At 39.1% G+C, this 278,969-nt stretch overlaps 31 protein-coding genes and 1 pseudogene across 46 annotated transcripts in view; 12 read left to right on the forward strand and 20 right to left on the reverse strand.

Moving 5' to 3' along the window:
* The first annotated feature begins 3,208 nt into the window (after window positions 1-3,208).
* Window positions 3,209-36,638, forward strand: LOC110166694 (seizure 6-like protein). The gene is made up of 17 exons (XM_055153570.1): window positions 3,209-3,447; window positions 27,356-27,772; window positions 27,937-28,073; window positions 28,530-28,725; window positions 28,939-29,124; window positions 29,192-29,363; window positions 29,445-29,611; window positions 29,898-30,092; window positions 30,179-30,317; window positions 30,776-30,972; window positions 33,096-33,290; window positions 33,406-33,597; window positions 34,407-34,601; window positions 35,369-35,404; window positions 35,599-35,713; window positions 35,878-35,983; window positions 36,102-36,638. Exons 1-17 carry the CDS (start codon window positions 3,351-3,353, stop codon window positions 36,132-36,134), a joined length of 2,775 nt encoding a protein of 924 aa, XP_055009545.1. The 5' UTR covers window positions 3,209-3,350; the 3' UTR covers window positions 36,135-36,638.
* A 7,923-nt stretch (window positions 36,639-44,561) lies between these two features.
* Window positions 44,562-55,929, reverse strand: slc4a5b (solute carrier family 4 member 5b). The gene is given in 25 exon segments (XM_055153536.1): window positions 44,562-44,678; window positions 44,895-44,997; window positions 45,601-45,765; window positions 45,892-46,065; window positions 46,606-46,674; window positions 46,810-46,882; window positions 46,969-47,147; window positions 47,226-47,387; window positions 47,822-47,935; window positions 48,257-48,570; window positions 48,764-48,854; window positions 48,946-49,126; window positions 49,196-49,329; window positions 49,411-49,585; window positions 49,672-49,797; window positions 49,863-50,017; window positions 50,090-50,177; window positions 50,253-50,410; window positions 51,160-51,215; window positions 51,530-51,634; window positions 51,750-51,905; window positions 51,984-52,144; window positions 52,249-52,378; window positions 54,926-55,141; window positions 55,906-55,929. Coding segments are annotated over 24 exon segments (3,198 nt in total). The 5' UTR covers window positions 55,053-55,141; window positions 55,906-55,929; the 3' UTR covers window positions 44,562-44,676.
* Window positions 55,930-58,985: 3,056 nt separating this feature from the next.
* On the forward strand, window positions 58,986-61,592 carry LOC110166696 (substance-P receptor-like). Its single transcript, XM_020931985.2, has 5 exons — window positions 58,986-59,063; window positions 59,613-59,788; window positions 59,888-60,082; window positions 61,117-61,267; window positions 61,392-61,592. The coding sequence occupies exons 1-5, from the start codon at window positions 59,001-59,003 to the stop codon at window positions 61,590-61,592; spliced, it is 786 nt and encodes a 261-aa protein (XP_020787644.2). The 5' UTR covers window positions 58,986-59,000.
* Window positions 61,593-62,784: 1,192 nt separating this feature from the next.
* Window positions 62,785-69,103, reverse strand: scarb1 (scavenger receptor class B, member 1). Its single transcript, XM_055153566.1, is given in 14 exon segments — window positions 62,785-63,461; window positions 63,649-63,712; window positions 64,952-65,021; window positions 65,023-65,096; window positions 65,166-65,217; window positions 65,335-65,408; window positions 66,246-66,364; window positions 66,445-66,611; window positions 66,676-66,791; window positions 66,867-66,962; window positions 67,041-67,244; window positions 67,319-67,460; window positions 67,860-68,020; window positions 68,962-69,103. Coding segments are annotated over 14 exon segments (1,467 nt in total). The 5' UTR covers window positions 69,082-69,103; the 3' UTR covers window positions 62,785-63,453.
* A 4,125-nt stretch (window positions 69,104-73,228) lies between these two features.
* LOC110166672 (G protein-coupled receptor kinase 5-like) lies at window positions 73,229-77,699 on the forward strand (annotated as a pseudogene).
* A 278-nt stretch (window positions 77,700-77,977) lies between these two features.
* On the reverse strand, window positions 77,978-83,062 carry ash2l (ash2 like, histone lysine methyltransferase complex subunit). The gene is made up of 17 exons (XM_020931956.2): window positions 82,970-83,062; window positions 82,652-82,718; window positions 82,399-82,544; window positions 82,207-82,295; window positions 82,031-82,125; window positions 81,686-81,781; window positions 81,150-81,245; window positions 80,999-81,074; window positions 80,629-80,646; window positions 79,923-80,019; window positions 79,593-79,810; window positions 79,348-79,515; window positions 79,020-79,213; window positions 78,854-78,946; window positions 78,685-78,783; window positions 78,488-78,547; window positions 77,978-78,407 (listed from the first exon to the last, which is right to left on the reverse strand). Exons 1-17 carry the CDS (start codon window positions 83,029-83,031, stop codon window positions 78,300-78,302), a joined length of 1,782 nt encoding a protein of 593 aa, XP_020787615.1. The 5' UTR covers window positions 83,032-83,062; the 3' UTR covers window positions 77,978-78,299.
* A 1,669-nt stretch (window positions 83,063-84,731) lies between these two features.
* pnx (posterior neuron-specific homeobox) lies at window positions 84,732-89,355 on the forward strand. Of its 2 annotated transcripts, XM_055153286.1 has the most exons (4): window positions 84,732-84,957; window positions 85,798-85,853; window positions 88,305-88,515; window positions 88,655-89,355. In XM_055153286.1, exons 3-4 carry the CDS (start codon window positions 88,398-88,400, stop codon window positions 89,125-89,127), a joined length of 591 nt encoding a protein of 196 aa, XP_055009261.1. In that variant the 5' UTR covers window positions 84,732-84,957; window positions 85,798-85,853; window positions 88,305-88,397; the 3' UTR covers window positions 89,128-89,355. The 2 variants fall into 2 exon arrangements, with proteins under 2 accessions (XP_055009261.1, XP_055009262.1); XM_055153287.1 differs by having other exon boundaries at window positions 84,732-85,853.
* Window positions 89,356-90,998: 1,643 nt separating this feature from the next.
* aebp1a (AE binding protein 1a) lies at window positions 90,999-97,635 on the forward strand. Its single transcript, XM_020931969.2, has 20 exons — window positions 90,999-91,419; window positions 92,515-92,742; window positions 92,826-92,885; window positions 93,162-93,215; window positions 93,286-93,345; window positions 93,418-93,477; window positions 93,762-93,839; window positions 94,094-94,203; window positions 94,272-94,411; window positions 94,523-94,607; window positions 94,679-94,823; window positions 94,905-94,984; window positions 95,066-95,189; window positions 95,274-95,470; window positions 95,553-95,726; window positions 95,803-95,928; window positions 96,002-96,248; window positions 96,385-96,524; window positions 96,676-96,775; window positions 96,848-97,635. The coding sequence occupies exons 1-20, from the start codon at window positions 91,203-91,205 to the stop codon at window positions 97,384-97,386; spliced, it is 2,964 nt and encodes a 987-aa protein (XP_020787628.2). The 5' UTR covers window positions 90,999-91,202; the 3' UTR covers window positions 97,387-97,635.
* A 54-nt stretch (window positions 97,636-97,689) lies between these two features.
* Window positions 97,690-100,959, reverse strand: ddx56 (DEAD (Asp-Glu-Ala-Asp) box helicase 56). Its single transcript, XM_020931979.2, has 14 exons — window positions 100,833-100,959; window positions 100,472-100,633; window positions 100,236-100,390; window positions 99,996-100,166; window positions 99,799-99,889; window positions 99,468-99,709; window positions 99,253-99,393; window positions 99,028-99,141; window positions 98,838-98,932; window positions 98,691-98,764; window positions 98,500-98,589; window positions 98,313-98,418; window positions 98,113-98,210; window positions 97,690-97,874 (listed from the first exon to the last, which is right to left on the reverse strand). The coding sequence occupies exons 1-14, from the start codon at window positions 100,887-100,889 to the stop codon at window positions 97,803-97,805; spliced, it is 1,668 nt and encodes a 555-aa protein (XP_020787638.2). The 5' UTR covers window positions 100,890-100,959; the 3' UTR covers window positions 97,690-97,802.
* Window positions 100,628-103,113, forward strand: LOC110166698 (dual specificity protein phosphatase 26). The gene is made up of 4 exons (XM_020931987.2): window positions 100,628-101,669; window positions 101,853-102,062; window positions 102,142-102,353; window positions 102,523-103,113. Exons 2-4 carry the CDS (start codon window positions 101,884-101,886, stop codon window positions 102,732-102,734), a joined length of 603 nt encoding a protein of 200 aa, XP_020787646.1. The 5' UTR covers window positions 100,628-101,669; window positions 101,853-101,883; the 3' UTR covers window positions 102,735-103,113.
* Window positions 103,114-104,489: 1,376 nt separating this feature from the next.
* Window positions 104,490-106,120, reverse strand: ppiab (peptidylprolyl isomerase Ab (cyclophilin A)). Its single transcript, XM_020931962.2, has 5 exons — window positions 105,961-106,120; window positions 105,591-105,621; window positions 105,107-105,195; window positions 104,869-105,041; window positions 104,490-104,785 (listed from the first exon to the last, which is right to left on the reverse strand). The coding sequence occupies exons 1-5, from the start codon at window positions 106,027-106,029 to the stop codon at window positions 104,650-104,652; spliced, it is 498 nt and encodes a 165-aa protein (XP_020787621.1). The 5' UTR covers window positions 106,030-106,120; the 3' UTR covers window positions 104,490-104,649.
* A 364-nt stretch (window positions 106,121-106,484) lies between these two features.
* zmiz2 (zinc finger, MIZ-type containing 2) lies at window positions 106,485-119,940 on the reverse strand. 2 transcript variants are annotated; one of them, XM_055153589.1, is made up of 20 exons: window positions 119,815-119,940; window positions 114,149-114,249; window positions 113,752-113,869; window positions 113,448-113,647; window positions 113,186-113,354; window positions 112,627-112,845; window positions 112,295-112,504; window positions 112,131-112,214; window positions 111,857-112,034; window positions 111,644-111,785; window positions 111,455-111,533; window positions 111,234-111,365; window positions 111,036-111,141; window positions 109,671-109,828; window positions 109,534-109,601; window positions 109,366-109,434; window positions 109,054-109,295; window positions 108,528-108,649; window positions 107,706-107,903; window positions 106,485-107,615 (listed from the first exon to the last, which is right to left on the reverse strand). In XM_055153589.1, exons 2-20 carry the CDS (start codon window positions 114,196-114,198, stop codon window positions 107,508-107,510), a joined length of 2,652 nt encoding a protein of 883 aa, XP_055009564.1. In that variant the 5' UTR covers window positions 114,199-114,249; window positions 119,815-119,940; the 3' UTR covers window positions 106,485-107,507. The 2 variants fall into 2 exon arrangements, with proteins under 2 accessions (XP_055009564.1, XP_020787636.1); XM_020931977.2 differs by lacking the exon at window positions 119,815-119,940 and adding an exon at window positions 115,956-117,511.
* On the reverse strand, window positions 119,108-129,224 carry ogdhb (oxoglutarate dehydrogenase b). 3 transcript variants are annotated; one of them, XM_020931972.2, is made up of 22 exons: window positions 128,875-129,224; window positions 128,364-128,552; window positions 128,174-128,267; window positions 126,408-126,523; window positions 123,845-123,999; window positions 123,591-123,737; window positions 123,421-123,511; window positions 123,146-123,325; window positions 122,933-123,061; window positions 122,665-122,844; window positions 122,359-122,511; window positions 122,183-122,285; window positions 121,977-122,105; window positions 121,752-121,902; window positions 121,546-121,673; window positions 121,114-121,292; window positions 120,959-121,030; window positions 120,732-120,857; window positions 120,578-120,650; window positions 120,314-120,477; window positions 120,068-120,222; window positions 119,108-119,974 (listed from the first exon to the last, which is right to left on the reverse strand). In XM_020931972.2, exons 1-22 carry the CDS (start codon window positions 129,097-129,099, stop codon window positions 119,875-119,877), a joined length of 3,039 nt encoding a protein of 1,012 aa, XP_020787631.2. In that variant the 5' UTR covers window positions 129,100-129,224; the 3' UTR covers window positions 119,108-119,874. The 3 variants fall into 3 exon arrangements, 2 of the variants coding, with proteins under 2 accessions (XP_020787631.2, XP_055009563.1); XM_055153588.1 differs by having other exon boundaries at window positions 120,929-121,030; XR_008632172.1 differs by lacking the exons at window positions 119,108-119,974; window positions 120,068-120,222 and having other exon boundaries at window positions 120,401-120,477; window positions 120,578-120,857; window positions 120,929-121,030.
* A 647-nt stretch (window positions 129,225-129,871) lies between these two features.
* LOC110166699 (calcium/calmodulin-dependent protein kinase type II subunit beta) lies at window positions 129,872-150,031 on the reverse strand. Of its 6 annotated transcripts, none has more exons than XM_020931988.2 (21): window positions 149,782-150,031; window positions 148,257-148,351; window positions 147,352-147,411; window positions 146,920-146,974; window positions 145,956-146,021; window positions 143,887-143,959; window positions 143,033-143,135; window positions 142,749-142,832; window positions 142,563-142,657; window positions 142,345-142,467; window positions 141,839-141,922; window positions 141,719-141,761; window positions 141,424-141,495; window positions 140,465-140,499; window positions 135,757-135,825; window positions 134,905-134,949; window positions 134,359-134,407; window positions 132,907-132,982; window positions 132,342-132,436; window positions 132,029-132,265; window positions 129,872-131,691 (listed from the first exon to the last, which is right to left on the reverse strand). In XM_020931988.2, the coding sequence occupies exons 1-20, from the start codon at window positions 149,841-149,843 to the stop codon at window positions 132,030-132,032; spliced, it is 1,620 nt and encodes a 539-aa protein (XP_020787647.1). In that variant the 5' UTR covers window positions 149,844-150,031; the 3' UTR covers window positions 129,872-131,691; window position 132,029. The 6 variants fall into 6 exon arrangements, with proteins under 6 accessions (XP_020787647.1, XP_055009566.1, XP_055009567.1 ...); XM_055153591.1 differs by having other exon boundaries at window positions 132,907-133,018; XM_055153592.1 differs by having other exon boundaries at window positions 140,465-140,502.
* Window positions 150,032-150,166: 135 nt separating this feature from the next.
* Window positions 150,167-153,742, reverse strand: nudcd3 (NudC domain containing 3). Its single transcript, XM_020931975.2, has 6 exons — window positions 153,165-153,742; window positions 152,658-152,959; window positions 151,505-151,634; window positions 151,285-151,428; window positions 151,006-151,197; window positions 150,167-150,925 (listed from the first exon to the last, which is right to left on the reverse strand). The coding sequence occupies exons 1-6, from the start codon at window positions 153,360-153,362 to the stop codon at window positions 150,815-150,817; spliced, it is 1,077 nt and encodes a 358-aa protein (XP_020787634.1). The 5' UTR covers window positions 153,363-153,742; the 3' UTR covers window positions 150,167-150,814.
* Window positions 153,743-153,772: 30 nt separating this feature from the next.
* Window positions 153,773-154,960, forward strand: mrps24 (mitochondrial ribosomal protein S24). Its single transcript, XM_020931976.2, has 4 exons — window positions 153,773-153,969; window positions 154,223-154,285; window positions 154,364-154,475; window positions 154,587-154,960. The coding sequence occupies exons 1-4, from the start codon at window positions 153,937-153,939 to the stop codon at window positions 154,868-154,870; spliced, it is 492 nt and encodes a 163-aa protein (XP_020787635.1). The 5' UTR covers window positions 153,773-153,936; the 3' UTR covers window positions 154,871-154,960.
* gnsb (glucosamine (N-acetyl)-6-sulfatase (Sanfilippo disease IIID), b) lies at window positions 154,951-158,631 on the reverse strand. The gene is made up of 13 exons (XM_020931965.2): window positions 158,379-158,631; window positions 158,016-158,075; window positions 157,740-157,943; window positions 157,564-157,629; window positions 157,353-157,451; window positions 156,816-156,983; window positions 156,644-156,726; window positions 156,461-156,579; window positions 156,278-156,381; window positions 156,104-156,205; window positions 155,924-156,034; window positions 155,705-155,815; window positions 154,951-155,637 (listed from the first exon to the last, which is right to left on the reverse strand). The coding sequence occupies exons 1-13, from the start codon at window positions 158,529-158,531 to the stop codon at window positions 155,473-155,475; spliced, it is 1,545 nt and encodes a 514-aa protein (XP_020787624.1). The 5' UTR covers window positions 158,532-158,631; the 3' UTR covers window positions 154,951-155,472.
* A 771-nt stretch (window positions 158,632-159,402) lies between these two features.
* On the forward strand, window positions 159,403-162,073 carry polm (polymerase (DNA directed), mu). The gene is made up of 11 exons (XM_020931978.2): window positions 159,403-159,804; window positions 159,882-160,053; window positions 160,155-160,271; window positions 160,356-160,526; window positions 160,584-160,655; window positions 160,734-160,854; window positions 160,928-161,060; window positions 161,169-161,271; window positions 161,348-161,680; window positions 161,749-161,832; window positions 161,907-162,073. Exons 1-11 carry the CDS (start codon window positions 159,632-159,634, stop codon window positions 161,991-161,993), a joined length of 1,566 nt encoding a protein of 521 aa, XP_020787637.2. The 5' UTR covers window positions 159,403-159,631; the 3' UTR covers window positions 161,994-162,073.
* Window positions 162,074-164,728: 2,655 nt separating this feature from the next.
* ved (ventrally expressed dharma/bozozok antagonist) lies at window positions 164,729-167,081 on the forward strand. Of its 3 annotated transcripts, none has more exons than XM_055153920.1 (5): window positions 164,729-165,057; window positions 165,848-166,021; window positions 166,096-166,141; window positions 166,225-166,355; window positions 166,675-167,081. In XM_055153920.1, the coding sequence occupies exons 1-5, from the start codon at window positions 165,052-165,054 to the stop codon at window positions 166,999-167,001; spliced, it is 684 nt and encodes a 227-aa protein (XP_055009895.1). In that variant the 5' UTR covers window positions 164,729-165,051; the 3' UTR covers window positions 167,002-167,081. The 3 variants fall into 3 exon arrangements, with proteins under 3 accessions (XP_055009895.1, XP_055009896.1, XP_055009897.1); XM_055153921.1 differs by having other exon boundaries at window positions 164,731-165,057; window positions 165,819-166,021; XM_055153922.1 differs by having other exon boundaries at window positions 164,747-165,057; window positions 165,918-166,021; window positions 166,096-166,355.
* Window positions 167,082-169,830: 2,749 nt separating this feature from the next.
* On the forward strand, window positions 169,831-171,879 carry purbb (purine-rich element binding protein Bb). Its single transcript, XM_020931970.2, has one exon. It carries the CDS (start codon window positions 169,868-169,870, stop codon window positions 170,771-170,773), a length of 906 nt encoding a protein of 301 aa, XP_020787629.1. The 5' UTR covers window positions 169,831-169,867; the 3' UTR covers window positions 170,774-171,879.
* Window positions 171,880-173,912: 2,033 nt separating this feature from the next.
* On the reverse strand, window positions 173,913-176,118 carry il1b (interleukin 1, beta). 2 transcript variants are annotated; one of them, XM_055153679.1, is made up of 6 exons: window positions 176,004-176,118; window positions 175,547-175,601; window positions 175,228-175,402; window positions 174,989-175,159; window positions 174,715-174,816; window positions 173,913-174,604 (listed from the first exon to the last, which is right to left on the reverse strand). In XM_055153679.1, the coding sequence occupies exons 1-6, from the start codon at window positions 176,084-176,086 to the stop codon at window positions 174,504-174,506; spliced, it is 687 nt and encodes a 228-aa protein (XP_055009654.1). In that variant the 5' UTR covers window positions 176,087-176,118; the 3' UTR covers window positions 173,913-174,503. The 2 variants fall into 2 exon arrangements, with proteins under 2 accessions (XP_055009654.1, XP_020787653.2); XM_020931994.2 differs by having other exon boundaries at window positions 174,689-174,816; window positions 176,004-176,106.
* A 4,027-nt stretch (window positions 176,119-180,145) lies between these two features.
* Window positions 180,146-185,772, reverse strand: LOC110166669 (metal transporter CNNM3). Its single transcript, XM_020931955.2, has 11 exons — window positions 185,046-185,772; window positions 184,626-184,960; window positions 184,389-184,565; window positions 184,079-184,236; window positions 183,829-183,972; window positions 183,596-183,754; window positions 183,203-183,372; window positions 183,014-183,110; window positions 182,785-182,915; window positions 182,542-182,668; window positions 180,146-181,469 (listed from the first exon to the last, which is right to left on the reverse strand). The coding sequence occupies exons 1-11, from the start codon at window positions 185,739-185,741 to the stop codon at window positions 181,420-181,422; spliced, it is 2,244 nt and encodes a 747-aa protein (XP_020787614.1). The 5' UTR covers window positions 185,742-185,772; the 3' UTR covers window positions 180,146-181,419.
* Window positions 185,773-188,386: 2,614 nt separating this feature from the next.
* LOC110166702 (metal transporter CNNM4) lies at window positions 188,387-197,463 on the reverse strand. Its single transcript, XM_055153277.1, is given in 9 exon segments — window positions 188,387-190,145; window positions 190,333-190,431; window positions 190,433-190,509; window positions 191,201-191,290; window positions 192,393-192,489; window positions 193,516-193,685; window positions 194,221-194,355; window positions 194,439-194,582; window positions 195,583-197,463. Coding segments are annotated over 9 exon segments (2,793 nt in total). The 5' UTR covers window positions 197,075-197,463; the 3' UTR covers window positions 188,387-189,656.
* Window positions 197,464-197,951: 488 nt separating this feature from the next.
* Window positions 197,952-202,894, reverse strand: sec14l7 (SEC14-like lipid binding 7). Of its 2 annotated transcripts, none has more exons than XM_020931996.2 (12): window positions 202,686-202,894; window positions 202,531-202,606; window positions 201,570-201,613; window positions 201,438-201,500; window positions 200,985-201,173; window positions 200,693-200,788; window positions 200,568-200,628; window positions 200,406-200,489; window positions 200,227-200,333; window positions 200,016-200,155; window positions 199,492-199,661; window positions 197,952-199,417 (listed from the first exon to the last, which is right to left on the reverse strand). In XM_020931996.2, exons 1-12 carry the CDS (start codon window positions 202,737-202,739, stop codon window positions 199,287-199,289), a joined length of 1,215 nt encoding a protein of 404 aa, XP_020787655.1. In that variant the 5' UTR covers window positions 202,740-202,894; the 3' UTR covers window positions 197,952-199,286. The 2 variants fall into 2 exon arrangements, with proteins under 2 accessions (XP_020787655.1, XP_020787654.1); XM_020931995.2 differs by having other exon boundaries at window positions 201,438-201,503.
* A 57-nt stretch (window positions 202,895-202,951) lies between these two features.
* On the reverse strand, window positions 202,952-214,211 carry zfyve16 (zinc finger, FYVE domain containing 16). Its single transcript, XM_055153276.1, has 18 exons — window positions 214,006-214,211; window positions 213,280-213,384; window positions 211,253-213,183; window positions 210,851-210,947; window positions 209,292-209,468; window positions 209,084-209,208; window positions 208,796-209,012; window positions 208,613-208,735; window positions 208,347-208,502; window positions 207,493-207,717; window positions 206,674-206,756; window positions 206,223-206,327; window positions 205,981-206,131; window positions 205,823-205,903; window positions 205,593-205,755; window positions 204,854-204,959; window positions 204,606-204,782; window positions 202,952-204,531 (listed from the first exon to the last, which is right to left on the reverse strand). The coding sequence occupies exons 2-18, from the start codon at window positions 213,347-213,349 to the stop codon at window positions 204,373-204,375; spliced, it is 4,146 nt and encodes a 1,381-aa protein (XP_055009251.1). The 5' UTR covers window positions 213,350-213,384; window positions 214,006-214,211; the 3' UTR covers window positions 202,952-204,372.
* An 806-nt stretch (window positions 214,212-215,017) lies between these two features.
* ube2l3a (ubiquitin-conjugating enzyme E2L 3a) lies at window positions 215,018-218,202 on the forward strand. Its single transcript, XM_020931973.2, has 4 exons — window positions 215,018-215,268; window positions 216,398-216,493; window positions 216,566-216,752; window positions 217,629-218,202. Exons 1-4 carry the CDS (start codon window positions 215,242-215,244, stop codon window positions 217,781-217,783), a joined length of 465 nt encoding a protein of 154 aa, XP_020787632.1. The 5' UTR covers window positions 215,018-215,241; the 3' UTR covers window positions 217,784-218,202.
* Window positions 218,203-218,342: 140 nt separating this feature from the next.
* ckmt2a (creatine kinase, mitochondrial 2a (sarcomeric)) lies at window positions 218,343-222,553 on the reverse strand. Its single transcript, XM_020938189.2, has 10 exons — window positions 222,504-222,553; window positions 221,367-221,539; window positions 220,721-220,919; window positions 220,543-220,638; window positions 220,253-220,474; window positions 219,727-219,812; window positions 219,418-219,541; window positions 218,950-219,084; window positions 218,730-218,855; window positions 218,343-218,648 (listed from the first exon to the last, which is right to left on the reverse strand). The coding sequence occupies exons 2-10, from the start codon at window positions 221,513-221,515 to the stop codon at window positions 218,532-218,534; spliced, it is 1,254 nt and encodes a 417-aa protein (XP_020793848.1). The 5' UTR covers window positions 221,516-221,539; window positions 222,504-222,553; the 3' UTR covers window positions 218,343-218,531.
* Window positions 222,554-222,746: 193 nt separating this feature from the next.
* Window positions 222,747-239,424, reverse strand: rasgrf2a (Ras protein-specific guanine nucleotide-releasing factor 2a). Its single transcript, XM_055154018.1, is given in 30 exon segments — window positions 222,747-223,487; window positions 223,564-223,632; window positions 223,711-223,828; window positions 223,919-223,998; window positions 224,093-224,290; window positions 224,450-224,534; window positions 224,696-224,799; window positions 225,037-225,066; window positions 225,160-225,220; window positions 225,310-225,422; window positions 230,287-230,393; window positions 230,531-230,617; window positions 230,705-230,830; window positions 231,097-231,605; window positions 231,677-231,769; window positions 231,892-231,929; window positions 231,931-232,141; window positions 232,215-232,297; window positions 232,397-232,533; window positions 232,606-232,672; window positions 232,763-232,926; window positions 233,000-233,118; window positions 233,186-233,295; window positions 233,439-233,632; window positions 233,842-233,921; window positions 233,996-234,249; window positions 234,317-234,406; window positions 234,619-234,766; window positions 235,203-235,309; window positions 238,682-239,424. Coding segments are annotated over 30 exon segments (3,957 nt in total). The 5' UTR covers window positions 238,961-239,424; the 3' UTR covers window positions 222,747-223,391.
* Window positions 239,425-244,098: 4,674 nt separating this feature from the next.
* On the forward strand, window positions 244,099-245,697 carry ankrd34ba (ankyrin repeat domain 34Ba). Its single transcript, XM_055154065.1, has one exon. The coding sequence runs from the start codon at window positions 244,099-244,101 to the stop codon at window positions 245,695-245,697; it is 1,599 nt and encodes a 532-aa protein (XP_055010040.1).
* Window positions 245,698-246,667: 970 nt separating this feature from the next.
* marveld2a (MARVEL domain containing 2a) lies at window positions 246,668-257,292 on the reverse strand. The gene is made up of 19 exons (XM_055154145.1): window positions 257,178-257,292; window positions 256,305-256,504; window positions 256,118-256,230; window positions 255,062-256,021; window positions 254,730-254,950; window positions 254,356-254,391; window positions 254,114-254,280; window positions 253,686-253,857; window positions 253,210-253,260; window positions 253,005-253,119; window positions 251,145-251,206; window positions 250,819-250,892; window positions 250,091-250,748; window positions 249,833-250,000; window positions 249,067-249,197; window positions 247,834-248,013; window positions 247,582-247,753; window positions 247,396-247,437; window positions 246,668-247,309 (listed from the first exon to the last, which is right to left on the reverse strand). Exons 4-19 carry the CDS (start codon window positions 256,002-256,004, stop codon window positions 247,211-247,213), a joined length of 3,291 nt encoding a protein of 1,096 aa, XP_055010120.1. The 5' UTR covers window positions 256,005-256,021; window positions 256,118-256,230; window positions 256,305-256,504; window positions 257,178-257,292; the 3' UTR covers window positions 246,668-247,210.
* Window positions 257,293-257,586: 294 nt separating this feature from the next.
* Window positions 257,587-275,418, reverse strand: pi4kaa (phosphatidylinositol 4-kinase, catalytic, alpha a). Of its 3 annotated transcripts, none has more exons than XM_020938167.2 (54): window positions 275,221-275,418; window positions 273,904-274,020; window positions 273,732-273,825; window positions 273,565-273,653; window positions 273,337-273,409; window positions 272,995-273,257; window positions 272,856-272,922; window positions 272,630-272,778; window positions 272,474-272,539; window positions 272,306-272,402; window positions 272,039-272,230; window positions 271,869-271,969; window positions 271,632-271,761; window positions 271,438-271,567; window positions 271,274-271,369; window positions 271,009-271,192; window positions 270,829-270,929; window positions 270,466-270,634; window positions 270,196-270,246; window positions 269,971-270,079; window positions 269,748-269,884; window positions 269,545-269,678; window positions 269,390-269,472; window positions 269,249-269,319; window positions 269,054-269,178; window positions 268,900-268,981; window positions 266,487-266,570; window positions 266,305-266,394; window positions 266,107-266,226; window positions 265,829-265,921; window positions 265,595-265,751; window positions 265,379-265,506; window positions 265,125-265,283; window positions 264,899-265,050; window positions 264,716-264,823; window positions 264,513-264,640; window positions 263,564-263,719; window positions 263,391-263,470; window positions 263,054-263,253; window positions 262,894-262,981; window positions 262,646-262,813; window positions 262,513-262,566; window positions 262,066-262,186; window positions 260,754-260,883; window positions 260,609-260,679; window positions 260,451-260,523; window positions 260,188-260,368; window positions 259,990-260,094; window positions 259,778-259,903; window positions 259,580-259,700; window positions 259,335-259,494; window positions 259,167-259,256; window positions 258,992-259,075; window positions 257,587-258,906 (listed from the first exon to the last, which is right to left on the reverse strand). In XM_020938167.2, the coding sequence occupies exons 1-54, from the start codon at window positions 275,317-275,319 to the stop codon at window positions 258,855-258,857; spliced, it is 6,288 nt and encodes a 2,095-aa protein (XP_020793826.1). In that variant the 5' UTR covers window positions 275,320-275,418; the 3' UTR covers window positions 257,587-258,854. The 3 variants fall into 3 exon arrangements, with proteins under 3 accessions (XP_020793826.1, XP_055009378.1, XP_055009377.1); XM_055153403.1 differs by having other exon boundaries at window positions 259,990-260,046; window positions 264,420-264,640; XM_055153402.1 differs by having other exon boundaries at window positions 264,420-264,640.
* A 386-nt stretch (window positions 275,419-275,804) lies between these two features.
* The window catches only part of slc25a1b (slc25a1 solute carrier family 25 member 1b), an 8,708-nt gene continuing 5,543 nt past the window's right edge, over window positions 275,805-278,969 (reverse strand). The window contains exon 9 of the mRNA XM_020938170.2: window positions 275,805-277,012. Coding sequence (XP_020793829.2) covers window positions 276,898-277,012 — 115 coding nt within the window. The 3' untranslated portion in view covers window positions 275,805-276,897. The remainder of the gene's footprint in view (window positions 277,013-278,969) is intronic.

The following is a 278,969-nucleotide window of genomic DNA, read 5'->3' on the forward strand; positions in this document are numbered from 1 at the left end:
TATTATGCCCTAGTACCAATCCTTGAGGGTTTTAATGAAAGACTGAAAGAAAAAGCTGTATCCCAAAGTTATAAGTGAATTATTGTCTTGTTTGAACCCATGCCTTTTGAGTTTTAGTCTCTGTGAACAGCTGTGCATTAGCTACTGTATGTCACATCAGGAGACTTTCTCAGTGATTACATCTCGGCAACGCGGCACAGAGCAGGAATTATAGCAAAGGGGCCTGATTATGCTGCTTGTAATTGCAGTATGATTTAGAGTGAAAAGGCTGGCAAACAGGGTTGTGCCACAAGACTGATATCGGCAACTGGACAAGCTCCTGCTGCTAAATGACTCCCATTAATATCCTGTTTATACTGAAATAGTTAAAAAGGGAAAATAAAATTTAAGTAAATGCATCGTTGTGGCTGGCTTTAATGGACTTGTTAGAGGCAGCTCAATATTAGAGATGCCTCTTTGTATAACATGGACAACAACATATGCCTTACTCACATTTGGACAATAGAGGAAAGAAGAAAGATGTATTGTGCTTTGTTGAAAAGCTACTATAATATAAAGAAGTACCTGTTTTTTGTTGTACATGCAATATTGTGTAAAGGAAACATACTGTTATTCAGAAAAAGGTGTTTACCTTTTGTTGTTACCAATTTGTATACAGTATATACAACAACTCCTGCTGCACACCATGGTTGTCTTTTCCTTAAATCAGTTTATTTTTGGTAAATCTTTTACTAAACTAAAGCATGGAAAGACATTTTTGCAGCTCTTCTTAGTTTATTGTGACCTCCATTGCACACAGATGCAGGAATAGAGTGAGGCTGGCTCAGGGCACAGGCTTATCCCCATCACATGTATCTGTGAAGACAACACACAACTGCAGCATGAGAACTACACAGCAGAATGCAGATAAAAGAGGCTGGGTTGGGGTAAGATGGGAGCATGGGGGATTAGGACAAGATGGGATGAGCAGCAGTGCCAGTGAAGCCTGTATACTGTAGGAATAATCATATCTGTCTCTTTCTGTGACTGTTGTCTGCTCAGATTCTTTGGTTATCATAGATAAGCGAGACAGCACACTCCTAACTCCAAACACGGCATGGGCTGTTTAAGGGGAAAATCAAGGAGTTGATTCATGTGAGCTCTGATCACCCATAGAGACACTGATAACAAAGACAGTTACTGTTACAGAGACTGCCTCGTCATCACAGTACACATTTGTGTTTTGTTTGAATGTGCTGTACAACATTTCCACAATAATACAGATTTCAGATTCCAAGTAGAATTTACTGCTCCCTCAGATCCAGGATAAATAAAGGATGAGAACACTGAGCATCTGTTGTAAAATGTTTCAGAATTCTTGGATATCAGGGATTTTCAGTGGAAAAACCAAACTAAATTATTTCTAATTATTATGAAGGGCAGACCCCTTCAAAAACAAGACAATAGTCATTTGAATAACCCAGATTGCCATGTGTATATTACCTTCAACACCTGGATTAGCTAAGAATGACATATTCTGTTTATCCCACATGATTTATAATAGACAGGCAGTTCAGGATTAAATTTGGGTTTATCAGAGAGTGACGCAGAAATACTGATGACTGATATGTATTGATATCAAATCAAAGTTGATTTGAAACATTTGATTTCTACTTTTACTTAAATGCCTGGCGGCAATGTTTGTTGTGTCTGTATTCTACCTCACAACAAATTGTAGGTAGAAAGAGTGATGTCTATAAACCTTTGGCTCCATGTAGATTCTGGAGCTTTGTCCAGAGCGATCAGCATTTGTCTGCCCATAATGCCAGTTGTGATCCAATGGTTTCAGATTGAGGTGACTGAAACAGTGAAATACAGCTACTTACAAAGATTAACAGTTTGAGATGAAATGGCTCATAAGTCAGGCCTCTTCTTACACTCCATTAATTTGCTCTAAGGGGCACTCAGTGATGTTGTTGGCATCAAAGTCATGCTGCCTCTCTTTGACTTAGGCTACATAGCCAAGACTTCGGTTTCATGATTGCATACTTGCATAAAAGATAATCCTTTACAAATCGACAGAGATGCCATTCCACAACAAAGATTGTTGCTGCCAACATAAAAGGGAGGGTATGTATCCAGTGCCCTTATTGTCTAAAAAAGGTACTCCAATAACAACTCCAGTAGCACATTTACCAGAGGATACTTGAAATTAATTCAGATTTAAAAGAAAAATTGAATTGAATAGTATAGTATTAGAATCTAAATATTCTTTGATAATTTTGAAAAACAGGAAATAGAAAAACACAGTTACACATTATAGGGGGTACTCAAGAATGTGAGACAGCAAGACAAAAAATGTCTTTGGGGGTACACAAGACAAAAATGAGAACCACTGTGTTAACCTACAGATAATGGACACATACAAGGTTTTCTCAGTATCTCATGGACAAGTCATTTCTCATGTGAAAGTTCCAGAATTCACTCACTGAGATGCAGTAGCTGCACTTGCACTGATTTATGCTGATAGTGAGTATTAAGATCAGAAAGAGCTCATCCTTTATAAGACTCATGCTTTCTGATTGGATAATCTTAATGAGAATCAAAAACCCAAAGATAACATAAAACTTCGGCATCTATTGAATTTGAGCATATTTACCTCTCTGGGGATACAGATGTATAACATTTGAAATAGTTCTATAAATTCTACATAGCCTACCATTAAAGAAACGACACTACTCTGAGCCAAGTGTGTCCATGACACAAGTGACCTACATACCGCGCCCCTGTAAGTTGACCAGTTGTACCATTGATGTGCGTTCTGTCACTTATTAATCATTTTATTCGCATAAGCGGTGATAGCATAGTACGTTTACATTAAGATCAGATCTTCCTGTCTAATAGGCCTAATTTAGTTTTGATAATAGCCTATTTTGATATCGAGGTATACAGGTCTATAGATTGCTGGAAGATAATATTGCTGGAGGCTGACTTTTGCACTTTATCATGAGCAGGTAGTGTTTTGAATTCACAATCTACAATGTGGCTCCCTCAGTTGTCCAGGTCCTTTAAAGTTGCAGTTATATTTAGATCACGTGACCATGTTGACAGGACGTGGGCTACAAGCGGGAAGAGATGCGAAAGAATCAGAATAGAGATAGACGAAGGGAGGGGGTGGAGAGAAGAGTCCGTGGGACTCGGGCGCAGAGGCAGACACGGTGCAGGCACACGGAGGAGAGGAGCTCTGTACACTCTGGAGCATGCCACGCTGACACTCTCTTCTTCTGTCGGACAAAGAGGACATTCTCCTGCCCACCCGGGCTCCTCATCTGTGCTCACCCGGGAAGCTGCCTCGACCGGCCACTGTAGCCATGCGATCGGGCGCCTGGTCGTTCAGATACGTACTTCGGAAGATCTTGTCCCCGGCGCTGTGGTTGGTGCTCCTGGGAAGCTGCGTCTCAGCAGGAGGTGTGTTTTCTTATATTTTTAACATGTTTTATAACCTTGTTGTTATCTTACGTACTCCGTGTGCGGATTGGCTCCGCGTGTTCTCAGAGGAAGAGTCGCATAAGTCTGGGCAGCCCTTTGAAGTCCCGAAATAACGCTGTTGCGTGCTTACCAGCGCTCATTCTGACACCAGCAGCAGTAGCCTGCATAGTCACACAGACACGTACTGCGAGAGCCCACGCTGACTTGCCCACTCGTGTGCGTGGGAGCTTTGACAAGTAGGATTGCACTGCAAGAGAGAGCTCACCTGTCAGCGCGCTGTAGAGTGAGCGAGAGAGGCAGGGGATTCCTCCAGTCTAAGCATCCTTAACGCACTGACACAGCCCAGTGCAATGGCAGACATTAGAAATGTTTTTAATACAAAAAACAAAACAAAACAAAAAAACACTGCAGCTAATGATTATTTAGAATTTGTATTAACTTCTTATACTGTAAAAATATTTAAATGGGCATTCATGATGACAGTTTTTTGCAGATCTGTTTTGTTATGGTGAACAACTCATTCTCCAGCCTACTGACCTTTAAGAGAGGGACAAATGATTTTATGGTACAAGTAATGTCCCCAATGCCCGTCTTTACCCTACATGATGATTATAGCCTACTTGCATGACCGGAACTGTCATCTAGCCCGTGCTGTTTTAACAGTGATTGATTTAACATATTGGCAGCAACCAGTTTATATTAGTAAAACCTAAAGGACCTAAACAGGGTGTGAAAAGATAGTCTGCTGCGAGCCCATGGAGTGCTGAAATCAAACCATTATTTCTGACCAAACCCACAGACATATAAACAATCCTGATCTATATTGTAAGTCATTAAATACCAATCAAGTCTACTCTGCATGCAATTTTGCATACAAATGGCTACCATCTATTTTAGTAGTCGGTTAATCTTATCTTTTTTTTTAACCAGATTAAGGCAGTCTTTTGAAATCTGTGTTTGGAGCTAAAGAATGTGACTGAGTGTGCTTACATTTTAGTCAACATTGTTGTTTTTGTAATATGTCCATGCCATTTGTTTGAGTTTGTGATGATAACTGTGATCAGTTATTAAATAATTTATTGTTAATTCATCACAATTAATCTGATACTTGTCACAGCCCAGATTTCCCCATAGAGTCTTCTCTTAGTGTAGCGTCTCTGTCCTAATGATTGCTCCTATGAGATCCACCTCAGGGATGTGAGTCTCAGGCCTGGCTCACAGTGTTGTCTTGTGTATCTATGATTATCTGCATTTGTCTAAGGTAGGAATACACTGATACCAATACAAATATCGGCACAGATACTGAAAAATTAGCTGCATCGGTTATCGGTTCCATGATAATGATTAAGCCAATACCCTGGTTTGGCCTTTAATTAGATGTAATATGACTAGTTATAGGCTAATTTTGGCCTGTAACAGCTCATGATGTTTGAACTTTTATTCATATGATACTGTTATTTATTTGAAGGATAAGTAACTGTTGCATAAAACAATTGGATCTCTTGTGTAATAAGTTACCTGTGTTTTAAAGTATCAGCAGATACTTAAAGTCAAAGTATGGATTTCGGAATGGAAGAAGCTGGATAAGTGCATCCCTAGTTTAAGGCACAGATAGTGGTCTGGTATCTGCCCAGTCACCATGAGGTTTAATTTTTCATAGTCTACTGGTGATAATCTTCCAGAAAGATGGTGAGGTTAAGACTGAACAGCTCCAACTGGGAAGTATAGCCCTCTCCAGTTTGCATCACTCTGCATGGAGCCTCTGTATTGATCCATGCTGACATTATGTTGTTGTCCAAATATCACTGAAGCACGTCCTCTTAATTTATGGGTTATAGATTTTTTTAAAGGATACATCATGCTTCAGTCTTGACTCGTACTTGTTTTTACTTATGTTAGTGAGAAAAAAAAAAAGAATCTTCTTCTTGAAAACCTTGTATTCAATGTGATATTTTGGGCTGTAGCATGATATTCAAAGAAGGTGTTGAGAGAAGACAATAAAAAATGACAATTTTTTTTGTGCTACATCTGTCAGTATGATGTGATACAGAAGAGGACATATAAAAAAAAATAATATTGTGAAATAGGATGACAGGTTGAGCTGTTATCAGGAGCAGCAGCAGAGACAGAGGCAGACACAAAGTTGGAGGTGACCTTATTCTAATCAGTGACACTGGGCCAGCCTCAGTCTCAGCAGCAGCTCAAAGCACACCAGGGCTTAAAGCAGGTTAACCTTTCATTTTCCTCGAGAGCTGCTCAGAATATAAGCAGCTGATTAGCACTATAACCAGGTGAGGAGGAGTATTTCTTATGAGGTACCTGTTAAGGGCATTTGGCTTTAAAAAATGTCTCAAAGTCATTTGATTAATTTTACACAGACTTTGCATGATTAATAGTTTACAAATATCAAAGATTTTAATAAGCCAATTATCCCCAGTATAACAACAGGTAAACAGTGCACTGGGAACTCTTAAAATGAGAATATTTATTCATTCTGTCCATATGCTGAACTTTACATAACCATAGTCATAGCCACTTATTGTACATAACAGAATAATACACTGACATCAGTTGCTATTTGCTCTTTATTCTTGCTTGTATGTTCCATTGTATATAACCATAGTCAAAGCCACTTTGTAGACTTATAGCTTTTCACAATTGTGCAAGATTTTATGTCTGTTGTTAAGCCTCTCAGTACTTCATTTTGATTTTGATGTCATGCTTCCTATTCTCCTGTGTTCTTGAAATTTGCATTGCAGCATTGTAATTTTCACATTTGGGACAAGTAAAGGTTTATCATATTTTATGTACAACTGTTAAAATACAGTTTAAAAACACCAGCAACAGCTTTGACATAGAATATGTTCTGAACATGTTCTGGTGCTAGGTTGTGAAAAGTTGTGTTCACTTAACATTAGCCAGTGGGGTGACATTTTAGACATTAGAAATGACACCTTGTGTAATATATCTGAAATGTATAAACCCCTATTTTATCTTATGGTCATGGCAACTACTAAAACAATACTTGACAATACCTTTAAACTAAATAATGATAATAATGACAGAAAAAATACTAATAAAAGAATTCAGTTATTATCAAAACATTCTATAATGTTATGATGTCACATGAAAGCAACCTAAGATGTAACACTGATCATATATATTGCTTATAGCAACAGATTGTCCTTAATGAAAAAAGTATATGGTTGCCTAATTGGTACCAGTATTCATGTAGATATAGTGTATTTTCATAGGTGGTGCATAAATTCATTGCACTTCACCTCAAAACTAGGTAGTGTTTGATGCTCTTAACTTATGACCATTAGATCTAGAATCTTGAATCTCATCATCCATCTTATCCACAGACATGAAAGAGTTCTGGGTATTTGAGGTTTGGTCCTTTCTTCATGGGACTACACAGTACGTATTTATTGGTAATTAGGTCTAAAATCTTGTGCAGTGCAGATGATGTGCAAGCTGCCATTAGTCCCAGTTCTCATTAGGACCAAAGTCTTCCACAGACACATGCATATGGTCCAAGATTCTGCAGTGAACTGTTCTAGCGGAGGCACTACAAAACCATAAATTATTTGGTTTTGTGTGACAGTATTTATCTTGTGATCACCTGGCACTAACCTCTCTGTGTTTTGGTGACATCAAAGGAGCATTTCCAATACAGAGGGCTACTGTGAGTATCTCTTTTGTGGTAGGGGCAGTCTAGGTCTGGGGTTTGTGTGGTTTGCGTTTGGCTGTACATTGCTGCTGCTTTTCTTAGAATCTGGGATTATCCTCACTAGGACCATGGCAGGATTGCACGGATGCTGCTGCGCCTGACACTTCTGTACAATAGAAGCAATTAATTGAAGCTTAACTTTGTCAACGTCTGTTTTAAGCCACGCTCTGCAGTGGAACTAAACCGTCTGGAATTTGCTTTCATCTTTGACCACTTCAGCTTAAATTTAAGAAAAAAACTTAGTCATGGCTTTCAAGAACAGGGTTTAAAGGGCATACAAAAAAAAAAAAAAAAGCACTTTTAATTCTGACCAAAATATCAAATAATACAATTGTTATTTATAGAAATATGCAAACTCTTTAGCCAAACTTAAGAAGGTGACTAAGAAGATGGTCTGTGTCTGTCTAGCAAGTCTTATAAGAGGTTAGTAATTCAGTAGACATTTACCTCAAAGATTATGCTAAGCCTGTTCTGTTCCTTACTTTTTGCCTTTGATTTTGATTCCTGACTGAAGTGGGTCTGTTGACGAAGCTGAGTTCATATGTGATAATCCCGCTCCATGTTAAAGCTCTGCACTGTCATTCTACCTAAAATGGTGTCTGTTCCTCATGCATGAATTGAGGTCAAAATAAAGTTTGAAATCACACAGAGCTATAAAGGATGACAGGGTAATCGGCCACATCATATTACTCACGGTATATCATTGTGTGTCACAAATGTTTTAAATGCCACTGTTAAGAGGTTTTGTCTAATGTCATTGTATCATCATTTATCTCAGTATGACACATTTATCTTTTATATCATGATAAAAATTTTGACCATAATGCCCTGTGCTACGATGGATGATATGATTTTGTTCCTCATGGCTCCGGACTGTAGACTTGGTCCTGCCTCACCACCACAGCTTCAAGTGGCTGCTTCTGTCACTCAGAGTTTACCGTTTTTTTCCCCTCCATTTCCCTTTGAGCCTTTGGAAAAACAGTGAAGCAGTGTGAATAAATTTATTACCAACAACAGCAATGTTCACCATTGTACACATACAATGTGCGGACTGAAATGTGTATATATGCTGTCACTTTTGTGACATCTTGCTGTGCAGTGTTCTTAATAATGTTTATTCTTTAATTCCAGCTTATTCCACTAATTTACACCCATTGGAGAGCATTGTATGCATACAAGTTTTACACAGTTTGGACTTTTTACTTGCAGAATATGTTATAGTATTTAATGCTAGATATGTCTCCTACTTTGATTTAATCTTAGTTTGTAGTGTTTTTATTAAGCACGATAATGCAGTGTGTTCTCTGTGCTTGAATAATCATAATTAAAGTTATGATCACAATAATCTTAGTTTTTGTATATTTTTTAATGTATTTTTATATACTTTTTTTTTTATTTCTTAATAATTGAGCCCTATATTGTAAAAATGTTATCCATGAAGAACAGCGTGAAGAAAGAATTTGAATCCCACTTAAAAGAGTTTAAAAGATTGTTAATTTTGACCATTCAAATTATAATTTTGATTGTACTTAATGTTATAGCTCTAGTCTCTGATGATTTCCTGGAAGATATGATGCCTTTTCTCGTCAAAGCATCATCTGTTGATCAAGATCAGATTTGTTTTTAAATCTGATGAATTCTTGTTGGCCATCTTGTCGATTCAATCACTTATTTACAAGAGCTGGATGAGACCAGATTTGCTGGTCAGTTACAGAAATTGGAGCAGGTCATGATTAATATAGGGTAAGGTGTGATTGATGTCAGTTGTCAATGAAAAAAAAATAAAAAAATTTAGTATTATACTACCAGGGGACAGAGTCCATAACAGAACACTGAGAAAAATATGTCTCCAATGGCAACAGCTCATATATTTTTCCATAGTGTAACTGAGATTGGCCTGAACTTGCACTTAATCACACATTATCAACAGAAAGAGACAGAAACCTTTATGAATAATTACTGTTATGGGCATATTTCTGAACTTCACACTCAATCCTCCACCATGTTTCTCTTCTTTTTACTGGAGTGATTTCAAGATTGCCTCATCATTTATTGCTGAAGGTTCTGTTGACGTTTGGGTCTTGACTGTCCCAAGATTCAGGCTAAAAGCATTACTTCTTTCTTCTGCTCAACTGTAGCTCTCCTTGGAGTGAAAATATCTCTGCAGCGTTTCTTTTATTCATAGATTAAAAGCACAGAGGCTCATACAGTATACCTGAATGTCTCAGGAATCTACACCATGGAAAAAATAGATTATTTTACCAGCACATTTTGTATTGTTTTTCAAGCATCTTTTTGTGGCAAAATACAACATATTTATTTGTCTGGCAAAATCCAGGATCATATCTCTTTGTATTATTTTTTATTTAGTGGGTTAATAGTCTGGTCACCACACCCTCCTTCACGTGTTTAGCCAGAACCAAACTGTTCCTGCAATCGGATGACGCATGGGAAACGAACAAGCTCATTGATCCCCCATCATTAGTTTAGTTTAGTGCTTCACATATTGATTCTGCAAAACTGACCATGTTTTTCAATCCCCTGTGATATTTCTTCCTTTCCTTTTTCCTTGTAAGCAGCTATATTTGTTACCTCACCCATCTGTATCCCAGACAAGCAAAATATTCTAATGATACAACTGTGCATTTGCCAGACTCATTTTCCCCTCAGAGCATCAATGAAATTATAAAATGTGACCCAATAATATTCAGTAAAGTGTAATTTCAGTGCATCTATTCCAATATGGATCTATATTTTTGTTCAGTTTAAACTTAAACTATTGTGTGACTTTGTTGTAAGTATGTCATCTTCTTTTTAACCAAAATCAGGTGCTTTTTTCTTGGCATATTTAAAGAATGACACCTAATCGTGCATGTGCACAGTGTAAGGCAGGGGGCTTTTCACTCTGGTGAGTTACCTTTACAAAATGAAATGCCCGCGAGCTACTAGTTTTAGCAGCCACAAGAAATTGAGTAAAAATAAGAGCCACAGTAAGCCATAGGTAGATGGCTATAACACATAAATCATTATCCATAGTGGGGCACCAAGTTAGGCATCAAAATGATACATGCATAATGACACCAGGCATTTAATTAATTAAATTAAACTTATTCAGCACAATACATGTAATTCAGAAATCCCTTGCCGAGCTACTTAGAAGGGGGTGGAGAGCTACCAGTAGCTCCCAAGCTATAGAGACCCCTGGTGTGAAGTTTAATGGTAAACTTTACATCACATCTCAGTTTGATTTGTGTTTTCCTTTGGTCTGTTTCCGTTGGTATCCGCATAGCCACTCTCTGTCCGCCCCACTGCTCACTGGACCCATGTGAGCAGAGTTTCAATGAGTTTTTGTTCCAAGCGCACACACACATTTACAATTGTATTTCTGACACACACTACTAAAAACTCATTAACTGCTTTATACTGTTCTCCCTAATCCTAACCTTTTCCAGCACTACCTTAGACATTTTCTCATTTTACTTAAACTCAGCTGCCAAGTTTGAGACTGTGGAAAAAAGATCTTTGGAGACATTTAATTCATCTTTACTGGATTATCCTTATACTGAAAAAGGTGTTGTTTATATATCACAATTAAATCTAAGAACCAAATTTATCAAGAAGATTGCATCCGAAAGTGGAGTCCATACTCATACAAATGAGTAGTATACCTGTCTGTAAGAAATACTGAGATTCCAAATCAATTTTGTTGTAGTATCTTCTAGTATCTTAAATTAGGGATATGTATTTATTTTAATAGCAAAATATATTGTAAACAAACCTAGCTCTGTTTTATTCTTTTCAGCTAAGGACAAAATAAGGTTTATTTATACTTCGCCTGAGTGCTATAGTTCCAGTATAGAGTGCAGTCAAAATAGATTTTAAATGGAACTGCTGCATAAATAGTTTTTTAACACAACCTCTTAATCCATTGTGTTCACCCTTGACCTTGTGTGCTTTTCCTTGCCATTGGAAATGACATTGATGAGTGTGTGTGTTGTGGGCTTGGACGGCTTTCAGATGCTGCATTTCTCTGCTGATAGTTGTGTCACAGCCTGGTGCTGTGTGCGCTGTGACCTTGATAATTATAAAGTGCAGAGTCCATCAGATGCACTCATTTGAGAATCCAAATTCTGCATGACAACATTCCATTAATTATTATTTCTTGTTTTCGTCTCTTGCAGTGGTCAACCAAAGCATATGCTCACTGACAGATAACGTGATGATTATATTTAGGGATGCATATCGGTTCAGTTGATATCCTGGTTGAACCTATGGTTTTATTTATTCAAAGCTGTTCTGTAGTTACTTAAGAGATAAATAACAGTTACATAACAGTGCATACAGTCTCTACAGTGGTATTGGTTAATATTGCATATTGACAGATACTTTATATATTATCAGATATTGATATTGGAGCTGAAGGAGCTGAATTGGTGCATCCATAATTCTATTTTTGTTATGCTATAATCGGGGCAGATATTAGTGAATGGAATAAATGCTCTCACAATGGATATTGTTATAAGGAGTTCTTTAGACAAGTGCTTGATTGTGATGGCTAGACAAATTGTCTAGAGCATTTGTGATCACATTTAAATAACATTTATTTATGTAACACATTGTCAGCCTCATAGCTGAAAAAGTCCTTCTTAATATTTCATTGTTCTCTTAAATATTAAAACATAAATTGCAAATGCGATTATATGTTTGGTTCAGGTAATTAACAAATTATTTTAAACATTATGACATTGCTGATGAATGCCTGCACCTGATCAGTTGTCTGTATTTGGGTAAAATGGTGAAAGGCTGTCTGCATTTAGATGTAGTCTGAGTGGAGTGTGCCCTTCTCAGAGCGATGGTACTGTAAATGTCTCACAGGGGGACACAGGTGGGGTGTTCTGACCTGACTTTTCAAGCTGTGGTCTAGTGTTGGTCAGACTCTGCATTTAATTTGATCAGAGAGAACAACTCAGGTGGAGCAAAACTGTGTTGCTATGGAGATGCATCAATTTTGCCATAACATTCCTTTTTTCTGTTCTTGAGTCTTGACTCAACTATAGCATGAACAATATACACAATGCTTTATGTTTTGTATATATTTAACTTAAATGAACACAAATATAAAGATACAAGTTCCTCTAACTCAGTCTCTGTACAGACAAAATCTTCTGTGATGACCAGCGTTACATTGTGACAGTGGTGTGTATGTGTGTGTATGTGTGTGTATGTGTGTGTATGTGTGGGTATAGCTATCACGGTGGGTCTCCATGGAGAACGGACAAGCTAGACAGAGAATGTCTGAGATACAGTTACTGTCAGTCTGAGGTCTGATAAAGCATTTCCAAAAAGCCACCTAAATCTAGCATATGAATGAATCCAAGCAACACAGAAGATAAGCTTTTAGTCAAATGTTTTGGGCTTTGGAATATCCATACAAACAAACCACAAAGAGCCACTTTTGAGGGCCTTTTATCAGCGTCACTGGGCTCTATTGTGACATTACAACTTCAGACTTGACTGTCTTGTTGGCAGTTAGTGCTGGCAGTCACTATAGCCCATTGAATCGCGCTACAATCCCCCTCTGACTGCACTCAGTGTTGCAATGGCTGCAATGGTTCCCCATGATGCATGCACATTTGCTCCTCTGTTGCTATTTAAATGCACATATAGTTACCCACAATTATCAAATACTGACACTCAACAGTCTCCCATAGATGTACTCTCCTCAAGAAGGTTACACAGTATTATAGATTTGCAGTAATCATGTCAAGAAGGAAGTGCGTTAGAACAAATAAAGAGTTTAGCTGTTCAGTATTCACGGCTTCAGTCATCCATCTAACAACAAGCACATTAACACTGATGAAAATGAGAGTAGGGTGCTTTTCCCATCCACCATTGCTACAGGCCATTTGCTGCATATAAACAGGGTACATCAGCAACTAATGGTGCACTAAACACAACTACTAGTGAGAATAAGAAGGGATTTTAGAAGATTAGAATAAACACTTTTTTACAAAGCTTTAGAAAGAGAGCTCTTGTAACTATAAAATCATTATTAATGAATTATTGCATTTATATAGTCTCTTTCAAGACACCCAAAGCACTTTACAGTTCATTATTCATTCACTCCACACTCAGTGGTGGCCAGCTACTACTGTAGCCACAGCTGTCCTGGGGCATACTGACAGAAGCAAGGCTGCCAATCTGTGCCATCGCCCCCTCAGACCACCACTAACACTCACACACACTGCACTTTCTTACTATGCAATGTAGGAGAAGTATCTTGCCTAAAGACACACACAGTTTTTGCAACTTGCGCCCCACTGTGGCACTTGGAATTCCCAGTGGTCTCCTATCCAAATATTACCCAGGCATGGCCTTGCTTAGCTTCTGAGGTCTGACGAGATAAGGCTTTGACAAGGTGGTGTGGCCACAATAGAAAGTATAATATAAAACATATAAAACATAAACAACATAATTTTAGTCAGTCATCTGTGTAAACAAACTATACTAGGACAATATTAAAAAAACTAACCATACCATTTTAAATCTTATTGACAGATAGACATTTTAGCTTTGGTGGTATTTTTAATAGATGTTGTATTGAAGAATAAGGATAACCAAGATCATGCACCACATTTAGAATGACTGTGATGTTGGTAAAAGGGACTAAATACTGATATCAGAATCAATTGCACTACAACACTAGTCACCTTCAAATCACACCTTGAAAAGTTAATGTAGGAAGTTTGTGAGCACTTTTAACTTAGGCCTCTTACACTCTTTGTACCTTGTAAATGTTTTTGATAAACACTTTGCTATTATCTGGAAAATTTACAGATGAGTGTTGAGAGGTCTTTAATGAGCACTGCGCCCATCAAATAAATCAAATAATCATCCAGTTATCTCCTACTTTAGAGTTGGCAGGGTTGTAAGTGACAATGCTAATAAACATATTGGCAGTAACTACATTAAATATGCTGCCATTTTAGAAATGCTCACCTTTGGTTGAATTATTCTCTCCTCTGTCTCTCCTATTAAACTGCTGAAGTATCTAGTTTCCTGGGCCCATGGTTGCTTTTGTGCTCAGACACAGTGCAGACATTATATCTTCACTATAACTACAACTCAGTGCTGTTGGGAATGCATACATCTGCAATGGCAGATTGTTTGTCACTGGGGAGCTCTTGTATAGGTCCATATACATTTGTAAGACAGATCTAAAATAGCTATGTTTTCAAATTCAAAATATAGTAAAAGTGTAGTAGAAGTGTTATTACCTGGTGGCTTGCTCTTTGGAGAATGTGTGTCTTATTCTTATTTGATCAGCATTAACCAGTGAATTAACCAGACATTTTAATTACTAAAACCATGCCAAGCCATGTTTTTGTTTTCTTGTCATTTTATTTTTCTTGTCATCTTATGATAGCTTTTGAAGGAGATAAATGGTAGATGGGATATTTCCACTATTTTGTCATTACATCACGTCATCACGTGCTACTATCAACAGACAGGTGATATTGTTCAATTATTTTCTCTGCATCAATGATAGATTTAATTACATGCTTTGACTTTCAAAGTGTCAAAGCTGAGGTGTGCTTATAAAAAACAGGGTACACATCAAGTTTATCAAGGTTATTTCACAGACATTGCAAACGGATAATCAGTCTCTTCAAGTCGACAGACTCTATTGTACCTTCTGTGTACCATGACATACTATGAAAGTGTAACCTTTTTTTTTCCATTTTCTTCTTAAAAACAGTAGCACTTATTAGGATTTTGGTGTTTGACTGTTTTTTGGTGGTTTTTTTTTTTTTTTTTTTTTGCTCTCTGAGTTGTATAATATGACCTTCTGTTTCAACATTGCACCAGACACTGTTATTCCTTATCTTACCTTCTTATTATCTACTTCTGTTCTTATGCTCATATGCTGTAACTGTGCTATTACAACAAAACTATGACCATTTAGTCAGACTTATTGAATTTAATAATAATAAGACTAGGTCTTCGTCATGATCCTGTTCCAACATGTATTCAAATTGTATTATTGTTTGAACCCATAGCAACATGGCTAACACTGATATATGTAAGAATAAATTGACTGATTATTGGCTTATTGAATTTATCTCATGGAGTTTGTATTTGTTCCCACTCAATGATACAATACCCTATGACAGTAAATAAGTATACTCTCTCTCTCTCTCTCTCTCTCTCTCTCTCTCTCTCTCTCCATATATATATATATATATATATATATATATATATATATATATATATATATATATATATATATATATATATATATATATATATATATATATATATATATATATATATATATATATATATATATATATATATAGTATATATGTAGTATATATATATATATATATATATATATATACTATAAGTATAGTATAATAAGCAAACATTTAGTAAAAAAAAAATAGGAAATTGGATTTACCTGTCTTGTTCTCTTAAATAACTTCCTAGGCACCGTGTGTATTGCCTGTCCAATCAGATTCATCAGCAGCACTTTCTTAAAATGAAGTAATTGATAGAAGTGCAACAACAAATCAAGGCACATGAAATGCAAATGTATAAACACTAGAGACCAATTAGAAGCAAAACATTGTCATCTGCAGTTTTTATGCTGTGTTGTTTTTTTTTCCTGTGAAATGTATTGTCTTCATCACAACTCGGCAAGCATGCACCTTGAGACTTGTGTTTCTAATTCAAGGTAGATGTAATTTCCTCAGAGGAGTCTGTCTCTCTCCTTGTGGCTGCACTCCCTGGTTTCCTGCATAGCCACTGAGGGAAATAACATGTGTATTTATATGATTAGTTCTTTTTCAGTCTGTTGAGACTGATATAGACTAATTGTAGGAGTCAAAATGTACCTTTTCTCTAAGACAGTAGATGTTGCTTTGGGCTTTATGTGAAATACACTCTGTGAAAGCATGGATCATACATTTACACATAAAAGGGGCAGAAAGAGAAGCCCTTAGCAGTCAATTACAGAAATTCTGGACATGTTGTAAATGTTCTGTAAACTGGAAAACTGTGGACTAATGGTCATTGGGCGCAAGAAGGTAGGGGCCAGTGTAGGTTGTTTAAGTAAAATGTAGTTAACATAGATTAATGCTGATTCTAGATGATTGCGGGTGTCTTTGTTATAATAGGGTTTTTTGTCAGTTTGGCGACTGCTGAATTGAGACTGCTGTTCTTTTGGCATGGATTAAGCCTACATTAGTCCTTGTGTTCAGAAAATAAACAACTGGAAGAAATCCACGCTACACTGGTGTCCAAAGTGAGGTAAGCAAAACCTCCTGGGAAAGTTTCACTTAAGCTAGAGAAAGACATTGACTTCACTCCACACAATGAAATGGTCTCTGCTTGTGCCAGGTATGAAATGTCTTATTGGGAAGTGTTTTCTGCTGTGTTTTGAACTCTTGGTCCAGGCTGCAAAATAGTCTGTGGAAATGAGAGCTCTACAATTAGTCATGTGTCTCACTGTGGAGTCTTCGTTTAGTCTGCTGAAGCCTAAAGACAGATGTAACAACAGAGCTTTAGTCTGGGCTTTGAAGAGAAGGTTGGGGTCCTGCTCCATGTCCAGAGTACTTTGCTCAGGAGTATGTAGCCACCACCGTCACCCTGGTGAACAACTTTTGCCAATGATATTGGACTAGTTCATCACACCTATGTTCACATGCTACCTGCTATACAGTCTGAACCAGCCTGGAATCATTTCTACAGGCCTTTTGACTGCGTATATAGACATGTCTGGCTCACCCTAGATCACTACAACAAGCACTGAATCTGGCTATAGTAAGGGAGCTGCTGTGCACCCCAACGGCTGCTTTGAGGGACCAAGTGCATGTAAATACGACAAGTGACCCAGAGGCTAAATCCTCATAGACCTCCAAGCTGAGTCATCTTATTCAGCTGGTACGTGCTGTCACAAAAAAAAAAAAAAAAAACCCCAGCCACAACGTCAACTGAGGAACAGAATCTTGGTGGGCCACCATAGACCGTATGAAGGCCACACATGCGATATGGATTGCTGGTACTGACCCATAACACTCAGAAGTTTGATTCGTTCTGCACTACTAGAGACCAGCTCCTCGACTACCATGCTGTGGCCAGACATACTTGGAGATATAGCAGCTTTTAATCCTACTTCTGTTCAAAAGCAAACTGTGACTGGTGAGTGGGCCCGCATGGTCGGTGAAACTACAGTAATTTAAAGGGTGGGAAATTATTATTTGCAATCTGGTGAGGGTCACAGATTTGGACAACTGTATACTGGGCATGGATACATTGGGGGCCCTGGATTGCATAACTGACATCAAATGATGCCTTAATCTTTCCAGACAATGACACCATTCAAATGCACAAACCCTGACCTTGCTTCTCAAACGACTGAACTGTTGTGCAAAGAAGGAGTTTCAAGAAAACACAGAGCTACTGTGGGCAGTTAACTGCAATTGTCAGTTTGGATAATCCAGCCTATCATAGCCTAGTGGACATTATTATAGCTGATTGCGCCAGTCAACAAAAACTTGGGCCTCATTTATAAAGCTCATTTACACACAAATCCTTGTGTAGGTGCTCTTTACGCCAACCGCAGGATTTATGAAAACTTGACCTGAGCACTGAGCTTTGCTTATCTCTACGGCAGCTCAGGATCTGCTGTAAGCTCTATGCAAAGTCTGGAGACACGAGGAAAAAGCGACACTCGTGGAGAGGAGCAGAAGTGAAGAGAGTCTGAGGAAAGTGTGTGATCAGGAATTCATCAGAAAATTCACGTATATAAAATAATTACATTCAGTTTTGTGCATTTAAGCAGAGTTTAGCCAAAGCTTGGAGAAGGGCTGTTTATTCATTATGCTCTACAATATTATACATTTGAAACTCTCCCGGTGCAAGCACAGGGTCTCCCACAGTCCAGGTCGTGACAGTAGAATTCTATAGCTGTGTGTGGCTATGACCCAACACAGAGAAGATGAAATAATGACCTGAGAGCACAGGAGCCAGGCTTTGGTTTAAAGAAGCACTGGGATGTAGCTCCAACACCAAGCACCAGAGTGGCCTAAGTCTGCACACGACACAAAACCTGCTGGTCTGAACTTGACTCGAACTCAAAATATTCCCTACATTTTTGTGCAACAAGGAGCTCTTGCAAATGAAAGCTTGCTCTCTGACAGTATGAAGAACACAATAATATGCCTGTGGCGTCCCGACCCAGTCCTGCACACTCACAGAGGTAAGCAGAATTTGGATATTCCATGTATACTTTATTGGCAGAATAACAGCAACTGATCTGTATCTGATGTGTTACATGCCAAATCTGTGTTCTACCTGCTGAAGCACTCCCCTGACCGCTGTTCCATGTATCCCTCCCTTGCTCCTTTCACTCTCCTGGAGAGGGCATCTGAATCTCTCGCACGCACTAATAGCCCCCTTCTTTGACCATTCAGACCCGGCATGCATTTATCTACTAGTATATGTGCATGAAGAGCCAGTCCCCACACACACACCATAGGCCTTCTTAAAAATATAGTGATAAAACTCTTGAAAGAGAAAGAAAATGTTGTTTTACTGCAAAGGTGTGCTGCCTAAATATTATGAAATATTATTAAATTAACAGATGAGTCATTGTTGTCACTTTTACTTTTGTATTTATTTGTAAAACCTTGGTTAAGCCTTTGACGTGACTGTGTGGTGCTGCGTGGGGCGTCCCCCTCCCTTCACTGGCTCATGTTAAGGGAAATCTCATTCAGGAGTCACTTGGCATGTTCATTTTATGCTGAGGTGGAGGTGTGGAGAGGGTGTGACATGATGTGGGTTTATGTGCACATATTCTAGCTGCAGGTGGGATCTAAATTTGGAATTTGTGTGGCACAAACATCTTGTGGCCAGTACGCGCTAGCTTAGGACAACTCCTATACAGTTTTTTATAAATGAGGCCCCTGGTCAGTAAGATCAGCCCAGTGCTCACATAGATCACAAACCGTGAGTAGCCTAATTGGACTGACATCGCTGACCTCTCCTGAGCTACTAAGGGACTTTGGTGAATGTGTGAGGCCTTGCACCTGTGTGAAAGAGTGTTACAAAGAGGGTCGAAAGACCCAAGAATGGGGGAGGTGAGATGGCAGATTGTTGTTCCACAGTCACTACTGGAGACTGTTGGCTGTTATGAAGCTGCGGGCACAGGTCATCTTGGGGTGACAAGCACTCTACTGGGGCAGAAAGGATTCTACTGGGGCCAACAGTCGAGGGATGTGGAGGACTACTGCCACCTCTGTGAGAGTGGCACATTTCACAAGGGACCCATAGACAGGTCTCATGTCCTCCTCCAGCAGTTTCTGGCTGGCTGCCCCATGAAAAGGGGATGTTTTTAGTGGCCTCAAGTGTACAGTTTTCTAGCTCATTAAGCAGAAACTAGTGGATGCTTTACTGGCATGTTCAATAGGTTTGGGGTGCTAGTAGCATATACACAGACCAAGGGCAAAACTTTGAGCCGCGCATTTTTGCAGGTATGTGTGAAAATCTAGGCTCAGATAAAAGTTAAACATTTACATATACAAGATTTGGATGAGAATTATTAGAATAACTTGGTCTCAAAATCCAACAGTTTAATTACTCATGCGTAATCTTTATTATTGATCTGTGTGCGTAATCTGCGGTACGTGTTGTTAGCATTAGCACGTGTCTCGGTTGCTGGGCGACGGAAGCGGCTCCGTAGGTTAGACCTGTCTCATTTTGGCAATGCTTTTGGGGTCTGTGGAGGCCAGTTCGAGGGCTGCAGGCTTCGCTGCGTCGGGGGACCCTGACAATGACGGGGTCGTGACGTCATCGTTTTCCAAAAGCTGCGGTTTGCTCGTCTACCCAAGAACAACTGACACTTTACGAATCTCTAGCCTATGCTTCCACCTAGTGGTCAACACGAAATACACTTATCTACTACATTCCTCCCCTCTTAAACTATTACTCCCATCTTAAACACTTAAACAAAAATTTATGAATTATTCTGTAGCTTTCCAAAACTAGCCTCCTTCACATTTAACAGTGTCACCTTCTCAACAAATATAATAACCATGACACAGCCTTATAATCAAGCATTTTTATTTTTTTTCATTTCTTAATCAACATTCATAGTCTTTCAGGTAACTAGGTTTTGAGACAGTCCATTGAGAATGTTGTGCCGGTGCAACTGTTTGTTGGGGTGGTGCTTCCTTCACTGCATCTGGGGTCGGAATGCATGTCACGGGTGGTTTTGGGTTGTCTTGCACAGTTCCTTCCGGGGCACAGCTATTTCTCACTGGCGCAGGATCAGCTGAGGACAAATGCACCATGGGTGGTTCTATGATTTTAGGTTCTGCTAGGTCAGTGTCTTCAGGTCTTGCCAGTATCTGGTCAACATGCCTTTGGACAACTGTTCCATCTCCCAACATGACCTTGTAAGACACCGGTCCTGTAACATTGGTATAAAACCCCAAACCCATTTAGGCCCATAACTGAAGTTCCGTGTAGACAATGCATCTCCCACTTGAAAACCTCTTCCTGATCTGAGCTTGTTGTGATGTTTCTTTTGCATGCATTGCTTCCGTTCCACCTTGGTTCTGAGGTCCGGATGCCCTAGATCCAGTGTCGATCTCAACCTCCTGTCCTGCAACATTTCCACCAGTGACAGCCCTGTGGTGGACTGAGGGGTAATGCTGTACCTAAACAGCACTCTTGAAACTTTGGTATTGATGCTACCTTCGCCTGCCTTTTTCATCATAGACTTAAATATCTGGACTGCATGCTCGGCACAACCGTTTGAAGAAGGATGGTAAGGAGGTGAAGTGATGTGTTCAGTCCCATTCTTCATCATGAATTCTTGGAACTCGGCACTCACAAAACATTTACCATTATCTGACACAATCATCTCAGGTAATCGCTGACTGCTGAAACTCCTCCACAGACATTCAATCGTATTGGCAGAAGTTGCTGAGGTTACCTGGTAGGCATCCATCCATTTGGAATTGGCATCTATCAGTATCAAAAACATGTGACCCATAAAAGGTCCAGCATAGGCTATGTGTAGCCTCTGCCATGGTTTACTTGGCCACTTCCAAGGGTGGAGTGGTGCTGGAGCTGTTAAGTGGCGATGTTCTTGGCATGTGCTACATCTTTTCACTACAGATTCAATGTCTGCATCTAACTTTGGCCACCAAAAGTAGTTTCATGCTAATGCTTTCATTCTGGTAATGCCTGGGTGACCATGATACAGTTGACCCAGTAATGCTTCGCGACCTGGCTGAGGTACTACCACGCGTGACTCCCAAAATATACACCCATCATGCACAATTAAATCATTTTTTCTCACTGCATAAGGCTGGAAAGCTGAGTCTGAGTGTTGTGGTGGCCAGCCATGTTGAATGAACTGACAGACCCTGGACAGCACTGGGTCTTTGCATGTCCACTGGCTAATTTCACTGGCTGACACAAGCATTACCTTCTCCACCATCAGTACGCGGTCCTCCTGCTCTCTCTTGATGGCTGGCTGAGGCAGGGGGAGCCGGCTCAGAGTGTCCACATTGCTGTGGTGTTTACCTGGCTTATAGACAATCTCATACTCATGCTCGCAAGGTCACCGCCCAACGTTGAATGCGAGGGGATGCCATTTGAGGCACTGATTTCATCTCACTGAAGAGGGACAGTAAAGGCGTGTGGTCTGTACAAATGACAAACCTCCTTCCATAGAAATATTTATGGAAGCGCTGAATGCCAAACATCACCACCAGTCCTTCTTTGTCCAGCTGCGAGTAGTTTGCTTGTGCTGCCATGAGTGTCCGTGACATGAAGTTGATAGGCCGCTCTTGCCCGTCTGGCATGCGATGTGACAACACTGCCCCTACTTCATAAGGCGATGCATCGCAGGACAGGATTAAGTCTTTATGGCTGTCATAATGCACTAACACCTCTGACGACTGCATGAGCCTCTTAGACTCCTCAAAAGCCCTCTCTTGCTCCTCCTGCCATTTCCACGGAGTTTCTTACCTTAACAGTCTGTACAAGGGAGCTAACCATGTTGATAGATTTGGCAAGAATCTATTGTAATAGTTGAGCGGCTCTCAGTTCTGTGACATTAGTTGGTGCTGGTGCCTGTTGTATGACCCTGACCTGGTAAAGGGTGGAGCCCCGAGACATCCACTTTGTGTCCCAAGAACTCAGCCTCTCGCTCCATCAAGGCACACTTGTTGCGCTTCAGATGAAGACCTGCCTCTCGTAGCCGCCTTAGGACTTCGTTCAAGGTCTCCAGGTGCTTGTGGTCACTCCGACTGGTCAGCAAAATGTCATCTAAATAAACTGCCACATTAGGGATTCCCGCCACCAGACCCTCCATTATCCGTTGAAAAATGGCAGGACTGGAGGAAACACCAAATGGTAGGCGATTCACTTGAAAAAGCCCTTTGTGTGTATTGATTGTGACATAAGGCTTTGATGCCTCATTGAGGGTGACTTGTTGATAAGCGTGACCAAGGTCCAGTTTAGTAAACTTCTCAACCCCTGTCAACTTCTCAAATAAGTCCTCCAACTTTGGTAATGGATACCACTCTAGCTTGGAGACTTGGTTTGCTGTGAGCTTGTAGTCCCAACAAACACACACAGAACTATCACTCTTTAACAACGGCACTATTGGTGCAGCCCACTCTGAGAACCTCGCTGGCTCGATTACGTCCTCCTTTGTGAGTCTTTCCAGCTCTAACTCTACTTTCTTCCTCATGGCAAAGGCCACGGGCCTGGGCTTGTAGAACTTTGGAGCCACGTCTGCTTTTATGTATATTTTTGCGGGCGGGCCTCTCCAGGTTCCCCGTTCTTCTTTGAATACCTCTTCATTCTGCTTTAGCACATTCTGTAACGTTAGCTGAGGCTGTTCCATCTTACTGACAAATACACAGTTCATTTCCAACTCTCTTAGCCATGCTCGGCCTAGCAGATTTGGCCCCCTCCCTGCTACCGGTACTACTGGCAACTGCTTGACTTTGTCTTTGTAGGTTACTGTTACCATTGCCATTCCTAGTGTAGAGACTTTTTCACCTGTGTATGTTTTCAGAGTCAATGAGCAGTTTTGTAGCTCCAGTGCGTTTCCCGCTGCCCATAACTTGCTCTATTCATCTTCTGTCAAAATCGTCACAGTACAGCTTGTATCCACTTCAAACTATACCATGTTCCCATTCAGATCTAGTTGTGTGGTAATGGGGTCTACCTTTGTCATTTTTGAGTCTTTTAGGTTGTGCATTGAAAACACTTCTTCGTCACTGGACTGGGGATCCGTGAACTAGCTCATATGATGTGCGTGCTGCCTTTTTTCTTTCCGGCTAGCCTTTTCATCCTTTACATAGTTCTTCCCTCCCCCTTAGCCTGTTGCTGGTCCCTACAAGGAGAGAACCTGCACATGTTCTTCACGTGCCCCTTTTTTCCACACCCATGGCATATTTCTTTTAGAAACCAGCAGTCCCATACCAAGTGTTCCCCCCACACCTATAACAGGCCAATGGAACACTCTTGCTTTGATCTTTAGGTCGTACATTCACCTTATGCACTGACAGCGGCGTGGCAGCCTTGCTTACAGTATTGTCCAGCGCCTTTGTTTGCAAGTCACATATATCCTTGTTCGCTGTCTCGAGGGCTTGCTCGACTTTCAGGGCTTTATCAAATGTCAGCTCCAGCTCCGCCAACAGTCTCCCACCATGGAAGTAGCCATCCCGCTAGCTCTTCCTCGCTGTCCGACATTAGCCGAGAATTTGTTTCATAGAACTCTCAAGCTGTTACCCGCACCAACAGCGTCTTCCGAGGTCACCAGTTTCTTCGTCGCCACATGTAATATCCTTGTTAATGAAGGATGAGCGGACAACATGTTGTAGATGACTTCTTGTTACTGAACGTTACTCAACCACAGTACCCAGGAACAACTGACACTTTCCGAACCTGCTTCCACCTAGTGGCCAACACGAGATATAACACTTATCTATTACACTGCAGAAGGGTGCACGATGGTGTTTTAAAAGGCTACAACAAAACTTCGCTTCCATGTCTTGATGTAACACCTGGCAGCACGTGTTATCTTGTGACTCGCCCAGTGGATAATTTACCACTGTTATTTAAAGCTTGATTGTGCTGTGTTCTTATGTAATAGTTTTCCTAATCGTGGTTTTGACAGAAGCCGTAGTTGAAACCAACCCAATAGGAGTTTGAGCCATGTTTGGGATAATTTGGAGTAAAGCGACACAGGGAGACTCTCGTCACATCAGCGTCAGAAGCCGAATGCTTTTATGTTCACTTTGCCATATGAACTTATTGCCACATGATAAACGTAGTAAGACCCACACAGTTTGAGCGGTCAGATCCTCTTCCTTAATTTTTCCAGACAATCACACCATTCAAATGCCCAAACGCCGACCACTGCAGGCTACGTTTACACATAGCTGGATATTTTGAGAAACGAATATTTCCCTCCCTCTGTTTTCCAAAATAACATCGTGCACACAGCATTGTTTTCAAAAAAGTTTTAGTTTACATCAACCCGCATAAATCCTCCATTGAGCGCTGTCATAACTACACCGAGCCTCTGGGCGCAGCTGGATTAGATTAAAATCTGTAGCATTTATTTCATTACAGTTGTAAGTATTAGTCACAAATACCTTGAAAACGTGCATTAGTGAGGGGGCTCGCCTCTCCATAAATATGTTAAAGAAGTGGCAAAATCACTGACCTCCGAGCCTTTGTTCATCTCTGCTCATGGATGTGATCCATCAGCTGTGTGTGCAAATGCAAACACATGAAAAGTGTTTGCACCAGAAAAAACAGATGAGCTGAAGTGGGGAGTGGTGTCTGGTGCCTCCACTTCAGAAGCGCTTTCCCCGGGAAAAACAACACGTGCACGGACGGACCACTCAGAACAACATATAATGAACCAAATGGGATTCACGCTTCTGTCCGGCTCCTTTGCACCACCTTGGAACCAGCTGCGGAGATGACTGCACTGAAGCACTCCGACCCAATCCTTTGTGCGCTGGTCTTGCTCGCCCCCGTCTGGAACCAGGACATGGAGGATGGAGCCTCAACCCCATCTGACCAACACTGGACCCCCAGCCCTGTCTTGAGGGGCTGCGCGCTACGGTGAGTGTTCCCGTGTGTTTAGAGCTGTTGTCTGAACTCAGAGCTTCTGCTCTGGGCTGATGTGCGGTGAGTTGCGTACAAAATTCTAGGCTACATGCTGCTGTTTTATGAGTTCATGGTGATAACTTGAGATGAGGACGGCCCGCGGTATTAACGGGAAACATAGATTCCTTTCGCAGTTGGAGGAACATTGGGAACATCGGTCTGACCCTGTCCAGGTCCATATGAGATGGCATCTGGACTATATCTATATATATATTCCTTGCCCCTAGTGTTAGAACACACTGGTGCATAAATGTGTGTGTAAATGGGTGAGTGGTAAAGCTCTTTGATTGCCTTGAAGGTGCAAAACCACTATATTAAAATGTGACCAAATAGCACCCAGTGGAAGAAGGGCAGGTGCCCAAAACTGGACAGTGACTGGGTTGGACCTTGTACAATCTTGGAGAGAGTAGGAGAGTCTCTGATATTTTCCCACCTAATGCTATAAACACCTGTAGTTTCCTCAGTTGTAGTGTTGCCCCTTGTCTTGACACTGCATGTTGTCCTGCTCGGGTCCAATCACCTTCTCTGTCCTCTGAAAAATGGTGGCCAAAGAGGGGCTGCAGTAGTAATTCAATGGTGACACATTTTGTTGTTCTTGTACCTCTTTATGCGTTCATGTTGATGTTGTGGCCATTTCAGCTTGCCTGATCTTGTCAGATCTCAGAAGCTAAGCAAGGCCAGGACTTGCTAGTACTTGGATGGGAGACCTCTGGGAAAATCAGGTGCCACAATGAGGCACCAGTCACAACAACTGTCATTGTGTCCTTCGGCAAGGCACTTCACCCACATTGCCTAGTATGAAAGTGGTGTGTACGTGAGTGATGGTGGTGGTCAGAGGAGGTGTCAGTGGTGCAGTTTGGCAGCCGTACTTCTGTCATTTAAAGCTGTGGCTACAATAGTAGCCTACCACCACCTGGTATAGAATGAATGAATGAATTAATGATCTGTAAAAGTGTCTTTGTGACATATGTCTGTGAAAAGTGCTATATAAATGAAATAAAAACTTATTTTCTTGAGGTAACTGCTTTTGTATGACATTTGGTTGGTATGCCGACAAGTTGATGTGATGGTTCAATTTCTCAGTCACTACTCATTTTGGGGACTGACTCTGCTTAATTGAGACTGCTGTTGTTTTGCCGTGGATTACAGTCTACAGTAGCCCATGTGTTCAGAAAACAACTAGAAGAAATTCTGCATGTTTCCTGCATGTATCACACAATGAACCAGGAATATGCTTTGTAGGAATTATTTTAGACGTGACCGATTTAGTTGACAAGTGAATTAGGCAAACAGTAGTTCTTTCTATTGAGTTTTTAAAAAAAAATTTTTTATTACATTTCTAGCCAAATGAATGGCAATATGATGACTTAAGGCTTCTACATAGAGAATATGAAGGAAATATAAGTGTGTTTTTAATTTTGAACAATAAATAAATGTCTTCTACCATGTGTTTTTTGAGTTTGTGGTCCACAATTGCAATTATTTGAATAATCAACCAGTCATGATATATAGCTGCAGACAGTCCTACCTTTTTGGCTGCAGTTGATGTCAGGTGTGCATGCTCCAAAAATAAAGTGTGTGTATAGGCATGCGGCTGGCTGATGCGAATTTAGAATTTGTTCATGTGTGTAAATGCTGCTCTGTGCTGTTTTTTAAGCTGCTTGAGATGGCGTTTTAGCATGCAAGGCAGAGCGTTTTGCAGTCGATATGTTTCTCTTTTTTTAGTGCCCCTTCTCCCCCTTCCTCCTGTCATGCTTAACGGTGTTGTCGCCACTACAGCATTTCACTGCTAATGTGCAGCCGAGGTGAGCATTTGGCTGTACGAGATAATCTCACCTCTGATAAGAGCAGGGCAGTGACAGACCCACCCCGTCCTGCTGACTCTTGGACATGTTTAAACACTTTCCCAATGATTCATGGTGTGTCTTTGCTCTTTTTCAGATAAAGCTGTCCCCACAGTGCTCTCCTCCACCCTGTCCTCTGTACTCACACAAGGAACAATAAACCAAGACTCTAGCTCCACCTTACTGACTGGTGGCCTACTGGCCAAAAAAAGACAGCATGCCTCCCAGAAAGGGGATTCTGTCCCTGCTACCCTGCCCTACAGTCTGCTGCCTCTTTTGGGCAGAGGGCTCAGCCTGGGCCCCCTGTCAGGAGCACGCTTACCAGAGCAGCAGAACAGAGGACTGCTGCACACTGAGAAAGCCCCAACATCAGCTACAACACCGGGCCAAAATTACTCTCCAACTGAGGCTCCCCCCAAACTCTTTCTTCCTCCTCCACTGCACACAGATAGCTCTGAACTTGGGCCCTCTCCAACCGGCAGTGTGGAAACAGACACAGGGACCACTCAAACAGGTACAACCCTTGCATCTTTCTGCCTTACTGCAGTGTGGAGGCTAATCTCTTTAATGTCTCACTAATTATGCACTACAGGGGTTTCCTTAATTTCTACTTAGATTAAGTTTGCCACACAAAGCTATCCTGCTCTCCTCACTTTTCACTTGCTCTCTCTTCTGCAGTGCCCAGCTGCATAGTCAGTCTGACCAGCCCGGAGGGATATATTGACTCATCTGATGACCCTCCTTTACCGAATGGCCCCTTCCTCCATTGCACCTACATCATCACTGTGTACACAGGATATGGAGTGGAACTGCAGGTACACTGCACCAAGCACCAAACTTGACTCTCTGGTCCTATACTGCTATTGTTGTTCCATTCATACTAGAAGCTGCTGGTGGTGAGATGCAACTCTGCCTCCTAGTGGCCACTGGCAGACTTGCTCACTGTATTTGCTGCTAAAGTCACTGCATGCATTTAATTTTAATCCAATAATTTAATGCCAATGCTATTTACTTTGTTAAATGAAACACATCTAAGCTATATATTGATTAACTGATTCCTTGATACCTTAGTTTTTTTGTTTGTTTGTTGTTTGTTTTTTTTTTTTTTTTATCAATTCCATTTCTTTTACTCAATACACTGCACAGACTCCCAGTCCCAAGGAGTATTAAAACAGAAAACAGAAAGCAAATTACAGTTGTGTTATTTAAAAGTTGTTGAAGTAGTTCAGCTGCTGGATAAAGATATCTTTGTAATGTCTTTTGTGTTACAGGTGAAAAGTGTGAACCTGTCAGATAGTGAGCAGCTCTCTATCAGAGGATCAGATGAAACAGGCACCCTGTTGGTCCTGGCCAACCACACTCTGCTGGTGGAGGGTCAGGTGATCCGCAGCCCCACGAACACCATGTCAGTGTACTACCGCTCTGGGCCTGAAGGAAGCATTGGCACCTTCCAGCTGCATTACCAAAGTGAGGTCACAAAGCATACTTTAATTATAGTTAGTTTAGCGACAAAAAATAAATAAATGACTTGACCCTCTTTCATGCAATGAAAATAATTAATTCATGCATTCATTTAAATATTGATTCAATGAATATATTAGAGATATTTATGTTGGTAGATAATATTCAATTAAAATTTACAAAAGAGACCCTGATGTTTGTTTTTTATCTGTTTTGAAGTCTTCAGACTGAGCTGTTCCCTCCCTAAAAGGCCTCATTTTGGGGAGGTGACTGTGCTCGACCTGCTCCCTGGAGGCACTGCCCGCTTCCACTGCCACATGGGCTACCACCTGCAGGGAGACACGCTGCTCACCTGCCTCAATGCTTCTCTGCCTGTTTGGAGCGGGAGGGAGCCCACCTGCCGAGGTACTGTCTGGATACATTACCTCTATGTGGGTGTGAATGGACAAATAGTTTGTGCTCTGTGTTTTAGCTCTCTGTGGAGGCACAGTGAAAAATGCCACAGTAGGCAGGGTCCTCTCACCCTCACCTCAGCACGGGCCCAATGCAACACATGATCGCTCCTGCTCCTGGTCTCTGGAGGCCCCCAAACACCAAAGGCTTCACCTGCACCTGGAGAGACTGGCTTTGGGACCCACTGACAGGTGCCAGTACCTCACATCAAAACATACTTATTGACTGATTATGTAAAAAAATATGAATGCATATCTGTCTATGTCTGACAGGTTGGTGCTGTGGAGTGGTCTGGATGCTGGCTCTGTAGTGCTCTTCGACTCAGGACGTGGAGGGCAAATACCCTTTGAAGGAGTCATCAGTGAGGGGCCTGCTGTACGAATCCAGTTCATTACAGACCAGCCCAACCACCACACAGGATTCAACATCCGCTATGAGGGTACAAGTTACTATCAATCTCACTCTGTTTCACCCTTATAAGTATCATACTTTTTATATTTTGTATTTTATTGTGAAACCATAAATTGTCTATTTGTATACCTTGTGTTTTGTCATTGGTTGATAGCAAGAAATAAGTTTACCTTGAGAGAATATGGCCTTTGCTACCTTATTCAATTGTTTGTATTTTATTGATAAGATAATGGTTTCCATTGCATCTCTGATAGTAGGTGAAAAAGTTGAGATTATTTTGTGTCTGTTAAATCTGGGGTTTTGTTTTCTTCCAGCTTTTGAGCGTGGTCACTGCTATGAACCCTACCTCCAGAATGGAAACTTCACCACGTCCGATCCTCTGTATGGGGTAGGCACTGTTGTCCAGTTCACTTGTGATCCAGGACATTCGCTTGAACAAGGACCTCCTGTCATTGAGTGCATCAGTGCCAGAGACCCATACTGGAATGACACAGAGCCATTGTGTAAAGGTATCAGTGATACTTTTGTTTGAATCTTATGCGTGTTGTAGGTGTTTTATGATACCTTGTATTTTTATAATATCATGGCTTACCAGCACAGTGTGGTGGTGACCTGACTGGACCAGGTGGGGTGATCCTATCTCCTAACTGGCCCGAATGGTATGGGGAGGGAGAGGACTGCAGTTGGAGGATACATGTCAGTGAGGACAAACGAGTTCTGCTGGATGTACAACTGTGAGTACAACAGGCATCAATGCACAGTCAACAGTGTACTTAACAAACAGGCTAATATGTTTGTCTTAAATTGGCTGGCTCCATTATGAGCTGGTATGGACCATATTTTTTCTTAATTCTTAATTCCTCTATTATTAATATATTTATTGATCATTAACTTTAATAGCATAGTATAATAATAATTTATTGAATAGACCTGTAAAGCAATGACCTAATTATAGGATTGAGGTATTTGTTAAATAAGAGTATGGTAATATCTCAATACTAAATGTCCTTGTCTGTTACATACATTTGTATTTAGACAGTCAGGTTGAAGGCACTAAATGTGGCTGTTAAATGCTGTCTTCAGCCTTTGCGTTCATCTGTTCCCACACAGTTGGCTGTCAACACTACTGCACTGAGTCATCACTGGGCCTTAGCTGGTAGCCAAGCTACATCATTTGTACTTCTATTTTCAGTATGAACATCAGCGACAGTGACATGCTTACCATCACAGATGGAGATGAGGTTATGACACATGTTCTGGCTCGATATGTTGGAGGAAGCAGCCCGTTCAAGCTTTTCTCCACCACACCTGACCTGACCATCACCTTCCACTCCGATCCTGCAGGACTTGTGTTTGGCAAGGGTGAAGGTTTCATCATTAATTATATGGGTACGATGCAAGCTATCATTCAATCTTATGAAATCATAGTATTTGTATTCCAAATTAAAACATTCATTAATTTTATTTACATATTGCTCAGATTTGTCTGGGTCTTAACATGCCATTAAGATACTTCACATATTTCAATTCCCAATGTATGGAAAGGCTTCTTTGTGTCTCACAGTCTCAGGCTGCTAATGCGGTTTTGTGTTTTTCTCATCTTTATTTTTCATTGCTTTCTTTCCCCTCTGCCCTTATTCAATCACATTCTATTTGTTTGACTATCTTCACTTCACTTCAAATCCACACTCACTCTGCACATAGAGCTCCCCAGATCCAGCACCTGACACCAATTTGGACTTGCACTGAGAAGCACAATGTCCAATTTACTTGTCACCCTCCTGACACACGCAGCAAACACCACGGTCTCCCACTAAATCAAGTCGACACAGTATGAATAGTAGGTGTCTCTCTTTGATTATACCTGTGTGTCTATATGTGCAACTGGGACAGCACTATGTGTATCTGTGCTCAGAATATATTACACAGCAGCACACACCACGTCCAAAGAGAGCCCAGTCAATAGACAATGAATAATTGATGCAAGAACTTTGACTTACAAATCCCAGTAGGCCTATTATATTGAGCAGAATTATACAAGATACTCTTTCTTGCCTGGCCATTAATCAAGTTTATGCACGCCCTTGTTATCCTACTGGGAGTCTGGGACACGGCAAACTTATATATTATATTTTTCTGACTTACAACAGCTAGCTTGTTGTTTGATAAACAGATCCACAGTACATTTCAGTACTTTCATACTAGAAGATTAAAATGTGTGAACTTTTTAGACTGGTCAAATAAAAGGAAAATGTGTGCTTGTAATAAATGAGTGATAGAGACAGTTAGAAAATCTATGTTGAAATGACAAATAATGTGAGTGTGAGTGTGTGTGAGAGCCACTGTCCAGGATGAAACATCCAAACCCCATAAGTACATCAAGAACAAAGCCCCAAAAGATGGCTTGCTCAGTGACAGTGAAGTACAGAGGAAGAGGTGCTGGAGGCACCAACATGAGAGGACAAGCCCCTACAACGGGGCGTACCACCCTAACATAACTGAAGGGGCTGACATCAAGAAATCCTACCCATGGCTTGAGAGGGCTTGTCTGAAAAACACAAAGGGGCACTCATCCTGGCTGCACAGGAGCAAGCCTTGAGGACCAGAGTAATAGAGGCCCAGATCTACTACACCAGACAAGACCTAAGGTTTGGGTTGTACAAAGAGGCTCCTGAGATGCTGGCAGGGAAAGCATACATGGGGAGATATAACCACGTGGTGGGCATAGTGTACAGAAGCATTTGTGCAGAGTACGGGCTGGAGACCCCAAGGTCAAGGTGGGAAACACCTCCAGAGGTTGTGGAAAATGACCCAGCCAAGATCCTGTGAGACTTCCACATACAGACTAACAGAATTGTGATGGCAAACAAACCAGACATAGTGGAGGTGGATACACAACAGAGCAACATTAAGCCAGAGTTGTAGTAGGAAAAGGAACATGAGAAACTAGAGAAATATCAGGGGTTCAAAGAAGAGGTGGAGAAGGCCTGGAAGGTTAAAACATCAGTGGTTCCCTTGGTCATCAGAGCACTCAGTAACCCTCAAAATGGAGGAGTGGCTACAGTAGATCACAGGATAAACAACAGGCCATCTCAATCCAGAAAAGTGCAGAACTAGGAAGAGCAAAGACAATGTGCAGAACCCTCAAGCTTCCAGACCTCTGGTAAAAAGAATCCTCTTGGGGGGAAAAATTAGGCCACCTGAGGAGTTTTTTTTTTTTTTTTTCTTCAGATATATACACATCAAATGCATCTATGTGCACTGCTTGTGATCATCTTTTAAATTTCCTTCTCAGTGTGTTTAGAATTTTAAACTGTCTAACACAGGTTGAATCTACCAGTCTTTGTCACATTGAGGTTATGTTACAGTAATTGCATTAATCATTCACACTCAAGTACTTTTGTTTTCTGCATTTATTGTAGATTATGTTACATGCGTCACTTGCGTCACTTCTGTCAGCGATAATATAAAAAACAATCTTCTGACCAACAAATTCTGTATTTCGTTCACAGAGGTGTCTCGAAATGACTCATGTCCAGACTTGCCAGAGATACAAAATGGCTGGAAGACCACATCTCACATTGCCCTGGTGCGTGGGGCACGCATCACTTATCAATGTGACCCAGGGTACGACCTGGTGGGACGAGACACTCTCACTTGCCAGCTTGACTTAGCCTGGAGTTCACAGCCACCTTTCTGTGAAAAAAGTCAGTTCTGCTAATTATACTGCAGCCTGCTACGATTAAAATACATTGTTCTATATGTACATAAGCAAGAATTCAATTTTTCCTACAAATGTGTCTTCTTTTGGTTTCCATTCAGTTATGTATTGCTCAGACCCAGGCCATGTAGAACATTCAACTCGGGCATTGTCAGACCCAAAACTCCTTGTGGGAACAACTATCCAGTATACCTGCAATCCTGGATTCATCCTACAGGGTGGCGCCACTATCACATGCTATGGCCGTGAACCTGGAACTCCAGTGTGGACATCCAAATTGCCACACTGTGTTTGTGAGTATCAGTGTTTAGCTTTAGTGTTAAATATTGCATTGCTTATTGGTAGTGTATTCTTCTAATCTTCAGATTCAGATTCAAATTTATTGTCATTGCACTTGTACTCGTACCATGTGGTTTTAGCAATTAGCAGTTAATCAGTGTGCAATTAAGCAAGTACTAGGGCTACAGTAGCTCAGTTGGTAGTTTGTCCACTGATCCGAATGTTGGTGGTTTGAATCCCGCTCTCGACACTGATCCACTAACCCACAGGTTGGCAGGATGATTTCAGCTCCCAAAGATGAATGCTGTTGTTGTGTCTTTGGGCAAAGATGAATGCTGTTGTTGTGTCTTTGGGCACGACACTTAACCTGCCTCGCCCCCAGTGTCTTTGTATACTGGTGTGTGAATGGGTGAGTGGTTCTTTGTTGTAAAAGCTCTTTGAGTGCCTTGAAGGTGGAACAGCATTATATAAAAATGACACCATTTACTTGATATAAATGTACATACTGTATAATGTCTAACAGATGTTAGTTATAACATGAGCATTTTGTCCATTAAATTACATTAAATAAAGTGCATGTTTAAGTGCATTTTTGTTGGAGCAGTTCACAGTATCTCTATTCTCAAGATGCCTCTCAAAGTTCCTTCTGCGTGGATGCCTTTGTGTTTTTGCATGCTTGTGTGAGGGTTTTTAATGCCTGTTTGATATGTAAATGGAAACTAATGCCCCATATAACGTAGCTATGAGCTATTTAGAGAAAGTATAGAAGATTATCCCTGAGTCATGTATCTTAGCCTTTCACGTATTTTCTCTGTTTTTTCAGCTGAGGAGTTGGTGTCTTGTGAGAACCCAGGTCTCCCTGACAATGGTTACCAGATCCTGTCCAAAAGGCTTTACCTCCCTGGAGAGTCTCTCACTTTTGTCTGCTACCAAGGCTATGAGCTTATCGGAGAAGTGGCAATTAAATGCATTCTGGGAAATCCATCGTTCTGGAGTGGACCACTTCCTCTCTGCAGGGGTGAGAGATTTTCACATTTGGTGCAACTTTGTCATTGCTATATGGAATGCTTCTTGTCTTGCTAAAAGATAATCCCCCTTCAGTCACTATGGGGCATTTGTTAAAACATATTTGACATCATCAGCTATTTCAACATCGACACAGACAAACAGGAAACACCTTGGTCTACTTATAGAATGGACTCTGTTACTATAGGTTTTCCACATAACATAGCCTGCTGGAACTAGGAATGTCACACATTTTAGTTTAATTCACACTTTCTGAATTAAAAAGTAAAGTCAAGTTGGCATAAACATCCAGATTTAAAAAAAATGTTTGGGGGTAGATTGAATTGAAATTCACATAATTATTATTCTTAATATCTTTATACCATTTATATATTGATTATACTTTGACATGAATAATAACTATTAATTAACAGAATATTCTTGGCATTCCTATTTTGAACCATGTAAGTTATTTGTGGGCAGACACGTTAACATAATACATATACTGTAGAGACTACTGACTACTAGGCCCTAATTCAGAGTCATTACTTTAACCACACCTGCAGACTTAGAAAGTTATTAGTTGTTCTGTAGAGTGCAATTGTGAAAGCTGATGAGCCACTCTGAATTGCCTCATTCCCATCTTTCCCAAGTTTATGCATGCACTGTTTCCAATAAAATTTTCTGGTGCACATTTGTTGCAATGAAAAGCCCACAGATTGTGTCAGTGAAGTCAGTATTCATAATGTCTGCACTGACTGACAGAATGATGTCTTGCAGCCAACCATGAGTGCTTTGGCAACCATGCTTTGGAAGGTGAGTGTGTGTATGTTGGTGTTTGTGCGTGGGCTCTGCAATGCATCAATAAAATCTTCCTGTCATATTCATTTCAAATGTCTCTTTGCTCCATCTGATGTTGGATTTACTACACATAGAGCATCCATCTAAGCTTGCTGCTCATTTCTGCCACAGTAAACCATGTATTCATTTAGGTGTGTGCTATCTTTTAGTTGCAGAAGCAACCGCGCACTCTACTCTCGAAGGAGGGAAAATAGCCCTGTCCATTTTTATCCTAGTGCTCATACTGTCTGTGCTGCTGGGAGGAGCTTATGTCTATGTCACAAGGTATTCCTTACTAACCTCTATTTTTGTTGTTGTTTATAACATTTTTATAAACATAAAGTCATATTGTCCAAAGAAGAATGTAACAATTTATTCTTTTCAAAAAAGCAATAATAATATTTGCATTTATTAAATAATTATAATTTATTTTCTCATCTGTCCTTCAGGTGTCGCTATCACTCCAATTTAAGATTGCCTCTCATCTATCCTCATCCATACCGACAAATCACTGTGGAAACAGAATTTGATAACCCACTCTATGAGACAGGAGGAGTATGTATTTATTATTTAGTTATTCAATTATTATTCAGTCTTGCATATATTTTTGTTAAATATATTCAAGCATATTCCTCTGGTGTAGTGTATTAATATTTTTCTGTTTGTTTCTTAGCAGGACAATCGTGAATATGAAGTATCAATATGAAGTGACCACCATCTTTATGGTTCATCCTATTCTCTGCTGGATGGGGGGAAGCAGTGTAAATAAAATATATGATGTCCACCCCCCACCCCCATTCCCTTCTGTGAGACTCCATGATTATGTTTTGTCCAGTTTTTATGTTACTCTGAACAGAGTGATGGAAGAAATTAGGAGAGGACAATTGGAGGCATAATTATGGACAAGACTGGTTGAAATGAATGAGAATCCTACATCATGCCAGTGTATTCATTTATAAATAATGGTGACGTATTTTGTTACTCCCATGGACATAATACTGTCACCCCTTTTCTCAACTTGTCATTCAAAACAAGCACGTTACAAACTGACTAGGTCCAGTGCTGTAATGTTGTTGTAAACTGCACTTCCAGTTCAAGAGAGAGTTGCCATACCCTACTACCTGGCTTCAAACTACCCATGAAACAGTACATCAAGTACCACTGCAGATTTGGATGTTGCAATTCAGTTACTTTCTTTCAAATAAAAGTTTCCCAGATGATGTATTTATTTTTGATGTACTATAGGCCTATGTGATGTTTTATGCCGAATACATTTGCATTGTAACTATACAAGGGCAATTTTGTTTCCTTAATAAACTGTAAGATTTCTTTTTAAATAATGCTCTGCTCTCTCTTTAGTATACATCTGAGATGCTATAGTTTTGTAAATCAAAGTAACAAATATTTGGTTATACTAAAATTCTATCTTTTTGTTTATTTTTCAAGAATTCATAGTGCATAGTGTACGCCCTGCCAGTGGAAGGTAATGCAAACTAACTTATTTTAAACAATCACTTTAACTGTGATCACTTTAGCTCTTGTTATTGAATCAGTTTAACTGATTAAATCAGCTTAACTGATTTAATAACTTAAGAATCGTGTAAGATAATTAAAAACAGGCCATTTGAAACTGTATACAACAACAAATAGCACAGATTAGCATTTCAGTTTTCTATATAATGAGAAATACGGTACATATTTGCTATGGTTGTAATCTGGTTACTGATTAGTACCTTTGGCTGTATTTATAATGTTTTTATAGATGTTAATATTGTTATTTTCCGTGTGATGCCATGGATCTGTAATAAAACCTTATTTTATTATAGTTCTATGTGTGACCCATACACTACTTCCGCTTCTGCTGTGCCGGTCCTACTTTTTACGCTGCAGCGGAAGGATATCAAGGCTCAGAGAACACCGCTTTGTTGTCACGGCGACCCATTTTAAAAGATCCATGCGACGACCATAGACTGTTTATATAAACGACAACATGAAGACGAACCGCAGTCTCTGAGGCGAACAGCGGGAGTCAGACTTTCACAGTGCTGCCCGTGGAGCAAAAAGTGAAAAAGTAAGTACACGGGAAGGTTTTATAACTGCTAATTTGGAAGAGCGTAGTCTGTTTGTTTGTGTGTGTTTTAATTTAATAATATTATAAATAGTTTAATGGCATGCTAATATAGTCCAGCGTCGCAGTCATGTTAGACACAAGTTTGATTTGAGTTTTTTTTTTTTTTAGTATTATACATATATACATATATACACTAAACACGTAACGGAGACATTCAGATTTATTAAAACAACAAAATAAACAAAATAAAACAAAAAGACAGAAAGAATGTAAACATAACTTAACATATGACAGTAAATCAATTGAAGGATGAGAATATCTAACTATGGATTAAGTCTCTGTGAATGTTCATTATTGAAGTGGCCTTTCTGCAGGATCGATTGAAAGTTATGATTTATTTCTATTAATAGTAATGGAAAATAAGGTTTTGTTCTTGAGAATTTTGCTCTGTGTATGTGTTATTTGCCGAGAAGAATAAATAGATGAATACATTTTTCAATCTTTGTATTTTGATGTGTAAAATGGGTAATGATGTTTTCTTCATTCAAGATTGGAATGTGTAAATTCTGGGAAAGAAAATTTTCTATTTGTTTCCAGTAGGTGGAGCTAATGGGGCATGAGAAGAATAAATGAAGAACGTTTTCAGGGTGTGACAAGCAGTGCAAACTGGGTCGATTTGGAGAAATCTGAATTTAAAAAAAATGTTTGTGGGGTTAAATGTGTGTTAGATTTTAAATTGGAGTTCTCATATTTTATTGATGATTGGGTATTGAAAAGAGTGTCTAGGTTTTATGCCATTAAATATCTTGAAATTGTGTGTTCCAGTAAAATTTTCCTCTAGGTTGAGTTTTATTGTTGCTGAGCAAATTGATCCTAATGTGTTTGTTATTGCAATTTTGATTAAGAAATGCTATTCCTTTTATATATAAATTGTAGCGGTTAAAAAGATGGAGCTCTCTGTTGACCCTTCCTCAATTGTAATAAGCCCTTTGGCACACATTCAATAACTGATTTAAATTCTCTGAAAGGGATTGGAAATTGATACTTTTGCAAAAACGTCTCATAATTTAAGATATGACCTGAATCAAAAAGACCTGAAATGTAAATGATATTTTTGTCCATCCAGGTCTGAGAAAAGATTGATTTTTTATATTTTAAAATGTATTCATTGTTCCATATAATACTTGTGTGAGGGGAGAAGTCGGCATCGTTCTTGGCGAATCTGCAAATGTACGTCAGATACAATTGATAAAACATCTTGGCGTGCATATGCCTGATGTTGCCTGAGGGAGGCGCAAATCACAAATCACATCTTGACATGATCAGAGCTCATCCTGAGATCATGTCAAGATGTAATTTGTTTACACTGGTGTTTGCATTTTTGCGCCACCCTCAGGCCACATTAGGTATATTGCATGCCAAGATGTTCTATAGAAGCGAAGTTTGCCTTGTAACCACCATCATTCAACCTTCTGCAGACTTTAGTTCAGTGTCGGGACGGGCCCGGAGGAGCGCCTGCGTAGACGTTAGGTGACCACGGGAGAAAGGACCGGCACAGAGCTCCACGCCCCACTTGGCTAAACACAGCTATCAAACGATCGCGCTTTTCGGACACATGGGCTCCGGGTTCTTGCTCTCAAGTCCAAGATTAGTCCTGGTGTAGTCCTGGTTTAGTCCCGTTTACTCATAAACTCATAAAAGAGCAGCATGTAGCCTATACCTTTATACACAACTCACCGCACATCAGTCCAGAGCAGAAGCACTGAGTTCAGGCAACAGCAGTAAAGACACGGATACCCTCACCGTAGCGTGCGGCCCCTCAGGATGGGGCTGGGGTCTGGTCTTTGGTCTTGTGCTGTCCTTGTGAGTGTGTTGGTCAGATAGGTTTGGAGGCTCCGTTCTCCATGTGCTGGCTCCAAACGGGGATGAACAAGACCAGTGCGCAGTGGACTGGGTCCGAGCGGTTCCGTGCCGTCCTTTGAGCACTGGATCAATGTGGGGTAAGCGAGAATGCGCAGTGACCAATAGATTCCGGGCGGGCTGCTCCTGTTCTCCGTGTGGCGGATTTCCAAGGTGGTGCAAAGTATCTGGACAGAAGTGCGAATGCACTTTGATTTGTTATATTTTGTTCTGAGCGGTCTGTCCTCCGTGCACTCCCGTTTCTTCCCGGGGAAAGCACTTCTCAGGCCAAGGCACCTAACATCACTCCAGCTCCAGCTCATCTGAGCCTGACCTTAACCAGAGCTGCTCCCACTGGTTCAGAAGTCTGGGTTTGGATCTAGTCTGACTGTAGCCGACTGTAGACTGTACACTAGGCTAAAAGCAGGGCATTTTTTTAGTTAAATCAACTGAATAGTCTATTGCCTGTTGCCATAAAATTATCCGATTAATTAATAGCCTAAAATAACAAATGCTGGTTGCTACGTGAACATCGGACCTGCACGCTTTGAGAGGTCTCAAGCATAGGTATGCACTCCGTATTTTGACTCACTGTGTGACACGTTCGCACCTTTGGTTGGTCCATTCTCTGTATTAACCATTGTTGGCAAAATATCCAATTTGGAAATGAGTGTGGACTGGTGATGTCACGAATTGCGTACCCCCACTTAAAAAATCCCCACCACACCACTGCTTTGTGGTATCACTGTTTAGCTTGTCACGTGGGCTTTATAAAGAAAATTTTAGATATCAAATTGATGGTTGAACCGCCGAGATGACGTTTAAAATGTTCTGCTCAACCATTTGGTAGATCACATTTTGAGTCACTATATCTTATTGGGAAATGTGTTGAACTGAACTCAACCTGATTGGATCATCTCAACCACTTGGCTGAAGTATGCTATGCATGAAATAACCTTTAGAGGGCACTCTATTTTTTGACAGTAGGACTTTTCACTCATCGTGACTCTAGCAAGTTAAAAACAGAAAAATCACTTCTGACATATGCACAACTTCTGGCTGCATTTTTAAAGGTAAATCAGTTTTTTCAACATATTACATCATCTAACACGTTACTTAACAGAATTATGTCACTTGCTGCAACAGAAAAACATTTTATAAGGGTCAAATAATTTTTTGAAAACATGCTTGACCAAACGGTTGAGATGTCACTCTATGGTAAAACTTGGCATGGAGTGACATCTCAACCATATGGTAACAGTTTGGTGAATTTATGCTAATTTCATTCAATTTTACTATTTTTGATGGAATAAAAACACTTCTGTTCACACATTGTTGCCAATATGTTACAATTACAGTGTTATTATACTGAAATTATTTAATATGTGTAATAGCGGGATCCTGATTATCTGCCCAAACAAGTAGAGGTGATCGGCGACCTTTCCACTGAATTTATGGATGAAGAGGAGATGCCCTCTACAAGCACATCTGCTAAGAAGAAGAAAAAAAGGGAAAAGCACCTTTTAAAAAAGTAATGGAAGAGCTGGATGAGGCTCTTGTGTCACCCCCATGCACAAAGAAGAAAAAAATGGCTGAAAAGAAAGAAAACTAATCCAGGAGAATCTGGAAGCATGTAGATATTGATGAATTCCAGGTTCCTGATTCAAGTTTCTGGGGTACAAGACCCCAGCCAAATAACAACACTGGTACTTCCCCCTGTTTTGGATACGCCCTTGACCTGTGCATTTCCAATTCTTGGTTTGTCTACAAGGGAGACTGTGACTTACTGAAGGAAAAAACAATGCCTCTCAAAATGTTTCGCCTGACTGTGGCCCACAGTTTGAAACAAGTCAACAAACCAGCACCTAGAGTTGGTCAGCTATCATCTGCTTGTCCACCATAAATGTCCTGTGAGAAGAAACGCCTCCCCCCAAGACCCCCACGGCCAGAACCAGACATACGCTATGACAACTATGGACATTGGCCACTTCACCCTGACAACCAAGGACGATGCAGCCTCTGCCCAAAGGGTGTGTCAAGATGGAAATGTGAGAAGTACAATGTTTTCCTGTGCTTGATCGGAGTGAGGGAATGCTTTGTAGCGTATCCATCCATCCATCCATTTTCGTCCGCTTATCCGGGGCCGGGTCGCGGGGGGAGCAGCCTAAGCAGGGACTCCCAGACTTCCTTCACCCCAGACACGTCCTCCAGCTCCTCCGGGGGGACCCCGAGGCGTTCCCAGGCCAGCCGAGAGACATAGTCCCTCCAGCGTGTCCTGGGTCTTCCCCGGGGCCTCCTCCCGGCGGGACATGCCCGGAACACCTCCCGAGGGAGGCGCCCAGGAGGCATTCCGGAACAGATGCCCGAGCCACCTCAACTGGCTCCTCTCGATGTGGAGGAGCAGCGGCTCTACTCCGAGCTCCTCCCGTGTGACTGAGCTCCTCACCCTATCTCTAAGGGAGCGCCCAGCCACCCTGCGGAGGAAACTCATTTCGAGCGCTTGTATCCGCGATCTCGTCCTTTCGGTCACTACCCAGAGCTCATGACCATAGGTGAGAGTAGGAACGAAGACTGACCGGTAAATCGAGAGCTTCGCCTTTCGACTCAGCTCCCTCTTCACCACGCTTTGTAGCGTATCATCAAAAATAATGTGCTGAGGGTTACCACTGGTTACCATTATTTTGTTTGAGAGATTTGTATCCTTTTTGAATTTGTTCAATGCAAGAAAATAAGTTCTTTGAAGATTTTACACAGCACAACTGAGAAGTTGGATAGGTCCTCAGGTGTTCTTTTTTCTTATTTTAAGACAGGGGAAATACATAAATGCCCCATATGTTTTAAAAAAGTACTATTGTCACATAAGTATTGGAATTTTATGCAGAAAATGGGAGTGAAATTAATTAGTTGGAATGAAATTTAATTGACATGAATTGTTTTCTGGTATTTTTATGTTTTCAACTTTCTTTTTTGTATTTCTAGTTATTAAATAATAAGTTTATTGATAATATACATTTATAGATATGTATTAGATACTTTTACCATCAAGCACCACCTCGACCATTTGGTAGAGGCATATATTTTTAAAACTGGGGGGTCTATACATATTTTTTTTATTTATTTTTGTTATTAGTGACCCAATAACTTAAAAAGTACAAAAAAATAATTTTTAAATAGTTTTTTTCTTGGAGTGAACATTAAAGGGTTAAAGTCATAGGTGCTTGAGTACTGACTTTTGAATGGGCTGTCTGCCAGAGCCTTATATCTCTGTACACTGCCCTGCTGTCTGCTATCATCGTCTGCCCTCTAGTGGCTGATAACAATATTGTTTCAACCTTAGACAGTATTATATTATCTCGAAATAATGAGAAAGTATCTCGAAATAGTGAGATAATACCTCAAAAAAAACAAAAAAAAAAATTTTTTTAAGGATTTGTGTAATGAGATGTAATATCTTAAAATAATGAGATAATATCTTGAAATAGTGAGATAATATCTCAAAATAGTGAGATAATATCTCAAAATCTCGAGATAATATCTTGAAATAATGAGATTATCTCAAAATAACGAGATAAAATCTCAAAAACAAAAAAAAACAAAAAAACTAATTTTTAAAATTACACATGTTGTTCACAAGCTTTTTATTTCAATTTGTTTTACACTGGCGGTTCAGGGCTTCTGTATGACATGATCCCACGGCGAACCAGAACACCACTCCTGTGCGAGATGGTGTTACCGGCCTCTGTGTATAATTACTAAAATGCATTGTCCCTTTTCTTTTGACAGAGTAAAATGCAGTCTTTGTCAAGACCCTGACCGAAAAAACATCACGTTGCAGGTGGAATCTAGTGACACCATTGAAAATGTTAAGGCAAAGATCCAGGGCAAAGAAGATATTCCTCCTGACCAGCAGAGACTGATTTTTGCTGGTAAGCAGCTTGAAGACGGTCATACCCTCTCAGACTACAACATGCAGAAGGAATCCACCCTCCATTTGGTGCTATGTTTGAGAGGAAGAAATTGGGAAACGTGTGTTTTGGAGGGACAGGAATTGTTCAAATCTCTGATTTTTGTTTTAGATGTGTTTGTGTTTTAATATGTTAAATACCTTTCAATAAAATTCATGCAATCTAATGCTGCTTCTTTATTTGCTGTGCATTAGACCTGGTAAGACAATTGATTCCATAATTTCTGAACAAGCAAACTGGCCTACACATTGTTTCCAATGAGTAATACTAGCTAAAGAGTACAAGACAATATAATGGCAAGAGAACACTTATTCATAACACATTTTGGTTGTTTCTTCACAATTGAATGTCTTGATTCTAGTATAAGTTTGAATATTACAAATTTTACTGCTCTGCCAAAAGGATAAAGTTGATTATATATTGACACTACAGAATGGTCTCTGCACACGAGTCTTCAAAGTGGGCTCTCAGTTTGCTGTAGTAGTCTCTGGGTGGGTCTGGGCTCTTTTCGTAGCTGGGGAGATAAAGGTGATGTTTCCTGATGTTAAAGTCAGACTGACAGTTGTCGGTCCTCTGGACCCAGGGCACTGGGGACAAGGGTTGAGCGGGAGGGGACTCTGAACTGTAGCTCCTCTGGGAGTGCACAGGCGAGGGGGGGCAGATCTTCAGATGCACGGTGATGCTGAGAAATAGCCAGGTTTACACAAATCATTTTAGAGTCTAGACCCGGAAAAAAATCATCAGTTAGGCAATGCCCTTCTCTGACTTAAGAGGGCGCCGTTGACCATAGCAAAAAGTTGTTCTCAGTTAAGCGACTTAGTTACTGTGTGCAGACAAGATAACAGTTATCCAACTAAGATAACTGTAAAGAAACAACCAAAATACCATATACATTTATAAAGATACACTAAATCACAAAAAGAAATGGAAATTAAGGATGATGACATAAAGTCTAATTCAAGTTAACTTAATGCAAAAAATGTCCAATCCAAATATTCAGAAATAACAAATGGCTACTAAAATACTTAAATTATAAAACGTTATCATAGAAAAGTTAGTTATCATAGAAAATTATAATTCTCAATAGGCCTATCGAGACCAAGCTAGTGTGTCCTATCTAAAAGAGAAACTGTTACATTGAGACCAAATGCTTCTGTTTTAAACATTTTGCATGAATTAAATTTCAATCTCCTGTCCAACTAATCTTGTGTCCAGGTTACATCACATCATTGTAGGGCACGTGTAGCTTCAGCACACAGTACCTGCGGTCCAGCTCGTCATCATCGGAGGTAACTGTCGAGTATGGATTTGTTTCCTGTCAATCAAGCATACACAATACAAATACAAATGGGACAAAAAGGGGGAAATCAGTTTCAGAGTGTATTAATTACTCTCTCTTAATTTAGGCCACAGGCATAACAGAGAAAAGAAACCAAATTAAATGGCTGAATATTGTTTTATAGTTTCAGAGAATCCAACATTTATCCATACAGCTGGGATACTAACATGGGGGGGGGCACATTGTACTTACAGTGAGAGGGTTGGTTTGGGGTAACAGATGTGAGGTCTGGTTCGGTTGGAGGATCTATTATTGCCATGGGAATCTTCTGGGAGTATGGGGATGGGCTGTGGGCCTGGCCACAAATAAAGGATGGATTGATAGCATGCAGACATATTTAACATTTCTTTACACTGACACACTTGAGCAGTTAGAGGATTAAAATTTAAAGACATGCACTATTCTGGCCATTATCATAATCAAAGTGTAGGGCCACACAGTATTATAGTGTATAACTGCAATCAGATGTTAATCGAAATCAATGTGGTTAGGTCTACAGCCAATCCTTGGTAAGTAAAAGCAAAGTTCAGATGACCATGGTTTGTATTAAATTACACTAAATAAAAGTGTGTATTGAAAGTATATTGAACGCATTTTAATTTGTTTTAATACAACAAAATAAAAAATAACTGAAAATCATGATCATTCAATATAAGCAAAAAGTTGGGATATATGTTTTTACCCTAACCGCTAACTACATTTTGGCCCACAGCTTTTGACTATAACATGTGGACAGTAGAATGACATTTAAAGTGAATAGACAGTGTTATACAGTGCCTTTTCAGCAACACTGTGGGACAGATGAGAAACATACAGTATTAGTCAACATAGACAGACTCAGGGTTAGACATATGATACAAATATGTACTCTTGTAACATAAACCACTGCATGAATCACCTCCTCATCGCTATCAGGCTGCCCTGTCCTCTTCTCTTTCTTTTTCTTTTTGTCATCCTCTTTCTTCTTTTTCTCTTTGTCCGGCAGAATGTCGTCGAGCCAGGCCAGGTCATGTTGTGAAAAAATAAAGTCCAGCAACTTTCGTACCACCATCAAACCCAGGATCTGAGAACAAGGTAACAGCAAATTACCACATTAAGATTCAATTTGAGGTTTTGGTCTTCACTGTTTACTACACAAACCAACTAAAACAAAAATATAACTGCAAATATAAGGTTAGAAAGTACCAACCATTACTGGAAAGACAATGGCCAGAAAGGTGGACTTGAGGATCCAGAGGACGGCCAGGCAGACAATCTGGATCAGTGTGAACAGATGCACTCGCCTGAGAGGAACATGGCGCAAGAAGGAGAAGTCCGGTTGATGCTTAATTGGCATCAGATACAACTTGATTCGCTCCCAGAACTGCAACAGAAAATGCAGAATAAGATGGTAAGCAAACTACCCTATTTAATTCTTTTAATTTTTTTATTCTTTAAATTTTTTATATGAGTTACAAAGGACGAAGTAAAAAAAAAATATATATATATATATATATATATATATATATATATAGATATATATAGATATATACATATATATATATAGATAGATAGATATAGATATAAAGTAAGTGCTCTTTTAACAATTTTAGCATGATTTTAGATAAATCTTTAACACAAAACTGAATTTACTTAAACTGCAAAAAGCTGAATTTAGCTGTTTTAAACCACAATCTGCATATTATCTCTGGCCAGTCAGAGCAAGCAATGCAATGCTGTCAAGCGTGTTTGTAGAGAGAGAGAAGCAGATACAGATGAGAGAAAGCTGTGCATTGTGACTTGTTGTTTGATTGAAACTTGCATACTAATAATTCTAGATAAGATTGAGCTATATGAGAGTATTAACAAATCTCTAGTAAAGGCAGCAAGAATACACTTTATAGACTGTAAAGTAAAATGTTACCTGGATGCCACTTAATGAGGCCACTCCCATGTACAGAAAAACACCATAGAGGACAGGCATTGGGATGTACTGGAATAAAATGGGCTTCACTTAAATCAAAGTAGTGACATAGTTTTAACAAGAAAATAAACTGTAATTCTGAGTCCATGTGTGGAGTTAAACTAGTTGACTAATCATCTGTCAGCAGTATTTGTATTTACAAACCTGCAACACTGGAGCGAGGAAGACAGATACACCCGTGAGGACAAACACCAGAATACCTGTGAGCCTCTGCTCCCTGAATAGAAAAAGTAATCATTAAAGACATTACAGCAGCAGAGTTAAGAGATACACCTTCAAATATCCACTCCTGTGTGGTCTTACCTGACACCTAGGAACTGAGGCTGTTCTCCCGGGGCACTGCTCTCACTCTCCATTTTCAGAGAGTCGATGTGAGCGATGGAGATCACAGTAGCAGCAACGTACCAAGGCAAACCCATAAAGGAGCATGCAGCCATAAGAACCCCAACCCAGAACAGGTCCAGGTGATAGCCACATCCTTTCTGTAAACCAGGTTAAGACACACATATTAGTTCATGCATACAGTTACTCTTTATAGAGAACATTTTCTAAGGGCTGACCTTGAGTTTATTTTCCTTGCGATTGACGATGACAGCACTAATCTGCTGGTCCATAAAGATGAGTATAGTCACTAGGAGAGCAGGGATGGCACTGACCAGGTACCACCACCAGGGGTTTTTACCAAATGGCATTACTATCCAGCCACGGTCCGTACGCGTTGGCTGTGAAGTGGAGAACCAGACAAAGAAACTTTAACAGGAAGCCTTAAGTTACTATAAGGCTTTAAGTTATAGACACAGAGATAATTGTAGACACAGAGATAACTGCTTTGCATAATTTGTCGAATACCTTGACTTCTGTTGGTACGATCAGTTTAGGTGTGTCTAAGCCCATCAACATATCCAGACCCACAAAGGTCATGATTGACATAAAGATGGCAAAATCACTAATAAGCTTCCTCAGCTACCAAAGGTCCCAGTACACAGCAGGTGGGTTACAACAGTGCAGAAAAATGAAAAAGTGAAAAGAAAGAGAAGAGAAAAACTTGTGAGAAGTACTATGTTCAATCAATACCGATATGAGATCAGTAAATGTTGATTCTTTGATTACAGTCGATAAAAAAGAAACAATAGGGAACACGGTAGGGAAGAGGGACCTTTATCTGGGTGGGTACGTGGAGTTTGGGCGTGTCCAACGCTAACAGACAATCCAAACCACAGAAGACCAGGATAGAAATGATGATGGCAAAGTCACTGATCAGAGAGCGCAGCTGGAAAACACATTTGGGTACAGGATACAACAAACTTGCATGCATGAGCTAAGATCATGGTATGTAGTATTTACCTAATACAACTAAAAAAAGCTTTCCTTATGACATAGATTAAATGCACATCTAATACAAAAATAGATGCTGACAGTATTTATTATATATGTAAACTACATTTTATCTATACTTTTTCAGCTTCCAAAATTGATCAAATAAGAGCATAAAATAAGGTTTAATGGTCACCATACCGGTTAAGGATTAAAAAGTTATGTTATGTACATTCTTGGAAAGTCTGAAGATGAGCACTGTGACAGCCATTCTTACCTTTGTTGGGAAGTAGCGGCTAGACTTGAATTTCTTGAGTGAGATGGTCATGGAATAGGTGCCGAAGAAGAGGATGAAGGACATAAGTGCCAGATCTGGTACATACTTACAGGCCTTTCCCACCAGAGACCCACCAAACTTGACACACTCTTTCTTACTGAGCTGACTGTAGCCCATATCAGTCAGATTAAACTGCACATATACAAAAACAGTTAAACACAGTTAACTGAACCAAATGTATGTTGCATTACTTACCAGTATAGTCATGTTGTCATCTGCCAGTGGTGCTGAGACATTAAAGTCCAGAGCAGAGGCTGTGAAATATATTTACATTTTAGAAGTGGTGTAAATCTGTGTTTATTTTGACACATACTGCCCAATCGTTTCAATACATTATACTTACATTGCCAATGAGTGTCCAGTAAACAAGGCAGATAAACATAGAATATACTTTAAATATCACACTGGAACTTTTGTAAAAGGAAATGCTCTTGAGTTTAGACTCACCCTGGTCTGGAGCAAGACAATCACACCTGTAAGATGTGATGTAGTCTGACTTGAAACCTCGGTTGATTGGGTAATACTTAAAGGCTCCTACCTGAATTAAACATATTTACATGGTTTTGATTATTTTTTTACTCTCCTTGGAAGTTTATCAATCACAACACCATGGAGTCTGATAAACGTACCATCTTCTTAATGGCATCAGAGATAAATATAAAGGAGATGAGACTAGAGAAGCCCTCCTCGGTGAAGCGGGTCATGTATTTGATGATGTAGCTGGCATCTGACAGAACAAGTACAAAACACTGCATACACGAGTGAAGGCCAATCCACAGGCGCAGTTCCATGTAGTCAACAGAATTATTCCTGTCCAAGGACACCGTTAAAACAAGAATTATATTTTTTCTTTAGCATTTTTGTAACGCTGATACTTACTTGCTGAATTCATATAGCAGTTTTTCAAAGATGAGAATTGGGCCAGTAGAGCTGAGAATGATGAGAGGCTGTCCACCAAACAAACAAAAGACAGTTCCAGCCAGAGCTGTACCGAGGAAACTCTCCATCACACCCTGAAAAGAACACACAGAAGTTTACAGAAGAATTGTGTCAAATATATTTGACAATAGTTGAGAAGAGGTTTCTTTTGTAACCTGGTAATTGTCCGTGGCATCTCCCAGCAAACCCCCAAAGGTTATTGCATTAGTGATGCAACCAAGGTAAATGAAGAGCACAGCAGAGATAGATTGGATATGGAAGCCATCATAGATATCACTACAGTACCAAGGGATCTTCCTTTTAATATCTAGCCACAAGCCACCGCCAAACCTTTACAGAAAAGACAAAACACATTAAACACTCTACAATGCAACAGACACACTGCACTGTACAGCATGGCCCCATTGTTTTTATACCTCCCAGTGAATTTTAGTTCCTCTCCAAGCTCATGTTGAGGAGGCATCTCATCGTCTTCTGCCACAGCTCCCCCACCAACTGAGCCATTCATTTTTCCCAGCTCATTCAAGTTCAGCACTGACTTCCTTCAGTCAAAAAGAGGGAACAATTTATTTGCTATTGCAATATGCTGAAAAAACATAAAACACACCTCATTTCTGCAGATGGGACTTTCTTAGGAGGTTCTATGCGAATTTTTGGGTCCCATTCCCCTGGTGGAAGAACAATGACTTCATCCAGAAACTCATCAACACCAGCAATCAGATCCTCTCTGTCTCGCGCTTTGTAAGCAACATCACTGAAGAGCTAGTAGATAAACAGTCAAATAACATCAAAACTGACATGAGACAAATAAAGAATATGTTTTATTCATCTTACATCATCCACCATAAGAGTAGCAATAGCTCTGCCAATCTCATTGTAAGATTTGGTTTTACCATGAGGACCCAGCAGAATAAAAAGAAACCTATGAGAAAAATATGGAACTGAAGGGAGGAGACCCCATAAGAGCAGCAAATATGTAAATGGTCTGCGCACCCACCTGGTCGGGACTGGGACCTCAGTGAGGCCCCCTAAAGTTGTGGCTTGGGACAAGCGCACAAAGGAAACAAATGGTTTGTCTAAAAAGTCCACCTCTCCAATAAGAACGTTGGATGCTTCAGCATCTCGAGGAATCTTCTTCATGAACTTGTTCCTTAACTAGATAAGATAAAGGAAAACAAATTTGAAACATAACACAGATGCGGTGTCAGAGAATGTCTTCCTATACACTTACTACTGCATTTATACAAGAACATACTCACAACATTTACCAAATGATTTGAGTGCAGTTGCTGTTTTTCCTTACTTATCCCAACAGTTTCACAAACTCAAACATGTGGCAAAGAAATGGCAAGTGCTTATATTGAAAATCTTGTTATAATCTTTTAATGCTATTCTAAGAGTCAAATCACCAACTGTTCTTTAAAAACTGTCTGGTTCCATACATGCATTCTATTTGTCATACTGTACATGTACATCTTTTTTAAAAAAAAAAAGAAAAAAGAAAAAAAAGATAACTCAAAGTTACATATCATAGCTAATCTTACTGCTATTATGTTGTACATATGTACCTGACTATATCCATAACCATCTCTTGCTCACTGCATCAGTTTTGCCCAGTAAGTATTTTATTTTATTTTATTGATGTAAAGTGTATTTAAAAACAGCCAAAGTACTGAAGTGGAGATTACACAAAGGGGAAAGCACTAACACACTCACACACACACACACACACACACACACACACACACACGCGCGCGCACACACACACACACACACACACACAGTATTACATGTCCCAATTTGCCACCAGTCTATGTGGATTAGAGGGATTATAACATTCTGCTAACTTCATATTTCTAGTAGAGTGATCTGAATTTTAAACTCATTCAAATAAAAACCTTTACCTGGTCTGTGCTTGGAGTGTCTGAAATATCATTCATGCTTCGGCTCTGATTGTAATCTGTGAATAAAACCTGTGTTAGAATATCTTCTGTTGAGTATTAATAAGTATAATAAGAGTAATATAAACTTCAATATACAGTCTGTGATTGTGACACAACTTGATCGAGATATACAAACCACAAAACAGGGGAAAATGACAACTGATCAGTACTCATCTAATGAGAAAAGTTGCATATAATATCGTCCAAAATGCCCTACATAATGTCGTGAAACAAAACATTCTGAGTTAACAAAATGGGAAAGTCATGCAGACTGAAAGTTAGTTCCAGGTAAATAGTGTTAATTAAAGAAGGAAACCAAAGTGCAACTCACGCAGACGGCCAAGGCTGCTCGACTGCCGAGAGCGAAGGTCATCTGTGGAGCGGTGGATCCCAGAAGCTGAACTAGTGCTACGACTCAGATTAACAGGACTACGGTCTGACAGAGGCACATAGAGTGGTTATAGAGGGGAAGTCACACAAAGCAGTAGGACGCCATTACTGACAGTTTGTTAGTTAGAGAAATGAGAAGTGAAACATAAAGACAGACTCACTTGGAGCTGGATTGGAGGGCTTCCCTATGTCTGCCAGTGAGCGATGGATGGGTTTCTTGGTTTGATGACGATGCTTTCTAAGAAGGACGAAACTGATCTTCTCCTTCAAATCTGGGGTAATGAGGCCATCAGCTATTTGTTGCTCCAGTATCTCATCTGCAACAAAAATGCAGCATAATATGTCATATCTTTAACTCATATGTCCACAGTCTAATAACAGTGCTATCAACTTACCCACAATCTGTGGCAGAGAATTCCCTTCCAGATTGAGCAGGATGGTCCCGGTCTGGAGACACGTACGCAGCTCAAACAGACTATGAAGGGTCAGCGTGGACACATGTGGCTTGCTCCATCTCTCTCCTCCTTCCTCCACCTTTTCCTCAAACTTCACCCATCTATAAAAGAGGCTTTACCTGATGAATCTGAACAAAATGTACCACTAAATACTAAACATAGCAGAGCATTTGGAGATGATTTTAAAATATCTTCAATTTGATACCTGGCAGACTCTTTCCACTCAAGCTCTCCACCATCATGCTGTAGTGTGTCCATTTCAGTGAAGATTGTTGGTGTGGGCGTGCCATCATCATCTCCCAAAATATGGCGTAATCTCTCAGCAGCAGGTGAGACTATGTAAGAAACAAGCATGAAGCGACTGAAGTATAGTACAGTAAGTTATTACCTGGCAGGTCCATATATCTCTCTGTACTTTTTAAAGTATTGGAGAAGTGTGTATTTTGGATCCATATTTGTAAAATGGGACTCTATTGTATGGTCTCCGAATATCACAAGGTCAACAAAGTAAAAAATTTAAATTGTAAGTAAATGCTGAAATTGGTAGTGGAGTGTGAAATAATTATAGTTTTTCTTTGTGTGTTTTTTCACTACTTTAAAACTGGCCTGTATATTTTTTAGATAAAGAAATGGGGAAATATTTGGTTTGATTTGTAAAATGTTGTATATATTGTAATGTATGCTTTTTACTGCGTTTTTTTATCTAATTAACTGAACTGAACACAGGGGCAGAGACAGCCAGTTGCTTTATTGATGATAACTGATCTGTTAGTCACAACATTTCTAATTTTACTCTGAGCAAATCAATCTCCATTAACATTCAGCCCTGCGGCCATCATTGTGTGCACAGTTCACTTCGTTTCCCTTTTCATACCTCAATCTGAAAAAGTCATTGACCACCAAATGAATTGATGGGGCTTTAAGTTTCACAATTAAAATGTCATGTAAGTTAGATGCAAATAAACAGGGACAAGGAAATATTATTATAACCGAATATTTAACCAAATAAATATAGATAACTTTTAGGATCATACAATTGTACACAAGTTAGCAACAGTGTCAAAATTGGGTCATGAGGCATAGTTGTGCGCTTGAGCGTCTCAAATCAAGAGGCTTACTCCATGTGTTCCTCTGTATTAAGGGCTAAAGTGTAAAAACAAAATCTGTCTGTATTTATAAAGGGTTTATAAGTCAGCTAAGAATGATGTTCTCAGCTCTGCATTCAAGCAAAAAACAAGTCAGCCTGCACTTAAGTAGTAAGCAGCAGTTTAACATCCATCCATCCATACTTCCATACATCTACATCATACAGAGTTTACCACAGGTTTATACAGCCTATGGTGAGACAGGCAAACCTTCTTTAAATAATTTTATTGAACACATTTTTGGAGTAAATACGTAATCTATTGCATCTACTAATCCAAAAATGACAAATTAAAACACAATAAAGTTTATTCTATAAACATACACTTAAACATAAAACATAAAACAAGCAAACATTTCAATACAAATTCATTCTTCATCTTAGATTGTGGAAACAGGAATGTGACTATGGAGGGCCAACATTGTCTCAGAAAGTGGGGCCTGCAGCATCTTAAGCAATTTTTCCCCATTTAGTTCATTACTGAAAATTAATTTGAACCCATAGAGTAAAACAAGACACAATTCTATCATTCTCGTTTGGTTGTAAAAAATCCTTTTAACTGTCTCTTAACATGTAGTAGTCTATTATAATAACCAGACTGTTCTAATGCTTCTGCCTTTACCTCTTTCAGTGCCAGCCAATGTCCAGCAAGAAGGAAAATATATTCCGGAGTCCTGCATGCTTCCTTAATCCAGACGAAAACTTAAATGTATGGCTCCACAGGTCACCACTGGTCTTTTTCACCCACTACTGAGTACGGAGTAGTTTAAACTCTCACTTCTGTGACATGTTCTAGTCTGTCCTCTTATTTATCACTTTCATGTAGGCTATGGTACTCAGATCTGAGAAGTTTAACTAGTCTGAGAAGATCTGTCAAAATGGCAGTAAAAACAGGTTGTATCTGCATGGACGCACACCACAAGGCCCTCAAGTACTCTCTCAGTGCACACGTTCATGTAAACTCAAGAATAGGCTGCCCTTTCCCTAACTATTTATCCACTTTCTTGCTGAAACTGGCTAACGCTCACTACTGCCCAAATAACAAACACAACTTCCTCAGCCCTAATCAGCTTACAGACCTCAGACTTCGTGGCCTCTTGGGAACAGGGACCCGGCTGGAAAATATTCATCATTTTCATTGGCTCTCTGGTTAATTCACATTCTTACTACCCACTGACCTGTTACATGCATGTAGATCAAACATATCTTATGCTCCATGTTAAATCAATGAAGATGGGCCACAGCTTAAGTAACTAGATAATATGGAGTTATAATAACTATAGTATGGTGTACTAATAACTCATGAAGAACCAGTTTTACCATAAAAATGTGTAAAGCCAATAAGAATTATGTCAGCAAATCTAACATACATATATATATATATTACTAGCAATTATACATTTTTTTAATGTGCAGTTATCAGGTAATTATTGCCCATAAATATTAGGAAAAATGTATAATTTTTTTTTTAAGTAACTATGCCAAGGTAAATTGCAATGGGAGAAAAATTATTTACAGAAGTGGTCTGTTGTAAAGTAAATTTTTGTCTTTGAGATGATTAAAGGTTTTAAAAGTCTTAACAATTTTTGTCTTTACTAATCATGGCTCCTAACCCCTTAATTAAGTTGCTAAGTGCATCTTATTAATAAATTATTTGTTCATTTGGAATTAAGCCTTTCTTCATGCTTTTGTAAGGCTAATGATGTAATTATTACAAAGTGTAACCCAGTTTACTAACCCAAGAGGTCAGGATCGTGGCTCTCAGTGCTTCCGTCGTCCTCTTCATATCTCTCTTCTCTTTCGTGGTAGTAGCCCCGTCTCAAGTGCTCCTGATGAGTGTGGTGGTCGCTATGAGAGTGACGCATCTCTTGCTCAGCAGCACTGGCATAAGTGTGACGTCTGCGCCTTTTCCTTCTGTGAGAAACTGGAAGTCCGATGTACACAGGCTGAATGTCTGAAAGGGATGTCAACAAATGTCAACAGATTCCGTGTTCACTGATATAATACCAGTGATGTTATTTTAGTAAATGTAGAGATATCGGAAAAATCTACTCAAGTAAAAGTATTGAAGTATTCAATTTAAAATGTAATTAAAGAGTAAAAAGCAAATGTATTACACACCAATTTTGAGGTCTTATAAAGCTTTAAATGTAATGATTTTGATAAAGATTTGTGCTGAATTTTGTTGATTTTTTAAAATTTAATGTACCTGTTTTTATTTGTATATTTTTGTTTGCTCAAACTATAACAAAAAATACTTTTCGGTCCTGTCTAAAAATGTAGTGGAGTAGAAAGTAAAAAAGTATCCATTTTAAAGTAAAGTACAAATACCAAAAATGTATTCTTAAGTATTCTTAACTTTACAACTTTTACTTTGCTACGTTCCACCACTGTATAATACATATGCATGGATAATGTACGTTCGTGTGGCATCACAACACTGAGGTCACAAGTGACTGCTAACAAATCTGTGGTACAATTTGCCTTTCAACTGTTTTTTGTAGATGTTGTGACATTCACATGAAATAAAAACATCACTCCTTTCAATGTCTCTTTAGTCAGCAAAAACAAGTGATGTGATTTTTGCACGATTAAAAAGTTGAAGGCATTGAGTGACTTATTGAGTTATACAGGCCCCTCCCTCCACCTGAGGTCATGACATCATATTGTTGAATGTTGTGATATTAATCTATTGCAAAGACAAATTTCTGTTCTCACCTTCATCCTCATATCGCCTGTGACCTTTGCTCCTTCCTCTCTGCCAGTCATGATGTTCCATTCTAAAAGAGACACAGTTTACTTGCTGAATAGACTAAATATGTGCTGGGGAAACTAAACCTTTAGAATGAGTCTAATGCAACCCCAATGCGTCCCTACAACTCGGTGTCACATCCCAAATGTAGCAGGTCAATACTTGACAGGAAAACTCAATGGAAATCCAAGCAAGCCTCTGGCCTCTGACTTCTGAATAGACCATGGAAACAAATAATACAGGAATTCCCTTCATTCCCTCTAAACTAACATATGACTATTTAAATAATGTTGAGAGCTGAAATAAGAAGCAGTGTACTTATACTCGCTGTCTCTCTTCATACTGCCAACTTACAGTGACATATTGATTCATCAATTTCTTGGAAGCTGTGACGTAGATCTGTGATTTGGGTGAGTTTCTGGGCTGATCAATATGTGCCATTTCCAATGACGATCTAGTTCCTGAAACCTGGTCAGTGACTGTGAAGGACAGTCACATGAGGGCAGTCATGCAAACACATTTGAGAGCCAAACTACGCCCTTATATTACATAGGATGTCCCAAGCAAAAGATTATACAGTTAACACTTCTGACATATAGCAATGAATGTTATATTCTCTACAGTATATGTGTTACACATGTACAGTTTATTTGTATTTTGACAGATTCACCATTAGATATAAACACTGTATCAGTGTTGATGAACTAACCCTTGAGGTTGTTTTTAACATGAACACACCACAGTCCTGGCCTCAGACCTAAAAATCTCCTAGATTGGAACTTTTTTGCACAGGAATTTATCAAGCCATTCTCTGCAAAATACCGGGTCGAGATAACATACAGAAAGCAATACCACAAAAGTGCTTTCAACTCATGAGACTTTCATAAAAAATTATATCTAAATCAAAAGATTCTATACTATTGTTATTTTCACTGTCCAAGCTCAGTCAACTTCTGATTCATAACTGTCATCATGATGCTAATTTAAATTACCATTGTTTTATTTTTATGCAAGTATAGTTACATAATTATGTTAGGTAACAAAAAGTAACAGAAAACCATATAATAAACATAAGTGCCTTGAGAAAAAACCTTACCTGGTATATGGAAGTAGCAGCAGAAGGCCACGATTCAGACTCTACTGATGAGTGGGCAGAGTGACAGCGTGTGCTTCACTTAAACTGGGTATTGAGTGCCACTGAGGGTGAATGAGATCAATTGATTAGGTTGGAGCTCCAATCACAGCCTTGTTTCGCTCAATGTCACAATAATGCAAGTGCTAAGGCTTTATTTTTGACACAGACTTACAGAAGAAGTATATAATTATATATATTTTTTTATCTTATACTTTTAGCAGCTGCATCCAAATTATTTTCCTTGTGGATCAATTAGGTTGTCCAAGTATGCCTTAAAGTAGGTTATGTAATCAAACACTGATAAGTATAATAGTAGTATAACAGTAGTAGTAGTAGTATAGTAATATATAATAGGAGAAATCACTGTACAGTAATACATTACTATCACAATGATACAACACACAATTTTAACTTTATAATTGCCCCAAGAGAAGTGAATTTCAGTGTGCATACGATACAATAGAAAGCAAAACATACTAAATCACAGCTTTTAATCCAAGCATACAGCTGCAATTACGATACAGAAGCATTCATCAACAGTGGCACACATTTGTTATTACCTCAGGCGTTGGGCTCCAGAGATGGAGGATTCCCTGTTGAATTCTGGTTCAGGGAATTTTCATCCTTGTTTTTCATTCTTTTTTACTTTCTAATGGTTGAGAAGCAAACAGTGATGGTTGGACGATTTAATGTATCTATTTCATTGTAATCTATTTCATAATTTAAAAAATGTTTGACAATCAAATAGGAACTGATTAAAGCATCTGAAAAATACACTGGAATTTCTCAAATGATGTTCACACTATGATGACACCAGTTTTGACTACTCTGTGACAAGTCCAAAAGTGTGACTGCTGACCTACAGGATTAACAACAAAGAAAGGCTCCGGGCTAAAGGAAGTGACACGGGCAGTACATCAGGTATAGAGCCACCAGCTCACAGACTGTGAGCCACAAACACTTGCACCAGCGTAACTTTTTTAAGTGAGTAATTGCCCGTACGATACCGGTTGGTTAGTTCACACATAGCCTAACTTGTTCATACATAACTTTACTTGATCTTGATGGAAGCTCACATGCCAGATTTTACAGACTCACTCCGCGTGTCGAGAGGAGCAGGTGACAAAGCGACAACTGTGTTCTCGCAGTGAAGTCTCAATCCAAAGTGACATCCTGCGATCTGTGATGCGCGTCACAGTTTCCCAGTTTAGAGATAACCTCAGTCCTTTGACCTCATAACCTATACTGTAGGCCTGTAGGCTATGTTATGTGAGTAGAATTGCAGCCCGCTCATTTTAATCATGTGACTGTATTAGGCCAGTAACCAAAGGAATGGCATTGATAAAAAAATTAGGATGAGAAGGGGTTTCGAAATCCTATGTGATATAATCTGTCTGGTAAAACCTGTGGGTGTCGACAATGTTACAATTATCCAATCTCACAACCTCTCTGCTATATGCAATAACTCAAGTTCAGTAGAGGTTTTTATTCAGTGTTTTTTTTTTTTTTTTTTTTTTTGCTATTTGCCCAAAACGCTTCCCAGACAAGTTTGGACACCCGGACAGGGTGGCCCACGACGACTCCAGAGTTGGCGCACCATGTCTACGGTAAGCACTTGGGACTTATTGAAAGAGTAAAGATACGCTGGTGTCTAGTCTAACGTGCACTCAGAGACATCGCTATTGTCGCGCTCTCTCACTAAAGAGGCGCAACACTGTACCAATGACAAGCAACAGGGCACACGGCTATTTTTAACCCACAACCACAGCACCGCGGGGAAAGATGGACCCTCTCGACAATGTTACATTTTATAACGCGTCCCCAAACGCCACTGATGAATTTAACCAGTTTGTGCAACCCGTTTGGCAAATTGCGCTTTGGGCTCTTGCTTACTGCAGCATAGTTGTTGTGTCAGTTGTGGGAAACATGGTGGTCATTTGGATTACCCTGACGCACAAACGCATGAGGACTGTGACCAACTACTTTTTGGTAAGTATGTTATTGTCACTTTATAGCATTATTATTTATTTGCTTTAACAGTGCTTTCTATGGTAGAAAACTTGACCACTACTACTAACAACAGGTTTTTATAGCTCAAACTTTTTTCAGACTTAACCCTTGTGCCTTAAAGGAAATTTGGTTATTTATCGTGATAACTTTAGGTTTTTCTCCTTAAAATCAAGGTGAAAATAACTGACTTGACTTCAGTTTTTCATTTCTCTTGACTTTACTTAAAACAGCAGCCTCCAAGGCGTTAAAATCCTAATATTAAAAAAAAGAACAATATTAACATAACTGGGAGTTAAAAAAAATTAAATAATCTAGAGAATTTAAAGAAAAACTCCCAGTGTACACATTTTCTCAACAAGACACAAGGCTTAACATTGTAGTTGTCAAGTAGGTTATGCAATCTATGTAGACTATATCAAGAGGATATCAATCACCCTGTCTCAGTTTGTGTAGGGTAATCTATGTTGTTTATAGCTGTTGTGTACTGGTGTGCACTGGTTTGCAGAAAAACAGTGTTCATTTTTGCAGGTGAATCTTGCTTTTGCTGAAGCTTCCATGTCAGCATTCAACACAGTGATCAACTTTGCATATGCTGTTCACAATGAATGGTACTTCGGTTTAGTTTACTGCCGCTTTCACAACTTTTTCCCTGTCGCTGCCATATTTGCCAGTATTTACTCCATGACTGCCATCTCACTGGACAGGTATGGTCTGTGTGATACTCATATCATGATTATGTTCAGATTAAGTGGGCATCTGGAGAACCTTATTTTGAGGTGTGCTTGAGGCTGTGTGTGTTCCAGGTACATTGCGATCACCCATCCTCTTCAGAAGAGACTGTCATCCACAGAGACTCGGGTGGTGGTTACCATCATCTGGATCCTTGCCTTGCTCCTGGCTTTCCCTCAATATTATTACTCCTCCATAATGCAGCTCCCAGGTCGCACTGTGTGCTACATAGACTGGCCAGAGTACAGCGCACTGAACTTCCAGAAAATGTGAGTGACACCATAGATACCACCAATATCTAATCTTAAAAATACAGGGCACTGTAGAATGTGTAAACTGAAATATTAGCAGTAATGTTAAAAATTCTTCAGCAGAGACTGATATTTTGTTTGGCTCAACCAGCTAGAGAATATTTATAAAGATTTATATTTGAAGGCTCCAAATGTGACTACACTGCCCTCTTATTCAATTTGTAACCATACAGGTTTGTGTATGGTAAATTGTCACATTGTTATGTAGGGATTTTCCACCTTCAAGGCGTTCAAAGCGCTTTTATATCAAGGAATCACTCACCCTTTCACACACACACACACACACACACACACACACACATACACATACACCAGTGTACACAGACAATGGGGGTGAGGTGGGATAAGTGTCTTGTCCAAGGACGCAACGACATCATTCATCTGTAGGAGCTGGAATCACACCAGCCAACCTGTGGGTCAGTGGATCTGAACGCTCAACCGATGACGAATTACGCCAACCTCCGGATCAGTGGACAAATGCTCTACCAACTGAGCTACTGTCATCCCTGTGTTTTTAGCAAATTTAAATTGTTTCATTTGTGGAAAATAGTCAAAATCGACCTACATAATTGTCTCAAAAATATAATATAATATAATATATCAGCCATCGAGTATTCTGAATTGGTATCAGACTCATTGCATGAAAAAACATGTATTGATCAATCTCTAATAAAAGGTATAAGAGATCATATTAAATCAGAGAAATTACATTTTGCTTAAAATGTTAAATGTTAATTTGAGAAGTTAATAAAACTTTTCTTCATTTTATGGAACTTGCCATGCAGTTTATGATATTGATGTTGGCAAATACGACTTTTTGGCCACACAAGCAAGACCACCTCTAATTAGTAAGATGTTATAATTATGTATTTATTGATCCAACTAGCACATTATCCACTTGTAATGCTCTTATACTGTTTAATCACAACTTTCGTTTTTTAGGGGATGTTATTTTAGAGAAACTTCCTATAACACATTCATTATTTCCCTAGATACTATGTGTGTGTGACAGTGCTGATTTATTTCCTACCTCTGTGCATAATGAGTTGTGCATATACAGTTGTGGGAATTACACTTTGGGGTAGTGAGATCCCTGGGGACTCCTCTGAGCACTACAAGGAGCAACTTTTAGCCAAACGCAAGGTGAGGACACACCCTGTTCATTTTGTAAATGTCATTGTTTAATTTAATGGGTCTTTAATCCTCTTATGTTATGACAATAACAAATGGAGAGATTATTTAAACCCATGCCTGTGTTCTGTGACAGGTGGTCAAAATGATGATCATTGTAGTGTGCACATTTGCTGTATGCTGGCTGCCATACCACATCTACTTCCTGCTGCACCAGTATTTTCCTGAGATTTTGGAGCAGGTGTACATTCAGCAGGTGTACCTCGCCATAATGTGGCTGGCCATGAGCTCCACCATGTACAACCCCATTATCTACTACTGCCTCAACAGCAGGTAATGCTAATTTCAGAATGTCATTTAGTTGAGATTTCATTTTTTATTGATTTGCAAATCTGTATTTACAGATTTAGAGCTGGGTTCCACCAGATTTTGTGTTGCTGTGTGGTCCGTGTGGTGAAAGCAGAGCTAGAGCTTAAATCCCCCCGGTACTTACAAACCCAGGTGTGTGCTGGGACACAGGAGGGATGTCCAGGCATGTGATTGTCATTGCTTATATGTCTGCCTATGCTCACTGCAGCAGTCATCTAGTCAAGAAAGACTAAAAGTAATATTTTATAGCTTATAGCTATGTATGTGTTTTCAGGTGAGCACATATCGAGCCAGCTGGATGGAGACTGCAGTGCCTGTTGCTAGACCGACCTCAGTGCTGCTGCAGAAGAATGCTAAGCTTCCATCTTGTGCAACTGATGCCAACACTCTGGGTAAACGCAGTGGCTCCTCACAACCGTCTGAACAGGCAGATTACATAGATCAAAAGTGTAAGGCAGCAGCCACTGTGCTTTAGTTGACTTCCAGCTCCACAATGTGAAAAAGCATCGCGCTTGTTTGTTTTGAGCTGTGTGCAACACAGATAGTGGAAAATCTCACAGTGCCTGTCTTGTTTATACATGACAAGAGTCCATGTAGCTCTACATAGAGAGGGCACCTGTTGGCCAGGATTAGCTCCTTGTTATGACATAGTGTTGGGGGGGGCAGTCGAAACACATTCTTACCAAATTGTCATTTAAAGCACTTAAGGCATCTAAATATGTATGCATATTTTTATACGATATTCATCTGGTCACTTTAAAGTCTGTTTGGTTTCTGACTGATATAACCAATGTAAAATATGTTATGTGAAATCTGCTTTAAACCATTTCTTTTTGGTGTGAACTGTATTAAATGTGTAATTATAATTTATATTCACTTAAGGTCTTACTAGACCTGCTAAAGAGTGTTGTCTGTGTAAATTTTGATGACCAAATTAAATTCAAGACTGCCATCTAGTGGTGTGATTATCGATTACTTTCCACGTTTCCATGTTAATAATACTGCAAAGAAGGTTAAGTAGGCCTACCAGCAAACGTTTTAAAAGCTAGGACAGGACAGGATTTAAATAATACAAATTTGCTGCCATAAGTTTTCTTTCAGGAATGAAGGCATGAGATATGACATTGTCTTTCTTCAGATAAACACAAATATAGACGTAATAGATTTTTATGATGTATTTTTATCTGTGCACTGAATGTACAGTAGTACATACATAGTCATAAATTTACTTGAACAATAAGGCACTTTATAGTCAATGTCAAATATATTTACAGTTTTACAGAAGCAAACAGTTTACACATTTTGAAGTTCAGTATCCTAATGACAGTCTTCTTAAAACACAAAACAACAAGCTGAAGGTAGTTAGACATGTTCATGACGAGATATTTTCAAGGCACATTGGCAATAAAATACAAGTTCCCTTGTTGTTGATAGAGAAACATTAATATTCATATGCATGTAAATCCAACAAAAGTTAATTGCTTCTCCTAAAGAAGTGGTATATTGTTCACAGTGATACCAGTTTAACAATAAATACACAGCATTTATGAACCCGCTTGTATAGTTCAGAGAGGATGTAGACTCTCTCCTCACAACATACACTATAAAAAAATATGTAGTCATTGGCTTAAGAGTTTCGTCAACCTTCAACTGAAATGTAAAACTCTGGAGGTCAAAGTGGCAGTCCTGAATATCGGTCCATTACATTTTAAGTTTCGCTGCAGGTACATAGCACCGGCATTGTGTCCTAGTCCTTATCTTGAAGTAGAGACATTTTCTCATCTGTTGAAATGCTTGGATTTCTATCTGAGGCAGCAGCAGCACTGAGTTTACTTTTCTGTATTACACCAAACAAACGGGGGAAAAAAAGAAAAGCACTTAGCATGTAATAAGAAAATACAGCATTTTTTTTTTATATTTAAAACAAACAAAGGCAAAGGTGCCCTTTGCTCAACACAAGCAGTTCCTGTTGTAAAAATAAAACTTTCATGCACTAAATTACAAATACAAATTGTAGCACCCACCTGAGTTTTTAAGTTTATTTTTCTCCACCTCGTGTGAGCTCTTTATTGACTCATTTTGTGTTGCCTAAAAAATGACCAGATTATTCTTCAGCTCATCATTAACTACTTAGTCTGTGCACTTTGATACAGTAAAATGAGGACTGGGAGAGGGTTATATTACGATGCATGCAGTGATTTGCGATCATTACAGGCATGCAATTAAATAAGCCATGCAATGTTAATTTCTCAATCTGATAATATAATTTAGATTTTCACATACGTACGTACGTATGTACGTGCGTGCGGAATCATTGTTTTGATAGATTACTGGGAATTTTGAATTTGGGAAAGTAGAATTGAAGAAACCTGCCATGATGTTTTACACACCCAGGTATTCCCTGTACTGTAGTCGTATTAAAACCTGATCCACTGTCTTGAAACTTCTGCAAAGAGACATTAAACCACTAATGATAGTAAAAAATATATAATTTCCAAATAATGATTAATGAACTAATCATAACCAACTCTATATGTACTCACATTTTAAGAAGTGTTAAAATGTAATGTATGTATTCACTGGTGTAGTCCCTTATGAATTGTTTTTGATGACATATCCTCAGCTGCTAAAGTTCACTTAAATCAGCTGTACAACCCACACGCCATATATTGTTGACCTGATAAGAACTATACTAGAACTGTATTCAATGCAAAGGGCAATAAACTTCATACATTGACCCAACATGAGTCTGATCTAGTGTCAAGAAGAACTTACACATTTGAATGTTAGTACATTTTAAAGTGCATTTTGGAGTGCAAACAAAGAGGAATGTAAGGTGCTGTAGGAAAATCCCCCCCAATATCATAAGTAATGAATAATTTTAATATTCACATTATATAGAGATCAGATGTAACAAATGAATTGTATATTCACATGTTCCACACAGTTCTCTATTGCTCTTTTTGTGAGTGCTAAGAAATATGCTTGCAACATGCCATTTTAAAATGTCCCATATTATGCCAAGTTCAGTTTTTTGTTCTTTTCTAAAGCTCCTCCTCACCACTAGATATATTCTGATCATTTCAGTGCTCAAGTTTATGTTGCTGTGAGTACACAGCCTCACTGCTGGTATTGATTAGCATAGACATTAAAGACAGTGTGACAATTTATGTTTTAAAACTGTAATAATCTGTGTATTAAAGCAATACGCTTGGCACTATACATGTTAAGTTCTAAAACATAATTGGACCGACGTGCAAAAATAAATAAAAAGCCAGCACTAAGCATAATAGGGGCGTTAAAAAACATGAGACTGAACAATGTTACCTTTTGTCTCCTCAGCACCAGGATGGAAATCACTATAGTTGCAAGACCAACAGCGATGAAGCCATACTGCATACTCCATAACAGCGGGCAAAATCACCAGGTTTGTGTGAAATGTGTTCAGGATGGGGCCATCAATATAACCGCTCTAAAAATAATGTATTTTTAAGAATTCAAGAATTAAGAGCTTAGACATTTAATCATACTAGTCACATACCTCCCCAAACCAAAGCAGTGGCATCACCACCTCTGAAATCTTGCCCGTTTCTCTGCAAATATCATACAATGAAATACATTTTTAAAGTTGCATCTACTTGAGGAAAAACAAACCCTTTCATAATCATCTTAGAGATAAGAGAACCATAACAGATGATGTAGATTCTTACGTAATTCCTGGTACTGTCTTCATGTAAAGATTCAGCTGGAGGCGAATGGACACATTTAGAGGTACTCCTGTTTGCTGTGGAGACAAAGTCAACATGAAACATAACTGGATTAAACTGCAAACCTACACTGATAAATGTGTATGCTGAATCATATCAAATGTATATGCAACTTTCAGTAGTTAGGAAAAGCAATGAGTCTCAGCAGAGAAGATAAGTATTATCCAACCACTATAGTGCTGCAAGTTGTTAAACTGATAGGATAACTTCACCAATTTAGATAAAAGATAAAACTGGTTTATTTGGTTTAATCATTCATTCAAACTTGAATGTAATTTATGTATTTTTTTGCTAGGTTTTGAAACAAGTTATTGGAGTAATAAAAAGTAATGCACTTTGATTACAAGGATAAGATAATGTTCCAATTGCCATATCCCAAAGGCTCAGGATTAAGATTGCCAATTGAAAATAGTGGTACTCTGCAGAGCTTTAATTATTATTATGATCTAAGAGTACATTACATCAGTAACATTTCATAAATATATTTCAGTGCACATTTTTGCATAAGGCCTTTTACCCAAGGTTTACACACATAATCAAAGCCAACTAAAATCTTGGATTAGCACTGCATAGCAGGAACAATTAGTAGATGTTATAAATATTAATAACAGGAGGAAATTATAATGCAGTGTGATTGCTCCAAACATTTTTTTTTTTTTTTTTAACCAAAAGCTTTGACGTGTTCAAATGACAGTGGCACACAATACAAAGTTCATGATAAACAATCAGTTAACCTCCGCCTTAGGACACTCACGCAAGCCCCAAGGACACTGACAACACTTACTGTATCTGATAAATAATCCACCATACCTTTTCTACTGTTATGGTTTTGCTGGTGAGTGTCATACACTCACCGGGTGAATGTCAATGAAGAGACCATGCTCCTCCTCAGTGGGAGACAGCCCCTGCACAAAGTCCAGCAGCACGGGGTCTGCATTAAAGAAGTGAGGGTGGGAGATGAACGTTGGAGAATCTGCACCACAATGCAAAGAAAGGTTACTGGTAGTTTTATCAAAAGACATTTTAAATTAAATGAGATGGAAACACATGTACTGTGGCGACAGCTGCTGACGTTGAGCAGACCAGATTGTCTGCATGGACAAAATCCTTCATTGGGTTCATAGTCTGTTCCATTAGCGAAAAGAGTCGGTGGTGCAACATATCTATAATAAGGGATCCCCTTCATGTGACCCGGGCGCTGGTAAACAAGTTCCATTGATCTGCAATAAGACATGTACTTATTTTTCTTCAGATGTCACATTGTTTATATTTTGTATCATGTACCTGCAGGCATCAGGGCTATAGAAAGGCAATGTGGTTTCTTTGGTCATGAATGGAGGCCACATCTGGCCCGCTGTGCCATTAATCATGTTGCACTGAGGTGTGTGCCAGTAGTTTAGCTGGAGGCACAGACAACACTTTATAAATGCTTCAATAAAACATTTACCGACACTGTATTTGAAGAGTATGCTCACCTCTGTCAGGCCATTCCAGGAGTCAACTCTGTGGACATTTTTGATGTTATCTTTTCCAGTAAAAATTGTGAAGAGGCCAGTGTTGGAGTTGTTAAACTAAAAACACATCAGATGCGCCATTTAATTTTTCCCTTGTTATTTCATGTTCATGTTGAATTTAATCAACATACGTACCTCTGCAAAGAGGCCAAATTTCCCAGAGGAAGGCAACATGCCTGGCAAGTATTTGTTAAGAAAATCTACCAGTTTGCTGTCATAGCCCCACATGAGCTCTTCAACTGTCTTTGTTAGAAAAGGGCCTTCTTTGAAAGTTTTAAAGGTTGTACTGATCATTAAACGCACAGCGTAAGGCAGATCTTGTAACATTACAGCAGAGCCCTGAAGATACAACAAGGACATTAGTGCCATGTAAGAAAAAAAAAAAAAAAAAAAAACAGAAGAAGCATACTTACCAGGACCAGCATATTAGGGATGGTGACAATGTCGGACTCATTGCCAACAGACATGTCAGGCTCAAAGTAGTACTGCCGGTACTCTCTGTATGACACGGTGTTGTTTGGGTGAAAAGTGATGTTGTCCTTTTGACAACGTTTTCTGAAAGAAATCAAACACTTTAAAAGTGTGTTAAAATGGTCATCAATCATTGTAAGGTACTTTAAAATCTTGCAAGGTAATGCAAGACATGTTGCTAAGAAGTTGAAAAAAGTAACCCTCCTTGAGTTTTTGGAAGTCAAATGCAAAACATCCATGCAAGACAAAGTATGATGGAGCCTTATCAGACCCGCTCACTCTTTAGTTCTCCATATAACATATAGGACAGTTACATAACAGGACCTAAACGGCACCCCACTATGCCTCAGAAAAAGGGGGAATGAGAGTGATCAACAAAGCACAGAATGTTCCAGGAAGCTCAAAAGAGTGTAGTTTTATAGTGGAGTGGACTAGAAGAAAGGACTAATAGGTTACTTTATTAATGATCTTAATTACTTTTACCTGTACACATATGGTCCACGCTGTTCCAGCATTGGTTTTTCTCCTTTTAATATTTCTTTAGGATTTAGGACATTGAAAAAGTAGACAGACATGAAGAAAGGCACTGGAATGTCCTTCCACATAGTGTAAGTCATTTCATTGTTTGGGTCAATCACTGTGTTCTGCAAAACAAAACAATAAATAGTAATATTCCAAATACATTTGTATAAAAATTTAAATCATGTTTTACAGTTATCTAAGTTTAAGAGTCCTTATCAAACCAAATAAAATTATGCAAGCAGCCCATGTCCTGTAGTGTCAAAGATAGGCTATTATGACTATAGGCCCTTTACTTAAAGCTAAAGCATCAAGTCTCTGTTGTAAAACAATATGATCAAGCCATTTGTTATGACAATATTTTTAATTACATAATGAAATGTCCAGTGTTACTAGTTGCTACATTTTAGTCCATCAATGATCTCTTGTAACTTATTTGATCTTCAACAATTATTTTAGACTTGACCTGTGTTCCAGAGGGCTACCTTACCTTTTCTATCTGATCATCAATAATAAGTGGTCCCACAAACGTCAGGACAATCCCGAAAAACACTGCAAGAGCACCTGCCACTATGAATCCCACAGCTACTTTGGATTTATTAATTGCCATGCTGCTCTATGGTAGCTTGTTGTCAATAGAGGCTGTCGGTGTCCCGTTCGCCCTCAGAGCACTTGAACTGTACACGCGCTTTGGACTCACTCACGTCCTGTCTCAGCAAAAAGAACCGCTAGGTAGCATATTAGTGTGTACTTCAGCAATAGGTTGCATGTTTTTTGTGTTTGACCTGGTTTTATTATCCTTTGGCAGACATGCCACGCCTCCTGTTTCGCGCAAAGGACGCTGGGTAATGTAGTGACATAGCCCACGTTACCCGATTTTTTGGACGTGACTGAAATATTGAGACTGTAAAATTATTGGGCCATGGTACAATTGTACATTTAGGAAAATTATTAAACGTATGCATGGACCTAATTCGCTTAGCCTATCAGGATCTTAAAAAAGATAATGGGGGGATCCTCATATTTACCAAATTCATTGGCTATCGGATAATACATAAACTCTTACCTTAATGATTTGGTCATGCATCACGGCTGGGCCCACAATAAACAACACTGCTCCAAAGACTACGGTGAGTATTCCTGCCACTAAAAATCCAATAGCTACTTTTGATTTGTTGATAGCCATGATGGTTCAGTAACCATCAAAACTCCTGTTTCCCCCTGTCTAAAAATGACGAGCTGTTGGATGCAGAGTAGGAGAAAGACTACGGATGGGCGTGATAGCTGGATTATAAGGTGTATACCACGCCCCTGGGGCGCGAATACCCTTCATCAGAAACACAGTGGGCCAGTGTGAGTATTCCCCGTGTGGACATTATCCTAAAACCATTTAAATTTACCACGGTCACGCAGTCATAGTCAGATGATAACCCTGTACATAAATTTACTGTGGTCCTAAACCTAATATTTTAGGGCTCCTATAGAGCGCTAATTATTATATATTTAATCTCCTTGCTCTATATAGGCTATATCATGTCAGTAAATATTGTTAATTTATTCAATTTATTCACAGCCTGATTGAAGGATAACTCTGTGGGTTGATATTGATTATTTTTGGTCAAAATGCAATAGACACAGGTCTAAAAGACTCTGCCCATTCTGTCTGTGTTTTTTTGTTTTTTTGTTTTTAGTTTTTACTTAAGAAAAATATTTTTAAAAATAAATGAAAAGAAATCAAAGAGATATTCTTGTCTGGTGTTGGGTGTGGACAATCCAATCAAAGCTGATAAGTGTTTCAAATGCAGAATTACCCGTAAGGCGAAACCATTGTTGAATTTAGTAGTAATCATATACAGTCTATGGTAGTAATAGTCCTCAAATAGATAAAGCTTAAAAGAAGCAAATATTTTGATGCATATTATATTCATATTCTTTACGAGTTGGTCCTGGTGATACTTTCAGACTAATTTTTTTTTTTTTAAGTTTTGAAATTGGTGAGGTTGAACCAAAAGATCAAAGGAAAACTCTACCAATCAATTATTTTATTAATAATGCCTCAGTTTGTCAAAAATACAACCGGTTATGACCATTTCCACTGTAACTATATGCACATACACTGTATAAGTATACTTTTGTTGACTGCTTATTATGTTGTAGGTCTATAACTGCATGAATATCATCTACAGAATCTAATAATTATTAGTGAAATGTTAATCAGCCTTGAGTTAGCACAGACAGACTTTTGTGAGATTTTCCATTAGGAGTCATCTTAACCATAAACTGGAAACTAATCTAGCTCCAAGGAATCACACATTGAGGCCACAAATGATATTTATGCTCTGCTTCATTAGTGGATTTGGCGGATTTGGAAGATGAAGGACCCCTCTCTTATTTGGCGCACACATGACCATAGACTACGCACTCGAGGGCCATGAGACCACTGAGCTGCAGCCCACCGCAGCGCCTCATCTGACTAAGCTGTGAAATCTCGCTTCCTCACAACATTTTCAATGTTATAGCGTGACTCGCCCTCCTACATCATCACACACGACCCAAAGAGCTCTTCACATGCCTTCCTGTTAAAACGCTGATTCTTTCTTTTAAAAAAGGAAGACCTCAACTAAATAAATAACCCCTGGACCCAGTTCCTGCAGTTTCTGTAGGAAGTTTGTCACAATATCACATGCTTCACATATGTTGAAGATTCTCCCTGTTCTTGGCCCCATGACAAAATAAGTAAGGAGTAAAGATGCTTTAACAGATTGTGTAATTTAGAATTGTCTAAATATGATAAATACTACTAAGGGTGCGTGGCTCCTCCTCTTTACTAAAGGATCTTATTAGCCTATACTGAGGATAAAAACACAGATTTGAAAATTACGCTCTTTTGTTTCCTAAATGGTCCAATATTTGCCACATACTTACAGCATTTACCTCAGTCACAGTCAAACCATCAGAAACAGTGTGATACTGGTCCTACAGGCCTCTGACTCCCTCACACTACAAGTCTGAAAGTGTGGGAACATTCTCCAGCCAATGTCCGGACTAAGTTTATAAAACTTAAAAAAAAATTAAACCATTTATTTGAATAATTTTCAGAAAACAAAACAAAATATAACAAAACATAGAAAACACACACAAAAAAAGTAATAGTATATGCACATACGCACACACACACACACACACGCACGCACGCACACACACACACACGCGCACGCACACACACAGTTCATACGATTATTGTCTGCCATTCAGAGCCAAATCTCTTAAAGGTAGCCAGTCCTTAACAAAATATAGTTCAAGGTGCATTCCCATACTGTACATTATACAGTCTTTTGTAAAGCAAAATTGATAATGTAATATAGAGAGGCAGGCAGCATACATCATAATAACGAGTGTTCTTGTTTCCTGTATATCCTTATGTAGCTCTAACATACAGGCCTTAGGGTCCACTAGTAGTTATAATCCAAGATATTTTTCAATTTCCAGAAGAACTGAAGACCAAAATGAAACGTTGGCTGGGCATGACCATATCAAGTAAAAATAGGTTCCTGCTGCCTTTTTACATTTTAAACTAAATTTTGTACATGTGTCATATTTACTCTGGGTTATAGGGGTCACTTGCAGTTGTTGATGATTTTATATTGTACTTCATGAGGTTTGTGTGATTTAGTGATTCATTTGGCATTCTCTAATACTTTGCTCCATTGCTAGTCACCAAGTTTGACACCAATGTCATATATATAATTGTCATATATAAGTGTACTAGTTGTACATCGTAATTTAGACCAATACCTTCTAGATCAGGATAACAAAATAGGCCTGTTTTATTTTAACCACAAAGTGTCCTTTTTACTCTAGTGTTTTATGTTTTGTTCACAAAGTTTACTTTTGCAAACAGTATGATTTTTTGTGTGTAAATAATTGTCAAATATATACCAGATTTAGGAAAAGTTTCAGAAATTGAGCCAAAGCAATGCTGTAATAGCATTATCCGTGGCAACAGATAATGCAATATTAATGCAAACTACATGTTGATTTGCAGCTTTCTACTCAAAAATGTATCTAACTGAATGTATGCTACATGCTACGACCTACTTGTATTTGGTGACTCTTTAATATTTCTTTGATCTTATGTCAGAATTAATATACTTACTCTGCAGCTTTGTCTTAGAAGCTTTTAGTTAATGTGCTATATGAGGCCTGTTTTGTATAATAACTTATTTACCTTGCTGTAATTTGTATAATGGTATCAAATATGTAATATTTAGATCTAAAAGATGGAAAATAATTACTTATATACTTATACTATATATACTTATATGACTATTTTCCATTGTACTAGCCACTAAAATTATAATTATGTGTAGACATGTTTGTCCACAAGATGTCAGCCTCAGTCCTAAATAGCCTGCCTGTAGTTTTCATAGTATTTTTATTTTATTTATTTATTTTTTATTTTTTTTATTCACCAAAGACAGAAGTCAAACAGAGCTATTATCAGGGGAGTTAAAATACTTTTCGGATGAAGTATTTAGTTTTGTTACTTAAATAAAAGTACAGATACAGAGTTTCAAAAAGTTACTCAAGTAAAAGTATGAAGAATCCCTCACTCGTCCAGGTAGAATCCATGAGGAGAAAAATTCAGTTTGTCGACTGGACAAAATTTGTCCAGTCGACAAACTGAATTTTTCTCCTCATCAAGTACCACATGAGAAGTAAAAGTAAAGTAAAAGTATTAAAGTACCTGTTTTAAAAATGTACTTAAGAGTAAAAAGTATTTTGTAAAGATTTAAAAAAAAATTTGAAATGTAGTGATTTTGGTAAAGAATCTGCCTGATCTTAAGTGATTCAGTTGATTTAAAAAAAAATTCTAGCCAATTTTGTGTAATGTTGGGACATTAACTCATACTGAATGTGCTAAAAATAATGTCTCTTACGGCTGCACACCATAAAGAAAAACAATTTTTACTTTTCCGTCCAGATCTAAAATGTAGTGGAGTAGAAAGTACAACTGCACATTCTAAAAGTAGTGAAGTAAAAGTGAGAAGTGTCCACTGTAAAATTTACCTAAGTAAAGTACAGATACCTAAAATTTGTACTTAAGTATTGTACTTTGTTACTTTCCACTGCTGCATTGTATACATACATTATTTTATGTCTAACTGCAACAATGATTGTGGATGATGAAGAGGAACTAAAAATATATATTTATAGGCGGTACAGAAATGCTTGTCATTTGTCTGCTGTGAGGTGAGGGTGTGTCCTCAGGAGAAGTGTCATACAAGAAAGTGCAATGACCTGTAACTCCATTCAATCAGTCAGCCCAGAGCAGCTCTCCTACCTGTGATGTCCTGAGGCTGTTTTTTTCATCAAGAACCCTAACCTAAATTCATATGGAGATTGAAAGCATGGTCGCAAACAGTGTACTTGTTAGAGCCAGGGAAGGTAAAAATGATTTATTTTTGTTTTAAAAATGTTAAAGTTCTGTTGTTAAAATTAAGACTTAAAGTACACTGTGTAACTTTTTGGTTGGGGGTCTGTCACCTGCTTGTTTCTATGGATAGTTTGGTCTCCATGAAGAAAGAAAGGTTTAATACCATACTGTGAAACATTATGGACAAAGCAATAACATCTCCATGGGGAAAAGCATTTGACGGACCCTCCAACAGAAAAGTTACACAATGCACCTTTAAATCTTTGCCAGTGTTATATTTTATGTGCTTTTACCCATGATGGTTCAGTGCCATGACTCATACTGCAGTGCATTACATTATTTTGTTGTGTGTACAGCAATACTGCTTTGTCAAATTTAACTTGAAGTTCCTATTTCCTTACAATTATGGTGAGATTTAGAATATGAAAAATGTGAAATCTCTGACCTAACCCTAACAATATTTGTATTTTTTTAATACAACAAGTGTTAAGGTCACTGCTAACCCATTTAACTCTGAAAGTAAGTTGCAGAGTAATGCAGTTGTACAGGATCTGGTGACGTATTCTGTGTGCTATTATTAGCCCATTCACGGTAGTGCTGCATACTATTGTTTGAAACCTGCCAGATACAAGACAGCTTATGCATATTGCACAATAACAAAATTAACAGTTTTTATTAGGTGATATTTTTGTTTAAAAATAAATAACTTGGCTCAGGTGGAGGCAACAAAGGCAGGAGCTGGAAGTGGAAAGAGATGTTGCGGTTCCCCCACATCAGTCAGTGCCTGGAGTTGGCCAAGACCATTGGTTTGTTCAGTCTTTATCTATGACTTTATTGTACAGGTCATCCAAGGTCATGTCTCCTCTTGTTTTTTTGTGTCAGAACGAGACTACTACAGTTTATGTGTTCAGCAGCCAATTGGTAAGAGGCTTTTCCAACTCTTCTGTCAGAGTCGACCTGATCTGCAGAACTACATCTCCTTTCAAGATGCACTGGTAATCCCTCACAGTGCCCCTCACATTTAACAACACAGTGAGCTCAAATCACACAGAGTGATAAGAGAAGGTGTCAGTAAGGACACCCAGGGTCAAACCTTAACAAATCTCAGTATGCTCCCAGAGAAATGGCACAACCTCAAAGGAAAGCCTACATTTTAACAATACATTGAGATAGTATATTTATTTTTTACCTGTTCCACAAAAGTATAACACATCACACACATAATAAGTACAATAAAGCAGTCAAGAAGTAATATGGAAATCACGTTAAAACCATGTACAATATGTGTGCAAACTAAAAGGCTTAAATGTTTTTGTCTCTATTCTAGGAAAGCTTTGAAACCAAGGCGGATTCTGAAAGAAAAGTTTTTGGTTTAAGCATCATTCAAAGATTCCTCATGAGCCAGGCAAGAAGAAAACTTGTTTACATGTTGAATAATAATATAAAAGGTATTATATTATTTAAGTCTCTTATTAATGGCTGATTTATATCCTCAGTCTGTTCAGTGTCTGTCCACAGTGCAAAGTCACATGCAGGCCTGCATACAAGCTCTGGAGCTGGACCTCAGTGCAGATGTTTTTTATGCATGCAAAAAGTAGGTCTAGCCCTTTTGCATGTGTGTTAACGTTGTGTCATCCAGTCACATCTGGGTTTCTCCACATTACAAATATGCACTCTGCCAGATTAGAAATCACCATTAGTCATTTATAATAATGTAATTATGTCTGTATGCCTAAACACTTGAGTCTAATGTCAGACTTGTCTGCTTTTATCAGAGATCTACATTCATATCTTTCTGGGAAACCATTCGTGCAGTATCAAAAGAGCATGTTTTTTGACCGTTTTTTACAGTGGAAAGCACTTGAGAGGTGAGTAACTTGTAAGTGTAAATTCACATTAGTAGAACAAGAGTTGTTCTTATGTGTATATACTCAAATAATTGTTGTTTAGGCAAAATGTTCCCATTATACTTTACCTATGGCTCTGTGTTTCTTTAAGGCAGCCGGTCACCAAGCATTGTTTCAGACAATATAGACTTCTGGGAAAAGGAGGGTTTGGAGAGGTTAGTGTGCGTACACACTGTAATTGATTTTACAAGCATTTGATTGAATGCATACCATATGAACTTTTGCAGCACTAATGACTAGTTACAACAAGGAAAATTAAAACGTTATTATGTTTTCTTTTGTAGGTGTGGGCTTGTCAAGTGCGAGCCTCAGGAATGATGTATGCCTGCAAAAAGCTTGACAAGACTCATGTGAAGAACGGAGGGGAGAAGCTATGGCCCTAAATGAGAAAGAAATTCTTGAAGCTGTGGACAGTCGGTTTGTGGTAAGACAGTGAACTTGAGATTCTTTGCAAAGTTTGCAAATGGTTGTCCTAATATGGTTCCTTTGTTAAGGTAAACTTAGCATATGCCTATGAAACCAAGCATGCCCTGTGTATGGTTCTGACAATGATGAGTGGAGGGGACCTGAGATTTCACATTTATAACATTGGTACACCAGGCCTAGAAAGAGAGAGGGTGTGCTTCTATGCTGCAGAGGTATGCTGTGGGTTAACACACCTACACCAGATGTCAATAATCTACCGGTCAGTAAACTTTTAATTAGCAATTTATGTTTTATACAGATCACACAATAGCTGATATACTGATATATAAATACTTCTTTATTTCTAGAGATCTCAAACCAGAAAATATTCTCCTGGATGACTATGGTTAGTACAGATTAATAATCTTACTGAAAGTGTAACTTATTAACAAAGGTGGAAATGACCAAAGGAGTTTAGATTGGTTAATTGGTGGTGGATGCAATAATAATGAATTTACTTTTGTGGAGCGGAACGTGATGTGTTTGCCTAATAAAACCACCAATATTATTTTTTGCTCGAGGAAGTACTGAAGGTATTGCGACATAGCAACAAAGACTTTTTAAGGAAATAAATTGTTCAGGAAAGAAGGTGTGGTGGTTCTATTTTGAGATGCACCTGTCATGTCTAACCATGTGTTTATAGGAACATGTACTAATAACAAATTATAGCTTTTAGAACAGTTAAAATAAGTTGAATAGAAAGTGGGTAGGGATAAGGAAATATAAATTCTGTAAAAATTTAAACCATTTGTGTGATTTGCACCTAGGTCATATTAGGATCTCTGACCTGGGCCTTGCTGTGCGTTTGGCTGGTGGGAAACTAGCACATGGTCGTGTGGGAACTATTGGCTACATGGGTGAGTTTGCTCTCTGTGTTTCATAGAAAGTACACTGTTAATAACATAATAAAATGAAAACATCATCTGCAGCTCCCGAGGTGATTGGATATGAGCATTACGGGGTGAGTGCTGACTGGTGGGGTCTTGGATGTTTGATTTATGAAATGACTGCTGGCAAGCCCCCCCTGAGGACGAGAGGAGAGCACCCCAAACCTACTGAGATGGAGAGGAGGATTCAGTATGAAAAGGAAGAATATACTAAAATGTTCAGTAAGGAAATCAAGGATCTGTGTTCCTCGGTAAAAATCAAGACTAAAATACTATTTAGTAAAATTTTATTCTCTCTAGTATTTTAAATTTCACTGTTATCTAGCTGTTGGCCAAAGACCCAATGAAGCGACTGGGATGCCAGGGCTCAGGGGCTAGTGAAGTTAAAGCCCACCCCTTTTTTAAAACAATTAACTTCAGGATGCTGGAGGCTGGTTTGGTAGAACCACCTTTTAAACCAGATGTAAGTCAAATATTTTCTATATATCTTGGAGACTACTCATGACACATATAATAGCAATGATTTGCTAAACTGCATTTAACAGCCCAGACTGGTATACTGCAGTGATGTACAGGACATTGAAGAGTTTTCTACAGTAAAAGGAGTGGTTCTGGACGAAACAGACGGGGAATTTTACTCTAAGTTCTGCACAGGTCGAGTTCCCAGAATGTGGCAAAATGAGGTCCTTATTCATTACACTATGGTGTGTTGCTTTTAAGACAGAATAATTAATTGAATTCCGTTTTCTCTCTTAGATGATAGAGACTGGATGTTTTAGGGAGCTGAATACTTTTGGTCCAATGGGCACTCGTTCTCCAGACCTAGTGTCTTCCCACGTATCTGACAGCCCTAAAGGTGGCCTATTGCGTCGCATATTTCGCAGACATGTAAGGTCAAAATACCATATTGATACATTTTTGGTTTCATTAGAATCTCCAGACATACTTTTGCTTTTTTTTTTTTGTAAATTAGCACCAGCGTCCAGACTCACCAGATGAAAATAAAGTAATCAAGGACTCAGGACCAGAATCTGAACTGTGACCCATTAACTGTAGACAACAAAAGGTCAGCCATCAGTGTCATCAGTGGTCATTTAAGATAATGTACATGTTGTAAATTGTGTCTAGTTTGCACACTTCACTGTAAATATATTTTGATACAAACTACTAGCCTTTATTTTATTTCTGACAGTTAAATGTTTTGGTCTATTGAAAAGTGAATTTGCAAGATACATATTCTGCTTTCTGGCTTGAAAAACAAAACACAAATTATTCACATAAATAAATGTCTACAGTAATCCTACATATACTACCTTTAGAAATTTGCAGTATTTTAAAGTAGTTCTGTTAGACATACTGTTAAAGTTTAGGAGCTGTTGAGCTGGACACGGACAAGACATACATTTTATTGATTTCAGAGCAAACAAAAACTTAATAGTAAAAAAACACACACACACAAAACCAACACTGATTAAAAAAAAAAACACACAAAACTGAGAATGTGCTAAATTATTAAATGCAAGTGGACTACACATTACAATACAATATTTATGCTCAATCAGTGGCTAGGCATTATGATGTATTCTGCCAAACATTTTCGCAGCACAGCACACAGCTCTGTTTTGTACATGGAACTGGAAAACTTAAAAAAAACAAACTGATGGGTGTCATGCTGGAATTATCCTGATGGGGATTTTGTGGAAAATGATCATCCTTCCCAGGGAGGACTACGCCTGCCATCTACATCTGTCTCCACGTGGTATAACATATCAGCTAGAGTGTGCTCTATCACAGCCCCCCAGCCCATGTCACTCATCTGAAACAGTGGAAACAGTAAACCAAAGGCTCAGAAAATGTAAATCAAGGACTGCTAAAATGTTGAAATTAAAATCTCACCGGCTGGTACTTTAGATCTTTGGGAGGGTGTTTGAAGTGAGGCCCAAAATTGACTGACACCTACAAAATAAAATTTAAGTAAAATAAGTAACAAAGTAAGAGGTAAGTATGAAATTCTCAAATGACAAGAACATATACACCATGTTTAAAGTTTAAATTAACTTGTTTTTAATTATAAATGTTTTTATTCAACTGACCGTGCAGCTCTTGTACAATGAAATGGCTGGATAGTAGATTCCTTCAAATAAGCTTTCAAACGCCACTCCTTGACTTGCCCCATTTTTGTAAAATATCATCTGAACCAGACATACAAGTTAGTACTTTGGAATTAACCTTTGACTATAACACAGAGCTGTCATTTCTTACCTTACTGGGGCTTGTTGCCTTGAGGTTTTTTTCTGCTTTATCCACATAGTCTTTTTCTTCAAAATACAAGTAACTCTTGAACTTGATTAGTGCCTGAAGTAAAAATAAAAACAGCTCTAAAGCTCAGTCATTTATTGTGCATTTTGTACATTGTTTTGAGGCTCACCTTGTCCTTGTATGTGTCAGGAAGAGCTTTTGCAGTTTCAGTTTCATCTGGCAGCTCAATGTAGAAACCCAGAGTATCTCCTTGGCCATATCCTGAGGAATAGTGCTTTCCTATAGACTGGTGAAAGCGAGTGCCCTTCTTGCTACGCCATGAATAGCTGAACTTATCATAACCTAAAGGTGCCTGTAAGTTACCTAAGCAGGAGAAATATAAAAAGGTTGGGCAGTATAAAATGCATGTATTGATTATGAAATAATCAGTACACTTTTTTTTTGCAACGTTTAGGCTAATGTGTTAGCATTATTGAGTTGTATGAAACTCCACCTACCAAGAGGCTGTGACCACCCTAGCCTCGCAGCAGTCTCTGGAGGCATGTCGTCAACAGTGACCTCAAAGAACCAGGCCCCTTTTCGCACCCCATGAGAAGCTCGCACCATCGAGTAGCCCTTCTCTCCAGTCACAGTTAGCCGGTCATCAGAGATCTTAAGCTGCGGTGCTGAAACAAAGTGCACCATGAATATACACCATAACACACATGCACAGTATCCTTTATCCAAACAACTTGTGAAGTACCTCTATCATGTAAAGCTAACAGCACCCTTTCATAGAGACAGGCCCTGTAGAGATCACCCGGAATAGGCTTCCCAGCCCAGCAGTCGAGCTCCAATTTTTCAGGATCAGGGGCATGGGGGTCTGGTTCTGCAAGGATGTAGCGATAGCCATCCTTATTAAAGGGGTGTTCAAGAGGATAACCGTGAGGTGGGAGCCGCTGGGCTGAAAACAAAGGGTCACTGTGCAATGCAAACACAAAACAGAAAAAATATATTATTATTACTTTACTTTATATTTACTTTATGGACTCTATGTAAGTGCGCGTGTGTGTGTGTGCGTGTGTAGTCCTACCTTCTGGTCCGCTTAGTTGCTCCTGCAGCAGTCCCTTCTTGCTGCTGCTGTTTGCGTTTGGCTCCTCGTCCTTTTCCAGGACCTGCAGCCAATGCACCTGCAAAAACAAAACAAAAAAACAAATAGCCATTAGAGAAACTTTCTAGAAAACTACAATATAGACAGACAAGGACATAAGCTGCAGCAGCCCAGTTAATCAGCTTTACTCCCAATAATGATCGAATTTAAAGTAGAAACCCAAAATTACACACATATGCAAGCAATCCTATAAATAATTATTCTATTTATTGCTCTATATTCCAGAACTAGGGTTGTGGTAACACATTTGCTTTGTTGCACAATTTGTGTGTAGATTTAAATTAATTTTATCTTTAACTTTGCAATTGGCACCCTGTTCTCACAGAACATTTGCCATAGAATTTTAGTGGAGCACAGCTGAAGGAATTAGAAAGCCCATTAGCAGCAAGCCAAAGACAGGGAAAGACTAGGAACTTTTTAGGGAAGGGTAACAGAGGCAAAGAGAAGACAGGGAAATTATGAATACACACAGATGAAGTTGCCCAAAAGATGCCCATTGACCATATTAATTGATTAAAATCTTTGTTTTCAATGTTAATTACAGATCTTGATCAAACATCAGGGTCAACTTCTATCCAAAGGATTACAACACACAGACATTAAGCAGCTCAGGGTACTATATATTCACCTGAGAAAGAAGATCCACCTGGAACACAATGCACAAAATGACGATTGTCACCATGTTCAACACTCGGAACATGAGCAGTACGATTTTGTTTATCCTTTGCTTTCAACTGTACTTTATTTAAAGGTAGGGTATGTAGCCTGTACTTTAACTTGTTTAAAAAAGAAATACAATAACAACTGAACCTGGCTTATGGGTGTATTAACCTGCATATTGAGGACCTCTCAGTATAGGTACAAACATTGTTATCAGTAAAATCAATTGATCAATTGATCACCTGAACAGGCTCACTTCATATCTGAGAAGTAATGTTTATGAAATATTGAATAAAATCCTACATATCCTACCTCTAGTCATTTTCAAGAACATTTACCATTTAGTCCAGCAGTAGTGGGAGGTGCTGTGGTCTGTTTCTGCGTATCATATGAAGGACCAATGTTACCGAGATCCTAAAAGAATAGAATAATTTATCATCTACAAGTGATATGTATCGAAGCATATCGTGAAATATTATATAACAATACCTGGTCCAAAAGGCCAAATTTGGGGTACTCTTCTTCTGTGTCTTTGCTGCCAGGGTCAGGGTGTTCTTTTACAAGGAAAACATCTCGCTCTTTGCTCTAAATGAAAAAGATGCATCACACATCATCTACTAACTGATGCAAATTTTTAGACATCCAGGGATAAAATAACATCAATGAGCCAAACTAAAGCCAACTGGACTTAATAAGCTTTTGAAGCAAATATTTTGCTACCAGTTAGGTAGCTTCATCAGGGCCTGTGTTGTGTCACACCTGGGACAGAGCCCAATGAAGGATACCCCGGTCTGCTACATCTAGTGGAAGGCAGTCACCAACATAAGCACTGATGAACCTACTTAGCTGGTAGCAAAATGTCGGCTTCAGAAACCAAGGAAGTCAAGATGACTTTGCTTAACTTGTTGATAACATCATGTACTGATTTATACAACAGAAAACACAAAAATATTCTTTCAAGACACTGAAGTATGTCTGTGGTATTTGTGAGAACAATACTCACAGAAATTAATAAATAATATTACCATTGTCTTCACAATGTTGTTAGGCCATGTTAATTTTCCCGGCCTCTGGCGAGTTGTCATACATTCCCAGTACTTGTCAATGAACGGTATGATATCCTAAAAAAGTAATAAAATAAATTTTAAAAGTTAATGGCCACAAAATAATAATTAACAAAGACATATTACTGGGCTCTTTGGAAAAACCCAATAATATGAACATTGGCTGTTCAACCTTTCTATCCCTACCAAATAAACACAAGTACAATTCGTGCAGTTATTTCCAAAATAATTTCGACATTTTAATCTATCAAGGGTATTAATGCACACTTAATTAATATTGTATGTTAAATAGAGATTTAGGTTAACCTTGTCCTTGGAGAACATCGTCTTTGGGTGTTCATCCTGTGTCCTGGAACGCCAGGTAAGGTTAGCCAGTGCTGTGAGGCACATTTCCTTTAAATCTGGGACAGGTTGAATGGAAAAAATGCTGTTAGAACAGTTATTTAATTGACAATTATATAATTATATTTTAATGCACATACTTGCTTGTTTTCTTAAGAAGTATGTGTTGCCACTATGGTGACATGCATTGCAATGGAAGACATAATTAGTCATAAAGGGAAGACAAGTCCTGAAAAGAGAGCAAACATAGCATAGGCATATCCACTGGCTGTGTTTTATTGTTTTGTATTGTAAGTTTTATTGTTTTTAAGGTTGTCTTTTACTCAACATACGCGGTGTCGATGCCAAACGTATCTGCAGTGAACCACTTCATGCACAGGGCACACTGGAGCTCCACTTCGCCCAGCTGTCTGCCACTCTCCTCATCCCCAGACCCGGTAACTGTATCTGCCGCCTCAGAGCCTTCACCGGCTGTGTCCTGGATTTCATCACCAAAAAATCCAATCAAATTAGAAATCTCGAATGTGTCGCACAAGAAATACTGTGCTATAGACATGGGTATTGATTTTAGGTATGAATTGTTACCATTCCTTCTTTGCCATTGGAGGATTCAGTGTCCATACTGGCAGGCAGTTCTCTGAATGCAGCATCACTGAAACAGAAAATGAATAAAGCCTACATTCTCGAATGGTTAAAAATTGCATAACATGCACCAATCTTCCACCGAGAATGTAATTTCAAATAAGAGAAAATTGGCTAGCATCACCAGTTACAGAGGAAGCACTATTAGCCGCTTGTACCGTCCATAATAATACCACGTGTATTCACAGAGAAAGCTTATAACATATTACATTCCATTAGGACAGGGGAGATGTTAAACACTGGCATATGCGTAAGACATACCCATCTGCAACCTCGGTACTTGCTCCAGATCCAACGCCCGCCTCTGGCTCAATGGTCGCCATGTTTGGTTTCAAATCAATGAAAACAAAAGAAACATCGCGAGAGAAAACGACTTCCGGTTTGTGCCTGGGGCTCACTGGTGCCCCCTCTAGGAACCTGCCAAAAGAAAAAGAGATAGACACAATAGATTTTGGGTATTCACTTCTTTAGTTTATTATTGTACCGAGGTCATTTGAAGATAAGGGCTATGATTACAGCTGTGAGACTCATGGATATATGTGCAATATATGTGTAAATGCATGATATTCCAATCTATCTAACAGCAAACTAACTAAATAGGACAAGAACTCCTGATAGGGATGGTGCCGTGACCTGTTAGCCAGAAAACACTCCGGATGGAGTCTGATTGGACTGTGCAACGTGCCAAGAGGCCTAGCTGGCCTGTGCACCAATAAAGAGGTGCTAGTCTAAACCATGGTAACCTCCCACTATAGTTTGTGTATTAAACTCATTGTATAGGCGTAAACATGGAGTCTCTGCATGGGAATATCTGGACTTTATTTCTGTTTCAAGTGTATTTTTTTATTTGAGCAGAAACTAACAAGCAAAACTTATTGGCCTAAACACAAATCCCCTTACATTTCAGGTTCACAATGTTTAGCCAAGTATAAATGTTCACAAATCTAGTTGTCTCATGTTTATCCAACAACAACTAATTTTAACTTTAAAATGTTTAATTTGTACCGATCATCTGGTTGCAGCAACCTGTTGTTTAAGAAAACCATGTTGAGATCTTAGAAAACTAGGAGACATACCTAACACAATACACTGATATATGCATTTGGAAATAATAGGTCTTATTTATAAATGTATTTACTTGAAAATTTTAAATATTGTTTTTCTGTTCCGGGCTACAGAAATTATCCAACTGTCCAGGTTTTAGTGGAAGAGAAAACTAGGGTAATCGAAGGGAAGACAAACATGGGGAAGATATGCAAACTGCACACAGAAAGACCTCTCAAGGGTTGAGGATTTGAAATCTACTTGTTGTGAGGCTGAAGTAGGGCGGGGCGATATGGATCAAAAAATATATCTCAATATATTTTGCTATATCTCGATATACGATATATATCTCGATCTATGTTCAAGAAAAAATAACCCCCTAAAACTGAAAACTGCAAAAACAAATCTGCCAAATTCCACAAGGTCTTTTTTTTTTTTTTAATTGAAGTGTCAGAGGTCAGCAGTTCATATAGGAACATTTAAGATTTCAAAAAAACCTAAGTACATAAATAATAATTTAACTGTAAAATAAAAGAAATAATACATATTTCCTTCTTTTCATTCATAAATAAAACAACTCAACACAAGTTTATCTTTGCATTAACTCTGTTATCCAAACCAGAACCAGAACCATGAGCTCATTTAGCAGAAGAAGCTCAGGATGTTCCTTATTTCAATAGATCGATGTTATTATCCAGCAGTGAGGAGCTCTGAGGTTTAATCCCACAACCCACTGCAGATCAAACCCAACGTTTCCAAACAATATTGTACAAGTGACACTGCAGCAGATTATTAATTAAAATATTCTGCATAAATAAACTTTACATTGCTAAACTTTACAATATATAAAACATAACGACTCTAGAGCCACATCAGCTTTGCGATAATAATGTGTTTAATGCAGTTTTGCTCACGTGTGTTTATATTTTACAGAAACGAAATTTAAGCGAATGGCTCATTTGCATAAACAGCGGACTTCTCACGCAGCTCAGCTCGTTTAGCTTCTTTCGGGCTAAAGGACGCGACTCGGTGGAATATGAGGATGTGCTGCTGATGGTTTTGTCTGTAAATGGTGGAAAAGGTTCGTGGTGCTTGAAGCTTTTTCACTGGCACCAACTTTCGGTGTTCACGGCGATAGTGACGAGTGAAGGAGACACGAGCGAACAAAATCAGGGAGGCGGGGGCGCGGAGTCAAGAGAGAGAAGGTAAACAAGTGAAGCGGCGAAATCAGAATTTAATATAAGCATTATATCGATATATACGATATGTCAGAATTCATATCGAGTTTAAAAACTATCTCGATATATTTAAAATATCGATATATCGCCCACCCCTAGGCTGAAGATCTAACCACTGTGCCACCATGCTTCGATACTCCCAATAGGCTATAGGAATATTTGAGCAGAATATTGAACAGAAAATGTTTTCACCTATCCCACATCTCCTCCCACAACTCACAGTACTTGAAATTATTGATTTATGTATTTATTTTGGGCAAGTAAGAATGTACATTCTTTTACAATGGAACACATAACATTAATGAAATCACCAAAAAAAAAGGAGTGGAAAGAAGAAAACTAAACATTCAGACTCCAAGTGATACATGTTGGGTTAAAAAAAATCAAAAACATGTCTTTTAAGTACTAATACTAAAGAGGAATTAAAGCATCTAGCTTGACAGATGTAAAGAAATTCTAACATGGACAACCTAAGCCCAAATGGATATTATAGGGCATACTTTCAGGTGCAAATGACCTTATTTGTATTTTGGTTTTACAGTTTACTGAGGAAGGCTGTAAAATCTTTTGTAGTAACATGAGACCACCCCATGTAGGGTTTTCTAAGTCATACATTATTTAAACGGTTGTGGGGTCGTTCAAACACCAGTAAACATTTGTCAGATACAAAGACAAGTGTGCCACTACGCATCTCACAAAAGAGCAAGAAAATGCTAAGAGAGCCCCTGAGTGCTGCCATAAATGCTTTTAAGTCATTGTCGAGAGTAAAATGCTTGTGTTTTCTCCTCTGTTTGTCTTGTACTGTAGGCACTACATCTGTGAGACCAAAGGTTACGACAGTGATCAGCTGGTGTTTGCCTGAGGTTAGCCTGTAACAATAACAAACACATGCAATATACCTTTTTGGGGAGGGAAATATTGTGATTAACAGTAATAATGATGACCATTTTGTGCTACTGCTGTAATAAAGGCAATCAGTAAACCCTTTTTTTAATCTTAATTTCTTAAATAATGAATAGCAATACATTCATGGCACAAAGAAAGATCATTTTAAATAATGATATAAAAAAAAGGCTGAATTTACTCAGAAAAAAGTTCATTTAGTGCTGCAATATGATAAACATTGAGCACAACAATTTATTGTGAGAAGCCAGGTATTATGTTCAAACAACACAATGAAATTGTCAGTAACAAGCACAAAGTAAATTTTCACTCGTAATCAGTGGTGGCCAAAGTTTTTGATTGATTACCTTTTAGTATGTTTTGTATCCCCCAGGTCAAATGTTACTCATATACAAGTAAAAGATTTTAAGAGTTGTCTTACCTTAAAATAACCTATTCAGTGTTAGAATATATAGGGTATCAAAAACTACTTTTTTTTACACATTGGATCAGTGTGAAATATAAGCATAACAATAAAATTATAAAAGAAATATACAACTGTTACCTCTAAAAATCTGATGATATCTATTAATATATTCAAAACTGAAGGTCCCTTTGCAATGGGCACAGTGACACCCCGGAGAGGACAAATCATTCTTTTTCGTGAGTGACGGTGACACTACATCTGTTTACCACCACCCACTGTTCTCGGGTCAGTATCATAGGCTTTAAAGGACTAAATGCGCAATGTAACTAGAGAACTGTAACTAGAGCAAAAGTAACTAGAGAACTGAACTTAAATCTACTTTCTATCTTCTTAAATCTACCTCTGCTGCCTCTCATTAATGGCCAATGGGCCTACTTGTGAAGCTTACTTTTATTGCTCAATGTTCGGGTAAAAAGCAATGGTACTGCTGACAAATGTTGTTGTTTATGTTCACTTGCAGTATTTTGTTGTGGTTGTCAATTATGTAGTAGCCTTCATTATCAAGAAGATATAAAACATCATCCTTGTCATTGATTCATCATGTTGACAGTGGAAAAATGTCACTAAATACACGAAGAATGCTATTATTTTTATTTATTTCTGCCTCTTACATCTGTTCATTAGTACCCTCTGAATCTCTTGACTTCAGTCTATGATGTTCTACAAAGGCTGGGGTCAGACAGGGTCAAACATCTGCTAATTGTCCCAGTGTCTGGCCTCTTTCAGCTCAAACCTACAGCTCTGTAGTGGGTTCTGCCGGAGCCTGCAGTGGCAGCTGTCCCTGCACCTCCAGAGTGGATCATTTACAATCACTTTACACCGTGACCAACAGCCTCACTCAGCATTAACTATAATGACATCTTAAGCATTGGGCTTTGTGAATTAACAGAGCTGTTCACTAGTCCCGCTCCAAACAAATGTAGGATGACAGAAGTCTAAGAGGTTCACATTGACTTTGATGTAATAATGGTTTCCAAACAGGAAATAGCCTACAACCACTAGAATTATAATTTTAAGATGTTTATTTGTTGTCACTGTGTGGATAGCCTTAAATCATCACTTTACTATTTAAAAAGCAAAATACCCAGTATTTATAAGATATATTACCCATAAACCAAATCAAGAGATCTAAGCATATATATAGTGACTCTTTAGCTGAAAAATAATGACAGAATATTTAGCTATCATCTCTAACAATGGCAGTGGAGTACAAGTAAAGAGTTGTACTTACATACACATTTTTGGTACCTATGGATATGTTTTACTTTTACTTTACTATATTTGAGAGCAGATATATGCACCTTCTCCTCCACTACATTTTTGAACAGGGTTGAAAAATAAAAGTATATATTTTTTAATTATCATTTGGGACCTGCTGAAAAGGCTGAATGGTTTATCTTAACGGTAGGTTTCATTATATTTTCTATCAATAGGTCCATTCTTTGGAGCCTCTCAATTGTGTTTGTTTACTGGTGAAAGTGCCGAGTAAAAAGTTGATCACATGGCAGTCGTTTCTATTGCTCCCATAAAGTTGTAGAGTTTTTTTTTTATTCAACTCGCCCGTTTTGTGGAGATGTCACCCTCCGCAGGACAAATGGCGCTTTAGAAAACGGGACACAAGAGAGGAAAAGATGCTTTCCCTTTGATGAGTCCATCAATTAACGTAACAATGTGCGTTCACGTGTCTTACCAGCGTAAAATCTCACATTTGCAAATAATTACATACTTGGACACAATAACGAACACGAAGAAGAAGAAAGGAGGCACATTTTAACCAGATGCACGGCAATAAATAACCCCCTTCGTGTCCCTCCAGCTGAGAGGTTAAATTTACATTTTCAAGTGTCACACGGGGGTTCCACGGGGCAGGAGCGTGCCTACGTGCCCCCGCCGAAATGGCAGTGACTGATGATTCTCTTTTTATTTTAAACACCAATTTGAATAGGGCTAATAGGCAGTGGTGTTTGGGACCAGGATATATAAAGCTAAGAGTTGCTCTGGCACAGTGTCATCTGCTGAAGCCAGCGTGAACTCAAAGATGCAGTCCGTGAAAGAAACACGTGCGCACAGGACGTCTTTCTCTGTGGAAAACATCCTCGACCCGAGCAAATTTACGCGCAGGAGGCCAGATCAAGATGCTGCTTTGGAAACTGCAGGTATGACTATGTTTTAATAGCCTAATAAGTAGCTGTTGTTCTTGATGATGTTGTTTATTTCGAACCATACCATTTCACCATATCTTTATCCAGTTCTAATGACACATACGTGTTTCTTTATAACTTCAAACTCCAAAAGAGAACCAAGAGCTCAAGCCCTGTCTGGTCCATGCTTCTTCAGATGACAACAGCAGCCCAGACGAGGAGGAGGATCAAGATACAAAAAACACAAAAATGAAGACCAAAAGTCGCCGCATCCGCACTGCATTCACCTTGGAGCAGCTTCAGATCCTGGAGCACAGTTTTCAAAGGTGCCACTATTTGTCAGTGCTGGAGAGACACAACATCTCCACTCACCTGCACCTATCTGAGACACAAGTGAAGATTTGGTTCCAAAATAGGCGTACAAAGTGGAAGAAGGAAAGGCACCATGGCAAGGAAGGAGAGGACGATCACTGTTCCTTCATGCCTATGTCTTTCACCTCTCATCCATCATCATTCTACAGCCCTGTGCCCTATGACGTACTGTATAACGCCCCGTACTGTCAGCAACGCACCCCAGTCCATGTGTTTACACCCTCACCTCTGGTGCTCTACTCCTATTACAGATAATGGACAATATCTGTGTGCATGACTGGAAAACTGAAAAAGCTTACTGCTAGCAACACTGATGAATGTGTGTGTGTGTGTGCGTGTGTGTGTGTGTGTGTGTGTGTGTGTGTGTGTGTGTGCGTGTGTGTGTGTGTGTGTGTGTGTGTGTGTGCGTGCGTGTGCGTGCGTGTGTTAAATGGACCACTAAATATTTTAATATTTTTTTAGAATGAGAATATATATATTATTTTGATAATACCCTTGGAAAATATTTTTAATAAATGTATATAACCACTTGAAAAAGGCTACATGTATTATTGAACAACACATTGGACACCAAATGAACATCATGACTAAATAAAGCAGCAGACACATTGTAAAATGTTATCATATAATATGATAAAATTATGTTTAAAGACTCAGATATTTGTAGCAAAACAGGTCAAAGACGCATAAATTACTACCGTCATGAAGCTCAAATAAGATTAATAAAACAAATAGCCTACTTTTCTACATTCCAAATGCAAAAAAAATAAAAAAAATAATAAAAAAATCCTTAACTTGTAATATGCTAGTCATGTCCACTTAAAGTATGACAGGATAGACTACTCAGTTCACTAAAACATAGTATAGGTCTAATTATAATAAAATCATAATTAAAATATTATAATTATATTTTACTAAAAATCTGCCCTAACTTAGATACCATCATTTTCCCAAACTAGAATCCACAATAGAGATTAGACTATTAAAAATAAAGGACAACACATTTATTTTGTTAAATGTCATAAATGATTATAAATATTTACCATAGGTAAGCAAATGGAGTCATATATAGAAAAACATGAATACCTGTAAATATCAGACAATTAAAATATGAGGCGGGAATCTACAGATAGAGACAAAAGCTCTAAAAGACACTGACATGTTTTAAACAAAGAATTGCATACCTAAGGATTGAAGAGGATGAGGTTTCCAGAGTGTTTTTAAAATCACATCTGAAACACATCTTTAACCACCTCCAAAAACACACACACAGACACACACACACTCACATGTTATTGGAAACAGATGTGAAGAAAAAGAACTGAGTAGGTCAGACAGGAGGACAAGTGAACTTCAAGACCAAAGAAACAATGATCGGGCTCAGCTTCACTCCTAACAATGAGTGCTCATAAAACACATGATGGCCCCAAGTCTAAAGATATCATGTTCTTTTACAGTACAACTGATTTTGAAGTACAGTGGTAGAATTATCAAGGTAATCACAAACAAGGTCAGATATGATCAGAAGCCTGAACATTTTGGAAAATTTAACACTTGTAGACAAGTCTGCATTTGTCTTGATGGCGTCACCTGTTTGTTTTTATGGAGTAAGATAAGTTTAATGTTTTGCAGCTAAATGATGACCTGTAAAAGACCTCAATGATGCTACCCTACATAGACTCAAAACTGTTAAGAAGAGGGCTGTTTTGTGTAGTTTAGTAACAAAAACATTAAATAAAAAAAATATTTCAGTGAAAAGCAAATGTACTTTAACCTGATTGAGATGATGGATGGAGATCATTTATTAATAGTATTTTGGAAAAAATGAAATCATAATAATGAATAAATATTGAATACATTTAGCTAAGTGTACCTTAGCTCCAATCACAATTTCCTTTTGAGCAGATCGTCTATGGTAGCAGCCTATTGGGGTGAGTGTACTCCCCCACCTCATCTTGTTTCCATGGAATGTGTGTGTGTCAGAAGCTCCACCCCTCTGTGCAAACCAGGGAGAGGGGAAGGGGGTGCAGGGCCATGAGGGGGAGATGTGAGTCCACACTGGGACGGGGCTGGGAGTTGTGCTCTGGACTGATGCATTTCCTTTTCTTCAATGGTGCCAAAACTGACACTTATGTTCCCCTGACCATACACCAGTGAGGAAGGAGCTTTGTAGCATTCATTTTTTCTTCTCTGAGGACTTTGAAGACTTCCTCTACAGCCTGGAGACCAGAATATTCATCTGCAGGTCAGATGTTGTAACAGTAGACAGCTGGTGCTACTTTAAGGTTCCATTTCCAGTCTCTTCATTTCGCTCTGCAATAACTGAGGAAATGAGGGTGCATGTAGTGGTGCTTCTGGTGCTGGCCTTAGCCCTGACCTGTGCCCTGGTTAGCTCTGAAGAAGAAACAAAACCTACCAACATCAGAGGTCAGGTTCAGGTGAGTGAGACTCAGACCGAAGAGCACATGTCTGATGAACCAACTCAAGTGGACAAGCCAGAGAGCACTAAACCAAAGAAGAAGAAAACTCCTGAGGAAATAGAGGCAGGTAAGTGTCAGCTTTATCCCACTCCAAGGCGGATTACTCACAAATTATTCTTGAAATGAGTATTGATCAAAATTATTAAAAAGAGAGCTGGTGATTATTGTCACATTATGTCTCTGTCCACATCTGCAAACTACTAATCTCATCAAAAATGCACTTTTGAGACCAAACATGAGCAATAACTAAAACATTTCCTTTAAATGTGGGGCAGTGGATTCTCGCCATGTTTTTGGCAGTGGTTAATAGTACTGATGTCTTTACTCTAGACTTTCCACTGCATAAAGCAAAACCACAAAGACAGCAGTCCACAATTTAAGTTCCTCAAAAACCCCATGATTATCTCAGCCTCCAGAGGGCCACACAATTTAAACACTTGTTTATATCTCATGAATTTTTGCTGCACAAGCAAGCCTACTAGACCTACTTTATTACTGGCTGTTAACTTAATGTTCAAATGTTGAGCAATAAATTACTTTATACAGTAGCCTGTGCACATCGTGGGCCACGAGAATACAGTTGAATGAACATCTCTGTAATGTATTTTATTTTCTTACAGTGTAGGACAGTTTGTTTGACAGGTTTGCATATAGTGCAAATAGTTACAACAACCAATTTGTTTTTTTAAAAGCTTAATTTTGATTCACTTGATACAATGCTCTGGAAAAAACATTTCTTTGCTGACCAAAGTCTTAATGTTTTGTCAATCAAAATTGTATTATGGATCCATAAAAATGTAAAGTGTATCAATCAAATACTCTCTTAAGATTTTTTTAGAAAGTGTTATTGTAAAAACACAAACACCCACATAACAAGTAAAAGTTGGTAAGACTTATCTAATAAATAGAAGTGAAGCTGTGCTGAAATGCTACTTTACTATTGCGGCAGCAAACCCTGAAAACACATAAAAAATAAAAAAAAACATGGAAAGTTTGGACAATGAATGTTTTTGTTTTGCTTAAGTTCTTCTACTGCTTCCTTTGGTCATGACCCAAAGCAGCAAATGATGTGATTCAGAGTCAGAAAGTCCCTACTGTCTGTTTGTCAGTCCACTTCAACTTTACAAGAATCTGAACAAAATGACACTCCATTTTCCTCCAGCAAGGGCACAAAAGGCAGCAGAGAAAGAGGCCAAGGCCAAGAAGCAGAAAGGTCCAAAGCCCACCAAAAAGCCAAAAGCTCCCAAACCAACCAAGAAACCCAAAGCACCAAAACCCACAAAAAAACCCAAGACCCCAAAGAAATTGCGCACCACTGCTGTGCCCCCAGAGATACGACTGACAACAGAGAGGCAGCAGCAGCTCACCACTTACTACAACCACCACTCGTGTATGTCCACCATTCAAAAACTGCATCATGTTGAAGGTAATTAAATGACCAACTGCAACTGAAACACAGCTAATGTTTTACAGTTATTGATGCTGTCACCACAAAGGCACCAATATGGGAAGAACCTGAAGAGCCAGATCTAGGTAAACTTGTATATATTTGTAATTTAAATATTTACACATAAAATGGTCATAATAGTAATAATAATATAACAGAACCCACATATATTTTAAACAGAAGAAATGGGAAGAGTCTGTTTTGCATATTGTTCTAGAATTTTCCTTTTGTTGATTTGAAAACCTGACCTCCTATATATCCCATACCATACAAGGACACAAGACTGACTGTAAAAATGATCTCAGCAACTGTAGTTTAAATTGTTTGATTGTGAGTATAAAACAAATCAATGTCATAAATAGTGCTAGGTGATAAGAAGCGGACCACCACTACAGAGGTCATCATGTACATACCAGGTACTGTTATGTAACTCAGAAATCTACAAAATTTGTTGAAGACGTTTACTAACCCATGTTTTTTTTTTAGAAGAAACAACTGGTGTTCCATTTGTAGGCCCATGGTATGAAGAATATGACTATGCTGACTGTAAGTTTTATCAGTATGTTTTTGCGCAAAGGATCAGTGTTATCTCATGACGAATAACTATCCCTTTTACAGTGGCAGCCAAAAAGCAAGAAGAGGAGGAAGAGAGAGCACGAAAGGAAAAGGCTGAAAAAGGTAGCCTACTATAATATAATATTTACATTTACAGTGTACAGGTCTTAATCATATTTTACCAAGAGCAAATCATTTTTCTTCTCAATACATTTTGTCTAAGTTATTATATATCATTGTAGATGCATACATAGACCAACTCACAAAGCATAGTATTTTTTTAGCTCTTTAATAACTTCTGGGGCTGGACTAAATTGGCTTTTTGAAATGGGCCAATATCTCTAAGAGTATATACTACAGCTCCAGGTTCTTTTAAACTTACTGATTCTCCACATATGTCTTTTCAGCTGAGCGACAGCGGAAGGAGTGGGAGAAAGAAGAGGAGGAGAGACTCAGGCAGGCTGCAATCCCAGTGGAGCCAAAAAGTGATTCATAAACAAATGCATTTCATAAACAAATGAAAACGCATTGTCAGGATAATTCAAAATTGTGTTTAAACAACACTGGCAGCATTTTACACATTTTACACCATCAGTTTCCAATCAAACAAAGTCAAATTTTACAACAGACCTTATGAACAGCACCATGTTGCCCTAGCTGGAGATAAATGTTGATAAGTAATTAGAGTTGAGATCCTGTGTTTTTTTGTTTTGTTTTGTTGTTTGTTTTTGTCTGCCAGAGTGTCCTCCTTTGGGTCTGGAGTCTCACCGTGTGGATGATGACCAGTTACTGGCTTCATCACAGTCACATCATGGCTTTGCAGCACAGAGAGGCCGCCTCAACATACAGGTATGGCATCCAAGTCTCCTTTCACTGTTAACATTAACAACAACACATCAACAGGTAGCTTTCTGCAGGGATCTGAAAGTGAAGATGATATGTATGGAGGTGCGTGGTGCGCTGAAGCTGAAGAGAAAAGCCATTGGTTTGAGGTTGATGCACGCAAAGAAGTGGAATTTACAGGTGTGATCACACAGGGCCGGAATTCAGAGTTACAGTAAGTAGGATACGTCAGATAATAATTATTTACTAACATTCTGCATTAAGTGCATTTTAATATTATTGACATATTAGTGACATTGTCTTTATTTGTTTATTCCATTTCCAGTGAGGATTTTGTATCTTCTTACTTTGTGGCTTTCAGTAACGACAGCCGTGACTGGACTGTGCTCCATGATGGCTATGCTGAATGGGTAAGAAACAATGTTTTGAAGTTAATGGTGACCTGCTCTTGTGCATTTATGTCAGTGGTCCTTCTCTGTAGTTGTTTTATGGAAATGTGGATAAGGACACGCCCGTGATGAGTCAGTTTGCTACACCTGTTGTGGCTCGTTACATCCGTATCCTTCCTCAAAGTTGGAATGGCAGTCTGTGTCTTCGAGCAGAGATACTGGCCTGTCAGCTACCAAGTCAGTACAACGCATTATTTTATTACTATTAATAATCAGTGAGGCAAGGAACAGAAGATGCTATATGCTCTATTGATTTAGGCAGCTACCCAAGTGAGAATGAAGTCAATGTATCAGATGACCTGGACTTCAGACACCACAACTACAAAGACATGAGACAGGTAAATGTTTAAAGCTGTTGTCATTTACCACTTGTTACATTAATTTTCATTGCTTCAATTTACCACTGCTTTGTCTTCCAGATGATGAAAGTAATAAATGAAGAGTGTCCAAATATCACCAGAATCTACAATATTGGTAAAAGCTCGCAGGGACTTAAGATATATGCCATGGAAATTTCAGATAACCCAGGAGAGCATGAGACAGGTAACATTATGTAACGTCCAGTTATTAAAGATCATACAGTCAGTGGAGATGGCTTTTAACAATGCTTGATTCTGTCTGTGTTAGGGGAACCAGAATTTCGTTATACCGCCGGTCTCCATGGCAATGAAGCCCTGGGAAGAGAATTAGTTCTTTTGCTGATGCAGTATTTGTGCAAAGAGTATAATGACGACAACCCCAGAGTGCGCCGCCTGGTGGATGGTGTGAGAATACATCTTGTGCCTTCACTGAACCCAGATGCATATGAACTTGCTTTTGAAATGGTACATAATGGGGGAAAAAATGACATTTAACTTTGAGGGTCAGATGGTGTACATTAACAAGTACATGTAATATTTTGATTAGGGTTCAGAGATGGGCAATTGGGCACTGGGTCACTGGACTGAAGAAGGATATGACATTTTCCAGAACTTCCCAGATCTTAACAGCATCCTTTGGGGGGCAGAGGACAGAGGATGGGTCCCTCGTATAGTTCCCTATAATCACATACCTATCCCAGAAAACTTCCTCAATGGCTCAGTAAGTCTTAATGTCACTATTATGAACTGTAACTATAAGTAAATACCATAACAAACTCCCTTTTTCCATCTTTTAGGTTGCTATTGAGACAAAAGCCATTATTTCCTGGATGGAGCGTAATCCATTTGTCTTGGGTGCAAATTTACAAGGTGGAGAAAAAATGGTCGTGTATCCATTTGATATGCAAAGACCACCTATTTCTGTGAGTTTTGTGTGCATACATTTCCTTGTGCCCTGCATATTGTTGTCTGTTGATCACTTTCTCTTGTTTGCAGCTGACAGACAATCGGCGATGGAGAAACAATGCTGAGATGAACGAGGAAACTTGGGCTCGTATCCAACGTCAGAATCAAGGTGCCCTGCGGGAAACACCAGATGATGCAATGTTTCGCTGGTTGGCCATGTCTTATGCCCACAGCCATCTGACCATGACAGAGACCTACAGAGGCTCATGCCATGGAGATGACATTACGGCGGGACAGGGCATCGTCAACAGGGCCAGCTGGAAGCCAGTAGTAGGCAGTAAGTGGCCACATACAGTACAATATAGGCTCCAGTAGAATAGGCCTAAATACTAACCAAGAAATACAAAATGGCAAACATAAGTATGTAGATGAGACATCGAACTTGAGTACATTTTCTGTCCTTTAATGTACAGGCATGAATGACTTCAGCTACCTTCATACAAACTGCTTTGAGCTGTCCATCTTCCTCGGATGTGACAAGTTTCCCCATGAAAGTGAACTGCCTCTAGAGTGGGAGAACAACCGTGAGAGTCTGCTCTCTTTTATAGAACAGGTCAGACAGAATGCTTTTTATGGTTTCAATGGCAAAGCAAACTACAGCACTTGAAGCACTATAGCCTTTTTTAATTAGTTATTAAAATATTTATACATCATTTACCATCTTTTATTTTATTTTTCTATTTTTATTTTAAATTATGTTGCAGGTACACAGAGGCATAAAAGGAATGGTGAAAGATACAGAAGGCAACCCTCTGGCCAATGCTACAATTACAGTGGAGGGCATTAGGCATGATGTCAGAACAGGTACAATTCTCACTTTCCATTGTCCATAACAAGCACTTTGATTTAGTTTGATTTAAACACCTTTTATTTTAGCGGCCGGTGGTGATTACTGGCGCCTGTTAAACCCTGGCGAGTACAAGGTAACAGCGAAAGCAGATGGCTACACCCCTCAGACCAGACTCTGCATGGTGGGCTATGACTCTGGGGCTAGTCCATGTAGCTTCACTTTACCTAAATCTAACTGGAACCGTATCAAGAAAATCATGGCACTTAATGGCAACAGACCAATTCGACTTGTCACAAAGAAAGTGGTCACAACAGCAGCCCCAATTGTGCCCACCAAGGCTTATACTGACCCTGAGAGAGCAGAGAGACTAAGACGCCTCAGACAGCTGCGCTTACGCAGACTACGTTTACAGAGACTAAGAGGCAAATTGAGCACTACTCCTACAACAACCACCACCACCACCACCACCACAGCTCCTACCACCACACCAGACCGTGACAGCACTACATCCTGGTATGACCCCTGGTTCTCAGTCGACAACTGGTTAACCGAAAACCCTTTTGATGGCTTAAATTTAGAGTCTGCACCAACACAGGACTACCCATTTGAATTTTCCATTGACTGATTCTCAAAAATTCTTTACATGACAACGAAGAAATAATTTTAAAACATAACACGAGTTATCAAGCCTATGCCTGTGTTCAGCGGCACCAAGATAAATATTTGTGCAAGTTAGTGGAGAGAATATATCTGGAGGTATCTGCTGAGCAGACTGTATTTGGTTTTTAATGGAAAAAAAAAAAACCATATATATAAATCTGTACAAAATAAACACAAATGACAAATATGTATGTCCAAAATCAAATGGTGGAATTTTTATAAAAAATTTTCAGTTTGAGGACAGACAAAAATGGAATTATAAACAATACCAATGTATATTTTTTTATTGAACATGGTCAAAACAAAACTAACTGGACAGTTAACAAGCATTTTTTCTTTTAACATCGACTTCACATCCATCCAACTGCAGCTTCAACTGGTTCACTTTGATTTTTTGTTCCTTCTTCCAGTATAGCGGAAAGTCTTCAGTGGATTTTTCCCTCGAATGTTTTTCTACATAGTAATAGTGATAGTAATTTGAATGAAGGTTTCTTATATACACACATATATACATATATATTATACATACATATTATATATTTTATATATATTATATTTATATAAATAACTAAATAAAAAATATATATAACACAATATAAATATATACAAATATAAATATATATATATTATACACACGCACACGTGGAAAAAATAATTAAAAGCATAGAAGTAATGATCTTTTTATCCTCACCTTAAAACTTGCTTTAATAAGACCACCAGTCCTAGGTTTATTCCTCTTTTTTCTCCTTCCTGATAATGGATTGACAATACCATTTAGGGATTTGGGAACTGGAAAAGAACAAGTCAAATGGATTACAATCAAACTTATTTATCACAATGTTTTTTTTTTTGTTTTTTTTTTTTTTTTAAATTGTGCCTTGTGTCTCTTACCGAGATAGTCTGGAACATTTTTCATGTGTGGTTGGATAACAGCAGGATGGAGGTCCTTGTCATGTCGTAGCAGCTGCAAATCTCTTGGGTTATCTTCAAAGTAAGTCTGAGGCAAAAGTCAAATTGTTTACTTAGAAACTGTCAAACACTTTTGCACTTCTGCAATCCTGAAAAAAGTGAACTTTACCTTTAGTTTTTCAGAATTTAAAAGTTCTTGTTTGATCTCTTTAAGTCTAGCCTCCTTTACTGCTTGCTTTGTCACCGAACGCATGGCATCCTAACACCAGAAAAGAGTTTTGGAGGTAGTCAGACTGCTGTGAATATCTAGACTGTAGCTTTAGCATAACTACATGAGGAACAAAGTAACATTTCTCTCACTCGGCATCTGTAGCGAAAACTTTCAATTTCCTCCATCTTGAATTCATACGGTTTTAAAACACAATCTGCATTGTCTAAACAAACAAAAAGTATATTTTTTATATGTTTTATTAGTGCATGTATCATGTTTTTAAAGGAAGTGTGTACCTCCTCTTAAAACCTCTTCTACTTCTGCTAGCAGAGGCATCTCTGTGTGGGAAATAAAAGAAAGGGCAGTTCCAGCACTGTCTGCTCGGGCCGTCCTAAACAAACAAAAACACAGCTCCAATTACAAATTATAATTATTATAATTACAAAGAAGTCAGTAATTAAACAAACTACAAAATTTAAAACATACCTTCCTACTCGATGAATATAAGACTCTACTGTTGTTGGAAAGTCAAAGTTGATAACATTGGCAATGTTTTGGAAGTCAACACCTCTGGACACTCCATATTCCTTATCTTTATTTCTTCAAAGAAATTTTTAAAAGAGAAGTAAAAGAAATTTTACATTTTGAAAGGTGGTTTCTGTGGCTGAAGTACACCAAGTTAAGCATTGAAAGCATCAGGTTTCTACTCACTTTGACCCCTTCTCTGTGGATGGCCTCTTTCCTTTACCTGTAGTCATTTGCAATGGATTACTGGGCTCAGCCAAACTCTCTTCATCAGTGGCAATTATGTAATCATAAAAACCCTGGTTGAACTGTGTGATAATGTGGCACCTGAAAAAGAAAAAAAAATGAAAGTTAGGATGTCACAAGTCAGGAGTTACCACATATTTGTTTTGTGTTCAGACCTGGACTGCACAGGTAGCTCAGAGTTCAACACACATGCAGGAATACCAAATTGTTCAAGAAACAGTTTGACTCTGTAGCATCTGTCCACTTCTCCCACAAACAGAAGAGTCTTGCCCTGAACTAGGGAGAGCTTCAACAGTGTGTAAATTAGCAGAAATTTGTCCTCCTCTTCACATTTGATACTGTACTGCTGCAGTTGACTGCTGTCTGGGAGTTGAGAGCCTTGCAGTTTCAGAATCACCTGTAAGTTCAGCCAAAATCAATATTTTAGTTGTATATGGTATTTTCATTGATCTGAAAAGAATGACGACAATTTGACACTGGCACTACCGGATTGTGCAATAGCAGCTCCTTTAAGCCTTGCACATCTTCAGTGAATGTGGCCGACATCAGAAATGACTGGTAGATCTTAGGCAAATGACTGTTTTGGAAAGAATAACAGTAAGCTTTTGTTTTGGTATGAGTTATAATAGACAAATTGAAAGGATAACTCTATATTCTTTGATGTAACACAACGTTCCACTCACCAAAGTAAATTTTTCAGATCAGCTTCAAAACCAAATGAAAAAAGCAGGTCAGCCTCATCTACAACCACCATCTCAAGTGATGAATGCAGGACAAGGTTTTGTGCGTTCAGGTGTGCAAGTACACGTGACGGAGTGCTCACCACCACATCAGGTTTCTCCATCAGGATAGGCCTGGTCAGAAAATACATTTGGGTCAATGCATGGATTTATTATGAACTATAGATGAAGCAATATACATACCTTTGAGTTGACAGATCTGTTGTGCCAGAGATGTCAGCCACTCTAATATCCCTAGAGCAGTAGGCGGTTAACTGTCGTATCATGGTCTGAACCTGCTGACCCAGCTCTTTGGTTGGCACAAGTATCAGAGCTCTTACATCCTGCTCCCGGACACTCTAAAACAGATTACATGATTCCCAATGATCCAAATATTCCTAAACCAAAAGGTTACATGTTGCTACCTTGCCATTTCATACCTGTTTGGAGTTCAGAAGACGTTGTATGACAGGTATAGCATAAGCAGCTGTTTTACCAGAACCAGTTCGAGCCCGAGCCAAAAGGTCTTTTCCTACCAGCGCCAGAGGAATAGCTTTTTCCTGGATTAAAGTAGGCTGCGACCAACCTAAATCTGCGATCGCCTGCATCACAAAAGACCAAGAGGTTAGTTAGTCTACACAGTGTTTTATATGACCTAACACAAGAAATAGCATATTGTAAACATCCACTTGACACAGGCTTGAAAGAATCGTTTAAAAAGACAGTTTACTCCCATTTCGTTTCCTTTAGCATTTTGCAGTTAAATACATTTCTTTGTCTTTCGCTTTTACAAAGTTTTACCTTCAAGACGCGGTCATCTAATCCCATTTCATGAAACTGTAACCTTTCTTCTGCCATTTCTGCACCGCAAACACGTGCGTCGCATATGTTTTACGCAATCAAAGTAGGAGGGTCAGGGGAGCACGCTGCTGGCCGCGGCTGCGTCAATCTGCGTCCATCTACTTCAGTTTTTGCCCTCACTCCTAAAAATCTTAACACGTCGTTTACTCCGATGTAATAACCACACAGCGTGGGCCTCAAGTTCAATATGACCAATAAAAACATCTCTCTCTCCCCTCTTCTATATTTCCTTTGAGGGTGGGATATAAAGCCATAGAAGTATAGATCCATGTATAAAGCCTACAGCAGAAGAGGAATCGATATGGCGTATCGATTCTTTGTTCTGCTGTCTTCCAGACAGTAGATGGCGACAAAGGGAAAGTTATGTACGTAAAGTCTTTTAGTTTAGTTACATAATCTCTTCTACAGAAACGTTGCTGAAAGATCTAAAGAAATAAGAACAGTACCAGTGGTATTTGCTAATACCACCGGCTGTAGCCAACGTCATCTTGATTAGACTTGTCCTTACGGTCCCATTCTATATTAATTTAATTGGGTGCACTTTAAATGTTTTTACCCACGTTTTCCTACAGCACGTAGGCTATTTGTATTTTCAAAAGCAGAGACTAGCAGCCTGTTCACACCGGGACCTGCAGATGGTGAGCCACTGGTGGGGGATGCAGATGTCTGGTTGCTAGGCGTCTGCCTCCTCATCCTCCCACACCGACTAGACATCATGGTTGCGACGCTACTCAGCTCTTAAATACTGGCAAAACAAAGACAGGAAATACACACAAGGTAAGTGGGAAAATGACGTCCTTAATTGATATCAGCCCTGTCATTATTTTCAATAAGCCTATTCCAAACCTACAGGTAGGCCTAGTAAACATGACTCAATCAGACGAGTACGCTACATGTTTGTTATATGAATTAGACCTATTTGTGTTTTTACAATCTTATAATCTGTTGTGCTTTCTACAGCAACGAGAGTGGTGTTATTCATTCAGAATAAATGGCGTTTATGTCCCGGTTTTCCCGGTCAAGGAGCAGCTCCAGATCCCCCAACAGGAAAGACTCCGAGCGAGCGTCCCCTGTCCTGTCCGTGTCCGAGCTGGAGAGACTGCTGTACACTGGGAAAACTGCGTGTAACCATGCAGATGAAGTGTGGCCACGGCTGTTCATTGGAGACCAGTAGGTGCTTTTGGCGTTATCATTCGCTCTTTCTCAATGTGTTTGTATGTGTAATATGGTTCAATATTGAACTTTCTAGAGACATCGCTTCTGACCGCAGAGAGCTGGCGAAACTTGGTATTACACACATTCTAAACTGTGCCCAGAGTAAATGGCGAGGAGGAGCAGAATATTATGCCGGGATGAGCATTACCTACCATGGTATTGAGGCTCATGACACCCCCACGTTTGACATGAGTGTGAACTTCTATCCTGCTGCAGAATTTATTCACAAAGCCCTCGTCAATGGAGGTGAGTTTACTTACGCACTGGCACACACACATTAGGCCTATATGCGGTTAATATATATAAAGTCTTACATCATATCATATGTGGGCACCTCAGCTTTAGACCTATACAAATTGTATCTTTTTACATATTCGATGCATATGGCCTTTGTTGTGTTTGTGTGTTTATTTAGGCAAGGTGTTAGTACACTGCACTGTGGGAGTTAGCCGCTCTGCCACGCTGGTGTTAGCCTATTTGATGATCAGACAGAACCTGACTCTGGTGGAGGCCATTAAGACTGTAAAGGACCACAGAGGTGTCATCCCAAACAGAGGGTTCCTCCGTCAGCTCAATGGGCTGGACAGCATCTTGAGAGAGAGTAGAAAGACATCCCCACAGAGCTGAGAGTCAACAACAAGTGAGCAGCCAACTTCAAGTTATTAAACTCTATGGACTAAAAAGTTTGTTTCAATTTATGGTGCACATAATTTATTCTTAATTCATTGCACCGTGGCTATTGAGAAAACCAAATTACATCCTTAAAATATTTGAACCAAAATTATTAGAAAAGAAGATTTTAAATTTACATAATAAGTTGAGTAATTCTTTCAGAAATATTTATCATTGTCAACTAAAACCCATACGCCCATCTTTTTGTAGCAGGATTTATTTGTTCATGGAACAACCAACATAATTTTCAACTTGGTAGTATGGCATCAAAGACAATAAAAACACTACATATCTATTAAAACAACAAAACTGTTGATTATGTTTTGAGAAAACTTTATTGGCACACTTGTCACTGTGATGAAATATTGTAACTAAGTTGCTTTTATGAATATAATTGTTTTCTATTGCAATGGTACTTTGGAGCCCTCAGCCTGTGGCCTCCTACCACAGTGAGCTCCAGAGTTGTATAAGAATTATGCTTACTTTCACTGTTTTAGTATTTTAGATCTATTATGGTCACCACACTTAGACAACGGACCAGCACTGTTATGTAGCCTTTTTGAATAGCATCACAAGTGTTAACATTATTATAATAATTATAAAACAGGGACACAGTCTGTTGCTGATGTGTTGTAGTGAGTACACTCTCAAAATTGTATTTTTAATATGTGTTTAATAAGTGTTTTTGTCCTGAATTATTTATCAAGTTCACTTCAGAGTCAAATATTCTGGTGAAGCTGTGTTATTGCTTCAAATTCAATTAGACTTAGTACTAATTAAAAATCAGTTGGTAATTTTATTTTGATGGCACACGATAATGCGTCTAGTAAGTGTTGAGCAGCTTATTTATATTACAAAGGTGCCGTTTCAAAAGCTACAAACTGCCTTTATGTATTTTGTAGAGGATGTGCAAATTAGACATGCACAATACTGTATTAAGCCAATTTAAACCAGCGTTTAAATCAAAGTGTGTAACTTGTCACAGGTTTTGCATATGGAATATTCTCCACACATGGAGCCCTGCTGTTATCATAACCTAAAGTGGTAGTGTTGTGGACATTTTACATCAGGCTGACAATACTTTATTTGTATTATTTGTATTTGTTTGACTTTGTTTGTCATGACATCTCACATACTGTGTGTGGTATTCCCCGTACTACCTGCATTACTTATATTGTACTGGTGAGTAATCAGGTGTTGGCTGGGTGTTTGTATTATACTGTACCTTCAATTTGTTATAAATATTTCTATCTTTCATAGACATTTTTATGGTAAGGAGGATTATACATATTATTTTATTTATTTTTGTAATCTCTCTTTTTGTGCTTCATTGTGAAGTAACCTGGCAAAGGAGATTTTGATGCCTTAAACTACTATATCACTTATGAGATTTAATTTATTATGCCTTGAAAGTTTTAATAAAAATGTTATAAATGTATTATTTGTTTCTTTCTTGAGAGCAAAATCTGCAGAAGGATTGCCTTGATTATTATCTTAGAGTGGTCTGTGGCTGAGATATTTTTAGCTCATGTTGGAAGATGAAAGCTGGGGAAGGGAGATTTTCATTTTGGTGCAATTTCAACCCTTACCACTAGATGGTAGGAAACCTTATATAATTTTAGTTCAGTTGAAAAAGCAGTCAGTGCACAGTTCAATCTCATTTTATTAACATAATAATTTTCTCAGTTAACAAATATAACCTTGGTTGGACAAATAAAATACAACATAATAGACAAAGAACATAGACATACACATAATTTAAGGAAGGTAAAAGTTGGAAGTGGACTGGGTTTTCTACTGCAAGTACATAGTCCTGAATCTCAGCGTACTTCATACCTAAGATACAGTAATGTGATGTAGCTCTGTCAATCTATTTAAGTTCACCAGAGTCAGCAATAACAACTTTAGCTTTAGGAGTGCCACTTTTTGTCCCATGCTTCTCTATCGCCTTGACAATATCAATGCCTTCTACAACAGTGCCAAACACCACATGCTTCCCGTTCAGCCTGCAAAACAGATTCAGACCTTAGTATGGTACAGGCAAAGCAAGGTTGTTTAATGACAGTTTATCAACAGTGGGTGAGCGTACCAGTCAGTGGAGGCTGTGCAGATGAAAAACTGGGATCCGTTAGTGTTGGGCCCTGCATTGGCCATGGAGAGACAGCCCATGCCTGTGTGCTTTAGCTGGAAGTTCTCATCAGCAAATTTCTCTCCATAAATGGACTTTCCTCCAGTACCATTGTGGTTGGTAAAGTCTCCCCCCTGAAAACAACTTGGTGTAAGTAGCAGAGTATATGTTATAATAAACATGGAAACAGCTAACATACCTGGCACATAAATTTAGGGATGATGCGATGGAATGAGGAGCCCTTATAGCCAAATCCCTTTTCACCAGTACAAAGCGCACGGAAATTTTCTGTAAAGTAAATAATTTATCAAACCCCAGACAAGAATTTCTTCTGGTCAACAAGTGAACTATATGTGAGGGGAGCAAATTGAAGAGCTTATGCTGAATGCTGTGCAGAGAGTCATGTAGGCCATTATGCATTCAGAATAAATGAGGTCAGAGTTAACAAAGGCAATGTAGGACAAAATCACTGAGAGCATCAGAGCTATGCTGGCCCTTGTCTCTTTAAGCTTCTGTTTTCTGTCAACATAAAATTAATATTAACCTAATCATTGATCATCAGTCACGAGTGTTGTGCTCTCTCAATAAGGGAAACAATCTTTAGAGGGTGGGTGTAGTTTTGCAGTTAGGGTATTTCTTTTAGGTCTATTGGCAATGTAAAATCGACTTTTTCCGTGTCTTACCTGCAGTCTTGGGAACCACATCAGCTCTCAGCTGGAACACAAAGACATTCATGAGGGAATACTGCAGCAGCCTAGTAGCTAATCATACCACATTCACCATCTACATAAACATTATTTGGTAATATGTCCGATATGTTCATCAAAAACAAAAACAAGACTATCTAGGTCTCACTATGGTGAATGCATGACATTTCTACTTCAGTGCTGCCATGGGCGTTCCCAGTAAAGCAACAACACACTTTATGGACATTTAAAATTTAAGATCTACTTTCAACCTAACACACTCAAATGTCTCACAAAAGAACCTTGATCACCATAATGTTTGGGGATTCATATAGCCTAGTTTTTCTAGCAAATGCATATGTCTTACCTCCATTACAATCCTGCCTGCGTTGGAACCATCAATTGTAATGTCAAAATAAACTCGAGGGTTTCCCATTTTAACAGATATGTTTGAGAGATAGTCTTAAATCCCGACACCGCGTTCAATCCGCTCCAACCAGATCTTTATAAATATGTGCCTTTGGGCCTGTGATGCCAATGACTTAAGCCACCAATGAAAGTGCGCACACCCTCAGAACCTTATGTGTGTGGACACTGGGCCACAGTTTGGACCAATGAGAAACAAAATGGGGGTAGGGGGCGGGACTTTCGTCAACTCATCTTGACAAGATGCTCTGAGCTATGAAAGGCAGCTTACATTTGTGTTACTAAATCAGAGCAGGCGCTGTATTTAGAATAGTTCACATAAAACATTGTTACAGTTGCATAATAGATTACCTTGTTATAGCCTAAATCAATGTACAAGAAAGATAAACCTTATTATTTAGTTGTTTTTTTTTGATCATGCAAAATAAGCATAATGAAAAAAGTGTTTATCATATTATAACTGAATCAGTGTTCAAACAAATCCTTTTATTATTCATATTTTTTAAGCAAAGAGAAATAAAGCTACAATGACAAATATGATTTAAAATAAATAGAAAATAATGGCCTTTTCAATGTATTACAAAATATGTACAAGATAATATTAAAAGATATTTCAGTGAATTAGCAATTAAATATTAATGTAGCCTATTCCCAACATAATTAGTCCTTGATTAATAGTCAAAAACATTTATTGCTACCTTCCCCACATAATCTAGGACCCCACAGGGTTCAGTCCAAATCTTATTTGTAGAAAAATCTAAATGCATTATTTATTGTCAGGTGATAATTCCCATGACATACAATTTGTATGAACTCAGTTGACTACCAATACTTTATAGCTCCATCAACAATTCATTATCAAATTAATACAAATTTTCAATGAATATAATCTTTTGTTACACACGTTCTCTAATGAAAACATTTGATATACATAACATAAACCCGTGCCACGATGGGTTATACATGTCGAATCTAATAAATAGAACACAGCTTTCTAATGGCAGAAAATGCCACAACACAACAGCTGTACTTAATGTTACATTATGCTTAGATCCCTCAGGGGGTAACAGAAAGTCTATCACAGTGCACAAGGATGCTGTAAACTAAATTTGTGAGGGATTAGAAAAATATGGCTGGTACAAACCCAACACGTTTAAGCACATACATGTAAGTCACTTTGTTCAATTAGTATCCAGCTAGATGATTAGATTTCCTTTTACACTCAAATACGTAAAATACAATTCCTTCTGCATGTGCAATAGTTTATACTGCTGGTTTGAATTGTCAGTGCTTACTGCATCAATGACTATAAAAACAACACATGATTTTGAATGGAAATGAGCAAAACAATTAAAAGATACAAAACACAAAACATATGTACAAACATACAGTGCATGCTCAAAATATACACTTAGATGCCTCCGCACACAGGGACGGAGTCTGGGGCCCAGGTAGTGTGTGCTTGGTGGACAGCTGTGGAGTGAGCGGTCAGTTGTTCTCAAACAATGACAGAAGATCATCGCTGCTGTTATTTGGTAGGTCAGGGGGGCCCAAGTAGGACAGCAACTCATCTGGGTTAGTCAGTTCTGGAAGAAACTTTATTTGAGAGACAAAACAGTTTACAATTGTCTCAAAGTCAAAGTTATGTTTATTTGTTGTTAAGTACATAACTATTAATGCACTCACATCAAGGGTTTGGTCTGCACTTTCTCCCGCAGGTGTGACTGGGCCTCCTAGCCCAAACGAGCCATCACTCTGTAGTCGTGTGTTCTGGGTACTACTGGTCCTCTGGGACAAAGGGCTGCCTGTGTCAGCATGGCCCTGGTTACCATGGGCACCTGGGCCCATGTTGTGGGAGTGTTCGATACGCCCTGCATGAGGAGCCTGACAGGAGGGAAAGGAGAGGTCAGGTCCTTCTAAAAATTTAATTCATACAAGTATAATAACAAAATTCAATTTTAAAATGAAGAAAAAATATTGCATGTGTTTAAATTGTTAAGAGGCCACACACCAGCCGTGAATGACATAAGATAGACACTTTGAAGCAGCTGCATGTGACAGGGGGAGCCTGTTACTGCGCATGATTGTGTAAATACATTTCAGTTAATGCTGTCTACTTCAGCTTCAGTCAAAGACTCTCCAGAGACCTTGTGAAGCAGAAGGACTCGACAGTGAAAGCTGCACACAATTGTACAAAATGGGCATAGATGTACCTGACCACAAACCCTGGTAAAATATAAAAAATATTTCATTATGACAATTTGTATATTTAATCTTGTACTTAAACAACACTCTTGTAAAAAAGAATTTTCAATCAGTTGCATAAGTGGGTTCTTCTAATATTGTCATATTGAGAATTGCTTTGCTGTCCTGGCCATTGGTTTATGCTACGTCAACCATGAAGGTAAAGAAATGAAGTCCATTCAGTTGCTAGAGGCAATATCTTGAACGAACTAAACTAGAAACATGCGCAGTATGTTTCTATGTGTAGGACAAAACTGATCTTACTGGGTCAGACGAGTAAGAGAGCGATGATGGTGGTCCTGAACTTGGATATTCTCCTAATGTTGGGGTTCCAGGTGTGTTGGGGAAGTCTGAGAATCCAGATTGGCTGATAAATCCTTGGCTCGCTGAAGCATCAAAACAATACATATAACTCCACACTACCAAAAGTATTAACATTATATAATAGTGTTTAGTGTGGTTTAAAATAAATGTGCACCCAGCTGTGTGGTAAACACAAGCATCAATAGAGCTTACACTGAGGCACTCAGTACTACTTGTATTTTTCCACGTCAAATCATTTTCAAAAGCAATGCTTACAACACTTTCTGTACATTAAGACATAGAGATACTATAATATAGAATGTCAATATTGAATATTTATTTATAGTCTCTTCATAAAATATGCATATTATATAAATGAAAAATACATCTAACTTATAAAGAGGACAATAACAACATCACCAGCTGTGTTGTGGGCATACCAAATTATCTATTACATTAATAATTCATAGCAGCCAGTGCTTCTTACCAGGCCTGTTGAAGTCAGGAGTTGTCCTGCCCCCTGCTGTCAGGGTTTGGTATGGTGAAGATGCAGGCCCCAGAGCAGCAATCATTTCCATGACATTAGGTAGAACCATGTGGCTGGGGCTGACTGTGCGACAGCGTTTCAGAACAGGCCCGTCTGGCTCCTCTTTTATGTGGAGATCTGGTTTTACAGGTACAGGTCTCCAACCACACACTGGGTCTATAGTAATCTCCTCATAGTCTGAACTGAGGAAAATCAAGAGCAAGAGAAACATAATAACATGACCCATAAAAAGACACTGTTTCTTATACTCACTTTTGAATGTACACAAGTATCCCAAGCATGTATTGGTCCACCTCAAGTCCTTCCAGCAACGCTGTTTTACTGCCATCAAAAAGCACAAAATTCAATGATAGATTTAGGATACAAGAGGCAGTATCTTAAATTGCTTTGTTTGTTTGTTTGTTTGTTTTGTGTACATACTTGCATACAGGACATCTCCAAGTCCCTCTTTCACAGTTTAGTTGCAAATATGATTCTAAGTCAAAACACTAGATAAAAAAAAATTTTTACAGAAAAATAATAACAACACATGTATGTATTTATAAATTGCCAGTTACCTGTATGTGCCTGCAGTCATGGCCTCTTGCTGGTAGCTGGATCCTTCTGAATGTAATTGGACATTTTAAAGACACTTTAATAGCCGTTTGCTCAACTCCATCCTCCCCATTCAGACCAGGGGTACCAGGAATAGTTCCAGAAGTGAAATTTCTTTTTACTAAGAAAACAAATACAATACATAAATAGAGTACTTTAAAAAAAAAAAAACATAACAAATATTTGCATCACTGTAGTTAATAGATTGGCTTCACATGATGCAATTTTAAGGTGCCCATTGTTTAAAAAGGGCAGATGAGAACTCTATGGACATGTTATGTCATTTTGCATTTTCACCTAGTTTATGGTTATCATTAATGTAATAATAATATAATACAGAGTCTATCCACATGAAGGATACGGTATGTAGAATGTAAATCATTATTCAGTCATAAAGGTTCAAAATGTATCAGTTGGGACCGTAGACTGTATATATAAATGGACATAACTAACGCGTTCCAAGTAGGAAGTTCGCATGCAGGTGCTTTCGGTTCCTTCTGACCCTGTCTCCCATTTACTTACATTAGAATATTGTCGCCCCTTTCGCTGTAACTGCTGCAGTGAGCCTCGTCATTTTGGTCTTAAAATGTTTATATTAACCCACACAACATGGCTCTGGTGTTTTTATTTTGCAGTTTTGTCTATTAAAATCTCCTGTTCATATAGCCTGGCTCCAAATTCACTCCTGTAACCTCTAGCATCACAAGCTTCATTTGAGTGGCGCACTCTTTATACAGTCTATGGCTGAGAGTGAGAAAGGTGCTCCATTGGCATGGCAATTATAAATGATCAATTAGTAATTATTGTTTTGAACTGGCAAATGTCCTCTTCGAATCAGGAAGTAGTTCTGTCACTGAAACCCCTTAATATGAAAGATTCACTGTTCTTGAAGTAAATAATCAAACAGAAAATCCACAAATTTTGAACCATATAGTATTATTGGATGGGAACTGTGTCCACAAAAAAGCTACAGTGCTTTAATATAACCAGTCAGTCACACTTTTGTATGTGAGTAATAGCACCATTTATGATGCTCTTGTGGGGGGAAAAAAATGAATGCACCTTAGTTAATTTGTGCTGACAGAGAAGATGTTAAACATTGAGCCAGGTTTTGTTACATGTAGATAGGCATAGTACATATCTGTTGGCTAATTAATTAGTAGTATAGATATTAAAAAATAAATCAATCATTGTGTATTTTCTCTTTACAGCTATCAACAGCAAATAAACTGACGTAACCACTCATCCATTCAATGCTGAGTTGCCAAAAAAGATGAATCTTAAACTATAGGCATCAGGCTGAGTGTTATGAAGGGACGTGAACCTACTTTTAGCAATGCAGTGCTCAGCTGGTAAAAGCCTCTTTTTCATCAGACCTTGTAGGACGGATCTGACAGATGGCCGGTGGACAAGTTGTAGCACAAACAAATGCGACTAAAAGAAAAAGCAAGAAGTCAAAACAAAAATAGATTTTCTATGCATTATTCATGAATAACTGTATTGCATACTGGTTAACAGCTACTTACACAGCAACAAGCTGTAACAGTGATTTGCACGGTGTTGCGTCCAGGCTGACACACCTGTTTAAGGTACAAGGGTTTGTGGGAAGTTTTATTGTCGCCTCTTTCAATGGACAAAGGTGTGGCATTCACGCTGACCTTAAGTAAGGGTGAAACAATATTGTAGTAGTCATGATATGTCAAACACATTTCAGTAAGTTAGGCCTAGCCTTGGTTTTAATACGTACTTGTACAGATGCTGGCCAGTTAGTGTTCATTTGTCTGTCCTCATGATGATAGCATTTAAACTGTAACTCCAAATCTGGTCTGAGGGGGGCAATAGAACACAACTGTGTGAGACCGGGTGGGGTTAGGACACCTTTTTATACTGTGTAAATTTACACAGCCTAAGTTAAAGTTACAAATGTGTTTCTTACCTCATCATGAGTGTTTTGTACACAGAGTCTCTGAGCTGAAAAGCATGATTACTAACAGCAAGATTGTGCTCCAGTCTGAAAGGATCTAACACTATTCCATCTCGAACAGGAAAGGTCAAACGCAGGTCATCACTGGGGTTCCCTAAAAATAACCCTTATGTCACTAAATCATTCTTGATAAACACAGTGATTCAATACAACAGTAGTCTTTACCTGTAGAGACCTGTTGTGATGTGATGTTGGGTTTAGAGTCTGGGGGTAGATAAGGAGGTTTAGTGTCCTGGCCTGGAGAAAGATATGAAGGCATTGTGGTTCCTGGTGTCATGGGTGGAGTAGGATTTCCACCCATAGGTGAATTGGGATACCCCAGCATCACTCCACCCCTGCCTGGCTATGATATGTAAATGGGGAGTTTTAACATTCAACAACATTCACTTTCATAAATTCAACTTATTTAGACGTTAAGTAGTTAAATGCATATTTTTACCCCATTTACAGCAGCCTGTGTGAAAGCATTATATGCTCCAGTCCCTCCCTGTGGATGGTTTCCTTGACCATTGAGAGGCTCAGGCTGCAAAATGCAAATAAATCAATGACCACAAAGTTTGAGCAAAAAGGATTAATAACATAATAACTCAAATGAAAGTAAACCTTGTAATACTGTGGAGGATTTGGATGGGCAACTCCTGGGGGAAACTGTCCTGGGTTAAGTGATGCAGAGTTGTACTGTCCTAGATGGGGTAAGCGGCTGGATGGATAAGACGGGGAGGGGGCACAGCGCTGCTGAGGTCCAGGCGGATACTGTAAAGGCTGGTTAGGGTATGACATTCCCCCAGAGCCATATTGCTGCACTGTAAAACCCTGAAAAAGAAGGGTTTGAGATAGAGTTGTATCTAAAACAAAAATACATACCAAAGTAAGAAATGGAGTTTTATAATATTTAGTTAAGTGAGTAACGTTTGTGCACAAAGTGCAGGACACACCTCTGAGTGGAAAGGCCTTTTGATCCCTTGCTGTCCCCCTGAATAGCTTCCATGAGGGGGCATTTTCTGCATCTGTGCATGATGAGAGGGGTACAAACCCCCAGTGGATGGTGAGTGGCCATGTCTGTTTGGACCCATCCCACCAGGATTCATCCCAGGAGGACCACGGGGCCCAGGCTGAGATAGGAACTGGGTGCTGTAAGAAGGTGCTCCACCAATCTGGAAAGAAAAATTATGAGTAAAGAGGCAATATCGGGTATATTACTCTAAAAGTGTTCATTGGACCATGATTAAATAATTAGACAATGTCTGTTTCTTTTGTTAAGGATAAATAACCCTAACCCTAACTATGTAAAAACAAATAAACATGCAGTCTGCTGTCCTGGTACTTTAACTACCAGTTCATAGTCCAAATTCTTTGCCGTTAATTGGAAGCATGTGTCATGAATCTGTGTCAACAACATAAACCCAGCTTTGTGCACCTCTTACAATCTTGCCACCCAGTGTCCAAAAGGAAATAAAATGAAGTCAATTAGGAAAATAACACCTGAATAAGTACCTGGCCATAACTCAGCTCTTGATTCTGTTTTTCTTGAATGGCTGCAACAGTAGCTGTAGCAGTAGCAGTTGCCGTGGCAGCAGCAGCCGCTACTGCAGCTGCAGCCGCCTGTGTGAAGTCTGAAGGAGGACGCACTCCTAAACCTGGTCCCCCACTATTTCCAGAGTAACTGTGTGGATGGAGAGGTTGAAAATAAGCAGGAGATTAGTCCAGCATGTCTTATTGTATGAAAGCTTCAATCACAAACTAAAACAAAAAATACCTTCCGGCGTAGGCTGGAGGGTTGTATGTTGAACTTGGGCGCCCATACATTACATGCTGGCCGTAGCTTTTAGAGATGGCATCATTGTATGACGGCTGGCCCATAAACTGTGACCCCATGCCAGCACTCACCCCTGGACTACCCCCAGGCATCATGTGACCACTGGAGTTTTCACCTGGACCCATAGGTGCACCAAGTACCTAAAGAAGAATACCATGACAGATGAATTTTCAGCACAGCATATTCACAACAGTGCAAACAAAAACTAAACTGAAATGTCCCAAGATACTGGATCATGTATTACCTGGCCGCGTGTGGGATTGGTCACGCCCCACACTGTTGTTACTACAGAAAGAGATCCTGCGTGCTGATTGGTGCTTGGTTGCCAGGAGACTGGGTCATGCAGGAATGGGCTGTCACTGCTGCAAATTATGATAAAGCCAAGTTATTGTAATGGTTCAGGAGCTGTATAAGAAGTTGCAATCAAAATGTATAAAACTAGCTATCTATTGTTAACAGATGGAACATAATCTATGCCTATTTTAGATGTTTTTTGCTAAATTCTAATACCTAATATTGGACAGGTATTTGAATTATTTATATCACTTAAAATTGGTGTGTTTGTTGAATTGTTATGTGAATGATTTCAGGCCCGAGTCAAAGAGGTCATCTAAGTTCACCTGAGGACAGGGTGAACATACCTTTGTGGAGTGGGAGGCAGGGCGGGTTTCATGGAGTTTGGGTGGTTCATCTGATGAATGGTGGGATCATCAGAGTGCCCCTTGTGCTTTAAGAGGCAGCCCTGAGAACAAGAACGGAGGTAGACATACAAAAGTGGTTAAAGCCAATTACCTTTTCTGTACACTTTGTCATCCGCAGATCCCACATGTTTGCATGCACACAGCCTGTACAGCACCCTCCCACTCAGTGCCACTAACTTTAATCTCTGTGTGTGCCTGTGTGGACTGCGCACATCAAAATGTTAGCCTATCAGTGACTGCTGTAGCTCTGATACCTCTCAAAAGAGGGGGAGGGGTGCTGTAATCTAAATTTAGCTCCGATTTCAAAAGGAATTTAAGAGAACAGAGATGTGAAGAGAAAGACTCTTCTCTCAGCTGATGACTAACAAAGCATCCGCATGTCCTCCACACAATTGTGGCAAAAAAAGTGTAACTTGTCTGCATGATAATCTGGCTCTTTGTGTCGTTTGTACTTGAACAATTTCTAGAATTTCTTTGTACAGTTTGTATAATTTACTGTCTTACGTGTAATTGTTTTAATTTGGGTCAAATATACATTACAGATCTTGTACAATAAAAAAGGCGCACAATCTTGGGATAACACATGACTTCAGTCCTAACAAAAGCCTCTGCCACAGTACCGGTACAGGACATCCAGGTAGTGCATTATCAAGTCAAACAACTGAAGAACTGAAAAGCAAATCAAACAGGTTTCATCAAATTCTTCCCCCCAAAAGGTACTAAAGATGGATGAGTCTGTGAATGACTCCATGACCATTGTGCCTCGTTATATGACCCCAACTCCCAGACCTGTAAGAGACATCTGAGACATTTTACTCATAACATTTTTTGTCTGCCTTTACATTACATCTGTAAAGGGCATGATAGACAACCACATCAGACTTAATTTGGTGCAAATAAATGACTTGAGAAGGGAACACACTCTCAATGTGATTGTTTGCCCAGCCCAACTCTTTTTGTGCAGTTATATTTAAGTAAGTCTATAAGAATCAAAGAAATTTTATCTCTTCAGAGTTACAGGATAAACTGCTTATTATGTAAACTGCAGGATAGAAGTAGAATTATACAAAAAGAGCAAAATGCATTTTCTTATCCCAATGCACAGTATAATATTATTAGTCTCACTTTAATGCATATGGAGACAGGTCATGTGTTACAAACAGCATGTGTTACAAACTGCCATAACTAAAACAAAATGTACACGCATCAAAAATGCTCAATTCTCAGAAGTCAAAATCTAAAGACATTCTCATGGTCTACGCTACCTCCACACCTTGTGTTCCAAAACAACAACAAACTAAACATGCAGCAGCGGAGCAGAACAAAGCAGCTGGGTGCAAAGACTGTGTGAAAGACTTTAAATGCAAGTGTTACCAATTCATGAAAACACAAAACACTCACCAAAAGGATCCTCACAATAAACACACGAGACAAATAACAATGCACCATGCACAGCAAGTGGTGGAGGACATTTTCATCCCTGAATCATAAAAAACGTAGTATGATATCTTCACACCTGGTTCCAGGTATGAGTTGTGCGAGCATTCTGTTGCAGAGCTGGCCGCGCAGTGGAAGAGTCTTTTACGCGCTGCGCTGGCACCAGTGGCCAAATACTGCTCCACGCGTCTTTACGCGGTTGGATTTAACAACGGCTAGTTTCTTGATAACAGTTAGTAGCCTAATTAGCTGTACGTTGTTAGTTGTTTATAGTCCTAGTGTGAGATGTGACTGCCGCACGCGAACTTACCCCAGGCTGCTCCAGCTGCCAGACGATGTGACCACTTGGCGATCAGACACTTTAGCTCAACATTAGCCGCCTGCGTCGTATCCGAGCCACCGCTGGGACACAACAGAGCTGTTTCACCGAGCGTCCAAAGCCAGCTATTCGCATTGCCTTTTAATGATCCGTTTCACCTAAACATTTAACTTATCCATTGGTCTATTCAGCTATTAATCTCTAACAATATTTTTACAGTATATAGCACAATCGACGTTCTGTTGGTGTTGGTGGTATAATAAACGTACGCGAAATAAATTACTTTTCTAGTCTGTGGTCTGAAAGCAGGACAGCAGCTCATTGGCAGCCCGTAACCTGACAGCCCAGTGTACCTTCCTGGTTGCACAATGACCCGCTATAATATATTCATGAGATCACAGGGCTAATGTCTCCCACAGAGAAAGGAATTTTCCTGTCCCTCCTCCAAGTCAAGCGGCTGACTACACAGACAAAACCAGCAGATAATTTAGCGCGAGGGAGGGTCGAGACTGACGTCACTTGTAATTGATTAAGCTATCTGTGATCAGTGAGTGCATATGGTGTGTTTTTCATTTAAGGATCAATGTGCCTGACAGTGATTGGACCCGTCACATCTCCATACTGTATTTGTCAAAGGCCGCCTGCTTTCTTGTTATCACATGCCTTTACATCCTCTGCTCATACACAGAGAGTGTGTCTGTCACAAGGAACATGCTGTTTTAGTAGTCTAGCTGGACTAGGGAGAGCTTTGGAGTCATTAAAGGTGTCTGAAATATGTTGCCAGAGGGCAGTGCAGCTCTCAGAATAAAAAGTCCAACCTGCCTGTGTTTTTCAGACCTCTGTTGCCCTGGAAACAGGTGCTGAGATTTCCCATTTCTTCCTTTTTCTCTACACTATCACTGCTCACCCCCTCCGCCACCCCTCTCCTGCTGCTTCCTCCCCCACGACCTGCCGCATAGTAACATACACACACAGACCTCGCACAATTCAGTGTACTGCAGTCATTTTACAATGTCACAAGACAGACCAACTGACTGCTCTGTTCTGCTCTCTTGGTACTCATCTGAGATTACACCTGCTGCCAACACTTCTCCATATTTAAGGAGAGCACCAGCAGACTGCAACAATCTGACCTCAAGCTAATCTCTGAGAAAAAAAAAATGGGGAGATGGGGAGGGCCAAGAAGACAAAGAGAAAACCACAGATAAGTGGAAGTAAAAGCAATAACTGTTGAGCAGTCTCTGTAACACTGGTTTGTACGGGGTGGCACAAAACACACATGATCCATCTGTTCAATGGACATTTAAAGACTGAGGCCCAATTACACTGTTGAACATATGAATGTGCATATAGTGCACATGCATTTTTGTGGATGCCATTTAGAAAACATATCACTGAAGAAGAGGGTGCTGCCTGTCACCTGAGCCTACACAATCTAATTCTCAAACCTTTTAAAGTCATTTTATTTAGTTTCTGCTGCATTCTCTGTGCGTTCCTTTGTAGTGACTGCTCTTTGGCAGGAGCAGAGCATTCCTGGGAAATGGCTGACCCAGAATAACACAGAGACGCAGGGTGACTGAGTGAGAGAGGTCCTCCACCCTTTCATTGCTCTGCATACACAAAGTCCTGTTTCCTATAACACACATCAGCCCGTCACGCTGCAGAAACAACAGTCAGTGCAAAACACATGACTGTCAATACCGGCACACATGGTCTTCTGCTATGTGTGTCTATTTGTATTCAAACCATACACGTTATGGTACAATCTTATCTTTATCTCAACATTTAGGTTAGCCTGTACTGAAATGCAAATCAAACTCTTAATACCTGGTTTTACAAATAGTATCACGGGGCCTATCATGTTAAAACAACCACCAAACCGTCAACCGCTTACTGTGTAATTATGTCAGTTACTCTCAGACAGACCTAGGACACCGTAGGTGGTGTGTGAAAGAAAGGATTTTCATTTTACTAACAGGCCTACAGCACATTGATTATACTAGTGCAATAGCTCCCACGTTTGTAAAAGATTACAATTATATTAGGCTTATAGGAAAATAAAAACAACCAGAGTAGACATTTGTGAATAGAAAGGGCAAATTAACACATTTTCTATTATGGGTGATGCAGATCAATGTGTAAAAGACAGATTACTGACTGACTGATCGTTATATGTAGAATTTGAAGAGCATTGCTGCCACCATGCGTTTACATCAGTGCATTGACATTACCATTTTCATAGGCAATGTTACTTCTGCATGAACACCTCAAGTTAGTAACATTAGCGTCACTTTTTTTTAATAAAGTAAACTTTTTCAAAAGCAGGCTAAAACTGCACTCTAGCTACAAGCTACAGCACTTTAGCCAACCCGGATGTTTTAGCGCGCATCTGTAAGTTGACTGAACTAACCTACCTGCACCATGACTTCCATGGTATTTGTAGTTTGTTGATAGGTCTTAATTGTTGATGTAAAAACAAAAACAAAACAAAAAAACCTTATTTAGCTCTGAACTTACACAGACACTTTTTGTGACGAAAAGTAATCAAACTAATGCATTCAAAAGAGAACCGTTTTGGTAGTGCACGCTGTTTAATAGTAAAAAGGCTCATGGACTGGCTACAGCAGAGACTAACAAGAGAGAACATAGCCTACAGTGCTCTTTACTGAGCTTTTGGGAACCTGACAAAACCCGGAGAAGTGTTTGGTACTTTGAATACACCTTCAGACTTATGTAGTAGGCCTTTATGTTGGATATATCCAGATCCTAATTGCGAGCTGGTGCTAGAAACCAAGTCTTTAGTGTGGGCCAGGCCCTGGCTGGTTTAGAGAAGTTTTGTTAAAATTTATTTTAATTAAAACATCACGTTACTGGTTTTAATGCAATGGCAAATGTCTTGAGTCAGCACTAAAAAAGTTAGAGTAATCAATCATAAACAAAAACAAAAAAATAATAATTTGCAGCACCTGGACCATAATAACTGGTGTGAAGGAGCCTGTCACTGGAAAAGTGCTGTTGAAGTGTGTAGCAGTCACCAGCTAGTGAAGGACTGTGCCTTAAAATCAGCACATAGACAGAAGTTTACACAATTGCTTTAAACATTTTATGAACATCTAAAAAAACATCCTGTTAAAAATTCCCCTTCAATTGACACACAGAAAATCAATGTGCAATGTGCAATTTCCAATCACATAATTAACTCTTAATTAACAGCACAATTAAATGTAATATGTTGACAAAAGCACAATTACAACAATGTGATATCACAAATAATCACAAAAGGTCTCTATGTTTAACTTTGTCACATAACATTCAACAATAAGCATGTAAATGGCTGCTCATTATTTGTTTCTGAAATTGAAGAAAAGTCCAAAAAGGATGTAATGTACTGCTTAATGGTTCGAACAGGGGGTTTTGAGATATTTTCTATGGGTCCCAGAGCATATCAAATTATGATGCATATACTTCTAGCTTAGACAAGGGTTGTCACCCCTTACAGGTAGTTGTAAATGTACATTCCTGTAACATAAATCCAAATAGGTTTATGCTCTTAAATAAAATGGGATTTTTTTTTTTTAAAAGAACAGACTTGATTTTGGATGTAACCTATTTCTTCATGTTTGGGGGCTGCAACTGAAAAAGGCTGAGAACCATTGCAAGATCCTTAGCTCCAACAATTTTACTGAAAGTCTCAATGCATTCTTACCTTTTCATACTTATCTGTCTTGTCAAAAGTAAATCTCAGAAAAAGTAAATGTAATTTCCATTTACATCATGTAAATAGACTACTACATTCAAGTAACTTCATTGTATACATTGTAAGAATCACAGTAGCTTATTTTCAACTCACTTGATATGTCTATGATAAATATTCAGAGCTTTGGTTCAGAGGAGGCTTTGTTGCTGAAAGTTACAGATCAAAGGCTGTGTCCAGCAAGCGCTGCAGCTCCATGAGGTGAGTTTTTTTGTTTCCCGTAGCCGGTGCAGCAGCAGACTCACGGCCAGCATACCTATAAAAAATACACCGAAAGAAATCCAGATATTATCATTTACCCGCTATCTGCTCTCAGCTCAGGTCTTTAAGGTAAAAAGGCCAAACATACCAAACAGGGCGGCTCCTGTTGATGGTGGTGCGAATGCGCGGTTTAACATAGTCGTAGAAGCCCTGATTCTTGTGTTCCTCTTGACACCACATTAGGTCTGCGTTTGAAAACAGGTCTGTCTCTTTTTTCACCAGGTCAAAAGGAAACGGTGATAACTACAATTTACACACAAACATGTTTTTTATGCAGTATTATCATTATCAATATCAGTCATACAGAAATGACCGGCATTCATCATGATTCTACCTGTTCAATGCGGACAATTGCTACATCACTATCCATGCCTCTGTTTGTACGCTCATGAATCAGTTCATAATAAACTTTTCCAGTGCAAAAAATTATTCTCTTGACATTTTTAGGGTTGGCTGATGCAGGTCCATCATCTTGAATTAGTCGCCTGAAGCTAGTGCCTGTGTATACAAATTACAGTTTAAATGATTGAAATAGAGCACATCACTAAACAAGGGTAAAAGTAATATAATTTATTTGCTATTCTTTTGCAGTACTCACCTGGCAGCATATCATCAAAACTAGACTTAGCCTCTGGGTGGCGCAATAAAGACTTGGGAGTAAATACAATGAGCTAAAAAACACACAGAAAAAAACAATTTTAATTCTTAAATGTTTTACATGCAATGAGGCACATTTCTGACACATTGCTCACAGGCTTCCTGAAAGGCAGCAGGATCTGACGGCGAAGAACATGAAAGTAGTTTGCCGGGTTGGAGCAGTTGACAACAATCCAATTACAGTCATATAGTTGACGTATTGCAAAATCGTCTGTCAGTTTCTGCAACAAGGACACATTGTTAAAACAGAAAGAAGTTATTCTGCATGTTATTAATATGAACTGATAACCACCCAAATATTTTGTTTATTTGATTGGCTTACGGGAAATACATCGCGATCATCATTGCACATTTGTAAAAATCTTTCTGGGCGAGCAGAAGAGTGCTCAGGACCCTGAAAAAGCCACACAAATTAACTGAAACAGAGATCTGACAGACAGTATAGTTACCAAATACATGTTGTTTCCTGATACGCACCATTCCTTCCATTCCATGAGGCAGGAGCAGCACAATGCCATTCTGGCGGACCCACTTGGCCTGTCCTGAACTGATAAACTGGTCAATAATGCACTGAGCCGTGTTGTGGAAGTCACCAAACTGGGCTTCCCATAAAACCAAAGCATTGGGGCTGGCCATCGCAAATCCTAATTCAAAACCTGTCCAGGATAATGAGATATAGGGTGAGCTCACACTTATGGGGTTAATTTTGAGTTCTGCAACGTGCAAGCACAACATTGTAGCCTTGGCCTTAACATCAGGTCTATACCATATCTGTTTTTGAGGTTCTCATAGTAGAGAATATTTATTAACACTTGCAGTGAAAAGTCCTTTAGGCCAGTTCACCAGGAATTTTGACACCAACAAAAAATGTAACATGTGAATCTTGTTTAATGTAATTTTGTTTAATACCTAACACTCCATATTCCGACAAGGAGCTGTTGCAGACTGTGTAGGGTGCTTGATTGGGTGAGATGTAGTTCATTGGGATACAAATCCTTTTATCCACATTCTGATCATGAAGAACATGATGCCGATGGCTAGGATGAGAAACAAACTCATCACATTTCTGTAAATATCTGTACATAAAACAACAATAAAAGAAACCCTTGTTTTACCTAAAAGTTCCCCTTTCCACATCTTGTCCACTAAGACGTACATGAGTGCCCTCTTTAAGCAGAGAGCCAAAGGCCATATATTCCCCTAGAGCCCAGTCACAAAGTCGCTGGTTCACCATATTGGCACGACCCTTTAAGATACGAGAAAGTCCTAAAACATAAGTCAAATTAGTTCAGTGAGTCTGGGTAAAATGTATAAATAAACCAACAGATGTGAAGTCATACCTCCATGAATAGTGAAGTCTTTCACTGGAACACTAGCTGCTATATTTCCAATGTTCTGTAGTTCCTCTTCTGTGATGCCAGTGAGAGGACATCTCATGTTTTTGGGCTGACCATCAAGAGTGAAAAAATCTGCAGTTACATCAAAGCATTGTAAAACATGCAAGGAACACTTTTCATGTTACAAGCCAGTGGCACCAAAAGATTACCTGGCCAAGGGGAGTCTAACCAGTGTTTAATATGGAGGATCTTCTCATCTTTGGAACGGGCAAATGCATCTTCGCAGATTTTATCATAATTTGCAACCTCCTCCTAGATAAACAATGAAGTAAAAAAGTTTTTTAAAAATCAAATAAACAAAAGATTATACACAAATTCTGCATACCTCATATTCTTGCACAGACACAACTCCTTGTCCAATAAGTTTTTCTGCAAACTTCTGTAGGACACCTTTCTGCTTTTTAATGCGTTTGTACATTAGTGGTTGGGTAAACATGGGCTCATCAATTTCATTATGTCCATTGCGCCTGTAGCACACCTGAATGTAGACAATGTCTGTCACTTACAGAAAACACTTGGTTTCTTGGTAACAGTAACACTGTTCAACATAAAAATGTCTGTTTGGAAATGTGTACTAAATAAACAGTTGAGCTGTTTTCTGAAAATAGGTATGAGAGCAACTGTGACGTACCAGGTCCACCACCACATCTTTATGGAATGTGTTTCTCCACTCAGCTGCCACTTTGCACACATACATCACAGCTTCTGGATCATCAGCATTTACATGAAAGATGGGAGCATTGACCACTCGGGCCACATCTGTCGGGTAAGGAGAGGAGCGTGCCATTCTGGGGTCAGTGGTGAAGCCGATCTGCAGAGAGCCAAAAGTAACTATTAAATAAAATGATGATGTAAAAAAAGATCTATGTCTGTTAAGTGTTGTAGCATGCAAGTTGTACCTGATTGTTGACAACCACATGAATGGTACCATGAGTGGTGTATGACGGCAGGTCTGACAAATGGAATGTCTCATACACAATACCTTGGCCAGCAAATGCGGCATCTCCATGAAGAAGTATAGACATTACCTGAAATGGTGAAACACATAATTCACATTACCCTTAAGAACAAGGCTGTATATGAATACGGCACATTTGTTAAGTGGTGCCTACCCTTTTGCCCTCTGTGTCCCCACAATAAAACTGCTCAGCCTTAGTCTTCCCCTGCACCACTGGATCCACTGCCTCAAGGTGAGAGGGGTTGGCCACCAGGGACAGAGTAATATACTTATCACTCACCCGGTTGATCCGTTTGTGATACATACCTAAGTGGTATTTTACATCACCAGAACCCTTACGGTAAAAACCGGAAACAAATATGGTTGGTATTTTTTAACCTCACTGTGCCAGGGGCAATTTGTAAAACCTTTATAAAACCCTTTTCAAACCTCATCTGCTGCCTCTAATTTGGAGTCAAACTGGCAGAAGATTTGCTCCAATTCCTTCCTAATAACATTGGCCAATACATTTAATCTTCCCCTAAACAAAAAACACACAAAATACATTGTTTAGGGGTTAAAACATAGGAGACAAAAGACACCCTGATCATGCTGTGTACCTGTGTGGCATTCCCATAATGACACTCTCTACACCACTCTGACTTGACATGTCGATAATCGTCTTCAGTGCTGGGATTAATGACTCACAACCTTCTAAACCAAAACGTTTCTCCGAAGACCATTTCCTCTGAAGGAAGTCTTCAAATCTGTGAACATTGCAACAACAGAGATATTGGGTTTACCTACAATAATATTTTAAATTATAATTGACCCGCTGATGTTTGATAACTAATATAGGCAACAATGCCAGCACCTGGTGGATCGGATCATCCTTCCCAGGAGGGTTCGCTTTTCTGCAATATCGAACTGCATGATGTCTGGAGTCTCAAACTTTTGTCTGATCCATTGGCACTGCTCCACATCATTGATGAACATAAATTCGACTCCTATGTGCTGACAATATGCCAACTGAAAAAAAGAACCAAATGTGTGTCAGTGGGTACATTTATGTGGCCAGTAAAAATAAGATAACTACAATAATGAGGTAACTCAATAATTGACTTTACATGCACAAAATAAATCTTATAAGAAACACCTAGTGACATGTGTCAGTTATGCAATGTTATTGCAAATGCCTTTAGTCAGCATTTTTCACAAACACCTCCTGTGCAGTCTCCTCCTCATTCTGTATTTTTTAACAATGTGATGACCACTGGTAGCTCTTTTTCCTTTGGAATGGTCAGCCCGGCTGATGTGCACCAAGCTATAAATGGGCTCTCTTTGCATGGTAGCGCTGGTCCAGATGGCATTGAAGCCAAGTTTATTAAATTTGCATCCCATGTTCTTTGTTACCCTTTGGCTGATCTGTTCAACCTGTCTTTTAGATCCTGTGAGGTTCCATCTGCGTGGAAATGTGTAAAGGTTGTACCTCTCCATAAAGGGAGTGACCCCAGCAAACTTAATAATTATAGACCAATCTCAATTATCAATAGTATTGTTAAAGTCTATGAGAAATTAATTTTTAATCAACTGTCCGAATATTTATCGAAAAATAATCTTCTATCTCCTTTTCAGTCTGGTTTTAGAAAGTATTTTTCAACAAATTCTGCTTTACTAAAATTTACCAATGATATTTTTTCGGGTTTTGACAATAATATGCTCACTGGTGCCTTATTTATTGACCTCACGAAAGCTTTTGATATGGTCGACCATTACCTTTTACTGGACAAGCTTCATTCTATAGGCCTTGACAGGTCCGCTCTCCTTTGGTTCAATTCATATCTTCATCACCGCCAACAATGTGTTTTCTTTAAAGGCAGCTTTTCAAATTTCTCCATAATAGAGAGAGGTGTGCCTCAAGGTTCCTCACTGGGTCCCCTTTTATTTTCTATTTTTATTAATGACCTTCCTCTTGCGTGCACAGACTGTGATATTCAACTCTACGCTGATGATACAGTTATTTATTCATCTAAATCTAATATTACTGATATTCAGTCCTCAATTCAACATGATTTTAATACTGTTCAATTATGGCTACAGTATAACAAACTTCTACTTAATAAATCTAAATCATGTTTCATTTGTTCCAGAAACGAATCCGTCCTTTTTCTGTTAATGATATAAATTTGACATTTACTGATTCATCACCAATTATAGCAGTTGATAAATTTAAATATCTTGGTTTATGGCTTGACCCGTCTTTCATTCAGCGCCCACATACAAACTATTACAAACAAAATTCCATATCGCTTAAAATTACTTTATCAGTCCATCAGTTGTTTTAGCTTTTCTGTTAGGAAAAAGATTATTTCACAACTAATTTTTCCCATTTTAGATTACTGCGATATCATTTATCAAAATACTACAACTTCTATTCTCCAACCACTCAACGTTATCTATAAGAGTCTGTGCAGATTCATTCTCCGCTGTCCCTTCAGAACTCACCACTGTACGATGTATCACCAACTGTCCTGGCTTAATCTGTCCTCCCGACGTCAACTTCACTGGTTATTATGTATTTTTAAATGTATTAATCTCATTTATCCTGAATATCTTAAACAGTATTTAATTCCATTCAGATCCTCTTATAGTTTACGTCATGCAGATCAGATATTTTTGGTTATCCCAAGAGTCAAAAAACAAATAGGAAAACACTCATTAAATATAAAGCTCCTTCTGATTAGAACAATCTTCCCTCATCGATTCGTGCTTTAACTTCTGTCCCTTTATTTAAAAATGCTCTGGTTCAATATTTACAGAACCCATGTAATTGTTTTTGATTACTTTGTTGAATTTTGTTGTTTATCTTGTTGTATCCTGTGATTATCTTTGAACTCTGTTTATTATTATTATTGTTATTACTATTATTTTATTATTTTATTTATTTATTTTTATTTTTTCTTTCAAATTTGTTTTATTATGTGTGAAACAGTCAAGCGTGAGTGAGTGTGTGTGTGTGTGTTTGTGGTTGTGTTGATTTTGCTGTTTTGATGCTTATTTGAACTTATGTCTCCTACTGTCTGCCCAACTGTATCTGTCTTTTGTTGTTGTATTTATTTATGAGGACCCCCTCGAAAACGAGATGGTGACACATCTCAAGGGGCTTATCCTCCAAACAAATAAATTCAAATTCAAATTCATTCTATTTTTAGAGTATATGTTTTGAAAATAATTTAGATGTATATTTTTTAATATTTTTGGATAATTAAAACCTCCTCCAGTGTGAGCAACCAATAAATATATAAGATTACTCACATCAGAGGTACCTGTTACTGATAACTCCAGAAATCAGACAATGATCAAGTTTTTGATGCGCATGTAAACACTGTGAGGTTGAATGGGCATGTCTACAAGTTCAACATTTCTGTTTAACCCACCTCTAGGCGTCGTATAATCTCTCTAAGTGGAAGAGAGTTTTCACCTCCTCCAATGAAAGTAGTGGTAGGAAGACGAAACACTTTGTCCAAATCAGATTCAGCCAGCCCATAAAAACCTGTTTAATTACCAAAATAATACATCAATTACACAGTATTACAAAAGAAAAATAAACACATAAACATGGAGGTTAACTGCTATGTTTGCCACATAGACCTCATAATAATTGGGATTAAGCCAGGGAATTTAAACAGGACTAGACTAGGACTAGAACATGACAACTGTGAACACAGCTACTAATACACTGAATAAACAGCAAAATACTTAATGTACTGCAGCTATACATAAACAGCCGCTATCTGAAGTTTGTAACACAAATCAAACATAGATAAACTAGAGCACAGAGGACTGAGATGTCACTTCTGTGCGTCAGCAAATTACACTGCGGTATGGACAGAGGCTATTCAGCCCAACAAGGCAGAGTCAGCTCTCTGTCACATAAAAAATCTTTAGACTTTAGACTCCCAACCTGTGTACTGCACCACATATAAAAGCACATTGTTGTTTTCTTTGATGATTCAGCATAAAGGTGTGATCCAGTGTAATAATCAATGGCAGTATCTGCTATCTAATCAGAGCAGAACTTCAAAAAAGATAAGTCTTGTTCGACCCCAGTGGCCAACAGGCAAAGGTTAGTTCCTCCAGGAATCACAAACACCTCAGATGTATACAGCAGGTAGACCATATTATATATAAATATTATTCAACTATATTCAACAATATTCAACAGAACATTCACTTAACTGCATCGTTTTCTTGCACAGCACTGAGAAAGAGCTACACATGCTTGCTACAACAATTTATACTTGGCAACTGATGACATCAACATTTCCTGGGGGATCGATGCCAACTAAAGACACTGCTTTGTCTGAGGCACTGTTAGCAAACCATCTTGAAACTTTTTTGACTCTGCTATTGTTTGTGTCGTCATGGTAACTGCTATAGATATATATGAAGAACCCAGGGTGATGTCACTGTTAAGTATCATCAATAGGGCTTCAACACTAGCCTGTTTAACCCTTTATAAGACACATCGTGACAGTAATGATAAAGATGATTCTGTGTGGTAAAATAATAGTATCACCTGCACTGTGGTTTTACTTTGCAGTGCAACTTGGTCACATCCATTATTAGGTGACACAGTTAAATGACACAGATTAAAAATAGCAGCATGCTCTAAATCAAAGTCATTGACACTAGTTTTTTACTTTCACCTTTAATTGCATTTCCAGTGCAGTCAGGCAAACCCTTTGTAATATTAACTGGAGTGATTTAAATTACGTTAAATTGATAACAATGCATAGTATAATATATTTGTTGTCTTGTTTTTGGGGTATTATGTTGTAAGTAGTGGTCCTTAGAACAGCCAAGATAATATAAAAGAAGTTAGACAAGGGCTAGTGTTGATAGGTGACTCTAACTCATAAAGCGTTTTTCCACTTCTACTCGGCACTCAAGAACTTTACATCAAAGAGCATTCACACCTTCATACACCTGTATACAATCTTTCGATGCAAGGCGGGTTAGGTGTCTTGCCCAAGGATACGACAAGCGAAAGTGCTGGTGGGAGTGGGGATCAAACTGTCAACCTTCAATTCAAGCGGTAAAAACTCCTACTGTATGCTCATAAGACATAAACAAATGTAATAAACGTAAAGGTATGACAGCTTAAGAGATGAAGCAGCATATACTATGCATTTCTTCTTACCAACATTTTGGAAACCCACAGCACATGGAGCATCGTCAAAGTCTACACAACTGATCCCCAGTGGGTCCAGTTTGGCTATGTGGTGACCTCGAACCTGAAAGCAAACATGAAAAATGTGGATCACAAAACCAGTCCTTTGTGAATACTGTGCAAAAACACAAATACCATATGTCACTTTGAAGCTTTTTACCTGATATGCTCGAATTAGTGTATGTACTGCAAGATGATCTGCAACAAGTTTCTTTGTATTGACCTGTGCCCCCAAAAGAGAAGGGGCACTTTCTGCTCCATGGGATATCCCATTAAGATGTGGAGGACTTTGGTAGGCTAGACCAGGAGGCACCCCTGCATTAGCATTACGGAAAAAGACATCCCAGGACTGCAGAGGGGAAGAGGGGTGAAGAGCATCACATTAAAGTAAAACAAGCTGGTCAGGTATTAAGATTTCTGTGCTGTGATTGAATAATCTGAAATTCCACTGGACAAATGTTCTACATATTTCCAAGATAAAATAATTACTGCATGTTTACATTTATTCTATGTCTGAGGTGGAATATTCGTTTTGAAAGAGAGAAAATATGGTAACTCACTTGGTGTGCTGCAATATTTACATATGCATAACCTTTAGCCTACATTTTGAATGTGTAGGTCTCCTGTTAGTTCACACAACCAGAAAGATACCAAAGAAAGACAAGCTGTACCTTGTGCACATTCTTTGGATTCTCCAGCCACGCATAGTACATCTCTTCCAGATAGTTTGAGCTTGTGGCATTGAGGAAAGGTTCAGCAGAAACAGATGTCGTTAGACGTCTCCAGAGCTCAAACGTCCTGAGAACAGGTCTGACCCGCAGGGGTCTGGGCTGGGAGATGCTCTGTACCGCGTGTGCAATGGGCCCAAGCCGAGCCATGGTCCTTAAGCGGTACATGAGAGTAGCTCAGCCGCTCCTCTCTCTCCAGAAACAAAAACACAGCTGATCCACACGTTTACCGCTGAATCAGAGCGTGGCCCCTCGCATCTCCCAGTGCAGTCTCTTTCGTAGTCCTCACTCAAGATACTGAAGAAACAAACGTTGGTTACTCCAATCACATATTCATAAGTTCAGCATTGGATAAAAATGTGTCCCACGTGATATTTATTAGATTAGAAAGAAGTCGCAAAATGCCCAGGCGGCTTTGGTTTAGTTTAGTTAAGTTTTACTTCTTAAAACTTTCCTTTCCGTTCATTGACTGCATGTGCTTCTGTACGCCTCTCTGCGCCAAACTGAAAGCAACTGTAGCCACACACCTGCCCTACAGGACAAAGCCCACTCTCCTTTAACCCTTAGGTAAACTTTAAATCCCTAACTAAGTGGTAACCACAGAACATTACCTTTGTGGTCTGGTCTTGTGTTCCCAGTTTAATCCAGCTTTCTTGTTGTGATCCGTCCTACGCCAAATGAGTTTTGGAGTTGCGCTCTAATCAGCGCGCACCATGGCGTCACGTGGACGGCAGGAACACAGAGCCATAGGTGGTCTTCGACAAGACTTAAAATCTCATTTAAATTTCTAATTACCCACTGCCTATTGCTAAGTTTGCAGGCGTTTACAAGAAAAAATGCCGTTGATAATGGAAATGTATTGGCATAATGGTCTTTTTATTTAAAAAAAAAAAAAAAAAGCATTTATTTAGGCCTACTTGTGTAAAACCTTATTCCCGGTAAGAGGACATCTTCGGATCTTATTGGATCCCTGTTGTGTTCAGATGTATAGGTTGTATAGCTAAAAATGAAAGTAGGCTACAATCTGTCTGATAATATTACACTAATGTGGCACACACCTTAATTGTTCAAAAAAACAAAACAAAAAACGCTTTATTACATTTTAATCCCAAGTGTCCATTGAAAACGATTTTCTATGCTCTTGGCTCAATAACTGCATAAGTGCTCGTTTTGCAGGACCTTTAAGTTAATACTTCAAGAACAGCCACTATCAACACTACTGGCGCCCTTGGCAAGAGGAGGCTTCAGAGTCCTGTGCCAGGAAGATTTGACCAGTTTAAAATGTTTACTGTGCATATATACTTTAGAGGAAACTTTGCTTATTATAACAACTGAACATTTTCTGAGAGTGCTGGTGAATACAGTCACGTCCATTAAGGCCATCTTTAGCTGGGGTCTTAGGCATTTGGCTTGTTTGCAAACCCCATTGTGGTGGCTTTGGTTAAGAATAATGAAGCTGACCAGTGGTGAGTGGTAAATGTGGACAGGAAGAACAGTGGTTAGCATTGTACACTTGTGTCCAATGCAATTTTGGGGAAAGCTAATAAACAATCCGAGTCAGCGTTTCAGAAGCTTCACAGCTCTAACATTATATTTCTCACGTTACTGACGTTTTGACTTATTTATTGCCTATACAGTCTGGTATTAGTGCGCACCACCAGTGTAATGCATTTTGATTAAAATGTACGTTGTTCTTATATACTAGTATTTATCAACACGTAATTGTGCATATGAAAGCGATAAAAATACAATGAAAAATTTGTATTTAGTAAAGTTTCACATTTTGTCCTAAATATTAGTCAGAAAGGTAAATATTTTGTATTCTCTTTACTCTCTACATTTTTATAACATTCAATTGATTGAGTAAACAAATCAAATATAATTTATGATAATATCCTGTTATAAACCACTTCATTTTATGCAATTACAGAGCCCAGTGCACCAAAGTATTCCTTTACACTTCAGCAGTTAAGTTAACAAAAATAGAAAAACAAAACACAGAGAAACATCCAAATGGTCAGTGTATCAACATGAAATGTCATGCGATTAAATTCAGCATATTGGAGAGAGATCACCACAATAAAACTGTAAATTTACACAACGGTGTTATTACTTGTTACCTACAGTTACATTAATTTCAGTAATTACTTGCAAAGTTCAGGATGTTATTAGCTCATGTAGTGTATTAGCATGCTGCATGTTTTCACTGCATTTGTGAGTCCATGGGACGCTGCACTACACAAAATCTGTTCTGGGTCAAACACACACAAGGGAAAGCATAAAAACAGAACTCGTTACACCAACTGGTCTCTGAGACTTTAGTACCGAATGTTCATTGTCCACAGGCAAGTCGTGCATAATAGCCACTGCTCATACAGAAGAATCATGCTTGTTATAAAAAGATAGCAAAATGAAAGAGAATGACTATTAATATACTGTACAATAGAAATAGTACAACAACAGACCAAATCCAGTACGAAGTTTAACCAAGACTGTAGTGGAAGATAAAGGAGGTTTACGCCCAGGTATGTTGGGCCACTGTGGGATTACTTTAAAAGTCCACCAAGTTTACAAGCCATTGGCAGGAGGTTTGACGATAGTGTTGTTTTCTTGTTTTAGTCCAGTGATGTTACTCAGAGAGAAGAGAGAGCTGGTGTACAGAGGACAGAACAGTCTGCACCCAGCTGATCCTCTCTCTGTCATAACATGCTTATCTTTCCATAGGTTTTCTTTGTTTCCACACAGCACCAATTCATCCTCCTAAAAGCAGAAAGTAGTTGCATGTAGCTGAAAACACCAAAAGCTAATTTGCTTTCTGTGCAATTTATCATGATTAAAACTTTATCAATAATTTAAAACTGTATCAATCAGTTTAAACAACCAATTTAAACAAAGACTGTTTACTTTGTTTTTACATTTACTTTTCATTAAGTCAGTAAACATGCAAAAACAATATTTTGCCATGAAAAACATTTCCATAAATTCACACCCAAATGTCAGCAAAAAAGTTTTAATGGATTAAAATTTTACTGTAATTTAAAATAAAAATTGTTGTTTAATGTCATCACATCAAATCCGTATGTTTTCATGTACATACCTTACCCCTGCATTGGGGCAGCAGGAGCCCCTGAACAGTGGAAGTGGACATTTTGCCACCGGCTGTCCCTGCGGTGCCATACTCGAGTCTCCTCTGATTGGCTGGACCGGGGGCGGCCCTGCCCATCCACAAACTGTGTTAGGCGAATGTAAGCAATGCAGGCAGCGTCATCACCGATGATGTGCACGTGAGGGTTGAGGATGGTGGTGTGAATGGGCTTGTTGTTTTTTGAGAGGACTATGACGGAAAACATAACATGGGCATTATATAAAAAATTAAATTTTCATCAAATAAATGACAATAAAAAACGTACGGTTGTCAAAATAAAATCTGTGAAAGTCCATTCCTTCCACAAGATTGCCCAAACCCTCAGGCTCAAATGAGGTGAGGCCAGGGTCACAAATCTTCCTGTGAATACAAGAAACATGGAATCCTAACATTAAATGTGGACAATATGGATGGAATTAATGGAAGCTGAAACGTCTAAACCAAAGGAACTTGTCCGTTGAAACCCTGTTACAATGAAACACATCTGGATAACTGAGTGATTACTTCTACATTATATGTAATCATTTAAAATTTATCATGAAATCAGAAGTGCTGTGTACATAATGATGTCTGAAATACTATCTTTGATGTTGTTAACAATGTTCACAACATTGTGCCCCTCCCTTACTCAATCTGTTAAGCATTTGTCTAAAGTGTGTGGTATTAAGAGGATAAAATAAGTAATTACTCTTTAATCTTTTAATACAACGATGAAACACATTTATATGGCAGTCAGATTAATGTTTTTTCCAGGTCGATAGCTTTAATGGTTACTTCATACACAAGATCTGCTAAAAATGGCACAAGAAGAAAACATATGAAAAACTCACGCATAGGCCTCGAAGTCTCCATTGTTGACAGCTTCAATAAGCTGCTCTGTGATCTTTATGATTTCCTGTTTGCGAGCTGCAGAAAAATTAGAATGCAGTGACACTGTTCCATCTCATCACATTAAAGGGGTACATGCACAAAAGAGCAAAATAATGTCACTGAAATTAATGGCATGAAATGTTCCAAGATATTAATACAAATGCTGGGGGCTTCCAACTCACCAAAAGCAGTGTAAATATTATCTGCCCTGTCCCTTAACTGTGTCATCTTGAATAAAGTTTACACTACGCTTCAGCACACACATTAAACTACTTCCTTATATTAAGTTTCCTTTCCCTCTGAAAACATACATATAGTAATCCTTACTATATTTACAATAAAAACAGTTGCCATGTCTCCTCTCACCTCCATCCATCTTTCTTCACTGCTTCATTTTGCATGCCAGGCTGCTGTAGCTCATCACTCTATCCTTGTCCCAGCTCAGGATGAGATTTAGCGTGTCCTAGTCGGCTGCTTCCTCCTGACTCTGAGAGGACGGCTTAGTGCTCCCCCATGTCTCCCTTGTGCTCTCCCTGTCCTCTCTCTCTCTATCTTTCTCTCTCTTTCCTCTCTCTCTATTTCTGTTGCTTATTTCCCTACATCTCTCCTTCTCCATTAGAAACCACTCCTAGCTATATGCATATTGTTAATTTGATTTACAAATAAGCAGTCACAAGTCTCATACAGATAGATCTTTATACAAGTAAGTTTTATATAATTTTCAAATTTTGCAACTTTAATATATTACTTGGTTTTGGTCACTGTCCCATATTTGTTTGTTTTTTTTGTTTTGTTTTGTTTGTTTTAGTTTGACCTATAATGCAAAGACTTCAGATGATGCATCATTGCGAGAACTTGAATCATTTTTAGAAACCATCTGCCATTATGAAATCAAAAGCATACATTATTTAGATGTTTCAGAATGTGTATAAATTATGAATACTAAAACATCATCCTTAAGTGAAGCTAACCATAAACCCACAAAATAAATTCATTAGACCTCTTTTCACCTCTTAGTGAAATAAACATTGAGATATGTCTTTCTTACAATGTTAGTTAAATAATCATGCTCATGTTAAATTAACATTTTCACTCGTATACTCTTATTATGATCAACATTGTCAACAAGGTAAATATATCAGTAAACATTTCAGTAATGCTAAATTTATTTATTGCAAATGTATTTTAAATGCATTTATCTGATTTTATAGATTCTGCTCACTATGTGCTTACGAAACATCATTTCTCATAAAAACACATTCATACAGTAAGTGACTGGCACAAGGACCTGGGGGAAGTAAACATGGTCAGAGCAGGGTTCAAGTCACCATCCTTTGTGTTTCTCATCATGATAACTGGTTTGACAATTGCCTGCATAAATAAACCAAAAAACAGGCAGAGCTTAATCTTACCTTTCACGTCCTCATCCTCTATGGTTGTGTTACTGCTGTCTGATGATTCCTGCAAACAAATATGTGGACATCAAAATAATTTTGATAATTTCTGAAGAAAACAGTCACAAAATAAGGCATGCACACACTTTACCTTTTGAACCTTTTATACAAAACTTAACACCACACTTTGGTCAGACTCAGTGACAGCTAATCTGTGAGTGACTCAGCAGCTACACAGAGGCACAATGCATGACCATTTTCCAGCTAGGATGGTCAGTGTGGTAGAACACAAAACATTTAACCACTGTTTCAACAGTTCAGCAGTGGTTAAGAGCTATATAAGGCAAAGTCTTGGATTGTTTAAGCTTTATCGCTGAGCCTCCCATACACATAGGGGCACTATAATACTGTACTGGAGTGGCAGCATCTCACTTTGGATACCATCATGCACACAAAAAAAACAGCACAACAATATACTCAACAAAATACACCTGAAAAGAAAGTTTTAGCAACAAGATTAGAGGCGGGAAAATGGAAGAAATTGAAAGAGTGAGTAGGATGTACCTTGATCCCATCTACTGGGTTATGAATAACAGTAGTCTGAGGCTCCTGGATAATAATGAGAAGTAAAGACAAGAGAGGTGGATATGAATGAGAGCTGCTGACATGGGCATAACCGGGATTATAGTAAAATTGTAAATGTAACACAACATATGCAAGGAACATGGAAAATGTAACAATGAAAGAATACATCTGAAAAGATGAGTACTGCATATAATAGATGAGGGCGACTGAGGTCTCAGGTGATCTTTTTTTTTCCACTTAACCCTATAAAAATAGTATAAAATCTGTGTAGGTTCTTTAAAGCAGTATCTGTTAGTATAAAAAAGATCAGATACATTACAGTAAATGAAGTTGGCAACGGAGATAAAGCATAAACACCAGTATGTGCTTGGTGGGATTCCAGTCAGTAATATTGAGGAATTTTCTGACATGGATGTCAATTACAATATCAAATCTTCAGCATGGCCCATAACATAACCTTAAAAGTGTATTAGCGTTTTTTTTTTTTAATGACACACCTGGGGACAAATTCAGAATGAAGCATGGGCACAAAGAGAGAAAAAAATGACCCACAATTGTATCCATAATCAGGCTGATAATGAAATAAAACCTCCAAATATAAACCCCAGCCACTATCTATATTAACACTATATATATCCATAGGCAACAGTAAAACCACCACAGCAAATTCACCTGCATTGTATAGTATTCACACCCATATCATATGTCAGTTTGGCTTTGCATAAATTTCTGATTTTATTTGCATGATATTTTCAATGCATGTTCCTTCTTCACACTCTACCCTGATGTGTGATTTTATGGACAGAGACAAACAGACACACAGCTGCATACCAGTGCAGCTGACGGGACGTTGCCTTTGGGACTGGTGACTATGCTGTTTCTGGTGCTGTTAGTCTGGGGCTGTGCAGAAAACACAAAGTGCTCTAATTAGTGCTCAGTAATAACAATTAAAAGTGTGGATTCAAAGTGTGATCATTGTAAATGGGAGGTGTAAAAGAAATATATTCACTGTAGAGGATTTTCAATTTCAGAGCAAATTGCAAATTACATTATATTTCACACAAATATGATTCAGCAATGTATAGGTCAGCCAGTGACACATCCTCCACATTTATGAAACAGATGTCAAATTTATGATTGATTGATGATGAGTGTACCAACAAGGCCAGTTACGTCGCCCGGATTGGCATCACCGGGGCCTCACCCTGGAGCCAGGCCTGGGGTGGGTGCTCGCCAGCGAGCGCCTGGTGGCCGAGCCTCCCCCCACGGGGCTCGGCCGGGCTCAGCCCGAAGGAGCGACGTGGGGCCGTCCTCACGTGGGCCCACCACCCGCAGGAGGATCCATATGGGGCCGGTGCAGAGAGATCTGGGCAGCAGTCGACGGCGGGGGCCTCGGCGACCGGATCTCCGGACATGGAGACTAGCTCTGGGGACATGGAATGTCACCTCGCTGGGGGGGAAGGAGCCTGAGCTTGTGCGGGAGGTTGAGCGTTACCGACTAGATATAGTCGGCCTCACCTCCACGCACAGTTTGGGCTCTGGAACCCAACTCCTTGAGAGGGGCTGGACTCTCCATTTCTCTGGCGTTGGCCGCGGGGAGCGGCGGCGGGCTGGTGTGGGCCTGCTCATTGCCCCACAGCTCAGTCGCTGTGTGTTGGAGTTCACCCCGGTGAACGAGAGGGTCGCGTCCCTGCACCTTCGGGTCGGGGACAGGTCTCTCACTGTGGTGTCGGCCTACGGGCCGAACAGCAGTGCAGAGTACCCGGCCTTCTTGGAGTCCTTGGGAGGGGTACTAGACAGTGCACCGACCGGAGACTCCGTTGTTCTCCTGGGGGACTTCAACGCCCACGTGGGCAACGACAGTGACACTTGGAGAGGGGTGATTGGGAGGAACGGCCTCCCCGATCTGGTGTTTTGTTATTGGACTTCTGTGCTAGTCACAGTTTGTCCATAACGAACACCATGTTCGAGCACAAGGGTGCCCATAAGTGCACGTGGCACCAGGACACCCTAGGCCGGAGGTCGATGATCGACTTTGTCGTCGTGTCATCTGATCTCCGGCCGCGTATCTTGGACACTCGGGTGAAGAGAGGGGCTGAGCTGTCAACTGATCACCACCTGGTTGTGAGTTGGGTTCGCTGGCGGAGGAGGAAGCTGGAAAGACCTGGCAGGCTCAAGCGTGTAGTGAGGGTCTGTTGGGAACGTCTGGCAGAGCCCTCTGTCAGAGGGACCTTCAACTCGCACCTCCGGGAGGACTTCTCCCGGATTCCGGGGGAGGCCGGAGATATGGAGTCCGAGTGGGCTTCATTCTCGGCCTCTATTGTCAATGCGGCTGCTCGGAGCTGTGGGCGTAAGGTCTGTGGTGCCTGTCGCGGCGGCAACCCCAGAACCCGGTGGTGGACACCGGAAGTAAGGGATGCTGTCAAGCTGAAGAAGGAGTCCTATCGGGCCTTGCTGGCTCGGAGGACTCCTGAGGCAGCTGACGGGTACCGGCGGGCCAAGCGTGCTGCAGCCCGTGTGGTTGCGGAGGCAAAAACTCGGAGCTGGGAGGAGTTCGGGGAGGCCATGGAGAAGGACTATCAGACGGCCTCAAAAAGATTCTGGCAAACCGTCCGGCGCCTCAGGAGGGGAAAGCAGTTCTTCACCAACACTGTTTACAGTGCGGGGGGAGAGCTGCTGACCTCGACTGGGGACGTTGTCCGGCGGTGGAAGGAATACTTTGAGGATCTCCTCAATCCCACCGTCACGTCCTCCGAGGAAGAGGCCGAGGCTGGGGACTCGGAGGCGGACTCATCCATCACCCTGGCCGAAGTCACTGAGGTGGTTGGCAAGCTCCTTGGTGGCAAGGCTCCGGGTTTGGATGAGATCCGTCCTGAGTACCTGAAGTCTCTGGATGTTGTGGGGCTGTCTTGGCTGACACGCCTCTTCAACATCGCGTGGCGGTCGGGGACAGTACCTCTGGACTGGCAAACCGGGGTGGTGGTCCCTCTGTATAAGAAGGGGGACCGGAGGGTGTGTTCCAACTATAGGGGGATCACACTTCTCAGCCTTCCCGGTAAGGTCTATGCCAGGGTACTGGAGAGGAGAATCCGGCCGATAGTCGAACCTCGGATTCAGGAGGAGCAGTGTGGTTTTCCTGGCCGTGGAACACTGGACCAGCTCTACACTCTCCATAGGGTGCTCGAGGGTTCATGGGAGTTTGCCCAACCAGTCCACATGTGTTCCACATGTGTTTTGTGGATCTGGAGAAGGCATTCGACCGTGTCCCTCGTGGTGTTCTGTGGGGGGTGCTCTGGGAGTATGGGGTCCGGGGCCCTTTGCTAAGGGCTTTCCGGTCCCTGTATGACCGGAGCAGGAGCTGTGTTCGCATTGCCGGCAGTAAGTCAGACCTGTTCCCGGTGCATGTTGGACTCCGCCAGGGCTGCCCTTTGTCACCGGTTCTGTTCATTGTGTTTATGGACAGAATTTCTAGGCGCAGTCAGGGGCCGGAGGGGGTCCGGTTTGGGGACCACAGGATTTCATCTCTGCTGTCTGCGGACGATGTTGTCCTGTTGGCTTCATCGAGCCAGGACCTGCAGTGTGCACTGGGGCGGTTTGCAGCCGAGTGTGAAGCGGCTGGGATGAAGATCAGCTCTTCCAAGTCCGAGGCCATGGTTCTCGACCGGAAAAAGGTGGCTTGCCCTCTCCGGGTGGGTGGGGAGTCTTTGCCTCAAGTGGAGGAGTTCAAGTATCTCGGGGTCTTGTTCACGAGTGAGGGAAGGACGGAACGGGAGATTGACAGGCGGATCGGTGCAGCTTCGGCAGTGATGCGGTCGCTGTATCGGACCGTTGTGGTGAAGAGGGAGCTGAGTCGAAAGGCGAAGCTCTCGATTTACCGGTCAGTCTTCGTTCCTACTCTCACCTATGGTCATGAGCTCTGGGTAGTGACCGAAAGGACGAGATCACGGATACAAGCGCTCGAAATGAGTTTCCTCCGCAGGGTGGCTGGGCGCTCCCTTAGAGAGAGGGTGAGGAGCTCAGTCACACGGGAGGAGCTCGGAGTAGAGCCGCTGCTCCTCCACGTCGAGAGGAGCCAGTTGAGGTGGCTCGGGCATCTGTTCCGGATGCCTCCTGGGCGCCTCCCTCGGGAGGTGTTCCGGGCATGTCCCGCCGGGAGGAGGCCCCGGGGAAGACCCAGGACACGCTGGAGGGACTATGTCTCTCGGCTGGCCTGGGAACGCCTCGGGGTCCCCCCCGGTGGAGCTGGAGGACGTGTCTGGGGTGAAGGAAATCTGGGAGTCCCTGCTTAGGCTGCTGCCCCCGCGACCCGGCCCCGGATAAGCGGACGAAAATGGATGGATGGATGTCAAATTTAAATTGTGTACATCCACTGACAATAATACTACATCACAAACAGATTATAGGAACAGCCAACATGCCTACATACAGTCAACGTGAACACTGTATTTAATAAAAGAGCACACACAGCCAAATACTGCAAGGACCTTGGATCTTGTATATAATTTGATGTGGCTACATTGTTGTGGACACAGAAATACAGTATTTCCTTTCAACTGTGGGCAATGAACTCACAGACATACTGTGCTTTTTCATATATAAATAGTGTAAATTAATAATTATAAACAAACAAACATTTTACTATTATACAAAGCCATTGGCCAGATTTTGGATTTAAAGAGGTGTTCTGAGGAAGCAGAGAGAATTGGGTGCACCAAAGGAGAAAAAGTGATTATGTAAAAACAGATTAATCATCTGTTGGAAAATAATCTGAGATTAGCATCAGAGCACCAAAAGCAATCCTGTGTCCAAATGAGAGTATGCTTGAATCTGAATGTTTAGTTCCTTTCATGAAGAGTTGAACAATTATTTAGATTTAAAGTAGTCAAAAAACTGCTTACAAACATCACATTTAGGACAATGCAGTTATCTGGTGACCTTGGGTTTCATTCAGACATGTTATATAGCACATATATTTAGGATGAGTTCTTCTCTTAAATAGAAAGCACTCTGTTTCAACCTGTGATGCCATGTGGTAATACAGGAAGTGCTCCACTGTGTTTCTAAACTCCATACAGCTTTACTAGAATCATTTGGATCACTTCAACTCAAATGTAAAAAGTCGCAGTTAACTTATAAACTACCACTACATGACAACATGGTGGAACAGAGCAAAATACAACAACAATATGTATGTTTTTGAGGAGGTAATATAATTTTAACTTGGCTTAAAGATCACAATTGTCAATTTTGTGTAATATAGGAACATTAAGTAATAAAGTGCCTTACTATTACAAAGCTTTAGAAGAGCAGAAAACATAAATTAAATATCATCATTAAAAGTAATTGCTGCTAAAAGCTCCAATAACTGCAACTGCAACAACAGTGCTTAACTGTACGACATTATGCATTAACTGATAAACATACATGCAGGTTGTGATTACATGCATAGAGCAGGACCGAAATAAATAAATCAAAACCCGCAAAGAAGAAATAAGAAGGATAAGAAGCAAGTAAAAACACTCTGGATCTTAAAACTCACCTTGACATCAGCCTTTTTATTGAGGAGACTCTTGGCTGCTGCAGAGAGGCAAAATGACACACCCTCAGATGGCAGAGTACACATTATACCAGGTCAGATAATCACACGTTTCTACACCTTGGAGGATTTCATGGATCTATATAAGTTACCATGTTTGCCTCTTAAGGCAATAAGCAAATGTATCTACCTCACACAAAAACCCTACCAACAACACTGAAGAAAACAGATAAATCAACTGGCAACTAACTCTGCATTACATAAGCAGAGGGCATCAGCAATGAGGCAAAAGTCATGATTTACCATTTAATCCCAATACTCTCCCAGGGACACATGCACTGATAGAGCAGGATTAGGGGCAAATGCAGCAGGAAATGGAGAGGCAGGTATATGATAATGAGGCTGTTAATTTCTAGAGCAGGTTGGATTTGATCAAATCACCACCACTAAATTTATTCATGGTTTAAAACTGTAAACACCTCCACCAGATTCAGCTAAAAAAATAACTCTAACTTTAGTAATGGAATAGACTTCTTGCTTTACTTTCAAGATCTTTTCATTTTAAAAGGCACTCTGCACATTTATACCTTTTACTCCCTTGCGCATGGCTTACTATAGAAACAAAATTGTGTCATAATTCCTCTGAGGTGAGAGAACACATCAGATAACAAAAGGAAAAGCCAAAGACATCTGATGGTTAAATCCGCTGTGCTTCAGATGAGAGAAGATCTTACCTTGGCGAAGGTTTCCGTAGCATCAGAAAAAGATTTGGAAAGACAAATTAAAAACAAGATCAGACATTGCAAGCGAAATGTTAATAGTATTTTTTTTTTTTTTAAACAATGTTATAACAATGGCATAATGAAGGAGTAGCACACAGTTGGTACCCGACCCCACCAAAACCAAAAATCAAGTAAAAATCAGAGACACTACTAAAAAGTATTTACAGTAGATATGATTACCTTGTTCAACAATGCCAGCAGTGGTCCCAGCAACTGCACTGACAGCAGCAGGGGCTGTAGTCTGACGTCCCACTTAAAAACAGAAGTACAACAGTTGTGACTTTGCCTTTTGATTTAATGTAGCCATACATGTAACAAGGCTTATTGACTTCAATGCATTCTGTACGAAAGATGACCAAGGACATTCTTTCTATATTTTGTTAGATGGTAAATTTGCATTACTTCTTTCTACATGTAATATATTACATAAGTGTATCTGAAACAGATTCCCTGTCCTCCAGAGAGCTGCACTCACCAGAGAAGTTTCTGGAGACTAGCATAGTGGTCAAAATTGCCCCCTTCACAAAAAAGCAGAGGAGAGCAGATTTTAAATGGTGACCTAAACAATGACCATTAAAATAACACCTCTTTAAACCTTGAGTTTCCTTCTGGCATTAAACTTTTTGAGACACTCGACTGTCTCCTGTCTGTGCATCATAGAGGCCACTGTTGAGCGTTGCTGAAAGTAGAAAAAGAAAAGGAACTAAAAATATGGCATTAGGAACAGAGATATGTGCGCAGTGTGTGAGCAAGAATTGAGTGCACATATATAGCACAGGAGATGACAATGTGTTTGGCAGACATCCTTGAGTTGGATTAACACAACTTTCATATGTATGCGTATATATTTTATATATGTAATCTATATATTTATTCTTTCAGACTAGGACAAGCATGTCTGGGTTAATAAAACAGAAACTCTTGAGCTATGGTTTTGGATCAGACAGCTGAGGACATTTAAATTTGCTTACCCTGTTACTAAAGATCTATTTCTTCTATATTCTGTAGAAGTAAAATTGTTTAATGCTATGTGTAATAGTAGTGTAGTAGTGTAATTTGAAGCAGTTGTTTATAATCATATAAACACTTCTATACACTTACGCAGACCCATGGGTGCTTTAGGGCCTCCTGCGCAGTGATTCTCTTGGCTGGGTTGATAGTCAGCATCTGGTTGATCAGATTTTTAGCTTCTGGTGTCACTGTGTCCCATTCTGGGGAAGGAAACTGCACACACATAGTTATAAACATTTGGCTGTTAATTTCACTCAAAGACTTAAATAGGTTTAACAAAGTGAGTCATATGTAAGCAGCAGCCTTACATCGTAGGCTCCTGCTTTGATTTGCTGGTAGAGTTTGTGTTGATCTTCATCCCAAAATGGAGGGTATCCAACCAAAAGAATATAAAGAATCACACCTACTCAGAACAAAATATATTAAATTGGTGATGATAAAGTGGCGGAGGCATCTGTTTACATTCCAGAAATAAAATAAGGACAAATCCTTACCACATGCCCAAATGTCTACGGGTTTACCATAGGCCTCTTTCCTCAGCACTTCAGGGGACAAGTAACCAGGAGTCCCTGCAAAACCTACACAATTGTGCTTTTCTGTAAGTAGGAAATGTTTATTTTGAAATGCTCATCTTCACATTTCTGCAAATCACATGTTTCTAGTTATACATTGGGCAATATCAGCTAAAATGAGCTTCAGATAACCAGTGTTCAAGAGTCTCAATATTCTCCTGTCTTTCTCAGAAAAAATTATTATATATGACATATTATGAGCATACCAAACCATGCCTGTTGGTCTCCTTGGACTTCAATTGCGAGGCCAAAATCTGCAAGTTTCACTGCAGCATTCTTACACTTGCTCGCCAGGAGGAGGTTTTCAGGCTGAGGAACAAAAGAATGCAAACAAATTTGAGTCCATATACCACTGACTCAACCCATTCAAGTGACCAAATATTTGATTTAACGAGTCGTGGAAGTTTTTATAACTTAATAACTGAATAATGTACGTGTATAACAAGTTGAATGCAGTGCGTGTAATAAAATGTGCCGTAATTTATTGCCCTCTGCTGGCTCCGCAGAATAGTGCAAAGCAGGCAATTATCACTGCAAATATTTTAGAAATAACTAATCCATTGTGGACAGTTTAAGCTGCTGAAAGGTTAAATACTGCTAATTCATCACTATTACACCAAGTATTGGTTTAAGAATGCATCAAATTATAAATTATATTCTGTCAATTAAAAAGGAACAGGAGAAATTTGATATTTTAAACATAAGCTGCACATTACTCACAAGTCTATAACATTATTTTACAATTAGAATTAACAATCAGTCCACTGCACTGCACACTTCTAGTCTGGTAATATTTGACATTATTAGTTCCATAGAAATAAAACTTTTCAGTTTGAAAGTAGTTCAAGTTTATTAAAGGCATGCACAGACATAGGGCTAATGAAACCACAGCAAGCACTCATGCATACTATTATTTACTTCCAGCTCCATGCACAAACATGTGGTTGAAATACTGTTCATTGGACTTACCAACTGTCAGAAGCAAGTACAATAGTCAGACCTAAACACACACATACCAACCACATGACTGCACCAAACACTCTCTTTGGGGGAAACTTACCTTCAGATCTCTGTGTACAACACCCATCTGATGGCAGTGGAGCACAGCTTCCAGGATCTGCTGGATGCAATGACTGCATGCAAACAGTAGGGGGAGCAGGTTAGTCTGAACAACATTCAGCCCCCAACTGTCACATCCATGCAGAGGCAGCAGTGTCTCAATATATGCCTCACATTCACACTGCACATATTTTCCGCAGTCACTAATGTATCCAGCACTCACTCCATACAGTCAGCCCAGTCAGACCTCTCCAATATAAAAGCAAAGGAAGAAGGAACCTTAAAACTTCTGTTTTTGGAAACGTTAGTCAGACAGGCAGCGTAGGAGTACTGCAACTTCATGTAGGAGACACTGTGCCTAACCTATGCTCTGTGTTTGTGTAATTTATTCATCAGAGCTGTTAATGCATGTAACACATTTTTATGTTTTGTTTTCATTCTATAAAATGTACCACACTCTCTCCTATGCACACTTACAGCTCAAAGGAGATTGTCATTTTATGGGAATTATTATTCTATTCTGGACCCTGTAATGAGTGCATAAACAGTCCCCAAAGCAACATCTAAAAAACAGGCATGTGCAGACAGAGACAGACAGCAGGCACAGGCAAGGAAACAGGCAGGAGCACAGAGCAGGACACAGGGGTGAAGAGTGCACAGCAGTGCGAGAATGAGGTACACACACCTTAAGGTCCCTGTGCACTATGTCATGTTGGTGTGTGTAAGACACACTGTCTAGAATCTGATGGATACAGTGACTGCAGAGACACAACAGTACGCATCAGGAGGGATGAGGACAGGAAGCAACAGGACACACTGAGAGGGGCTTGGAAGGGGAGTCAACACTTAGAATGACTTTACAAAATCTATTAGATTGTTATTTTACATTGATCAACTAGACAACCTAGAGAAAAACCATCAGAAATTTCTTGATAAAGTCTATGAAAAAATTAATTAAAGTGGGACACACAATTCATTATTTATTCATCACACTGATTGTCACTGTTTGAACCAAAATAAAAGTTTGGAAAATATGTAATTTTACAGTTAGTAATTATTTTCTAATGTTCTATTTATTTTTGCTCAATCTAAAGCAAAATATTAAAATGCATTTGTATAAAGGAGTGAGAAGTGAAGGATGGATCCTGAGTGCAGATGGAGGATGCATAAAAAACGTCAGTGAGACACGGCTGGACATATATCACGCTGTGCTGTCACGCACCCACACAGAAGCACATACAGAGACACACACAAACACACAGAGTCACACAGGAACATGCACAAAAGCACACACAGACACACACAGAGATGCACACATAAACACAGAGACACACACACAGACAAACACATAGCGACACACGCAGGAACACGCACACACATACACACACACACACACAGAGAGACATACACAGGAACACACACATGAACACACACAGTGGCACACCTATAAACACATGACATGAGAAATAGAAGAGAAAGCTGAGAATGGAACAACAAATGTAAATAATGACTTTAATGACAAAAGGAAAAGAAGTAATCACAAAAAAAAAACATTTTAATGGCACCTTTAGATTGTCTTGTAGTATAACATAGAGACATATAATTTAAGTGCATTATCCTAACAGAGTACCAGAGAAAGACATAAAATATCTCAAAATTTCCCTGCAGTTTTCTGGCTAACAGCACTTAAATAGTTAGACCACCTCATGTAACTTGATGAAATTAATGTCACATTTGACTTTAACTGAGGCTGTTTTCTTTTAAAACACCTGTCCCCTTATCTGTTCTTAGCCTTCATAAACTGCCCACACAGAAATTGATTTATGTCTTTCTTGTGTGGGTGTATGTGATCTTCTGTTTCCATCTGTCTCTAATCTTGCAATCAGGGGAACTGAAGTCGACCTTGATTGTGATTCAGTTCACAGAGCAAAAGCTACATTGAGGTATTTTCCCTCAGTCTTGTGTATGTGCCAGCTCTATGTGTGATTGTTGTGAGATACACATTTTCCTCTCAGCCGACTGCAGAAGGTTGATGACGAGCACGTGATGTGGGATTCACTGGATGTTTACCTGGCATCTGCTTCACTGTAGTACTCTCTAGCAACAATATCTTCGAACAGCTCTCCTCCTGTCACCCTGCGGACCGCAAAGGTGGATGTTAAAAGGGCAAACCGTGTTCAGAACACATTGTCTTTGAGAGGCAGCACACACACAGGCAGGAGGGGGATGTCCTCATTAGGGGGAAACCCCGACTGCAGGATTCACTCTGACTGGGTTGCCATGGAGACTGGCTTCGGTGCGGGGGAGTGAGTGGTGTGTGCATTAAAGATGGAGCCGCAATGAGGAGGTAAAGAGAGGGGGGCAAAGGGGGCTGTTATGTAATGGGGGAACTATCTACAAGTGCAAAGCAATGGAAGACCAAATGAGTAGAGAAAAAGAAAGAGGATGAAGAAGGAAGCAATGTAAAGGAGAGAGATGACGGGGGATGGAGGAGACAAAGAGATAAAGAGAGAAATATCAGGCTCAGACTGGGAGATGGGAGATACATGATTCAGAATTAGCCTGGTGAGGAAGTCCTTTATCCTATCCCGTTCAAATGCAAAAAGGATTACCATCAGGTGTACATTTCTCAGACAAGTTTTTTGCAGATTCCAACTATAGTCACTAATTTGTATCACATGTCTCTATAAGAAGGAGACATTTCCTGCTCTCTCTAATATCCTTATGTCATTCAAAATAAAATCTATAACATCTCTTAATCTAACAAAGATTATAACTTTGTATGCTGATTCAGTATTGTTTTTCCTTTCTTTTTACTTTGAAGATGCTAATTTTGTTTTGATACAAATGGACCGTGCATTTCCCCACCTGTCATTCATGCTCATCAAAACCCCAGGCGAGAAGGCCTGATTCCAGGCTAGATATCTTTGTAAAGTATTGGAAAAGCATGTAGATTTAGCTGGCCTAGCATATTCAAAATAAGTGAAGACAGGGGAAATCTAAAGAAATAAGAAGAGCTGATAAAGCAACTCACAGGTCAAAGAGGAGATAGTGGAAACCCTCCTCTGAGATACTGTCATGGAGGCGAACTGAGCAAAAGCAAGAAAACAGATAATAGATATGTAAGAGAAAATATTACACTGTGTGTGTTGACTTCTCCTTGTGTTAATGTAACAACATTTCTTCCATTAAAGCGATCTTCCTCACTGGTGTGCACCAAATGAATCTGGAACTTCAGGCAGACCCCAACATTTTAACATTAACTGATCTGTTCCTGCAAAAGTATTAAAGGCAACCATCATGACTAGGAGCATTTCATGTATTTATGAATGGATATATTGTGGGAACCAACACTTATTTTACATAATATGTGAAAATCTTGAGTAGGTCATGCATCCTGTTACAGATGCTCTTCCACGGTGCCACTAATAAGCTGTTTACTTCACTGCCATGTAATGACTCTTACCGATGTTTGGATGCTTGAGTAATCTGCAGATTCTTGCCTCTCTCTCCAGCTTCTGATGGTCTGTAACAGTAAAAATAAAATGTTCTCTTAACCTTTGTAATAGACACTGGTTTAATGTTTTCTACTGTAAAATAAAAAAAATGTATTATGCCTTAATTACATCTTAATATAATGTATGGTAAAAGTATCAGTATTGACCCCACTATTGCATTCATACATACATAAACAAACAAAGACATTTCATTTCACTAAAATACATAAGTTGCCTGTTGCGATTATGGACAGTCAAATGGTGTTGGCATTGGCAATGACAAAATCCAATTGATAGTACTTAATGCAACGTTAATACATTTCTTGTAATTATTCCTCATTGTGATAGGATTTATTTTTGGCTGGTGAGTTTGGTACATTTGACACCTCAGTGAAGAGCCTGAGCACAACTAGTGGGAGGCATCATTGGATAACTGGTTCCATTTCCGACACAGACCAACAATGGTGTTTTTAAAACTGAATTTAAATAGATTTTTTGCAAGAAGCACTTTGTTTGGCTATTTTGTTTCTTTGTGATGCCTACAACCAAGCCCATGTAGATATTTTAGCTGTCCTGTAACAGTTGGAAAATTGTATAAATCCTGTCTGTGCTTTTGAAGCTGGGATCATCTGGAATTGTGTTGCAGTGAATAGATTTGAAAATGCATCTGAGTGAAACTGTCATCTGCTGTTCTGAATGGAACAGACGTGGAGGCTTCACACGCTCCTCAAACACTTGCTAAAATATGCTAATATGACTTCAAAACTGGGATGTAAACATAGATAACATAATGAAAATAAATACTCTGATGTCTTTGCTTCCTCTTTTCCCTGAAAATACACAGAGCTGTTGTGCTTGTGGTTTCCTCTCTTACCTCTGGCTGAAAGCTTTTTGGTGTTGATAATTTTTGCAGCATATTCTTGTCCTGTGCAAAGTTTGACACAGCGGCGCACCACAGAAAATGCCCCCCTGGGAAACAGACAGGAGACAGGACCAGAGGAGGGGGTCAAGTGCTGTATAAGCTTTGTCAGCATCACACTAAGCATCTCAGCTATCAGAGTGACATCACTGCTTTCTCCCCTCTTGTTTTTTATTCACTGAGTATTAAGAGACACACGTGAAAGTAAGAGTGCCTCTGCTGTACTTTTGCTCACCAAGGCCAGAGGAGAATTACAAAAATAACCACCTCTGTCAATTCTCAGAGCTAATTTTACCTCACCTTTGTATTGTTGTATCTCTGAACATGCATACACGATAGGGATGAGTAAGCATCACACTGGGGCCCTGTGGCAGGGCAGTGACAGGTGAAGGACCACACTGCTTCTGCTGGGAATGACGGGGCAGTAGTGAAGATAGCCGTTTAAGGTTCTGATCATCATCTTATCCACTGTATGCTCAACGTAATCTGACTTAGGTAACTGATTTTTAATAAACAGGATAACAAATATATTGGGTTGGTTGGTTAACTATTTTGTTTTAGACCCCAGATGCCAACATATACAATTTAATTAAGTACTGAGATAAACCAACAAATGCCATGGCAATGTCAAATTTCACAGTGAACAAAGTGCTGTTTAACTAACAGATGGGGAGGGGAGAACAGGGGATGCTGGCAAATACTTCTCCTAAACACACCCCTCAGTGGCTAATCACAGGCTGTAAACACACATCTGCATATCCCACTCAAATCACAATACAACACTACACAACTAAAGGCTGAAACACAACAAATAATGTGTTATCAGTGTAGACAGCTGCTGTACTTCTTGTTGTCCTTAATTTATCACTGGTCCCCCACAAGTCCATGGGTAGACTAACATCAACTAGGCTATCTTGGCAAATAAGGATCTGTAAGTGAAGGCAGTGAATTTGGACACTGTTCCTGTGAGAGGCAGACATTGCAGAGAATTCCTCAGCCCACGCAAAACCTGATCACACCGCCTATCGTCTCTGCCACTCTATGGAATACATCTATGACCATTTGTGTTAATGGACCAAAACACACATCCTTAAATTAGTGGTAGTCAGATCCATTGTCCACTTCAGCTCTATGCTCCGAAGACATTAAAATGAACAGCTAATGATGAGGCAGCGTATTTCAAACATATCTTCTTGGACATTAGTAGCTAAATGTATCCCAAATTAGCCTTTAGGCGCATACAACACTCTCCACACACATACCAGCACTCATAGATTATAGCGTGACACTGAGACCAATAGTATAGAGTAGCGTTTCTGAGGCAGTCTCTTTAAAAGTGAGGAAAAGCTCCGGTATAAGTTTGCAACCAAGGACTGAAGCATCCTCCTCCAGCATCACGCGTCCAGGCTCAGTAGGTCTGTCTATTTCAGCTTCAACTATCGCAGGCATGCAAAGACACTATAGAAGTCAGAAAGCTTACTTGCCAAGCTCCTCGTACAGCTGATATTCATCTGTGAAACGTGTGCAGGTAGTCGTTGCCATGATGTTTGCCCGGACGGTGCAGCTTTCCGAGTCCAAAATGCGCGGTGTGTCGCTGCGGACAGGGAGACTTCAGATACAGTCCCCGCCCACCTCCGAGCCTCCAGAACCTCCATGAGTGTCTTCTGCAGCCTCCAACACGTACTGGTGACTGCGGCCGGCTGTGCTGAGCTTAAAAGTATTTTATTATTATTATTATTATTATTATTACTATTATTATTAAAGTGGTGGTAAGGACTATGGTGGCGAGAATTCGTTTTTAGTTAACGTTGAAATGCCATGTCTTGCCTTAAGCATTCAAGCTGTTACTCATCAAGAGCACTGGGTACCAAACTATTTCATACATTTTATTACACCTCCATTGACACATAATCTACCAATTTATTCCATTTGCCGTGTAGATCACATACCTCATAACTCAATCACAGCTCAATAGTTTTTATAACAATTTAAACACAAGCAATAAAACAAACAAGCACTGAAGATTTTCTGTGTTGATTTTTCAGGACCAGATGTTTTGAGCATCCACTGTCTTGCTTTCTATCATTATAATCATATTTTAGAATGCAAATGAAGTGCGTTGTAAATTACGCAGTTGTACAGTGCAGTATTTCCAGATAACCTAAACACAAACTGTATATGGCTAGTAGATTTACAGAAGCACATTTCCAGTTATATAGTAGAAAAATAAATAGGGTTTTCTGCACTTTTGTACAACAGTGTTAATAAACACTTAGATTCTAAAAGAGGATATGGATAAAGAAAGACTTAAGTATCAGCATGTTGCAGCAACATTGAGGTGGTCAAATTTCACTTCGTAACATTACAATTCTTTAGCATACAGGCACTGCTGAAATAATAAATTACTACCAATGCTTCTTATTGCCAAAGAAGGAGTCAGTTTCACACTGTTCAAATGTGTGTTAAGGTTTAGTACATTACAGTTCATATTTGGCTTGTAATCAGGGTGTGCCTCAAAACTGCACTGCACTAGAGGGGATGTCAAACATGGAGGGGTCAAACTCCTGGCCTTTGAATGGTGATCCTTCGGCATCCCAACCTTTCTTTAGCATCTCATGAACTTTCTGTAAAAACAAAGAATAATTTTTATACCACATGTTACATCTCTCCAGGAGTATCAACAAACAAGAAAGGTTTTCTTCACCAGTTCATGACTCTGTGGTTTGCCTTGAAGTTTCTGATGGTAATCAAATGTGAGTCGGTCCAAAACAGCATGCTCCTCTTCATCAACCGTTGCCATAGATCGCTCACGATTAATCTCATTGATGTCTATTTCCTTTTCTCCTTTCAGCACTGCATTCCACCACCAAATGTCAGACGTTTTATTAAGTGATAGCTGCAGAAAAATTGGAAGCATGTTACAATGCTATGGTTGAATTTAAAATCACTTAACATATTAAAGGGAGTATATGTCTTCACTTACAACCACACATTTTCCAGGCTCCAAGCTCCACAGAGAGTTTTCAGTGTTGATTTTGTGGGTGAACTCTCCTTCCATCAATGTTTTCTGCTCAGCTCCATCCTTTACACTCACAGACACACTGCCACTCTGCAGGTTTACTGACACCTGGGATTCAGAAGGATAATAAACAATTTGGTATATTCAGTGTAAACTAAGGGCACACAAAAGTAACTTGTTTTACCTGTCTGCCCTTCACAATTGTCTTTGGCACAAACACACGAACCTCCACATCAGTGGCATCCTGGGACCAGCTGTAGTTTTCTCTTACTGCCCCATTGTAACTGTCTGGGTCTGACTGGTATTTCTGAGTCCTGATGATGGCAACATATTATATTACATGACATGTTATAAAAATCAAATGTCAAATGCACTTGTTTACTCCACATAGATGATACAGTATGTGATTAATTTTCTCTAATATTTATTATTAGGGTTGGGCTGTAATATGGTATTACGGTATACCGCAGTATCAAAAAATTGCAACAGTATCAGTTTCTTTACCATTATTTTAAAATATCTGCAGCGCATAAAGACCGAATATAATATTACAATTTATTGATATCTAAATTTGTTTGCTCAGCATAAATGAATGTGTGGTTGTATCTTCAATTTAATGCATCACGATTTAAAACTAATAGTATCAATAATGTTTCTTTGGGAGCTGACGTTCGATTAGTTTCGTTCCTCTGTCACGTGACAGCTCATAAGGGAGACCAAGACAAGACAGCAAGTCCGGCTGCAAGCGAGTTGGTCGCCCCCAAAAATAATAGTACTTCTCCAATTTGGCAGCATTTTGGCTTCAGGTGCACATTTCTTTACGTTTTACAGAAACAAAACTTAAAACCGTGTGGCTAATTTCCATGAACTGTAAGCGCTGATAAAAACAGCTCGCTTCTTGTGCTGCTGATGCGGTTCAGCTTCTATTGGACTAAAGGACACAACGCAGTGGAATATATATATTATATGTTTTTTTCAGTGGAATATATGTTTTTTCTGTGACAGAGGATGTTGCAGCTGACAGTGAGTCTGTTCTGTGTGTTGCATTGGAGAAAGTTCGTGTTTAACTTCTCAGAGAGTCTGCAGGTCATACGAATAGACCGTACAGTAGTGCGGCTTCATAGTTTACCCAAGTCGTACTAAAACATTTTGGTAATATGGTAATACCGTATAACCCGATAAAATCCTGGATTAACGGCACCAAAATTTGGATACCGCCTAACCCTATTATTATAGCAAAATCTTGCAGTAACACATTAGTAAATTTTTAAATTTAGTTAATTGTTAATGGATAGGGTTAAAAATGCATCTGGACAACATCATTCATAGGTACATACTCATTTGACGGATCAGCAGCAGCTGCTTGGTCTCCTTCAGCTGACTGCTCTGCAGGACTATTAAAGGGCTGAGCATCCTGCACTGGAGCAGTGGGTGCTGGAGAATGACCAACCTCCTCTTTTGAAGTTGTGTCTATATGTGCCTCTTCTGTTCTTGGATGTGCTGATTGTTTTGGGGGATCTGAGGAGACTTCCAGCTCCTGGACAGCAGGAGGAACAGTTCTGCCCTCCTCTCTTCTCTGAAGCTCACTCAGCTGTCTCTCCCTGTCCCGCTCTGCCACTTTCTCAAACAACTTAAATGTCTGGAAAAAACACATAGTATTATACTTAAAGTATATGTAAAAGTAGGCAGTGTTGATCACTTAGTTCTGAATTTAAAAAGCTAATTTTGCAGTAAACAAAATAAATAAATAAATAAATAAAGCAAACTTAATCAGTTAGGGTTTAAAACAGAATTCTCTCATAAATAATATTGGCTTGCAGAAAGAAAGAAAAAAAAAACACTACCTTTAGCACCATTTTCTCAGCAACACCGGGAGGAAATCCCATTTTATCGTTCGAACTTGACATAAGCCGATAAAAGTCTGTTTTGCGATATAAAAAGCCAAAGTAGACCTGCAGAAAGTCCTGTATATTTCCAACATGCTGCAGTATGCCCAACAGGGCGTTATCGTACATTTCTGTCATTTCCAACGACGATGCCATCCCCGGTTAAGACCTTTATCAGCTTTGAGAAGCTGCTGAAGAAATGCTGTATAAGAGAGTAAAAAAATTATGCTTTACCAATAATACGGGCAGTTGTTGATAAAGATTAGAGACCAAACCAAGCTCCTTCCAGAACAAAAGTACCTCCGGTGACGCCAATTCAAATTAAAAATATTTACATTCTACCAGAAAATAAGATCACTGGATCAAACATTAAGCACCCTCAAAACAACTTATCTTTAATATGTTTAGTTAGACTCATTTATATAGGTTGAGATAAAACCACAGTAGCACACTTTCAAAACAATATTTGCCCATTATTTGTTTTAATTTGAAATGGTTCCGGGCTGCACAACTGCACATATGTCCGACAGAAAATGAAAATTAAAACATAGTTCCCGTTTAAAGACATTTTTGCAAATAGTTCCCTGTTTCACTTCGTTTATACATACAGGCATTTATGTAAAGCTTTATTATTTACATGCGTTTGTTTGCTGTAAAATGGGCATGGTGCCCAATAATGTAATAATCATTTACTAATACGAGAACTACAACTATCGGTTTGGAAATAATCATGGCGGCGTCCTTGAGCAGCGCTAGGTTGCTGGTAAGAATATACATATTTAAGGATATGTAGTTTGTTACTCTGTATGTCCTATTCATGATCATCAAATAAGCCATCTGTTATGTGATCCTGAACATAAGCCACCCTTTGTAATTTGACTTATTTTAAGTTACCAAAATTTCGCTTATCGTCCTAACATTTTTCGCTAATTGAAACTTGAGGCAGCATTCACAGCAGAGCCTGTTATACTCCCAGATTCACTGTGTTTTGAATGATAGTAACTTTATTTTTTCAGTGTTTATCAACCAGGTTCTGCTACGGAAACCGAAGCCTCCACGTCAGTGCTGTGTGCTTCAAGGTAACATAATTCATCACCCATCAGCAGCTACAGCAACATCTCATCTGCAGTGTTCTCATGGCTTATTTTTTCTTTCAGAATAGAGCGGCTCGTATTCGTGTTGGCAAAGGAGACAAACCTCTAACTTATGAACAAGCTAACCCTCCTCATCAAATCGGCCATAGGAAAGGTTGGCTTTCACAGCACACTGGTAAGTTCTTTCACGTTCATCTTTAAAATATAGTGCAAGCAGATTTATGTTATTAGTAAACTATTAGAAATACCTTTATAGTAAGTACATCAATGTGTTGTTTAATTGTAGGTAACCTGAAAGGAGAGGGTGGAGCTGCAGACCGTACAATTGAAGATATTTTTATAAGGCGCTTTATGTTTGGCACATTTCATGGTTGCCTTGCCAATGAGATTGTGATCAAAAGGCGTGGAAATGTGCTTATAGTGTGTGCTTTAATGTTACAGAAATTACCTCCACAGAAGTTTTACTTTTTGATTGGCTATTCAGAGTCACTGCTGTCACACTTTTACAAATGTCCTGTTAAATTAGAAATTCAGACTCTGCAGGATAGACCTGTGTATAAATACATATAGACTTAGGCATTGTTGATTGTCAGATTTTTTTTCATGAAATCTGGATGAATTTCAGGTGTGTAAGTAAAAGTTTTCAGTAATTCATATAAAGTCTAATTTATTTAATCATTTTAATCACAGTGCAAATACATTCACATTTAAGGCACGTGGACCTTGTCAGTGCAAATACAAGGCACTTAAAGTGAACACTTCCCTTTATATAAACTCACAGTTGAAAAATAATTTTATGATCACATTGGTAGTCTTGAGACAAGCAAAAAAGTAAAAATATCTAAAATCTAGTGCATTAAAATATTAAAATCAACACATCCATTCAAGAAAATACATCTGTTTTTCTCTAGTAAAAGAACAATAATTTTAGAAAGTCATGAATCAGTGTTTTCTGTTGACAGCAATTCTCTGCATATCTTCGTACATATGTATAGTTGTGCGTTTTTTGTTATTTTTTTTTTCTTTTAGTTTAAAACAACTGAATGTGTAAGATTTTGACAATATTATACCCAAACTAAAAACAAAGGAATAAGGCCCAAAAAATGGGCATTGCTCAGATGTATAAAAGCGTATCAGAAGTCTGTAAATTGACAGCTGTGGTTGGTCCTACCTCATATTAATTTCATGTTTTCATAGTCTCTGCAGCCATTGCTTACACATGATTGAAGCTTAATCAGTCGCTGATTCATGGTCTGGAGAACAGTTGGGTCCATTTTCTTGAAAATATTTTCCAGTTGGTTAGGATCCGATGTTAGGTTGTACACCTCTACAAATGACTAGAAAGAAGAAATACTTTAATAAATGATTTTTCATAAAGTTACATAAAGATCTAGTTGTACCTACTTCACTGTCTGCAAATTCACAGTATTGGAGATCCTGGTCTGAACTGAGGGACCGTACACAGGCATATGTATTGTTGTAGGCATCCTCACATACACAGTTGGGAAAACATTGCTGGAAAGTAAACAGGATTCAGGGTTTTTTTTTTAGGGGTGATGTCTGCTGAAGGGAAGTGTACCTCTCTAATCATTGGACTATGCTGATTTTGTGAAAACCACTTACTGACAGTCCAGGTCCCAGTTTGGGACAAGCTGGATCTGAAATTGGATGCCCCTCTCCTGTATATTCCACAAGGAAAAATGGCCGAGTTGTCCCATTACGCAATGATGGCGCCTGGGGCAAAGACATTTATCAGGTATTGTAAAACACTTTCAAAAACATTCAGAACTACAAAAGGACAACCATTTGGGAGAGGAATGATTGACCATCCACATTGACAGCTGACAGGTTCACTCCTGAGATGTCCAGTATAGTGGGTGCCAGATCAATGTTCAATACAGGAGCCTAAACCATCAAAAATAAAATGTTATCATTAACATTTAATAAAAATTGCTGGAGTTTATGTATTCTTGTGACCTTCACTGTAATGTTTGGTTTGATGCCTGGACCTCGAACTAGAAGTGGAATCCTAATGTCAAACTCATACAGCTGTCTTTTGTCGATCGGTAGTGAGAACTGACCTGGAGCAGAAAATAAAGGTTGTTTATCTGAAACGTACTGTATAAACCTCATTGTCATCACATTTTTTTTTGGCCAAACCTGTGTGATAACCATTGTCTGATGTGTAGAAAATGTATGTGTTGTTCAGCTCTTGTATATCCTTCAGTTTTTTTACTATTGCAGCCACCATGTCATCCACAGATAATAATGTCTGCCACCTGCAAGAAATTTATTTGGCATTGAAAGTAAAACCTACATTTAGCTCCTTCATCCATACCATACCTCTTCCTATATGCATTATCCAAGTAGTTGAGTGAACTATTTGACATTGGGTTGCTGGCCTGACGCAGAAGCCAATGCTTATCCTGAAACATACATGATCAATGGGCTATTCAGATTCATGTACAACACAGCATAATTAACTAAGCTCAAAATGTGTTTTAAATTTTTTTACTTTTCCTAGTTTGTCAAAACTGCCATCCCGAGGTGCTTTGATATCGACAAACTTATTCTGGTGTTGTGGAGCTGCTGTCCAGGGAGAATGGGGCGCAGGGGGGGACAGCATCAAGAAAAATGGGTGTTGAGGACTCCTATTGTCTAGAAAGCTCAACGATCGGTTTGTCTGTCAAGAGAATAACAAAGTATGTAATTGCAGAATCTTAAATATGTTATATGTTTTATACTTATGCTTGATACACTGCATATGTCAAATGCATAAAAAATTAGACATCCTTAATTATTCACTTGCTTAGTTTAGTTTAATTTTTTTTTACTCAAATGACTGTTTAAGCAGTATATTTCGCATAAAACTTTATTTGGAAGAACATTATGTCAGGCCAAAATAAAACTCTAACTAGTCCTTTATAAGACTCAGCAGCTGATTCAGCCATTTACTAAGAACAGTTTTATTTTCTCCATAAAAACTTACATAATTTGGCCTTTAAAACTTCAGACCATGAAATTTGTTTGAGATGAATTCTGACGAACTTACAATGAGATCAGTGAGATAGTCCTTTTCATAGCTGTCACCATGAATTTCTTCTTTGCCGTTGACAGACAGAGTGTAGTTGTAATACTGGGAGTTTCCAACCTAAAGTGATGCAAAGAGTATGTCACAATACTGGGATAATCATCAGCATAATGTGAAAAGGAGACATTATTATATCATATTTATTTTTAAGATGAAAATATGAATGATTCACCAATGCATGCCACTGATCCCAACCAGGAGGAACATGGGCAACATCTCCCACTTCTTTTCGTCCATACTGTGAAATAAGGACACTATACAATACTGTACATTCAAACACTGGCTATATTAGTATAAAACAATTACACATTAGTGTTTCATTGTTATAATGTAATAGCTGCTAAAAACCTGGTTGAGGTACTTTCCAGCAAAGAAGGTCTGGTACTTCTGTTTGTTGAGGTAGAAGGGGAAAGTCATAGACTCTGGGCCTTTTTGCCAGAGCACACTGGAGCAGTTTCCAGACAGAGAATTATTCCTCACCGCGTGGTTGTGAGGGTACTGCCCGGTCAATATACTGCTACGACTGGGACAGCACAGTGGTGTCACTGTAAACTGGCAAAGACATATAATGAAGCACAACCAATATACCTACTGAAAGGTACAACTTAAAACGGGAGCACTCACAGAATTGATAAATGTTGCTCCAGCTTCTCCAATTAGAGTTTTTGTTTGGCTCATAGGGTTCTGTGGAAGAACAGGGTAGTCTGTGATTAAAACAATACATCTGTTCTGATGTATTTATCTCATTTAGGCCATATGTTGGCCTAAATTAGATATATTATAGGGCTAATAAAAGTAAAATAGATCAAAATAATTAAGTTTGGTGTAGGTGGTGGATAATAGTAATATCTACTTCATAGCTCCACGGAGTGATATGATGATTGCGGCTGACACCACCAGACTACACAGTTTTAGAATGTAGATAAAGATTATGTTGACAGCAAAAGGTATAGCCCATTTAGATGGACACATTTTTTTCGTGCTCACCATTCCACCGAGCGTGACATCCTGATCATCGGCTAAAATGAGTACGACGTTACTGGGTTTGTCGCACCTGACGCAGCAGGTGAGCAGCGATGTGACCAGAACCAAACAGACAACGACATGTCTTCCCCTCAGCAGAGCCCCTATCGCTGCCATCGGGCTCCACGCCAGTGCCCAGTCTCCAGACGGGTCTGTTGGGGCTCAGGCAGCTTTCGTTTCCTCTCAACAACAGGACAAATGTGCAGTGCTGTGGGAGGGGTGGCGAGTACAAAGTTTAAGGAAGTGCGTGCTGCAAGTCATATGACTGTTTTTAGAAATGCAAAGAGGAAGAGAAGCGCAGTCAGCTGAGGGAGCTGAGGGGAGACCAGAACACTTTCATACTGTACATTAAGCAATAGATAAAATGTCAAGTAAAATAAATAAGTAGAAATGACTAAATTAATATAAAATAATATTATAATAAAATATAATAATATATAACATCAGCAGCATAATATCATATAACTTTTAATTAGAGGCAGATTTGAATATAAGGCTAAATCTGTGGGAGGAATGACCCTCCAATGGTTATTGTTTATTATGTTTGCTCATTATTATTTATTATTGTTGAATATAATTGTAAAATAACGCTCTTACTAATGTTATTTTGTACGAAAGAGCATTACGAAAGAGCATTGTAGTCAGTGAAAAAAAAATACTGGAGGGGGGAGGACAGGGGGGGATTACGAGATACTATCTCGTAATTACGAGATAATCCCCCCTCCCCTCCCCCCTCCAGATTTTTTTTTTTTTCACTGACTACAATGCTCTTTCGTACTTTCGTACAATGCTCTTTCGTAAATTTTACTTTGGGTGTGAGACTCACGAGTATCTGCCAGTGAAATGTCTCCCTCTTGTGACCGTGGTGTCTGTGTTCATGGCAGTATACTTCAAATTCAACTTTAAATGGATGGTTTTCAAGTCAGCACAGTAGATGCCATGCGGAATGTAACAATATAATACTATCAATAGTTTTTACCCCTAAAATTTATGATGGGGTTATTATCATTATTATCATTCTCTGATTGCAAAGCATACTACTGTGATCTACACTAGAGCGTGTTTCCAGTCGGAAATGTTTGGTGAGACACTGATTTCTCAAGGGAGGAGTGAAGGTGGCATGATGGATACGATCTGCTTAACACGGTGCATCAATTGAAATGCTTTTAACTTTAACTTTTAAATGCCAAGTTTTTATTATTCGTTAGAAACTAATTATGGTGCCTCTGAAGCGAAGGAAAGTCTGTGGTGCTGTATCTGGCAGGGAGACTACAGTCAAATTTCCACATGTAGTTATATATTTATTAGAACGAAAAATGGGAGCAAGTCGGAGAGCCTTTCTTTCGCAACTAGGCCGGAAAAATGGTTTTCGAGTAGAAGATGATTTTAGGTAAATGGCCTTACAAGCTTTTTGATCTTTCTACTTCTTTGCTTCTTACAACCTATAGCCACTTTTTGTGTCCACAGTGACAATGTTACTCATGTCATATCTGAAAACAACTCTGGGGATGAGGCGAGGACGTGGCTGGACTTGCAGCAGAAAGGCAATGTGACTGTAAAACTTCTGGACATATGCTGGTACACTGAGAGCATGCGCCTAGGCTGCCCTGTTGAGATACTGGACAAGCATAAATTACAGGTGCTGTAAAACACACAAATTATGCTATTAGAATAGTTTTTTTGTTTTATTTTATTTATTTTTTCAAATAAAGTATTGGATATTACTGCTTTATGTTTTAGGAGGGGCAGAAATTTCAAGAAGAGTCAGTGGAGTTTTCAGTGCCAGTGGAGTTTTCAGTGCCAAGCTATGCCTGTCAGAGGCGAACCTCTTTGGAGAACCATAACACGAACTTCACTGTCCGTTTCATTCAGTCATTACTTTACATTACTGTTAATTTATCATGCCTATTGTTAATAATGTCAATAGTTTCTTTGTTTTAGGATGCTTTGTCACTTTTGGCAGAAAATGCAGAACTCAATAATGAGGATGGCAGAGCTGTTGCATTCCAACGAGCTGCTGCAGTTTTAAAGGCACTTCCTGTAAAAGTTACATCCATGACACAACTCCAAGGGCTGCCCTGTCTGGGACAGCACTCTCAGAGGGTCATCAAGGTGGGTATAGCAACTTGGAGACTGTTTTTGCTAATATTTTAATCTTTTTTGTTATAGGACATTATTGAAAATGGCGTATCAAGTGAAGTGGAATCAACTATAAATTCAGAGCGTTTCAAAGCTCTGAAGGTAAGACAGCTGACAAACATGCTTGCCACCCTCGACCATTACCATGTAATCTTAATAACATTTTATATTTTACTTAAGCTTTTAACTGGTATTTTTGGAGTTGGGGCAAAGACTGCTGACCGATGGTTTAGGGAGGGAATTCAAAACCTCACACAGTTGGAAAATTCAGGACATGACCTTAATCGTGCCCAACAAGCAGGTCCTTCTTTTATTTATTTCATAAATAGTATTCTATTACCTGTTTATGTAAATCTGGGTCATGTTTTAATTAGGTCTGGAACACTATTATGACCTCAACCAGCCAGTCACAAAGGCTGAGGCAGAGATCATTGGTGACATTGTGAAGAAGGCAGTACATGATGTGTTACCAGGGTCTGAAATCACCCTGACTGGCGGATTTAGGAGGTTAAATGGCACATTATATACACTGAATGCTTGTTAAACTGATAACAAAAGCATAAAGAATGAACACAAATCAATTTACAGTAATGAAATCATCTTGACTGTCTCTAGAGGGAAGATATCAGGACATGACGTTGACTTCTTGATAACTCATCCAGATGAGGGAAAAGAAGTTGGACTTATGGCTAAAGTGGTCTCCTGGTTAACAGCACAGGTAAAACAAAAATAAAAACAAACATATATCTGTGTATGTAAGTGTAAGGTTTTTTTTAAAGCAGTTGTATTTTTAGGGTTTGTTGTTGTACCAGAAAACAACTAGAAACTCATACCTGGAGAATGAGGAAGGCCCTGCACAACCACCTTCAAATATAGACCGATTTGAAAGGTGTTTATCAATTTTTAAGCTGGAGAAAAAGGAGATGCATTCAATACGTTTACATCCAGGAACACAGAGTAGCGACCGAGAACCAGCGATCATTGAACATCTGCAACATTTCCAAGCAAACAGTTTCTCAAATTCACAAATGAGGCCCAATAGAACGTGGAGGGCTGTTAGAGTGGATTTAGTGGTGTCCCCCATAAGTCAATTTGCCTTTGCTGTTTTAGGTTGGACGGGGTCTAAGGTAAGGTAACTTTACACAGTTGTTGTTGTTTTTTTTAAACAGAAAGGTTATATTGCATTTTTTAAAAGTTGTTTGAGAGAGAATTGCGCCGATGGGCAGGTCAAGTAAAGTCCATGTCTCTAAGTAGCCACGCTCTCTATGACAGTAAACAGGTACAGTGTCTGCTTATAGTTCTGTTATGTTGTTAATGTGTTGTGTTTGATTGGATTTGCTTTCTTTCAAACAGTGTAAATATCTCAGGGCTACATCAGAAGAGGAAATATTTGCTCACCTTGGTCTGGAGTTTATCCCACCAAAAGAAAGAAATGCTTGAATTTGTCACTATTTCTGTAATTAATAATGCACATATTGCCAAATTAAAATTACTGAATAAAATTAAGATATAACATTAAATTGGTACGACTGGGGTTGTATGTTGTTACACTGGATTTTAAATACTTAAATATTGCAAGGGATAAATTTGGGAAACTCAAATGTAAAAGCAAAGGTAATTCCCATGCATGCGTAAGTGTGCCACTTACTCGTGATGAGGACGTTTAACCACGAAAACATCTGTGCTCCATTTTTTTCTGTAGCTGCAGCAATTGTATCTCATGCAGACATTTTGAGTCTACTTTGCTGCAGTAAGAGCTGAGACACTTCACGTGTGTGTGGGACTCCGGGAGTGCCGACTCAGAGACACTTCCACACCTCTCACTAACAGCCTTATTAAGTTCTAAATACTAGTGTAACATCAAAGGCAGCATCAGCACTCACACCTCTGACTCCTCTCACATGCAAACCTTGCAAACTGATCATGCACAGTTTAAGAAAGTATGTTACTCAAAGATGTAGCAAACTCATTTTTATCCGTTATCTGTTATGTATAAATGTGTTATGCAGAGAATAAATTTATATTGTAAAACTGTTTGCATTTTGCTCATATTCAATTTCCTTTTAAAATAATCATGCATGTTTAAAATCACATAGTAATACATCTGTAACATCCAGCCTCAATCATTTAATTCCATAAGCAGGAAAGACATTTAACTTTGAGTCTATTGCTTAAAAGGTACTGGTCACCAGAAGTGTCTGAGCAGTCCAGACCGTTGGGTGTGAATCCTCACGAATGCCTTCATCCCAAATATCAATATTCCCCATGTAAGTTTTTCAGAGGCATTTTCCCTCTTGCCCATGTGTTGAGGGGCGTCTGCTCCGCCAGGACCAGTCCCACTGGCCCCATCAAAGCCCAGGGTGCCTTTGATGAGGTTGATAGGGATCAATAGCAGAGGGGAAGAGGCCTTAACTGACTGTGTTACAGACAGGGCGGGCAACCACTGGAGACTGCTGCTATTTAGTTCAATGATTATTGGGTGTCACCTGCACCTTCATTAGAGTTCCCATTCAGGTACTGTTAAGTTAAAAACTCAAAGCCACATTAATTTCATTAAGTTCCTGCACATTCAACCAGCAAATGATGTAGAATATTTTGACAGCACTTGTGTGACAAAGTTTCAAACTCGAGTTCAAATGTCAGACTGTTTTCGAGAATAAAAGGAGGGGAAAGTAACTCTAGTCTTGTGTCCTGGCATGTCTGCCTGTCTCCCCACGACTGGTTACTTCTCCCTGGTGCAGCTTGAGGGGCAGAGATGTGTTTGTTTCCATAACAGAGTAGCAAACAGGCCCATTAGACATGAAAGGCTCTGAGTACAACCACTCAGCAGGAGACAGAGGGCCACAGACAGTAACAGCCTCGGACTGCTCTGACGGCATTGGAGGATGAGCATAGCAGTTTATTGTGATACCGTAGTGTTTGTATTTGCTCAGTTACTTTCATCTGATGGAGATGTATAAACAACAAGTAAAGTGTCAACAGATATTGACCCATAATACTTACCCAAAGTCCTTTCTACTGGGTCACCAAACCAAACATTGAATGAAGAGGAATTATGTTTGGATTATTATCCCTCTCAAATAATCTGAGGTAGGACCCATGGCCTAAAGAGTGCACTAGTCTGTGACCCCAGCTGTATTAACTGTATTGTACAATAATATAATGAATATTATTGTTAGTGTCACAATTGATAACAATGACACAACCATGATTGTATTCAGGAGGCAGTTGCATAAACTGTGTGGGTATTTTCTTTGTTTCTCCTCTGTCTACCTGAGCCTTGAGTGATACTGTTTTAGTGAGTGAAGTGTCTCTGAGAGAAGAAGTATCACAAGTGATGGGGAAATAACTGAATACAAGTACAGAGAATACGTATTCTGAATACTAATTTTGAGTAAGTGTATTCTGGTAAAGATTTTTCAAACTCCTTTTCAATCTTTCAAGCTTTTTTAAATTAATTTTTTACATTAAAGGCCTTAATATAATACTCTGCGTGTTGACCTTAATAGAATGGACAGAAAGATTGAAGACTGGTGTACCTACATTTGACTCAATATAGAAAGGGGATAGATAGCCTCCACCTAAGGATAACTCTATTGGCAAAAAGTGATCTACAGATATTGTCCATAAAAATAGCATTGGGTGGATGTGAGTAGATGAGATATTATTTTATTGCACAAAAACAGATTTGATTTTTGAAAACACTCCCATACCAGAGTCAATTTGTACTTTATAATACCAAAAAGGAAATAGGAAATACTTCTTTTTAAGTTTATACTTCAATTCCAATTGTAAACAGGCCAACAGCAAATTCCCTGATTGGTTGATTGCAATAAAAGAGTAGCCTACCTACCATTATCATTTATAAAGCTTCATGTCTGCTGAACCTTTCTTTTGTAGGCTAATTGTAAAGGGCGGTTCATCATCATATAATTTGTCTTACATTAACAATCCTAAATCTTGACCAAAAAATAACTTAGAAGTTAGTGTTCTAAGTACCCTAAACGAATATGGCTACTGGACTTGTACCAGTCGGTCCTTTTAGGGCGCCTCAGTTCTTGAACAGTGATCCTAATGGCGGATTATGGGATTAGGCTGATTTGTTTTAGGGAGATGAGTGTGAAATAACTACTGTTGCACAAAGCTTCGTCTCAGGAGCGGCAAACGATAGCTCTGTTTTGTGTGCAAATGTTGCATTGAACCAGTGGTCATATTCTAGGCTTACAGAATTAATCAGATCACTGGTGAAACGTCGTCATTGATAAGATAATGAGGGCACTCGGTGAACTGCACGGCTGCAGACGCTCGTCTGTCTGTGCGCACGGCGGGCAACACGGGCGGGTGCTAATAGCTCATTAGGGACAGAGGCACTTCAAAGCCTTTCTGCGCTTTGATAGCAATACGACCAACACGAGACAGAAAACCTCTTTACGTCGTCTCGTGAGTAAAGGCGCCCGATTTGAAAGTCGCTGCCGCTGACTGTAGGCGTCTACAAGCCATGAGGGTAAGATATCTGCTCAAATGTGACAAATGCAGCTACACTTCAACATGATTTAAGCCCAAACACTAATTTGAGCGCCTTTGGGTTGGGTTTGCGTGTTATGGGAATAGCCTGCCGAGATCTGAACAGCCCTTTAATACAGGACCTTTGCTGTTCATGGGCCTAGGCCTGCCACATGTTATGCAAGGACGCTCATCCTTTGAGTGTCATTCAACCTCATTGACCTAGTGCATGAATGCTGTGAAAGCTGAAAATGAGTCTAATCAAAACTGAGCAATATCTGTTTAGTGATAAATGCAGTGACAAAGGCAATCACATGGGGCTGTTACATGGGTCACCTGAATCATAAAAATTAGATGGAGGGCCTATTAAACAAACACAGTTTTTCAAGTGGATGTGATTGGGGAGGCAGACAGCGGGATCAAGGTGTGTCTCTAGAAAGCAGGAAAAGAGGACAGGACTAAAGGGGGTCTCCCAGACTCACTGGAGCCACGGTGTAACAGCCTCATAGAGACTGAATGAGACGATCTTAATTACTCTAGTTGTGAAAACGGAGGGTGGGAGCAATGGGAGGATGCAAGCTTTGATCTCAGGCTGAGGGGCTCTGACATGAGGAGGGCCCTCCCCTATAAATACTGACCAGCTCTCATAACTCACTAGAAGCTTATGCCTCACCATTGTTTGGACTTGGGACATTACCTTTTCTCAACTGGGTTTATAAACATGAAGGGAATTTTTTCTATTGAATGGATGGCCCAAAGCAGCCAGTCAACCAGTACAGAGTCTGTATCAGGTCCCCGACTGGCCAATGAACCCACTACTTGTGGAACAAACTCAGAAAGCCTGCCTGGATTCTACTGCAGACAGAGAGCAGAAAAGGGAGAACAGGAAAGCAGCTCTGATCTTGAACATTGCAGTCCCTTTATGTTACCCAGTCCTCAGCATCAAACCTCCCACAGTGCTTCGGGTAAGTTTCCTAATGAAGAATTGTGTGAGTTCAGTCTGTTGTTGTGTGTAATCTAAGAGTACCTCTTTCTTTAGAAAATGGAGCAGAGTTCAGCAGTGGGGCTGAAGAGGAGACTTCTGGGTATGAGAGTGAAGAGGGACATTCACATTCCCCAACATCGCCTGAAAATGCAACCTCCACCATTCCACCTTCTCCTCCATCAGGAAGGCGACCTCGTACAGCCTTCACAGCAGAGCAAATCAATAGTTTAGAGCAGGCATTCAAGAGGAATGCATACCTAGGAACACAAAACAAGGCTGAGCTCTGCAAGAAGCTCAACCTCTCCGACAAACAGGTAAAGATGAAGATTAAGAGTATACATAGACTTAAACTTAGATTTAGACTAACTTTATTGATCCACAAGGAAAATTACTTGGACACAGTAGCTCACATATTATATTACATATTATAATAACAAAAACAAAAAAATATATAAATGGCAGTAATAAATTCTAAATTAGTAGCAAAAAATTGCAAAAGACTGGTGTCAAATAAGGCATACTTATACTTATATAAATGTATATGTGCAAGCAAAAATTAGTTTTAAAAATATACACGGTGTCAGTATTGCCTATATCTAACTTCTTTTGCTAATAATACATTGCTATGTCCAGATTCGCAACTGGTTCCAGAACAGGAGAATGAAGCTGAAGAGGACAGTGCAGGATGCCCTGGCTCATGCTTGCCAGGCAAATGTGGCACCTCATTTCATGCATTATCCTGAGCTGCAGTCCTACAGAGCATCTCCTTATCCAAGATTTCATTCAGCTGGACAGGACAGTTCTCTCACTGTTGGCCCCTATGTCCAGCCACAGGGTCTACAGTACACTCCTGCTCTCAATGCCGGGATGTACCAGTACAGCAGCCTGCCGTCAGTCATGCTTCCCTCTTCTGCGGCACCAGTTATGGGGTCATACCCCTCATACTCCCCATACTACTGACTATATTTACATATATAATGCATATATCCTAGCAGGGTAAAGACTGTTTAAGTTTAATAATAAGATGATAAGAATGTGGTTCCAGGCCACTCCATATGTATCAAATGTATAGTTTTGGTCTATTTAAAATTGAATTATTTGATATTTTTTTCAGCCACTATATTGCTTAAATAAAATTATCATTGCAATTTCTAATGTGCACTTTGTTCATAATTTTCTATCTATTTTCTAATTAATTTGGTGGAATGTCAATGATTGTCAACACCTCATCAAATTTCAGAAGTTAAGGAAGTCTGGTTGAGAGACCAGTAAAATCAGGTGCTGCAGTGAGGCGACGGTAGCAAAAAACATTGATGTGTCCTCAGGTTAGAGTAAGATACTTCACCCGCATTGCCTAGGATGAAAGTGATGTGGAGGAGTGTCGATGGTGACGCAGATTGGCAGTCTGGCATCTGTCAATCTGTCCTAGGGCAGCTGTGGTTATAATTTACTGCCAGTATAGAGTGAATGAATGATGCACTGTAAAGCAGTTCGGTTGTCTTGAAAGGCACTATATAAATTCAAAAATTATCATTAAAAATGTTAATGCATTTCCACTCAAGTCTAACAGATATGCTTGTTTTGAAACAAATTATTTGTTTATCAGTTCATTTATTTTGACAAGATCATTAATATTTAGTCTAGGTGCTTCACTGTGATTTTCTGGAAGTTAGCGCACTTCAAAAACACCATGTGTCTTGCATCCTACAAGCAAATAAATTGAACTGAATGTATAGTTTGTTTGTTTATTTATTTATGTATTTATTTTTACATCCTTGGGCAAATCAAATGGGCCTTACAACATTGGTCTTGAATTCATATAGGTCTATTTAAACAGTTACAGAATTAACTTGTAAATTGCAATCTCAAAAAGTGATGGTGGTCTAAATGTAATTGATTTTGAACCTATAAATGGAATGCTAAATTTAAAATGGTTGCAAAACTTTATAAATAATATAGACAAGTTCTGGTTTCATATCCCTGCCAAAATTTTCTTAGACTGTGGTGGCATTGAGTATCTGCTCATCTGTGACTTCTCTACCATTAAATTACCACTCAAATTATCAACATTCCACCAACAGGTCCTTTTAAATTGGGAAATGGCATACACACACAATTTCACTCCACATAATGTACCTATCTGGAACAACAGATGTATTCTTTCCAAAAGAAAATCTATTTATTATGAGGACTGGGTGAGAAAGGGGATTTGGTCCATTTCACATTTAACAGATTCTAATGGGAACCTTATGAACCATGAAAATCTCATGAAGAAATATGATTTACAACGCTCAAAATGGCAATATAATACAATCATCAAAGCTATCCCATTACAATTGTTAAATCTAGTTAGTGGCATGTTGAGGTATGATAAAATTACACCAAAATTCCCTTTACTCACCATAGATGAATTTGAATTTAAAGACAAAAACTGCTCAAATAAAATAATAAGAAACTTTATTACTACCAAATTGTGTCCTCTCCCATTAAAAAGAATTTGTATACTTAAAGACTTTCCAGTTAATATCATTTTAAAAATTAGAACAAATTATCTCTCATTTCCAATCTCCCCTAAAGCCAAAGAAACTCACTTCAAAATTTTTAATATTTACCTCTGTAATGAATTCTTGAAAAAACGTTTTATATAGGGACCAATAACTGCGCATTTTGTAACAGTGAAATAGAAACTGTTGAACATTTGTTCTTTCATTGTAGCCATATTAGAACGTTTTGGGACTCATTCCAAATGTGGATGGTGGAATATGATACAGATTTACCTAATGTAACTTATAAAGATATAAAATATGTAGTAATTTTGCAAGACAACAAAAAGGAGCTGTTCTATAATTCTTGTTTATTACTAGCCAAACAATTTATTCATAAATGCACATTCTCAAATATAAAACCCTTGTTCAATATATCTCATCATGATTTTTTCCAATTTAAGAGATCCTTACATCACATTAAATCTAAACAAGTCATTATAATAAATTATTTTATGCAGTCAGATGCATAAGACCTCTTGCATTGTACTTTGTTGTATTAACATTGTATTGTGTGTATTTATTTTATTGTGTGTATTTATTTTATTGTTTTATTGTTGTTTTATTTTATTTATTTTATTGTTATTGTTTGTTTGTTTTTAAAGTACATACTGAGTCATAAATTTGCACTGTTGACACAGTGTATCTTGTATTGCCAGCATTGATAAATAAATAAAATAATAATAATAATAATAATAATAATAATAATAATAATAATAATAATAATTAAAAAAGGTAATGTTGGCTATGTTGGCTATTCAGCCATTTTGAATGTAGCAATAATTACAATTAGGCTACATGGCTTGAATTATAGGTGATTCACTTAACAGATACAACAATCAGCTTTAAAAAAGTACGACTGAGTAACGTGTGTATTTAAAGTTACCGTCCACCGCCAAGTTTGTTAATTGCTCCTGTTATCCTGCTGCCCATACGATTTAGCCTACTGTACGTGTGTGCCAATGACGCCATCTGTTGGCAGGTCAGGGTAAAAAGCGCAGTTCTTTACATGCATCATGGAGATGTATGGATTCCATGTGTAGATGCCGATGCCGGCTCATGATGCCGCCCTGCTGGTGAAAACTGTAGTTGACAGCAAAATGGGCGGAGTTTTCCCTATTCAGAAGCCAATCAAAAAGTTTTAACCGTGGGAACCCTGATTATTGACAGGCAGACAGGCCTATCAAATTTCTTCCCCAGGCGCCTCTTCGACATGCGTGAAAGGAGCGCGCTGAGGGCAGTGTCGCGCAGAAAGCAGCTACGCAGGAGCGGGGCAGAAGCCGATGGTGGAGTCGAAGATGGCGGATGGAGACAGCGGGAGTGAGCGCGGTGGGAGTAGTGGCGGAGGTGGAGGCTTCCAACACTTTCAGAGGGACCAGGAAACCCAGGAGCTGGCGTCCAAGCGACTTGACATCCAAAACAAACGCTTTTACCTGGATGTTAAGCAAAACAGCAAAGGCAGGTTTATAAAAATCGCCGAGGTTGGGGCCGGGGGCTCCAAAAGTCGCCTGACTCTGTCGCTGTCAGTTGCAGCCGAGTTTCGGGACTATCTCGGGGATTTCATCGAGCATTACGCACAGCTTGGACCTAGCAGTCCGGAGCAGATAGCTCAAGCCAGTGTGGGTGAAGACGGCGGACCGAGGCGAGCGCTTAAGAGTGAGTTTCTCGTACGTGAAAATCGCAAGTACTACCTGGACCTGAAGGAGAACCAGCGAGGGAGGTTCCTGCGCATCCGGCAGACCGTGAATCGTGGGCCAGGCTTTGGAGTTGGGGGCCCTGTGGGCGGTATGCTTTCCGGACAGACCATCGCGCTTCCGGCCCAGGGGCTCATAGAGTTTAGGGACGCCCTAGCTAAACTCATAGATGATTATGGCGGGGACGACGAAGAGCTGACCTCTGGCACTGCTGCAGGAGCATACGGGGAGCTACCCGAGGGCACATCCATCATGGTTGACTCTAAGCGCTTCTTTTTCGACGTCGGCGCCAACAAATATGGGGTGTTCCTGCGAGTGAGTGAGGTGAAGCCGAGCTACAGGAACTCTATCACCATCCCGTTTAAGGCATGGAGCAAATTTGGGGGCGCGTTCAGCCGGTACGCCGAGGAGATGAAGGAGATCCAGGAGAGGCAAAGGGATAAAATGTACGAGAGAAGAGACGAGTCTGAGGCGGACGATGTGGACGACGACTGACCAGTGAAAGTTGACAGATGTGGTAAAGAAGATACAGATAATGTGCATGACGATCGTGCTGTATTAGCCTACTAAAGTATCTTGACAGAAAAAAAATATGTTGTACATGGATTTTGATGTATATCCTGACGTGTGTAGGTTCAGGTTGGGTTGGTTGTGTGAATTTGGAAGTGAAAACGTGGATTTAATTTTTAATTTTTGGCTGAAAACAGAGTGACTTATACTTTATATTATTAAGAGGAGAGAGAACCCACTAAAACCAGCAAGTTTATAAGAAAAAAGTATACTTTCCTATTTACAACCTAGTTTTACACATTAAAGAGGCTGTCTTTATGTTATGTTTTCTAATAGAGAATTGGCATAAATTGTATTTCTGTTTGGTTCATCTCTCTTCAGAGGATAATAATATGTGGGGACTTGCAAGTCAGTTAATTGTACCTATAAGAGGAATGTAAGGAAAGCCTTTGTTTTTGGCTGGGCGTTTGCATTGGCATGTCAGCAGATGGGCAGCTGTCAGGACATTGGTTTTTGCAGCAGATTACCCAAAATTTTGGGTGAAGTTGTAGAGGAGATTATCTGTAAGCCCAAATAAAGGGGCTTGGGGACAAAATTTAAGATTTGACTTAAGCAGTCAAAGCTGTTATAGGAATCAGCAGGGTTTAATATTAAATATAAAAATCTGAGCAATATTTGGGAAATCTTGAACATGCTGCATAATCTGTAGGAGCAGTGTGTTACCTGGTGTGTTTCACAGGTTCACAGTCCCAGAGCGATGGGACTGTGTATACGTTAGTGCTGTCCCACATGACACTTAGGGGTCCAATACTGAGTTCCATTCCCATTCAGCACCCTGTTGTGGTCAATGCAGACGGCCACTCTTATCTGCACATTGTGCAGACCCCAGCAAGAAACAAAGAAACTCATGTTTTGTTTTGTTTTTTGTTTGTTTTTCCTTTTTTCAAAAGAGAACTCTATATTGAAATGAAAATCTACTTATATTAAAGATATTACCGAAAAGATATTTTGAAATACTTATAAGAAAATGTATTGTGTAAAAGAACTTCAAGATGAAAAAAAAATAAATAAGAATAATTTCTTAAAACATATTTGTGACTCCAGTTCGAGTTTGTAGCAAGACTTTCTTCTTGCTGGATCTTTCTCCCTAACAGTGTGGTTTCTTTGAGACCCTTCACACACAGTTCAGCACATTGGGAGTTAGCAGCTGCCGGTCACCCATGTGTTCGCAGTGAGCGTGTGCTGACGGGGCATGTGGGCTATTTTAATGTGGGAGGCCTCTGCAGATGCACATTCCAGGTTAAGGAGTCAGCTGTGCCATTAGGAGCTCATGGCAGTGGGTACAACAGAGTGATTGTGCTGAGTTATGTTCACACATGACACATGAGCTTGGGCTGCAGAAGTCTGCTATACCACACCACTAAAACATTGTATGAACATGAGTACAATAAATATATTTGGCATTAATATTTAATACTCTACAAGATTTTGAAGTTATACACAAGGCATGTTAACTGAGGATTTTTTCTTTTCAAAAACAAATTCAAATGGCTTTCAGTATTTATTTCATTAGCACAAACCAAACATATATTTAATCTGTAACATTAAACATCAGTTCCATTTAACATAAATAACAGACCAATTTCTGAACTCTGCTCCAAAACACATGTTTTACAGACACAGGATTGACTGTAGACCTTTTGGTTGAAAAACAAAGCATGTCATTGTGATTTAATAAAACTAGATCTCAGGTTGGATTCAAATTCCATTAATTGCCCAGTCTTTATAGATGTTCATTTAATTGGCTGCAATTAGAATTTGTAACTAGTAGGTCCAATGAAATATACAATATTTTCATATTTCAATGACTGGGAATTCAAATCATTTGATGATGGACAGGCTATGGATATTTTTAAACTAAGCTTAAATCAAACTTCAGTTAATTTTGTTCTTGTTTGAAAAAGAGGCCACTTCAATGTTTTAATGGCATTTTGTGATTTATCACCAAACCAATTATCTCAGCATTCATGTTTACCTTTACCTTTAGACTTCTTCATTATCTTAAGCTACATGTGAATGTCTGTCCCTAGTCACCCTCATCACTGCAGTCACTGAACTGTGTCAGTGACACAGCCAATGAGCCATGTATACAAACTCATCCAGGATTATGCAACATGCTCACTGCATATCACATTCAACTAGTACTGATTTACTGTACGCATGGAGGAAACTACTAGTAAAATACAACCATGTTTGACACTGCTCTGCTGCTACAAAAAATAAAAACATGCTCCGGGAGCTATGCCTAAGAGCAGAGGAACACATGTTAGTAGTAGGAAGTGGAGCAGAGGGATCCTGGTTGAGTGAGGAAGCATGATCCCGCATTGAAGCCAGGCTGTGGGGCTATATTTAGCTTCTGTTGCCATGTGCTCGGAATGTGCATGGAAGAGGGAACACACTCAAACAATGTCTCACATGCACAAATCATTGCTTTTCAGGTCATTACTGCAGACCAGTCTGCATGTACACAACATTTTTCCTAAATCAACAATAATTGCATGCTTTATAGTATTCAAAAAGTACATGCATCACAGCAATAATATACAGGACTGAGTTTGAAAATTTTGTACAGTTTTTATTACAGTTTTTATTAGGGAGGTTTACAGCTCCTGAATATTCCAGAACAGAAATATATTTACCCCTGTATGTAATTTGACAAATCATGAATACCTAAACTTCTGTAGTGTTAATGTTCAGTCATAAAAAATATAAAGAACAATTGTTAAATTAGAATGTGTATCTTGAAGGAACTGTAGCTGTGTCTCCCAGATACGAGATGTTCAAATCAAATATAGCTTTTACTAATAACAACTGTAACGCGTGTGCATGCGTTTGTAAAAATATATGTTTATAGTTAGCATCACATTTTAGACTAGACCGTCTGACCCATGACAAGTTGTGTCTTTTTAACTATTTTACCAACTACCAACTATTGTACTAATTACCAACGCTGTCTAGGTCTTTGTGCTCTAGCCCCATCTAGTGGTAAGTCGTAGTTTAAGCGTTGTAACTAAAGCGACCAGTGACCACCTCAAATTGAAAATGGAGAGACTGACTCTGGAAATTTAAGCTACTGATAACTGCAATACATGATTTTATTATCAATCGTAATGTACTGAGAAACTGTAATAGCAATAGGTGCCAATATTTACAACCCAGACAATCTTTAACCGGCATGGTCAGTCTGTGTGACCTGCCAGGTCAATCAGGCTGACCACACATACTTATAACAACAGCTGTTATATGGCATGTCACCACCAATACCGGTGACAGTTCTGAAGATGGCTTGCAGCTAGCAGCCAAAATATGTCAACAAGATAAATACAACCCAAGAAGTTAAAGTACATAATAAAAAATGTACATCTTTGGTCCAGAATTTGGTCCAGTCATTTGTGAGGAAAAAAAAAAGTCTTATCTGATTTTTCTTTCTATGAATATTATGAGGGACAGGGGCCTATTTGGCCATACAGGACAACCAAGATTAAAGGTGGTCACCCTCTTATTGGTTCTTCCTAGCTCCACTCACTCTCATTTGTTTGAACTGCTGATGTTGAAGCAGGTATATCTGGCTGCATTGTCCATTTGGCACATCTCCACAGGCTGGTTCTCATCCTCTGAAGATGTGCTGATGAACCAACCCTTGCAGTTAACAGACTCAAACTTTGTCAGTGACACTGAAGTGATGGTTTTGTAAAACAGGAAGTGATCCATGTTTTGGCCACCATTGAATTTTTGCAGTTCTGCCTCTGAACATTCCTACAAAACACACACAATGATTGTATTTTACATCTTTACACCACTTTCACATCTATTGTTATGTGATAATGATTGTATACTCACCACCAAATTCAAAACAGCAATCTCACCTTGCATTGAGCATGTTAGGTACAGGTTGCTGTTTTTGATAGATAATATAACTGATTGTTTTGCAGATGAGCATTCAGTGTATCTGGTCATCTGAAATATCACTAGAAATTTAAATACAGAGGTATCAGAAATATAAATACAAATACAAATGCAACGCAATGTAGAGAGATTCATAAAATACAAAATTCCTAGCATGCGCTATAAAAATTAATGTGTAATTCAGTGTGTAAATGTGTAGCAGCAGTATTATTGTGCATTGTTGTGGTCATTCACCTTTCTTTTCATGATTTCCTCCTTTCAGGGTTATAGCGTGGAGTCTTAACATTTCTGAGTTGTGGATGACATCTTTCTGTGCTTCATCACACAGAGTACAAGAATGCCCACTGTTGGCACGCTGAAACTTTCCTTTTTTTCTACGTGATTCCAACATTTCTACTGTTGTGTCTAAGGGAAAGGGTATGTATTTGTAAGTGAGTAGGCTATTGAAATGTATTAAGTAGCATAGTACAAACCTTCTATTAGATTCTCAAGAACTGCATTGCACAGTTGTTGGTCACTCAACTCTTGGCCAAGTCCGGTCAGAGGTTTCTTCATTTTGTTTATGACCACCACCAGGTTGGCCACACGTTGAAAGCTTTTGCGATTGTACGTGATAACAAGATCCATGTCAAAGGGGAAATTCATATCCTGTGTTTTACAAAGTGAGGAAAAGAACTGTGAACAGCTTGCTCTACACGATAACAACCACTGCACATTTTATATCTTTACTTTCTTACATTTCATATTTACAAAACACATTAATGATAACTTTGGAATCATACAATTACCTACCTCTCTGTCATCTTCACTGCAGCTGTAAGAATTTGGTAGCTGTTCAACAGAATCTCTGTAAAATATTATATATATTATATATAATAATAATAATTATTATTATATACCAGTGGTCTCCAACCTTTTCCCTTCGGTGAGCTACTTTTACAAAACTAAAATGCCAGAGAACTACAAATTTTAGGGGTCGCAAGAAATTGAGACAATTATAAGAAAGAGAACAAGTCTTTGGGTGCAGTTAGATGCCTACAAAACATAAACCATTGTCCACTTATGAGTGCACAAAGGTCGAAATTATACATTTATAATGGCAATAGGCATGTAATTAACACCGTTTTTGTTATTCAGCACAATGGTATAATTCCGTAATCCCTTGGCGAGCTACTTGGAAGGGGGTAGAAAGCTACTGGTTGGAGATCCCTGTTATATACTATAATATACTGATAATATCTGTACTCACATGTCCAAAGCTTGAGACAAGTCAAAGTCTTCCATCGCAGTTACTTCAGAAGTTGCGCGTTGCTGGAGCCAGAGTGCGCGCATCTCTCAGAAACGGCACTCTTGATCAGTTTTCGCAATGACGTCCCGTTGGTTGGAAAGTTCCTGCGCATGTGCACATGAACGCTGAAAACCCCAAAAGGGAAATTCAAACCTTTCTCCGTCGGTCCCATTTGTGTTTTGAGGTTGAAATTTCCAGGTTGAAAATCACAACCACAGTGCAGGTAACTTGGGTATTTATCATAACATACTTGCCTAAACTTGTCCTGTCCCCATGATGATGTAAAGTTCAGATATGAGTAAAAATAGGTTAAAGTTATAGGGTTTAGTTTAAGGTTAGGTAAGTAGGCTGTAATTATGCACTGAAAAAAGGTCGCTGGATTTGCTTAAAAAATATGAAACTCGGTTGCGTGCAATAAAATTACATTTAGGCTTTGAAACTTATTCGATCCCCTCTACATGTATTTTTTTTCTGAAAACATAAACGTAACTTTTTCATGTTGATGAAATGTGATCAAATCATGCCGAATACGCACATTTTTGTTACCCTATGAAAATGTGCCAGTTTGCTATGTTATGATCATATAATATGCAGTGTCAAATGTCCTTAAATGATTTTAAAGTAAAATAATTCAAAACAGTCCTTAGTTTTCTACAGTTCTGTCTTAAACAGAATCAAACAAACAGAGATCACAGGTACAGTGACACCCAGTTTGGAGCTGGACAGTGTGAGGACTTATCAGTGAAGAAGCTCTGGTCTCTGCCTGTGGACAAAGGAATAACACATGATTACATTATGATGATCTAGTCTGTGTAGTACACATTTAAATATACTTAAAGCACTTATTACTCTCTAATACAATAATGGACCAACAGAATCACAGTGAACAGTAGAGTTGTACCTGCAGAAACAAAAATCACCATGTGTTGTTTTTTTCCTCAAAACGCAGCAACAGGTAGGGCATCTGGTAAAAGTCCTCCTTCTGCCACATCACCCTGTACAAACACCTCAACATATACTTCCTGTTTCACTAGGAAATATATGTTGAAAAAATATAATTCAGTTACAGTAATTTTAATTGGTTTACTAACTTTGTTCATGTGTGGTCTGTTTTGTTGGTTCTCAAACATCTTCCTTTTTCTGAAAGGTACAGAGATTTTTCTTTCTTTTTAGTGTTTTTATTAACTGATAATCTCACTTTCAGAATGGTGCCAAAAAACAACTAACTAACATCAACTATTAGATTCATTCATATATCATTCAGTCATACCCAGAGCTCTCACCCACCCTGTTTGTAGATGACTCTGGAAGCAGCATATTCAAATCTTAGTACAGCTGTCACACTCTTGTAGGGCAGCGATGCTAACTTTTTTTTATTTTTCATGGAAACAAGCCTTACATTAACCCTAATTTCAAATAAAACACCACAAGCATGTTTTAACAATGACTACATTCTAGGCCAGAGAAGCATATATATTTTCTCAATAGTCTTACCTCCAGATCAGCCCTCAAAATCCTCCTGGATGCAATTTGGAGTGTCCTCTGCCCCTGTAGCTGTCCTGCCCTGCTACATTTGAATTTTCCCTTCAAAAGTTCACCAGAAATTATAACAAAGTCCTGTTTCCTCAGGGTGATGAAAATACGCAGGTCTAACATCGACCATAATTAAACGACCTTCAATCATAAAAAAGTCATGTTGTCAAATTTGTGTTTGCAATTTGAGCAACCCCTCTGAGACCATTTTGGTTAAAGGGAACACATTATGTAAAATGGACTTTTATGAGCTGTTTATCATCACATATCAGCATTCACTCATCATTAGATTCTCCAGTGCGGTGTTTTGATTTATCCTGTATTGTGCTAAATTCAAGGTTTGAGTGTTTAGAAAATATCTATTTTCATCGAACCACTATCTCCGCCCATTTCTCTGTACTTATTTTTAAAAGTCGGACTCATGTATTGTTCATAAATATAACGTACACGTTTTTCAACAATAAAAATGCGTAAATGAAAACTGCTTACTACAACGAAATTACATTTTGTTCAGGCAGAGCCAGTCAGTTTCAGATTCAGGAATTCAGTGAATTCATGAATTTATTTTTCTATTATTAAAGGGCCCATATTATGCTATTTTATGATCTATGTTATAATGTTTACTCACGAAGAACATACCTGGAGTTGTGTTTTGTTTCATTTGTGCATGTTTAACACACAAACTCTGCATATTTTTGCTGTGTTCTCTCACACTGTTGCACCTTGCAATGTCATGTGGTAATATAGGAAGTGCCCAACTGTATTTTAAACTCCATACACCTTCATTAGAATCATTTGGATAATTTTGACTCTGTAACTGACAAACTCTACTGAAGAAAATGTAAAAAGAAGCTGTTAAACTGAAAACTGCTGCTTCATGACATCCCAGGCTGGAACAGAGCATTTGAGCTTTGGAGACATAAACAGACTAATAATGATTACTTAAAAATGAATGATCCAAAACAGAATTCAAGGTATGTATTTTGATGAGGTTGCAACATTTTTACATGGTTAAAATCTCACAAGAGTCAATATAATCTTTAAGCAATTTTAGATCAACAATGAACAAAATGTTATCTTATAATATATGCATGCTAGAGTTTAATATTAAATACCAGAAAAAATGTGTGCCATATGTCTTTTTTAAGGTTAGCATCGGTCTACAGGAAATGAATGTAAGTCAAGGTAATGTTCCTAAGAAGAAGGAAACCCACCTTGTTGTGCACAGATGTGTTCTTTCTGCTTCCTTTTCACCATCATCACAGCGTTGGACAGTGAGATATTAAAATAAAAACATAATAAAAAGATAAATGTTCATATATTTAAATGTTCATAGATTATTCAATATAAATTAATCCAGTTTAGAAGTAGGTAATAAATCAGTTATTTACTTACAAATAAATAGCTTCTCATGAGTAATTTTCTAACACCATGAGCTTTTACTTGTAGCCAAATAGGGCAATAATTAGTGTGAAGTAGCATCACTACTCAAGTAAAAGCTTTGGTTACTCTGTACATTTTAGTAATATGTATGTTACAGGCAAAGTAAAAACTATCAGTACTCTCATTGGCAAAATGAAAACAAAGTGTTTGCAGCCATTGTTAAATCAGCTTGCTCTACCTTATTTTCTATTATGTCTCACCAGTTGTTGCTGCCCATTTTATTTTCTGGTAGATTTATTATTATTATTTCACAGCTTTTTTAGTATGGATTAGATTAGATTCATTTTATCCATGGTATATAACCATTAGATAGTGTCCAAGATACAAATAATTATAACCAAAAAAAACTATTGCCAACCATCAAAATGAAGGCCTTAAAAAGAAAGCCAAAAGAAGCTTTAAATAAATAAAAACAACAATCAACAGTAAAAATTTGCCTGACTTGGCATTCTATACAGTGCCTAACCAAAGTAGGTAATACAAAACTACTTTGCCTAAAACCACCAGGCATTCTATACCGGAGCCTGGATTATCTACCTGTAATACATACCTCTGACTTTACATCTCAAGCAGTGCCTCTAGCACACCAATAGATGGCTCTATTACAATGCACCTAAATAACATCTACAGTACACTTCTTGTTTGTGTATGTATCATGGATCTATTCAAATAGCAGTATCTATGAAGTAGTCTTGCTGCTTGGAAGGGATGAATACATTGCACAACAATAGCCTGCCCAAGTTATAGCATGAGCACGTTACCCTTTCAATGCACAGTTGCAGGTTGCATTGAAAAAATGCCTACTTGAACAGCTATGTAATTAATCACATCATTCAAAAATAAAAATCTATAGAATAATTCAAGGTTTACTCATTCACCCTCCCACCCTCTGTAACTCTCTCCATCAGAGGTCTTTAATATTCACAACACTTACAATCAAAATTCATCTTTAATGTGTGCAAACTTGTTTAGGCAAAAGCACTTCCTCATCAGATGTGCAAACATTCCTGTGCAGGAGAGAGTGAGTGAGGACAAGTCTCCCTTGAAGGTTAGGCACATTACTCAATATATGATTTTAACAGGCTTCAGTGTTTACAAAATATAGAAATCACAATATAGACTTGCTGTAAGAGCAAAACTGATTTATTTCTCTAAGAAATGCAGTTAGTGTTGTCAATGCACCCAAAATTGGCAACTTTAATTCAAACAAATTGTTTGAACCACTTAACAAGTGTCACTTGAACATGAGAAATCTAGAACACACTGTATAAAATTCAGATTAATAAAAGTACAACATAAAACAGAACACTGAACTAGCAGTAATGGTCACATCTCCTCTGTCTCTCATCATGACAATGTATACATTCAGTATTTTTGAAAACCAGCAAAGAAACAGCATACTTTAATAAAATTATTATTATAACAAATTTTTACATCAGACAAATAAAAGAAAATGATAGCTTGTATAAGGCATTAAATAAATCAAAATAGGCAGTAATACATAAGCAAATGTTCTGCCATGCCCAAAAGGCACAGCCAATGACTACAAAAGCTTTTCTTCAAAAAAAAAAAAAAGTTGATAACAAACTTATGTTCTGTAATGGCAATTACTATGTGACAGAAAAATGCTGGTTCCCATCACAAAAGAATAGAAAACTGCATGAAAACATGTACAAGGAGAATATTAAGGGCTATCATGAGCGTTGGTTGGCATGTTTGTTTTTGATTTAAACCAAAATTCAAAGTGACTTTTTATTTATTATTATGATAAATTATTATTTTTTAAATTTTTAATTGTCTATTGTCCAATCATTTTTATGAAATTATTAGTTGGCAAATAATGCATCTACTACCAATAGTGAGTGTATAATGTATATATTTGATAGAAAATGGTAACCTTGACCTCAAACTACCAGTAGCTATACATGTTCACTGATAAAATATATATTTTTGTGCATGGCACGGCTTAATCAGTCAGCTCTGTGAGATGAAAGATATTAAATAGGGACGTACCTTCCAGCTTACACAATGGCACAGTGCACAAAGTTTATGTGCAAATATGCTTACATGACACATGTAGTTTGAGGTCTAAAAGGAAAGGCAGACCATCAAAACACACAACTTTGGCAATGAGGAATGTTGAAGAAAAGTTCAGTACAGAAATAGGGCTCAACTTGTTAGAAAGGCACAATCAACTTAAAATTATAACTTGTATTAATACTCAGTTATACACATACTTCCCAAAGAGGATGAAACAACTTAACACATAATGGAGAAGCAATGGAGTGGAGAGTAAATGCAGTTGAACACAATTTAAACCGTCTCACTCCAATCTTGTCCAAAATGTTCCAGTTATACAGCAAAACATTTAAACAATTACTGGTTGGTCTTAACAGAGACACTACCCAACTGCCTCCTCTTCTGTGGAGCTCTCCTGGGCTTTACTGCTGCCTGTGGGAAACAACCAACCAATATGAGGACAGTGTAAAAGGGAATTACAGAGGGATTTCAAGAGAGGAATCGAATACAATAATAGACATTTACTGAGGACATGACAAGTCGACACATCAGAAATATCAGATTGGGTAGGACAGGTTTCGCTGCTTATACAGATAGTGTGTTCAAAAATGCAAATTTAAAAAATATCATGCACCAACTATCCAATTTAAGTTCTTATTTTCTTGTACCATCTTAACAGTAGATTCTTTGGTTTGCAGTAAGTTGATGTAAAATAACTTTTGAGATTTTATGTGGAATCTATATTTAAATTATCCAAATAGTAGTTGGTTATGTGCACTAGAGATCTCCAAAATTAACACTTTTCTTTTAATGATAAAGTGAATGGAAGAAAATAATCTGCAGACATGTTTCATCACCTGAGAATCCTGAGTATCAACACTTGCTATTAGCTGTATATGGAGAAACTACCACCAAAGAAGAAGACTACAGTAGACACCATGGATGCATTCGTAAAAAGAAGAGTTAACTAGAGGAAGAAGAGGATTTCAGGGAATATGCAAAATGGGAACAGTGGTCTTAAAAAATAAATAATAATAATTAAAAAATAAATTAAGGTTACACAGTTCTACACTTTACATTTTACATAAACGAACAAAACAAATAAATGCGCTGACAATTAAATAGTGTCTGGCTCTTAAGGTTGTGTATTATAAATATGTTCCAACTTGAGTATGTTTATTTGTATGGATACAGTCTGTGTCAATCATGCCAAAGGCAAGCATCAGTATCATGCAAAAATACTATCAGTAGTTGTCAAGAGTATCAAAGAATGAAAAATTTACAGAAAATTCTAGACAGGCCAGAAATGAAGAGACAGGGAGGGACGCGTGGAAGGAAGAAAAGAGAAAAGAAGATATTTTTAGTTGATCTGAAGGCAAACAGGATAGTACATTGTAAAAGTAGTACAAAGATGTAAGAAACCTTGAAAACAGTTTTAGTGTTCCAAGAGACACACACAGAGTTAACAGACCCAGGGGTCAGACGGCGTTTGGAGCAAAGCTACCTTGTGTGGTGTTTCTGTCATTGAGCAACTTGGTTTGACTGTTGGGGAGAATCTTAATCTCTGGTGGGTCTGGACTCTGACCAACACGGGATGCCATGAGAGCATTTAGATACTGTAGACGAGTAACCTAAAACACAATTTACCAATAAACCAAAAATAAGTCAAACATGGCAACTCATATTATTATACTATGGTTATTTTGAATTGGAAGAAAAAATTAGAACACAAGAAAAGGAGAAATACCCGTATGAGTTGTAGGTCTGTCAGTGCTCGAACAGTATAGTCTGGACAATAGCTAGAAGGACTTGTGGCATCTCCTGGCTCAAAGGGATCCCTGGGAGACTGACGCTGTGTTGAGACTGGAGATTGATGCACTGTCAAGTACAATGCACACATTCACTTTCAGTTCAGACACATAAAAAAAAAACATTTTAAGTTGTATTGATTTTTGGATTGCATTTTTCCATCTTACCAGAAGATGGCAATGTGAGAGCAGACACGCCATAGTAAGTAAATGCACCATTTTCAAACTTCAACCCTTCTTTGCCAATCTCTACTTCTACTCGGCCCTTGAAAATGATATAAAGGAAGAATCATATGGTATGATGACCATTCCTAGAATGCAAAGCAGCAGAGGGCTTGGCACACACTACACACTCACCTGTAGTAGTAGGATGAAGTAATCCACAGGATGGTTTCTTGTGTACAGATAGTGGCTTGGGCTGAGTCGATTGCTGGGGTCAAAGTGCACTTCTTGGTTGACACTGGGATGGCGAAGGAGGTGAAACAAGACCTTCTCTGATACACGAGCTGGGCTGAAGTGCTCTACTTCTGCATCACACATCAAAGGAGATAATAACAAATGCACCATTAGTGCTCCAGCAGTAAGTATTAAGTATACCATTATACTGCAATTGTTATTTACACTTCTGGCTTTATTTACACTGAGCTTTAACTACAGCTGTAAAAAAAAAAAATCCCCAAGGTTCAAAAATATAGAAAAACTAGAATATATGCTTTTGACAGATTTCCAGACAAATAAAAATATCAGTACCTCTGGATAGGAAGCGGTGAGTAGCCAGCAGTAGCTGTGGAGAAGTTCGGATCTTGGGTTCCCCTTCAGGGGGCTTAAAGAGAGAGAATTCTTCGTGAGCGCTCCGTGGCTCTAGTGGAATTTCCAGCGGGGCAAGTGGGCGTTTTACCTTTCTGTCCACTATAGATCACAGATGATTGTAAGCAAAGCTATTTTTAATTAATTCTATGTTGTTTTTCAAGAGAAAAACTCACAATAACCATCAGACTCATCTAAGATCTCTGATTTGATGATCTCTTCAATTACATCCTCTAAAGTGACCAATCCCAGCACCTCATAGAAAGGATCACCCTCCCCTTCATTGTTGACCTTCTGGACAATGGCCATGTGGGAGTTGCCTAAAATAAAACCGCATGAAAATAAAAAATATTATAAAATGTAAAATTAAAATCCAAAATATTTCAAGGATTTTATTTACATATCAGATTGAAAATGTTGCCATACCTTTCTTGAATTCCTCCAGCATGGCATCCAGTTTAGTGTCATTGAAGACAAAGTGTAGTGGATGATTGTAGAACTTGGTAATTGTCGTCATGGGTGTGCAGTCATCTGGGTCCACTAGAGCCAAGTCTTTCACATAAAGTATTTCCACAATGTTGGACCTAAAATACAGTATAACCGCTACTTGGTTATAATAGCATTATTATCTAAAATGCATCTGTAGTGGTAGCATATTCTCAGTGTGGTCCAAACCTTTACAATATATAGCTATGTTACAATAATATCACTTGTACACATAAAGTCATACAGTTACCTCTCCTCCTCATATATAGGTACACGGGTGTAACCACACTGCATTATCTCAGACATGGTGGAAAAGTCCAGCACAGCTGAACTGGGAAGCATGAAGCAGTCTTTTAGAGGAGTCAGGATGTCCTCCACTGTTTTAGTGCGCAGTGTCCCACGACTAAACTCCTCTTTCACAAACTCACTGCAGAGACACAACGTTTTAGTTGTGGACATTTGTGTGATAATAAATGGAAGGGCTCACCTATAAGGGTCATTGACATTTGTCCGCACCATCTCCATGACCTTCTCCCTGATCCCGCAGGTGCTGATGTCTCTCCTCAGAGCTAGGTCCAAGATGAGCCCCAGGGGACAAGACAGGGGGCAGGTAAGCACCATTGATACCTGGGCCAGCCAGGTGAGAGCAGGGGCTAACTGGAATCCGTAACCAGAGCATAAAATATGAGGCACCAATTCAACAATGAAAAAGACAAGGAAGCCACTGGTGAAAACTGCAGAGACCGTTGAGGACAGTGCTCGGTAAAGGAGCACAGACAGCACCGAACACCCAAGAGCACACAGAAACAGCAAGGAGCACGTCTGCCATAGAAAAAAACACTGTTAACCATTTTAAAATGTGAGTTTTTTAAAACTTGATAATTATTGTACTATTCATCAAACCTACCATAAAGTTTCCCCTTCTTCTGACAGGCTCCAGGCGCTTGGCGGTCCGTTTCTCCTCTTCGGACCCACAGCTGTGCAGAACATACAGCTCAACGGGATCTAGCCAAAGTAGACTGAAGTGCAGAGTCCTGAGTACCGCGCAGAGGAGGAGCATCAGTACCACCAGCACCGCCAGTGCCCAGGGAGGGATGTAATCTGGTGGAGAGCAGTGAGTTTGTACCCGCAGCCTGTCTCGGCCGGCAGATGCCCAAATCCCGCCGCTCAGGACACAGAGGTGGTGGTAAGTCTGGCCACTGGTCAATGCTCCATCTGATACGCTGGTCTTGTGTACCTGCACCGTTATAACACCGCTGTGCTCCTCATCACGCTCAAACTTTCCACTCACCCGGAAAGAGGACTCTTGTCTGTTTGATTCCTTCTCGCACGGGTCAGGCGCATCTCCCGCGGCCAATGCAGCCCCCCCAGCGAACGACAACCACGGCCAGCTCACATTCAGGTTGGTCCCAAATAGACGCAACTTGAAGGTAGATCCATGAGGGGCCGAAATGATTCGCTCTTTCATGCACACTAACGCTTCGGGATCTTCGAGTCGCAGGCCCACTATCAGCGGGGTGTCTAGGTCGCAGGCACCCAACCTGATCCCGTAAAACAACAATATCATCAACAGGAACCGTAGACCTGCCAAGCTGGCCACCATATTGGAATTGGTCAGTTTGTCTCTGCGTGAATCATGTGACTGTACCCCGCAGCGGCCCCGCCTCCTGGGGGCAGAACCAGCAGGGTTAAAGGAAACTGCACGCTACCGCCGCCATGTTGGATCTGTACAATAGTAATGTTGCATAGCTTGATCTTACATTTTGGGTCTTTAGTTTTTCCGTCCCACCCCTTTACAATTTCGTCAAGAGTTTGCTTGCTTTTAGCCAATGATATCCATACTACAGCAAGACGCTCTCACGCTCATTTTTGTCTATGATTACAAAACAAGCTATCCATCTGCTAATTCATCTCTTTTGAGTTAACAAAAAATATCTTTTAATTTTTTTGATTGCCTGAATAGTGCGATTGGTATAATATAAAAGTAAAAGTAAAAACACTATCACTATAAGTAAAAAAAAAAAAAAAAAAAAAAACAACTAATAGGGTACTTAGTTTTAGTATTTAGTTAAGTTTTTTTTTTTTTTTTCTCCAACCACAAACTATGCATAATAGAAAATCTAAATCTGTATAGATTTAAACCAAACAATTGAATCGGTCCTCTTGTTCTACTGCCCTTGACTCTGAAATCCTAAAAAAAAAAAAAAAAAAAAACTCAAACAGTTCAGTAAATAGATACAGAATGGAAAAGCTAAGGAGCATGGGAACAGTACAGCAGAAAATATTTAACCTTCAATCAGGTCTAATCATCACACTGTGGAAAGCTAAAAACAACATGACATGAGTTGCTGATAAGCTCTGCTCCCCCACTTCAGTCCCATAATACAAAAGCTCTACATAATAAAAACAGCTTAGCACAGAACACCAGGAGTGAAACCCAGAGGAATTTCAATATCTGAAGGCAGCGTAGGACGAGCTATGATAAAAGTCATGTCGACAAAGAAAGCAGTGAGCCATCTGTAGGAAGTGTAGGAGGACAGTGTAAAAGGGGGTCCAGGATGGTAAAGGAAAACAGGAAGATAGCAGCCTCAAATCTGTGTGAAGAGCATCTAGTAGTATAATACCCTTCGGATATCATGACAAAGGTTCACAGACACCATATTCAGAGATCCACTCTGTGCAATATTTATTGCTATGAAATGCCTTTGTAAAACAACATAACACAATCTTCAGATCTGTCATTATATCTGTCATTTGCAGAAGTTTGTTGAGCAACTCAAAGGCCCATCATTTTGAACAAAATATTCACATGAACATATAACACAAAAATGTGTCATACATGGAAGCCCATTTCAAAGAACTACACCTTGAAGTGCAAACCAAGAACAAAAACAATGTCATAAATACATAAATACAATGTTTATATGAAGAACAATGATTTTCACAGTGGTATTCTCACAGCCAACCAGTGGCTTCAATGGAAACCAGATTGCTACATGAGACCTAATGACCCACAGGCAGGTCAAATATTCTTTTCGAGTTTAAGGCTAACTAAGCATTTGCACCTACATGCAGTTTACTTTTATACTGACTTAAGAACAGAAAACCTTTGAACAAAGTGCTCATCTTCACTGGTTTAAATAATCTTTTAAAATAAATATCTACCTTTTTATTACTTAAATACTCCCATAGCAGTTGTTATGGGATTGTTAAGTGAACAAATAAAGTGGTGCAATATTGTGCTTGAATAAAGGAGGAATTTGGTGTCCAGCTTTGATCTGCACTTAACCATTTCATAAACATATTTTTCTCTCTAAGGCTCAAACTATGGACATCAAGAATAGCTAGATACACAATAGTTGTTTTCTCTCCTGAAATAAAAATATTTCATCCAAATAATCTCTTATAGGTCAACTCATTTAGGGGGCAATTTTAAACAAGTAAAAGGAAACAGGTGGCTCACTGGCAGCTTATATCATTATGAGGTCAACTTTATACTAGACAATAAAGAGAGCAGCTGTAAATACTCCATCTCTGACCAGAAATACACACCATTTCATGCTAATACATGTATGTGAATTGCCCATTCTTGGAGAAGACATATGAACTCTGGAATATTGGCTTTCCTTTTGTGCTGCGAGTATCATAATGTCCATCTAATGTTAAAGAGCTAATCCTTAACCAAACTACAGGCCCGGGGCTTAATAAATAATCTCTGTTAAACTATTCCTGTTCTGTGTCTCAGCTTAATGTATAAATGTGAGGGCTTGTTTTGTTGATTTTGAGGCTAAAAGATTCAAATCAAATTTGTCTATCCAAAATCCAAAGTAAGTGAAAACTATTATATAACTATAAATTATTTATAAACTTGTTTGAATTATTTACTGCCTCCCAGCTGTGGTTTATACAATTGCTTTAAAAACAAAAATCCTTCACTCACTATTTGGATTCACAGTGATAAAGTTCCAATTAAAGCAAACATTTCTTGACAACTGTGTTCAAAGCTAGCTTTGTATCTTACTCAGTTCACAATGAGAAATTAATAATTTTAGACTTCGACTGGAAGCATTTAACCATTAAAATTTAAAGCATATGTAAAAATGGTAAAACAAACAATAAATAATTTAAATAAATAAACATAATTAGAAATTAAAAACATCTGAAAACATTTTAAACATAAAACCTAAAAAAAAAAATATATATAAAATATGAAATGAAGTACACTTTTCTATCTTTTATACAGTAATAAGTTTCCATTCAGTTTCACCAGAAAAAAGGTCTATGCAACTACATTTGCTTTGGCCCATCATGGTAATTACCAATTTGTTCAATAAATGGGATGGGGACAATGATTTATGGGGCTCCATATTCATCGTGTGTATCTTTTTCTTTCCACTGTTGAGGAACATTTTCTTACTTTTTGTAGTACATTAATATTTTAACTGTAGAACTTACAAATTACAAATTACCATTTATTAATTAAGTCTACCATTTATTTTTTGCCGGTCTTGTCTTTTTAATGACGTTAAATATTTAGACTCTGCTTTACTAGGGTTTATCCTGCTTTTTTATTTATTTTTTTAATCAGTGACATAGTAGTCTTCAAAGGTAACATTTATCGTGTAATTTTCAGTAGCAATATGTTGCCCTTCAAAATGTGTTATTGCGGCTGGTCTAGTTGTGCACCCAAGGGCACACATGTACTTATTGTAAGCTACCACAATCTTCTAAAATGTAATGTTGTAATGAATGGAACAAATGGACTGCAGGAAAATACATAAGCTACAAAATAAGTAAATAAAAAAACAAAAACAAAAAACAATTGTTGATTCTTGGCTGAGAACACAGCCCCTTTCATTACAGTGATACAGTCAGTTTGCTGGTATTCAAAAGATTCAAGACCGTCAAACCTCCCTTATTTTCCCTCACTGAGAAAATGACCTTGGAAAAAAAATAACAACTTGGGTCCCATCAGTAAACGTTGTATGCCAGACAGATTTAGTGCAAGTCTGAACATGCTAAAAGATAATGTGCCTACTTAAAAGTTCAGTTTGCTGAAATTACAATAGTGGTTTTGACCCCAAAAAATAAAAGCGCAACAACAACAAAAATGTCCATCCATCTTGTTCAGCTATAACCAGAGTCAGCTAACAAATAAAAATAAAATAACAATAAAATCTAGAGAGAAGTACACATCACTGGGTTCTTTGGTTAAAAAAAACAATGATAATGATAAAATCATTAAAACATATGGTTCAATAACAAGCATATCAAGATGAAGAAATAAATAAAATATGTATTTCGAAATGACGAAGCTTTAAGTAGGCACATTTTATGTGGTGATTATATTAGTGATCAGTGCTTCTCTACTCTATTTGTATTATTATAAGAGGGGATCATGCAGGAAAGGTAAGGCGAACCTTTGTTTGTTCATAAGTCTCTGTTGATGACAGAAGTTCAAAAATTAGGAAGAGGAGGTGTGCACAGGTAGTTGTTGAGACTCTCCATGGAGCCTGGTTTATATGGTGCTCTCTGTGTGTGCATGGCTGATGCTGTGGCTCGGCCTGAGTGGCCCCACACAGTTCTGCTCGCTTAGCAGACTGGTGGTCTCCTCTGGTCCGCTTCCAGAGGCAGGAGAAGCTGCAGTTAGCTGGGCCATAGAGGAATGGGGTGATGTAACAGCTGTGTGTGGGTTAGGGGGACATGTTTGGGACAGGGGAGAGTGGTTACTGGCAGGGGGCACAGGCTGTGGCAGACACTGGCTCGGCCTGCGGTTACAGCTTGTAGGATTTGGGACCATGCGCCCCCCCGGGGGAGTGGGCTGTGTGTTAGAGGAGGGTCTCCTCACCGGAGGTGTGGCCAGGGGCAATGGAGAGCGGCTCCCTGGAGGTGTCACAGGTGGCATGGAGGCAGTGATGTCCAGGCGAGTTTGGCTGCCATCTGGAGAGTGAGGTGTGCTGTCCAATCTCGATGCCAAGAGGCCATTTTGATACTGAGCACGAGTGATCTGAACAAAACAACAGCAAAGGGACAATGGTTTTTACTTAGTCATAGACTTTTTATTGCGGCTGGAGTACTGTAAGTGTATGTACTACTATATGTAGTATCTACACTTGTATCTGTGACTTCTCTCATCACTGTACATACAACTATATACTTAAACCTTTGAATCCTGCATTTAAAGGGATTGTTACCTTGACATATTGTAGATCGGTGAGGGCCCGGACAGAGAAGTCTGGGATGTACTGAAAGGGTGTGCCCGGGAGCTGGCTGTTGCTGCCACTCACAGAACCCTACTTCAGGAACACGCTCTGTGCAACTCAGAGAAGCTGAGCGGTTCAGGTTGCCTCCATGAGATGGGGAACGGAACTCTAAGATGTAGAGAGAGGACAGAAAAAATAAGGAGCAATTCATGCAAAAGCACACACACTCCACATATGCAGACATCAGATAATCACAAAAAAATTAGACAGGTGATAAAAGCAAAATTATGGAGGATGTACTGATCACACTCAACACAGCAATTACAAAGCAGATCATGTGCTGTGATTAACGACTGTGGTCAATTAATTTGTGTGAATAATGTGGAAAAGACATGCATTGAAACTGAACCTTTTCAGTCTTTTATGGGGTTAAAAATAAATATGCTGTAACGATCATAGAATTGAAGTTCAATGTCATTTTAAGGGCATTTAGTGGAAACAAAGTTCTACAGTCAGATTTTAGATAGAATTAAGAACAGTCTGACCAGGGCTCAGTGGTGATAAGATTAGAGGGCACAAATGAGACAGCTCCATTACCCATCCAGCAAGTTTCCCTAAAATTTAAACCAAAACAAGTACCACACTAGTCATTGTTTCAGCTGTGCAACTACGCCACCTGCTGACCGCACTATGAATAAGGTCAGCACAGGTTAGGGTACTTTTTAAACCTATAATTTATTGTGAGTTCACTCCTTCCTTGCTGGAGAAGGGCTCTGAAGGCAATGGTGGAGAAAAGGGTGAGAATAATTAAACAATCTGAGCCCTCTCCCTGAGTGCTAGGGCCCATGCGGGTGTTTACCTGGGAAACGAGAAAATACAGAAAACCTCTTAAGAGAGAGGCGTCGTGGAGGGGGGGATGCCACTGATGGAGAAGGAGGAGGGGTAACGGCTGAGAAACAGGGTGAGGGAAGGGACAGAGAGAGACAATTTGTTTATTTATTTATTTCCAATTTTGGTCATTACATGTCTACTGCAGGCCAAGAGATTCTAGTCACTCAATACCAATTAAAATGTGCTTTAATGCTGCAAATATAACATGATTATGCATCCTCTTGTTTGTCAGTAAGGATAAATGACAATAAAATGTGTTAATATATTGTTTTAGCTGTACACTCACGAGGTTTGACAAATGTACATTTAAATTAACATTTGCACTCCTGGCACATTTGGCACTGGACATGCACACAATAAGCAGCAAAATGTGTTCACGCATTCCAGAGAAAACACAAACTGAATAATAAATTAACATAGCAGGAAATAAGTGTTTCCAGACATGTTACTACTGAAACTATGTAGGCACAGAACAATTCTTATTTAAATCAATGTATTCAATACTAACTAATGTGTTAATGTGTTTCAATACATACATTTAAATAATTGCCTCTGTTGAAATAATAATTTAGGCATTAATATAGGTGTTTATATTGTGTGATAATAGAAAAAGCTAAAAGGGATGATTTGTTATACTGATTAATTGCTCTTGGGGGACACACCATAGTTTCCTCTGTAAAATAAGTATTTATGATGCTTAACCACTAGGAGTCAGTAGTGTAATACAGTCTTTGCAGACAAGTCTTTCATGAAGTATGATGCAGATGATTCAGTCCATTAAAAAGTTATACAATGTGATTGCAACTGAGATGTGGTCCAAATACTTAAAACAAAAATATCATGCATTTGCAAATAATACAATATCCATTGTTTCCCATATATTTTGGGGAGACAATGCTGGCACATGTTGATTTGAATAATTTCATCTTCCACCAGTCTGTGAAGTCTAAATGACAGTTATTATTAATAGTTAAGTTAACTTAAAGCATTCCTTTTTGACCAGTACAGTTTCTTTTAAATGTTTATGATAAGACAATGGGCAATGTATTTTTAAAATTATTGTTGATTATGCAAATTATCTACTACACGTGCCAGATAGTTTGGTTTGGTGAAATGTGAGCTCTAGTTTAAATATGTGTTATGTGTACGAGGTATCTCACCCATGGCTGGTGTGCTCAGAGCCATTACCCCATAGTAAGAGAAGGGCCCTGTTTCAAACTTCATGTTTTCATTTCCAGCTTCTACTTCAACACGGCCCTGAAATATAAAAGGAACACACATACTTTGACACACTGTACATTGTATTGTGTTTGAGTGACTTTAAATGCCGCTACTGCAAAATCCACAAGTCGACTCCTATGGCAAGTAACAGAAACATCTTATAAATATTAGATTCTGCCAGTGTCTTTTTACTGCCACCACGCACTGATCTTATTCTCACATTTAAAACCTCAGACAAGCACAAAGAGCAGGTCATGAGAACGTTACTCCAGTGTTTCCTAAAACAAACTCACACAGACATATATGTTTTAGTGCAACAGGAGCACCACTGCTCAAGTTGCAAACTGAGTGACTGCAGTCACTATATCCACACTTCAGGTGTCAACAAGGCCTCCTGTACAGACACACATTTCTGGTAAAGATAGAAAACACATACACATTCGTTTAAGATGGAGCTATGGGTAAATGCAACAAAAACTGACTGTAGATTTGAAGGAGAATGCTTGTTTAATTTACAATCTATATGTCATGCTGGAGACAGTTGACTCTCAACAGATCTTAAGCTCTCCTCTGCTTTGCTTCTTTTCCATCCTCCTTAACCCTTAAATCCCACTCGCCCCTGTGCTTCTCCCTTATATAAGAGGATCTACTATGGAAAGGTCATGCATACTGTAATGTTATTTATTGTATGTGTATATATATATATATATATATATATAAGTGTATATTAGCTTAATATGAACCTAAGTTTTAACTTTTTAATATATAATCAAATTAAATCAAATTCTGTGACTACTGAAAATAGTGGTTATACCAGCCTGTCTTTGAAGGTCAGCATGTTTAACCTGTGCTAATACTCTATGCAGACTGATGCAGTGACCCTAGGTAAGCCTATGTTTGTAACCACATTGCCCCATCATATTTAGTCTCCTGTCTCTTGCTTTGTCTCCATATATCAGTTTATGGGTGTTTACAGATACTTAGTATAAATGTATAATTCCATTCTTCAATAAAAACTAAATGTACACTTACATGACATAACATAGAGTTGTAATTACACACCTGTAGAATGAGTATGAAGTAGTCCACAGGTTTTCCCTTCTGGTAGAGGTAGTGCTTTGATGACCTTTTGTCACTCTCATTAAACTTCAGTTCCTCAATGACATCTGGGTGCCTCAAAATCCTCAAGAGAACTTTCTCTGTGATTTGAAAAGGGCCAAACAGACTCACCTCTACAAAAAAAACAATAATACAAAATGCAAGTTAAATTACATATCCTATCATGCTCATGTTAATTATTAGCATTTTCTATATCAACAAATAATCCATAAATTCAATTCGGGTAGATAACTCAAAGCACCTTTTGAGGAATTGGTCAAAAACCTCAAGCTGGTTGGAAAAAGCAGCACATAAACTCAGAAGTGCTTCTCTTTGCTTCTTCAAAAACAAAACAGTCTGCATTTCTACTACTAAATAAGAGTCATCAGCAGCCTACATATGCCCATCTGTGTCGACATGTTTGTAGTTCTGCTTTAAAAATGTCATGTTTTTTTCCTGGTGTGTTTTTATTTGACTATTTGTATTTTTTGTCTTATATTGTCCCTTGCACCTCTGTTATCTTTCACCTTAAAAACTGAGAGTTAATGTTTTACATGATGGCTGATAGGATTCAACAAATGCTAGGAAAGAAAAAAATACATCAACAAAATAACACTGTGGCAAAAGTGGTTGGAGTGTGAGTCCCAGTAGTAGCAATGATAAGCTCACCTGTGGCCAGGAAACGATGTGCAGCCAACATCAGTTGAGGTGTGATTTTGACTTTGCAATCACCTTCTTGTTTGAAGGCAGAAAAGTCACGCTTGTTTTTATTGGGGTCAACTTTTTTCCTGTTTCTGTTGTCGGCTGCAGGTACAATCAGGACATGGTAGGTTTTAATGTGTATATCAATAATGTATAGAGGTCTGCATTAAGAAAGGCTGACTCACTGTAAAGATCAGACTCATCTAAGATCTCTGATTTGATTATCTCTTCAATTACATCCTCTAACGTGACCAATCCCAGCACCTCATAGAAAGGATCGCCCTCCCCTTCATTGTTGACCTTCTGGACAATGGCCAAGTGGGATTTACCTAGGGAGCACAGAGATCTCTGTTAACTACAGCTATAGCTACAGTTCAAAACACAAATCAAATGTCAGAAAAATGCAAAACTTTTGAAAAGCTTGAATTCTTTTGTGTTCACAACTTTGTTCTCAATTTGGACAGTTAACATCATTCCGCATTTGATTTGTCAGAGCCGTCATTGGATTTAGCTGCAGGAGGACACACTGCTGCCTTAATATAGCTCAGACTGGACTAAGAGCTTTGGAAAGAAAAGCAGGCGGGCCAAAATAAATAACGAGTTAGAGGATAGAGAGATGGAAGAGAAGAGATTAAGTGGCATTGCACAGTATTTAAAAGAGGGGTCTCAATTATCATTATTTAAGATTATTCAGTACAACCTTTAAATGGTTCAAGCATGTGAGTTACAGGTTTCTCCTACTGTAGACAAACCCATAATAAAATACACGGATGTCCCCATTGACCTGTCCTCTTGGATAATGCACAGCAAGGTTAAAGATCACACTCAGTTTTCTGCAGCAGTTTGCACAGCAAAATATAGCAAAACATAACGGCGTATGGTTTGAACATCAAAGTGGTATAAAACATATCCATTTATAACTGTTCCTCATACTAGACACACCTAAGATCACCGGTGCTGCCTATAAATATTGCTTTTAAAGCATCCTTTACATGATGCAAATTTTCATTGACTGGAAAGACAACCAACATTATTTTTGTCTGACAGTAACGATTAGTAAAATATACATGCCAATGAATAGATTGCCTCAAAATAAAGTAGATATTTTTACTTGAACTGTGCAGGGTCCAGACTGTTATGTGAGCTAATGATAGCTAGGACATTCCACTCGTCAATACTGCAGATCATTAGAGAAAGAAACATTAGGCAGGAAATGTCACACACACAGAAAAATAGCAGCAGCTGATCCCTCTGCAGCACCCTCCTTCAGTGTGACTGGAAACAAGCAAAGAAATTAGCCGCTTTAAATATGTAAAGTGATAGACACACCTTTTTTGAACTCCTCCAACATGGCATCCAGTTTGGTGTCATGAAACACAAAGTGCACTGGGTGGTTGTAGAACTTTGTGATGGTCTTCAGGGTTGTGCAGTCGTCTGGATCAACAAAAGCCAGGTCTTTCACATACAGAATGTCCACAATGTTAGTCCTCTCGTCATCATAGACAGGTATACGAGTATATCCACTCTCCATGATCTCTGACATTGTGTTGAAATCCAGAACAGCATCGGACTGAATCATGAAGCAGTTTGCAAGAGGGGTCATCACATCCTCCACAGTTTTAGTCCTCAGCTCCAAAGCTCCCTGGATCATGTTGAGTTCCTCTTTGACCAGGTCATTGTAGGGCTCGGTCACTTTCAACATCTCCACAAGCTTTTCCCTGTTGTACACAGTGCCAATTTCCTGGCCCAACAAGAAGTCCAGCAACTTGCTCACAGGATAGGACAATGGAAAGGTCAGCAACATGAAAAATTTGGTAACCATGATAGTGTTTGCTCCCACAGCCAGTCCATGGCGAGAACATAAGGCCTGAGGAACAATTTCTCCAAATATGACAATGCCAATAGTGGAAGCAACTACAGCACCCAAACCTGACCCTATGAGATCATCCAGAAGAATGGTGAGTGTAGTGTTGACCAAGACATTTCCTAACAGCAAGGAGCAGAGAAGATAGTTCCCTTTGCTACGAATGGGCTCAATCTTTCGGGCATATTTCTTCTCTTTATCTGTACCACAGCTTTGGACAATGCGAAGCTCCATGGGATCCAGTGCCATCAATCCCAGGTTCAAGCCACTGAACATCCCAGAGAGGACCAGTAGGCAAGATATGAGGATGACCTGAAGCCACATGGGCAGCAAGGAGCCTTTCTCCTCCACAACAACCACCTTGGAATCATTGCCTCCCAACATCACCCACGTGCTCCCATCATTGCTCAGGATGCACAGTGCATAAAACTTGTGCGGTTCACTCTTCCGAAGGGGCTTGATATTAATACTAAGCAGGCCTGATGTTCCTTTGCGACTCACGTTCATAAAGGTCCCTACGGTAATGTCTTTAGTAAAATCAGTGCAAGTCCTGTCCATGCCCAGCATCATGCCACTGCCACCCCTCACCGCCGTTGCCTCCTCCTCATCATCTTCAGCATCCCCCTCTCTGTTGTCAGACAACTCTGTAAAGCGAATTTGTGTCCAGGTACCAGAATGAAGCTGCACCCCGTAAAACCGGAGCAGGACCGAGCTCTCCTCAGTCACCTGGATGACACCGTCGTCATTGGTGGTGGCGGGCTTGTCGCTTCTCTCTAGACGCATGCCTAACACCTGTCCCCCACCGCTTCCACCTCCACTCCCGCTGACAGCCGTCTCTGTCCGGCCACCGATCACACTCCACAGAAAAATGATGACGGTGAGAACATAACCCTGCTGTCCGCTCCATTCTGTCGCCATGTTTGTTTCACTGCCTGGCGACCTGCGAGCTGACGTCATTTACTCATGTCCAGCAGCGGCCCCGCCCCTGCCGCATCACGCACACACCCCCTGACCGCCACAGCTATCACCATGGTGATAACCGACACCCGGACGGAGCGGCTATCCTCCTCTAGCTCAACTCTGGTCAGCAAATATTTGTACGACTGAGGTTGTTGTTCAGGACTCAGGATTTTTTTGAGATATTTAATTTTAAAATTTATTTATTTATTTATTTGCATTAACTCTGTTTGGGGGCACTACATTGGCTTTAACGTAAAAACATAGGCCTAATATATTTTTAATGGACAAAATCCCTCAACTCCAACAGTTATACAGAGAAGCCTATCTAATCTGTTTCCTGGAGACAAGCAGTAGCACCACAGGGCCAAGTGTATTTCTATGGTAATAAAAATGTAATGCATTTACTATTATGTTATTGAACAATAAACAATTTGACTCGCAAATACACAGGGAGAGCCAGAGCAGGCTCTACCTGAGGAGACTGTGGTCTTTTGGAGTGGAGGAACTATAAGGACCTTCTATGACATGATGGCCATCCTGTACTCTGTGGTCTGCTGGAACATCAACACCACAGAGAGGGAGATGATCAAAAAAGCTGCACAAGGTCATCCAAAAGTCAGCATCATCCTGGGCTGTTCTCTACACTCAGTGCAGGAGGTGGGGGACAGTAAGGATCTGGCTAAACTCAGTAGACCATGAGTGACCACGGGTGAAAGACTGATCTGGTGAACAATCCACCCCCACTGTGTGAAGAAGAGGTTCCACGGGTCTTTCCTTCCTGCTGCTGTCAGTGTGAAAACTGGTAGCTCCGTACACGTGTCATTCACTTGTGTGATCATGCGCAATACTGTGCATGTGAATGACTATGATTCACTGAAGTCACATAACTTTATTGTTGTTCCTAATCTTTACTGTACATCACCAGTTATAACCACAGCTGTGGAAAGAATAGTCTACTTAAAATTCATATTCAGTTGCAAATGGGAAACTACTGCCAAATTTGCGATCTATATAAATATGCATAAAAAAAGTTACTTAGCTATTAATACAATCTTAAGTAAGTGTTTTATACAAAACCTGATGACATAATTACAGGAATTATACATTCTGTATAAGCTATAAACATCTACTAATAAAAGTACAATTACAAAAAAAATAAAATAAAATAACACAAGTAACATTAGGTAATTTATAACTGATATAACTGCTTATTTGATGACTAATTTGTCATCATAGCTTTGTTACTTGCCATTCTAAGAAATATCTTCAGTCTTCTGTCCCTGCAGTCTGTCTACTTTTGCGTGGCAGCAGCCTACTGAAAAGTTCCAGTTGTGGGACGATAAAAGATTCTCTTATGCTTACTTTCTTATTCATAGGCAAACAGGTGGCAAAAAATAAGAAAGAACATAATAAAATAAGAACCATTGGGCTCACATGTTTTTGGAAGACAGTGTGATAAAACCAGTCGAAGAAAACTAAATTTTCTCTACATGAACCTATTTATGACGGATGGGGCTTGGAGCGCAGCAGCAGATCTGTAGTAACCTATCCGGTAACAGCTGCTGTTATGTAAGCCACATGGTATCCGTGCATCCTTGTCCTTGCCCCGCCTCTCCATCCTGCGCCATGCCTGCATCCCTTTGGCACGGAGTCCAAGTCTCGGCTCTTCACTGCAGTCAGCAATTTTTACAAATAAGAGGTGAAAAACAAGGTGCAGCATCAACAGTTTAATTATTATATAGGCTAATACAAAATAGGTCAATATTATATGTCTTTCTTTCTTTTCTACGCAGTGTTTAGGCGAATAATGTTTGTATTAGGTTTGTTGGGAATGAAAGCTTACCTTAAATTTTGACCTTGGAGAGCAGTAACAGAACATCGAGATACTACAACATGACCAGCAATTATGTAACCCTCAGCATCAAGCAGTGCCATCTTGTGGGCAAAATAAAATTTGCAAGAATGTTACAAGTAATGTTCTAGCATTATAAAATAGGCTAACCTACTCTACCTGGATGGGCAACACTGGCAAGAATAAGGCTTATTTGAGTTCAAAAAGATTATTTATGTTAGTCTGTGTTAGGCATATGTGGCAATGCAAACAGTGTAGCAGATGTTACCCTGCTGTATTTCCATGTTCTTAATTGCAGCAAAAGAAGTATACTTAATGTAGGCTGTCTAAGGGCCATTTGTGTCCTCTGTATTATGCTTATTGCAGTCTCATATCTCCTCTGCTGTGTTGACTGAGTGTTTGCAAATCAGCCGTAGGAACAACTTCCACTTTGTAGCTCAGTTTTTTGGACTGAAGAATGCTATAGCTGTTGTCAAAACATAACACATCTGCAAATATGTGAAAGTAAGTGTTAGTAATGCAGTCTGATTACAATCAGCTGTTAGCTTTATCTGTCACTTACAGACTCCAGGTTCAGAGCAGGTCAGGCAGCTGTCCTCTGGGACCAGGTGGGCATTATACCTTTCAGTGGGCAAGATCTGGAGCATCTCTGTCACATTTTGACTCTCGTCCTTTTTGGTGCGCATATAGACACCAAAGCCAATATCTGCTCCATCACTGGCAAACTGCCATCTGCCGTGAAAATAGACAAATATCAAACAGATTAAAGATAATTTGATAAACTGTATTATTATATTGGGTATACTCTTAGTAAATGCTGTCATAGTTTGTTATGTGTCTGTTTTGGAGATTGCACTTCCTTTATTGACATTTACATTTTTCCATTTTATTGACAATATTATACACATTTTAATACAAACTCATTGTAAACCAGCTGTTACTTCAGCACTGCCCAGGGATCACCAATGAAATTATTTTGGAAATATTTGTGATTTATTTTTTGCATTATATTGTGACAGTGCACATTCCATTTGAGACATAATTAACTATAAAGAGAACTATCAGAGCCGATATCTAAGGTTTTACCTTAAAAGTGTGTTGGGGGTAGTGACCTCATATTCAAGCTGAAACACTGAACCACGGCTGATAGTGACATGATTTTCGTACTGAACCTTCACAGAGTCCTGGATGTAATATGACTTGGGAACAGTGCCCCCATAATTTATCTGTAAACAAACAAAATATATGAATATTATATAACTGTATTTTTCCTATTTATCTTTAACATTTCTCTCACCATTGTTCTGCAGCGAGGATCACCATCAGGATCTGTTAAGTTTCCTCCATACACTGCCGGAAGCTGATCAGGGTCGATGTTCTTTCTCAACACCTCTTTCCAGTTACCTATTTAAGCAGACTTTAATTATCACTTTTTTTAAAGTTAAAATTTCATAGAAGGAGTGAAATTGGTCTTACTTCCTAAAATGACAATTTTACGTCGGGTTTCCTCACAAAGAAAATGTTTTATTAAGTTGTAGGCCATTGGGAAGATGGCTGGAGCTACATGAAATAGTTTCAAATTTGAACATTAAATAGTTGAAAATGAAATATTTCAAATAGACAACCTATTAAATTTACCTTTGATAAGATATACCCTTTTTAGCCCTTCTGGATAGTTGTCTTCAAACATTGTGAGAACCTATAGAGATCCATGGCTGTTAAAAAGTTATTTAGTTAAATAAAATATATTCTCCGAGACAAACCTCTCCATATGTATCAATGGCAGGCTTCCACATATGTTTCAAACCCAGGCCTTCACAGTCTTGGATAAGTGTAATGGATTCAATGAGTTTCCCCAGCTAAAAGAAACAGATAATATGCTAATTTTTGTCTATGTTAAATATTTTACATCTAAATTAGATTTACACTTAGACAAACTTTACTGATCCACAAGGGACATTATTTGGACACAGTAGCTCACACATCACAATATACTATAATATCATATCATATCCCATCATTCATTTTTTTTCAAGTAAATGTAATTTTTCATACTCTTTGAGACTGGCGTTTGCACTCCCTCCGAAGTATTTCTGTATGTTGGATTTTAGTCTTAAGAAAGTCTTGCTTTGTGGCTGACAGTAGAAGGCCTTTGGGATCTAGGGGGCCAATTACATCATACCAAATGGGGCTACCGTCTCGATCATAACCACACATCCCTCCAGACACGTACATTTTAATAACCTGAGAAGAGATAGAGCAAACAATTATCAATACATCAATCAATGCATCAGTCAAACTATAAGAAAACAAGCAATGCCAAATAAAAGCAGAAACTGGTGACCTCTCACATACAGGCAATGTTAGTAACTATGAAAAATAACTAGACTAGGAAATATTGGGCCCTTTTGTCTTTGCTAAGGTTAATGGTAATTGTCCCTATGAGAAAATCTTCCGCCTTTGACCCTCTCTTCAATGCTGCTGGGGCAACCGGTCCGGGACATGTACCTCTGGAGGTTTAAAGTCTTCAACAATGGTATCTACTTTCATTTGTCTTCTGAACTCCAAATGCTGCTGAGAGAAACATATACATAATTATTATATACAAAAACAGAAAAATACAATAAAATTTTACATTACCTTTCTGATCATTGCTTCTGATTTCTGAATACTAAAATTACGGGCTGGGGAAAAAAGTAAATATTAATGATTCATAAATATCCTTTTATCATTTGTTGGTTCCACTCATAGGAATGACAAGTAAATTATGATAGTAACATTGTTTTGTTAATAAGATACTTTTTTTGACTTTTGGTCTTATGTAAGCCTGTTCAAGGTTAACAAATACTGAACCCCATTGCACTATTGATTTGTTCAAAGACATAAACTGTGCCCTAGATATCTGGAAATGACAGCAAACATGTTTCTATTGCTTGAAAACCCCAAAGGAAGACAAATACAAGGCATTCAATTAGAGCCATATTCACATAAACGTGAACAATTATGCATATAATGTTACAATAAGGTTAGTGGGGGAAACAGGTACACTTTAACCACAGTTCATGCAAAATATTTACTCTACAAATATTTACTCTGCGATAAGATTTGTGAGGCCACATTTTAACCACTTAATTTTGATTAAATTTAGCCTATAATGATTTTTTTACAGTACTGTATATGTATGAAAGTTACCTCAATAACATCAACATGTATCACCTGTTTTATTTATTACAAATTAATAGTAACATAAAAAATAAAAAAAAATTAACACCAGTTTTCCCATGAATGAAGTGCAAACAAAATTGAAGTACTAGCTAAGGTATTTGTAGTAAGCACTTGAGGCTACACACTCTGTCACAAGCAAACCAGTTCATTGACTTTTTTACGCATGACAGTAAAATGCAAGTAGTTTCAGGTAACCAGTATTGTTGCCTACTTAAAAGAAAAAGGGGTTCTTGTCTTGGTCATCCTCAAAAATATTTCCCAACAAATCACTATATTAATCAGTGGTGTTGACATTTCACTTGTCTTTAAATTATTCAAACAAGTGTTTTGTCACCAACAGTGACTGTGATATGTTTTGTTTGTGCTTTCGGATTACCTCTGAGCCAGCGCAGAAGGTAGTGGTCATCTTGTTCTGGCAGGTGGGGTAGGATGTCCTGGATTCTCTCCCTAAACTGAGCACAAGACAATAATATTCACATGCTATAATTGATTAAAAATGTCTAACCAGTTAACCCATCTTCACACTCTAACCTCAGATAGAGTTTCCTTCTGCCTTGGGCTCAGGTCTCCCACTCGTCCACTCATCTTTGAGCTGTCTGTCAAGTATGTGTTGTCTTGGGTCGCTTAATCAGAGTGAATGAACTCAACTGGAGTCAGCATTTGTAAAACAACAAAACACACCCCTTTACTCGAGAGGACTTTCCCTCACAGTTTAAAGAGAGTTTGCAACACACTGAACTCAAACTGCATCAGAATCTGACATAATGTACAGAAAGAAAACTAACAAGACAACACAATTAATTTATAAATATATTTTAATTTTTTAGTTCAGACAGAAACTGATCAGATACACTGGGTTCTTTAAAATAAAGCTGGTGTCCATGAATAGTGGATTTACATAACTGAAGACTATTAACTGCTAATAAAAAGGACATAAAAATGCCAGCAGCTCACCACAACAAAATACCAGCACCCTCTGCTACTCCCCTGACTACTACTGGCAAGTTAAAAGAAGCAAAAATGTTCAAATGAACATTGATTTGTCATTTAATTAAGTCAAAAATGCTGGCTCAATTTATGTTTTCATAACATGTGCACATTTGCTCAAATAGATTAATTACATTAAGCAGCATAGCTGATTACTGGTAGTATGTTTTTCATTCCTGTATAACACAAAAACTACAGTTAACTGCCTTCTTTCTATCAAAAATATGTGATTATTCAGTTTAATTAAACTTTTACCATGGACTCCAAAAAAGTAACATCTATTAAAAAAACAACTGAGTAGTAGTGGAGCCACATTTGCATAAAGTATATTTTCTGTACAATGGGAGTGTGTACAGAGGAAAGACAAAATGCAAGATGTATAATCAACTGCTCTTGCACAACATCCGAAAAAAAGATGACAAATAGAAAAGCTTGAGAAGCAGTTGTCACAAGTACATTTACAAAATGTAGTTAATCACATCAACCAGGTTTGTATGATGTAGACAAAACAGCTGCTCAGACATTCATTCAGAAGGAGGAGCACAGTTTATGCTTACGTTTAAGTGTGGTCTAAAGTGGGGAACTGGTACAGTGAATACATATTAAGGACAAAACCAGTCCAGTCAGAAGTTTTCTGAGAAATTTTAAATCAAACTGCATAATGCCATCAGTTGATTTTAAACATTAATGAAAACAGAGACATTAACACAATTCAATACATTTCTGGGAAGATGACGTAACATCTGATATCAGTTCAATTCTTCAAAGATAAATATATTAACAAATTATATAATTCTGAAAACCTCTGTCATTTGACATCATTATGAAAGTCACATATGCATACATGCAATTACAGTGAAAGTGTAAATAGTCAGTGACTGAAAAAAAGTTATAACAGCTCTCCATCATACAGACCTGGTATAATTGTGACTGTCCTTTGATTTAATTTAAATCATCAGCAAAAACTATAAAGAATAAATACATCCACATAAGTGTTGCAGGAACATTCACTGAGTGGCCCCAGGCTGGAAGGCAGAAATAAACACCTCCAAGAGTTTATGTTTTTGGTAAGGGTGTTCTTGATTAGCATTTGGCTTCCTGAATATAAGCAGCTTTGGTGTCTGCAGGACTTATAGCAGTTCCTTATCCAAACTGTATGTCCCACATCGTTTATATCATAGTTTATATTTTAAATGCCAGCCATCTTAGGCTCGTCATGCATTGTGCCACATCAGATGGTGTATGTAATAAAGAAAACAAACTCCATGTCTATAGCAGTCTGGGGAACACTTGCACTTCCTCCGTGTATGACCGGTATTAAAGCACTATCTAGCTCATTCATGTAACGCTGTGGGAGAAGCCGCCCTCGAGAACCAGCCTGATACTCAGCCTGAGGGAAAGACAAATGTCAGACCATATTGAATTACTGTTTTTGTGCTTGCTTGGGGAAGTCTTAATAGTTACCATGTCAGCCTGTGTAGAGACTCGCAGTGACAGGGAGTTAATACCACTTGACATGAGCACAGAGAGGTGTGGGGTGAGGGCACTACATGTGGCTAAAGCAATGTCTTTCTGAAAAGCACTGCATGAGGCCAGCACAGACACAAGGCTGGTGTCAGAACTCTTCAATTGGCAGAAAACCTGTGAACATATTCAAATTCAGACATTTTTCTGCACAATTAAACTGCATTTAGGAGATGAATTGCTCATACCTCAGTACATCTAATAGAACGCCCATCAGATTGAAACTCTGAGTCCTGCTGAACTCTTACACTGTGAACTCCATCCAGTGATTTCCCATCCACTGCACTTGTTTTACTAAAAAACAAAAAACAAAATCAGGATTAAGTGTGATCAGAGGCAAGCCAGTTGACAATAATGCATGTTTTTCAATGTTTTAAGTTTAATAAAAACACTCATAACTAAATAAATACATTTAAAAACATGTTTCCAAGATTACTGAGCTTTAATTACCATAGCAACAGGTAAACAACGAACTAGTGAAAGACCACTGAAAAATCCTGAAGAACGTGCACCTTTGTTAGTCACCTGGGGCTTGTCGCTACCAAGCATGACTTGTAACCTTTCTGGTGGAGGGTCTGCCACCTGCTTGTTTCCATAAATTTCTATGGATTTCATGCGGGTGGTGTACTCACCACTAGGAATCTTGTATGGTGCTGCTCTATGAGTAGGAGCACAAATAAAGTAAAAAAAAAAAAAAAAAGAAACAGCGAATGCCTCAAACATCCACAGACATCAAATGAGTTGTGAAAGATTCAAAATGAAAATGTTTTTTCATTTGTGGGACCATGCTATAAGCAGATTAAAACTCAGCAGTGGGTTGTGGTGTTTAGATGCACTGCTCCTTGTAATTCAGTCCTTAGTCCTTACTTAGCCTAGCCTAGCCTTAGTACTCATTACTTTGGTCCTGAGAATTTTAGAGTACCCTACCCCTTATTGACAAGTGCACTCCAGTTGATCCAGCGCACAGTGACAGTTTCTCTGACCTCTGTGCCATCGCTTTTGCCACAAGGTATGTCAAAGTCTCTTTGCTCTCTGAGGGCTACGCGGAGGGACTCCATGGTCTCTGGTGGGATCTGCACCATCAGTCCATCTGACACACATGAGCAAGCATAAGTTAAGGAGAAACAATACAATGCCTGCTGACAAACGTCATTTACCTTCTACAATGCTGGACTTTGCTTTAAAACCTGACGAAGGCTTTAGTGCTCCATTAAAGACCACAAAACTGGCCCCTGTCACTACAGGGAGCAAAATATTTTAGTAATTTAATTTAAAGCTCAAAAAAATTTACTGAATATAGAGCCACGTCAGTCACCTGTTCGTGTCTTTCCGGGCATGCTGTTAGCTTGAGTCTGATAGTTTCCTTCCTCATTTTGAAAACACACAAGGTGAGAGTCTGCCTCAGGGCTAAACGTTGCTCCAACACTGATCACATGTTCATTGGATGAATTTACAACTTTAAGCATCTAAAAAATAGGCTTGTGTAAGTAGCACTACAATATACAGTCTGACAATGTCCTAAAATCAAGTTGCATTGACTTTCTGCTTATGTCTTACCTCACTGACACTGCTTTTGGGGATGTCAATATAACTATGGCCCATCTCCATGTGGATTCGCAAGCCCTCCACCACAGGCAGACTGTACTGGTAGTTTCTAAGATCCTGTGATCAAAAGATTCAAGACTGAGAAAAACTTTTGACCTGCTGATAAGGATCCACATATTCAACAGCAGGAGCTTAGTTATAGGGCACTGGACCACAGACCAGCATTTGGGTGGAATCAATGTTGTGTGATTGCTGGTAGTGCAGTTAGGCAGTAAACCTTACATCAGAGGGCAGCGGAGGCTACAATAGTAGCTTACCATGAGTGAGTAATGAAATGAGATGTATTACTGTAAAGCAAATCTGTGTGTTTTGAAAATTGTTTAATACGTACATTCACATTTATTACACTGCTGTGTGTACATAGCAATGCATTTGTTTAATGCATAAATAAGTTGTTACTTACGGACAGTAAATTCATTATTGTGTGGCCTGTTTCCCGGTACACAGTATCCCTAAAACGCACACTTGACAGGGGCGCGGGATAGGCTGAAAAAATAAAAGTATTTACAGTAACAACACACAACACATACAGTGGAACACAATGCTTAAAAGGGATATATTAGTGTGGGGTAATTGCTAAGACATACCATACTTAGATCTCTATGTTACTTTTTATCGTTTTGAAAATGCAATGTTTGTCAGAAACAAAATATTAAATCAGAGGTGTCCAAACTATGGCCCAGGGTCCGAGTGCGGCTCTGCTGAATTGGCCTAAATTACAAAATGTAGTAATATTTACTGCAAATATTGAAAAATATCATCTTATCACAATCTATTATAACTTTAATAACAATCAATTTAATGTCCTAACATAATGATCCAACCCTTATTTAAGATGTGGAGGCTAAGTCAAATCTGCATCAAATGAGTCACTTATTTCAATATGCAGCCCTTGGTGAAAAAGGTTTGGACATGCCTATATTAAAATGTTAAATTCATTTCAGCTTGGAGTCTCCCCCTCCCTTTGCTCCTTCCCCCCTCAGAGTGCTTTCACAACACAATCGGCGTGCATGAAAGTACTGCACTTCACATCAGGTTTGCGAAGTTGTAGTCTATAGTTTTGTATTCCATTTTTGAGAGACTGCAAGGTTACACAAGCATGCATGGATGACAAATAAAACCACTTCAAGAATGTTTTTTGATGAGGATTATAATGGAGAACACTCAAAAAAGTTGAAATTGCATACCCCTTCTTTAACAATGATCAACTACAGCCACCTACCACCAAATTCAGAGCCCAATCGTAGAAGAAGTCGCAGAGGAAAGACTTTCGCCCAAGGAACTTCTAGTTTCTGTATGAGCAGGCCAAAGAGGAAAGGCTCAGGAGGCAGACTGAGCCCATCTAGAGGCTGACAGCTGTGAGAGAAGAAAAGCATCCCAGCATGGTCCTTGCTGCCCAGAAAACTGCTTGTGAACGTAATGTTATCCAAGTCATCTATAAACTTCCCTGGAAGATATAAGTGAACAGTAGTTATGTTATCAATTAAAAAAAAAACAAATTAACTTAACCTCACTCCTTTGTCTATTGTTGCAATTGCACCACATAAGGTTCAGATATAATAAGGACTATCTAAAACAGGCATGTCCAAACTATGGCCCGGGGGCCAAATGCGGCCCTCACACAAATTTTTCTTGGCCCTCAGACTTCCAGGTGAATTGGCCCAAATTATCTTGCATCAATTAAAAATGAGCTTTTTACTGCAAGTTTTTTGTGGTTTTAAGGATCTTAGCGTGAATAAAGTCTGATGGCTCATTCTAACTTGTTAAACATGCAAAATTTTAATTTTTCACTGTATTGAGCATCAGTCTATGGCCCTCGATCGGCCCTCTGCTTCGTCTGTGTTTAGAAATGTGGCCCTTGATGAAAAAAGTTTGGACACCCCTGATCTAAAACTACTGAATTATTTTAATTGTTGCATAGCTGTACATATAATGTACATTACAACTTTTCCTCCACTGCAGCATTAAAATTATTACAACTAATAGCTCCTAGAACACAAGATACCCCAATTTAGTTTTGAAAATATTATGTTAGTGGAAAGTCTTGTGAATAAATGGGATAAAAGATCTAAAAACCTTTTTGTGCATCTTGATAAATGTTGAGATAAAGGGTAAAAAGATCTTGTGGCAGTATCTTTTCTTCTGGCAAACACTCCAACAGAAATACCAACTCTTTCTGTCCCAGTGCCTGCAGCCCTGTTGAGCCAAAGCACCAGCATTGGCGATTACCATCTGAAAAACATACACAAAACCAAGTTAAATCATAGAAACTGTAGGCTAAAAAGAAAAACAAAAAGCATCAAGTACATTTTTGTCATGTTGTACGTAATGCGTGGACTTACAAGTTACTATTTTGACATTCACCAACAAGTTTGCATTCAGCACAAACATTAAAGGGCGAGGTCCTCCTTCCTCCAATAAATGCAGAATCTGACAAGGGGCTGGAGCTTCCTCCACAAGAATATCTGTAGAAAGTTATGTGATTAAACACATAAGGGAGAAGTAACAATACACTGAAAAAATACCTCCAACTTCTGTCTCTCCAGTGGTAATTAGTAAAGGAGGCAGCTCATCTACATTATCTGGCAGGAGACTGGGGATCATTCTCACAGAAGAACTGATGGCAGACAGCAAGGTGAAATCCCAGGGACCAGAGAGCTGTGGTCGCTCCACTTCTGTAGGGACAGTTGTTTCAGCAGTAGACTGGCTACTGCTTCCAGTGTCTGAGTCAGCTGGGCTGGGCTGAAATTAGTTTGATACAATTATTTTGAACACAGAATATTTTCATAGTGTCATAGTGTTTAAGAGCCTACTATTTGGTCAGGCGTAAACTCTCCACTTTTACGGCCCGTCACGGATAGTTTTGTAGTGTCTGCAAATTCTCCATTAGGCAGAATGCCATCTGCAAACCACACCCGCTTCTGCTCTCGTGGACAACCTGCCACCAGAGAAAAAAGGTCAGTTTGTGAGGAACAAATGAACACAGCATATTTCAGAAAGGGTAATTTTAAATTGCCTTACTTTCATTGGTTGGGTGCTTCAGAACAGACACAGGCACCATGACGGTAGGAGGAGGAGAGTTCAAAGTGCCTGCGGCGCGAGCCTGCTGCAGAGGTGGGATTGTACTGCAGTATTCAGACGGGACATTGGGGTTTGGACTGGGCCCGGTAGGGCTCATCATCCGCTCCAGAGCTTGGGCTGTTAACAATAACCATGGTATATGTTACAAAGCTTCTGTTTAAAAAAATAAATAAATAAATTCATGCCAAAAATTTTATATCCACAGATTTACTTTTGTCAAATCACTACATAGACATAGCCAAAGAATGCATTAAGAAAGGTTTGAAAAGGAGTAGGCACTTCTGGTTTCTGGAACACAGGATACATGGGACATACATTTTGTGTTTTATGCTTCAGTTTCACGTACTCCTCAAGCCATTAGTGTGAGACTAGTGCACTAGAGACTGTAGCACACAGCCCTTCTTTAACTGCATCCCAGTGAACTCACCTTGTAGGCTATGAGAGGACCCTGTGCGGACAACTACTCTCAAGAGGACAACAACAACTGTCAAAACCATTGGCTTCAATCAATACAGAGAGCCGAGCTAGATATTTGCCCCAAAACATCAGCAGTGCACACTGACAATTGAAAGACTATACTAAAACATAACTTGCAAATATGTACAGTAGCTAAAGAATGAAGGTTGACAAAGGTAGTGACATTACAAGGAAACATCAATGACAAATGCTTCCTGTATGATTAGTGGCCTGAGCTCCTAAAATTGCAAAGTCAGCACTTGGCCACATTACATTAAGTATCACAGCAGATTCACTAATCTAGACCACGTATTTGCTTATAAAAGGTAGAGAGATACTAACAAACCACAAAAGACAAGACGGTGGATGTTATTATTAATGTATTATATTATAAATAGTTTTTGTTAAAATATGTTTAAAGCATCTAAAATAACAAACTCAACTCAGTCATAGCTTACCTCATCCTTACCCTTTTAAGTGCAACTCAAGTCCAATCCAGAATAGTGAAGTAACTGCTCACATCTTTTCCTTACTTGTGTCACAGATTCTCTGAAATTACTGTCTGCTGCTAGCCTGCTAGCTTAAACAGGGTTTGAGCTATGAGGCTCAAAAGGTAGCTGGTGTGCAGGAGAGACGAGAAAAACAAGCGAATGTCGCAGCTACAAGAAACAGAGCACCTCCTTCTTCTTAATATAGACACAGTCTGTGAGCATCACATGGCCACTGTGTTAGGTGATTGCTCCACCACACATCCAAGGACAAATGGTAGTGTCCTACTATAACTCTCCCCTCCCCATCCCTCCCACCCCTACCATCTCTGCCATCTTTCCATCCCTCTCTCTTTAAAGCATTTATTTCTGCAGTCTTACAAGATTATTAATACACAATAAAGATATATAAATAGTGATGTGACAAATATGACAACTAATTTCTTTACATAATGTTTAGTCTCAGTTATCAATTTCCCTTGAGAAAAATTAAAATACTATTACTACAGAATGGTCTAGTACTAGAGTATTTGCATCTGTAATCAAGATCCTTACCACGTTGTATTGAATCAAAACAGACGACACACACGCGAGCCTCTTTCTGAAGGTACTTCAACTTGCACTTTCTGTTACAGCATAGCCCACAGTATACCTGCCACAATAAAAAAAAGAGGAAGCAATAACCATGTGCAATGTTCTCAAGAACATCTAATATATCTATGTAACCTCTATAATTTAGTAAAACTTTAAATAGATTTTTTTTCTCCATCTCTAGGAATGTAAGAGAATTGAAAAAAGAACTGATTCCACAGCACAGTGCTTCCTTGGTGCCAAGGACTTAATCTGTTCTCTGAGCCATTTCTAAAAGTGGCTTCCCAGGTAGTTATCTCCACTCAACCAACTTAATTAATACCATAGAAATGTTTTTCATATAACATCGAAGGAAGAAACTATTACCTTCCCACATGCTCGACAGTGATGCCTCCTTCTGGTGAATGTAAACTTCTGAACACAATTGATACAGTTTGGTGCTTCTGCATCAGGCATCCATGCAGGTTGCTTGATCCCCAGCTCCTCCTCCCCTTCCCTTTTCCACTCAGCACACTGCACACTGCCAGTGATGGCCTCTCCAGGATATGGTGGAGGTTCTGACAGCTCATCATAGCCTGGACAGTAACCGTCATGGTCCTGAGGACTATGCATTAAGCTACATTCACTCAGATCAGACGGCTCCTCTATTGGACTGGACATTGTAGGCGAAGTGGACTTGATCTCAGATACCCCTGGCAGTGATGTAGAACCAGTGGTGTTTTGAAGTTGCTCCCCTTCTGCTGGTGGTGTTCTGGAGGTCTGACAGTTAAGCATTTTAGGCCGAGCACCTCCATGTTCAGTGCTACTGCTATGCTGGGACTGGAATGTGTTGCTGGTTGACAGACCGTTCACCCCAGAAGGACTAGAAGAGCAGTCTGACTGAGCACCATCTATTAGATTTTGGTCCACAGACACCAACATTGTTCTGTCACTTTCTGGGGATGCAAGACCTTCAAGAATATCACTGTTTGCCTGACTACAAATCACCACCTCCTCACCCACAACCGTTCTCTGTTCATCTGGAATAGACTCAAGTATGGGGAAATCTCTAGACGTGCTGAAACAAGAAACACTATTGACTTCTTCTGCCTCGCTATGTGCCTGGAGAAATGCATCCAACTCCTCATCTGTGACCAGCATCTCAGCCTGGTCACTCTCAGGTAAATACTCAAAGTCAAACTCAGGAGGGTCGACTGGGCTAGGTTCTGAGTGGTTAGGTAGGACAACATCTGAGGAAGCCTCATCTGTGGACAGTCTGACATCGGTCTCATGGAGAGTTATGGGAAACTCAGATGGTTCCTCTGAACTTTGCTCCAAATGATGTTCAATGGACAAACAATCTGCCTCTGTGTTCTCAGATACACATTCGTCACAAGGCTCCACAGACTGCTCAAAATCACACTCCAATGTATTATGATTTACTAGAGACCCACAGATAGACACAGCTAAAGGCAAACACGACAAACTTATTGGCTGACTGTTTGGTAACTCCTGATAGGACTGCATTTGAGCCTCTGCCTCACACCCTTCATGTGAATATTCATCAGTTTCCATTTTCTTGTCAGGGCTTGGTTCATTTGCTGCCATGCACTCAACAGGCTGTGTACTGTCCCCTTCACATGGGTTCAAAGAACTCTCCTCTGTTAGGCAGGTAGGTGCCAATACTTCACATTCAACTGACTGAGCTTTCTGTTCTTGGAATGAGTCCAAAGCAGACTCACTAGACCGGTCTGTTGCCAATGGAAGAATGATGTCCAGGGAGGCCAAATACAAACTTGGCTCCTCCTTTTGAGGAGAAAGCTGGTCAGCCACACTGCTTTCAGATATGGCAGTTTCACCATTTCCTACAACATTCGTTCCAGAAGCAAGAGGTTGGTCAAAGTGTACAAGCAATGCCTCTTCCTGCTCCATCTGCCTCTCCACCATGTCCAGCTCACTGAAAGCATCATTGCTGTTCATTAGGATAGCAGAGCTGGTGTCATTTACAAGGTCACAGACTGGCTTCAGAGCTCGATCTGGACATGGAGGAGCAGAGCTTTTGACTTGCCTACGATTTACAGAGGAGAGAAGGTCCACGCATGTGAGTGGTTGAACTTTGCCTTCTCGTGCTTCTGTAGTGTGGTTATGGTTAATGAAGCACCCGGGAAAGGGGGAAATAGTGCCATAATGAAGCGAGTTGAGGTCAGGGAGGGTTGTAGAAACAGCGGATGTTTCTGACGAAGAACATGAGGAGGTTGCAGCTGAGAAGGGAGAGTAAACTGTTGGCTTCAGGAACACTGGATTGCATTCAAGTTCTTCTTTAGAAACAAACAGGAGAAATTGTAGCATTACTACTTCTTACCACACATCCATTAGGTCATTATAGAAGTAATGTTATGATCTCACAATCTTACCAGAACTTAGCTCAAAGTCATCAAGGAGTTTGTCCAGATCACCTACAGCAGCCTTAAAAAAGCTGTCCATAACGAACTTCAACACTTTAATCTTTAGCAGGATTCCTAAAGATGCAGAGTGCAAATTACATTCTGGACACAGTTATGGCCACTTCATCAAACAATGTTAATTCATAATTAATTCAGATACTAATAAATTTAGATACTAATTGGAAAGCAAAATAAAATAATGAAAAATAAAAGAATAAAAGGGTTCAGCAATATTAACTCGAGCGCATATGAACAAGGATGCATCAAATTTATTGACAAGACCACACAGTAAGTTAAAGATAACATAGGCGAAGTTAAATAAACTTGTGTGGTTTTGCTCAAGTACCTACTATCACCAATTGACAAACTGGCAAACTGGGATTAATGTCAAGACTTGGTAACAAAGTGTTTCTAACCAAGTTAATTGCTGGAAAGATAGTCGAAACATAATACACTCGAGCTATCACACCTAGCAATGTAAGAAAAATGAACACTTTTAACATTTTGTTTTGAAGTACAATATGTTACGTAAACTTAAACTTAAGCCAGCAGCAACCTCCTTTTCAATAGATTTACAATATATGTTTGAGTTGTACAAACATCGTTGGTTTACAGGCAAGCTAGTTAGCAGCTAACGCTGCTGTTGCTAGCCAGTAGAGGCTATCATAACGCTCACTATTTTTCTAAAATCCTTACCGGTACTCCATAAATCAGACAGATAATGTCTCCGGTGCTTCTATTCAGAAGTGTTATTGTCAAAAAAAATTACATGACAACAAGTTCTTCTCGGTAAAGACAGTCAACGTTGCAAAAGAAGGCAATGTTATCCGTTGGATTAGTTTAATTTGGGAAAGTGTACAATCCATGGATGGTACAATCTCCTCTCAGGCGGCCATTTTGAACTGTGAGGTCACAGGTGCTACAGGACCAGGAGCGCATGCGCAAACCATTTACAAAGCTGTTTGGTTCATTTTGGTTTCACTCGTTTTTGGGACTTTCATAGAAGAAAACCATGACGACTTTGCGTTGATGCGTAACAATCTCATATGCAATTTATACTGTATCTACATTTGCTTACATTGCTTTACATTTTGTCGTGTTGTTGTGTTTCTGTAATAAAAAAAATAAAAACAAGAAAACCACGACAGACTATTGTTTACAGTTTCTTTGTTTGTGTTTCTGTTTGTTTGTTGTTTTTAAATGGCATAGTATATAGAACATTCCAGGCAAAGCAATAACGCCTCCTCTATAACTCTATAACAAGAAAAGTCACATTGACAAAATGAAATGAAAAACACATATTATCGTTATATATAATCATTCAGAACTTCTTTGCCTGTGTAATTCCTCTGACCAGTCGCTCTGGTATGATCCATAGCTATTCAGAACTTTAATTATTTTATTTTTTATTATTATTATTTTGTGTGTGTGTGTGTGTGTGTGTAGCTTATCAATTAATTGTGTCAAGTCTGAATGGATAAAAATATTTCCCAATAAAGGCAGTGATAAAGGCTAATGTAGACTGCTTGTCACTTGTGCTTCCAAAACGGTCCTGGTCTGATAGAGCTGTTTAATGTCATACTGTGGAACATTCCAGGCAGAGCAGTGACACATCTACAGAAACAAGCATGTGACGGACACCCAACCAAAAAGTTACATAGTGCACCGTTAACCTTAAGAGATAGTGAGGTGTGTTAGTCAGTGGAAAAATCAGGCGTAAATGTAAGGGTTTAATGATCACTTGAGCGGCGAGTTACCTTATGCTGGACATATACAATCTATGGCTTACACAGTCCTCTCCAGAAGGTGGCGATAATGTTCACATTGACTCTTTGTGCTAACTACCGGTGAAGCCAGAAGAAGAATAAACTCAGAGAAGTGAAGAAGGAACAGGAAGAAACAGAAAGCAGGAAAAGCAAACTCCTGTTTATAATGGCCACCACAAGGCGACTTGGCAAGGTATGTTGTATAAAGTCATCCACACACACATTAAACAACGTAAACCATCTTTTCTGTGCAAGCAGTAGCAAGTCTTGGCTGTTTGAAGTGCTCAGTTGATTACTCGAAATCGAAAGCATGATGACTCTGCCTGAGCGGCAGAATTAACCAAGGGCTTTTTTTAATTACAGTTAAACACTGATAAACCACCATTAAACCGACACATTACGTTTGTTGTTGATTGAAATTGTAGTTTTGGTTAATAGCAAATCTCTGTTGTGTTTTACGCAGGTATAAACTGTCAGCTGCACTGTCAGTGCAGCAGCTTTCCTAACATGGAGCCTTTTGGGTAGGGTTGTGTTGCGTCAGAGGCTCAGATCTTATATTGTAGGTATCATAGGCTACTTGACACAAACTTTTGGACACAATTGGAGACAATAAAACAGAATTTGAGCTACCTTTTGTAAATCATGCCATTATTTCTATGAATCCTATTCAAAAGTAAATAACCTAAGTGCTATTATTCAAAGGTATTATATGATATTTTTACTGACACTTTCTTCCATATTGAGAAATATGTTTTTTACTTGGTGCTTTGTCAGTGTTTTTTACATATGTATAAAAAGTTATTGGGTCATGGTTCATTTTTCAGACCAAACACAGTACCCTTTGTAACTTAATTGAATTGTTTTTTTATGTGGTGTTAAGAATGGACAGCCAAATTTAACTTTTTTAACTTTCAGTTAAACAAATATGTTATATGGCTCTGCCATAATCTAGTTACATTACTCAATTAAAATGAGCACTTTTGTGAATTAAAGTAAATACCATGTTGTGTGATTAAGGGTTAGGTACACTAAAATGTTAGTAAAGGTGGCATGAAGTAAATGTGATGTTTTGGGATCTTCAATGCTAAGCTTAAAACTTACATATTCAGACTTGCCTTTGATACATGGCACCCATACTACTCTTGGTATTTTTTATTACTGCTTTTATTGCTTATTTTCGGTTTTTATTTGTATTTTGTAAAGCACCTTGCACACCTTCAAGCTTGTGGAAGGCACTATATAAATAAACTCTGATTTGATCCAAGTTGAGTTACGAGGACTGTTTCTTTACTCTTGACAAATCTCTTTTTGTTCTCCTATAGGAACTTGAAGATATTCGAAATTCAGGAATACAACATTTTCGTAATTTAATTGTGGACGAATCTAATATTTTGAACTGGCAAGGCCTCATTGTTTCTGTAAGTACAGGACCAGAGATTTGTCCTTCCTAAATACATTCTTAAAATACTGACACATTTCTGTAAAATCAGGATTGTCCTCCATATGACAAAGGAGCTTTTCGAATTGAGATAGTCTTTCCAGCAGAGTATCCCTTTAAACCACCAAAAATCACATTCAAGACAAAAATTTACCATCCAAACATTGATGACAAGGGCCAAGTCTGCCTACCCATCATAAGTCCTGAGAACTGGAAACCAGCCACCAGAACTTTCCAAGGTATGAAAGCAGTCAAGTTTGTCCAGTGCCCACACTTCACTAAATGAGTTTGTACAAATTCAAGTACACAGTCCACAACACACACTTTTATTATGTGATGAATATCATGTTTTAGATATAAACAATGGATAATACAGGGATGAATTATTAAATAATTTTCTCCTTCAATTAAATTATTGTGTAATTAGTTATTTGTAAATCAGACCTAAAATCTTTTAGAAGGAAAAATACAAAGCTGCAGTAACCTGCTTATGTAAGTGTACGCACTGCCAATGAAGTTCTGTCATTCAAAAAGGATCTGCTATTAGCACCTTTCTGCTAAAGTCATGGTTCACAAATGGTTTTCAGATCCACATAGGGATCTCAATGTCCAATCTCGTCAGCCTGGAAACAGCTCCAAAAGCATTAAACATGCACAGTGAAGTCAGTCATCACCAAGTGTAAAAAATATAAATGTCCATAACTATGGCATTACCATGGACACCTCTCTTGAAAATAAACAGTTGACCTGAAAAGGTATTGAAGGGCCCACTACAATCCATGTATATAATATAATATAATATAATATATATATATATATATATATATATATATATATATATATATAAATTATTCGCCTTCATGTTCTGTTTTGTCAATCAAACCCAAAGTTGCTTGAACAATTTATCAGCTGAAGGGTGTGTATACTCATGTAATCAGGTTACATTATTTACTTTTTTCTCAAGATTTACATTTCTTTTACATGTCACTAGGACTGATAATGGCAAATGCAAACACCTGGCCACAGTAACATACCTAATGCTCCTTGTATTATTTAATGATGGTACTGACTAAACTAATAAATAACATTCTTGTATCCTTTGTCATCTCCTGTAGTGATTCACTCTCTCGTTGCTCTGGTGAACTCCCCAGAGCCTGAACACCCATTGAGGGCCGATCTGGCAGAGGAATACACAAAAGATCGGGCAAAATTTATGAGAAATGCTGAAGAATTCACAAAAAAATACAGTGAAAAGCGACCTGTGGACTGAAAAGACAACAGTGAAAAGTATCATTTGACTCTTCATGTGCTCATATACAAGGAGTTTCTACTGTCCATCATTTGGCACATGCCACTCTGACTACAGTGACTGTAATGGCATGTTATTGCCAGGGGTTGGTTGTTCTTAACCTTAGTTCCTAAAACAAGCAAATAATATATTTTCTTCTTGCATTTTATTTTCAAATTTGAATTGCCAAGTGAATGCAAACAGGTTGCAACTGTAGGCTCAATATTTACTATAGAATTTCAGTGTTTCTGTCTTCTGTCTTCTCTATTACTTCACTGCCCCCAACACACAACATATACCTTTTCTATTAATACAATGTACTGTAACACATTTCTGCCTAGTATAACTAAGAGTTATTGTAAGGAAAGGAAAGTTTATTAAAAAAAATACTGTAAACCTCATGTTCTCTGTAATGTTTAATTTTCAAAGAGTTGGTGGGTTATGACTGTCCACTGATTATCTTATAAGTCTACATAACTATACACAACACTAAAATCATCTCAAATACTACCAATATTTTTATGAAAAAGCATTACATACGAACTTTGTTTCATGTTTATTTTAATTAGGGTTACAGTGAAAGACCTTGATGTGAGGTAGCATTTTTTTCAGCGCTAAATATTTATCTTGTTGGATAGAAAGGGAAATGGTCTCTGTAACGAAAATGAAGGGCACACCTTGGAACATAGTTATGGCCCAGGTTGCCATGTCTTATTGAGGGATTGAAAGTTTATTTTTTAAACTGAGCGACTGGAGCAGGGACTTTGATGTCCTGTCCCTTTTCCAGTTTCTTTTCACAATCAATCAGGTAGTTGACTCCATCAACCAATAGCTGGACCAGCTCCACCTGAACATAAAGAACAGTTTTAATTCAATTAAACTACAGACTAGAATCCAAACATCGAAATAATGGTAATCAAGAGTTGACCTCAGATTTGCCCAGGCGGTCATTGTTGGAAATGTCAAACGTATCTCCTGTGGCAGCTGTGTCTACACCACCAGTGCCTCTCTTCTGAAGCCTCAGGTTGTCCAGTATTTTGGAGAACCGTGCATCCTGCAGTGGATTTTCAGATGAAAGGGTTAGCACTCGTTGCTTAGCCATGAAGATTACTACCCATTTTTGATAACATGATGCAAATGTGTGTTACCTTGCTTAGTTTTGGCAACCGAACATGAACTCCTGCTCTAAGACCAGTGCCCAAATTGGAGGGGCATGTTAGGATGTATCCAAGATTCTCATTCCACATGAATTCCCAGCCCCTCTCCTGAATCAGATGCTCCACCTTTAGGAATTAAAATACCACTTAAATTTGTGGATCAAAGTTTCCTGCAGGGTCTGTGGTGGAGACTATAGTGGAATATTTGGATCATTACTGTTTTCTTTACTTGATCTTTAAAAAAAATTTATTCTATTTTTCCTGTTTTTGTATGGTGTTAAAATATAGTATAATTCATCATGCCAATTTAATGGCAGGTAGTCATAGTAGTACTAATAATAGTCATGTTGATTTTGGTATATAGTTGTCTCATCTATTAGTAAGAAACACTGGGTATATAGATACACCTATACTTATTTAAGCTACTGTATATTTCTTAAACATTTCTATCCTCTTTACCTGTTTGAGTCCTCTGCAGAACCTCTCAAACACCCTCTTCATGTTGCCACCCTTTTCCATGGAGATGACTCTGGTGTGGTCCTCCTCGTTGATCCAGATCAGGAAGGTCTTCTCATTATTGTGCCTGAGGAGAACAGTAAGGGCAGGTAAAACACTGCAGTTATTATTAAGCATGACTAAACCAAATCACAGCCTCTTTTATTGGAACTGGAACTAATATCATGCAGCATCTTTTATAAGTCAGAAAAACTACATTGCTGGTGGAATGTCACACTGAAAACTACATGCAGCAGAGCATGCCCACCCTACCAGATGCCTCTGGCGTCTGGCCAATCTCTGGCCATAAAGGCACATGTCAATAATGGAGACACGGGCTTGTCAAACAGGAAGTGGTCCTGGGGTCAGTGGAGAGGGTAAAGACAGGTTGAAAAAAGAAAACTGACAGAAGGGCTGAACTATAGTGATTGCATCTTCTACTAAAATTCAACTAGTTTTCTGTTACAATAATTGTACATTCAAGGGGTTTTGGCCTTACCAGATCCCCCTGGCATCAGGCCAGTCACGGGCCATGAAGGCCGAGGTAAGCAATGGAGATACAGGTTTGTCAAAAAGAAAGTGATCCTGGCAGCATGGATGTGTTGGAGGAGAAAGAGTATGATGCTTGAATTTGGGAGCAGCGTCTTGGATTAGGCATTTTACATGTAATACTTTATTCAGTGGAAGTTTATTAAAACATTGGTAACAGCTGTCATATTTATGGACAATTTCTTTGATTGTATTTGTATTTATTTGTGAGTATGGTTCAATAGGGAGAATATGATTTGTTCAAACTTACATCTATCAGTTGCTGCTGCTCCTGCTCTGTCATGTCACCTAGACTGTAGTAACGGCCTGCTAAGTCATCTTTCAAACCAGCCAGGGCCGTCACCACAACACGCTCCACCTCACGGCGCTCAGCCCTGGAGCAAGCTGGAGGCAGGCTCAGACCACGGATACTACGGCCCGTACGCACACGAGAGGACAACACGTAGTTCTCATCAAACATGCCATTGGTTATCTGGGCAGAGGAGACTACATTGAACACTACATCAGAAGTAGTGATGTAGAATCAAAGTAGAAAAGCACCTTGGATGCATCCAGGTCAGTTGGGTGTTTCATTGTTTTTGGATCATAGCCGTTATGTCTGTCGATGATCACAGGATTGAAGAGGTCAGAGAACACCTACAGAGAGAAGGTTCAAACTAAAATGTAGAGCCAGTGTTGTGACATGCACCATATCAAATCAGGTAAGAAGTTGTCAAACCTCATAGCTTTCCTCATCACCAGCAACGCAGCCCACAGTCTTAATGAATGGGTGGCCTGGGTTGTCCACCCCAGTCTGAATGGTCTGGTCCAGAGTCCAGTTGTTGGGAGTGACCTTGTCTCTCAGTTTGGCATAAATTGCTGGAGTCAGGGCAGAAGCCATGCAGTTGTTGTGTTTTCTCAGATCTGGGTAGTCAGAGCTAAATCCACAACAACATGTAAAAGTCATTGTTAGCATATAGCTACAAGTCAATATATCTTTAATTTTCTGTTGTCATCCTTTATACGTGTTATTTACAATAAAGAACTGTCACAGCAGTGTTATTAGACTAGAAAACCACCCAGAGCCAGGTAATGGTTAATTCCAAAAGGCTACCAGAACTGTAAAGAGAAGAGGAAATCTGGGACATTGAGAGTGAGTCAAAGGCAACACAGATGAAACTTGAGAATGTCAGGGATCTTGCAGGACTGCTGCTATTACCCTTGAGCTTTTTACATAGAGATGAACTCAAGGCATTTATTTAAACATTTAAAATGTGTCATTTCAGTTGGATTGTTTATCAGCCCTGAGTTTTGAATAAGACTTGTAATAAGCTTTGAATGTGTGAGACGTTATTTTTCTGTGTGTGATTTAGTTTTTATCGTACCTGGGAGGATACAGCTTCTTCTTTGCCTCAGCAGAAAGAGAGCCACTGTCACTCAACAGGAAGCCTGTGGCCATAGTTCCAGCACCCAGACCAGCCAACAGGACGGCCTTGTTACGGCCTGAAATCAGGCGTGTGAAAGAGCTTGCCATCCTTTTTGTCTTTTTGTCAAAGAGCTGGAGGACAAGTATTGAGCAATTAATGACACTGATGTAACACATACAACTGGTGGGCAGATTTGCACTGGTTGGATGCAGCACAGTAACAAGCTTAGATGGTGAACGAGAGGGGGGGGGGGGGGGGCAGATCCTCTTTAACCTCATTATCACCCAACATACAAAATGACAAAGATGACAGCAACTCTAGAATAATAAGAGATTAGTGAAAGGCTGCTGTAATTGTGATTTTAATCACTTGTTTTCCTAACAATAGTGCTGTTGCATGTAATAAACTGTTAAAGTGCAATTTGATGGATGGTATAAATATTACATCTATTCCTGAGAAAGGACCAAGAACATTACTACTGGGAATCTTAGTTTGAGCAGGTTCTTGCTGAGCCCTTCGAGGAGTTTGGGTATGTTTTGTTCTGTCAGCTAAGGAACCTTTGGCAGTTCCTTTTCTCAGTGGTTCTGATAATATACACCACAGAACTGTAGTAGTCTGTTCGTGAGTTATATATATAGATCACTGTGGGGCTAAAAGTTTCTAAGCTGTAGTGCCAAGAAAACTCTGGCTCATGGCTCAGTGACATTCTGGACCTGTTACAGGACCAGACCCTCGTGACAGTAAGGGGAGGTCAGAGCAGCGGGCATTTTGCATCTTGATTGTTTTTCTTCACAGTTTAGCAATAACAAAAAATTTATAATAATTATTATTATTGTGCCGTGTGTGAAGATTTGTGAATTTCATGATTCTGGTTACCAAACTAGGAGCTGACAACAACTAAGGATTCCCCCTCAGTAACCTTTCACCTCCCAAGAGCTCACAGGACATAGAAAGTATATCTAACAATAACACACTCTAAACCTCAAGATTAAAATTTACTATAGCATTTTAATCCACATGTGCTTAGTATAACACATGATGCTATTTGATGTGTATGCAGAAGAATTGGCAATCAAGAAAATTAAGGTACAGTACCTGTGAAGTGCTGCTCGGCCTGTAGCAGGAGGGCTCCCAGTTAAAGAGCTTTTCAGCTGCCTACCATATGGGCTCCGCCCCTCACAGGGGATTAGTTACTTGAAGCCAATCACTGATAACAGTACAGGAAGGTCTGAGCACAGCCTGTGAGGGATACTGCTGTCCTTTTCAACCTTGATCTTCTGTAGCCATTATGTTCCTAACCATAAATATCCCCTTTTAACTCATAAGAATATTTTTCTTTTTTTAAATTTGCTTTTATTATCAACTGTGCAAGGAAATAGCAATATTTATTATAATGAATAAATAACAGTGACACTGAAGTAAGAAAGCAATACTTAAAAATAGGAATGGAGTTAAAACTTACATATCAAATAAACAAAAATACAAGTGAAGCCTGGCTACAGAAGAGAGAAGGTGTAAACATGTTTTAGAATCAGATTGTCTGATACAGTTTACAAATGTTTTCTAAGCATCACTTAAATTTTATATATAGGAGTATCTTAAATTCCTTCAGATGTAAATTTAAAAAATCTGTATAAGGATTATCAACAACAAAAAAAGCCTCACATGGCATGACATGACATGTCATGTCATGACATTGTTAGGTCTTCCACAGATCATGCATATATAACATATTTAATAAAATTATACTGAGAGGGAGTTAAAATAATGCCCTGTTACAGAAAGTTTTACTTCCAAGATCACATAATATTCTATTACTATTACTTAAAAGACAGTATATCTTTTTGTATTATAAACAAAAAATGATTTGAAATTCAATTTGAATTCAAAAAGGCACATTTTCACCTGAGATCCTTACAGGTAGTGCAAATGAGTGACACTTTGCAGTACAGCATGTGAATTTGCTGTGCATTCTGATGATTCTCAGCTTGGAGGAGCCCGAGGTTCAATGCTCAATGAGAGCTCATAGAGTGTGTCTTCATCCATTACCAGCGATTTATCCAAAAGGAATTGTGTCACCTAGAAAATTAGGAAATATTCCCTGCATTAACTAAAATACTCTTATACCATAATAGCCACAATAACTTTATCATACCTTTGGTTGGTGCTCTATCCTGTAAGGGGCTTGCTGAAACTGACGGATCTCTCGAATAATATGAGATATCTAGTGCAAAGAGCAAAGAACCAATTAGATAGATCTGTTTGAGACAATAAACACTGCAAAATCAATTGTTTTGTTTACCATCCTCATTTTGGAAAAGTTCACCAAACCCTCCTCAGTGAAATTAGGTGTTCCTTCCTCAATAAATGCCAGGTCTGTGAGGTACATGCCCAAATATGGGACACATGGAGGGTTACAGCTGCACACAGATTAAAAAGAGTATAGCTTTTGTTTTGTTGTTTAGAAACTAGCGCTTAAAGAATGTAATTCTTTAGTATTTCTTTTTTACTTTTTCAGTGTTTCTCTGAGATTTTTAAACCTTCCTTCAGATGATACTGTCTTTTGCAGTCTGTCCATGAGTGCTTTTGTCTAAAAACAAAAAAATAATAATAACAAAATAATTTATGAACAAATCAATACAATACATTGATGACCTTCATAACCTTCATAGAGAACATCCAACCTGTTTGCAGACTTTGGTCCATGTCTTTTTCAGTCTGTAGATGGCACTACGGTTCAGGGCAGATGTGATTTCAAGCACACCATTGTAGTTGTTGAGGCAGCGACAGATGTCTGCCACAGCTAACCACTTCTCTATGGAGCCAGCTCTGGAACCCACATCTGTATTGGCCATTATCTGAGAGGCCACTAGGTTACTCATCTGCAAGCAACAGGTCTTATAGATTTAAGAGTAACCAATAGGAAACAGGTAAACCAAGGAAACGACTAAATGCTTACTACAATAATAAATAGTAATTGATTTTCATATGTACTATGGATTACAATGTTATTATTGTGAAATCTTATGTAAAAGATTTACCTCATTGAAGTGCTGACTAGTCTTCATGATATAGGGGGTGCGCTCTGACTTGTCAGTCTTCATCCAGCCCTGGCCCAGGAACTCCCTTTAAATATTGGACTATATGATCTCGATGCGTAAATTATCATCATGAGAATATTATCTTTAATGCTATTTGAAAATATTATTGTTTAGGGTTTTGGTATATTTGGGCATAGCATAAAACAGTTGTTACTGGTACTGTATCTTCACAATCCTGATACTCACTCATAAGGAATACTTCTGAACACTATGTGGTCCAGCAGTGTAATCTGTTCTGCCAGCTCCATAGCAGAAAGTGACTCAAAGCATTCAGTCCTGGGACTCTCTGCCTAAAATTACAAAACAACTTGGTTGGTTATACAGCTTAATAGCCCTTAGTCTATCAGTGCTTAGTGGAATTCATTTGGTCCCATAGACCAGGGTTAAGGGAACTATTCACTGCAGTATGGCTTCTAACATAAACACATTTTAGAGTAACTCAACATAAGAATTGATTAAATGTAATCAATTGTAAGTGTAATAGTGATGAGATATTTTAATGTGTTACCAAAAAGTACCTTTCTTACCACAATGAAGTGAAGTAGGGGACAGGTTTTCTGTGTCAAAAACATGTACTTTTGTCAACTACTTGAATTGAGTAGAATTTTAATGTGGGCTTCAAATGACTCTGGCCACTGAAGCCTACTGACCAGTTGCAGTATGTCTTCAATCTTAAGCTGGCCATCATCTTGATCTTCTTGGGAAATAGCACTAAAACCAAGGACAGAGTTTTAAGTCATTCAAATTTTCTTTTTAAAATCTGTACCAGTGTTTTGTTTTGTTTTGTTTTTTTGTAAAACCTCAAAATATTTGTTGTGGCTTTTCGCTCTTGAGGCAGAAGGTCTGGATCTTTAAGCACTTCTTCCAGAAGACAAATGACTCCAAACTTCAGTTCACAGTTCATTTCAAAGTCCTGAAAAAATAAGAAAGATAAGAAATAAAAACAGCAAGATCCAAATAGTTATTTTTACATATAAACATTGGTTTTCTGATGAGGTAGGCTAAAACCATCCTGAACTCAAAGAGTCAGGGTTAAAAGCATAGGAAGAATATTTAAGATTATAAGGCCGATTTTGCCCCGAATCTTAGCAGTAGGGCAAGTGTGCATGGAGCTCTAAACAAGAGGTGTGCCGTGCCCAAATATCAGGTGGAGTGGAGCAGACTGAGGACGTGATGTGGTGCTTTCAGAATTGCCAAAATTGTAAAAATAAAACAAACTACATAGTCCACAAAAAAATGATGTGTAACATGTAATGTTTTGAATTAGAATATTTAGTGATAAATGAAATAACCTGAATTAAAAAATTGTTAAAATGGAAATAATTGGGGGAAAAAAGCATTAGCATGTGATAGGCGGGTATTATTTTACATTACTATTTACATATAATTTACATTTAATTCAGACTGACAAAATTCAAGTTGAGAAATTCAGACTGAAAAAAATTTCAAGTTGAGAAATTCAGATAAAAAACACTCAGGTCAAAGTTCACCGTACATTCTGTTACTATGGGAAATTGCTAACACCAGGGAGCGCTATGCTCATAAAGGTCAAAAAGCAGAGGACTTTCAGATTCTCGCACACCATAAGCCAAGCGTTAAGTATTTTTTTATTTGACTGTGTTACTTATGGTTTTCTGGTTTATGTTTTCATAGTATATTAAATTTTAACATACCAGGTCTAAACCAGGACCTAATATCAATCCTGATCACCCGACAGTGTACGCGGGCGCACACCCGGGCCCGTCCCGACACTCAGAACTGGTTCACTTCTGGTTTAGACCTGTTTTAATTAGTGCTGTCATGCGATTAATAAAATTGAGAGATTAATTAATTATGATCTGTAATTAATTAATCTAATTAATCTAATTTTAATCTCACCTAAAAATTGCTGAGAAAAGCCTTCAATTTGAGGTATTTTCATTTAAATTCATTATTACATTATTGTGGCAGATCAAAAGACTGATATAGATTTAAAAAAGTGACTTTATAAAGTCATTTATTGTTTAACAAATCTCTCCAATTTGGCTGTTGAGCCCAAGTCTCCATGAATAAGAAACTGTTTGTTGTAAAGTAGCAAAGACGAGGAAATCTGAACATAATAACTTTTGTCTACTTAAAGACAATAAAAAGTCCAGTCTTTCCTTAACCATATTAAAAATATTATTGATAGAGAAATGCTTTATATATGAGATCACTGGTTTTAGTCCTGGTTTAGACCTGGTTTAGACCTACTTTAGTCCTGGAATGGATTAATCCTGGTTTAGACCTGGTTTTGTCCTGGTTTAGTCCTGGACTGGATTAGTCCTGGTTTTAGTCTTGGTGTTAGTTCTGGTTTAGAGGCGCACAGGAGGAAGCGCGGTTTACGCCGCGTACGCGAGAAAACACGATCCACACGCGGCTCACGGCAGCACGTCGATGTCCGCGCAGTAACTACGGAAGGAAACGTGGTCCACGCGTTCTCAGGGTAATGACGATGATGAAGGTGTGTGTTTGTTTGTGTGTGTTTGTGTGTGTGTCCCCTCATGTGGCAGGTCACTATAGGACAGTAGTGCAGACATCATGAGCCTATGCAGGTTGTTTTTATATTTGTTATTTTCTTTTATATTTCACGTCGGGAGAATAATTTCCAAGACACGAATGTGTTTTTACCTGTGCGCTGCTGCCTCTGTTCTACTGGCTCTTTGACCTCGTCCATTGTGCGACTGATGCCGCCAACGTTAACATAATGTTTACATCGCTGTTACTGCGCGCGTTGTGTGGGTTTCCGGCAATGAGTGGAATTACCGAAATAAAAAAATTTATAAATGTGTTTTGTGTGTGTGTGTGTTGTTGTTGTCCCAACAACACATAAAAACAGGTTTTATAATCAAGAAACTCACATACAGAAACACTAAAGTTAGAGATTAAAAATGAGATTAACGCGATTAAAAAACATAACGCGCTAAATATGACTGTAATTAATTAATCGCAATTAACGCGATAATTTGACACCCCTAGTTTTAATCATGGTTCGGTCCTAGGATCAGTCCGTATGAGGCGCAAAAGTCCGGCATCGCAGTTTAAGTCACGGAAACAGGCTCCAAATAGCCTAGTTGAAAACATAATCATGGTATGTTCAGTCTAACAAAAAGTGTTAGATGTTGGGTACTGCTATACCCAACAATTGCTAAAAAAATAAAATAAAAATACCTGATTTCGTAACTGAGGTGACTTAACTAAAGTTTAATATGTTATGAATACATAAACCAGTAAACCATAAGTAACACAGTCAATTTAAAAAATACTTAAGGCTTGGTTGCTCATGGTGTGCGAGAATGTTGAACGTCCTCTGCTTTTTGGCCTTTATGAGCATAGCGCCCCCTGGTGTTAGCAAGTTCCCATAGTAACAGAATGTACGGTGAACTTTGACCTGAATGTTTTTGATCAGAATTTCTCAAATGTTTTTTTTTTTTATCTGAATTTGGCAACTTGCGTTTATTTTATCTGAATTTCTCAACATGGATTTTTCAACTTGAATTTTTTTAATCTGAATTTGGCATCTTGAGTTTTTTCTACCTGAATTTCTCAACTTGAATTTTGTCAGTCTGAAATAAAGATGCTGAAAAGTAATGTAAAATCATACCCACCTATCACATGTTAATGCTTTTTAAAAAATTATTATTTACATTTCAATTTTTTTTAAGTCATTTCATTCATCATGAAATATTCTATTTCAAAACTTCTGGCACATCTATACTTTCATTATAAATGCTTAACATTCATAACATATTCGTGTGCTGTGCTGGATGTCCGTGTGTCGTCCGGATGCCCTCCTGCAGCAGAACACAGCCCCTCGCCCGCTTCCTGTATCAACTTAGCACTGCTCTATAATTTGGTTTTATCTGGAACTGTACAAAAGCTGTTCATTCACATGAGGCCGTTTACAGTGATGTCCTAAAGTGTGTTTTCTTAACATGGTTTGGTAACCTGTCAGTCAAACTTAAATCACAGGGTTTTTTTTTACCTTGATTAAAAGAGCAGGTAAAAATAATGGGTGTGGCCCCTAGCTCATTTTGGCATTTTTTTGAGGCTAGACAGGAAAGTGGTCAGTGACCCAACCCATGTTCTTCACAGTCATTTTGAGTTGATGCCATCAGGCAGAAGGTTCAGGGTCCCAAACTGTAAACTGAACAGATTTAAACATTATTTTGTGCCATTAGCTGTTAATTTGCTAATCTCAGAAAGTGCAGTTAAAAAATAAATGTAAAAGGCTTTGGGAATGTGCAATCAAACTGCACAAAGGCTTAGGGAATGTGCAATCAAAACTGCACATAGGCTTAGGGAATGTGCAATTACTAATAGAATACAAGAATGCAAAGGGCTTGCCTGTAAAGAATGATTTAAAGGTCCTGTTGGTGCATCACTCGTGGTCACACTTGATCTTGTATCTATTTTTTTCCTATGGTGTTTGTTTATGTGGTGCTTTGTGTTGTGTTGTCTTGTTTTTTGACAAAGCATGTTACCCCCTGTCCCAAGACAAATTTCCCCCACGGGAGACAATAAAGGATTATCTTATCTTACCATGTCTGCTGTCCTATTGCTGCGTTGTCGGATTTCCTCACATCCTTGTGTCCTTTCTGTTACCAATTCCATTTAATTTTGTGTAATTTTGTGCTCTTATTTCCATTGTGCCTCTTAAGGCAGTTTCTACGTTTATAAAGTTAGTCGCCAGTAGGTAGGCTACCATCAGAACTATAGAGCCGTGGAGCAGCTAAACTCTGACAGGGACACATTTATTGAGCTCGGGGCTGTGACAGCAGAGCAGATGCACGTCTCTTTTGTGCTGCTCTCTCAAAAGTAGCGGTCAGTAGAGCTTTGTTCAGCAGTACAAGAGATGAATAAAGCACATGAGCACTGCTCTGTACAGACAGTTGCGCATCTGGCTCTGTGCACTCACGTCACATATCAGTCACTTGTGCGGGACAAATGCGGGTCATGCAGTCACCCTCCCCATGTGTTAATGATTTAATTCATATCTGTGTGCAAAACGATAACATCAGAAACATTTATATGAGAATAAACATATTCCATAATCAGCGAGACATCCACCTGTGTGAGACCAAATGCAGTGGACTCCCCTGAGATGAGAATGTCAGCAGTAGCAGTGTTGGACACTCATAGCTCAGGTAAGTACGTGGGGGAGAGCAGTGCTCAGCGGGTCTGCTGTGGGATGGGGAGCACATGAGATCGACACTGGTCTGCTGCGTAATGGGAGGCAAAAGAAAGGAGGAACGCAGAGAAAATTAAAAAGGTTGACGTGTGTGTGCACAGGCTTACAGGGGTGCATGTGTGTGAGAGGGGTGCATGTGTGTGAGAGGGGCGCATGTGCACATGGAGTGTTAGGCAAGCTCTGTCAAGCACATCCAAAATTCTGTATTCCTGATGCCTCTACTGATGTGTACTTGCACTGTGGGGCTCCAGAGCTGCTTGTACTCATATATAACTTTTCCCCACCCCCCTTTTTGCTGCCTGGTAATGAGGCAAAGTACAGACGGACCTGGACACAACCTCTCCTTAACGCTAACGCTAGTGCTAGTGCTAAGTTCGGGGGCAAAATAGGACCCTATGGCTTAGTTTTAGTATCTTAGGGAGGATGTTGACCTTTCTACAAGAACACACCAAGCATGCAAGAAAAGAACCACACCTGGTGTGTCCTGGTAAAGTTCTGGCCCAGAAGAGGCCTTTCACAGCTACTGATCAGGAACACTGGCCACAACTGCTCATTTATGTTAACTTACCTGGGAGTGCTTTGAGACCCAGTGCCGCAAAACATTTAAGACTCGGTTGGTGGCAGCTCTGCGAATAATGAATTCTTTATCACAGGTTTTTTCTGAGCTGCTAAAGCCTAGAAAAGAGCAGTTTCGAATTAATGATAAGACGTCTAATTTCCAAAAGTCACTATGCTATCTATATTTTGGAAAAAAATGTTTAGTCACTTTTGTGTGGTAGTAATTGTGTCAATAGCACTAGTGTGTTGTTTACCCTGGGAGCTGCTGTGACTGGCAGCTGCAGTGGCAATGGCAAATGCTGAAGCTGGTGACACTGTGCGAGTATTGTCACTTGAAGTCACTGCAACAATAAAGTGAATCTTTTGAAGATTGTACTTTCATTTTATTGTATTTATTGTTTAATTATTATTGTAAAAAACTGACTTACCTCCTCCCTGTCTGTAGCGCTGGTGTCTGGGTGTAGAAGGGGAGCGGCAGGGTGATACGTCACCAGACTCACTGCTCACCAAAGTCTCAGGAATGAACTTGTCAAGTGATACTGACTCTAGCACAGCTGTGTGCAGACACATTATGTGTTACTAAAGTGCACAGGAAGCAAGAGTGTATAGTGAAAGCCCTCTTACGGATAACACATATACTGTATATTTTTGCATTAATAATTAAATTTAAACTCCTAAACATTTATTCAGTACTGATTAAATGGAATAAATTACAGTAGAATTTAAATGGCATCCTTGGATGTAAATGCTTGTTGGCAGGATGTAAACAAATGTAGTGCAGTCATGTGGATAATAGTGTGATTATGTTGTGGGTTCCCACCCCTGCGGATGCTGCGCCTTAGCTTCCCACAGAAGGCATCGATGCGAGGCAGCTCTCCACTGATGTCCTCCCCGGCAGATGGGCTGAGCTCTGGGGAGCTGGGACCACGACTGAGGTCCAGAGGGGCCTTTGTGCAGAAGGGGGGTGGAGAGGACATCCCTGAGGCTTGAGGTAGGCTGGGTGAGCGCTTGGCAGCGAGTGGAGGAGAAGAGAAGCCAGAGGGGGTTCTGGTCATTGTAGGAGGAGGGGAGGAGATGCCTGGACAGTGACTGGATGTGGGTGAGTTGGCTGCTGATGAGGAAGGGGTGGTGGTCAGATCCAGGGCTACTGTCTTGGGGCAGATTGGGGAGCTGAGGGAGAGCTTTCTGCTGTGCACAGGAGAGGAAGTCCGAGAGGGGATGGACAAAGGAGGAGGAGAGGAGAATTTGCGGCACAGTCTTGGAGATTTATTGTTTAAGGGATCAGTTCCCCACGCTCCCTGGTTGGTGGCAAAGAACAACTCCAGTGACCTGTAACGGAAACAAACAACAGTTTGCCGTACACAGTGAAATAAATGACATGACCTTGTGAGAGTTTGTACTTAGACTGATCCAGGGCAAGCTGAGAGATCTTCAGACTGTAGTCAGGACAAAGTGACATAACAGAAAGACGATCACAGGAATGTTGCTCTATCCTGAGGCAATGACAGACACGAAGGAAAGCAGTGGAGATGGGACAAATACAGTGAGGTGACTTAACATTAAATGTGATGACGAATGAGTACACGAGCTTGGGAAAACTTTTGGCAACACATACCTCACTGGTATTGAGGTGAATGGTTTCTTATAGATATCAGGCCAGTTTGTCTATGACCACAGCTGCAGTAGTAAAGATCCTGTACGTGTGCAGGAATGTGTTGAGAAAGTCGATGGACAGGAACCGAAGATCAGTGAGGCGCTCCAGTAAACGCTCCACACTGGCGTACCGGATCTGAGGGACTTTGCACGAGTTAAGGGTCTTACTGAAGCATATGTCCACATCATCTTTATGCAGCCGGGTATCAGATCTGAATATTGGAATATTGTTTGTTTAAGAAGTTATATGCAGTTATTTTTGTTTTCTGTCAAAGATACACTTACTTAATCATGTGTGGTACAGAAACTATAGAATTGTCTTCAAACACACTGGTCATCAAACCATTGCATCGGATATTATCAATACACTGAAAGATATAGTATTTTGTCACAATATAGTATTGACACAATAGGTTCCATGTACAGTCTAAATGCAGTACTGTATTTGATTTAATTAGGCCATCAACCTGGCTGATGTCACTGGTCCAGGCAGCCTTTTCCTGACGAGAAGGAGATAATAGGACCACAGAGAAAGCCTGTCCATCAGTGGGCTCCACCACAATCTTAAACTGTAAATGATTAAACCCCTGACCTGCTGCATTGTCTGTAAAGAAAACAAATGACATAAAGAAAAAAGTTAAATTGCCTCAAACAACAGGATGTGCCCAGTACTTACAGTCCTCATCACTGGCATCAAGTTCTTCAATTAGAGTACACTCAATCAGGGACAGTGTGCCCCCTTGCTGTTGGATAAAAATCCAGTTAGCAGCATGTGTCCTTGAGAAAATGTAACATACAGTTTACTTTTCATTCATACTGTATATGAGGCTAACCTTGAGTAGGTGAAGTTTTCCTCCTGACGTGCGAGTGCAGATTAGCAAGTGCTTGGTAAACAAAAAACACTGTCTCTCTCCTTCTTTACGAAGTGACAGAGAACCCAGACGGACTTTACTGAGCATGCCTCGTTCACTGCTGGATGGCAACTGGATTAATGAACCTGCAAAATTGTTTCAAAATCAGCATTTAAAAAGTGTTAAAATGTCCAGAAAACCTATTCACAATTTGCTGACCTTGTCTTACAAAGGTCTGGCTTGTGTCTAACAGGATGTCACAGCCCTCTACAATCATTCGTTCTATGGCCAGGTTCTTCCTGATGTTCTCAGTGTCGCTAACTTCATCATGCATCATCCTATAAACACAACACTTTGTCTTAAAGCTCACACCAACATTTACTGTAACCTAAAATATTCACTTACTTGGACAGCTCCTCCAGTTTAGATTTGGCAAACTCCAGGCTCTTGCGCTCCACATGTTCATGAGGTGTGTGTGCTAGCAGCTCATGGAGAGTAATAATGTATCGAGGAATCTGCAACATTAAAAAGAGAAACAGCCTGATATTACTCACTCGTCACAATATAATTTAATATGACATAAATAAATTGTGATAATAAATTCAAGTACTGCGAAGACAAAGGTTAGCATGTGCCAGATATTGCATGTGGGAACTACCTGGAACATGGGATATGTAAGGAAGGTCTCCAGCATACGGCCCTCACAGGCAGCATTGGACTCATACTGTTTGAGAAGTTTGTCAAAGTCCCTGTTCTGTTTGCAGTTTGCTAAAACTTGAAGGCTGTACTGGTGATTACGCACAAACTCTTGGTATATGTTCAGCATGGGTAGGAGAATATCAAACAGGTCAGCTGAAAACAAGCATCAAAAGGTGAAAGTTGAAAATAAAAAGAAGATAAAACAAGTTAACTTGTTTATCATAGTCACAGTGTAGCAGAGATCCGCTCAGTTATTCAGACAATTCACATAGATATTAAATATATTTCTTGTCAGTTGTTGTCAGTTGTTGACTCTTCTTCCTCGTATAGTTCTAAAAAAATACAAATTACATAGAGCTCACCCAAAACAAGAGTTGGCCAGTTGGCGATACGAGCCTTTAGACCTTGGTGAAAGATTTCATGTAGGAACATTATGGTCTCACTAAGGAAAGGAGAAAGTTATTAGACAACTTAATTGACTTAACTGCTACATGCCAGAGGGACTTGTGTGTTTACCTGTTGAGGAAGATACTGCTGACATCATCGTGACTGATTGGAGGTTTCTTGGAGCTAGCAGCCATTCTCAGCGGCCTGAGGAAACAGTTGACCAGAATAGACAGCTGGTGGACATACTCAGTCTCTGCCTCCACCATGTTGAAAACTATTTGGTTCCTCTTCCTCATGCTTTCTGCATGAGGGGAGCAGATGTAGTCCTGGACAATTATCTTCCACTTTCTTCTGCAAAGCCAGCCACGCAAGAAACTTTGGACCTGCCCAGACAATGTATACCATTTATGCAAGATTTTTTATACAGGGCATAGTTACAGGGTGACTTACCTTTTTGATCTTTTTAATATCGGGGTCTTCCTCTTCTTGATTATTCTGGCAAGGCAACATCTTTTCCTTGGTTTTGTTCAGCACTACAATCTTGAAACAACAAATTTTATATGAATGCATTGCCCTGGACAGTAAAATATTCATAAACGTCAAAAAAGAGACCCCTGTGTTGCATGCTGAGGGTGGGTGCTCCTACACAACAGTTTATTTTTATGCAGCACAGTCTTACCTTATAGCAACACATAAAGGGATTTTAAAGTGTGACCATGTGCTAGCATGTGTGTAATGCATGTTAGCCATACCTCAGCTTTTAGTCTCTCAATCTCAGTGTCCTGGTCCTCCAGCTGAGTGCGGAGCTGATTGGCCGCAATTTTCTCCGTCTCCATAATCTGCACCAGGTGGATGTACTTCTGCATCAGGATCTCGCGCTCAATGATGATGTCTGAGTAACTAAAGCATGCACACAGTAGTTTAAACTATGTGTAGTTATTTGTGTGTCATCAACCTCAATATATATATTGTATAAATCATGACTTAACTATTTACATTTTCTTCTATTTCCATTTTCTTAAATGTAATCTCTAAGAAGGAGTAAAATATTCTGCGTTTGCCAAATAAAAATAGTAAGAGGTGACCAGAGAGAGCTTGAATGCATAAACAAGTCTGAGATGTAACTATTTTAGCTATATGGCAGCACCAGTGTGGCCTAAATATGATATGCATACACTCAGATGAAGGTTATGGTGCTATTGCTACAAGTATGAGAGTTGATAATATTCAAATAAGGAAAATCTTTACAAGATAATTCAGTTCAAATAACATTATTTGTCTTTTTCACACTGAACTAAAAAGCTGCCTATTTTATGTGTGGGGCAGATTCACTAACCTTGCCTGCTGGATGCACTCCACCCACTCATTACATTCGGATTCCTCCTCAGACCGAAGCTCCAAAGGCTTCTGCCCATCATGGCCAAAAATAATCAGGAAATAGTGCTGTCAAAAAGAACATAAAATATTTAAGCAAACTTCCTATAGGCTCCTATTAAGACCTTCTGAAATGACCAATCAGTTTTAACGGTATCATAATAATTTGCATTGACCCACCCTCACCTTTGCTGATCACAGTTGCTTTCATTCATTTATTCATTCATTTTATTTCTTTAGTGTGTTCAAAACCTGACTCATACTTGACCATACAGCCACATTGTCTGTCAGCATGATGCCAAAAATATGTTTATGCTCAAGTATCAGCTCTTGGGGTTCCTTGTTCCCGATTAGGAAACCACTGGCCTAGATTGTGAAGATACCACAGTCTAAAACCAACTCACCTGTATTTCTTTTATACTGAAGTGAAATATGATGCTAACTAAGGTTATGACTTGTCAATAGGTGAAAGCCAATTAAATATTTTACCATAACACTAATATCTTTTAGCCTGATGTGATACTGCTGTTAGTAAATTTAATTATTCATCCATCTGTAAACTCCCCATGCTGGTACATATGATCTTCTAGGTTCAGATACGACATGAGGACCGTTCATGTATAGATATATTTTCAGGGGAAGTGTGTTACTTGGAAGTGTAGGAACCACTGACTAAGGCTGGGCTCTTCCCATTCATTGATTTGTTTCCCATACAGTCATATTACATATGAAACCAATCTATCTCTTTCATCATTTTGTATTCTAGGTTCGCCCACCCTAATTCAGTGGGACTGAACCTGGCATGATAGCACCAAGGCACTTTACTTTCTCTTACTCGACAAAATGTTGATTTTAAAGGAAAAGGAGGGATATTATGGTAAGGCTAACACTGGGAGAAAGTAGGCCTGTGTAGTAATGATGTAACGATAAGCGGCTGAGAGACACTTGCGAGCGTGTGCCGGACCAGAGAGGCTTAAGGGCTTGTGAGTGTGTGTGTGTGTGTGTGTGTGTGTGCATGTATGTGTATGGGGGAGGGATGTTTTATGTAATCACTAGGGCCTGTAGACCTCCTTGCACTGCTAATGTGACTTCCCCTGAACAGAAACTCACGCTTAATGACTTGATAACAAAGAGTAAGGCAGGGCCCACCACAGAGCACAACCAAACATCAAGATACTAGGAGTCAAATACCCATGTGCAGTGGGCAAAAGATGATGTGGAGCAGAATAATTCCACATCCCTGCAATTTAGATAATACAATCCACAACTATGTATACTGAATGTTGCTTATCAGCAATGTAAAGTTAAGGTAAAATAAGCCTTTATTTATTTGTCCCTCAATGGGGAAATTACAGTGTTGCAACACACTTTTGTACTGCAGTTACCTGAAGTGCTTCGAGTTTCGAGATTATTTACTGTAGCTTGTAATTACTTATGTCTATGTGTTGAGGATCATTAAAGAAAAAACACTTGTTACTTATTTGTGAATTAAATTGCATATTTATGATGCATTTGTAGCATGTCAGTAGTAGTAATATTGATAAATAGCATTGAGCACAACCTGTTTTCACACATTTAATTCTTGAATAGATCTGTCAATGTATTCACTGTATCAGTGTATGAATAAATAGGAGGCATTTTATGCATTGTGTTAGATTATCATAAACTCTTTAAAAAGAAGATGAGTTAAGTGACTATGAGTTTACTGTGCTTGGTTGTTTGTGGTAGTTTGATATTCAGACAAGAGTCCGCAGGCAAAAGGACCAGCAAGGATGCTATTCTTAGTCAAGTACAGCAGCATCCCAGAGCACCGGCACTCTTCATACAAATACAAATACAGTCCTGCTGCCAACTCATGTCTATGTTTTGTATGTTTTGTTTATAAATAATAAAGGTCTGGGTATATAAATGATACCTGTTTACTTTGATACTTTTTCAATATGCTGTTTTTATCATCTAGAGCCAAAAACTTCAAAGTTCATAAATGTTTTTTTCTTGGAGCAAAATATTACAACTTTTGTTTAATATGTTTTTCTTTTTTTGTTTTGTTTTTATAACATTACATGTTCCAGTACTTTGTTATTATGATTATGAACTGTGACAAAACTGTGCTGAACATTACTGTAAATCAGCCTGATACGCCATCAGTAACAAGATTTTGTTATTTTTTATTTTATGATTTGAGTTCAACAAGTAAACCTGGTCAATTTGTGTTTTTACAGAATTTATATTTGTATGAAAAATACAAATATGCAACACAAAGCGCTTAGCACTGCACTGAGCACTGAGTTAAACTGAATCTGAGACTCTAAGATAACCTATATATCCCAATCAAATCAAAGCACTGTTTAGACCTCCAAAAACATATTCAGAAATGCATGCATTCTTGTATTAGTTTAGCAGTTCATATTTCAGTTTTCTGCAAATATTAGGCCCCTGGGCTTCTTTCAAAAGCAACACATAACATTTTTCAATAGTGTTCAGCTTTTATTGAATCTGTCACAGTAAATACATTATAATAACATTTTAGTGTACTATCAAAAAACTAATGAAAATAACTTATTTCAATAAATTACTTTGATCTTGCTTTGTGTTTTATCTGATAGCAATCCTTTTTTAAACCTCTTGTTCTTTGTGGACCTCATTATGCAGAGATCAAACAGTGTCTGCTCATCTGTACTTTCATGTCTGTTTGATGATTGTACAACACCATCCTGAAGAAAGCCCTGTACAGGTATAGGGCTTTTTCTGAACTGAGCACTAGACCATATTTTCAGAAACAGGGAGCACAAACAGACCCCTGCAGCTCTAATGTCATGCTGTCACACCAAATACACTGCACCTGTCTGCACTTTCATCTTAACCACGCTCCAGTAAAAAGACCATGAACCACTTCAAGAGCAGATGTAACATAAGAGTCAAAAATGGCACTCAAAATTGACAAAAAAATAAAATAAAACTTACAGACTATTTGTTACATAAAGGTTAATATATATTTGTAAAATGTATTTACAAAATCAAAAGAACGATGGTCCTAAGGGCACTAATACTGTAAACTGCAAATTTAGCTACAAAATGCTAAACATTTCTTTCTATGTTTGATACACTATCACATAATTTGTATGAACTGTTTAGGCCTTTTTGTTGGTTGAGTGGCTCAGAGGCAAATGAGCGTCCCTCGGAGACTTTGTCTGCCCCAGCTGCTGATCCTGGCAGCAGCAACACATCAATCTGGGTCATATTAGTAGCCTGTACAGTTAAAAACAAAACTCAGGGATTTATTTGATTGAAAGAATTCAAGAAAAAAAAATCGTGCTACGTTGCATATGTTTAGCACAGTGATAGGGAAAAACTAAAAACGGAGACTCCTAAGGCCTAATTTAGAGTGCAACGCGTCAAGTGTATACCCCCGTGAATGTCCCTGAGTTGTGCAAAGTCTACCTGCTGTCTCTCGGGTGGGTCCCTGCCAATCCCGGACGCTTTTGGGGCTGGCGCACGCTCACACGTGCACCCCTCCAGCAGGTAGATGCCCGACGGTCTGGCGCTCTGGTCGTTCTCAAAGTAGAAGAGCACATTTTGATAGAGGGCGAAGAACTTCTCAGCCCAGCGACCATTCTCTGTGGTCTTCTTGCTCAAGAAGCCCCGCTTGGTTCCCTCTTTTCGGGCAATCACGGATAGATACAGAGCGTGCCCCTCATTGTATCGCACACTCTTCTGCATTTCACCGAAAATTCACTCAGTTTCAGCGTGGTGCCAACTTTACACAGGACTCGTAGACTTCTGACCTGAAACTACACGTGACGTGTTTATCTTTTGATAAAAACGGACATGGCTAAAAGTGAGATACAGAACAAGGAATCAACCAATAGGTCTATGTTCGTTTGTTGTGTAGGTAATCCAGGCTCGCTATGGAAGAAGTTGTGTTGTCCACAGTGCTGTGCAAATCAGTCCTTTGCTCATCCGCGCGCTCATCCGTGCGCTCAGAGTGGACCCATGCTCCAAACTTCGGCAGAGTGCACGTGCACTAGACAAGACCCTCTGGAGGAGTAGCCCACCCTTTCTGGGATAGAGTTGTAGAGTCCTGTCAGCGTCGCGCAACAAAAAATAGACACAGAGAACAGACGGTGAAAACAGAATCACGACGAGATCAGCCGTAATCGGCTTTCACACTAACTTAAAGAGACAGGTCCCGCGCTCCCCGCCTTACTGAGCTGTGCGCAGCGCATTCTACGCTCCAGCCCCATGGAGCAAAGTTTGTATCAGGAGATAGACAGTCTGTGCCTAAAAAGAGAGGGAAGGTGAGTGATAGCCTACTGCTTGCACTTATGTTAGACTGCATGCAAGCCATGAAAATACCTAGCGTACAACATCATGGGCTGGCTGAGTGAGCTGAGTGAAATTAAATTAAACTAAACTAAACAGTCCATGTAAGGTGAAGCCAACACTTGATTGTGAATAAAAGACAGAGCATTTAAATGGGCTTAATTAAAGCCGCAAGTGGCGATATAGGCTCTTGATCAGCACACACTGCCCTTCTCCTTTGCAGTCAAGTGCGGCCGAGATCGCAAAATGGCGCCATCAAGTGGATAAAGACATGATTCTTAGCTAAAAACACTTAACAGTTTTTGGCGTTCTGTTATCATGTTTAGCTATGGCTAATCAGTTATGCTAACATATTAATGTGTGTAAATCCTGGCTGTCTAAAGCTTACTATTAGTATTGTGTAAAGGCATCTGAATCAGCATATCATCTATCTGTCTTCCGAATTAACTACAGACCGGGATAACCCACTGCCCTCAACAACTGGACATCCAGTTGTGTAATAACATTTGACAACAAGAGGGACTCCTGGAAAGGCTTTGCCCAAACCAGCCATAAACCACTGCTTGACCAGGGCTATGACAAGAAATGCCTTTCGTCCCTGCTGGGAATCTTCGGAAACTCACAGATCAGTCTAGTGATCAATCCAGCTTAGTTCAAACTAAGCACACAAATAAATGCTTCAAATTTCAGCAAGTGTGGGTTGCATGTCAAAGTATTGCTTGGACACGAAAGGAATATAGTGAAATTTTTGAGGATTGATGCTCTGCTGAACTGGACCAAACAGACTAAATAGATTGGACCAACTTTAAAAATTACAGGCTATTATGCTTTGTTTCTACAAGCCTGGTTAAATAAGAAACACTGACGAGATCAGGCTTTGATACTACTAAACTACAATAGTAAATTAATGATGAGGGAACATTGGTTATAGTTGAACGCTCATAAAAGTTTATTTTGCATAGCCCTTTTTCAAAATCTTACTATCCAACCACAGACGTTTAGTGAGACAAAAGCTTAAGATAAGATTAAACGTGTTTTATAAATATTATTAGAATCTCACCACAGCCTCTGCGTCTAAAATGGTAAAAAAAAAAATAAATGTACCGTGACTTTTGTTGTCAGAGTTGGCTAATACACAGCAATCCAGTGTCAGCCCCTATGACTATTCACCTTATTGGAGGAAAGAAAATACAGCGTGGCCATCAGGCCTGAGCAGGGGTGTCCAAACTGTGGCTCGGGGGCCATATGCGCCAATTTAACCAAATGATTATAAATTGAACGTTTTACTTCAAACTGATGCAATTAGCTCTAGCATTAACACAGAAGGCACGTCATACTCCCAAATGGCGGGCAAGGAACAGTTTTTTTTTTTCTATTGATTAGCCTATATTGTACTTCCAAATATCTGAGAGGTAAATTAACAACAAAATGTGCAGGAAGTCATCTGAAACCCTGCAGTATCTTTTTATGTAGTCCATGTATGTCTGCAAAGGCTTTCTTTTGTCTGCTCATAAAACCCGTGGGATTATGAGATTGCATCTCAAAATACTGACGATAATAAACGCATGTTTTGTTTTTTAAACTTGTCTTTCAAACATTTTAAAGTAAAGAGTAGGCCACTGAGTATCCATTTTTATTTTTATTTATTTATATATTTTTTAAATATTGTGTAAGGGGCGGTCAAGTGTTACTTACTGGACACAGCAGACACCTTGGCGCTCGAAGAGTAACTTTTGAAATAATTTTGGCACGGGATCTTGTTGAAAAAAAAAAAAAAAAATAAAATGTGATCAAGTGCTGACCTCTAGTGGTGATGAGACAAATAACAGATTGTACTTAGTTACTATGGCTACATCTAACCTAGTTAAAGTCTATTATAGCACATTATAGAAAATTTATCTCAAGAAATCTGATTGCAGCATCACAAATCACAATGACAATCCATCATATTTTTTGTTATCACATTTGTTGTTATTTTGTCAATTTAGTTAGGCTATTTAAAACAGTGTAATTATAATATAATTTAAATAATGAAAAGATGTTAGCTCTACAAAGATCTAGGTTGACAGACAGCACTTATACTTCAACACCTCCACAATGAACAATTTCCTTTGTAAAATTACAACATGTGCAGCAGCTCTGTCTCCTTCATGGTTGTCATGGAGATGTCATTGACAAGCAAGATAATGTACTTCTGTGTCTTTTTATTGTATTTATTTAATTTTCACACTCACACCTTTTGAAAACCAACATTAAATGAAAAGAAATAACAAATGTGTTCCCATAAAGCTTTGCAGGTTCAGTATTTTCAACCTCTCCTGTCCTTCCTCTCTCTAACTCTCTAGAGCACTCAAGCTTTGGTTGCTACTGCAGAGAGATGGATTAACCATTTCTTGGAGCTGCTCACCATCATCACCAGCACTCGTCTGTCACTCTGCCTTTGATTTCACACTTAGTTCGAGAAGAAAACGGGCTGGAGAGGAGTTTCTGTCGACCCCATGTGAGTCAATGCCCCGCCACCAAGAGCAGATGTCTACAAGAGAGGACTGACTGCTTAATGTAAGTACTATATCTACAATTAATGATAAGTCACATTTCCGTCACAAGTATGCTGTTTACATAAGAACTCTAGGTGCATCTGTATTAATTGTTCTGTATACAATTTTTCTTAAATGTGTTCATGTGAAGGACGATACTCCCTTGTGTGGATATAGAATGGGACATGTTACAAAACACACATACATTCAACAGTCGTGAGCTCATAGATGAGGAGTGTTGTTGAGCTGTCGAGGTGAAGTGGATTTATTCAGGATGCATAATGGGATGCCTACTGCAGGGATTGGAAACAAGCTGCGACAGGGAGTAAAGCCACAGAAGTGCCATTCTCTCTCCACTATAAGGGACATATTGTATTACAACACTGCTTTTGTGTGTTAAGCTCAGTTTAATAAGTCAAGAACATACAACATGTAAGTTGAAGCAGATGGTGAAATTAGTAGCTGGAATATATTATACAGACATGACATAACAGCAGCTTCATAATCATTTAGACTGTAGATTTAGAGCACTAGACGATGAGAACGATGTGCAAACTAAGGATTAAACAGTAAAAATCTGAATTTAAATTAAGACTTATGCTGCAATTTGTATTTAAAAATAAATGTTTGTGCAATGTGAATAACTGCAGATGGTGTTTCAGCTGCACAATCAAACCCAGCTATGATGTCAATAGTGACGAAAGCAACAGAATGAATGAAGAAAAAAACACTTACATTTTATCTGCCAGCTTCAAGAGAACAAAAACCAAAAACATCCTATTTTTTCTCAACATTCCTTCCCCAGTTATGAAATGGTTACTCTGGATTTTAAACTATTGCATAAAACACATCTCTCACTAAATAAGTCTTCTGTTGTTAGTAATCTGCAATTACATTTAAGCCTACCACATGTGCAGTCTATAGGCTATTGATTTAAACATCAAATGTGATCTCCATGTCATTCAAAACAACAGTGTTATAAACAAAATCTGCTGGACATTTTGTTGGCTAGTTAAGATCCAAAGATGCAATGTACTACAGCACATTTATCAAAATTTTACTTAAATTTGTAGTTGAAATTAACAATGACCTTGAAAATGATGGTGAAATATAATTGCAGAAATTGACTGAGAAATACCAACACACGCTGCATCCAAAAAATGTGTTATAATGCAAAATTAAAGGATAAAAAAACATTTGGGACAATCAAGCACTCTGGACTGAAAACTGTTATTCATGAATCAATTTGTCTTTTGTGGTTTCTAATTTGTGCCGTTTTTTGTCTTCCATGTACATGACTCATGCTGAAAATGTGTCTGAGACATTCATAACTGCCACATTTGCTGGTCCATTTGAGTGAACCAAGGACAAACAATACAAAAGGCAACAGAAAGCAGCAGCTGCTGATGAAGCTGCAAAACACAAGAACAAATCAAGATATGCAAAATATTAGTAAAAAGTGAATGGCTATTGGTGACTACAATGCCTCACAAACACCTGGTCTAGCCTGCAAGTTGACATGTTTTAAATGTGCAAATACAATTTTATATTCACCCAGAGAATGCCACCATAATTTGTCTTTATCCGTGATGTATGCAGAAGGTTTTGAATATCAGACCATGCCCAAACCCCTCTTTTGTTAGAAAGCTGAGGATAAAAATGGTATTATATTGTAATACCACAACATCTCAAACCTATTCATGTCAACAGTATTAGAGCACAAAAAGAAAATGTACCTTTTGGAATGCCCAGACTCACCAATGGCCAGTCTCACATTCAAATATTGTTCCTAAACCAAAAGACTGGGAACTGATAGCATATGAATAGTAATAATGTAAATATTTATGAAGTATGCAACCTGTTTTGTTTATTTATTTATTTTTTATTTACAAAAAGACTGTTGCAGACTTTTGTATATTTACTGTACATCACATCTAACACAGACATGACAATCATGTTTTCGCAAACCTCTATCCCTGCAGATCTCAGAGTGGAGTGATGGACGGAGCAGCTGCTGTTGCTGACGTCTCTCTGGACACTGCTAACCCTCTGCTCAAAGCAGTGTTTCTGCGCCGTCTCCGTCTCACTCGGCTGCTTTTGGATGGAGGAGCGTATGTGAACGAGAGCGACAGCAGGGGCCACACCCCCCTCATGGTGGCCTGCAGAACTCCACACTCTGATGGTCAGAGCGCCAGCAGGGTCAAACTGGTGCAGTTCCTACTGGAGAGAGGAGCAGACCCAAACATCCAGGACAAGACAGGCCGCTCGGCTCTCATGCATGCCTGCAGGGAGCTGGCCGGGGCTGAGGTGGTGTCCCTGCTGCTGTCTAGTGGAGCAGACATCAGCCTAGAGGACCAAACAGGGACCTCTGCACTGGTCTATGCTGTCACTGCTGGAGACTGGAAGGTGGTCAGGCTATTGTTGGACACCTGCAAGGCCAGTGGAAAAGAGGTCATTATTATAACAGCAGATAAATTGCCATGCGGCACATTACAAGCAAAACAGTACCTCAGTATGCCACCAATCAGCCCCACAGACAAAACGTCTTTGGCTGCTCCTCCTACGTCTCCTTCTGAAGTCCAGCTCATTACCTCTCCTCAGATTAGCCCTGTGACCTCTGCATCAACACTGCCCGTTTTCTCCTTCAAAGAGACTTCAGACAGTGGGGTCAGTGGGGTCAGCTCGCACCCCTGCTCTCCATCACGACTTCGAGCTGTGGGTCAAACTGCCATCAATGGACTTCAACAGCCACTGCTCAGGCTGAACTCAGAGCCATGGTTGAAAATCCCTGCTTCTATTCTAAACCAGCAGCTGCATGCTAACATCGAACAAGCTCCAGACATAAACCATAATAGAATACAGAGAAAACATGTTGCCAGTGAGGACCAAAGCTCAGCTACAGAAAGTTTGAAGATGTTTGAAGACAGCCTATCAAGGGAGAGAAAAGCAGGAGTTAAACATTTAGGTCACAAGATTTCCCTTCCTGGTCTTCTCTCTCCTCACTCAGCCTCACACCCCAACTTGCATTCTGAAAATTTAGGTGATTCAACAATGTCCACATCGGTTTCCTTTCCCAACAGAAGAACACTAGGCAGTGCATTTAACAATGCTTCCTCTTCAAGTCTATACACCATTATTCAAAAGCGTAATTTAGGGTCAGACATCTACAGCTCTGATCCACAGATAGCCATGAATACAAAGAATATTCCTGAGGAGCCAGAGGAAGTTATGGGTCAGACACTAGAGGGGAACAAGCTTTTGCCAGTACGCTGCTCCAGCACACTGGGGGCAAGGGAACCCCCACTCACACAAAGCCTGAACCGAAGAGTGCTGTCCCGATATGAGCGCAGAGGATCAGGGACGCTCTTCCAGGACTCCCACTTACAAAGCAGCAGGCCCAACATGCTGCCACCACTGAACAGCTCAAAAACATCTGTGCTTGGAATATACAGCCTGAGCTCCAACAGCGGAGCTGAGAAAGAGTCTAATCAGAGAACTTTGATTCCCTCGGCTCCTCCTGGGGCCCCAAAGGAGCTGACCAGGCGCATGCTGCTAAGGAGACACTCGATGCAAACTGAATACAAAACGTCTGTATAAAATGTCAAGAGTCACAAAGAGGAGATGTTTAATGGGAAATCATTTTAAAGTCTAACTGATATATATTAGGTCTGTATCACAGAGACGCATTATGTGAAAATGGTTTAATTTGTGAAAAAATGAAAATAAAAATGAAATTTTTTCACATAATCAAACCTTCCATAATGAAGACCCTACAAAACCGACAGTCTGACACTGCTCTAGTGTAAATTGTACTGTTTTAGGTAATTGTAAAATCTGTTTTGTGGTGAAATACGTCAAAGCCATTTCTTTATAGGTATGCTATGTAGCTTTTCTATTGGACACTTGTCTCACATGCTTGTCTCCATAGAGATGTTATTGCTTTCGCTGGAATGTTCAATGGTCTATCCACATGAAGACAAATTGGTGGTGTTTTTCAACATATTTTCGAGCAATGAACACACTTGTAACAAAAAACAAAACAAAACACAAGACAGATCAGTTTAACGTCATATTAAGGAACAATAAAATAAAAATAAGGAACAAATCCAGGCAAAGTAGCAATACTTTTACCATGAAAACAAGCAGGTGGCAGACCATCCACCAGAAGTTACATAGTGTAACTTTAATTTAGATTTTTGATTTGATTTAGATTTTTTTTTTTGGTCCCCAACATCATGAAACATTTGTTCTCTTGGTTTAGAAAAAAGCACTTAAATGAAAATAACTTTTTATGAGCCAATAGCATCACTGTGAGCGCTTTGTTAAAATGTGATACTGTCTGTCAGTGAAGCTGTAGTCTTCTCTTTCAAAGACTACTAAATGTGTTCTACTTCTACTTCTAGTCATTTAATTTTAGCATCAGTAGATGGCAGTATTGACACATGCTTTGCCTACTCCACCTCTCCATGAAACCACCACAGCTTTCCATCCCCCTTTATCTAATGTGTAATGTAAGAATACAACATTCATGTTCGATCTTCAAGTTAGAAACTGAAGAAGCATAAAATATAATTACTGTATATTAATTTATTTTTAAAAAAATTACAATGTCTTACAATGTATAAAATGCAAATGGAGATTTGATCTGTTTATATATACTTAAAAACAAACATGTAATTGAAAAAAGCAGGAAGTAAAATTCACTGTCCATGTTTCTCAAAATATTAACTGAATCAATGTAATTCATAAAAGGGCTAAATTTCTCTTCTCAAAAATCATGTACAAAAATAAAGAGAGACATGTGCTTCATTATTCTACATTTCACATGTTTCAGTATCAAAACTGAGATAAAATAAATACAAGAATACACACAAAGATAAGACTGATTCTAATATTTACATTGGTAAAATACATAACAGTGATTGTACTTTTTAAACAGTGTTTCACAAATTCACAATGTCCAGTTCATGCAGAGTACTTGCAAACAGAGCAACCCAAGGCTCCATACTGATCTGTCCTTTGGTGTCAGAAACCTTTACCACTGTGCCATATGGGACATTGTATGCCCAGTCTGCATCTGCTCACCTGGGAAGGGTGTGTAGCTTATACCTCAGCCACTGCGGTCATAGTCGCTCACCATCTTCTTGATGTGGTTCAGTTTGGCCTTCAGGTACTTGCACCTGCGCTTCTTCATCTGATAATCAGCTGTCTGTAAAGAGATCATAATAAAGTTCATGGTAAACCCTTCTGCATTATTATTATTATTCATTTGATTTTTATGGAACCATACAATACCTTTTTCAAATCTTTTATCCTGTTGTACTCATCCAAAGCATCCTTTAGAGAAAAAAAATACATTAACTTTTTTTTTTACTCAAGCTTCTTTGCATTGTTTAAAAAAACAACAACATTAGAGCACAGATACTTTAACTTGTTTTCTTTTTTTTTTTAAATAATTTCTTGAAAGGCATGTAGAATTACCAGGTACTGTGGACTGCCCTCCTCCAGGTCATCTAACTCTCGGTCCACCTCAGACAGGTTCTTGTTGATGGTATCCAGTTCGGCCTGCAAGTCCTTGTACTCCAGATGATCCCGGTCAAACTCTCGCTTATAGTCAGTTCGCTCTTGATCATCTCGAATTGGAGGAAATTCGCTAGAACAGAAACGACAATAACTGTGATACAACATTAACTGCTTAGTAGCAGCATTTGCTTAAATGGTAAAAGTACATACGTGCTAAAGTCATTGTCATCGAGTTCATCCCCAGAAGAGCCATAATCTGTGTCGTATCCATCAGTGCGTCGTGGACGACCTGCTCTTCTCTTTTTAGGACGCCCAGCAGAGCTCTCTGCCTCAGAGTTACTGCTGTAGGGAACACTGGCATTAAGAGGAATGGCTTCCTCCACTGCAGGCCTGTAACAACAAAAACAAAAAAATATATAACATCTGATTTTTCCATGTTGTCTTTTGAAGATGCTTTGAACATAATTTCTTAAAAGCATAGGCTGTTTTCTAATCAAGTACGTGACTCAGATATAGTTTTATAGCCTTGTTTTAACCCCACACATAATTGGTCCATATTTGAACCACTAACAAAAATCATCATTGCACCTTTTCAATTGATGGCTTTCAGTGACCTCACTCTGTTCTGCTGGGGGTTGGTTACCATAGCAATACATTACACAAGAGGAAACATAATGCTAATCAGTCAATCAATCAAGTAAATAACTTTATTTATCCTCAGGGGTAACTCACCGTTGATTATGTTAAAAGAACACTTAGATTTAAGTTTAACACAAGCGATAGGGCTTCAGACAGAGCAATGCCTCGGGTTATCCTTCCCCTAGGAATGCTAATAACATCACTTGAAGGGTATCAATATGACATTCCAGTGATGCACTTTAAATGTGGAACTAATAATAGATTGAAGGTACCAATGTATTTTTAACCGAACTAGCCACATATCTTATGTTTGGTAGGGGTGGCTGATATTGACAATACAATATTGAGATGATAATTTAACAATGCATCTGGAATTCTTTAAAATGTATCTGCAAGTGTATTGGTACAAAACATGAATGGACCATAAAATTAACCACAGATGGGAAAGAATATCACTTTATACTCTTCTTTGGGAGATAACACATGGTTTATTTTTATATAGTTTTGTAATAGTTTTAATCCAAAATAACAATCCAACAAACATTTTTGATAGATCTCCCACCTCTATTTTGTACTGTGGCTGTACATTGGCATCCCCTTGGATGCCATTGGTCATCACAAAATTACAGTAATTATTGTTGTAACAAAATTAAGTTACAACAAACAGGACAAAATTAATAACTTTGATAAGAACATAGAGGCTAATTTTACTCATAAGTACATTTTAAAACTAGAGCATATGTCAGCCTTTAGCTTTTTCACACATGTTCATATAATAGCACATATATACGGTGACAAACTCACTGTGGGGTGTAGTTGTATGGGGGCTTGTCATAGTTGGAGCTTTCATCATCTAGATGACTCCTAGAGTTCCGCAGCTTCTCTGGATAGTCAGAAATAGGAAGTTCTGTAGGATCCGCGGACACGTTGTTGACCTGTAAAAGAGGTTGAGCATTTTTACTTGTGCAATTGTATGTGTTCAAGAGCTTCAGGTCCTTATCCTTTCTGGTATGGGAAGCCTGCATGGACTTGCTCTGAGAGTGTATGGCATGATTACTGCCACACCTGTAGCACACACTTGAAAATGGTTTAGACTAACAACAGTGGGCTGTTGAACAGTATGTATCAGCAGTTTCACACCAGTTTCCACAATCATGGCAAAAAAACACCCCCAGTGTCATATTGCATGGTGTTTAGTGTCACTAACTGGCATTATAGTAGACCATCAGCAACTGGATTTACAGCTCTGTAGACGATATATGAATTAAATATCATATCAAATATACTGCCAGGTTCTAAATAATTAACAATTAAACAATTAAATAACAAAATATTAGAGAGTGGCTGCTAGGTTTGAACTTTTCTATAACTACCAATTGTGAAAATCACCAGATTAACATATAATCTAAAACACAGAGAATAGTTACTTTGTTTCAGTAGAAGTATAACATTAAAATGAAAAACATATACTATGTAAATGCCACACCTAGAAAGAGTTTTGCTCTGCACTTCCCCTGATGATAAACAGGTGACTGCTGTCAAACCGGTTGTGTGACTTTTCAAAACTCACCCATGCTTCCACATCCTGAGGAGGCTCCAGCTCATCGACAACCTTCACTCGCTTCCACAAAATGTTGCTCTTTCCAAAGTGTTGGAGTTTTTGTCGAGTTTTCAAGGCAAAGACAAGGATGATGATCAAAGCTACTCCAATAAGAAAGCCAAAAACAATAGCAATAGCCTGAAAAGATTGAATAAAGTTACTGGCCCATCTTACGTTTACTGCTCCATTGACACTGAAAAAACACCAAAAGTACAATGTTTGCATTACCTCCTGTGGTTCCACAACACAGTAGTGGTAGAGGTACTGGTTCACAAATACTCCAGAAGGTTGCGGCTGTTGATACTGAGCGCATAATCCTGCAATTTGGCTTCCATATGCCGAATTATAGGACTGGGACATGGGGTTCACTGCTACTAGATAAACTATACTAGCTACTAGCATTAACAAGGCAAGGAAGGCACTGATGATAACTATAGCCAGGTAGAAGCGCCTGCTCTCGGACAGACTCTGATGGGACACAATGATGATGAAGATAACCAAGCAGTAGATGAAAACTATTGCTGCCATGGCGATGATGAACCCTTTGCCACTCCTTGGATCATTGTAGTTTCCTCCAATACTCCCATAGCCATAGTTGGTCCCAGGACCATATGCTCCCCCACCACCAAAGCTGCCATATCCGCCTCCATATGCACCTCCATATGTACCTCCATAACTTCCCCCATAACCCCCATAGCCGAAACCACTTAAGGCTCCCTGGCTGTCCCAAGCAAGTGTGGAGGCAACACAAGCAAAAGTGGCCACAGATAAGACAATGCAAATGATGGCCATAATTTTGATGATCCCTGGAGGAGATGTCCAGCGGTAAAAATGCTGAAACTCATCATCTGGGTAGTATGAGTAGGCAGGCTGAGGAGGGGCAGTACTGAGAGAGGGAAAACAATAATGTAAATAAATTTGTATTAAACCACAATGAAAGATAAATAAATACTCACTATCCATTTTCAGACTCGTAGGGTGGCGGACTCCCATTTTGCCTAGAGGACATTGTGGCAAGATGAATGAGGATCTGTGAAAGATGTGCATCATAAAAAAATTGTTACAACTTAAGGCTCAAAATATGTTGAAATGTAAAGTATTTTTTATAACAAGAGTCAGAGACAACAAACAACTGACAAGACAGGGGCTCAGAGCGTTTAACGTCATGTTACTGGAAGCCACGAAATATTTAGCCACGTTAGTACAAAATTAAACCACTAAGTAAAGTTAGAGATATAGCCTGCACCGCCACCACTAGATTTGATTCACCAAGTTGACTTACCTGTTGCTTAGAGAGCGCCAAGGGTTCAGTCTCTCTGTAATGTCTGAACTGAAACTGTGTCGCTCATAAACAATGCGGGACACACCTTGACTAGCTCGACTCTCAGCCAGGTAAGCCCCGCCCCTTGCACAGGTGTAGTATTACGAAACAAAAGTCGGAAATAGCCTATGATGCGATGAGTGGGCAGGCGTTTGGCTCACTGAAACGGAATCGCCCTCAAAACTTTTTGTAAAAAGTTTCACTTAAAGAAACTGTAAAATTTTAATTTAAAATTTTATAAACTTTACCTATCTGTGATCCCAGACATGGGGCCCACATGTTCAAATTAAATAGGCTATAGCTTTTACTGATAACAATTCTAATTTAGAATTATCCTTAATTACAAAAACATTGTACACGATGCCCGTCTTATTTCTCAAGACGATAATCCAATAAGAAAGCAGAATGAGCCTCACATTAGTCTCTCATTTTGTTGGTCATTTTGGTGTCTCAGCATACAAGCATTGTTGTTGTCACAACTCTATACCAAAATATGTTTAGTTTAATATTTAATTTAATCAACTTTCAGCCTTAAGAGTTATGTGGGCTGTTCTCTCAAAATGCATTATTCTCCTATAGGGACATAAGGATCACTCTTCATAGTAGCACCTACATACACCAAACTTCCCAGTCTTGTACTTAACACGATTTTGACTTATCGTACAGAAGGATATAAAAAAAAAATCTAACTCCAAACTTGATTTATTATCACCACAAATTATTTCATAAATCATTGTATGTAATACATATTAAATAAGATAACCAAAATCTTTTCTGTATGTTTTTAAGTATCTAATATGACAACAAAAGGAAGCAAGAAACTGAAACCTGACTCTATCTTTTTTAGGTTCATATGTCCCAAAAATTGTAAAAAAAACATGAAAGATTTTTGTTACATTTATGTGAGTAAACAAAAGTTTAAAATTAATATCTCTAAATTAAAGATTTTTTCTTATTCACCTCCAGTGCCTTGTCTACACTGTAAGGAGGCAGTTCTTTTAATATAGGCACAAACAACACAAATGCATAATGAGCAATGACCTGGTGTGTTCAACCTTATTACCCATCCTTTTTTTTCTATTCTTTTCTTTTGTTGTTGTTTCTGCTTACTGTTCTTGTTAATAGCATTTTCTTTAAACTACTTGAAGGTGAACTGTGTAATTTTTTTTAAAAACAACAAGCATTTCAGTGCAAAAGTATATGTATTTAGAAAACAGAAATAATCAAAACACTTAAGATATGAAATTACGGACACTTACATGTACAAATACAAAGACGATGAAGATAAAAGCATATTGGTCAATTACAGGTCCACAATTGATAACAGTGCCCAACATGTTTAAAATTCAATTCAAGGGAAAAGTAGTCTATAATAGCTTAAGGACTCAGTAAGTTATGTTTAATGAAATGGTGGTGCCATATGTAAAAAGATAAGTTAATACACAGATAATAATAGGACAGGGCTTTGTTGATGTTACTAACAAATTACTAAAAGTACTCATCACAGCAGTTCAAAACTCAGCTTGTCAAAGATCAGTCAAGGAATGTTAAAAGGTAATGGACTCATGTAAAATATTTGGTATTTATGTCAACTAAAAAGGTGAAATAAATGGTTATCCTCTTGTGCAAATACAGTCACAGTGTCAAACATAGCATAGTAGTTTTTCCCAAAACTGAGAGTGCATATTAAGGCCATCTTAAGTATAAAATATATCAAATTATATATTTACAAACGCACACAAACAGCAGTGTCAAACAGAGTTCTCTCCAGATTTAAAGTGTCACATTTACTGTGTCAGAACCAGGAGCTGTAGTTTTAACTGTAGCCATCGTTCCACTCCATGACTTTGTCGTACTCCTGGATCTTCTGTTTGATATGGGACAGTTTGTTCTTAAGGTACTCACAGCGCTCCTTCTTTTCAGTGAAGGTTGGGTCCTGTAAATTTATAGAAAATGTAAAAATGCTCACTTAATTTAACACTGTCTTTACAAAAATGATCATAGTAATGACAAATAATAGGCTTACATTTTTCTTTCTCTGATATTCTTGAAGAATCCTGTTTATTCGATCCACTTCCTGGAAAGAAAGAAATGCTTTCAGGTCAAAAGTATTCACACTCAAGGCATGGCACAGAGAATATGCTGAAGTGGTGAAACCACTCAGTTAGTGTGGTTCAGAGTGAGCATACATTTGAGCATGTACACAATGAATTCTGTTCTGAATACGGTGTTAATACAAAGCTACATATGACGGAATAATTACAAGTCAGGTAAAAATATAATTTATAGAGGGAGAAGCTCAGCTTGGAACAGGAAGCACATTCATCTGAATATATTCGAAATAAACTTCCTCACTGATCACCTGTTTATTGGTCAAGAGTCTAAAACTTTTCAAAGCAAAAAAAAAACAAAAAAAAAACAGAACTTATCTAAAAATTTGCATAAGAAGAAACTCAAACTTAACACTTTTACACCAAGTCCCTAAAAAGTTTGAAAATGTACCATCTGGCTGGTGGGATGCTGTGGCAGAGTGCGCATCATTGCATCCATCTCATCAAACTTCTTAAGTGTGGCTTGAACATCTAAGTGCAGTTCTTTGTATTCAGCATACTGGTCATTGAAGACAGCCCGGTACTGGTCCCGCTCTTCATCTGTTCGGATTGCTGGATACTTACTGTAGTTTGCAGAGAAAGTTATTACATTACAATATTTCTGAATTTCGTCTTCCTGTTATAGGACAACATAATGAGTGCATTACACCATTCAGATGTTAATTAATTAATTAATGTTTGTTACTATGTAAATCCATCATTTTGAAACCCATAATAGGCCTAGGCTAGAGAAATAATAAATAAGCAGATAAGGTAGTATTTTACACATATTTGCATTAATAGTCCTTTTATTATATTTTATAACCAAAAAGTACTTACGCAATGTAATCAGGCACAATAACAGGCTTTGGGATGTATCCAGATGGTATGGCTCCCTGCAAAACCTTTTTAGGGGTTGCTTTAGGACTGGTTTGTATAGGAACAACCGAGGAACCCTGGACTTGCTCGGGAAGCTTGCGTACAGTAGTTGTTTCAGGAACAAGATGCTGAAACACAGTCATATGGAACTGTACATCTCCTATTTTGAATGTTTAGGTGTGAAGGGATGGAGAAATGCTTACCAATTCCTGGGATCTCTGCACAGGTGCAGTCAGCATCTGTGTGATTAGAAAAACAGCAGATGTTTATTTGTTTTATAAATTAGGATCAAATATTAAAAAAAAAAAAAAAAAAAAAAAAAAATATATATATATATATATATATATATATATATTTATTTATTATTTATTTATTTATATATTTATTTATATTTATATATAAATCCACTGTGTGTGTGTGTGTGTGTGAGACAAACCAATACCAGGCAAACAAGTACAAAGTTCTGAGCTGAACACTATGCAAATTATGTGGCAGGACTATGCTCACAGATTACGTAATGCATTGTACCATTTCAATAACAATGCTACAATGTTTCTGTCAAATTAGAAAAACTCACCTCCTGCCCATAGCGCTCCCTATATCTGCGAGCTGCTTCATGTCTCCAAAGCTTAAGACACACTAAGGCTCCAATCAGATACACCACCATAGTGACAAAAAGGAAAATGATGGCTGCAGTCTGTCCAGCCTCTGTCCGGCAAAAAGCACCATTAATGCTATTGTTGAAGAGTGGATAGGAGCAGAGCCCACCTCGTGTTGTGTCTCTGACATAAACAATGCCTGTCAAAACAAAGTACTGTTCAAATATTGAATTTTTATACTTAAAGCAAAATGTTCTTTATGTAGCATGAATATAAAAATTATGTTGCACTATTAAAGTGTAAAGAGTACCTGCAGCCAAGTAGAGCACAGCCAGAGCCAAGTTTATAGTGAACTCTGTCAGAGGCCACCAGTTGGAGTCCAGGAGGATGGTACGGTAGTACATAGTCATCCCGAGCACTAGCATAATTACAGTGACTAGCCAGGCCAGACCTGCCACCACTAACACAAATGGCGTCTTAGGGCCAGAGTAGTAAGCCCCACCTGTACCTGCCCCATATGCCCCATATGCCCCATATGGCGCCCCTGGGGATGAGTATCCAAACATATTAAACCACTCGTTGTCTTTATGAATGTAGGCACACACACAAGCAAACACTGCCGCCCCAAGAAGAAGCTCCACACAGCCCAGGATCCTCAGCAGCCCAGCCCAGGACTTCATGTAGGCGTAGCGCTGATGGTACTGCTCCACTCGCTCACTGTAGGTTAACGCTGTGTGGTAAGTGCGTCCTGAAACAGACTCATGAGTGTCCTGTGCTCCCAGGAGCTCCTTGTGAGAGTTGTAGCTATCACCTGAGCCTCCATAAGGATCACGATAGGACCCTGGGATGGGAGAGGGTGGGGGAGAGCAGGGCACCCCCTCTGTGGTGCTGTTGTTGTTGTTGCATGAGGAGCCCAGCATGGACCAAGGTTTCTCACTGCTGCGATTACTTGATCTGAAGAAGTTTTTCCAAGAGTCGGGAATAAAGCGATGCACTGGTTTTATGTCTATTGCAGGGTCGATGTCTGAGTCAGCGGTGGCCTCACTACCACTGGGGTCAAACTCTGGGCCCACAGGGGGCTGGTCTGGTAGAGGCGGTGGTGGAAGAGGATCTGCACTTCGAGCCAGACTCCTGGAGGTGTGTTCTCTCATTGGCTGAGCATCTCCAGGTAATGAGTCTTGGGGGACCTGATCATAGTAGGGCGCCTGGCGGGCTCGCTCAGTGCGTCCGGTATTACCTCCGCCATAGGACATGGGGAAATTGGTGGGCCCTAAGAAGAAGCCAAAGTCATCAATAAAACCTTGCTTACACAAATATCTTAGATTTGAATCAGTAAGAATATAACTATAAAACACCATAAAATCACCTTAAGGAAGCCAGTGATTAGAAAAATGCTTCATCATGAACATGAAACAACCCTTCACCAATGTCTTAGCACTCCAGAGAAAACCCTCAACCACAGCCTGCATGAACAGCACCCTATCATGGCAAGTCCAGAATGTATTTTTGTGCTTCAAGACCAATAGACTACAAACCAATTAATTTTTACTTACCAACAAAAGTTGCAGACAGTACAAAAATACACTCTTGGCTGTCAAGACGTTTTTTACTATGCCAGTCTTTTAGTAGTGATCTTCAGCGGTAATTATATGTAAAAACAGTGTTTAAATACCTCTTTCACACGCAGTCACTCAACACGACTTACATTGGCTTGCAGGTCACTATGCAAACCATTCATGAACAGATGGACAATCTAAAAAGAGCAGAGAAAATTATGAGGGCAAATATATTCATTATAATAACATTTTATGTAGTTTATTTACCACTTTAAACTAAATTACAACAACAGATAGGGCAAGCTATTTTGTCTGTTTTCGCCCCCCAGGACCTAGATTGACACTTGCCCCCGCCTTTGGAGTGCAGATGAAAAACAAGTGCTTTATTAAGTAGTAGTAATAGTCTGTCTGTGGCAGTCTTGTCATACGTATGTATGACCGAATAGTTATAATTACAGGCCTACCGTAGATATCAGTTTAAATCTTCGGCTACGTTAAGTGGGTAATCAGAGGCCTATTGAACCTGTTGTTGTGCCGCCCGTGCGTAATGCTTTTTGACACCGTACCGGTGTATAGACCATAAGAACAACAATTCAACATAGTATTGAACATATTATAGGTCCCGAAAAACTGAGCTGATCTATTGTTAGAAGTGAAGTCAAATTTAGGAGTTAAAAAAAAAAAACATTACAAAGCTACGATCTGCAGTGACGCCGCGAGGAAGTAAAGTTTTTAGAGCTTCAAGTCGGGTACTGACTTTATGGTCTTAAAGTGACTTTTACAACTGTGTTACTACATTTAAGTTTGTAATGACTGTATCTGGATGTTTCTATGGTATTTAGATAGGCGGAAAATACAAAGGTTTCTTACCTTGTCTCCAATACTCCCTTTTCTTTTCTTTCTCCCATTTCAGTAACGTTAAACCCAGGTTTCCTCAGGAGCACCACGTGACCTGCCCATCCCTGTGACGCTACTGATACGAGGTTCAGTGTTTGTAAACGAACAACTCACCTGAGGCTTTGATACCATGACAGACTAATGCAAATGTAAACTACACTGTAGTCCTGCTATGTATCCTCCTGCTGAGATGTTTGTATATACCTACATTTAATATAACAATTGGAAATAGTATTCATATAATTCTCCTATTTATAGCATAGGTGTCTAGTCTTTTTGGTACAGGCTAACCTATTTTGTTTATAGCTAAAATATGAGAGAGACTGTTTGCATGAAGTAAAGATTTCCATTTTACAAAGTCAATGTAAAAAATAGGCATACATAAGGGAGATTCAATATACTTTTATTGTTGAATCAATGTAAGACTGTTCCTGAAATGCTCTTCTGACAGAACAGATTTGTGCTTGAGTGTGTCATATTTGAAATGACAACATATTGATGTCACATTAACCTGGAGACAGATGATTGTCGTCTGAACAGTACTGAACTGAGCAAAAACTGCACACTTACATTAACATATCAAACCAGTAGCCTACAGACATCGGGACAGCTCAAAGAAACATGGACACACTGTAACTTGGACAAGACAAAACACAAGAAATGGCTTCATCAAAAAGTACTTAGACTGACAGAGACTTCTTTACCTTTACAACTTCATTAACCTTTTTACTGCTGTTTAAACAATGCAGCCTAATTTACCCTTAATATGCATTCTTTTGCACTAAATAATACTTGCTATGTAAGGTGGGAGTTAGTTACAACACAGCCACAAATGAATACACTATTAAATATTAATATATTGCATAAGGTTAATCATCAAGTATTACTACAGGCTGCCACAGTGTCTGTACTAACGTGGGGAATGGCTTTTTAATCGTTTGCAGTCATCGAGTCTGTGCAACTCAAACAGCATGTGTGACTAGGAATGTGACATTTAAAATGACATACACTCCTGTCTAAAGGGAAGTCTACAACGTCTACACTCAACATAGATATTATGACACATTTACTGTTATGTTAAAAGGAGTGCCATTTGGGAATGTCAAAAAAGTCTAAAAGATGCAGTTTTACCATAAAAATAAGCACAGCTAAACATTCCCAAATCCTGTCTATGTCTATGCAGTGTAATAGTTCTGGGAGAAGTTTGGTTTTCCAAACACCAATTAATAACAAACATTCATACAATGTAAATTTTTGATTTAGTCTTAGATATATTTCAAATCAACATAGTGTGAATAGTTAAAAAAGATGAATTTATAATTCTAAAACCTAACCATTGAGCAGCTGAAGTGAATTAAATACTGTGATCTGTAAAGTGCATACCAGCATTAAGTGGACATCAGCATAATGACAATGATAAAATATCTGCTTTAACACACACTATACAGAAATATGGCTCCCTTTTGGTCAGCTTCCACTTGTGTTACCACAAGTTATTCATTGTAACAAATACCAGCAATGTGAAGAGAACACTTAAAGGGAAATTCATATACCTCTTTTGATTTAAATAATTAACAACCTTAAAAAATTAACCACAGGAAAGCAGCAGACTGGAAGGTTTTGCATTGCAGTGATGTCCATGTAGACGTTTTAGTATGGGATTTGATTTTGATAATACTGCAGCATATCATAGGTCTTGCTCCTTAAATTGGGGAAGTTAAAAGAAAAAAGATTAAGACAATCTGAATAAATCTGTAGCCAATCAAACAGAATGAATTATGCCTCACCTGCTACTAAGGAAACAGCTCTGAATGACTTTGATCATGAATGCTGCTGCCTCTTTCTCACTCATTTGTGGGTTGAATCGTCCTCTGAAAAGCAAAAAAAAAAAATGCTATTAATCTTGAAGGTAGTTAGATGCAATTAATACTGTATAAATTATCTTTAAATGCAGTGCGGTACTTTAAAAGCTTAATGGTTTGCCCTCTGAAGCATGGCAGTCCAGTGTCCAGCATCAGCGTCACTAATGAAACTACTGCATCCATGTAGGGTCTGTTTAACAAGAGCAATTTTTAAATAATTATTTCTTTTCTAAGCTGGAAAATTCATAGTGCAGCATGAATGGCTTACCGTACAGCAAGGTATCCCCTGACACACATCTCCATGAACCACTTGAAAGGTGTAGCTTCCATTTTGCCTCCCATAATCATGACCATCTCATCAGTCAATTTGATGTCTGGCTCCCAGCCGAGGTTACCACCAGGGGAGCTCTCAAACATGAAGCCGAAGTCTAGGAAAAATCAGGTTCACAGTTTTACATATTTGTTTACATAGTGGAACTACTACTTTTAGAGGTCTATATTTCTGTGTCGTACCAATGTGAATGAGATGACCCTTGCTGTCTAACATGATGTTCCCATTGTGCCTGTCTTTGATCTGCAGCAGAAACAATAGAAGACTATAGGCAGCCATACTGCGAATGAAGTTATATCGGGCCTGTGAAAAGAAAAAGCATAAATTGTAAAGTTGTAATTTACAGCATGTTTACAAAGATAGTATGAAAGACTATGCACCTTTTGGAAAGCTAAAGTGGATTCATCTCCGTATTGGTTACGGAAGTAGTCATACATTCCAAAGTCTGTCTGTCTGCCGAGTTGGTCACGGGACTTACAGTCGGGGATGCATTCAATGACGCCACACTATGAAATATGAAATGAAAACATTTTAACCATAGTGGTAGGAGGGTATTATATAAAATGCATTATAAGTCATATTAAAGCTTTACCCCTGGAGCTGTTGCTACCACTCTATATGGAAAGACAAACAGATCCAAACCAACCAACTGAAAAATATTTTTAAAAAGGCCAATAATTTGTAGAGCAAGCATGTCCTAAAAGGTGCAAGAGGCACACAGCAACAATATGAGTTTACAATCATCAACAATATGTAATGCAAATGTGGGACAAAGTCTCAATGTTATTACCTGTCTACAGTCATCTCCCACTTTAAAAATGGCTGCCTGCCAGCAAACTTTGCGAGAGCCATCAGGATTTTCCTCTCCATCTTCTACTGAGTCCGAGGGGCAGCGCAGGCCTTCCCTCTCCAGCTCACTCACACCACAACGCTTTACTTTGAACTTCGCAAGGTAGGGTGCTTTAGCAGCACTGCAAAAAAAAAAAACATAATCATTTTAATAAAGAGCATTTAACAATCAGTACAACAAATGCAACATGTAATAAGTCACACCTCTGCATAGGTGTTCCGGATTTATAATCAATATCGAGAACAATTGCTTCAGGATTACTTGGCAAGTAGCACCCTGTAGGCACGACATCAGTTATTCAATGCTCAAAAAATGTGAAACCTGCAAGTTGCATGCCAAGAATGTGCTAAATATACTGTACCTGGTTGAACCTTGATGTCAGATAAAGCCTTAAGACAGGCCCGTTTTCTCTCCTCACCCTTTGGAACAGGCCTAAAAATATACATAGTTTGTACAAAGACTAATATGGAGAAAATACTGTATATTTAAATTGCTAAGGGCTTTACTTGATAATGGCTGACACATTGGTGATCTTGTTGAAGAAGTCAAACTCTCTTTGGTAGAAATCCTTTGCTGGTCCGGACAGTGAGTTGATGATTTCCTCAACCATTTGCTCCAGTAGCTCTCCAATGTCAGCTAAACAGATTCACACAGAAGTTTTAGATCAAATCACTTACACATATATTTAATAGGGTTGGGCAAAAATAAAAAATCGTAATCGCATTAATCGCATGATTAATCTTGATTAATCACGTTATACGCAAAACCAATTAATGAATTCAAAAGAACAGCATTTCTTTATACAGTAGCAGGACACTAGTCTGTAAAGTCCATGTTTATATTTCTTCCTTTGGAGAAGCTTACTCAAAAAAGAACCAGTTTCTGTGCAGTTTGTCAATTCTTAGTATTTGACTTAATGAACTGAATTCAAAAGTAAAAAAGTGCTCAACAGCAGTAAAATAAACTATTCAATGTAAATCTCAACTGAAAATACCAAATCAGACTAAATACAAAACTGAAATTTATTGCCACTGCCAGGCATTTATGTTATCCTGTTTGATATAAAAATAAGAATCTCAGTCAAAAACAATAACCAGAAAACAGTACACATAACCAGATTTTCAGTGCAGTTTGTCAATTCCTAGAACTTTAACATTTTTGAACAAAGCAAGTTGCTAAGACATACAAGATTGTTATTGTTATTAAGAAGAATGCGATTGCTGGCACCGGCTTCTTGTGTAAGAAAAGTGAGACCGGGGTTGGGGGGTTGTGTGCCCCCGCAAGCACTTGATGCCCTACGCGCTGTGCGTAATGTACGGTTGCGGAGCGACAGCTCTGACACATTGCATTTAATGTGGTCTGTTGAAGCTTCACTTGTTTCATTGAATGATTTGCCGGCATCAACACAATGTATTGCATTTAGGTGGTATTTCATGAAACTCCGGTGATGAAACAATTCAGCGTTGCAGTGTTACAAATGACTTTGGCTGTGTTGACTGTGCCGTTTAGAAGAACCTTAAAATGAAAATGGCCATGTAAAATATCCTTACCCTTCTCCATGTTTGTTTATCCCGCTTTCTTTCACTCTGTTTACTGTGAGCGCCGCAGCAGTAAGCAACATTCTAGGCCTGCTCACGATGAACTTTTTCAAAATAAAAGCCAGTGAGCAACAGACGCAAAAAAAAAAAAAAAATAATAATAACAAAAACTGCATTAAGGGGAGAAAAATAATTGTCGGCGATAATGAATTAATTAGTTAACGCAAAATTAACGCATTAAGGTGCCCGGCCCTAATATTTCATAAGACTTTTTGTTTACGATCTTTCTGATGTCCCTCCTCATCCACGAAAATGTTGGTCTTCATGTTCCAGATAAACTGATGAGCAAGCAGCTGGGATTTTTGGGCTGCCCAAAGGATGTACTCCCGCACATAACCCATCTAAAAAAAAAAGAAGAAATCCATATGTCAATATAGTCTCAAACTTGGCACCTACACATTCACATAGTACCTTTAAGCATTGCTGGCTTTATTATAACTTTTCTAGTGGATGGTCCGTCATCAGTTTATATCCATGTATATGGCTTTGCCTTAAACTTACTCAGTGTGGTATGACTACTTTGTTCAATCACATCATTTATTGCTCAAATATACCTTGAAAAACATGCATAAGAGGCCACGCCACTCAGAGCTGAGCCGTAACTTAGCCTTGTGGCATCACCTACTTGTCTTGATGGAAATAGATAACACAAACCTAACACATTTACCTTATCATAACGCAATGCTTGTACAATCTGAGGAATGTAGAACAGAATAGCATCCTAGAGAAAAAACAATGACAACATACACAGTGTTAGGTTTATCGATTGTGTAGTACCAGTGAGATGTAATTAAACTTACCGGGGGGAAAGAACGCAGGACCTTGACGCCATACTGTGCAGTGAGCGGATGTGGTGGGTACATGCTGCTGAAATAGGACAGACCAGTGGGAGGATCAGCTGGTGCCCAACATAAGATATGGCTCAGCTCAGGAGAGTCAGCATCAATTGTGTGCCAGGTCACTAAAAACTAGGTAAAAACAAACAAGTTTAACAACAACCACCAAAATACTGAAATCATTGCTTAATCAATCACTTTCAAAATTTTACTTTTACAGCTTCTGGTACATCGCTGACAGCTCCAGGGTCAAGTCTCACCAGCCGGGTCACTTCAGCAACAATGGCGTCATTTTTGAACCTATCAAAAACACCAGTCAATTTTATATAGGCTTAAAATGTGCCATAACAATAAGTGAACAGAAAAAAAGACCTTGCTGGAAGCTGCATTGCCAGGTATGGTGCAATGCTCCAGGCCAAATTCACATTGTCCTTCCACTGTTTCTCAGTTAGACTGATGTATTTGGATCTCCAGTTGGAGATGCTAGTTTCCACAGACTGTTCAGTGGCGATGGCTAGTTCCTGGGTGGAAAGGGGATTGTACCATGTGGTCAGCCGCTCAATCTCACTGGCCTGCAAAAAACATATGTCTTTTTTTTACTCAGTATTTTGCAGAATTGTAAAAAAAAAAAAAAAAAAAAAAAGAAACGTCCCACACATCAGATGATTAAAACAAGGGAATTAAACCAATCCACTGTCAAAGCTCTCACCAGCAATGCCAACAGCAGAGTTCTGCGTTTTGTATAATACTTATGAAGTTGTGTTCCTCTGTTACTTTTCTTTGATGTGCCTAGAAAGAGGACCAAGCAAATTCAAATGTGGTACCAGGTGTAGTTTTCCTGTGTTTTCCTTTGATGCAAAGATTGCATGTAATTAACAATACCTGACTTTTTAGATGCAGTAGACATTCCACTGGAGAGAGGATATGTGTTAATCCACCCCTGACCACTCTGCTGAGAGCGAGAGCTGGAGTCCATATTGCTCCGGAGGTCAGCAGCATTCATCACTGAGAGACTGTTCAATGATGGGTCTTGATTGTCTGTTCAGAGAGAAAACAATTTACAAAAAAACTCTATAGCTTTAAGTTAAAACATGCCCAATGGTGTAGATGTTCTGAACAAAAATGTGTCCTGTAAGTGCCCCGCTGTTTTAATGGTCATGCAGGGAAAGACAGCAGGAGATGATAGCGGTCCAAACCGTTGGCCTTGGGTCAAATAGTATTTACATTGCAGGGTTATTGTAAATCTGGCCCAGGGTCAATAGTTTAAGATAAAGATAAAGTTAAACTAGAACATGAATGGATGTATGACAATGCAACCATGTCTTTGTCTGGATTGTTGGAATGAAAAGGGCTGGATATTTGAGAAAAAACACTTTTTAATTTAAATTTAAAGATTATAACTGAGAAATTTAGTAAATTGTGAGAAGGGGGCAGGTGGAGGGGCTGATAAAATGAATACCATGCATCTTAACACAGATGGCAAATTTGCACTTTCCTCACAGTTGCTTCAAGTATTTTAGAAAAGAACAAGAGCAATAGGAAGTTGGAAAAAGAAACAAAAAAATTTAGGGATCACAAGAAAAACACAAAGAATATATTGGGTAAAAAAGAAAACTGAAAATGGTTTGTTAAGAACAATAAGTCATCAGCAATGTGAGGATATCCAGGGACAAATTTGACATGTGCAACAGCATGCCCCTGCTGCAGTGCAGTCCAAGCTCCACCACGTTAGGCTTACTCAAGATAGATATCGGAGAAGTGCTGGACACAATTAGCGATCCAAAAATTCCAGCAGAGAGGGTGCTCGGGACAGGGCTAGTACCAAGCTCACCGGGTGGGACCAATTGACACGCAGCCAAATATTTCTTGTCAGAAAGGATGCTTGCGTAGAAACGGATCATTACACTGATGTCTTCACGTAGTCGCTTGTCGCACTGAGTTGGGAACTTTGGGTTAACGCTAAATCAATTTTAAAAGCAATTAGTTTGTATACAATCACAATCACAGATCAGTAACTACATGGTTAAAAGTTACCTAAAGTAATCAAAGGCAGTAGAATAGATTTTTTCACGAAGAACATTTCTAACAGTGGCATTTGTGACCACATCAGAATGAAGCAAAGCCAGACCCAGAGTAAGCAATCTGCAACACAAAAATATTACAACAATTAAAAGCACAAAATAAAACCCAACAGAGTTGCATTAATGTAAAAACTACCTGAAGCGAGGTCCAATAGCAGCTACATGGCGGTTGAGACTACTTTGATTGCCACCAACATTAAGAGACAGAGAACGCTGAAGCAAGCTGCCAAAAATCTCCACTTGATCTGCACTAGAATATTTTGCTATTTCAAACCTCTGGACTAGAAACTGTGGAAAGAAAGTTACTTAAAAAACAAATGAAGATTTTGAAAAACTTTATCTTGAAAAATGTAAAATCAAACCTCTATCCAAATGTGGTGAGGGGTCACATCTGGGGGACAGGGCACAGGTTGACTTTCTTCAGATGCAGCAAGAGGATCAGCCTCAACCTGAGCATTGGAAAATAAGCCCATCTTCAACTCCACAGTCATCTGCCAAGCTCCTGCCATCTCCCGCATAAACTACACAACCAACAATGCACCAAAGGTAATAACAAATCTGTTGGTGAGGAAAAAAACAAAACAAAACAGAACATAATGCTTTCAATCATCTGTACCGGGACTTCAATTCCAGCACGGGCAGCCAGCAGCCACTCCCAGCAGGCAATAGCAGTCTCCATGCCATGCTCTGTAAACATCTTGAGAGGAGACCAACAGAGATGGTGCAAGAGCTGAGGGTCACAATCTAAAGAAAATGGATGCCACAGTCAATATAAACACTAGAGAGAAACAAGGCAAAAAGTGGAAATACGAATTTTGAAAGGAAAGTGAACCCTTTGTGCTGATGAGCAATGCAGCCAGTTTGAACATGGCCTCAGTGAATGCTTCAGGCTGTGCCGAATCCAAAGCTTCCCCCATCTGTTTGATCATCAGTCGACTTAAATCAGACTGTCCTTTAACTGCTTGGACAAAGTGGATCATGCCCGATACCTACAAAAACAATTTGTTCAAATATTAGTTTAGTTTTTAGAAATTTAAATTATGTTTTTTTTCTTGAAGGTAATTACCTCTCCAGCATATCGGTTTCTGAGGTTTAGTGATGCCATGAAATTGGAATAGTCCTTCTTGACACAGGCAGGCCTTTCTGTCAATTGAGTGGACTGTAGTACGATAAGAAATGCACAAAGAAGCTCATTAATTTTAATGATGTTATGTAAATTATAATGTATATATTTACTAATACAGTATATTATAAACACATTTAATAACATTTTGTTATTTCTCAGAGTATTCGTGGCTTTCCATCCAGTCCAGAAAAAGTGTTGGCAGGAGTGTCATTACCCACCCCCAGTGTGGTGCTCTCTCGGTTGTAGCCAGCAAAATGCAAGATACTCTCTGTGGCCATAGCTAAGCCTGTGTGCTGAGACAGCCCTGACACCCAGTTTTGATGCTTGTTTAGATATTCCTAAAAATGAACAAAAAAATACTGATTTGTCCAAGTATATATAGTACAAGTCTCTAATATATGTTATAAATTTGTTACCTGTAGATGTGATTTGGTCACAGATGGTGCCCACTTCATGGCTTCTTTAAGGATCTCTCCACAGCGTGCTGCAAAATCCTTCACTATACTCTACAGTGAGAAATTTTAGATTATTGCATCATTATTGTAGTTGCAAGACTGCATTTTGCATTTGGTGACAATTTTAAGTTGCAGAATAATACCTCTCTTGCTTCATATGTGTCTGGGACAGTGACTCTGTAGGGTGTGTCTGGGATGTCATAGTATGGTTGGTCTTTGTGGATGTCCTGCAGGAGAATGAAGCATTAATATAGCATATATACCCTGTTGTGCATGTAATGAAATGCATGTACTGTGCAATTATAGCTTATATACAGGAAATGAGGTCTGTTTAATTTGGGACAGGGGTGAGGTTAAATAAGTATTTAAGTTATCACTCCTTTTTGGACACAAGTAAAGTCTGCGTGACATTTATTTTTATTTATTGTTATGGAAAAGAAGTCTTTAATTTTTGTATTATATCTATTTATTTTCTGGCCTTTCCGCTTGGGTCTGCCGGAAAGACCTGGCAGGCCCAAGCGTGTAGTAAGGGTCTGCTGGGAACGTCTGGCAGAGCCCTCTGTCAGAGGGACTTTCAACTCGCACCCCCAGGAGGACTTCTCCCAGATTCCGGGGGAGGCTGGAGATATGGAGTCCGAGTGGGCTTCATTCTCTGCCTCTATTGTCAATGCGGCCGCTCGTAGCTCTGGGCGTAAGGTCTGTGGTGCCTGTCGCGGCGGCAATCCCCGAACCCGGTGGTGGACACCGGAAGTAAGGGTTTCCGTCAAGCTGAAGAAGGAGTCCTATCGGGTCTTGTTGGCTCGTGGGACTCCTGAGGCAGCTGATGGGTACCGGCGGGCCAAGCGTGCTGCAGCTCGTGTGGTTGCGGAGGCAAAAACTCGGAGCTGGGAGGAGAGGCCATGGAGGAGGACTATCGGACGGCCTCAAAGAGATTCTGGCAAACTGTCCGGCGCCTCAGGAGGGGGAAGCAGTCCTTCACCAACACTGTTTACAGTGCAGGGGGAGAGCTGTTGACCTCGACTGGGGACGTTGTCCGGCGGTGGAAGGAATACTTTGAGGATCTCCTCAATCCCACCGTCACGTCTTCCGAGGAGGAAGCCGAGGCTGGGGACTCGGAGGCGGACTTGTCCATCACCCTGACTGAAGTCACTGAGGTGGTTGGCAAGCTCCTTGGTGGCAAGGCTCCGGGGGTGGACGAGATCTGTCCTGAGTACCTTAAGTCTCTGGTTGTTGCAGGGCTGTCTTGGCTGACAAGCCTCTTCAACATCGCGTGGCGGTCGGGGACAGTACCTCTGGACTGGTAAACCGGGGTGGTGGTCCCTCTGTATAAGAAGGGGGACCGGAGGGTGTGTTCCAACCACAGGGGAATCACACTCCTCAGCCTTCCCGGTAAGGTCTATGCCAGGGTACTGAAGAGGAGAATCCGGCCGATAGTCGAACCTCGGATCCAGGAGGAGCAATGTGGTTTTCGTCCTGGCCGTGGAACACTGGACCAGCTCTACACTCTCCATCGGGTGCTCCAGGGTTCATGGGAGTTTGCCCAACCAGTCCACATGTGCTTTGTGGACTTGGAGAAGGCATTCAACCGTGTCCCTCGTGGTGTCCTGTGGGGGCTGCTCTGGGAGTATGGGGTCCGGGGCCCTTTGCTAAGGGCTGTGTGATCCCTGTATGACCGGAGCAGGAGCTGTGTTCGCATTGCCGGCAGTAAGTCAGACCTGTTCCGGGTGCATGTTGGACTCCGCCAGGGCTGCCCTTTGTCACCGGTTCTGTTCATTGAAGCTGCTGGGATGAAGATCAGCTCTTCCAAGTCCGAGGCCATGGTTCTCAACCAGAAAAAGGTGACTTGCCCTCTCCGGGTGGGTGGGGAGTCTTTGCCTCAAGTGGAGGAGTTCAAGTATCTCGGGTCTTGTTCACGAGTGAGGGAAGGACGGAACGTGAAATTGACAGGTGGATCGGTGCAGCGTCTGCAGTGATGCGGTCGCCGTATCGGACTGTTGTGGTGAAGAGGGAGCTGAGTCGAAAGGCGAAGCTCTCGATTTACCGGTCAGTCTTCGTTCCTACTCTCACCTATGGTCATGAGCTCTGGGTAATGACCGAAAGGACGAAATCGCAGATACAAGCGCTCGAAATGAGTTTCCTTCGCAGGGTGGCTGGGCGCTCCCTTAGAGATAGGGTGAGGAGCTCAGTCACACGGGAGGAGCTCGGAGTAGAGCCGCTGCTCCTCCACGTCGAGAGGAGCCAGCTGAGGTGGCTCGGGCATCTGTTCCGGATGCCTCCTGGGCATCTCCTGGTCGGGAGGTGTTCCGGGCATGTCCCACCGGGAGGAGGCCCCGGGGAAGACCCAGGACACGCTGGAGGGACTATGTCTCTCGGGTTCCCCTGGAGGATCTGGAGAACGTGTCTGGGGTGAAGGAAGTCTGGGAGTCCCTGCTTAGGCTGCTGCCCCCACGACCCGGCCCCGGATAAGCGGAAGAAAATGGATGGATGGATCTATTTATTTTCATTTTCTGTGTATGCATTACTGACTGACTAAACATTCTTTAATTCATAACTTACTGCACTGAGAGAAAGGGAGAGTGTCTGCAGGATATCCAACATGGTCCTGAGCACACGGCCACTCCACAACAGATGAGGGAAACTGAAAAGCAAAAGATGTCATTCATGAACATTAAACATGTTTAATCATTTACCTACAAAAAGCAATACTCACGTTTCAGCAAGTCCAGATAAATATTTGTCTGCCACTCTCCGTATTCTTTTATGTATGTGATTAAAGTTGACCAAGAGAAATTGGGCATGGCGCTCTAGCTCTTCTTCGTGAGATTTGGTTTTTGCCTAAAAATAAGATGCCATGAATTAAGGGTGTAATGGAATTTTTTTTTTTAAATGGTTGAAATTATCTTACTTTTTCTGCCATCATTTGAAGAAAGACCTCAAAAACTTTGTCACTGACAGCAATCACACACTGCATCATACCTGAAAGGTGTGTGCAGTGGTTAACATGGCGTTTTAAAGTTATTCAAATGTTGTGTCTTATAACCCCTACCAGATTTATCCTTCTGAATAGCTCTATCTTCAAAATATCGAAACATGACTTGAAACCGATCAGAGTCCAGAGAACGCAGCATCCTAAAAACAGTATAGTATTATTTGTTTAAAAAATGAATAGGTACATGGACATAGATAGATTGCTTGCCATACCTCATATATTCCAATCTGTAAACCGACAAGAGGTAAGTTGACATGGCGAAGTCCAACTTGTTGATCAGACCAGCCACATCTGGAGGAGGGTCCAGCAGGTTGATGATAGTACTCCGAAGATCATTCAGTTCAGCCTGCAATACATTTTTTCATAAGTTTAAAAATATCTTTTGATGTATTAAATCTTGTATTACATCACATACAGGAGTGACAGTGTCATTCTTCAGTGCAGAATTGTACTGTAGCTCAGAGCGCAGAGGTTCTCCACTTGGAAACGTGAGCAGGGGGGATTTAGTTGCAATCTCACAAACTCCTTCATACCATTCTTCTGGCCACAGGCCTAGGGAACATTACAGTAAAAAACATATTCAACACATTTCTCTAAAATCTCACTTTTCATGAATTTAAATAGTAATTATTGCAAACCTGAACCCTCTACGGCAAAACCCATGACAACAGAGTAGAGCCAGAAGTCTCTGAAGAGCTTTTGCAAACGTGGCTTTGCTTCTTTAATTGGTGGAAGTCTCCTGGTTAGCTGAAACATTACTCAATGACACTTAAATTGCAATGTTTTTCTAGATAATTATTGGTATAGATATGTTCTTCGTGTATGAAAATAACCTAAACAAAAATATTGTTATATTTACATACCACAGCAATAACAGGGATCAAGACTCCAAGATTTCCAGCGCTGCTAGATGCCTACAAAACAAGACAAAACAAGACAAACAAATCTGCTGTTTATATTATTGTTAAAGCATCACCAAGTGGCTGACGTGGCAACACATAATACCAAAACCAACTGCGCTTTTTGGAAAGAAAACAGATATGGAAAAGTTAAAAAAAATAATGTGAAACATACTTATTTAAACATCTCTATTTAAATTGTTGATGTAGTTATCATGCAAGTATTGTGTCTACCTTTAAAGCTGGACCTTTGTCTGAGGCTCTCTCACTTGCTCTTTTGCCTTCCAGGCCAAGTTGAACAAAAAGTTCCAACAGGTTCACAAGTAACTCATCCACCATTTGTTCATTTTGGAGATTTGCTGCTATGTTACCCAGGGCATTTATCACAGCAAGGGAACAATGTCTAACAACACAAAAATAATGTAGTTGTTAATAACAATAAATATCAGAAATACATAGCAATGTAGTTCCCAAAGTGGGAGTTTCTGATACAGACTGAAAGTAATGTCCAGTTGTTTTCAAATTATTATGGAAATAGATTTTGACACTTTTGCTACTCTAAGATATTGGTTATTCTGATGACCTGTTTAAGCTCACCTATATCCATGATCCTTATAGTCCTTGGTAGAATAAACCATGGAACTAGCTTTAACACTGATCTGCTGAAATAAATTCCATACTTCCTGGTAGATGTATTGCTGAAAAAGAAGACAAATTGAATATCTGTAAACAAAGCAATATAAAACTTAATTTTGGTGTCTAATATTTGATATTTACATTGCCTGTGATGACCATGCAGCCCAGTTGGTCAATGATGAGGACATCAAGCTGAGATGGAGGCTGACAGAACTTTTGTTGTAGGATTTGAAGTATGGGCTCCATTACCCTGGGAGTGTCTCGTAAGGCCACAGCAATGTGACCCAAAGCCCTGATGGTGTGATCTGGGATCAAATGAGCATCTCTGGATGATGAAAGAAAAAAAATCTGTCATTCTTTCATCTTTTTTCTGTCAAATTAGTAGTTTCTGTAGGTCAATCCTTACTTATCATTTTCTTGGTAGATGTAAAGACGGTTAGAAAGACTTGCAAGAAATGCTTCTACTATGACATTGTCCCAAGTGAGGCCTGCTTTAAGACACCTAAAAGGCATAAATACGTTCTGCTATTACAACAGTACATGAGAATGTAACTGATCAATATAACTTACCTGCAAATGTTATCTATTGAGATGTCCCTCAACTGTTCATACATAGTAGGCTGGCTCTTCTTGCTTGTACTAGCACTCAGTGTTGACTGAGAATGTTCATTGGTTACATGAATTTTTATTTCACTGCCTCCTATAAACAATATAATCATAAAATTATTACTGAATAAACTATTTATTTTAGCATTAATAGATACCTGTTGTGTACTGGCTGTGGTATTTGTACAACTTCACTAAAACCGGAGAAGGCACCACCAAGAAGTCTCTTAAAGACATGGTGACCGAGTGAGCAACAACAGGAAAGCGCTCACATAGACGGCCAAGACCCTAAATAATAACAAGAAAAAAATCTAAAGTCACTCTCAACACCATATTTAATTCAACAAAAAATAAATATTACAGTAAAACAGAAAACAAAACAAAACAAAAAATACCTGAAGGCAGCAAATGAGTAGGGGCATGTGGGCAATAATGACTTTGCTAGATGTTTTTGACTGAAGCTTCTCAGACAGTTTAGTGCAGAGATTTTCAGCTCCTAGCAATGAAAGACATATGTTTACACCCACAATACAATCCAAAATCAAGTTTATAATGTGATGTTTACCTTGTTCTTCAGTCACGGCCCACACCATCAGGTCCACACAAGCCGCATTGGCCTGACAGCGCAATTTGAGTGGGCTCAGCTCACTTTGCAGATACTCCACATCATGTAATATCCTTTGTAACTCTGACTGGCTGCTGCTAAACTGCTCCAGGACAAAGTCATGAACCTCTTTTACAAAGTCTGTCTGGAGATCTGGAGGGCATAGATACAGATATATGAGAAGCAAACACTAAATAAGAAAATTGAAAAACAAATCAAATAACCTACCCTTTAGATTATACAGAGTGTCCCGTAGCATTTTAAAAATAGCTACATACAGAGGATCACTAAAGGTTTTGTAATATAGCTGAAAATTTGGATTTGCCTACAAACACAAATTAACTCTGTTAAACTTTGTTAACAGAATTCAGCACTGTCATAATGCTTTTAGCATACCTCTAAAAGCTCAGCCAAAGTGTCATCTAGTGATTTTAAAAATGATTCAGACACAAACTGTTCAACCTGTAAAGACAGACAAGCAATAAGCATATTTCTTCTGTTTATCACCAAATGTAAGTATATTTTCTATTCAGTCAAATTGTGATTTCGAACCATGTGAAGCAGCTGCCTCAGTGTATCAATAGGGACATGAAACTCTCCTGTGCTCCTTCCAGTAAACAGAGGTGACACAGAGAAGCTTGAGCTGATAGTGGAGAAGTAATATTCAGGGTCCACAGCGCTGCCATCAGGGAGGTAAGAGCCTGAAAACAAAGGTATGTGAACTATGTCAACTGCTTGTTTTGAATTGTACACAGGGACTATTTTTCTAGTATCTCACCCTCAAAATATTGCACAGAAGGATCAGCAGGGGAGCTGGGTGTAAGACCTGCTCTTTCAGGACTGGCCTACAACAGTATTGTGATTGCTCAATTATTCATGTAACTTTATACAATAATGGTTAATACAATTACACCTACCTGCTGTGAGACACTGGAAACAGAGGAACCTTTACGCTTTAAAGTGTCACTCTGACAAACAGTCAGCAAAGAGCTGGGCATTATTGAACGGAAATCATTAAATGATCTTCTGTGTACAGAGTCACTCTCTTCATTTGTAGGTAACACTGGGGCCACTGGTCGAGGGAATAATTTGGACAGCAATGGCTCATCTGTGTTGCTGTATCTCCCAAAGGCTCGAGCCACCCCAAGGAGAGTTGGCACTGTGTACTTACAGAGGTACTCTGAAGTCATAAGAGAAGACAACTGTTATTAAGTTTGCCATAATGAACAGATCCAAAAGCAAATGAAAATGTGTGTTACCTTTGTCATGAGAATCTGGATTCTTGCAGATGTCTTGTAGCACTTGCATGAGATCCATGATAGCCTCCAAAATCTTGCAAGGAGATTTTATTAAAATTTTATTCATAGATAGTGACAAATGACAGTAACATTATAAACAAAGAAAAATGGTTGGTGATAATTATATGGAAGATACATTGTTTCAAGCAACAACATAGAAACATAAATTTTTAACTAAAGAAGGTTTACCTGTCCACGTAAGGCCTCATCACTCTGGGCCACATCTGAGAGCAGTGTTACAAGACTAAAGCTGAAGTTTTCAGCAACAGGGAGAGTGTCTGCAAAACAAATAGAAAAAACTTAAACATAAACATATTTTCAAGGGACATGCAACAATCTCCATAGCGTGACTTTACCAAGTCCTTTACGTAGGGAGCTTTCCTCAATCCACTGAACTTTGGGAAGGCCTTTCAGTAGCCCCAGAAGGTATGGAACAATGGAATCTTTGTGCTGTTTGAGGAGATTAAGAGTGTGGTGAAAAAAAAGTTGGCAGATAAAAGCAAATAGTTAGGAAAACCCTATGATTACCTGAAGGTTTGATTCAACCAAAAAGACACCTAGTGCAATGACAGCATCTCTCCTCCTCTCATCTAACTGGTAGACTCCACGGAAATCAACAGGACACATGCACTGCAACTTCTGCACCTAAGAAAAGAGCAAAACATTGTAAGCTGTTTAAATGAAGCAGTCTTGAGTATAAGCCGGATTTGCATCACGTGCTTATGAAGACACAGTGGTCATGCATGGCTTCATTATTTATAACAATGAATTTGTCCAGCCTAAATGTGTTTCAGGAATTGAACCAGGACTGACGGATCTGCCCTTATGGCTTTATTGCATTGGGTTTAAAGGGAGGAATTATCTTTTACAGTGTACAAATACAATGTTAGTTTTAAATTGATCTCTGAATTTAATTAAGTAAAAACTACATTCATACCATACTCCATACAACTGTACAACAACTTACCCTTTTGTAACAGATAGCCCTATGTCCTGTCAATCATCAAATCAATTTTTGTACTGTTTTTTTTCCATACAACCTCTTGTATACAGCTGAGATATTTTTATTATTACTTTTTCCCACTTGTACATACGCATTTATATAACTATGCCTTATTGACACCTGTCTATTGTTATCTTTTTTGCTACTTATTTACAATTTATTATCACCATTCGTATTTTTTTTTTACACTTTGTTATTATAATATATTGTGATGTGTGAGCTACTGTGTCAAGTTAATTTCCCTTGTAGATCAATAAACTTTGTCTAAACCTAAGTCGAAGTTTCTATTCTCTAATTCTCTAAGTCTAATTTCTATTTTAAAACATGCGTATCTAGATCTGGGCAAGAATAAGGATGTGTAGACAAATTAACCTACAATGTATTAATAATTATTTACGTCTATGCATGCAGCTTTAAAAAGAGCACTTCAATAAATACCAACAGTAGTTACCCAACTGAGGTATCTGTGGTTACGTTTTACTTAAATACAGTCCTGCCGTCACCTCTACACAGTAACCTTTACAATTAAACTTGTAATTAACTGTTGTGGACCTATAATGGACTAGTTTAAGTAAAAATAAAGGGAGTTTGATTGAGCTGACAATCGTTTCATTTCCTGATGTTGCTGCTCTGGTTTCTTGGGTACAAGGTTAGCCTGAGTTTATGTCTACGTTATTAACAGGTTACAACTGAAAGAGCTTTCTTATAAGCCAGGCATACAAACACACCTTAAACGTGAACGACTGTAAGAATTAGACCAAAGATACGTTAATAAAACCAAACGAGAAGTTAAAGGCAGGCCGAAGGTCTCTAAACAGGTTTTAGCTAGCTAGCTGCGTTACCTTTTCGATTGGAGCTTGTCCATGGGCTGCCAGCGACCGTGCTAAAGATAAAACTGTGTTAAAATAAAACCCTCTGCTTCCTCCTCCATTCAGAGACATGATTAAAAATATCCAAACACAGCTAGGCAAACGGAAGCATCTTTTTCATTTATCCCGTTTGCAGCTCACAACTACGGGAAGCGCACTGTCCAAACCGAACGAAACAAGGTCACAGAAAAAAAAAAAAAAAGCGAAATGCGCAGAATAGACGCAAAAATGCCTTTACTTGAGAGGGGCGCTTAACAGTTTACATTTCACTTAAATTATTTATTTTTTTTTTCAAACTTGTCCACAGACCTAGAATGTCGTAAACAAAAACACTTAAAACATGTACATAAAAAAGTAAATTACATCTTTTCACTGTCAAAATAAAAATAAAAATAAATTACTGAAAAGCCATTAATGAGACAGGACGTTTTTTTTTTTTTTTTTTGTTTTTTTTTTCCATTACTCAATTTCAAACGAACTGTTCATCCAGTTTCACCTGTTTGTCTCTCAGTTGTATAGTTGGGAGCTTATGTTAATGACAAAACAATGATGACAGATAAGTATATTATTTATTTATTTTTGTCAAAATAAATTCTTTAAAGGCACATAATGGAAATTATCCTAGGCTGATAGAATATCTCCATTTACAAGGCAGTATGCATTGAAACAAGGAAAATACATTTTAATTACAAGTTATTGTAAACAGCATGATAAAGCAACAGTTGGCACTAGAGAAACCAAGGCTTGATAACATCTAAATAGTATTACAAAATACCATAATGTAAGGCATAAAATTGAAGCCTTGCAAACACTGGACTTGCTTCTATGGAATGAGGTGGAGGGCACAATTTAAAGTGTGGAAAGAAAGTGGAGTTAAAAGGCTGACTTTTTTCAAATACTGAACAATGAAAAATGTATATCTGTATGGATTTACAGTACATACAACATTCAGTTATCCACAACCTCAAAACACAAAATGTAGGCACTTAAGAGATAATCTATTTAAGTAGCTGAATTTAAAACATATGCAGGTATGCAGCACAAAGAGAAACCACAAGACCAGATCGGTTAAAGTTTAAGAGGGACTAAGGTCACTCTAAATATAATAATAATAATAATAATAATAATAATAATAATAATCATCATCATCATCAAAATCATAGTTGTTGTTGTTGTTATTATTATTATTATTATTATTATTCAGTTTTAAGGCATCTTAAGGCATATAATGCACCTAAAGCCCCTGAAGATAAAGGACAACATGTTATCCATTAGATGTTTTTGATTATTTTTGATTTGATCAGTAAAACATTTTGTTGTAAAAATGGGTTTGCATTGAGATTATAATTTCAATTTTTGAATTAAAATCCTATAGAGTTACAGTCACATTTTTCTGCATTGGCTTTCATTCATTTCATTTCATTCACAAAGTATTTGACACCAATTGCACAAATAGATTTAACACTTTGTTCAAGAGATTTTCATTCCTACTGTAATCAGTATCCTTTTCCCTGAGCCCACACTTCTTCAAGGTCAGCTGATCAACAAGCTTTTCAAGCACATTAAAAGCTCACTCCCTTTATTTGTATATTACAACACAGGTTGGAGGTAGATATTAACCTGGAAGGTGGGTTTCTTTCTGTAGACATTTCAATCTGTCTTCCAAACAATGTTCAGGACTTTGACAACTTCTTCATAAATTATGAAGACTATGGCTACATCCATGCACACACGACCCAGACGAGGGACAGTACCTTTGTAGAACCTGCCAAAAAAAAAAAAAAAAAGGAAAAGAACACTGTAAATTCTCCAGTATAATTGTTAGTTCAGTAACTATTTATTTAGTTCGGGCATTCTTAGGCATCTCAGGGGTCCTTGGGAGCACCATGGTAACGCTGTTACTGGCACCATGGTAGCTGCTGTAGCTTCAGATCATTACCTTTAACGTATCTAAGTCTGTGTCTATGATAGAGCCCCCAACCATCTGGACAATAAGGACACACAGATTTCAGTTCAGCATTCAACACCATAATACCACAGCAACTCATCGGCAAACTTGACAAGATGGGTCTCAGCACATTTCTCTGCAACTGGCTGCTAGTCTTTCTCAGCCAGAGACCACAAGCAGTATATTTTGGCAACAATACATCCAGCCTATCACTCTGAGCACAGGGGGTCCCCAAGGCTGCATGCTCAGTCCTCTGCTCTTCACCTTGCTGACACATGACTGCACAACAACCTACAGCACCAACCACCTTGTCAAGTTAGTGGATGACACAACTCTGGTGGGTCTTATCACCAAGGGTGACGAGACGAGAAAGAGGTTAGACTTTCTGACCACATGGTGCAGAGACAACAACTTCCAGCTGAATGTCAGCAAGGCTAAGGAGATTGTTGTCGACTTCCAGAGAGGGCACACCCAACACCCACCACTAACCATTGATGGTGCTGAGAGAGTGAGCAGCACTAAATTCCTGAGGGTGCACATCAATGAGGACCTCTCCGGGACCACCAACACTGCATCACTGGTGAAGAAAGCCCAGCTGCGCCTCTACTTCCTGCGGAATCTCATGCAGGCAAGTGCCTCACCACCCATCATGACCACATTCTACAGAAGAACCATTAAGAGCGTCCTTTCTTGCTGCATCACTGTGTGGGGTGAAAGCTGCACTGACCATGACAGGAGAGCCCTGTAGTGCATAGTGAACACAGCCAGAAAGATCATTGGTGCACCACTCCCCACCCTGCAAGGCATACAGTACTGTGCAAAAGTTATAGGCAGGTGTGAAAAAATGCTGTAATTATTTTCATCAATCAACAAAATGCAGTGAATGACCAAAACAGAAATCTAAACCAAATCAGTATTTGGGTTGACCACTCTTTGCCTTCAAAAGAGCATCAATTCTTCTAGGTACACTTGCCTACAGTTTTTGAAGGAACTCGGCTGGTAGGTTGTTCCAATCTTCCAACATCTTGAAGAACTAACTGCAGATCTTCTGTGGATGTAGGCTTCCTCACATCCTTCTGTCTCTTCATGTTTGGTTTATTTATTTAATGAGACAGGGACAGTGCACAATATTCATTAACCTTAACAGGAGAGATGCATTGTACCAGGTTATAGCACCAATACTAATTTCCACCTGCAGTCCCTGGGCAGGTTGACATTATAGTTCATAATCATACAGTTCAAACATACAAAGAGAACATCTTTATAATTTTCAGAGCATCATAACAATTCTGTATCATTCACACCCAGCTCTCTCAGCCTCTTAAAAACGTCACCCTTATTAAAAGCATCATTCAGTTCATTCACTCACTCACACTCTCTTCACTCATCAGACACTCATCTGTCCACATTATGGGTGCAGGTTTGGTTTGAGAGGAGCCACTGTTTCACCAGGCATGAGAATGTGCCATAGTTTATACATGTGTTCAGCTCAGTTGGTAACATGTTCCACTGACGGACGGCTGCGCATGAAAAGGCTAAATTTCCAAATGCTGTCCTGCATTTGGGGATCCTACACTCGCCATGCACATCCCAGAAACACTCAATGATGTTGAAGTCAGGGCTCTTTGAGGCCATACCATCACTTCCAGAACTTCTTGTTCTTTTTTACGTTGAAGATAGTTCTTAAGGACTTTGACTGTATGTTTGAGGTCGTTGTCCTGCTGTAGAATAAATTTGGGACCAATCATACACCTCCTTGATGGTACTGCATGAT

Source organism: Boleophthalmus pectinirostris, unplaced genomic scaffold (genome assembly GCF_026225935.1).
Source record: "Boleophthalmus pectinirostris isolate CB_2022bp ecotype Guang Dong unplaced genomic scaffold, ASM2622593v1 HiC_scaffold_18, whole genome shotgun sequence".
Classification (NCBI taxonomy): Eukaryota; Metazoa; Chordata; class Actinopteri; order Gobiiformes; family Gobiidae; genus Boleophthalmus; species Boleophthalmus pectinirostris.

What these genes read in the sequence shown, in the direction of transcription:
- purbb (XM_020931970.2), top strand. Translation starts at nt 169,868, where the DNA reads ATGGTGGAGTCGAAGATGGCGGATGGAGACAGCGGGAGTGAGCGCGGT.
- mrps24 (XM_020931976.2), top strand. Translation starts at nt 153,937, where the DNA reads ATGGCGGCGTCCTTGAGCAGCGCTAGGTTGCTG. An exon ending in TGAGCAGCGCTAGGTTGCTG is followed by an intron (nt 153,970 to 154,222) that starts GTAAGAATATAC and finishes TTATTTTTTCAG; the next exon opens with TGTTTATCAACCAGGTTCTG. An exon ending in TTGGCTTTCACAGCACACTG is followed by an intron (nt 154,476 to 154,586) that starts GTAAGTTCTTTC and finishes GTTTAATTGTAG; the next exon opens with GTAACCTGAAAGGAGAGGGT.
- zmiz2 (XM_055153589.1), bottom strand. Translation starts at nt 114,198, where the DNA reads ATGAACCACCCAAACTCCATGAAACCCGCCCTGCCTCCCACTCCACAA. An exon ending in TCCTGACTTCAACAGGCCTG is followed by an intron (nt 108,650 to 109,053) that starts GTAAGAAGCACT and finishes TTGATGCTTCAG; the next exon opens with CGAGCCAAGGATTTATCAGC. An exon ending in GTGCAGACCAAACCCTTGAT is followed by an intron (nt 107,616 to 107,705) that starts GTGAGTGCATTA and finishes TCTCAAATAAAG; the next exon opens with TTTCTTCCAGAACTGACTAA.
- gnsb (XM_020931965.2), bottom strand. Translation starts at nt 158,531, where the DNA reads ATGGCAGCGATAGGGGCTCTGCTGAGGGGAAGACATGTCGTTGTCTGT. An exon ending in ACTATCTCACTGATCTCATT is followed by an intron (nt 156,984 to 157,352) that starts GTAAGTTCGTCA and finishes TTCTCTTGACAG; the next exon opens with ACAAACCGATCGTTGAGCTT. An exon ending in AACCAAACATTACAGTGAAG is followed by an intron (nt 156,206 to 156,277) that starts GTCACAAGAATA and finishes TTGATGGTTTAG; the next exon opens with GCTCCTGTATTGAACATTGA.
- LOC110166698 (XM_020931987.2), top strand. Translation starts at nt 101,884, where the DNA reads ATGGCGTTTATGTCCCGGTTTTCCCGGTCAAGGAGCAGCTCCAGATCC. An exon ending in CGGCTGTTCATTGGAGACCA is followed by an intron (nt 102,063 to 102,141) that starts GTAGGTGCTTTT and finishes TGAACTTTCTAG; the next exon opens with AGACATCGCTTCTGACCGCA. An exon ending in CAAAGCCCTCGTCAATGGAG is followed by an intron (nt 102,354 to 102,522) that starts GTGAGTTTACTT and finishes GTGTTTATTTAG; the next exon opens with GCAAGGTGTTAGTACACTGC.
- ved (XM_055153920.1), top strand. An exon ending in GCTGAAGAGGAGACTTCTGG is followed by an intron (nt 166,142 to 166,224) that starts GTATGAGAGTGA and finishes CTCCTCCATCAG; the next exon opens with GAAGGCGACCTCGTACAGCC. An exon ending in TCAACCTCTCCGACAAACAG is followed by an intron (nt 166,356 to 166,674) that starts GTAAAGATGAAG and finishes TGCTATGTCCAG; the next exon opens with ATTCGCAACTGGTTCCAGAA.
- zfyve16 (XM_055153276.1), bottom strand. Translation starts at nt 213,349, where the DNA reads ATGGACAGCTTTTTTAAGGCTGCTGTAGGTGATCTGGACAAACTCCTT. An exon ending in TGGAGAGACAGAAGTTGGAG is followed by an intron (nt 208,736 to 208,795) that starts GTATTTTTTCAG and finishes AACTTTCTACAG; the next exon opens with ATATTCTTGTGGAGGAAGCT. An exon ending in GAATGTCAAAATAGTAACTT is followed by an intron (nt 208,503 to 208,612) that starts GTAAGTCCACGC and finishes TATGTTTTTCAG; the next exon opens with ATGGTAATCGCCAATGCTGG.
- ddx56 (XM_020931979.2), bottom strand. Translation starts at nt 100,889, where the DNA reads ATGGCAGAAGAAAGGTTACAGTTTCATGAAATGGGATTAGATGACCGC. An exon ending in ACAGATCTGTCAACTCAAAG is followed by an intron (nt 100,167 to 100,235) that starts GTATGTATATTG and finishes TTTTCTGACCAG; the next exon opens with GCCTATCCTGATGGAGAAAC. An exon ending in TAAATTCTGAAAAACTAAAG is followed by an intron (nt 98,419 to 98,499) that starts GTAAAGTTCACT and finishes CTTTTGCCTCAG; the next exon opens with ACTTACTTTGAAGATAACCC.
- polm (XM_020931978.2), top strand. Translation starts at nt 159,632, where the DNA reads ATGGTGCCTCTGAAGCGAAGGAAAGTCTGTGGTGCTGTATCTGGCAGG. An exon ending in TGGACAAGCATAAATTACAG is followed by an intron (nt 160,054 to 160,154) that starts GTGCTGTAAAAC and finishes TTTATGTTTTAG; the next exon opens with GAGGGGCAGAAATTTCAAGA. An exon ending in TCTCCTGGTTAACAGCACAG is followed by an intron (nt 161,272 to 161,347) that starts GTAAAACAAAAA and finishes TTGTATTTTTAG; the next exon opens with GGTTTGTTGTTGTACCAGAA.
- ankrd34ba (XM_055154065.1), top strand. Translation starts at nt 244,099, where the DNA reads ATGGACGGAGCAGCTGCTGTTGCTGACGTCTCTCTGGACACTGCTAAC.
- ogdhb (XM_055153588.1), bottom strand. Translation starts at nt 129,099, where the DNA reads ATGTACCGCTTAAGGACCATGGCTCGGCTTGGGCCCATTGCACACGCG. An exon ending in AGGATGATCCGATCCACCAG is followed by an intron (nt 123,738 to 123,844) that starts GTGCTGGCATTG and finishes CAATGTTCACAG; the next exon opens with ATTTGAAGACTTCCTTCAGA. An exon ending in TGTCTGTGCAAGAATATGAG is followed by an intron (nt 122,286 to 122,358) that starts GTATGCAGAATT and finishes TTGTTTATCTAG; the next exon opens with GAGGAGGTTGCAAATTATGA.
- LOC110166699 (XM_055153590.1), bottom strand. Translation starts at nt 149,843, where the DNA reads ATGGCAACGACTACCTGCACACGTTTCACAGATGAATATCAGCTGTAC. An exon ending in AGTCTCCAGAAACTTCTCTG is followed by an intron (nt 141,496 to 141,718) that starts GTGAGTGCAGCT and finishes TCTGTTTTTAAG; the next exon opens with TGGGACGTCAGACTACAGCC. An exon ending in ACGTCCCGTCAGCTGCACTG is followed by an intron (nt 134,950 to 135,756) that starts GTATGCAGCTGT and finishes ATTATTATCCAG; the next exon opens with GAGCCTCAGACTACTGTTAT.
- pnx (XM_055153287.1), top strand. Translation starts at nt 88,398, where the DNA reads ATGCAGTCCGTGAAAGAAACACGTGCGCACAGGACGTCTTTCTCTGTG. An exon ending in TGCTGCTTTGGAAACTGCAG is followed by an intron (nt 88,516 to 88,654) that starts GTATGACTATGT and finishes AAACTCCAAAAG; the next exon opens with AGAACCAAGAGCTCAAGCCC.
- marveld2a (XM_055154145.1), bottom strand. Translation starts at nt 256,004, where the DNA reads ATGTCCTATGGCGGAGGTAATACCGGACGCACTGAGCGAGCCCGCCAG. An exon ending in AGCATCCCACCAGCCAGATG is followed by an intron (nt 253,261 to 253,685) that starts GTACATTTTCAA and finishes CTTTCTTTCCAG; the next exon opens with GAAGTGGATCGAATAAACAG. An exon ending in AATATCAGAGAAAGAAAAAT is followed by an intron (nt 253,120 to 253,209) that starts GTAAGCCTATTA and finishes ATAAATTTACAG; the next exon opens with GACCCAACCTTCACTGAAAA.
- pi4kaa (XM_055153402.1), bottom strand. Translation starts at nt 275,319, where the DNA reads ATGTCTCTGAATGGAGGAGGAAGCAGAGGGTTTTATTTTAACACAGTT. An exon ending in TCCAGATTCTCATGACAAAG is followed by an intron (nt 273,258 to 273,336) that starts GTAACACACATT and finishes TTATGACTTCAG; the next exon opens with AGTACCTCTGTAAGTACACA. An exon ending in ATCTACCAAGAAAATGATAA is followed by an intron (nt 271,193 to 271,273) that starts GTAAGGATTGAC and finishes TTCATCATCCAG; the next exon opens with AGATGCTCATTTGATCCCAG.
- LOC110166694 (XM_055153570.1), top strand. Translation starts at nt 3,351, where the DNA reads ATGCGATCGGGCGCCTGGTCGTTCAGATACGTACTTCGGAAGATCTTG. An exon ending in GATATGGAGTGGAACTGCAG is followed by an intron (nt 28,074 to 28,529) that starts GTACACTGCACC and finishes TTTGTGTTACAG; the next exon opens with GTGAAAAGTGTGAACCTGTC. An exon ending in TGGCAACCATGCTTTGGAAG is followed by an intron (nt 35,405 to 35,598) that starts GTGAGTGTGTGT and finishes GCTATCTTTTAG; the next exon opens with TTGCAGAAGCAACCGCGCAC.
- nudcd3 (XM_020931975.2), bottom strand. Translation starts at nt 153,362, where the DNA reads ATGGCATCGTCGTTGGAAATGACAGAAATGTACGATAACGCCCTGTTG. An exon ending in GCTGCTGATCCGTCAAATGA is followed by an intron (nt 151,635 to 152,657) that starts GTATGTACCTAT and finishes TGCCATCATCAG; the next exon opens with GACTCAGAAATACCAGTCAG. An exon ending in CAATTGTGAAGGGCAGACAG is followed by an intron (nt 151,429 to 151,504) that starts GTAAAACAAGTT and finishes TCTGAATCCCAG; the next exon opens with GTGTCAGTAAACCTGCAGAG.
- sec14l7 (XM_020931995.2), bottom strand. Translation starts at nt 202,739, where the DNA reads ATGAGTGGACGAGTGGGAGACCTGAGCCCAAGGCAGAAGGAAACTCTA. An exon ending in AAGACTTTAAACCTCCAGAG is followed by an intron (nt 201,174 to 201,437) that starts GTACATGTCCCG and finishes ATCTCTTCTCAG; the next exon opens with GTTATTAAAATGTACGTGTC. An exon ending in AAGGGTATATCTTATCAAAG is followed by an intron (nt 200,490 to 200,567) that starts GTAAATTTAATA and finishes TATTTCATGTAG; the next exon opens with CTCCAGCCATCTTCCCAATG.
- ppiab (XM_020931962.2), bottom strand. Translation starts at nt 106,029, where the DNA reads ATGGGAAACCCTCGAGTTTATTTTGACATTACAATTGATGGTTCCAAC. An exon ending in CAGGCAGGATTGTAATGGAG is followed by an intron (nt 105,622 to 105,960) that starts GTAAGACATATG and finishes TTTGTGTTCCAG; the next exon opens with CTGAGAGCTGATGTGGTTCC. An exon ending in TGCACAGCCTCCACTGACTG is followed by an intron (nt 104,786 to 104,868) that starts GTACGCTCACCC and finishes TCTGTTTTGCAG; the next exon opens with GCTGAACGGGAAGCATGTGG.
- LOC110166669 (XM_020931955.2), bottom strand. Translation starts at nt 185,741, where the DNA reads ATGGTGGCCAGCTTGGCAGGTCTACGGTTCCTGTTGATGATATTGTTG. An exon ending in CCTATATATGAGGAGGAGAG is followed by an intron (nt 184,237 to 184,388) that starts GTAACTGTATGA and finishes ACTGTATTTTAG; the next exon opens with GTCCAACATTGTGGAAATAC. An exon ending in TGACAGAAACACCACACAAG is followed by an intron (nt 181,470 to 182,541) that starts GTAGCTTTGCTC and finishes TGTTTCCCACAG; the next exon opens with GCAGCAGTAAAGCCCAGGAG.
- aebp1a (XM_020931969.2), top strand. Translation starts at nt 91,203, where the DNA reads ATGAGGGTGCATGTAGTGGTGCTTCTGGTGCTGGCCTTAGCCCTGACC. An exon ending in ATGATGGCTATGCTGAATGG is followed by an intron (nt 94,608 to 94,678) that starts GTAAGAAACAAT and finishes CCTTCTCTGTAG; the next exon opens with TTGTTTTATGGAAATGTGGA. An exon ending in ACTGGCCTGTCAGCTACCAA is followed by an intron (nt 94,824 to 94,904) that starts GTCAGTACAACG and finishes CTATTGATTTAG; the next exon opens with GCAGCTACCCAAGTGAGAAT.
- il1b (XM_020931994.2), bottom strand. Translation starts at nt 176,086, where the DNA reads ATGCGCGCACTCTGGCTCCAGCAACGCGCAACTTCTGAAGTAACTGCG. An exon ending in TTGTCTCAAGCTTTGGACAT is followed by an intron (nt 175,602 to 176,003) that starts GTGAGTACAGAT and finishes AATATTTTACAG; the next exon opens with AGATTCTGTTGAACAGCTAC. An exon ending in TTGCTGTTTTGAATTTGGTG is followed by an intron (nt 174,605 to 174,688) that starts GTGAGTATACAA and finishes TGTGTTTTGTAG; the next exon opens with GAATGTTCAGAGGCAGAACT.
- ash2l (XM_020931956.2), bottom strand. Translation starts at nt 83,031, where the DNA reads ATGGCGACCATTGAGCCAGAGGCGGGCGTTGGATCTGGAGCAAGTACC. An exon ending in CCAATGGCAAAGAAGGAATG is followed by an intron (nt 82,545 to 82,651) that starts GTAACAATTCAT and finishes GATGAAATCCAG; the next exon opens with GACACAGCCGGTGAAGGCTC. An exon ending in AGGGTGGTCACAGCCTCTTG is followed by an intron (nt 79,214 to 79,347) that starts GTAGGTGGAGTT and finishes TCTCCTGCTTAG; the next exon opens with GTAACTTACAGGCACCTTTA.
- ube2l3a (XM_020931973.2), top strand. Translation starts at nt 215,242, where the DNA reads ATGGCCACCACAAGGCGACTTGGCAAG. An exon ending in GGCAAGGCCTCATTGTTTCT is followed by an intron (nt 216,494 to 216,565) that starts GTAAGTACAGGA and finishes CTGTAAAATCAG; the next exon opens with GATTGTCCTCCATATGACAA. An exon ending in AGCCACCAGAACTTTCCAAG is followed by an intron (nt 216,753 to 217,628) that starts GTATGAAAGCAG and finishes CATCTCCTGTAG; the next exon opens with TGATTCACTCTCTCGTTGCT.
- ckmt2a (XM_020938189.2), bottom strand. Translation starts at nt 221,515, where the DNA reads ATGGCAAGCTCTTTCACACGCCTGATTTCAGGCCGTAACAAGGCCGTC. An exon ending in AGCAGCAGCAACTGATAGAT is followed by an intron (nt 219,813 to 220,252) that starts GTAAGTTTGAAC and finishes CACTGACCCCAG; the next exon opens with GACCACTTCCTGTTTGACAA. An exon ending in TCTGCAGAGGACTCAAACAG is followed by an intron (nt 219,085 to 219,417) that starts GTAAAGAGGATA and finishes TAATTCCTAAAG; the next exon opens with GTGGAGCATCTGATTCAGGA.
- LOC110166696 (XM_020931985.2), top strand. Translation starts at nt 59,001, where the DNA reads ATGGTGGTCATTTGGATTACCCTGACGCACAAACGCATGAGGACTGTG. An exon ending in ACTGCCATCTCACTGGACAG is followed by an intron (nt 59,789 to 59,887) that starts GTATGGTCTGTG and finishes TGTGTGTTCCAG; the next exon opens with GTACATTGCGATCACCCATC. An exon ending in GCACTGAACTTCCAGAAAAT is followed by an intron (nt 60,083 to 61,116) that starts GTGAGTGACACC and finishes TTATTTCCCTAG; the next exon opens with ATACTATGTGTGTGTGACAG.